The 268,900-nt window shown below is 42.2% G+C and overlaps 5 protein-coding genes across 8 annotated transcripts; 1 reads left to right on the top strand and 4 right to left on the bottom strand.

The window, feature by feature from the left end:
- Nucleotides 1–1,794: 1,794 nt before the first annotated feature.
- On the bottom strand, nucleotides 1,795–15,827 carry Nipal4 (NIPA like domain containing 4). The gene is made up of 6 exons (XM_005325442.5): nucleotides 15,420–15,827; nucleotides 11,922–12,161; nucleotides 8,693–8,749; nucleotides 7,156–7,246; nucleotides 4,657–4,817; nucleotides 1,795–4,206 (listed from the first exon to the last, which is right to left on the bottom strand). Exons 1-6 carry the CDS (start codon nucleotides 15,454–15,456, stop codon nucleotides 3,575–3,577), a joined length of 1,218 nt encoding a protein of 405 aa, XP_005325499.2. The 5' UTR covers nucleotides 15,457–15,827; the 3' UTR covers nucleotides 1,795–3,574.
- A 35,891-nt stretch (nucleotides 15,828–51,718) lies between these two features.
- Nucleotides 51,719–52,643, bottom strand: LOC101976625 (small ribosomal subunit protein uS2). Its single transcript, XM_040273268.2, is given in 2 exon segments — nucleotides 51,719–52,391; nucleotides 52,394–52,643. Coding segments are annotated over 2 exon segments (885 nt in total). The 5' UTR covers nucleotides 52,629–52,643; the 3' UTR covers nucleotides 51,719–51,741.
- Nucleotides 52,644–69,806: 17,163 nt separating this feature from the next.
- Cyfip2 (cytoplasmic FMR1 interacting protein 2) lies at nucleotides 69,807–192,457 on the bottom strand. 3 transcript variants are annotated; one of them, XM_021726482.3, is made up of 32 exons: nucleotides 192,318–192,457; nucleotides 171,492–171,631; nucleotides 169,864–169,953; nucleotides 164,679–164,756; nucleotides 162,979–163,080; nucleotides 160,508–160,689; nucleotides 158,372–158,468; nucleotides 156,617–156,745; nucleotides 153,653–153,757; nucleotides 151,231–151,322; nucleotides 149,150–149,267; nucleotides 146,360–146,479; nucleotides 145,719–145,844; nucleotides 137,593–137,759; nucleotides 136,726–136,873; nucleotides 134,602–134,676; nucleotides 133,417–133,570; nucleotides 132,125–132,281; nucleotides 131,475–131,571; nucleotides 130,175–130,251; nucleotides 126,734–126,842; nucleotides 124,888–125,007; nucleotides 119,216–119,415; nucleotides 117,427–117,514; nucleotides 103,818–103,961; nucleotides 102,436–102,526; nucleotides 100,958–101,088; nucleotides 82,448–82,520; nucleotides 81,722–81,816; nucleotides 76,258–76,496; nucleotides 74,808–74,955; nucleotides 69,807–72,612 (listed from the first exon to the last, which is right to left on the bottom strand). In XM_021726482.3, the coding sequence occupies exons 2-32, from the start codon at nucleotides 171,606–171,608 to the stop codon at nucleotides 72,445–72,447; spliced, it is 3,837 nt and encodes a 1,278-aa protein (XP_021582157.1). In that variant the 5' UTR covers nucleotides 171,609–171,631; nucleotides 192,318–192,457; the 3' UTR covers nucleotides 69,807–72,444. The 3 variants fall into 3 exon arrangements, with proteins under 3 accessions (XP_021582157.1, XP_021582158.1, XP_005325503.1); XM_021726483.3 differs by lacking the exon at nucleotides 192,318–192,457 and adding an exon at nucleotides 191,897–192,275; XM_005325446.4 differs by lacking the exon at nucleotides 134,602–134,676.
- Fndc9 (fibronectin type III domain containing 9) lies at nucleotides 112,579–117,295 on the top strand. 2 transcript variants are annotated; one of them, XM_040273064.2, is made up of 3 exons: nucleotides 112,726–112,815; nucleotides 114,508–114,631; nucleotides 114,789–117,295. In XM_040273064.2, the coding sequence occupies exon 3, from the start codon at nucleotides 114,796–114,798 to the stop codon at nucleotides 115,462–115,464; it is 669 nt and encodes a 222-aa protein (XP_040128998.2). In that variant the 5' UTR covers nucleotides 112,726–112,815; nucleotides 114,508–114,631; nucleotides 114,789–114,795; the 3' UTR covers nucleotides 115,465–117,295. The 2 variants fall into 2 exon arrangements, with proteins under 2 accessions (XP_005325501.3, XP_040128998.2); XM_005325444.4 differs by lacking the exon at nucleotides 114,508–114,631 and having other exon boundaries at nucleotides 112,579–112,815.
- An 8,496-nt stretch (nucleotides 192,458–200,953) lies between the features above and the next one.
- Nucleotides 200,954–264,299, bottom strand: Itk (IL2 inducible T cell kinase). Its single transcript, XM_005325447.4, has 17 exons — nucleotides 264,061–264,299; nucleotides 244,421–244,525; nucleotides 242,905–242,986; nucleotides 241,038–241,166; nucleotides 237,677–237,717; nucleotides 233,801–233,952; nucleotides 228,868–228,933; nucleotides 224,316–224,370; nucleotides 217,565–217,647; nucleotides 215,578–215,711; nucleotides 215,130–215,204; nucleotides 213,126–213,297; nucleotides 212,483–212,699; nucleotides 211,516–211,580; nucleotides 211,308–211,426; nucleotides 207,793–207,950; nucleotides 200,954–203,605 (listed from the first exon to the last, which is right to left on the bottom strand). Exons 1-17 carry the CDS (start codon nucleotides 264,196–264,198, stop codon nucleotides 203,534–203,536), a joined length of 1,863 nt encoding a protein of 620 aa, XP_005325504.2. The 5' UTR covers nucleotides 264,199–264,299; the 3' UTR covers nucleotides 200,954–203,533.
- Nucleotides 264,300–268,900: the final 4,601 nt, after the last annotated feature.

Raw genomic sequence — 268,900 nt, 5'->3', positions numbered from 1 at the left:
CTTGGGTCATTAAAGACCCGAATGATCTTGGGTTCTCTGGTTTACTTCTCCTATACTATGCCTTTAGAAGATGACTCATCTCATTGCTAAGGATGAAACTTTAGAGAGACACTTGCCCAAGGTCTCCTGGCTGGGTAGACAGGTGCAGCCAGGGCCATGCTGCGTGGGCTAATTCCAGAGCCCTATGTGATAATCCAGCTCACATCCAGTGCTTTCCAGTTCACAAAGGGGTCTGCCCTCACGCTCTCATTTGATCCCTACCTCAATCTTGAGTTTCTGCAACAGATGGAACAATGGTGTGCGGAGTCTTAGGACTTAACACATGCAAAATGCTGCACATTTTACATTTCTTTATCTCATTTAATTTTCACAGAAATCCTGAGAGAGGGTCCTTGATATCCGACTGTACTTTTCTAAGCTCTCATGGTTGTGAGGTCACCTAAGGACACTAAAGGCATCTAAACACAAATGCTTTCATGACTGTAACACTCAGGCTTGTGAAATGAATCCCTATGCAGACACCTCTGCCTGTTTTATAGGACACTGTCCACTCTTTTGGCCAGTCCTCTGGGTTGATATCATCTGTTGGTTAACAGAATAATACTTGGATGTACTGACCTGAGTTCAAATCCTGGCTCTGCCACTTACAAGAAGTATGAGTCAAGATTAAGTGTCAGAATTCTGAGTCTCCTTTTGTATGCAACTAAGAAGAATATTGCCGTAATTTGGATCTCAAATATCCCCCAATTGGAGGTTTATTCCCCAGGAAGATGCTGTTGGGAGGTGGTTAACTTTTAAGAGACAGGGCCTAGTAGGAAAGTCCTCAAGGATGTCCCAAAGCAAAATAGGGACTCCAGACTCTTCTTAGTTCTCTCTTTGGCTTCCAGCCATGAGTGCCCTGCTCTATGCGCTCCTGCTGTTATGGTGCTGTCTTGCCACAAGCCCAAAGCCACAGGCCCAGCCAGTCATGGACTGTAATCTCCAAAACCCATGTATGTTTCACCTTATAAGTGATTGTCTCAGATACTTGTTAAAGTGACAGAAAGCAGACTCACCTACCTACCTGAACATCACTCTGTGTGAAAGCACCCGACAGTGCCCACCACAGGCCATGTGCTCAGAAGGTCCTCACTATGTTGGTTTCAGAGTCCCTCTGCTTACCATGCTAGGTTTCTCGTAGGATTGCCATGGATTGGAAACTGGCCCCCAACCAAATTCAGTTGTTTTTTTTTAATTCTAACTATATGTTAGGAACAAGGGATAAACAGTAAGCCCAGACTAACTCTCATGCAGCTCATATCTGGATAGGAAGACATCACAGATCTCAAGAAAGTAAAGTAGTATCAGACTCTGCAGGAGGGTGTAAGGTTAGTCTATTGGGAAAACACACCACCTGGTGGTTAAGACCATCGGCTTAGAATCAGTTGTCAACTTCCAAATCTCCCTGGCTGTGTGACCTTGGGCAATCATCTTCTCCAAGTTCCTTTTCTCATATATACATTGGGGATCAAAAAATATATCCACTGTAGGACTCTGTGAGGAGTTAAAGTGAGGATTCACATGGAATGCCTACTTTGCCTGGTGCCCGGTAAGGGCCCAGGCATGAACTCAGTATTTGTTGCCTTCAATGGACCCTATTCCAAAAACAACCTCTCCCGCTCCAGTGAGGGCATCACGGCAGACTCTGGAGGGCTTTTTTTAGTAGTCATGCTCTTTTACAATGGGGACTGACCTCCTAAAGCTAGAGGAACTAGTTGAACTCCTCCATGATCAAGGAAGGTCAAGATGCAAATATCAAATAAACACTCCAAAGCCTTTATTTTTGACCCTTTCAGCCCTACTCCCAGGACCCTCAGCTCACTCCTATTTTCAAGATTCAATATGTTGCATTGATTTTAATTACAGACAGAAATCCACATTCATTAAAACCTGGAGGTGCAGGGCTACAGGTGCAGGGAGCCAGTCGGTCAGTTCACCGAGCCTTTGGAGTGCAAGGCCAGCAAGAGTTCAGCCTGGGCTTTGGCTTCACTAAGGCACAAGATGTAAACATAGCACACAGGTTGGGGGTTCATAGGGAAGCTCTGCACCCACCTGGAGACTGAGGCTCAAATCTTCCCTCTTTCTAGTAAACTGGCTCCTAACTTTTCTTTGTAATGGTTCTTGCAACAGCTCCCATATTCTTGAAGCTAGAAGAAAAGGAGGAGTATCTCCAGCTGCTCCGATTTAGTAGATGCCTCTGGCTAAATGTAAGAGGACTGAAGGCAGCACCCTTAGCTGGATGTGGAGCAGCCCCAGCATGGTGTTTCCTGGGGTAAACAGCTAACTCATTAGTGGAACCAGGGACTCCATGGCAAACTGGTCATTGGCCAAAATGCACCCATGCCAAGTCTGTGCTCCGACTCTGTCACTGAGATACAGAGCTAATCCCACTGGCCAAGTCTCCAAGTCTGCAGCCCAGAAATTACCCAGAAGAGCCCTTTATACCTGTTTGGGCATAAGAGTAAACCCCCCAAATGAGCCCCTGGTTTCCAGACAGCTTGTGACTATCTTCTGCCAACTCCCGACTTTTCTCCTCATGCTTCTTTCCACCTCTCCAAATCATATTTTGGTTGACTCCTTGAAAAAAAAAATAAAAAGGTATTCTGTGGGAGACCAACCTCGCACATGACTGAGTTAACTCCCCTGCTGGGCGATGTGACATCAAGCACCCATGCCCTCTGCTGAATTCCAGCTTGGTTCTAGTCAGATCACTTGCAAGAGAGAGTGCCTTTGCTGTCTCTGTCCAGAGTAGAGCCAAACAGGACATCCGATTTGGTCAGCAGAGCTTGGCTGTGGCACATCTTTGGTTGTGAGTTCTAAAATTATTGCCTGTCTCTGTCTTAGTACTGGCTCCTTGGGACAGTCATAGTGAGGGAAGAGGTGGCAATGGAGGGGACTGGATGGACACCCATACACTGACCACCAGGCTGGAGTCCTCGGAGAACAGGCTGGTTGAAATTGTTTCCTGAGACATCAGGTGTCTTTCACAGTAAGGTCAGCTGAGGTCCGGCTTCTGTCTCCGAGAGGAAATGGCAAAAGCAACACTGGTTGGATAGCTGTCAGCTCTGGATGGGGTGGCTGACAGACTGGTTTCGGGAAGCCAGCTCTATCTCATTCTTGGGTTAAGGAATGGCGATTCAGTCTCAGAAGGAGAACTGGTACAAAGGATTTCCCGAGGGCTAATATCTCAGGAAAGCTCTTAGATTGTGACATTCAACGGGTCAAATTCTCTCTTCTTCCCAAATACCAGAGATGGCACCAAAGGAACCAGTGGAAAGGGAGGCCCCGGGGGGACCTGCTGGCTCCAATGTAAACTAAGATATTTGGTCACTGAGGCTGTTTCCAGGAATTTCTGGAAATTTCCACCTCTTCTTGGGTGGAAAACTTTCTCCTAGAAACAGTGATGAGGTATAAGTTAACATCTCAAGGAAAAACAGTCCATTGGCAACAGCTGCACCAAAAAATGAGCAGGTTTTGAAATCAAGAGGTCAGGTTGCACCATTGGGCTCATCCTCTCACTCGTGTAGTCTGAGCTTTAAGAATGGATTATAAATACTTTGGGCTTCTCCACTGGTGACGGAGTGCCGGCAAGCTCTATATTGTCCACAAGGACATTCTTATCTTCCAGTCTAATAACCCTGGGCTCCGGGGCAGGCGATGGGGGCGTAGGGTTTCTGTGCGTGCGGGGCAAATTGGCCCAGCTGACTTCCAAGTCTTTGAAAGCGTGGAGCATGAACACACCCAAGATGATGGTGGCAAAGCCAGAGAGGGTGCCCACGATGTCCACGGCAGACATGCTGTACCACTCCTTGAAGAGGATGACCGAGGAGGTCACCACCACCGTGGTGAAGAACACGTAGTAGATGGGGAACACCAGGGAGGTGTTGAAGATGTCCAGGGCCCTGTTGAGGAAGTTGACCTGAGTGCTGAGGGACAGAGCCAGGATGAGGGACAAGATGTAGGGGAGGGGGTGCCGGACGACGGGCAACCCCTGGAAGAAGTTCTTGACGGTGATGCCCAGACCCTTGACGGCAGTCACCGAGAAGGCTCCGATCACGGAGCAGATGGTGATGTAGATGAGGATGTTCCTTTGCCCATAACGCGGGGCGACGATGAAGATGAGGATGAGGCAGGACACCAGCAGAAGCACAGCAAACACGATGAACCCTGTGGGAAGGCGGTATTAGGTCACCCCAGCTGTGAAGGATGCGGACAGCAACTAGGGCCCCAGGGGAGGTGGCTCTTGAGTCAGACAAATATGGGTTCCAGTCCCAGCTTCAAACCTTTCAATGACTTGGGTTAGTTATTAAACCCCCAAGACCCCAGTTTCCTCGTGTATAGAAACAGACCAACCATAGGATCTTCCTGGTAGGGTTTTGTGAGATTCAGTGTGACAATGCATATGAAGCATTCAGGACAGTGTCTTGCACATAAGATACGGTAAGTGGTGTCCACACACACCAGGCTAGGCAGCCACAAGCTCGCCTTGCTAACATGCACCAGCCTGCTTTAGCTTGCCTTCTCCTGCAGGGGTGGACCTGAGACGGTCAGCAGTCAATGGGAACTTCCTCAGGGCTCAGCCCTGGTGTTTGCTGCTCTCTTGTGCTGGAAGCCTACCTGTGTCTTTTAGCTTGGAAGCCATCTCCACCACGGTATTGACCTTCTCTTCCTCAGGGGCGTGTATCACCATCACTGTGCTGCCGGCCACGCAGATCACACAGCCCAGCTTCCCCAGCAGGTTCAGACGCTCTCCCAGGAAATAGGAGGAGAGGATGGCACTGCATGCCGAGGTGGGAGAAAGGGGTTAGTACAGCCCAAAGAGACAGAGGGGCTGAGTTCGTGGACAGCAATAGATTAGAGCTCTAATCTACTGCTCTGACAAAGTGAAAGCTTTGCTAGACCTCCCCCAAATGATCAAAACAGAAACTCATTTCTGGGAGGAGGAAAAGAAGGGAAAGTGGATTTCTTTCATTTTTGAGACAGAAATCATTTGCAAACTGAAGGGTTGGAAAAGCTTTTGTCTTTCTATCGAGTGGACATATCCCTTGTAGGATTGCTGTGAAAAGCCTTTCAGTCATGTCTTGTATACCTCTGGTAGCAGGGAGCTCATCCTTTTTACAAGCAAAATGAGCTCATTGTAGGTTTATTCTAGTTATCCATCACAAATAGACCTTCTGGAAACTTCTACTCCTTGATTCATTTCTGTTCCTTGGGTCATGGAGAACAAATCATTTGTATATGTCGCTATGAATGACCATAATGACAATTCTAGATATAGTGTCTTGATCATATTTTCCCTACTAAGTTCTGTTCTAGGAAATTTACATTTATTATCTCTAAATATCACTAATATCTCACAATTCTTTGTGAAGTAAAAGATACTGTCCCTATTTTATAGATGAGAAAAAATGAGCCTCATAGAAGTACAATTGGTAAGTCAGTGGAGTCAGGATTTGCGCTCAAGTTCTGTCTCATAACCTCTACACCTCAGTGAAGAGGATCCCTGAGTCTTCACTTTCCTGGATAAAATACTTCCAGTTCCTTGCTCTTCCTTGGTGACATAATTCTATTCTCCTCTCATCCTCTAGATGAGACAGCAGAGGTGAAGGAAAAGGGAATCAGTCAAGCTGGGTCTGACCATTGGAGCTTTTTTTTAAAAAATGAAGGTGGCATTAGTGTAGGGTCCTATCTGTTGGCTGTCCTGCAACCCCATTAAGTCTCAAAAAATTTTGGTGCAAAGTGGTCAGGAAAGTGGATACTGATGTTTAAGTTCCTTTGTCTGTCTCCTATCTCTTCTCTAAAAATGCCCCCAAACACTTAATTAAAATGTCTTGTTCAAAAAAGTCTGGTGGCATTTGCATAGGCAAAGGTCACACAATGCAGGATTACATGCTTCTCCCAACTTCCTGGGAGTGGGGATTTGTAAACCTATCAGATATGCAATAGAGAGGTATCAGCGCTTCATCAGCTAAAATCAGCTGGGCTAGTCCTACAGTGTGAGTCATGGTCATATTTGTTTTCTGACTGTGTAAATGTTGCAAAATTGTCATCAAGATGGTGAAACAAAACAGAGGAAACTATGGGAACTGGGTGTGGAAGGCTGGGATTTACCAGGTTTCCAAGGTTAGCCCCCACATCAAGAACCCATTCAAATGAAGTGTTGGCACTGTCGCAGAGGAACTGGCTCTATATGTAGCTCAAGAGGAGTGGGGGTGGTGGAAACACACCCTTTTAGTATCAGTTATTTTATTTTAGTAATTAGTTAATTTTCATGGTGGTGGGGACCAAACCTAGGGCCCTGGGCATGCTGGGCAAGCGCTCTGTCACTGAGCTCATCTCCAGATTAGCCTCCGTTATTTCCGAAATGATCAATCATTTGTGGAGTGTTTATTGAGAGGCAACATAGCATAGCAGCTAAGCACCCAGTCTCTGGTATAAGACAGCCTGGGTTGGAATCCTGGGCCGGCCACTTGGAACCTGGTTACCTCGGCCAAGTTGCTTCACCTCTCTTAGCCTCAGGTTGTGAGGAGTGAATAAGTTAGTCTAAGGAACATATGGAGCACATAGTGAGTCCTCAGTGTAAGATGGCTGTGGTTATTCTTTGGTGCCAGTGCTGTACTAAACACTTCCTGTGCAGTGTCACATTTAGTCCCCAGAATGGGGCCTCCAGGTAGGTACTACTAGCATTATCGTTTTGCAGGAGGGAAACTGAGGCTGAGAGGGATGGAGTGACTTGCCCAGGATAACAGAATTACTAAGTGTTCAAGTGAGGATTAAAACTCAGATAGTGTTAATCTGGGGCTTGTGCTCTTAATTTGCATGCTTCTCTTGGAGCGCCAGATATTCACATGAGAAGGCTGATGCCTACTGTCTGTGGGAGCCCCTACAACTGATTTGGGCTTGGCCTGCCCTTTAACCACCCATTAGTGGAGGAGATGCCAAGGCCAGTGGCCACAAACAATTCAAGGGTTTGGAGCTTCAAACAGCACACTGCCTCTTTCTAGGGGCTGGGACCAAGCCAGGACCCTGAATGCAGTGGATCCCACCAGGTAATTCCAGGTGTCAAGAAACTGAAACCATGAAAGAGTTGAAGATGGCTAGAGAGATGACAATAACCTTATGAGGACGCTCAGGGATCCCAGCGGTGTGACAACTGTTGCAGGTGCAAATGCATAGGCCCCAAAGTTGGCAACTTCTCCAGCAGCCACTAGGAAAGGAAGGGAAGAAAAAGACAAGGGTGACTTCAAGGAATCATCTCCATTCCAGATGACTCTGGGTGGAGATGGCTTCTTTCAGGCTCCAATCATCCCTAAAACCCAGACCAGCATTCCTTAACAAGACCATGCATGCTCAGGAGATCCTTATGCTCTTTCCTTGACTATCCTGACCAAATCCTTCCATTTTAAAGATGGCGAGGCTGAGGTCTAGCTACATGCAGTACTTGTGAATAGAAACCTCCTCCTTTTCTTCTTCTTCTCCTCCTCTTCCTCCCTCTTGGTTTCTATCCAGACACAGTTTAGTCTGTCTCAGGGACTGCCCATGTTTTGGACTATATCTTTAAGGTAAGTTCTAGACAATGTTAATTATCAAAGCAGTAGTTGAATTTATTGATTCTCTGGGTACCAGCGGTCCTTGGAGCCCTCTTTCCCAGGAGAACTGTGGACAGGCAGGTTTTTAGAAAAGCTTGACATCCCAAAGAGCTTAAATTCTCCCCTTCTAAGTTCTCAAATTGCAAATGCCTGTGTTTTTTCCATCTCTTTGCTGGGGAGACAGCTGCCTGGCTCTCCTCTTTGGAATTAGATGGTCATGGTCACTGCAATAGCTCTGGCTAGGACAAAGATCAAAACTGACTTAGGAGATTATAAATAAAAGGTGTTAGTGGAAACTCAAAAGAATTAGGGTTTGAGAGCCAGAGAGGGTGATGGAAAATGGAGGAAATGTGCGAGTGTGCACACCGCAAGTGTCAGACACAGTCATGGTCTAAATGGGCCAACAGATGAATTGTCCAGGGAGAAGGGAAGTTCTCCTGGGAGCCCAGCTTCTACCATGGAGAAGTCTAAGAGTCCACTATCAAGAGGCAGTGAGTCTATCTCCTTATATTTCAAGGAAAGTTGAGAAAATACATCTGTATCCTTATCAGCTCTGTACAAACCTCTCTGGGGGGTAGATGCTTCATGGATTAAAACTGATGTTAAAAGGAGAGAAGTGAAATACAGTAGATGGGGTAGAGAGAGAAGATGGGAGGGGAGGGGGGGGATAGTAGAGGATAGGAAAGGGAGCAGAATACAACAGATACTAATAGGGCATTATGTAAAAATGTGGATGTCTAACCGATGTGATTCTGCAATCTGTATTTGGGGTAAAAATGGGAGTTCATAACCAACTTGAATCTAATGTATGAAACATGATATGTCAATAGCTTTGTAATGTTTTGAACAACCAATAAAAAAAAAAAAAAAAAAAACTGATGTTAAGCTGAGAAAACCATCAGAGATAAGAGTAAGATATCAAAGTTTTCATGACTCACTCTAGGAATCTGGCCTTAGGTTCATACTTTCTATAATAGAAACAGAAATGCCCTTTCACCCCTCCCTTCATCTCCATCCCTTCTATCAATAGACTGCTCTTATGAGTAGCAAGAGAATCCACTTACTGGTGAGAAATCCAGCCCACCACATCAAGTCCTTCAGGTAGCCATAGCCCCCGTCCACTGTAGAAGGAAATGGACACCAAGTTAAACGTGGCCAAACTTTCTCAGGCTCTTTTCCTGATGCTGCCTTCACTCTGTGTGCCCCGAGGGTTTAGTTCTAGGACCTCTCTTGGGTGGTTCCATCCAATCTCAAAGTGGTAAATACCATCTATCTATGGTGCCCACTTCATATCTGTGGCTTAGACCTTTCTTCTGGGCCCAGATCCATATCCAACGGTTTCCCTGACATCTCACAGGCATCTCAATCTCCGTTCCTATAAGGTTGATTTTAAATGCCCTGCCTACCTGTCAAATGAAACCCCTGGGGTAAATGGCACCTCCACGTACTTGGTTGCTTAATCCAGAAGCCAGGGAATTGCTCTTGACCCTTCTCTCTCCTCCTCCTTCCGACTTTGTCTCACACATGTCCATCTGACTCCCTCCATCCAACTCAAAGCCACTATCACCTCTGGTCTAGGCTGAGACAATGACAGGTGACAACTCTGATTCTACACTTGTCCTTTTAATAATCTATTCCTTTCATGGCAACCAGTGGTCTTTTATAATTAAATCTCTCTTTATAGCTGGCCAATGGCTTCCAATTACTCTCAGGATAAAGATTAGAATCCTTAACAAGACCATGCATAGTCTTGGCCCCGCTCACCTCGCCAAGCACACCTCCTGCCACTCTTCTCCTTTCTTTTAGTTCTTCAAAAATCATCAGCTCTTTCCTCCCTCAAGGCCTTTGCATATAATTTTCCCTGTATCTAGAGTTCACTTCCTGCTGATGTTTGCCTAAATCCACATGCATCCTGCAGATCTCTGAATGTTGATACCCCGATCCCCTCAAAACTTCCCCTTTGGATTCTCTTTTATAACACCACCTCTTCTCCCTCATGGCATGTGTCATGTAAAAATTCGGTTGATTTGTGAATTTTCTGGCATTTCCCCCACTAAAATGGAAACTCTATAAAGTTAGGAATTGAGACTGCTTTGTTAAGGACCCAACACATGGTCATTCTCAAAAATATCAGTGATGGTGATGATGATGATGAATGGATGGGCCTTTACCAGTTCTGTGAAAAACCAAAAATCATGTTTCTTTTTTGGAATGCTTCTATTCTTGAATAAGGAGAACATCTTTTGCTTTCATCCATTTCTAGAAGTGGTCAGGACGTCATCTAAATGCTAAAAACTCTGAGAACATTTTATTCTAAGAGTCAACATTTCAGAAGACACTGGAATAGCACATTGGAGGGAACAAGGGATTCTGGGGAAGTTGTCTTTCTGAGTGGTCGGTGATACTTCCCCTGCTCTGCCCTGAGCATAAGCAGACATTTCCCTGGCACTTGCACTTGGGAGGTAACTGTCTTCAAAACACTTGACCAGAAGTGAAAAACAGAGTAACAATGGCCACTGCTTCCAACGTCCACCTGCACGTCACAGCTCTTTGTTTTGGAGCACATGCAGGCTCTGCCAGCGTCTCCTTAGATAACAGCAATACCAATACTACTGTGTCAAGCATCTTTCTAAACAAGTTACAGGTGAAGCATCCCTAATCCTAAAATACAAAATCCCAAATGCTCCCCAAATCTGAAACTTTTAGGGGGGTGCTGATGATGCCACAAGTGGGAAATATCACACACAAAAAAACTGTTTCATGCACAAAATTATTAAACACAATGTATACAATTACCTTCCGTCCGACTATGCATATAAGGTATGAATTTTGTGTTTGCACTTGAATCTCATCTCTAAGGTATTTTATTATGCCAATGCAAGTATTCCAAATCTGAAAAAAGCCTGAAATTCCTAGCACTTCTGGTTCCAAGCATTCTAGATAAGAGTCAACCTGTATATGTCTTCTGAGTAGCCCTTTAGGCTCGCAATTATTCTTATGCCCCTTTTATAGATGATGAAATTGAGGCATAGAAAAAAAATATGTTCCTTGCCCAGGATTTCATCACCAGAAATCCAGGAGCCAGAACTGGAACCCTGGTAGTCTACTTCCCCAGTGCAATGTCCTGCAGAAATCTTTATTGAACATGTCCAAACTTGAATACATTCTCCATCTTCTCTCCTCATGTTAGAAAAGGGCACCATTGGCTCCCCACACTGCTCAAGTCACAAGCCTGAGTCGTCTTTGACTTTTTTTGTACCTGCGCTTGTAGCCAGCAAACATCAAAGCTAGTGAGTTCTGCCTCCTAAAACAAACTCCAGAATCCACTGCTTGTCTCCATCCCCAGTACCATTTCAAGACCCAAGGCTGTCCTCTTGCTTATCTAACTGGTCTCCCCACCTCCAGTCTTGTGCCCTAATCTGTTCTCTACCCAGCAGCCAGGGATCTTTTCAACATAAATCAGACTGTGTCACTTCTCTGCCTAAAGCCTCTCAGTCACATAGCAATTGCGTTCATACTCTGCAGCCCAGCTTACAAGACTATTCACGTGCTGGCCCTCCTCTTTCCCCCTTACCTGAACTACTCTCAGTTTCTAGGATCACTCATATTCTCTCACCTCTGAGCTTTTGCACACGCTGTTCCTTCTACCTGAAATATCATGTCTTCCTCCTCTTTTCCTTTTCTGTCTCCTTATGACTTGGGTCTCAGCTGGAAGATTGACTTTTCTAGAAAACCTTCCCAATGCCTACCCTCCAAGTCTGAACTTCACTGATGATTTAACACAGGGCTTTTGGGGAGGAGCAGTAGAGATTTTCTCAATAATCATTTCATGGACACACATTCTATTTTCCAAATAAGCAAGTCCCTTGTGAAAAGAGACTCAATAATTGTGTTGTAGTCCATAGAGAGCTCAACTGGACAGTAAGTGAGGGCACACCAGAGTCTGACCTTGTGGTGGGCAGGGGCCTTTGTACTACCATTTGATGGAAGATGTGGCTTGTCTGGGGTGACACAGTTGCTAAGAAGCAAAGACAGGACTATCGAAGGCTGGAGTATCTAAATCTTGATCCTGAGAATTTCCCTATCTTTACATCAATGCCCACATCACAAGGAAATGCTGGATTATAAAGGGGGAGTCTCCTGTTGGTGGCTGAGACTCTCAACAGGGTTGAGAATTTAGTGCCCATCTTCACCATATTCTCATACTTAAGCCCTGATCTCTGTGAGGGGAAGTCAGCTATGGGCTCAGATGCCCTATGCCCCACTTATCCTCTCCTGCCCCAAGGACCTTACCAGCCCGAGTGGCCCCTGTGGCCACAAGTCGCAGGAGGCCTTTCTTCTTGAGGATGACACTGCTGCCGATGAGGAAGCTGGACACAAAGGTCAGGCCCAGGCCAATGTAGAAGCCATAGTTCTTTCTGATCCTCTCCTGCCAACTGTCAAAGGTGGCATTGTTAGGCACCTCATGGCTGAGGCCACCGACGATCTGACACAGGACTTCTTGGGAGGAGCAGTAGAGACTGATCAGGGAACCTGGATGGGAAGACCAGTGAGACTCATGTTGGGGACATGTGTGCACTTGACATGTGGCCACTATTCCAGGGCTCCCCTCACACACTGGGCCCGAACCAAAAATAATAGCGATGGTGTGTTAAAAAGTCACCTGGCTAAGGGCCTTATTTGCATGAACACATCATAGTTCTACAGCTACCTGTCAAATAAATGATGCCTTCAGTTCCCATTTCACAGATATGGAAATAAAGGCAATGAGAGGTCATGCCACTTGCTTAAGGACACACAGAGGGTCAGACTGCAGAACTACAATGTATGGTACTGATGCCCTAAACACTAGGCAGTGTCCCCCAAGTTCACAGGCATCATTAAGTTCAACTCCCTGCCTTCCACCAGAATCCCCTCTCAGCCCTTTGGACATGTGGGCCTCCAATAGCTTATGATCCCACACAGGGGTCTATTTACTTTCATGCTCCTAAGCTCCAGCTGCAATGGGGGACTGGTCATAGACAGCATGAGGGAGTGGGGCCAGACAATGATGAGCTTCCTGTTTGTGGGAACTGACCATTCTCAGGCCTTGCTTCTGTCACTTCTGTGGCTGGGACTTTCTTTGGTCCACTCAAGGACCTGTGTCCTTGCCACCCCAACTGTCTTTAGTTTGTTCTCTAAGTCCCAGAGTCCCTGAGTGTCTGAATTTTCCCTTGTGGCCCAGAGTCAGTTCAACCTTGACTCCCAACGGGCACAGACACTAATGACATCAAGGACAGGCCTGGGCACAAGGGTCAGATCTCAGTGAAAAACTAAGCTACAGAAGTTCAGTAAAACAGAACAAAGAACATTCAACACTCCTACATGGTACCATCCACATGGTCCTCTGTTCTGGAGTTTTCCATGAAGATTCCTAACAACCAATAAACAGGCATGGTAATGATTTCCAGGTTTTTAGTCAAAGAGACTGATTTTGGTATTCTTCCTAAAGCTATATATATATAGGTAGTAAACGGTGAACCTAAAATTAAAATCCAAGTGCATTTGATGCCAAAGCCCATGATCACAATCACACACCACAGCCACCCTGGTAAAGCAGGTTGAAAGTGGGGAAGTAGATCCCAATTGGTATTGCTTATTTATTTTAAAATATGAATCTGTAAACTGGCATAGTGGTACGTGCCTATAATCCCAGCTACTCTGGAGGTTGAGGCAGGAGGATAGCAAGTTCAAGGCCAGCCTGGGCAACTTAGCAAGACCTCAGCAACTTAATGAGACCCTGCCTCAAAACAACGAAATGGGCTGGTGATGTAGCTCAGTGGTAAAGCACTGAGTGCTTTAAAGTGGTAAAGTGGGTTCAATATCCAAAAAAAAAAAAAAAAAGGAGCTCTCCCCTGAAGATTCATATTTGGGGCTTCATTTGAAAGTCAGAAGAGCTACCTCACTGGGCATAACATCCCATGAGGCAACAACCATCTGTCCCTAGCAGCATTGACATCTTAGGACATGCTTTGTGCAACTCCTCAGGGTCTACCTGGCTCCCTTCAGCCACTTTTGTTATGAGCTTAGCCTCTTAGGCATTTGAGTTGGTGATCTCTAGAGGTAGAAGGGCCTTTTCAGGCTGTATAACAGAAGCCCAGGTTCCAATGCCAAGGATGTAAGCCTGGACCAGGCACTTCTCCCACCATACTAGAACTCCCAGTCAAAGGCCAGGAAGCTCCAGCTTTGGCACATTTGTAGCAGAGTGGCACCTTTTGGAATAAAATAAAGGTAATGTTGACCTTCCTCCATGGCACAGAACCACTGACAATAGGTCCAGAATCCTCCAAAAACAGTGTCTCATCCTGTTACTTTCATCTGGGGAAACTGAGTCCCACCAAGGTAGGAGACTTACTTGAGTCATGCAAACACTTGGTAGTAGAGTTGGGTTTGGAACCCACTAGGAGAGACCTGTCTTTCCAACACCTGTGTCACAACCTAGGGAAGATGAGACAGGAAGCCATCATCGCAGTCCCTGATCAGACTGGTTCTGCATTGCTCACACCTGTTCCTCCAGTTTAGTCCTCCTTGCCCAAGAGCTGAATCTGGGGAGTTCCCTGAGTCCCCGGAAATGAGCCAGAGCTTGGGAGGAGGTGGGCCAAGGAAGGCAACTCCTGTGAGCAAGGCCAAGCCCATTCCCCTCCCTTCCCCAGCTCCCTGAAGGTGCATCTCTAGTGGTGGAGCCAAAGGACTCTGTGGACCTGGCTGTCACTGCAAGACCTGCAGCACCTACAGGCTCAGGACCCTCTGTTAAGGGTCAAATTTTCCCACTATGGTGAAAATCAAGAGAAGGCTGATAGCCAAAGGAAATCCAATTCTGGAGAAGTGCTCATCTGAAAAATGGATGTTGGAATAAATGATTCTAGCCTCTTCTTCCAGAATATTCTTGTACCAGGGAACATATTATCCCTTAGGATAAGAGGTGAGGCTGAAAATAGCTGCCTGGTCACTCAGGAAACCAAAGTCAGCCAACACTCAACAGGCTGGCTTTGAAAACTTCAGGTAAGAAGGGCAGAAGTGAGAGAAATGGGGGTACCCCACCACCTGCAATTCCAGGATGAGGTGGGAAAGTGGAGTCTGAACAAGAAAGGAGCTGAGCACAGTCATACCGTATAAGTTTTAGGATCTAAGAGCCCTATTTCATAGTCCATTTCCCCATTGTACTACCTTGAGCAAACACCTTTTTGGGGCCTCAGTTTCTATATTTCCAAAATAGGGACAGTAAAAGAGTAACACTACCTACCTGATGGAGTTGTTTCAAGGATTAAATGAGAGTTCAGGGAAGGGCCTAGTCCACTACCTGATTCCTGCTAAGAACTTCACATGAAGTCAAGCATCTTTCCTTAGTCCGGCCTGAGGTTCTCCCCCACTGAAGAAATGTGTATGTGGGTTTGGGGCTGGAGAGTCTTTGTGGTCCTCTCCCCTGTCTTGGGCCACAGACAGATCATGGCAAGTACTAAAATCTGCAATAACCACACACTAACCCTGAGCTGCGCTGCACCCGGTCCCCCACCAGTAGCCCCAATACGTTCAGTTTCCTTCCTTTCCTCCCTTTCTTGCTTGGCTACCTCAGCTGCGAAGGTGGACATCTCGTCTTAGTCACCAAGGCGAGTCTGAGAACTGGTGGGGGTCAGCTCGTACTGACCCTCCCCTTTCCTTCCTTTGGTTCCAGTGGCAGGGGACGAGATGGGGCGACAGGAGCTAGGATGCAAAGCGCCGAGCCCGCCCTGTCCCCAGCCCTGCAGCACGCACCGTTCTCACAGCTGGCGTTGCCGGCCCGCAGCTCCATGGGGCCCTGGGCTGACGGACCCACGCGCTGGCGACGGCGCCCCAGGCTCCTCCGCTCCGGAGCAGGTGGCTGCGACTCGTCCCAGCGTCCCAGCTTAGCTCCGGAGAAGCTGGCGGGATCGGTACCCAGGGGTAGGGAGGATGACGTGCCCCAGAGGGGAGGGTCCCCGAGGAGGAGTCACTCAAACCCTTGGGCAACTCCGGGCGCTGGGGGCCCAGCACTCCCGCCGCCGAAGAGGGGCGCATGCCCTCCTGGGGTGCGGACCGGGCCGGGCTCCCAGAGGCAAAGTCACCGCCCAGTGTCAGTGGCAGGAGGCGAGGGGGGCGTGTCCGCGGGATCCGCCTCTCCTGACAACTGCGATGGCATCCACTTCCCCCAGTGACAGAGTGGATGCGCCCCAGGATGGCCAGAGAAGTGGCACATTTCCCGCAGAGGGGAAGTGACAACATGAGAGTTGGAAGGACCAAAGGATTCTGAGAACCTGGTTCCTTTCCTCCTTCTCCCTTTTTCCCTTGACTTATTCATTTCATTCATCGTAGAGATCTGACCTGAGTTGGGTGCCAGCAGATAGCAGGACCAATAAATGTACTAATTTGTTTGTCGAGTGAAAGAAGGAGAGGAGGTTGGTAAACTGAATCAAAGGAGGAAATGAAGTGATTGGAGACTAAAATTAGCCCTTGTCCCCAGAAACCTTATGTATTGATGGGAGAACAAAATGGGATCAGTTATTTAGAAACCAATACATAAAAATTTGCCATTTAAAAATTGTATACGTGTGTGAGTGTGTGTGTGTGTGTGTGTGTGTGTGTGTGTGTGTATTTCTGTGGGTAATAGTAAAAAGTTTAAAACACTCTACTGGTAAAACTGCTTGCTATAGGTCAGGCAGAGTTTTAAGTGCTAAAAAATACAAGTCCGTTTAATCCTTATGATAACCCTACAAGGGACATGCCTTTGCCATTTGCAGAAAGTAAAGTAGAGCATGAGAGACTTGTCCTGGGTCCCCGCTGGGAAATGGAAGTGTCAGGATCAAAGGCTACACTTAGCTGCCTGGCATTTCAACTGTAATAAACTCCTGCTCTGGGTCAGTGAAGGTGTGGGGCTACTAAGAAAGCAGGGGTCAGTTCTGGAAGTGTTGGTCTCCAGCTTCCTGGAGGAGGTGGCCTTTAAGTATTATTGAACCATTGCTACAGGTAGAGCCTCCTTCTGGGTATTATCTCCATGTGAGGAGCCAGGCGAGGACAAAGCTACTTGGTCCCCAGTCTATTGTCTCCACTGTCATTGTCCTCCTCTCTCCTGCATGTTCTTCTAGCTGGGCCTTCAGGATGGGTTCTCCGAACATGTGACTTCTAACTTTCTGGATGACTTTAACTCACTTTTCATGAGGATCAACTTCCTTATCTGTCAAATAACACATCTCTTTTTGGCCCTTCCCCAGGTATAGTAAAGTCCCAGGCACTGCCAACAGAACACATCCAGTACTGTGGGTCATTTATGCAAGCACACCCCAAGGGGTGTGGAGCCAGAATTCAAATGGAGGTAAATACCTTTAAGACCAGTATGAACTGAACACAGAGCTGCAAAAAGCCTGGATAATTGGCTTCAGTGGGAAAAGTCACTTTATTATGGAAGAACTCGAGCACTGTGCAACCTGAGAGGGAGGATTTGACAAGAGAATTTATCTTTTCTCTTACCTAAGCATTCCTGCAGCACAAATCCTCCTGTGCTATGAATCGGTGTCCATTCTGATACAGCAACGGTACAGCCTTCAAACTGTCACGGCACCCAGACTCTATTGCAATTGTTTTTTGTTCCAAGGACATAGGACAATACACTGAGAGTGTTTCCCTCTGGCTGTGTTTTCCCCAGCTTTGTTGAGGTATTGTTGATGATTACTAATTACATATATTTAAGACATGATGCAATGATTTGATATAGGCATACATTTTGATACGATTACCATAATCAAGCTAATTGATACATCTACCTGCCTTACATAGTTACCCGTGTGTGTGTGTGTTTGGCAGGGGGAATGTTTGTGTGATGAGAACACTTAGGCTCTAGCGGCCTCTCTGAATAGCTGGGCCTTTTTAAATCACGAGAAAGGATTCTTAGGATTGTAGTTGCCAGAGATGTACTCAGAACCCGAGATACAGGTACACTTAAGTATTCTTTGACACATTTGTTTTGATATGTGTTTGAGATTTGAAGAGACACTAAATTTAGGGTCCTGGCTAGGACTCCTTTTGCCTGGGGTTAAGGGCTACATGGAACTCATCCTATGCTTTGAGAAAGGTTTTTTAGTCTCAGATGAATTTCATATTTGGGGCAGTGGTAGAAGGTTGAGGACACTGGGATCTAGTGCAGGGCCTTCCACACCCTTTCTGGGCCTCAGGCTCCCCATCTGCTCCAGGAGGGGGCTGGGCCTGCCCAGGCTGGCATTGGGGCTCTGACCGGAGCAGACATAAAGGGCCCCATTGAACCGCAGACTCCTCGGCTGCTGTCCTGACAAAGCCCTTTTCTCCTTGAACCACAATTGGCCCTGTCAGGCAGGTAGCAGGGCTGCAGCATTGTCTCTAAGAAAGGAACAACAGGGCTTACTGTCTGTCCCAGGCTCAGTCTCCCTGGGGAGGACCAATGGCTTTGGAAGGGTCTGACCAGTCAGGGACAGATGGGTTCGTCCTTAGCCCGCCCAAAGGTCTATTGGATAACTCTTTAGGATGAGCAGGAAAACAATTTACCAAAACCCAAGTTCCAAATTGTTCTGGGTTACAGAGCTGCACCATCTGATAGGGTAGCCACCAGTCATATATGGCTATTGAGGACTTGATAAGCTACTAATCCAAATGGGGATGTGCCTTAAGTGAAGCAGGTTCTCATAACATTTTGGAGCATTTAATCGTTTGATGTAGGGGTTTGGCATGGGTATTATAGGATGTTCACATCATTCCTACGTAGTTCTCACCTTCTTGTTGCTGGGAACATTCACATATACCTCTACTGTCTCCCTCCAGGTTTTCAAGATCAAAATCACCCCAGATAACTGCCAAAATTGCCCTGGGTCGAAAAAACACCCAGGTTTCAAAGATTTAGTAAGAAAAAAAATAATTTAAAGTATCTCAGTGACTTTTAAATATTCATTACATGTTGAAATGAGACTATTTTTGACACACTGAGTCAGGTAAAATAGGTTATTAATTTACTTACTACTTTTTTTTTAACTTTTCATACAATGGTTACTATTGAAAAATGCCTATGTGTCCTGCATTATGTTTCCATGGAATAATGTCATTATAGAGGAAGAAACTAAGAGCCAGAGATGGAAAGTAACCAGTAGAAAGTCACAGACACTTAGGATCAGGGTCCCAGTCTGGTTTCCAGACCAGCACCCCAGACCAGTCCAGACCAATTCCATTACTCCACACAGCTTCAGAGCTGAAAGGACACCCCAAAATGAGTGTGTTGGGTGTTTCCATTATGGCATAGTCAAAAAATAATGAAGTGGGAGCCGAGATATGAGACATGTAGGTGGGTATTTATTGAGGGCCTGCCGTCCATCATGCATGCTCATGCAATCTTTGCAACAACTCTGGGAAGCAGATTCTGTTATTATCTCCATTCTCCAGATGAGGAAGTAGAAGTCCATTCAGGATCCTCAGTCTGCAGGCCAAGAAGCCAAGAATCAAACCCAGACACTGTTCCATCCTAAACACTCTAGGAACTCTCTGTGGAGCTTGGGGAGGTCACTGCCCCTTTCTCCCTTGGCTGAGAGGACTGGGCAAGAAAGAGTCACCAGTCTTTTCCTGCTCTGCAGAACTGGTCTTCTGGACAGGGTGGGGAAAGACAGATGGTGTCACCTTCTTCAGGCTGTTGGGGAATCGTGGGAATCTAGATCATTGGTATGCAGAGCCTGCCCACAGTTTTCCAGGTGTGTCCTCAGAATGGCTGCTGTCCTCATAAAGAACTCTATTGTCATCAGAAAGGATGGTTGGAATGAGCACATGTGCATTTGGCCTAGCTCTGAGAACCATGCCCAGTGGTGGGCTCCATGTGAAACTGGTATCGGTAATGATTATTAACATAGTGCTCTATTGCTGAGATCTTCCTCTGTGGGCTAAACACTTTGCATACATTAACTCGTGGGCTCATTACAATCTCGGTACTATTTGAAGTTGCACTTTACAGAAGAAGGAATTGGAGCTCAGAGAGATGAAGTGACTTTCCCAAGGTCACATTCAGTGATAGACACAGATCCTCAGTTGGGCTGGTGCATCCCTACAGCAGTTCTCTTAGCTACAGCATTGGTTTGGTAAGACCAGAGCTTTGTTTCTGAGACCCTTCCTAGTCTTCCTCTGTGTGGGGTAACTGGGAAGATTGGGGCCATCCAGAAACCACTGGGGGTGCCTTACAATCTTCTCAGCCATCCTCATTTAAAGTCCTACAAGGGCTTACCTAATCCAACCGTCTTGGTTTGCAGATGGAGAAACTGAGGCACAGAGCAGGGCAGAATGGACTAATATGAGGCCAAATCATAAATATTTTTTTAGCTCATGTTTTAAAGAATGAGCCAGTGCACTAAAATTTCATATGCATCATCCCATTTAATTCTAATAAGCTTGTGAATTGGGTGCCGCTATTATTTCCATTTTAGAGATGAGAAAACTGAGGCTCAGGGAGGTGAAGTAACTTGACTGCAATTAAAGAGTGGAACTATGATGAAACCCAGCAGATTAATTCTAGAGCCAATTTCTTGGCCACTCTTCTCAAGTTAATCACTTTACACTTATGGTAACATCTTCCTTCAGGACAGTTTCAAATTACTGCAGAGGGCAGAGCTTACTCTGAGGCATGCATGTGGAAGTGTAGCATTGGTTGGCCTTGAAGTGGGTGTGCAGAGAGCCTACTACGCTTAAATCATGAATAAGAACTTCAGATCTTATCAAAATCCAACTGCAGCGAATAAATAATACCAATGTGAACTATTACTGGTTGCACAACTTCTAGGTTGCAGGTTTTGTTTGTTTGTTTGTTTTATGTGTATTACCTCTAATCTTTATAATAATCCCATGTTAGGCTAACCTCACTGTAGGTGAACTTCACAGTGACTTCATGAAGTTACCCTAATTCTACAGCTGATAACAATGAGACTTATAAGGTCAAGTGCCTGTCTCCAGATCACATAGATGATAAGTAGGTAAGTAAGGATTTAGAAGGTTCTCAAAGTGCCTGCTGCTCCATCATCCTGGCTCCCTACTGTTTGCTCCTTTGAGTCACTGGCAACCTCAGGGTTGGGATCAAGGGAGATCAGTGACGCTGCTCCCCTGAGCCTGTGTGGACCTGCAGCCCTTGGCATGTGGGAACAGGGAGGGTAGGGACGCGCTGAGTTCTGAGCATGGCCAGAGGGAAGACTGATTGAAAACTGGGAAGTCAACCTGAAAACCAACTACAAACTGGGGTTCTGCGACTCCCCACCCCATTTAATGAACCTATCTCAGATGCTGATCTTTGAGAGGCTGGTCTAAAAGTCAGAAGATGTGAGTTTTAGTTCACATTCTGCTACTAACATGTAGGAACCGGAGGCATTTCCTTTCTACCTGGGTTTCAGATTCCCCAATATATGCAACGAAAACCAAGATTACTGGGTTTTCTTCTCCCTATTATCTATTGATTCAATAGACTTATACATAATGGTGGAGTTTTATGCATTCATACTATATCACTGGTTTTTAAAACCTTCTTCTTTTTTCTTCTTCTTTTTGGTGGGATCAGAGTAGACAGCCAACTTTTTCCCCAAACAGAAAGTTACATGGAAGAACAATATACAAACCTCTATAAAGGGCAACACCTGTTGTTTATTTAGGCAGGGAGTTCCTCTTTTCCCAGGTGTCATCTGAATTCAAAGGGGAAATGTCCACTCCCTCCTGAGTAGATATGATGTGAGCCATGGTTTGGGACAGATGTCTTGTTTGCAGGCCTCCATGGTGTCTCCCTGCTGTCCCCTCCTCCATAGTAGCTCCTGAGACCTTTCTTACCCATGTTCAGACTGGGAAGATCCCAGGTTGAAAAGGGGGATTGTGTGGTCTCCTGGGCCTCCATCACGTGCACTGCCCATTGCTCTTACAGGATGGTTCATCAGAGCTGGCCTAAGTTCCAGAATAATGGTCAGAGACCTCCTATAGGCTTAAACCTTCTAAGTTCCCCAGGCCCATTTTTCAGGGTCCTGGGACCCAGCCACAATTTTGCCAAATGGGTCTGAACACTCCTGCATGGGTGCTGTGGTCTGAGTCCCAAAGGAAAAATTTCACTCGTTTCTGATATGAGGCATGGGATGTGAGGCATGGCTTGGGAGTGGTGTTTTATTTGAAAGTTCAAATAAAATTGGGCCAGCCTCCCTCAGGGATTCTGAGTGACAGGAACAAGTTGGCAGTTGTGTATGGGTCTCACCTTGGCCACTCATAATAACTCTGTGACCTTAAGCAAGTTACTCACCCTTTCTGGTCTTCAGCTGTTTTATCTGTAAAATGGGGATAATGATGATAATAATGATAATAACAATAGTAATCTCTTACTGAATACTTGCTGTGTGCAGATTCTATATATTTCCCCTTCATTATATCAGCAAATCCTCATGATAACCTTATAAAGTAGGTGTCATGTTACCCATTCAAAAAACGAGGAAACTAAGACCCAGAGGTTAGGTGGCTTGTTCAAATTCCCAAAGTTATAGCTCTCAAATACCAAGCTAAAATTCAAATCCACGTTTATTTGATTCCAAAGAACATTTTCATCTGTATCATTGTACCATCTGCTTACAATAAAACCTGCTAGAAAGGGCTATATTGAAAATCATGAAAGGCAATTTACATTAGAATCACAGACCTGGCATATTGTAGATGCTTAGCAAATGAGTTGTCTTTCCTCCGCTCCATGTTCAATATACCAAAGGCCCCTACAAGTTCCTCTCTTCCCAGAGGGTAAAAGTAGAGAAAGGGAAGAAAATTCTGTCTGAGCTCTGGAAAAATGAAAATTTCCCTGGAAATAATCTTCTTTTTTTTTTTTTATTGGTTGTTCAAAATGGAAATAATCTTCTTTAATAAATGTTTCACAGTCTGTGTTCCATGGGACACTATTCCAAATGTGGAATGTTCTGTGTTTTAAAAAGCTTGGGAAACACTACCTCCTCCACCCCTGTCTTGGAGATGCTCATTGAATATTAGCATATTAAAGGCACTGAGACAGCCTGCTGTAAAGTCTTCCAAATTTAGCTTGACCCAGATTGTTCCAAATCTAATAGGTCATGGAATCAACCCTGCCAATATACATACCATCTGATAACAGCCTGCTCTACAGAAACATATTTGGGAAGGAAGATGATTCTTGTCCACTTATGCACATAAGATAATCAGGGGCCAGAGAGCCTACCTGGGTTGTCCAAGTTCTTCCAGCTACCCCAGTGATGGATCTTTTTGTAAAGAAAGCCTTATTCTCAAGTTCATTGCTGAGCTATAAGGTAGAGTAGTGGTTAAAAGAAGAAAAGGGGAGTCAGAAAGCCTGAGTTTATATGCTGTCTTTACCATTCTGCAGCTGTATGTCCTTGAGCAGTTTGTTTAGCCTCCCTGGGTCTCATTTTTCTTATAGATGGGGATAATAGGGGGCAGGTCTCACAAGGCTAATTTGGGGGTTCAGTGAGTTAATAAATGATGTGTTTAGAATAGCATCTGGTGCGAAGTAAGAAGTTAATTATCACTGTGCCTAGTGGAGTTTTGCATAAAATGAAGTTCACTTGTGTGTCCATGGCCCTGGAGGTGAGGCTGCTGTTAGAGAGCCTGCATTCAACTGTCCTTGCTGGAGGGAGGCCAGGGATTAGCTGGCAGCTCTGGAGAGGCCTGTTCTCCAGCCTCAGCACTGGGAGGGGAATGCTCTTACCCACCATCCTCTGGCACCAGATCAATTTCTATACTTCTGACTCTTCTCCCTGTCTCTTGTCTAAGCTCAGATGAATCCTTGCTGGAATTGTCAATTTGAGAGACTTAGACAGGTATGGGAGCAGGAGCTGGGGTAAGCAGTACAAATCACACAAGGGCTCTGGCTTTTGAGCTGGAAGGTTCTGGTTGCCAACTAAGGCTATGGCACTTCCCACTGGCATGATTTTGGGCAAGTCACTTAATTCCTCCTCCTCTCATTTTCTTCATTTGTAACACGGAGATAATAAAGGTACCTGCTTTCCAAGTTTGCTGTGATACACAAAGTGATGGTAATTCATGTTTAATAAGTATGTTTTATTTGACTACATGTCAGGCCTTGTTCTGCAATTTATGACTGTGTTGTGACAGCAAATGTCACAACAGAAGGGCCCTGCTGTCATGGACCTTACATTCTAAAAGGAGTATATATGCCACAAATAAGCAAAGAAAAAATATGAACATAAAGAAAATAAAATAGGATAAGAGCAGGAGAGGGCCTGATAAGATTGTCCGGGAAGGCTTTACTAAGGGGCTGATGTTTAAGCTGAAATGTGACAGATGTGGTGCTTAGATATCAGTTTCCGGATTCCCTCCCCTTGATTCTTCCACTCCCTGTCGTGCACCCTTCCCTCCTGCTTCATTCCTAGGAGAGATACTGAGGACTAAGCATCTTGTCCTTCCCCTTGGGCAGATTCACAGCGCCTAGTCTCCGGGGCTGGCTGCTCATTAACTTTCTGCCAAGACAGACACACTGGAAATTCTGGTTTGCAAGCAGGACCTGAATGAGAGACCCAAAGGAATACAGAGTGTGCGTTAAGGTTTATTCTGAGCTTGTCAGGTGAGGCAGTGGGGTGCCTCACCCTCTCCGACTCCCCAACTGTCAAAGACTCCGCCTGGCAGTAGGCGAGGTGGTCGGGCGGCCCAGCCCTAGGAGCCTGGGGATGCGGAGGAGGGACGAAGTCCCGCCCACAAGGGCGTGGCACACCCGCCTGCCTTAGGATTGGCTGCAGGCCTAGGCACTGAGCCAATAAAAAGCCTCACTTTTTTTTTTTAAGTTGGGCCAAAGAGCAACTGATGATAATTATCTGCGTTTTGCTCCGCAAAGAACTTAGCGTTCGTGTCTCTTGTAACCCCATTTCAGAAAGCCTGGTATGTAGAGTGGGCTGAGCTTTAGTCAAACCCCAGCAGAACCAGAGCTAGGGAGGGTCTCACAGATCTTTTTTTTTTTTTTTTTAATCTTTTTAGAGGCTCCAAATCTCTTTTAAGAATCTGGAAAAAATACTGACTTGCTCCAGAAAGATACACACAAACACTTTGCACTGAATTTCAAGGGAACATGGGTTGATGACCCTTGGGTTTTTTTTTTTTTTTGGCTAAAGGGGAATATTCCATGTTTGTATATTTTTATGGAGGCAGAGCTTCATAGAGAATATTGACCTATGTTAAGTGTGAAGTTCAATGGATTTTTACAGATGTTCAAACCCTTGTAACTATTGTTTATATTTTCTTTGCCATCCCTCAGAATGGCCCAAAGAATTTTTGATAATACTTTTTGAGGGGCCTTTCCAACACCTATCAGTAATAGAGATAAAAATCCCCACCAGCCGTTCAAGAGGGATCCATATTTTATATAGTCACATCCTTTTACCTAAAATTCCACTTCTAGAATATATCCTACAGGTGTAACTGCAAACATATATGAAGAAGTATGTTCAGGGATATTCATTACAGCAGAATTTATAATCCTTAAGCTTGAAAACAGCTTGTCCTACTGAAAATACAAAACAGAAACATTTAAGTTAGAGATGTGCATACATTTCAACATTCTAAAAATGTTCAGTATTCTAAGAAATAATGATGTATATCCATCTGTGCTAACATGAAAAAGTATCCAAGTTACATTGCAAGAGAAAAGCTTGAGACCTGTATAATATGATTTCATTTTTTAAAAGAATATAAATCTTTGTGGGTATATGTATGCAATTTCATATATGGACACCAAGGAATTTGTGAATGATGGTGACTGTTTCTTAGACATAGGGTAGTCAGGGGAACTCATAGCCTTCATTTTGTACCATTCTGAATTGTAATTTATGTGTTTGTTTTTTACCCCAAATTGGAGTGACTTTTATAATTTAATATTTACTGTGTTCTAATATTCATCATTTTAAGCAAGAAAGGGGTAGGGGTGGAGTCACAGATCTGAGGTCATCTTTAGGATGCTGGATTAGTATGCATGAAGAAGAGGACCATGTCTTTCTGCAGCTGCAGCCTTATATCCTCCTGCCTCCAGAACCCTTCTGCTAGAGGAGCTAAGAGGAAGGTTGGTTACAGTGGTATAGCTTTGGTATCAGACAGGCTTGGGTTTGTGTCCCAGGACTATCATGGACTAGCTTTGTGGTTTTGGGCAAGACTCTTAACCTCAATCAACCTCACTGAGAAATGGTGTTAGTGCTCCTTAGCTCATAAAGTTTATGTGAGGATAAAACTTATGCAATTAAGTATCCACCAGTAGTTAGCACTCAATGACTTGTAGTTGTTCTTATCAAAAATATCAACCTAAAGAAGAAATAGGATCCTGAGGTCCCTCCTGCTGCTGCTGGTGGTAGGTTGAATATTAGCATTCCCCTGCACCAGGTCTGATTCTTAATCCCTGAAGTCATTTTACATTATAAAAGGGACTTTTTGTAAGTGTGATTAAGTTAAGTATCATGAGCTGGGGAGAGTCTGCTGGATTTCCCAGGTGACTCCAATGTAACAGCAAGATCCTTATAAAGGGAAGGCCGAAGGGTCAGAGTTTAGGATGGGGCCCTGTGAAGTGATGTGGTGGTAAGCCAGCAACCTCCAGAAACAAGAAACAAAGATTGATCCCTGGAGCCTCCAGAGGGAACCACCCTTGTGGACACCTTGGTTTTAGCCCAGTGAGTAAGCCAGATTGCTTGGATGTTTCAATGGCCGGAAGAGTAAGATTTAAGTTTGTGTTGCTTTCCAACACCAAGTGGTTTGTTAAAGCAGCATCAGGAAACTAGCACAAGGCTGCATCCTCTCATTCCCACCAAGAGTAGTATTCCAAGGTCTTTCCAAACACTGCAAGTATACTCTTAAAAAATCCCAGTTGACAGCAGTTGTTATTAATCTGTTTGGATCCTTCTGCAGTTCTGAGGCTAAAGACCATTTTCTAAAGTAGAAATGTGCTTATTGTTTCAAGTTCATGGATGCTTAAGGCTTGTTTCTGGCTCCCCTAAGTTAAGGCCTTTCTTTTAAGGACCTTGTTTGTTCCCTTTTCTCTTGCCATCTCCTCCAGAGTAGGAGTGGGTTCACATCCGCAGTCTCAGCTTGGAAATCTCAGGCTGCCAGGGCAGGAACTCCTCAGAGTAGCTGGAGTATTTGCTTACTTGAAAGATGGAGAAAATGAGTCCAAAGAAGAAAACCTAGGTCTAGCTCCAGGTCTCGTCTCTCCCAGCTCTGTGTAGTCCTGTTGCCTATACATTTCCCTCTCTGAGAGGGAATCTAGGGAAGAATTTGGGCCAGGGCTGAGCTGTTTTGTTTTTTATTTCCCCCCACCCACTACAGGGGTTTGAAAACAGGGGTGCATCCCCAGCTCTTTATCTTCTGTTTGGAAACAAGGTCTAAGTTTCCCAGATTGGCCTTGAACCGGTGATTTTTTTTTTTTTTTCCTGACTCAAACTCCCAGGTATCTGGGATTACAGGTGTGTGCCCAGCTGAGCTGAGGTTTTAGAAATGCTTCAAATCACAGGTGAGTCCAGTTTTGTTAAGCAGTCAATTTCAGGTAGTAAAGGACTCTGTGGACTCACCTTCACCTCTTGGGGTGGGGAATTGAATGGGCACATAGGAGGTCCATCCAAAGACTCCTGATCCCAGGCTTCAGATCCTGAGAATAAATTCTGGGTTCTTGAAGGCTGAGCAGCATGCCAAAGAGGGGCTGAGACAGGGAAATTGTTGTCAGGAACATATCTTTCTGAACTTCTGGTTTCCTGGGTTCTGCCATAGCTCTATCCAACTAGTTTCTTCTTCACATCTGGGCTTTTGGTCCCAATCTCTTGGAACATAGCTTTGGACTGATTGGAAACAAGGGGAGAGTGAGATCTTCCAAGGTGGACTGTGATCACCTTTAGGCAGTCCTGAGGGAAAACCAGGTTGGAAAGAAGGAAATGGGGCACTGAGGCCTGGCTGAAGCAGGAAGAGTATCTTCAGCTGGTGGAACCCTGTCCTCTGGACCAATGCTAGTGATTGACCACTGACACCTTGTCAAAGTGAATGGTGCATTCTAGCATCTAATCCTTGCAACAACCCAGGAGGTAAGTATTATTATTATTATTATACCATTATTTTTATTTTGTAGATAAAGAAACTGATACTTTCTAGTTTCCAACTAGTTACTCTCTCCTGCCTACATTGTTGGTTGAGGGGTTATCCAAGAGAAAGAACATCTGTACCAGAAAACCTTATGCTCAGCTTTAATTCTGTCCCATTATCATTTGTCCCTGGCCTCCCCCCTCCTTCCTCCTCCTCAGTCCTGTTACCCACAGTACAACTATAATACTTTCAGGCAGTACCAATTAGCCCTTTATTTCATTACAGCTGCTATATTATGGCAATTAACTTGTTAATACCAATTACAAAGCAAGCTGTTTTTTTTGGTGGTGAGGGTGTAATAATAGGCTTGGGAAAAACAAATTAAGAAATGGAACATTTATGATGTGCCACCCACCATGCAAGGCCTGGGCATTACGATGATATGCAGGACAGAGGCAATCCTGTGCTCATGGACTGGATTAATTACATGGTCAGTTAACTTTGCATTAAAATTTGATGAAAACCAAGAGGGTCAAGGATGGAATGGTTGGAGAACATCTCTCAGAGCATCTGCAATCTAAGCTTCTAGGAGGAAGGAGTGTTATAAGTGAGACTTGAACAATGATGAAAAACATTAATCTGTCAAGACTAGGGATGCGGGTGAGGGAACATTTCTGGTAGACATTTCTGGAAGGTGTGAGGGTCCTGGGGATAGGGAGGAGCGATAAGGTTTGAGGAGAACTGAAAAAGGCTAGAGGTGCAGTTGTGTAACCTCTTTGATTTTGTCTTTGCATCTTCAAATACAAATGGTGGAATATATTTGCACTGTGGGGACAAGAGGAGTAAATTGAGAAGGTGTAGTAGCAGTCGGTGAGTGGAACCCGGGCTGTCTTGTCCTGTCAGCCTGGGTTCACCATGGACCCTGTTTGCTTTCTCTGGCTCACTGGCAGGCTTAGCTTCTTATCTGAACATGTTTTAGAAAAACTCCAACCAGGGTCTCTTTGCTGTTCCCCCTTTCTTGTTGGTCTGAAACTCCAGAAGGCAGAAATGCCTGGGTTTTATTCTGACTAATGAAGGGAGAGTCCGGGGGCTGGGTTTCTGGCTCTGATAGCATCTTACAGCATATCTTCCCAGGGAAGCCCCTCCTTCCCCTGTTGAGAGGTCTAGCCAGACCGGGAAGCATCTGAGAGCCAGCAGGGAATCTGCCCCAGAAGGAAGCCCAGGCAGGAAAAACAGTAAATCAAACCATATGGGGAAGTGGGGACTGACTCTGGGAGTTGGTAATTCTCCCCTCCACATGGAGGGACATTAATGTCCTGGTCCCTTTCTCATGATGGACTTCATTCCCTTTAGCCTTGCTGAGGGCAGAGCCAGTCCCAGCCCCTCCCAGAGTTAGCAGTATCTGGGGCAAAGGTACCACACACCATGTGCCTCTAAATGACTAAAAGTTCTGTATCGCCTTAACTGTGATAAAATATCTGTCTTTCTGACTTGACATCATATACCTTTATCACACTGAATATAAAACAATTGTAAAATAATGTTTTTTTTAAATGACTGAAAGTTAGTGAAAATCCAACATAATTGAATTGAATTTACCATTCTATTACTTCTAAGTGTTCCACGGTTGGACCAGTGATGTTGGATGGATAAAATAAGGACATTGTAATTCACTTGCTCTTATGCATGTAGTCTGTTTCAGTTTTCTTGCCTTCATTTAGCAATATTCTTATAATCAGTATTATTCCAGAGTTTGTGTTCTTTTCTCTGTGATGGAAAATTAGACCACCTGCCTTGAGTCATTATTCTTCTTGGACATTTTTTATTCATTAGGAGAAATGTTGATGAGGAAAGACACCTTAATTGCCATTAAATTCTTAAAGCAATACTTACATTTAGCAAAAAACCGTGTATTTCAATGTCACATTCAACCACTTTAATGGGGTCATGATTAATTATTTTTTATTGATTAAAAAAATAGACAGTGGAATGCATTACAATTCTTATTACACACATAAGCACAAGTTTTCATATCTCTGGTTGTATATAAAGTATGTTGACACCAATTCATGTCTTCATACATGTACTTTGGATAATGATGTCTATTACATTCCACCATCCTTGCTAATCCCCTGCCCCCTCTTTTTCCCTCCCTCCCCTCTGCCCTATCTAAAGTTCATCTATTCCTCCCATGCTCCTCCCCCTACCCCACTATGAGTCAGACTCTTATATCAGAGAAAACATTTGGCATTTGTTCTTTGGGGATTGGCTAACTTCACTTAGCATTATCTTCTCCAACGCCATCCATTTACCTGCAAATGCCATGATTTTATTCTTTTATTGCTGAGTAAAATTCTATTGTGTATATATGCCACACTTTTTTATCCATTCATCCACTGAAGGGCATCTAGGTTGGCTTCACAGTTTAGCTATTATGAATTGTGCTGCTATAAATGTTGATGTGGCTGTGTTCCTGTAGTATGCTGTTAAGTCTTTTGGGTATAGACCAAGGAGAGGGATAGCTGGGATGATTAATTATTATTGCAGAAAGTATTACAAAATATTTTCATCTTTTCATATAAATATCCCTTATAATTTTCACTGTCTCTTTAAACAGTATTTGAGTTGGAGTATTTCTTGAAGAGCTCTCTAATTTTCAGTCCTGTGGCATTGTTAGGAATTCTTCCTAGAAGCAGCAGCTCAATTTTTTCTTACCTTTAGTCAAGAGTATACTTTGAGCAATAAGAGCCAAAAAAAAAAAAAAAAAACTCTTGCAAAACAGGTTAGTTTAGGATTATTTGTATGTGAATTTTAATAATGTATAACTTTTTTTAGCTTATATTTCATTGGAATGTCCCTTTGCAAATTCCACATGCATTTTCATTTAGGAAAACAAGGTGTCTAAAATTCATGAAAATGTTTTCGAACTCCTTTAAAATGGAAGATGCCTCTTTTTTGTAATGTTGATAGTAATCAGTAGTTCATACCAAATAATTTTAATTAGGGCAAATTAAAATTTCATTTTCTTCAAAGACCATAATTCACTATTTAGTTGAAAGTATTCCATTAGTTAACTCTTTTAATGCATTTTTTTTTACCCTGTCTAAATTTACTTACTTCAACAGCATTTGTCAGCAATTTCATCAAGCATCTGAAAGTTGTTATCGTGTGTGAAATCTGATGTTTCACCAAATGTTTTGTCTTTGAGCAAAGCCATGAAATATTTTCAATCTTTCTAGTCTAATAACATGACAGAATTAGAAGAATAGTTGTTGTAACCATGTATCCTGGAAACAGATTCAAACTAGGTGCTATACATATATATACAGAAAATGTTCCTGGATTTTCAGCTACAAGTTAGTGCCATGAACATCGGCCTTCCCCATCACCTTTTAAATAAATGCATAAGGTTGAAAGTTGGGTTTTCGTGTTTTCCTTTATGATTGATGTGCTTTTTCTCTGTAGCTCAATTTTCTATGCAGTTGCAGGGAATCTTCATCCCTGATGTCATGTGGCAGCATAGTCCACCAGCCTTGGCTGAACTTGGACGCATTAGCCTTTCCTTCCAAGGATGTGCATGAGACGAGGGAAAGTGCCACGCTGGGGCCGAATGATGTGTCAGAGCAGACGTTTGGGGCTGCACATTGCTCATAAGCTACACTGTGCATCGGATATTAAAGGTGACCAGTGCTTGTCATGCACTGATCACTTAGTACAGTTGTGATATTCCTGGCCTACGGAAGTGTGGCTGGGGTAGAAGCACATTTAACTTGGTCTAACCTGGCAATGGCCAGGCCATCTCCTGGCCATTCTTTTTTGGTAGGTTACTTTTCACTTCTAGAGAGTGCCAGCGCTTCTCCTTCTGTGTCCACATGTGCAGATTCTCGTCTTTCAAGTTTAGACTCGAGTGGAACTCCTTCCCTCTAGTCCTCCTGATCTTGCCCTCACCCTCTGTCTTAACCCAGCTGGAAGAGCTTTCTCTTTCCTTTGCTCTTTTAGACACTTGCTGAGGCCCACTCTTGGGCCCCCATGGGATTGAGACACTGCACAGTGTATTGTCACATGCTTAGTGATTACAAGCTCAGATCAGGATCCAAACTTACCAGCCTGTGAATCCTAGCCCCATCCCTTACCAGCTGTGAGACCTGTGCCTCTACCTTCATCTGTAAAATAGGCAAATAATCCTACCTTCCTCCAAGCTGTGAAGTTTATATGAAGAAAGCACTTGAAGCTCCTTTCCTGATGCCTGTGTGGAGAAAGCTCCCTAAGTGCTGGTAATCATTAGACTCAACATGTTCTCACAAGTCCCTGTGTGCATGGTTTATTCCTCTAACTCCATGGGCTCCCTTAGGTCTGTGGCCCTGGTGGATTGTTTCAGTTTTTTATTGTGGCAAGATACGTCGAACCTAAAAATTGCCATTGTAAAATGTACAGTTCAATCATAGAAGTTCATTAATGTTGTATAACCACCATCTATCTCCAGAACATTCTTCTTCATTTTTTACAGAAATGAAACCTTGTATTCACTAAATAACATTCTATTCCTCCTTCTCCCAGCTCTGGAAACCACCATATATACTGTCTCAATGAATCTGGCTACTTTGTGCTTCAGGTAGGTGAAATAACATGGTGTCTCGTGATTGGACAACTGCACTTGGCGTAACGCCCACCGGTTTCCTCCATGCCACAGCATTTCAGAATTTCCTTCCTTTTTCGGACTGAATAATGTTCCATTGTGTCTACCATATTTTGTTCATCCGTTCATTCACCAGTGGACACTTGGTTTGCTTTAACTTGTGGGCTATAGTGAATGAACATAGGTGTATGGGTATATGTTCAAGTCCCTGCTCTCAGTTCTTTTGAGAATAAACCCTCAAGTGGAATGGCTGAGTCGTATGGCAGTCCCCCACTTAATTGTTTGAGGAATTGCCACTTGCTGTTGGCTGTAGCAGCTGCTCTGCTTTACATTGCCACCAACAGTGCACAAGGGTTCCAATTTCTCTACACTCTTACCAACATTTGTTATTTGAATTTGTTTTTTGATATGAGACATCCTAATGAGTATTATTGTGGTTTTGATCTGTGTTTTCCTAATGATTAGTGATGTTAGCATTTTTTTATTCAGTTCTTTATTGGCCATTTGTATGTTTTCTTTGGAGAAATGTCTATTAAAGTCCTTTTCCCATTTTCAAATTGTATTTTTTATTCTGTATATATTCTGGATATTAAGCTCTTATCAGATGTGATTTGCAAATATTTTCTTTCATTGCATAGCCTTTCCAAAGGCCTTTGAGACATAGAAGTTACTTTTCATAAAATCCAGTTTTTTAAAATATATTTTTATTTTCAACATATTGATCATATTTATGGGGTATAGTGTGATGTATTAATATGCATATAGAATGTATAATGATCAAATCACAGTAATTGGCTGGTCTGTCAGATACATATCATTCCTTTGTGTTAGGAGCATTCAAAATCCTCTGTACTAGTAATTTTGAAATAACAATTTAGGCTGGCAACCATGGTTACTGTGCCGTAGAACACTAAAAGCTACTCCTCTCATCCAACTGTACCCATTAACTACTACCTCTTCCTTCTCCCTTCCCTACATCCTTCCCAGAATCTGATAACCAATATTCTGTTCTCTGCTTCTTTGTGATTAAAAACTAGCTTTTACAAAAAAGGAAGACTGTGTGGTCTCGATTCCTATACTTCTCTCCCATGTCCCATGCAGGCTGTGAATTTTGGGTTTCCCTTGTGTGAAATGTGCTGGCTGAGAAATAGGGTGAAAAATCACACAACACAGAAATAATTTTGAAAAATGAGAGTGGGACGGTTCTGCGACCGTAGGGGTCCTGCTTTCACGAAGGAGAGAGAGGAGCCCGTGTTTGCTTTATTTATACAAGGGGGACTCAAAGGATTTCAATGGAATGTTCTTTTGTCAAATAAGTTAGGAGGAGGGCTGTCCACGTCCAGTGGGTAATGCCCAAGTCTGGAGCTACAGAGCAGCCTCTCTGGCCCAGTGAAGACTAAGATTACCATGTGCTTTGTGTAATTAGCCACAAAGGGACTTGCAATGCCAGACCAAAATCTCCTTGGCTCCAAGGCTAAGTAGAGACTACTCAAATAGCTCAGGCGTGGCCCCCCTCAGTGTGGTATTTATTTCTGTGCCTAACTTATTTCACTTACCATAATGACCCCCATTTCCATCCAGGTTGTTGAAAATGACAGAATTTCATTCTTTATTATGGCTGAATACTATTCCATTGTGCACATATACTGCATTTTTATTTTTTTTAAGCAAGTCATTTGCTGATGGATCCATAGGTTGATTCCACACCTAGGCTATTGTGAAAAGTGCTGCCATAAGCATGTGAGTACAGATATCTCTTTGATGTACAGATTTCCATTACTGATTTTGGATATATACCCAGGAGTGGGATTGTTGAATCACACAATAGTTCTATTTTTAATTGAGGAATTTCTATACTGTTTTCCATAATGGCTGTACAATTCACATTTCTATCAGCAGTGTCAGCAGTGTGCAAGAGTTCCCTGTTGTCCACTTTCTTCCACCACTTGTCATTTTCTGTCTTTGATAATAGCCATTCTTATTGGAGTTAGGTAGTATCTCATTGTTTCCTTCTTTTGTCGTAGTTTTGGGGATGGAGTCCAAGGGCTCATGCATGCAAGGTAAGAACTTGACCATCACTGTGGTTTGGATTAGCGTGTGCCCGATTAGCAGTGTTGAACTTTTTTTTTTTTTAATACCCTTATCTACCATTTGCACATCTTTTGGGAGATATGTCTGTTCATGTTCACCCATATTTTAATCGGATTTTGTCTTTTTGCTGTTTTGTTTCCAGATATGTAAGGAACTCGTCTCTTGTCAGATGAATAGTTTGCAAATATTTCTTCCCACTAGGTTGGTTGTCTTTATTCTGTTGACTGTTTCCTTTGCTGTAGTTTTTATATAATCCCATTTGTCAATTTTTACTTTTGCATCCTTTGTTATTGGGATCCTATTCAAATATAACTGTTCCCTTATTCCCTTACCAATACCTTAAGCATTTTACACACACACACACACACACACACACACACACACACACACACACACACACACTCTTTCTCTGTCTCTCTGTTTCTGTCTCTCTCTGTGTGTCTCTCTCTTGTTTTGGTCCCAGGGATTGAACCCAGGGGGTGCCTATCCACTGAGATATATCCCCAGGCCTTTTTATTTATTTATTTATTTTGAGGCAGGATCTTGCTAAGTTGCTTAGTCTTTCTAAATTGCTGAGGGTGGCTTTGAACTTCCAATCCTCCTGCCTTACCCTCCCAAGTCTCTGGGATTACAGGCATGTGCCACCACACCCAGCTTCCCTATATTTTCTTGTAGCAATTTCATAGTTTTGGGTCTTATATTTTAAGTCTTTGTTCCATTTTTGAGTTTTTTTTTCTTATTGTATATGGTGAGAGAGAGGGATCTAGCCTCTTCTGCATGTGGATATACACTTCTCCCCACACCATATACTGGAGACTTTACTTTCTCCAGACTTGACGTTTTCCTGCTTGCTTCCTTGAAAATTAGTTGGCTGTAAATACATAGACTTCTTAGTTTGCTATTCTGTTCCCTTGGTCTGTGTGTCTGTCTCTATGTCCTTACCAGGCCATCTTGTCACTAGTGCTTTGCTGTTTGTTTTGAAGTTAGGTATTATAATTCCTCCAGTTTTGTCGTTTGTGTTCAGGGTTGCTTCAGCTGCTTGTGGTCTTTCGGGCTCCGTACCAATTTGAAGAATGTTTTATTGATTTCTGTGAAAAATGTCATTGGTATTTTCATAGGAATTGGATTGAAACTGTATATCACTCTGAGTAAGGACAGTTTAGCAATATTCTTGTAACCTATGAACAGGGGTGTGTTTCCTGTGTGTGTGTCCCCTCTTGGGTTTCATCAGGGATTTGTAATTCTTACTGTAGAGCCCATTCACTTCCCATTCACTTACCTGGTTAGATTTATTCCTAGGTGTATTTTTCTTTTAGTTATTGTGAATAGTATTGCTTTATTGTTTTTCAGCAATTTTGTTATACTAGTGTATTAAAAAGCTACTGACTTATTTATATTGTTTTTTTGTATACTGCAATCTTACTGAATTTGTTAATAAATTCTGAAAGATTTTTTGAATCTTATGATGTTTCTGGATATAAAATAATGTCGTTTGCAAGCAGGGATAATTTGGCCTTCTTCTTTCCTATTTGGATATTCTTTATTTCTTTCCATGTCACGTTGTTCTAAGACTCCCAAAACTACATTAAATAAGAGTGGTAAAGTGTACATCTCTCTTGTTCTTATCTAAGAGAAAATGATTTCGGGTTTTCTTTTTTCAGTATGATGTAAGGATAGTCTGTAGTTTTAACATATGTAGCCCTTATTCTATTGAGGTACATTCCTTATTTTTATTCTTTGTAAGTATAGTTTATTTAAAAAACATCTTACTAATACAATTGTACAGATTTTATACTTTGTTTTTTTAAAAATTTTTTATCATGAAGGAATATTGAATTCTTTAAATGTTTTTTTTCTATTGAAATGGCCATATGGTTTTTATCCCTCACTCTGTGTTCTATTTATTGATTTACATATAGTGAACCATCTTGCATCCCTGGATAAATGCTATTTGGTCATGATATAAAAATCTTATGTGATTTTGGATTTGATTTGCTAGTATTTTTCAGAGAATTTTTGCATCTATATTTATCAACAATATTCTGTAGTTTTTTCTTTTGCATATGTGTATATTCTTATTTGATCATTTTGGTATCAAGTTAATTCTGGCCTCTTTGAATGAATTTGGAAGAGTTCCCTCCCTCCAGTATTTTAGAATACTTTGAGAAGAATTGGCATTAATTCTTCTAAATTTTGGTAAAATTCAGCAGTGAAATCGTCCAGTCCGGGGATATACTTTATTAAAGACTTCTTTAAAATCATTGATTCCTAATTATTGGTTTTCTATATCCTACTGGTTCAATTTTAATAGCTTATATGGATACAAAAATTTCTTTTAGGTTTTCCAGTTAATTGATATGTAATTGTTCATAGTAGTCAACATATTTCTTTTTGTTGTTGTTTCTTTGGTATCAGTTGTAATGCGTTTTTCACCTCTGATTTTATTAATTTTGATTTTCTTAATCTCAGCTAGTCTAGCTAGAAGCTTGTTCATATTTTTATCTTTTCAAAAACAAATTCTTCATGTTAATCTTTTATATATTTTTAAGTCTTTTATTTCTGCTCTGATCATCATTGTTACTTTCTCTCTATTCATTTCTGGTTTGGTTCTTACTGTTCTATTTCCTTTAGTTGCATTGCTTGGTTGTTTGAAATCATACACACACACACACACACACTCACACTCTTATTGCTATAACCTTACCTCTTAATATATTTTTTGCTGTATCCAATAGATTTTTGGTATGATGTTTTCATTTTCATTGTTCAATAATTTTTAAATTTTCCTTTTCAATTTATTCATTGAACTATGGTAGTTTGAGAGGTTGATGTTTAATTTCCATGTTTTGGTACAAGTTCTAAAGTTCTTAGAGAATGTTACTTATTTACTGAGTTTACTAAAAGTTGTTCTTACTGAGTTTTGGATTTAGTCCTCTGTGGTCAAAGATATATGCTATGGTTTTGGTATTTAACAAAAAATTTTTGAGACTTGTATAGTCTATCCTGAAGAATGTTCCATATGTTGAGGAGAAGGTGTATTTAGCAACTGTTCCATGAAATGGTTTGTGAATGTCTTTAGATCCATCAGGTCTATAATATAGTTTAATGCAAATGTTTCTTTTTTGGTGTGGGTGATAAGCCCATTAATGGAAGTAGGATGTCAAAGTCCCTTATCATTATTCTATTAGAGTCTCTTTTTTTATTTAAAAATACTTTATATAAACTGGGTGCTCCAACATTGGGTTCATATGTCTTTATAATTGTCATTTCCTCCTGTTGAACTAGTTCCTTTGTCATTACCTAGTAACATTCTTTCTCTTTAGTTTTTTATTTAGTGTCAACTTTATCTAATATAAGAACAGCTACTTCTGCTTGCTGTTGTTTGTATGGTATTTTTTCCACCCATTCAGTAGTAAACACACACAGACTTAAAGTGAAGTTGGTTTCTTATAGGCAGAAGAAGAATGGTCTAGGTTTTTTTTTTTAATCCATTCAATCAGTCTATCTTTTAATGGGGGATTTAATCCATTTACATTCTAGGTTATTACTGATAAGACTTGTTCCTGTCTTTCTTTTTTTTTCCCTCCTCCTCAGGAATGTTCTTCCATTTTTCCTCTAGTTCATCTCTGTGGTTTGGTGGTTTTCTTTTCAGTGGGGTGTGATTCTCTTCTCTTTCTGTTGTGTGCCTGCTCTATTGAGTTTTGTCCTTTTTGGATTCTCATGGTGGTAAGTAAGCCATACTTTCATTCCTGATGTAGGACACCCTTGAGCACTTCTGTAGGGTCCATCTGGTGATGAATTCCCTGTGTTGTATGTGTTGGAAAGTATTTTTCTGTTGCATTTCTGAAGGATAGCTTTGCTGGATTATGGTATTCGTCATTGGCAGGGATTTCCCCACCCCCCCTTTTTTTTCTTGCAAGGGTTTGAATAAGTTTCTACTTTCTTTCCTAGCCTATAATGTTCCTACAGGAAAGCTTGCTGTTAATCTAATGGGGATTCCCCTATATGTGGCTGGATGCTTTTCTCTTGCCAATTTATACATAGCTTAAATATAGTATGTCTTGGGGAGGATTTTTGTTGTTGAATCTATTAGGGGTCATGTGAGCCTCTGGACCTGGGAATCCATTTCTTTCCATGATTTGGAAAGTTTTCAGCAATTATTTTGTTGAATAAGTTTTCTGTGCATTTCCTCTTCTGAAATATCTGTGTGAGAAAGTTTACAGGTATTCCTTACAGGTATCCCTTAAGATTTTTTTCCTTCTGGGGGCTGGGGGTATGACTCAAGCGGTAGCGCGCTCGCTTGGCATGCGTGCGGCCCGGGTTCGATTCTCAGCACCACATACAAAGAAAGATGTTGTGTCCGCCGAGAACTAAAAAATAAATATTAAAAATTCTCTCTCTCCTCTCTCTTTAAAAAAAAAAGATTTTTTTCCTTCTTTTAAATTATTTTCTTTTTAAATCTGACTAGGTCATTTTTAAAGGCCTGTTTTCAAGCTCAAAAATTATATCTTCTACCTGATCAATTCTGCTGTGTGATGTTCTCAACTACTTATTCCATTGAGTATTTTATAAATAAGATTTCTGATTGGATTTTTTTGTTTCAAATCAATATTTTAAAAAGTTATTATAATTTGTTATACATGAAACCAGAATGTATTTTGATTCATAGTACACAAATGGAGCACAATTCTTCATTTCTCTGGTTGTAAACAAAATATAGTCACACCATTTGTGTCTTCCTACATGTACTTACGGTAATGATATTCATTTCATTCCACACCGTCTTTCCTACCCCCATGCTTCCCCCATACTCATTATGATTCAGCCTCCTTATATCAGAGAAAGCATTCAACATTTGTTTTTTTGGGGATTGGCTAACTTCAGTTAGCATTATATTCTCCAACTCTATCCATTTACCTGCAAATGCCATGACTTTATTCTCTCTTAATGCTGAGTAATATTCCATTATATATATGCTTAAGCCTTTGGTGTCTAATCCATTATCTAGTCATTGAAAAAATCCAATGTAATAAAAAGACATATCTGTTTTCTTTTAAGATTTTAATAATTTTTTCTCTTACAGCTAGATATTTGATCAATAAGATTTTTCTTTGTATATGATATCTGGATATCTAGTTTTCCCAGTGTCACTTGTGAAAAGACTATTCTTTTCCAATTGAATAAACTTGGCATTCTTGTTTAAAAAAAATCATTTGACCATATATGTGAGGTTGTTTTGCCCCAGACCTTCTATTTTTTAAACTCCAATACTGAGATTGAACCCAGGCCATTGCATATATTAGGCAAGTGTTTTATCACTGAGCTATGGTCCTGAACAATTTATTTTTGACACAGGTACTTATTAGGTTATCAAGGATAGGTTTGAACTTGTGATCCTTCTGCCTCAGCCTTCTGAGTCTCTGGGATTACAGGTGCACACCACCATACCCATATTTCTATTCTGTTTGTCTGTGTTTCCATCTTTTATAAGAGTACAAGGCTGTTTTTGGTTACTATAGCTCTGTAGTAAATGTTGGTATCAGGAAGCATGAGCCTGCCAAATTTGTTCTTCTCTTACAAGTTTGTCTTGATTACTAGGGGCCTTCTGAGATTCCACATGATTGTATAGGTATATTTATAAATCTTTTTATTTCTTTAGAAAACTTCATTTGATTTTTGTTATGATTCCCTTGAATGTGCAGATAGGGTTGAGTAATATTAACATCTTAACAATAAACAGCTTTCCAATCCATGTACTTGGGATTTCTTTTTATTTATGGTTTCAGTTTCTGCCAGGAGTGTTTTGCAGCTTTTATCATACAAGTATTTCACTTCCTTGGTTAATTGATTCCTGAATATTCTTTTTAATGATGAGGTCATTCATTCTTGGTGTATAGAAATAAAACTGTTCTTTGTTTCTTAGCTTTATATACTACTACTTTACTCAATTTGTTTATTAGTTCTAACATTTTTAGTGTAGAATATTGTGATCTTTTTACATGTAAGAGTATATCTATGAACACAGATTTTTTTTTCTTTTTTGCCTAATTGCTTTGGCTTGGATTCCCATTGCACTTGGTGAAAATGAGGATTCTTCCCTATTCCTGAATTTAGAGGAAAAGGTTTTAGTCTTTACCACTAAGTATGATGTTTGCTATGGGTTTTCTATAATTGGCTTTTATTATGTTGAAGTGGTTTCCTTCTATTCCTGAATTTAGAGGAAAAGGTTTTAGTCTTTACCACTAAGTATGATGTTTGCTATGGGTTTTCTATATTTGGCTTTTATTATGTTGAAGTGGTTTCCTTCTATTCCTAGTTTCTTGCCTGTTTTTTTCTTTTTTAAATGAAAAGGTATTGAATTTTATAAAATGCTATTCTGCATCAATTGAGATGATCATGTCGTTTTTATATTTTATTTATTTTTATATTTGTTTTTTAGTTCTTGACGGACACAACATCTTGGTTTGTATATGGTGCTGAGGATCGAACCCGGGCCGCACGCATGCCAGGCAACAGCACTACCGCTTGAGCCACATCCCCAGCCCCTGGTTTTTAAAAACATTCTATTAATGTGGGATATTACATTGATTTTCATATATTGACCCATCCTTTTATTTCAGGAATAAATCCCAATTAGCCATGTTGTAGAATACTTTTAATATGCTGTTGAATTTTATTAAAATTTTATTAAGATTTTTTTGTTACTATTTTTTTTTGCATTAGGATCTACAAGAAAGGTGGTCTATAGTTGGGGATTTTTTTCCTCACTTTTTTTTTCCTATAAGGATAATGCTGGACTCATAACGAATTAGAAAGTGTTCCCTTTTCCTTTAGGTTTTTATCAGAAATCATGAAAAAGATTGGTGTTGATCCTTGAAGTGTGTGTTGTAATTTACCTGGGAAGCCATCAGATCTAGAGCTTTTCTTTATTGGGAGATTTTTTTTTTAACTACAGATTTAATTTTTTAAAAATCTGAATAGATCTATAATTATTTCTTTGTCTTTCACTCTTGAGAGTTTGTTTTTCTAGGAATTTGTCCACTATACCTAGGTTATCTAGTTTGTTGTCATGCAATTTCTCACAGTACTCTTCTTTTCATTCAGTGGGATTGGTAGTAATGTTCCTATTTCTGTTTCCAAATTTTAATAATTTGAATCATCTCTATTTTTTTCCCCTTGGTTCATCTAGCTAAATATTTGCCAATTTTGTTGATTGTTTCCAAGAACCAACATTTTGTTGTGGATTTTTTTTCTTTAAAGTCTTGAGCAAAAGAACAAACTGGAAGTATTCTACAAGATTTCAAAATATTCTACAAAGTTCTTTGAATCAAAACAGCAGGATACTGGCATAATTGCACACAAACCAGTGGAACAACTCTATACATGTATAGCCAAATAATTAATAAAGGCAGAGAACAGACACATTAAGGAAAGGACAGCTATTCAATATACAGTGCTGGAAACAGGATAGTCACATGCAGAAGACTGAAACTAGTCACTTAGGAATCACCAGTTAGAAAGATAAGTACAAAATGGGTGAAAGCTGAAGTATATGACCTGAAACAAACTATAAGAAGAAAAAACAGGAGATGTAGACAATGAAATGGGTAAGGATGTTTTGGATAGGACCTCAAAAGCAAAGGGAACAAAACAAGTAGAAAAGGAAATTTCATCAAACTAAAAAGCCCTGTGCAGCCCAGGAAACGATCAGAGTAAAGAGACACCTAATATATGGGAGAAAATATTTTTGGACTATGCCTCTGACAACAGTTGGCATCCATAGTGTACAAGGAACTCAAAAAACTGAATAGCAAAAACAAAACTAAAATTGATGTGATTTTAAGATGAATGATCAAACTAAATAGACATTTTTCAGGACAAGATGCATAAAGAGCCACCAAGTAGTTGAAAAATTGCCTAACATCACTAATCAGGGAAATACAAATTGAAACCACAAGATACCACCTAACTTCAGTAAGGCTGAATGGCCATTACCAAGGACAAATGCTGGCAAGTGTAGGGATAAATAGGAACCCTTTGGTAGAAATGTAAATTAATACAGCTATTGAAAATGATGTATAAGTTCTTCAAACAATTAAAAGTAGAACTGCTACATGATTCAGCAATACCACTACTGGGTATAGAGCCAAAGGAAATGAAATTGGTATATCAAAGGGACATCTGCAGTATCCTTCACTGTAGCACTACTCTCAAATGCCAAGATAGAACTCAAGTGTCCATTAATTGATGAATGTATAAATAAAATGCGATGCATATACATAATAGAATAGCATTCTACCATAAAAAATGACATCCTGCCATACGACGACATATGTAGAACTAGAGATCATTATAAGTGAAATAAACCAGGTGCAGAAAGACGAGGATTGCATGATCTCATGTTTATGTGGAATCTAAAGTTGACCTCATCGAAGTTGAGAATGTTGATTACCAGAGGCTGGAGAATGGAAGGGATGCAGAGAGGTTGACCAATGGATATTAAACATAGTTAGGCAGTCGTAGGAATTTCTGGAGTGTTAGTCATCCTCTATAGTCATTCAACTGTGCATTTATATACTGCATAACTCGAAGCTAGAAATAGTTCTTCATGGTGAAAATCATTGTTCAATATCAATGATTGAGGATGTTCAACCTGACAAACATTTCGCAGACACACACACATCAGATGCTACCCTACTATTCTATATAATTTTATGTTAAAATAAAATTTTGTTGTATATTTATCATACAACATATTATTCAAGTTTTTGTTGGTATATTGTAATTATACACAACAGTGGGATCTATGATGCCATATTCACCCATGCACATAACGTAACTTGGTCAGTCTCACTCCCCGGCACCTTCCCTTTCCCTCCCTTCCTCTGTCCCTCATTCACTTGCTCTACTTTTCTTCCTTCTATTTTAATTAGTGCCTTATAATTCCATGGCTGCAGGACTCGTCATGTGTTCATACATGAATGTAGCACAGTTGTAGATTTAATTCCCCATGACTCCCCTCCATCCTCCCAGCATGTTATTTTACATATAGTTCCTATAGAGGAACCCATCATTTTGCTTAGTTACCTGTTTCTTATGGCCAGAGCAGTTTGCTTAACTCACTTAGACAAAACTTCTGTGATATACTATTAACTATAACCCCAATGTTGGGTGTTAGTCTCTCAATGTACTCATCCTATGTATTTATTTGCGTCATTTCATCTGCTTATCATTTCCTTTGCTCTATTCTGACTCTACTATTGTTTTCTAATTCCATATATTTGACTTTCTTTTTAAAAGATTGCACATATATGTGAGATCATGCAGTGTTTTTCTCTCTGTATCTGGTTTATTTTACTTAGCATAGTGTCCCCTAAGCCTACCCATGTCGTGGCCAATTGCAAGATCTTCTAGAACAACAAATAATATTTCAATGTGTATGTATACTACAGTTTCTTTGTGCTGTCATCCATTGGTGGACAGCATAGGTTGTATCCATATTCTGGCTACTGAGTATAGTGCTGCAACACTGAACATAGGTGTGCAAGTATCTATGAGGTGGTGATTTTATTTTCTTTTGACATATAAACTAAAAAAAAAAAAAGGAATTATTGGTCCATACTGTAGTTTTCTTTTTGGTTTTTGAATTCTATGGTTGGTATGTTGGTCAGTTTTCCATCACTGTGACAGAATGCCAGAAGAAGAAAGGATTGTTTTGGTTCATAGTCTTGAAGGTTTCCACCCATAGTTGATTGGCCTAGGGCACAAGTGGCAGAGTATTGATCTCTTTTGAGGGCATAACCCAGTAACCTTTCTTCACTAGGCCCCACCTCTTAAAGAGTTTACCCTCCTCCACAGCACCTCCTTGAGGCCACTCTTTAATACATGGGCTTTGGGGGACATTCTAGATCCAAGCAGCACTTCAGTATTAATTCTTTATCAGATGTTTGGTTTCTAAATATATTTCCTTATTCAGTAGTTTGCTTTTTCATTCTGTTGATGGTTTTCTTTGCTTTGTGAAAGCTCTTTAGTTTGCCACAGTCCCAGTTATTTTTGCTTTTGTATTCTGAGTTTTAGTGTGAGATCTAAAAGATCCTTGCCCAAGGCTAACATCAAAGAGCTTTTCCTCCAAGTTTCCTTCTAGGAGTTTTATGGCTTTAGGACTTAGACCCATTTTGAGTTGATTGAACCCTTACCTTACACCCTAAAACAATTTCATTGTCTCAGCCTCCCTAGCCTCTGGGATTACAGGTGGGCACCACTGCACCCAGCTTTCCATTTCTTCTTGATTCAACCTTTATATGTTGTATTTTTACAGAAATTTATCCATTTCCTCTAGGTTATCAAATGTGTTGACATGTATAACTGAAAATTGTTCCTTATGATCCCTTTACTCAGGTATGTGTTGTGATGTTATTTCCAGTTTTATGTTTTTTACTTAGTCAAGCTAAGGATTTGTGGTTTTTTAAAGTCAATTTATTTTATTTTCATGATTTTCTATTCTCTATTTGATTTATGTTTTGGTTTATTGTTTTTTTCCTTATAGATTTTCTGTCTACTTGATCTTTCTATTGTTGAAGTGGAATACTGAAGTCCCTACTATTATTTGCTGCATAGGTATCCCTTTATGACCATCAATGTTTACTTTATGTAGGTACTTCAATATAGAGTGCATATATATTTATAGTTGTGATGCTCTTGTGATAGATTGAGTCCTATATCAATAAGTGAAGACCTTTTAAGTATGGCTACCCTGGCACTGTCTGGTCGTCATTTGTATGTAGTATCTTCTTTCATCTCTTCATATCAGCTTATGTTTGTCTTAAGGCTAAAGTGGGTCTCTGGTAGGAGCATGCAGTTGGATGATGTTTTTAAAATCTAGTCTGATTTAGATTATAGAATTTAATCCATTTACATTTTTTCTCTTGCCTCACTTTTATTGATTGTACATAATGATGTAATTATTTGTTACATATTCATACATGCACATGATATAACAATGTATTTTGTTCAATATAATTTCCCAGTACATTCTTTCTCCCTGTCCTCCTCCCTCCCCCAGTCCCTTCCTTTACTGATTTCTCTTTGATTTTCATGAGATTTCCCCCCACCTTTTACTTTTTACATCCCTTGTTTCCACATATGAGAGAATACATAAGACCCTTGACCACCTGAGTTTGGTTTGTTTCACTTAACATAATGGTCAATAGTTCCATTCATTTTTTTTTCTGCATATGACATAATTTCATTTTTCTTTTTGTCTGAATAAAACTGCATTGTGTGTATGTGTGTATATATACATACATACACACACACACACACACACACACACACACACACACACACACCCCACATTTTCCTTATTCATTCCTCTGTTGATGGATACCTAGTCTGGTTCCATAGTTTGTATCACTGTAGTATGATGACTTCAATTCTTCAGGATAAATACCGAGGAGCAGTATAGCTAGCTGGGACATATGGTGGTTCTATGCCTAGTCTTTTCAGGAAACTCCATGCTGTTTTCCACAGTGATCATACTAAATTTATAATCCCATTCACAGTGTAAAATTGTTCCTTTTTCTCCACATCGTCTCCAGTATTTACTGTTTGTATTCTTGATGACTGCCATCAGAGTGTGATGAGATGAAATCTCAGTGTGATTTTGATTTGCATTTCCCTAATTGCTAATGATGCTGAACATTTTTCATCTATTTGTTAATTTATTTACATTTGAAGTATTTGATGGGTAAGAATTTACTACTGCCATTTTGTTCTGTTTTTTTTCTTTCTGTTGTTTATCTTTGTGATTTGATGATTTTTCCATAATTTTAAGTTTTGGTTCCTTTCTCATTGTTTGTATATGGTATCAATTTTATTTTTGTGGTTATAATGAGGCTTACAGAAAACATAGCAGACTTATTGCACTGAAAACAATTTCAGCCACATACAAAAACTCTAGACTTTTACCCTCACTCTACAGTTTGTATTTTTGATGTCAATTTACATGTTTTTATATTGTATATTTCTTAAAAATCATTGTAACTATCATTATTTACTCTTTTAACTCTCATGTTAGAAATACATATGATTTACAGAGCATCGTAACAGTATTGGAGTAGTCTGAATATGAGTGTTTATTTTTACCAGTGAATTTTATATTTAATGTTTTTATTTTAGTAATTATCATTCTTTTCTTTCCATTTGAACAATTCCCTTAGTATTTGTTATAAGATCTAGTAGTGATGAGTTCCCTCTACTTTTTCTTATCTGGGACAGATTCTCTTTCATGAAAGAGTGTTTTCTTATGTGTGATTTGATCCTTGTCTCTTGCTGCTTCTAAAGTTCTCTTGGCTTTGATATACGACAGATTAATTATAATATACCTTGGAGAGGACTTCTTTGGATCGTGTCTGCTTGGGGAATCATTGAGCTTTTTGCATGTGGATTTCTATTACCTCCTTTAAGACTTGGGAAGTTTTCAGCAAGTATTCTGTTAATTAAGCTTTCTATCCCGTGTTTGTTACTTTTCCTTATGGAACTAACAAAAAATGTGTATATTTGTTCATTTAATAATGCCCCATAAGTTCTATAGGCTGTTTTCACTCTGTTTCATTATCGTTTTCTCCTCTGAATGGATTATTTCCAAAGATCTGTTTTCAAATTTACAGATTTTCTTCTGCTTGATCTGGTTTGTCATTGAAACTAATATGTTTTATTCTTTTTAGTTATACATGATAGTAGAAGCTATTTTGACATATTATGGAGTGTTACTTCCCATTCTTGTTTTATGTGATGTGGAGTTATACTGGCTGTGAATTCATGTATGAACATAGGAAAGTTATGCCTGATGCATTTTACTGTCTTTCCTATTCCCATCCTGTGTACCTTCTCTTCATTGCCTTCTGTCTAATCCTTATTGGATCCACTTCTATCCACCCCCCTTATCGTGTGTAGCATCTGAATATCAGAGAGAATATTCAGCCTTTGGTTTTTTTTTAATTGGCTTATTTCAGTTACCATGATAGTCCAGTTCCAGCCATTTACTGGCAAATGCCATAATTTCTTCTTTATAGCTGAGTAAAATTCTATTGTGTGTGTATGTGTGTATGTATGTATGTATATGTGTGTGTGTGTGTGTGTATATATATATATATATACACACACACACACACCACATTTTCTTTACCCATTCATCTGTTGAAAGGCTCCTAGGTTGTTTACATAGCTTAGCTATTGTGAATTGAGCTGCTATAAACATTGATGTGGCCCTGTTACTATAGTATGCTGATTTTAGGTCCTTTGGGTATATGCTGAGGAGTGGGATAAGTGGGTCAAATGGTGGTTTTCATTCCAAGTTTTCTGAGGACTTTCCAAACTGCCTTCAGAGTGGTTGCATCAATTTGCAATCCCATTAGCAATGTAGGGGTGTACCTTTTCTCCCTACTTCCTCAAACAATATTTATTTTTACTTGTATTTTTGATAATTGCCATTTTAATTGGAGATGAAATCTCAGTGTAGTATTAATTTGAATTCCTCTAATTTCTAGAAATGTTGAACATTTTTTCATGTATTAGTTGACAGATGTATTTCTTCTGTGAAGTCTGTTCAGTTCCTTTGCCCATTTATTGATGGAGTTATTTTTTTCCTTTTGGTGTTTTTTGAGTTCTTTACATACCCTAGAGATTAATGCTTTATCTGTAGTGCAGTTGGCAAAGATTTTCTCCCATCTGTAGGCTCTCTATTCATGTTCTTGATTGTTTCCTTTGCTGTGAAGAAGCTTTTTAGTTTGATACCATCCCATTTATTGATTCTTCTTTTTATACTTTTATTTGTTTTTATTTTTTTAAGAGAGTGAGAGAGGGGAGGGAGGGAGGGAGAGAGAGAGAGAGAGATTTTTTTAATATTTATTTTTTTAGTTTTCGGCGGACACAACATCTTTGTATGTGGTGCTGAGGATCGAACCCGGGCCGCACGCATGCCAGGTGAGCGTGCTACCGCTTGAGCCACATCCCCAGCCCTTGTTTATATTTTTATGTGGTGCCAGGGATTGAACCCAGTGCCTCACACGTACTAGGCAAGTGCTCTACCACTGAGCCACAACCCTGGCCCCCATTTATTAATTTTTGATTTTTACCTCTTGTACTTTAGGGCCTTGTTGAGGAATTTGGTTCCTAAGCTGACATAATGGAGATTTGGGCCTATTTTTTTTCCTAGTAGGTATTGGATCTCTGATCTACTGCCTAGGCCCTTGATCCACTTTGCATTTATTTTTGTGCAGGGTGAGAGATAAAAGTTTGATTTCATTTGCTACATATGGATTTCCAGTTTTCCTAGGACCACTTATTTAAGAAGCTAACTTTTCCCCAATGTATGTTTATGGCACCTTTGTATAGTATGAGGTATATTTATATGGGTTTGTCTCTGTGACTTCTATTTTGTACCAGTGGTCTTCATCTCCATTTTGGTGCCAAAGTCATATCATTTTTGTTACTATTGCTCTGTAGTATAACTTAAGGCCTGGTATTGTGATGCTTCCTGCTTCATATTTCTTGCTGGGGATTTCTTTGGCTATTCTGGGCCTCTTATTTTTTCAAATGAACTTCATGACTGATTTTTCTATTTCTATGAAGAACACCTTTGGAATTTTAATATAAATTGCATTAAATCTGTATAGTGCTTTTGGTTGCATGGCTATTTTGACAATATTAAATCTGCTTATTCAAGAACATGGGGGATCTTTCCATCTTCCAAGGTCTTCTGTTTCTTTCTTTAGTGTTCTGTAGTTTTCATTATAGAGGTCTTTTACCTCTTTTGTTAGATTGATTCCCAAGTATTCTATTTTTTTGAGGCTAATATGAATGGTATAGTAGTCCTAATTTCTCTTTCAACTGATTCAGCACTGATATATAGGTACACAATTGATTTATGGGTGTTAATTTTATATCCTGCTACTTTGTTGAATTCATTTGAGTTCTAGCAATTGATATTTTGAGGATCTTCTAAATATAGAATCATATTGGCAAATAAGAATGAAACTACTGTATTTTAAATTTATTTTATTCTTTTTAAAAATTATTTTATTAGTTGTTATTGGACCTTTGTTTTTCTGTGGTGCTGAGAATCTGACTCAGTGCCTCACATATGCTAGACAAGAGATCTGCCACTGAGCCACAACCCCAGCCCAAATTAATTTTATTCTTAAGCCCCAATATTTGCTTAATTTTTACCTTAATTAAATATTTAAAATAAAATGGAAAGCAAATATTTAACAGGTATTGTTTATACATATTAATGGGGTTCAGTGTGATATTTCCATACATACACATAGCATGTTCTGATCAAACATATCCTCTGTTTTACTCTCTTCCCATTTCCCAATCTCCAGTAATCACTATAATAATTTCAAGTCAACTTTTTTTTTTTAAACTTCCACATATAAGAGTGATCATTGAGTACTTGTCTTTCTGTGTCTGGCTTATTTCACTTATGAAAAAGTATATTCTGCATTTGTTGAATGTTCCACAAGTGTCTGTTAAGTCCATTTAATATATAATATAGTTTAACTGATGCTTGTTTTTATTTATATGTATAAATAGATACATATATATACACACAAACATACAAATAAATTTTGGTGTGGATTATCAGTTTACTGATGAAAGTGAACAGAAGCTACGTGCACAACTTTAAGTCCTGAGTAAAGAGGTACTGAACTGGTATTGCACCTGGCAACACAATTGGACCTTACCTCCGCTCAGTAAGAAAGGTGCAGCTCCAGGAGTGGGCGTCACCGATGGGGTTAAATTGCACCCACTTGTTTGTTGTAACCCTACTCTCTTCCCTTTTGGATAGACTGTCCCAAGGATTAGCTCCCTCCATTAATAAAACCCGGGTTTGAGGTGTGCTCCTTCTCCTCCTTCCCTGCCTTGACCCCCTTGTGGGAGCTGTGGCTGAAGAGTGGTCACTGAACCCAAATAAAAAGGTAATTTCTGTGTCTGTCACTTTATTTAGTCAACCCAGATTCACTTGGAGTGACCCTAATTGACTTAGTCATGTGAAGCCACAAGTGGGGTGTTGAAGTTTTGTACAATTATTGTATTAGGGACTATTTCTCCCTTTAGGTCTAATACTGTTTGTTTTATAAAATTTTTCCAACATTTGGTGTGTATAGATCTATATCATTTTATCTTGCTGAATTGATACTTTGATCATTATATGGTGATGATCTTTGTTCTTGTAGTTTTTGAGTTAAAGTCTCTTTGTCAGACAGGTACTCTTGCTTTAGGTTTCTGTTTATATGGGAAACCACTTCTCATCCATTCACTCTTCTGACTCTGTGTATGTTTACTGGTGAGTTTGTGGTTCCTGTAGATAGCTTATTGTTGGTTTCTATTTGTCCACTCGGCCAGTCTGTATCTTAATTGGGGAAAGTCAGTCTGTTTACATTCAAGGTTATTATTGACAGGTACCCTCTCTTGTTCATCTTTGTAGTTTGATGTTTTATTATATCAACCTTTATGACTCTTTTCTATTTTTCTTTTGTATGTCTGTTCTTCTAGTAGGATTTATCCTTTCACATGCTTTCATGCTGATATGTCTTTCTTTCACTTCTGGATGTGGGACCTCCTTACATGTCTTTTGTATGCTGGTCTGTCATGAATTACCTTAGTAATTTTTGCTTGTCTTGTAAGGACTTTATTTCTTTCTGAAAGATTGCTCTTATGGATATAGTATCTCATTTGGTAGTCATTTTAAAATGTTTCAGGACTTGGAATGTATTATTCCATTCTTTCTTGGCCTGTAGAGTTTTTTTTGAGAAATCTACTTGACGTCTTAAGAATACCCTTTTTAATGTGACATGACACTTGCTGCTTACAGATTTTGGAATTCTTTGTTTTGTACTTTTAATAACTTAATGTGCTGTGGTGAAGATCTTTTACAGTCAGTATATTTGGCATCCTCTAAGTCACCTGTATATGAGTGTCCATATCTGAAGATTAGGAAAATTTTCTACTATTAGGTTTTTCATAACCTAAACCTTTCCCTCATCTTCAGGTATTTCAAAAACATGGATCTTCATTTATTTAATGGTATCCCACAGTCTTGAATATTCTTTTCTTTCTTTTTAAAAAACTAACTAGGGTATTTTAAAAGACCTGTGTCAAGTTCTGATACTCTTCTGTCTGCCTGATCTAGCCTATTTTTGAGGCTTTCAACTGTATTTTTCTTTTCTTTATGGTACTGAGGATCGGCTTATTAATGTGTGACTGCAGAACAACTCAAGACCACTCTGTGGTTGTTCCTACCCACTCAGTAGCCTGAGCAGTGGGAGCTGCAGACCAGTCTTCAGTGGCTGGCTGGGCACTCCAGTCTTCAGTAGGGAACTGCTGGATAGGCACAGAGGGCACCTGCACACCGTCAGACCCGTCTGCAACCTCAGGTTGAGTAGCAGTGAACTCAGGAGCTGGAGCAGTCCATTCACCCTGAAATTCCTCCTTGGTCACAGCCTTTTCAGCAGCAGCCTGCTCTTCCTTTTCAATCTCTTCAGAATCTCTGTAGAAATACAGATCAGGTATAACCTCCCATGGGTGCTCACGGGAAATGGTGCCACACATGCACAGAACTTCTCGGGCCAGCATCCACCACATCAGACCCACAGAATGAGCTCCCTTGTTGTTGCATGGAATGGCAATGTCCACATAGCGCAGAGGAGAGTCTGTGTTACACAAAGCAATGGTAGGCAGATTGACATAGGATGCTTCTGTAAGAGGCTGGTGGTCAGCCCTGGGATCAGTAACCACCAGAAGACGTGGCTCCCGGAAAGCTGCCTGGATCTGGTTAGTGAAGGTTCCAGGAGTGAATCGGCCAGCAATAGGGGTGGCTCCAGTGGCAGCAGCAAACTTCAGCACAGCCCGCTGGCCAGTATTCTAGAGGATATGACACTGACGTCAGCAGTGTTTTCAATGGCAACAATGGCACGAGCTGCCAACAGAAGCTTCTCCCAGGTCCTCTTCAGATTTATGATGTAGATGCTATCGCTTTTCCTTTTGTAGATACACTGTTCCATCTGGAAACCAAGGTTAGTGCCACCTAAGTGGGTTCCTGCTGCAAGGAGTTTGAGGACATCCTCCTCCTCCATTTGCAGGACATCAAGGGCTCCAGACATTGTGACAGTTTCCCTTTAAAGTTACGACAGGAATTGAGAACAACGCCCTATGGATCCCTCCCTGGGTAGCGCGGAAAGGTCATCTGTATTTTTTTGTTGACTTATTAAGCTCTTCATTTTTAAGATTTCTGTTTGGTTCTTTTGAAAAATCTGTCTCCTTACAGAATTTCTCATTCCCATCTTGCATTGTCTTCCCAAGTTCATGTATTTTGTGTTTGTGCATTGGATAGGCCTGTCTGATGGATCAGGTAACTCTACCACTTTAACAAGTCAACCTTCTTAGTGAGCTTCTTTCCCCTGAAGATATGACTTGGGGTATTGGTTTGTTATGCAATGTTGGCTTTATTTCCAGCCAGACACCGTAATATAGTCTACTTACAGCTTCTTTGACTGTAATTAATAACTTTTGTCATAATATGTACCATGGATCCATGGGTCTCTGGAGGACACACGGGTCTCTGGAGGACACACAAGAGTGGAATGCTCTAGCGGTTCAGACAGGTATGCTACATAAAGCACTAGGTATAGATACTCTCTGTGAGAGTACTTTCTATAATAGGAGTGGTGGCTCCTATTGGGTGATTGGAATCTCTTCAGTTACTGTTGGTGCTATCTCTACTGCTAACAAGGGCTTTCTGCATTGGTAACTTTAGCAGTGGTAAGAGCCCTGATGCACTTTTCCTCTGACTAGTCAGTAGTGCAGATCCAAATGCTGCTTGAGAAGGGGTGGTGATGGGAACCTTGGCATCCCCTCTGTGGTTCTCACGCCCGGTCCCGACAGCATTGCTGTGTCGGACAAGGTGCAGGGCAAGCATTCAGTGCAGACTGTTTAGAGAGGGTGGCAGTAGAAACCTTGGTTCTCCTTCTTGCCTGTGGCAGCATACACGCAAAAGCAGGGCTCCCGCAAGTGTCAGGCAATGATCCTCTGGGTCCTCTTTGGCCATGTATGTCCAGGGGTGGGAAACAGCTGGAACCAAGAAGTTGCTCCAAACCTCCTCAGCATGCATCTGTGGGCAAGGCAGCACAGATGTTTTCACCTCCCTTTACTGTTGGTAAGCACAGTGCCTTTTTGGGAAGTGGTAGGAATTGTGTGAATGTCCCCTGTGGTTCTGGCACTGGTATGAGTCCACAGGTGGCTGGCCTTGCCTTTGGTCTCAGAAGACGTGTTCCCGAATTTCCTGGTTCTGGGGCAGCACTCTTGTTTTTCCCCCACATTGCAGCACCCATCCCCTCTAGACCCCCTAGTGCACCCCTACAGTGGGCTTAACTCAGTGATTCTGTTGGCCACATTAATTCACGAGACACTTACTTCCTGGGCTAGTACAGTGGAATGTCTGGAGTCCCAGAGATGGGAATGTGTCGGGGTTTGACCCCTATCACAGTCAAATCTCAGATAATGACTCACTTTTCAAGATGTCTCCAGGCTATGGGTGTCTGTTGGGAGATGATGTGAGATCCTCTTCCCAAGGAAGGCTGGTGTGTAGATACGAGGTTGTTTATCTAAGTGGGCTGACAGTCTATAAAGCCAGTAGCTAGGATTGCCATCAACCATCTACCCTGATAGTTTCTTTGCATTCTTCCCCCCGCCCCTTCTGCAAAGAGGAGACTCGATACCCCTGGCTCTGAACCTAGGGTAGCAGATGCTGTTGTCCCAGGTCTTGGATTCTAAAATGTCCCATTCTCTTTTGCTGGTTTCTAGTGTTCTGCCATGGCCACTCACCTCAAAATGCAGCTAGGTGCTTCCTATTTGGTTCTTTTTTTTTTTTTTTAATGAAGGGGAGAGTGCTGGGCAGCTCTTTTCAGCCATCTTGTATCTCTGGTTTTGTTTTAAAATGTTTTAAAATCTTGTTGAATTTCTCATTAAGGTAATGAATTGTGTTTTATGATTTCATTGATTTGTATATCTGAATTCTCTTGTATTTTACTGTTTTCTTAAGATTATTATTTTGAATTCCTTTTCAGGCAATTGACAAATTTCTTTGTTTTGTAGAGAATTTTAGATTTCATACAGTGATGTTTTACGTCTAGTAATCAAACACTCCCTCCTGTCTTTACAGAGTGGCTTTTCTAGGAGAATACTTTCTCCTGCAAATAGATCTGGTGTGCCACTTGGAAATAATGTGTGGCCCTGGTTCTAGGTGGATGCAGTGGAATAACCTCCATGCAGATTCTTCAGTTGTAATCCACATCAGCAATGACTGTGGATCCCTCGTTGACCTAGGCTCTAGGAAATTGTAGCAGCAATAGTGGCAGCATAGGGCCTCTGGTGGCAAGGGTCTTTGTAGTCCTTCATGTTTCCCTTTTCTGCATCATGGGGTCTTGGCTGAAGGGACTCCTCTTGAGGTTGGGACTGACGTGGTCCACAAGCAGCTTCAGCAATGTTGGGCTCCAGGGTTGAGATATTAATAGCAGCTCTTGTGACATAGTCCTGAGCTCAGGAATTTGTGGACCTATTGTAGGTCTTGGGGTGCAAGTTACTTTCTGAGACATGGTTAGATGCATGCTACACAAAGCTGGGGTCCATGACTCTGTGGCAACTTCCAGAAACTTGGGGTAGGGCAATGGTTACAGCTACAGTTTTGGAACCAGAGCCAATAGGGCACAGTGGCACTCATGCTCCAGGGGATGATACACTGTGTAGTGGTGACTCTGGATCTTTAGATGTTGAAACACAACATTATACTAAACTCTATGAGGCTTGGTGCTATGCCAGCAAGGATCCTGAAGTGATGGAGCATAGTTGTAACTTGGGGACTTGGGGGACAGGCACAGTGATGGCTCTTCTTCCTTGGGAGGTTAATGTTCCAACAGTTCAGACTGTGTGAGGCTAATCCCACTCCAATGAAGCATGTATTACAGTTGCTTGGCCTTTAGAGCAGATGTCTCAACCTAGTCAGTGGCCTGTTTCACTGTGTCACAAGGTGACATGTCAGCTCAGCCAAGGCACTGATTCCCCAGGATACAGCCCCTGCTTCAGTTGAGGCACGGGTGATGTCATAAGATAGCTCGGAGTGGCCAAGGCATTGTTTCCTAGAGAGCCAGGGATTTGCTTCAGCCTCGTATAGTATAGTATAGGTCTCTCGCCTTCCTGTTCTATATTTTATTTATTTTCTATTTTCTTTCCCCCACTAGCTTTGGGCTTAATGTTGTCATTGCTGTTTTTTTTTTTTCCCCAGTTATTTAAGTTGTAGAGTTGGGTTGTTGATATTTTTATGGCTTTAATTCCCCCACTTAGCACTGCTTTTACTATGTTGCACGTTTTAGTTTGCCATGCTTTCATTTTTATTCATCACTAGGTCTATTCTGTTGTCCTTGGGGCTTCATCTTTGAGTCACTTGTTGTTTACGAGAATGTGTTACTCAATTTCCACAAGTTTGTGAATTTTTTTTCCTTGTGTTATTGATTTCTAACTTCATCCTGTTGTAGTTAGAGAAAATGCTTTGTATGCTGTCTTTTTAAATCTAGAGACCTCGTTCATTCCTAGCATATGGTCTATTGGGGAGAATGTCCCACATGCACTGGGCAAGAATGTATGTTCTGTTGTTGGTTTTAGCGTCCTAGAAACGCCTTAGATTTAGTAGGGTTTCTTTTCAGGCCTTCCGTTTCCTTATGTTTGGTGTTAAGGGTTGGGGTACTAAATTTTCCAGCAACTATAATGTCTATTTCTCACTTTAATTCTGTTGATTTTTTTTTGCTTCATATATTTTGAAGGGCTGCTATTAGGTGCATGAATATTTATAATCGTATCTTGATTATTGATCTTTTTACTATATATAATGCCTTATTTGTCTCTTATAACCTTCTCCATATATTTAAAGTATATTTTATTGAAATTAGTATTGTTATGCCTGCTTCTTGGTTACTATTTGCATGGAGTATATTTTCTCATACATTTACTTTCCACCTATTAACGTCTTTGGATGTGAAGTGAAACTCTCATAGACAGTCAATAATTGAATCGCATTTGTGTTTTTATCCATTCTGTCAATATGTCTTTCCTTTTTTTTTTTTTTCTTGTACCAGGGAGTGAACGCAGGGGTGCTTTACCACTGAGCTACATTCCCAACCCTTTTTATGTTTTATTTTAAAGCAGGGTCTCCCTAAGTTGCTGAAGCTGGTTTTGAACTTACAATCCTCCTGCCTCAGCCTCCTGAGTTGCTGGGATTACAGGCATGTACCACCATGCTCAGCTCAACATTTGTCTTTTAATTTAAAAAGTTTAATTCATTTACAGTGATTACTGTAATTATGGACAAGGAGGGACTTTGGCCCTTTGCTATTTGTTTCTAATATGCCCTGCACCTTATTTATCTCTCATTTTCTGTTCTTTCTCTTAATTGATTTTTTTTTGAATAGTGAAACATTTTAATTCTCCATTTGCCTTTGTGTATATTCTGTAACTGTTTTCTATGTAGGTTACCAGGGAGATTACATTTACCTTCCTAGAGTTTGAACGTTGTAATTTTAATTTTTATCACCTTAATTTGCCTTCATAACAAGAGACTGCACATTTGCAGCCCAGTCTTTGACCCTTTCAGTTACTGATGTCACAAAATATTTTTGTAACTTATACATCCAAAACCAAATAGTATTTAGTTCATTAGTTTCTAAAATTAAGTAGAGAACAAAATATGGCACTATAAATCTTAATTATAACACTAGGCTTAAGGCTAGTAATTTTAAAAATTTGTTAATCTCCTAAATGAATTAGGAAACAAAGTAGTAACAGATTATTATTACAATGATACTGTCTTTTAAAATAGCCCAAGCACTTACCTCTTAAGGGATGTGTGCTTCTTCACCCAGCTCCGTGATACTGTCTCATTCTTCAGTTCAATCTCTAGGACTCCCTTAGGATTTCCTGCAGGGTGGGTCTAGTGGTAATAAACTCCTTTGGTTTTGTTTATCTGGGAAGGTCTTGATTTCTGTGGTAGCTCTGAAGGACAGTTTTGTTGGGTACAGGATCCCTGGTTGTCGGTTTTCTTTTTAGCTCTTCAGATGTGTCAACCCACTGTCTTCTGACTGCAGTGTTTCTGCTGAGATCTGCTGATCTCATATGAGGACACTCTGTCTCCTCTTGCTTTTCTCAAAGTTCTATCTTTTGGGTTTTTGAGAGTTTAATCATAAAGTATCATGGTGTGACTCTCTGGGATCATCCTACATTTAGTTCATAGAGCACTCATATGTTTATATTCATGTGTTTTATCAAATTTAGGGATTTTTCAACTCATTTCAAATAACCTCTCTGTCCCCTTTCTCCCGCCTCCATCTGGGACTCCCACAGTGAGTGTCCTGGTTTGCTGGATGGGGTTCCACAGGTGTTCTGGGATTACCCAATTTCTTTAATCTCATTTTTTTTCAATCTTTTTCTTTTTAAATTTGTAGACTATAAATATAAAAACTATTGTATCATTTATTAACAATATAGAATAATTAAAGGAGCATAGCAATCACTTCAAATTTTTATGGTAAGAATATGGAATTTACTCTGTGATTTTTGAAATGTGGATCATTTGCTCTGTTTACCATTCTGTGCAGTAAAACTCAGACCTTATTCCTCCTATCTAGTTGAAGCTTTGAACCCACAGGCCATCGTCTCCTCATTCCATACCCTCCCACTCTCTGGTATCTGCCAGCTACTTCTCTGCTTCTTTAAGTTTGATGGCTTTAGATTTTACAAAAAAGTGAGAAAGTGCCATTCTGTGTCTGGCTTATTTTACTTTGGTGGAATTGGGGAATATTATGCTATGTTTTGTGGAGCACATAATTTAAAAAAAAAGCCTGAATAAATTCTAAGTATATAAATACACCACACTCCCCCCACCCTTTATCTGTGGGTGGACACTTACTTACGTTGATTCTATATCTTGGATATTGTGAATAGTGCTGAAGTAAACGTGGGAAGACAGTTATCTATTTAACAAACTGATTTTAAATTTGATGCTCATTACCTCAAGTGGAATTGCTGGTTCAGCTAGATAATTAGTCTGAGAGAGCACCATACGTTTTTCTATAATGACAGCACTAACATTCTCATTAGTAGTGTACAAGTGTTTACTTTCCTGTAACTTACCAAAACTTTTCATCTTTTGAATACTAGCCATTTTGACAGGTAAAAGCAACATCTTACTATAGTTTTAATTCACTTACATAATGATCAGTGATGCTGAGCATTTTAAACTCTGCGTATTTTCTTAGAAGAAGTCTCTCAGGTCTACTCATATCCCTGGCACATTTTAAAATCAGATTATTGTCCTTTTTTTTTGAATTATTTGAATTCCTTATCTATTTTAGATAAAAGACCTCTTATCTAACTTACTGATTTTTTTTCCAATCTGTAGGTCATTGCTTCTGCTACCTTTGTTGTACAGATACTTTTAATTTTAATATTATATCATTCATCTATTTTTGCTTTGGATGCCTATACTTTGGGAGGTTCAAATCTTAAAAAAAAAATCTTTTGCCAGACCAACATTGTATAGTTTTTTCTTGTTTTATTCAACCACAGCTACAATTTCAGGTTCTATGTGTAAGTCTTTAATACATTTTAAGTTTATTTTGTATATATTGTAGTATAAGGGTGTAATTTTATTCTGCATTTCAACATCCAGTTTCCCAGTCTATTTTGGTGCCAAAACCATGCTGTTTTTGTTACTATTGCTCTGTAGTATAGTTTCAGATCTGGTCTAGTGATGTTGCCTGCTTCACTCTTCTTGCTAAGGATTGCTTTAGCTATTCTGGATCTCTTATTTTTCCAGATGAATTTCATGACTGCTTTTTCTATTTCTGTGAAGAATGTCATTGATATTTTGATTGGAATTGCATTAAATCTGTATAATGCTTTTGGTAGTATGGTCATTTTGACAATATTAATTCTGCCTATCCAAGAACAACGTAGATCATTTCATCTTCTATGGTTTTCTTTTCCGTTTTACGTTCTGTAGTTTCATTGTAGAGGTCTTTTACCTCTTTCATTAAGTTGATTCCCAAGTATTTTATTTTATATTTTTGAGGCTATTGTAAATGGGGTAGTTTCCCTTTTAGAGGATTTGTCACTGATATACAGAAATGCCTTTGATTTATGGGTGTTGATTTTGTATCTTGCTATTTTGCTGAATTCGTTTATTAGTTCTAGAAGATTTTTGGAATTTTTGGGGTTTTCTAGGTATGGAGTCATCATCGGCATATAGTGCTAATTTGAGTTCTTCTTTTCCTGTCTGTATCCCTTTAATTTCTTTCATCTAATTGCTCTTTCCAGTGTTTCAAGAACTATGTTAAATTGAAGTTATCCCTGTTTTATTCCAGTTTTTAGAGGGAATGCTTTCAATTTTTCTCCATTTAGAATGATGTTGGCCTGGGGCTTAGCGTAGATAGCTTTTATGATGTTGCAATATGTTTCTGTTATCCCCAGTTTTTCTAGTGTTTTGAACATGACTGAGTGCTGTATTTTGTTGAATGCTTTTTCTGCATCAATTGAGGTAATCATGATTCTTTAAGTCTTCCCAGAACCATTTTTTTGATGAGTTTTTACTTTCTCTAGTATGTATATTTGTTACCTTTGGTCAATTCACTGTGTGTGCTTGGTTCGTTTCTGGACTCTGACTATTCTATTGGTTGATGAATCTGTTTATTCCAGTACCATGCTGCTTTAATTATTAGTGCTTTGTAGTATTGTTTGAAGTTATGCAGAGAGATTCTTCCAGCTTTGCTGTTTTTGTTCATGATTGCCTTGAGTATTTGTGGTTCCCTACAAATTTTAGGATTTTTATGTCTATTTCTATAAAAATGACATTGGAATTTTGGTAGAGATTACATTGACTCTGCAGATAGCTTTGAATAGTAGTGCCAATGTGAACATTATTGGCTCTTCCAACCTGTGAACATGGGATATCTTTACATTTATTTGTCTTTTTCACTGCTTTTAATGTTTTAGTTTTCAGTTTAGAGATTTTTCACCTCCTTAAATTCATCTCTAAATATTGTTAGCTATTGTAAATATTTTTAGAAATAGCAATCAAGGGATTGTTCTTTTAATTTCAGAATGTTTGTCAATATACAGAAATGCTACTGAATTTTCTGTGACTTTTGTACCCTACAACTTTACTGTATTTAATTCTAGTAGTTGCTGTGGAATCTCTAGTCTTTTATACTCATAAGATTATGTCATTGGCAACCAGACAATTTCAATACTCTATTTTAATGGTTTCAACTTCCTCTTTTTGTATTTTAATGACATTTCTTTCTCTTGCCTTATTGCTCTGGTAAGAACTTCAATACTATGGTCAATAGAAGTGGTAAGAATAGGTGTCCTTGTCTTATTCTGTATGCTTGAGGAAAGAGACTTCAATTTTTAATTTTTCCCAATTGAGCATATTGTTAGCTATGGATTTATCATATATGATAGTTATTGTTTTGAGGTAAATTTCTTGTATCTAAGTTGTTGAGTGTTTAAAATGAAAGGATGTTGAATTTTATCAAATTATTTTTCTTCACCTAATGAAATAACCATGTGGCTTTTGTTCTTCATTCTGTTAATGCAATATATTGCATTTATTGATTCACATAAATTGAATCATCCTTGCTTCCCAGGGTTAAATCCCACTTGATCATGGTGAATGATCCATTAAATGTTCTGTCAGATTGAGTTTGCTAGTATTTTGAGGATTTTGCATCTGTATTCATCAAGGATTGATGTAGTTTTCTTTTGTGATCTTATCTGGCTTTAGTATCAAGGTAATGCTATCCTACTATCTTAGATTGTTTTCTGCTGCTGTGACACAATCCAGACAGGATAATAGTAAAGTAACTCTTTCATTCTGGAGGCTTGGAAGTCCAATATCGGGGTCCCATATCTAGCAAAGGCATTCATGCCCTATCAAAACAAGGCAAAAGAATAAGCAAGTGTGTGTGCGTGAGACAGGAAAATTTGACCAAACTTGTCCTTTCACTAGGAGCTACTCCCATGATAACTCTACTACTCCCAGGAGATAAGCATTAATCCATAGGGCTCTGACCTCAAGAACTAACTACCTCTTACAAGTCCCTCCTCTCAATACTGTCACAGTGGTAGTAAATTTCTATATGAGTATTTTTTTTTATTTTTTTTTTGAGAGAGAGAGAATTTTTTAATATTTATTTTTTAATTTTTGGCAGATACAACATCTTTGTTGGTATGTGGTGCTGAGGATCAAACCTGGGCCGCACGCATGCCAGGTGAGCGCACTACCGCTTGAGCCACATCCTTAGCCCTCTACATGGGTTTTTGAGGGGACATTCAAACCAGAGCATTTCATAAAAAGTTTAAAGTACTCCCCATATTTCATTTTGGGTAGAGTTTGTGAAGGATTGGTATTTGTTATTCTGCAAATGTTTGCTAGAATTCAGCAGTGAAATCCATCAGATTTTAGTGGAGGAATTTATTACTGGTTCAACCTCCTGACTCATTATTGTCTTTGGACTTCCTCCTTCTTAATAATTGATTTTATTTTTCTTATTTTACAGTTTCATGATATTTTATAACAGCTTTATTGAGATTTATTTAAAGTTAAAACATTTTTATTGGTACATTTTAATTATAGCCAATAGTGGAATTTGTGGTTACATATTTGTACATGTGCACACACAAAACATGTAACAATACAATCTGATCAATTTCATTTCTCAGTCCTTTTCTTGGTGCACTTCCTCTATTCTACTGGTCTCTCTTCTACTTCATGACTTGGTCTTTGTTGTTTGTGTGTGTCTGGAAATTTATCCATTACTTGTAGGTTAACCAAGTTTTTGCATTCAATTATTCACAAGAGGCTCTTGCTGTCCTTTGTCTTTCTGGGGTATCATTTGTAATGTTCTCTTTTTCATTTCTAAAATTTTATATCTGTCATCTTTTTCCTTAGCTAAAGTTGTTAAGTTTTATTTTTTGAAAATACAAAATAATTTCATTGATTTATATATATATATATATATATATATATATATATTCTTATTTCATTATTCTCTGATCATCATTTCTTTCCTTCTGCTGACTTTGGGCTTTGGGTTTTTTTTTTTTAATTTCCTTGAGGTGCAATGTTAAATTGTGTAATCAAGAGCTATTACCATGCAGCCATTTATTGTTATAAACTTTCATCTTAAAGGAGGCAGAAAAAGCAGTTTTAAGTTTGAGTATGTTGGGTTTTTATTTTAACCTGTCTCAATGTTTTTTAAATTATCTTTTCTTCATTGGCATATTGGTTGTTCGGGACCATATTTAATTTCCATCTGAGTGCAAATTGTTTGAAATTCGTTATTGATTCTACTTTCACATCACTGTGGTCAGAAAAGGTACTTGAAGAGATTTTTGTTTTCTTTGATTTGTCAATACTGGTCTTGTTGTCTACCATGAGATCATACTGGAGAGTGTGCCATATGTAACAAGGAGTGTTCATTTATTGATGTTGAATGGAATGTTCTATAGATGTCAGTTTCATTTATTCAGAAATATTGTTTAATTCTAGTGTTTCCTTTCTTGGCGATCTGTACATTATTGTTACATTATTCACCTCTTAGGAATATTGTACTAGAATCTGTCTCCATTCAGGTCCTTTAATATTTTCTTTATAATGCCCCTAAATTATATATGTATGTATTTATAATAATTATATCTTCTGGATTAACTTATTACATAATGTCCACATTTGTCTCCTTTACAGCTTTCACCTCAAGTTTATTTTGTTTGATATAAAGTCACCCTTGCTGTCTTCAGTTTACATTTATATGGAATAGCTTCACTTTCAGTTTGAGTGTGTCTTTAGAAGTGAGGTGAGTCTCTTTTAGGCAACATATATTTGGGTCTTTTTAAAATTATCCATTTACTATGTGTGTTTTTATTGAAGAAGTTAATCTATTTACATTCTAATTTTATTTATTTTTGCCATATTGGGGATTGATCCCAGGGGCACACTACCTCTGAGCCACATCACAGACCATTCTTAGTTTTTTTTTCTTTTTCTTTTTTTCTTTTTTTTTTTTGAGACATGTTCTCACTAAGTTGCAGAGGCTGGATTTGAACTTGTGATCCTCCTCTCTCAGCCACTTTAGTAGCTGGGATTGTAGTCATATGCCATTGTTCCCTTTTCCTGAAGGCTAGAATCCTTTGACTCCTGAGTCTTTCTTCAGCTGGATTGAGCCTGGTATAGAAGCTTTCTTTTTAACCTTAATCATTGTATTCTTCATCTCTCTGAATTTTTTTAAAAAAATTGTTTATTTCTTTATTAAACCTCATTTTCAGGTATTTTCTTTTTTTGGAGGGTACTGGGGATTGAACTCGGGGGCACTCAATCACTGAACCACACCCCCAGCCCTATTTTGTATTTTATTTAGAGATAGGGTCTGAGTTGCTTAGCACCTCACTTTTGCTGAGGTTGGCTTTGAACTTGCAATTCTTCTGTCAGCCTCCCGAGCTGCTCTGATTAAAGGTGTGTACCATGATACCTAGCTCATTTTTCATGTATTTTCTAAATTTTGTTTAAGTTAATCTATGTATTCTTATAGTTTGCTGAACTTCTTAAAGGAGTATCCCTTGAATCTTGAATTCTGCCATTTCATTCATCTCTTTCTGTAGGATTCATTTTTGAAGCTTTGTTAGATTCTTTTGGAAAAGTTCCCGAGTCTTTGTAACTCTGTGTTCTTGCTTTGGCATCTGCACATTTGAGAGGACAGCTCTCCTTCTCAGATTTTGCAAGTGTTATTTGGCAAGGATAGACCTTCATTATTTAGTCTAAACTCTAATTTAGGATGGGATAATTGCTGTTGATCCTGGGAAGGTCAGACTTGCTTCCAGGACTTTTATATTGCTGGAGTGTTGCCTGTGCTCTGAATTTGGGTGGGGTAGCTGGATGGGCTCTGCCATCTATTGATGCCACTGTCTAAACCCTGAAATTGGGCTGAGCTGCTGGAAAGGCATTGAAATCTACTCAGAGTAGACTTGTCCAGAGCTTTATTCTTCGGCCACGTGATTCTATTAGTTTCATTCAGGAGTTGGACAGGCTTGTAGGAGGGGCTCTGAGGTTAGGTGGAGTTGCTAATCGGGATACATAGGACCAAATGATATGAAATGTGCTGCTGAGGTTTGCCTCTCTGTCTATGTATAGCTTTGGGGTGGGCTTTGAGCCTGGGTTTAGTACTGTTTAAATTCCCAGGCATGGCAGACCTTGTAGCTGTTCTTGACCAAAATCCACTGCGATGGTCATCTCCTTCAATAAGTGGGTATGGGGTGGGATTTGAGGTCACCTGAATGCTGTTAAATTTCCTGGTGTGGTACAACTAAGCTGTCACTGAAGTATCACTATCTGGGGATCAAAGCCAGGAAAAACTTCCCTCCACTTCTGGGAGTGACTAGCTCAGCTTTGTGGGTGTACTTTGCTGTCAGCTTGTTCTTTTGATTAGGTGCTACTGTTGGCACTGTTGGGTGCCAATGGTTGACAGATCTACCACTGTATTAATCAGCTTTCCATTACTGAGACAAAATAGCTGAGAAAAATCAATAATAAAGAAGAAACATTTATTTTTGGATCATGGTTTCAGAGGTTTTAGTCCATGAAACCTATTGCTTTTGGGCCTTTGGAAGGCTGAGCATTATGGCAGTGTTTCTGGTGGAACAAATCTCATGTCATAGTGGCAAGGAAGCAAAAAGAAGAGGCTGCAGTCTCACTGTCCCCTTCAAAGACACACTCCCAGTGGCCTAATTTCCTAGTTGGATGTAACCTCTTAGTTTCTATCACCTTCTAATGTAGTCATAGGCTGGGCCAAGCCTTTGGCACTTGTGCCTTTGGGCTACATTTAAAATCCCAATCATTATGTTCTACCCTGACTTCTAAAGGCGCATGTCCATCTCCAAGAGTCCCTAAAGTCTTAGCTCTTTGAGACTGGCTCTAAAAGTCCAAATTCAGAGCCTTTTCTAAGACTCAAGGAAAAGTCAACTATGAGTCTATCTAAAAATAAAATAGAAAAGTTATACACTTTGGGGTTACAATGGTACAGGGTAAACATATCTATTTTAAAAGGGAGAACTAGGAGAAATAGGATGACAATAATGAGGAGGAATGGGACCAAACAAGAATGAAATCCAAGTAGGCAAACATCTGTAGCTTCATGTCTGTCATCTGGGGCACATGGCGCCATGACGTGAGCTCCTAAGAACTTGGGCAGCCCCACCCTTGTGACTCTGCTGGCTGCCAATGGCTTCTCTCAGAAGGCATTTCATGTTCCTGGAATCTCTAACTTGCTGGGGTCTCCACTAAAAGTTTGCTTTAGCATATGCTTCCCACCATGATGTTCTGCTTTACCAGAGGTCCAAAATCAATGAAGTCAGATGACATAGACTTTATCCTCTGAAACCATGAGTCAAAATAAACTTTTCCTCCTTATAAGTTGTTTATCCCAGGTATTTAAAAAAAACAACTATAGAAAACTAACAGTAAATTGTCAAGATCTGTAACCTAATTTCTCTGGTCTCCACCCCTTGGATTTGTTTACACCTTACCCTAGTGTGATCTAGCCATGCCTTTTCCTCTCATGTTCCTCCTGAGGTAAGGTGGGAGGTGCTTTCAAATACTAGGGATTCTGAATATCTGCCTCTGGTTCTTCCTTCACTTTATAACATCTCTGGTTTCTGGGATCCATACGCTCTAAAGGATCCTCTTTGTGGGGCACTGTGCAAAATCTGGAGAGGAGAAGGGGCAAAAAATCAAAGTGTACTAATGCCAATGTCAAGTCCTTGAGTATGCAGAAGTGTGAGCCAGATTGACCTCTAAATTTATAATGTTAGGTATTTCATTATGGGAGTAAAGATGGACTCATATTGTCTGCCTAGTAGATTTTTCATTTATTATTGTATATTTCAGTTGTAGAATTTCTTATCTTTTTGGTGAGGTTTCCATTTTGTTCATATCCCATTTTCTTGGCTTTTCTATGTCTTCCTTTAGTTCGTTAAGCATCTTTGACAGGTGTTTTAAAGTTTTGTTTAATAGGTTTACCATCTGGTCTCTAATGGTGTATTTATTATTTACTATCAGTAGCCCTTTTTTAATAAACCTTGTGATTTTTTAAAATTGAAAAATGGATATTTGAATCTAATAATGGGATAACTCTGAAAATCCATATTCTTCCCTTTCCCCAGTCTTCCTTAAAATTTTGTTTTGTTATTTTGATTGATGTAGACTTTCTACCTTCCATGGATCAGCCTGCATTATAAACTTAGTCTTTTCAGGTATTTTCTGAGTCTGCACTTTTCCCTCTAAATGCATGATTAATTTGTAATTTCTCTTATGTAGTTATTTTTGAGTTTCTTAGCCTTTAATGTCTAGCTCCTAAAATTGGGGGAAAAAAGAGAAAAATAAAGGGAGAAGAAAAAAAGATACTGACTCACTAACTCTCTTGAAGTTGCTTTAGCCAAAAGAGGACGGGCTTTCAACACTGGCGGAAGGGGTATAGCAATGGCTGGCACTCATGTCTGTACTGTTCTGATGAGAAGCAAACCACAGTGATCAGAACAGAGATCCTCAACATATGAAGGACAAGGTCCTGATGGCCCACCCTGGCTCTTATAATCTTCGAACGAATTGTTCCAGCTTTTTCTATGGGCTGGGAACAGCTTTCTCTATGGGTTGGAGCACTAGAGATGGGTAGCTGCTTTGACCTAAGATATGAAGTAGAAAGAAATTAACTGCAATTTACTGTGGAATCCTCCTTATATAAGTAAGTTACCCATCTTCAAAAGGCTACAAAGTTCTAAAATAAATGACCTCAGATCACTGGCCAATGTGATTGTTGTCTCCGTGGGGATTCCTGGTATTTCCGACTCTGCCATCTTCTTATCATCCTTTCCTCTTTCTATCTAATCTTATAAAGACTTGCAAATGGTGAGAGTCCAAGAAGTATTTCATAAAGGGTGTCCCAGCCTTCACATAGTCCAGGGCTCCCAGAGATACCACTTTTCCTAATCCACCTTTTTTCAGTATTATAGGATAAAATACACCCCCCCACCCAATCCATATATTGAAGTCATAATCCTCAGAACATGACTTTTTTTGTAGATAGTCTTTTTGCAGAGTGATCAGATTAACATAAGGTCATTAATGTGGGTTCTAATCCAATGTGGCTGATGTCCTTATAAGAGAAAGAGAATAGGTTCCGTGGTATCATAGTGAACACTTTTGTATTCTGAATACAGAAAACAACGTTACAACACACAGGGAGAAGATGGCCACCTAGTAACCAAAAACAGAGGCCATGGAGAAATCAACCCTACTGACACTTTGATCACTTTGGATTTCTAGCCTCTAAAAACATGAGAAGGTAAATTTCTGTTCTTTAAGCCATCCCATATATGCTATTACAACAGTCCTGACCAACTAATACTCGGATACTCTAGTCTCTCCCATGGTTGAAGTGCTTTCTCTTTCCATCTGAGATCCTTCAATACTTTGCCAGCCCTACTTCTTCTCTAATCATTATCCAGTGTCATGACTCGCTGTGTGTGAGTGATCCTCTTTCTATAGGAGTTTTTTTTTCTCCCCCTGATCTTAACATTTTCTGAAACATGCTTTAAAAAACAAAAAACAAAAAAGATGATCAGTGTTGCAAAGAAAGGTCTCCAAGTTATGGCCATTATTATTATGGTTTGGATATTAAATGTTCCCCCAAAGCTGGTATGCTAATGCTTGGTCATCAGCCTGTGGCACTACTGGAAGGTGGAGCCTTTAGTAGGCAGGGCCAAGTGGAAGAGAGTTAGGCCACACGGACATTGAAAGGGATATTGAGACCCTGAACTTCTTTTCTTTTTTTGCTTTCTGGCCACCACAAGGTGATGGGCTTCCTCTGTCATACCCTCCTGCCATGATGTACCCTCTCTCTCCACAGGCTCAAAGCAACAGAGCCAAGTGACTGTGGGCTGAACCTCTGAAACCGTGAGCCCAAAGGAACTTTTTGTAGATCGATTCTTTGGTATTGTTACAGTTCTAGGAAGGGTACCCCCAAAGGAACCCCCTTTTCACTTAGCATCTCTGAGGACAAGCAGTGTTCTAAGTACACTAGTCAAATATATGACAATATCAGGTATCATTATTTTATGTTGATGATAATTTTCAGAGATAACTGAGAAGGATCTTGGGTGTATGAAATGGTCAGGCCTCTGAGTGTTCCAGTGGGAAATAACACAGGATCACAGTATCAAAGTTGGAAAGGCCTTATATTATCTTGTCCTCCTTGACAGACAAGGAAACCCGTGTCCCTGAGAGCTTGAGGGCTGGTCGTGGGAACCACCAGTGGCTCTAGCACTCTTCTCTGTGGACGGCCTTGGGGAAAGCTGGTGCTGTATGAAATGTGGGGCTCTGGGTCTTGGAAACTGGTCTTAAATATCCCTCTACTTGACATTTTTCTGGTGAGTGACAGTGACTTTCTCCCTAAGTCTGGGAACCTCCTAGCCTGTCATGTTGGGTTCTCTCCTGATTCCAGACTAAGGTCAATCTTAGGGCCTCAAAGCTAGAGGTCCACTTTTGGGGTCTGGCCTAGCTGATCAGTTCACTGTAGGGTGACAGCAAAAGCCTAGGTTTTAGAACTGAGCTCAAATTCCTCTGTAAAATGTAGACTATACCACATAGAGTGATGGAGTTGGTTAAAAAAAAATGGATGAAGGGCTGGGGATGTGGCTCAAGTGGTAACGTGCTCACCTGGCATGCGCGGGGCGCTGGGTTCGATCCTCGGCACCACATAAAAAATAAAGATGTTGTGTCCACCGAAAACTGAAAAATAAATATTAAAAAATTCTCTCTCTAAAAAAAAATGGATGGACAGAATTTAGCAACAGAATTTAGCATGGTGCCTATATAAGTTAGGTCTCATCAAATATTAGTTTCCACCCTTCCTCTTAAAACTAGGGGTATATAGTTAAGACTCAGACTCTAGAATCTCTAGGAGAAGGAATTATTTCCTATATAATGCCCAGTGCAAACCAATTTTTAAAGGTCTCATTTCCCCAGTGAAAAAGCAAAATAAGCCCTCAGCTTAGGGTATTTTTACCTGCTATAGTTTTTATCTTCTTTCATTCTCTTATCAGACTGGTTTCTTAGTCATTAGTTTCAATATGTCCTTCACAGATCAATGAGGTGAGAATAGGACCAGGAATCAAGACCAAGATGCTAGTTTTACTAGTTTGGAAGCAGTTTTAATGGAGATGAAAATGTTTATCAACTCAACACAGGTACCCCCCAAATACAAACCAAAATATCATCTTCAGCTGCATAGCAAATATGATTTAAGAATTTAACATTATTTGATCACAAGCGTAAATATAAGTCACCATAAATAAATGTAAATTCATTGTACAAAAATCCCCAACAACTCTTAATACAAATATGGTACATCTGACAGTTTCTGACAGAATTTCTTAAAACTTGTTAAAATCTAAGTTTTTTTATTCTTGGTTTTTAGACACATTTAAAAAAAATCAAAAGAGGGACAGTAACAATACTGGGGAGGAAAAAATATTGAACTTGTCCAGTGTTCATAAACAAGTACTGCTGGCGAGCTGAGGAAAGGGAATCTCTTCTGAAAGGGAAGACCTCAATTTACTAGGATCAAATACCTTGAGGATAACGTGACTCTTCCCAGAGGGTGAACTTCAGTGTTATTAAAGTAGGGTGGGAGAGATGAGTTGTTGAACTAGCAGTCTCATTAAACGGATGGGCCAGATCTCTGCAAGCAATGGCTAAGGACTTAGAATGAATGGCAGAACGTAAAAGCTAATAATCTATCTGAAAGAGAGAGCCAACTACTGTTCCCAAACAGGACAGAGGATTTGAAAGGTTCTGGAGCCTAGAGATTCTAAGTGGGTTTTGAAGGTGTGTTCTATCATGAAGTCCTGCCGTGTGGTATAACCTCTCTCTCCTGCCTCTGGGATTCATTCAGGGTTGTCAAGAGAAAAGAAGAAATTGGAACAGGAAGCGGCAGTACCAGAGAGAAGGGTTTGCCAGCTTGTATTTCGAACCACCTTCCCAAACTATAAATGTGGTTTTTTTTCATTGGCTCAGAGGTAGCTCAAAGACCAAGGCTGGCAGAATGATTTCTTTACTGCAGTGGTTCTCAAACTTCAACGTGCACCAGTATAACTCGGCTAGCTTGTGGAGAATGCCGAGGTCCTAAATCTGTACTCAAATGAGTACATCTTACAAACTCTGGTAATGGACATTTCCTTTGTTCTTCCTGAGTGGTTAAAAATGGACCAAGTTAACCATGTCCATTCATCTTCTATAGGGCAGGGGGGGGGATCATTATTGTTCTTTGCATTTTCTCTGTCTTCTTCCTTGGGCTGAGGACATAAAATGTCCTACTTTATATGTTCTCAGAAGCTCAGGGCCACAGGTACTCTTTAGAGATGATGTGCTCTGTATTGAGACCAGTGCATCCCCAAGGTTCTGCTCTTTTGAAGGACTTGGCCACACTTGATGAGAGAGACCGTAGAAAGTTTTGGTTCAGTCAGGAAAATGGAAATAAATATACCCCTAGGAGAATCTGTACCTCAAAATCTAACTTGAGGAACATTAAGAGAACAGGAGACTGAATGTAAAAGATAAAATGTTCCAAGAATCTTTCAGCAGCTAGGACAAGTGGGCATTCTGACTCCCTAAAACAGGACTTCTCTTTGGGGTACATCTTGGAATTAAAGGCTTGTTATCAAGTAGGATTTTTACTCCTAACCTCTTCATTCTTAAGATGATTTTGGCTTCTGCTGAAATAACCCCAAAATGTTTTCTCTCTTATGGGAATTTTCTTTTGAGAGATTCTGTGGCAAGAAGTGGTCACTAATTTGGTCACTGGCTAATGCTGTGGGTGGTACCATGGCTGATTTGTTCAGTGTTGCATGCCCAATGTCCATCACCCTGTGTGGCCCAGTGCTGAGTAATTGCTTAAAGAAGAAAGGAGCTATCTCGCCCTTGAGTTGATGAGATGCACTAAGAGCTTTCTGTCTGGGGCTTTGGAATTCCTGGCTGTGTTCAGAGATACTGCTTCCACATAGCAGCCCTGACTACCTTCCTAACCCAGTCTCCACCTCGGTAGGAGACAATTGTGGAAGTACGTCCTGGCTTTTCTCTGGGACTTCTCTGAGATGGGAGAGTTAGGAAGGGGTTTGGGGAAGCCTATGAAAGGCCAGAGCTAACACCATCTGTTGTCATGCCACACCAGGGCCCTTTCCTGGTTCTCTGCAGCTCTTGGCACCTGGTCCAAGCATACCCTAGGGTAGGGGAATTCCTAACATCTGGAGTAGGAGGAGGTGCCACCAGGGAACTGGAAGGAGAGGAGCCAGAAGAGCTAAATAAACCAGGACCCTATTGCACCACCATCAGACCAGGCCCACACGCCTCTGACGCGGCCACACTCTTTTCTTGGTCTCTAAGACTTCAGTCCTGGGGGTGCTGAGGAGGAGGGCACAAGCTTGCCGGGGAGGCCTTGGGAAGCAACCACAGATGGTGGGGAGGGTGGGATGGAGAAAGGACAAAAGTAGGAGATCCGAAATACAGTTGAGGGGGGAAAAAAAAAGAGAAAGCACACGCTGCCCTGTTTTGTTTGTTTTTCATTTACACAATGGAACCCACCATGGAGATGTCATGGGAGAGCATGCACGAGCCCAGTCTCTGGGAGTGGTGCAAACGTGCTTGGGGAGGTTCTTATTTGCTTTCAGGTCCACCCCACACACTTTCCAGTTGGACCCCGTTGCAGGCTGACCATTGTCCTCTCTCCTGCTTCTCCTCCTCCTCCAGGTGGAGGTCTGCAGCACATCTGCCTAGCAGGTGGTGGCCAGGGATTGGTGGATGGGTGGCTGAAAGCAGCGCACATGCTCCACAGTAGAACTGTCCGTCTCCACGGATTTCATATACTTGTTCAGGATGGCAAAAACCTCATTGTTCAAGATCTGGTACTTCCTGATCCGGTCAGCCATCTTCTTCAGGGGCTGCAGACAAGGATGTTCAGGTTAGGATGGGAGAAAGGTTGAGAAGCAGAAGGAGAGGAAGAAGGATTCAGTAGGTTGGGGTCCAGGTTCCTGATACTTCAGTGATCATGCCACTCTCTTGCTTGAAGGATTTTATGGTTTCCTAAATCAAATGCTAAAGGCCCTTAAAAGCCTTTGCAAGTTTCAAAACTTGCTACAAAGTTACCATAATCAAAAACAGCCATACAGGGCTGGGGTGTCACACAGTGGTAAAGCACTTGCCTAGCATGCATGAGGCCTTGGGTTCAATCCCAGCATTGGGGGGAAAAAACAAGGGTGTGGGGGGGGAGGGGAGGAAAGCCACATAGACCAATAGAGGTCCCAGAAAGAAATCCTTGCACATATGATAAAATGATTTTTGACAAGGGTGCCAAGACTATTTGAAGGGGATAGGACAGTCTTTCTAACAAATGGTGTTAGAAAAACCGGACATGTATATATGCAGAACAGAAATGTTGGAATCTTACCTTATACGTCACCAAAAATTAACTCAAAATGGATAAACATCCTAAAAAAATTAAAGCTAAAACTATAGAATTTTTAGAAAAAAACATGAGGGAAAATCTTCCTGACAATGGAAATGGCAGTGTCTTGGATATGACATCAAATACACAGGCAGCGCAAGAAAAGAGAAATTGAGCTACATTGAGTTGAAAACATCTATGAATCCAGGGACACAAGCAACACAGTGAAGAAGAGACATGCCCGTAGAAGAGGCGAAATCTTGACAAATTGTATAAAGGGGTTTATATTCATAATATTTAAAGAACTGCAACTCAAAACCCCCAAAGCCAACAAAAATAACCCCCTTAAAGAGATGAAGGAATTAAACAGACATTCTTCTAAAGAGACATTAACATCCATGAACACATGGAAAGATATTCAACATTACCAATCATTACGGAATTGCACATTAAAACTCCAATGAGCTACTGCTTCATGCCCATGAGCAAATGATCAAAAACACAGAAAATAAGAGAACCTGCAAACTCATGTGCATTGCTGGTAGGAATATAAAATGGTACAGCGATTATGGAAAGCAGCACCACAGTTCCTCAAACTAAGCAGAATTATCAGATGATTCAATAATTCTTCTGGGGATATATTCAGAAGAACTGAAAGGAGAGACTCAAACATATTTAGACACCTGTGCTCACAGCAGCATTATGCATAATAACCAAAAGGCAGACACAACTTAAGTGTCTATCAATGGATTTTTGTTTTGTATCAACAAAATATGTTACGTAGATGCAATAAAACAATATTCATCCTTAAAAGAAGGAAATTTGACATGCTGTATCATGGATGAGCCCCGAGGACTTGATGCCAAGTGAAATCAACCAGTCACACAAGGACAAAGAGTGTCCTTGCAATTCTACTTGCATAAAGTACTTGGATTCATAGAAAAAGGGGTGTGTTTGGCAGGGACGAGGGAATTATTTTTTCAATGGGCATGGTTTCAGTTGGGGAAAATGGACAAGTCCTGGGATGTGCTATCAGATGCACAGCCTGAGTGTACTTAATCCCTTTGAACTGTACATTTAAAAATGGTTACAAATGTAAATGATAGACTTACTTTACCACATTTTTTTTTATAACACCCTTCACAAGGAGGCTTCTGCCCATTTTCCTCATCAGGTCCCTGGTCCCCACCATTTGTTCCTGACATCCTTTTTCATACCTCTGTGCTGTAGCTGTTCCCTCTATCTAGAATGTTCTCCTGAGCCTTGCAATCCATTTGTTGTCCTCATTCTGCACTGCCTCTATGAAGCCTTCTGCAGCCATTCCTTCTCTGCCCGCTCTGCCTGTCTAGAGGGTTCTTTCTGCTAGCAGCCCTGCCTATCCCAGACCAGCACTGTCCCATCCCAGGGGCAACTTTAGTGTCCAGTGAATGGACACATGGTTTTTGTACACAGGAGCCATCATGAATCGAGACTGCTTAGGACAGGGAAGGAGCCCAGCCCTGCCCTTCGGGTGACCTGATATAAGTGGGTGACCCACGGCTTCCTGCAGGCAGGCCCCTAGCTGCTGAGTGTCTTTGTGTACCTGTGGTGTGGGGAGTGGGCCTCAGGCGCAGCCCCCCACCCCTCTTCTCTGACGCCAGCCGTCAGTCAGGCTGGCCGCACCTCCCAGGCCCTGGCCACAGGCCTGCTCACCACATTCTTAATGATCTCGTCCTTCCCGTCCTGCCTCTGTACTTTCAGCAGGTGGTAGCAGAAGTCGAACAGGTCAAAGCGACGCTGCTGGCCCAACAGGACAATGATGGAGCAGCCAGCCCAGTTCAAGCCATCTCCAAAACACTGCCTGGAGAGGGGAGAGGAAGCAGCTGCGGTGAGAGCAGGGAAGGAGGGCCCTCATCCCTGAGCCAGCAGAATACCCGGTGAGCAGAACCATCTCTGGGCCAAGATGCTTAATCTGTAAAATGGGCTCAAGAAAAACTGTGAGGGTAGATTTATTTGTTCCAGGGACTTGGATTATATAATAGGTCCTTCTAATCACAAGAAGATCTTGTTACTGAAGTAACAAGAATCAGCTTTGAAGAAGAGATGGATTTTCAAGGAAAATCCAAAACAGCCCTTGAGACTCAAGTGGTTGGTGGTGATTTCAGGCAAGTGAAAGGAGAATCCTTCTTGATTCTTTGAGGTGAAAGCCAATTTCAAATGAAGAGACCTACTGGCCACACTCGACTGAAGGGGAGGCAGGGTGTGGTGGTGGTGGAGGCTTTGACACAGCTGACTGCAAGGCCCAACCCGTAAGAGACGCGGGTGATGTGGACGGCGGTGGGGACCTACCCTCTCTGCTCTTGACCTGGAGCCGCAGCCCAGTCTGCTAGGGCAGCTTTCTCAGGCCCTCACATACTTTTTCTTGGCTCCAGTGGGACGGGCCTTGTCACTCTCTCCACCACTGGCTTCAACATGGAGCTGGGTGAGTGCAGGAGAAACGAGGCACTGCTTCCGTCTTCTCCAGACAAGACTGGGCTTCTATGATAGGATCCCGGTTTTCCACAAGTAGAGTTTTGTGGGGGTGAGGTGGTCAGTGAGGTTTTTATTTTCCTTTGTATAGGTGTGGTCTGGAGATTGAAACCAGAGCTTCGCACAGGCTAGGTAAACCTGCAGCACTGAGCCATTCCCAGCCCGACAGCCAGGTTTTTAACGCTGGGCTTCTGCCTGCACAATCACACTCTCACATTCTGGTTCTGCTCCCAGCCATCTGTTGCCTCTCCCGGAATGTCCCTTTCTTCCCACATTAATCCAAGTCCCAGTCACTGTTGGAGGGAATTCTGTTCTAGCCTGTGAATGAAAGTCTAATGTCCCACTCCTTCTACTCTGACATCTGTCACCCTTGCTGCAAAACAACCTCATCCAATGGACTTTACCTTTGCATTTTTTGTCCCCTCTTTGGTCACCTAAACTCCATGAGGCCAGAGCTGTCCACTTTTGCTAAGCACCGCTGTGAGTCCAGCCCTACCTGGCATGGTGACCAACATACTGGGTGTGACAATTATTGGCCCCTTCAGCCCCTGCCCTTCTCAATGGGTTATGGCAGCTGGTGGCTCACAAGGAGAGGGGCAGGTTGGTGGTGGCCCTGCCTCCTTGCAGTACTCACTCAGCTGTGAACTCGTTGGTCCCCACGGGGATGCAGTAGACGAACTGCATGGCACTCCACAGCCGGTGGAACTCCACGCACTCGTCCACATGCATGACGCCGTTGGTGGGTGGCGGGCCCCGCCAGATGGGGTCCTGCAAGTAGCTTCGAATGCGGGTCAGGATGACCTCGAACATGGACAGGCCACAGCACAGCCGCTCTTTGGTCAGCAGGTCACCTTCCCGAGCAATGGCAATTTGCTGGAAACAGAGGTTTATGTAAAGATCCAAGATCCCATTTGTCACTTCCCAAACACTGGAGCTGGCAGCACCTGGAATTCATTCACAAGGACTGATGTCCTGCCCAGAGCCAAGTGCCAACTATATAAACCCAAGTGCAACAATAGGCAAGCTTGTGGTGAGTTGTACTTGTGGTAAATAAAATCCAGAAGCATCTCAAGAGGAATGATTTGTAGAAACTATGACTTACCCACATAATAAAAAGCTAGGTAGGTGTTGAAGAATATGACTTTACTGTTACTACAGCTAGTTCATTACTTAGTGGGTAACACACCAGGTCCCTATTTTAAGCACCTGGTAGATACTGACTATCCAATCCCATGAGGTAGATCTGATTATCCCATTTCACAGAGGAAGAAACTGAGGCTCAGGCAGCCCATGTGGGTAAAGCTGGGATTCCATTTCTGATAGTCTGGATCTAAAGGACAAGTGAAGTGTCTATTACAGTCCTACTAAAAGCACCAGCCTGCAATCCCACAGGCAGACATCAGTATATGCGTGGTGTGTGTTTGTATGCAGAAAACATTTTAGAAAGATTAAAATCAGTTGTGGGGGCAGTTTTTACTTTAAATACTTATGAGCAGATGAATGTGCTAGAAGGAACATATGTTAATCTTTTAAAATTTGCTACTGACTTCACAGAGTTATTTCCTCTAGTTAGAAGTTCTTCCTTGGCAATTGCAAATGATCTCTATTAATAATGTACACTGATTTCTCATCTGAGTCCTGGATCCTGTGCATCTAAAAGTCAGATGTCTAGACAAGCACATCAAAACACGCTGCAATAGGTGTTTTGTGCAATATGAGTAAAAATATCTGGGGTAAAAATGCTGGAAAACCTTCTGCAAAGCAAGATAAATATTAAAACCTAAGGCTAAAATAAGATACCCTAGTCTGGGGAACAGAGCTAAAGAGAAGTGGCTTCTGAGATGGAGAGGTCCATAGGGACTCACGGGATCAGTTCCCTCCTGGGCAGCCCATTGTACAGGTGGCTGGGAAGCACCTGCCTGTCCTCAGTCTGAGCTCCCTCCCTGGAAGCCCCTAAAGAGGGTAGCTGCCAAGTGAATCAATGGAAGGGAATAAATCGGGAAACACCAATGCTGGAGCCCGATATGAATGTGGGCCACAAGTATGGTTGTCATGACAACTGCAGGCAGGGTTTTTTCTTCTTCTTTTTTTTTTTTCCTTGCAGTACTGGGGATTGAACCCAGGGATACTCTGCTACTGGGTTGCATCCCCAGTCCCTCTTATTTTTTTTAAATTTTGTGATAGGGTCTCGCTGAGTTGCTCAGGCTGGTCTCCAACTTGAAATCCTCCTGCCTTAGCCTCAAATAGCTGGGATTAAAGGTGTGTGCCACCACACTGATCTGTGACAACCATAACGTGAAAGACAGCTAGGAAAAAGATGAATTGGAGAAAAGTTTGCCGACCTGTGTTTTAAACACAAAGGTGAGGGAGCTTTAATTCATGGGGTTCAACTTGACACTGTAAGCAGATACAGCCAACTCTTGAGCAGAGGGGAGTTGCTGCAGTTAGCTAGAAGGATCACTTAAAAAAAAATCCTGAAACCTATGCTTGATTCTGTTCTTATTCTGTTCTCTTTGGCTCCTGAAAGAGCTTTTATATCAGAGAGCCTGCCTGGTACAGGGAGGCTCAGCAAATAAAGGATCTATACTTGTAATTCAAGTCATTAATATTCTCTCGGGTAAATTAACACAGAGCTCTGGTTTTCTAACTAATGTACAATGCATTTGGTTAGCCTGACTCAGTCCTCAGGGCCTGACAATCCTGGTAAGGGAACTATAAAAAGTGGCAACTGAATTTATAAATCTACAGGCAACGTTTCAATTCAGGTGGTTTCACCCATTACAGTCAGTGAAAGATGCCTCATCTCTTTCCTTTGGAAGAATGAAAATCCTTCCAGTTCTTTCTGTGAACTATAAAAGTAATACATAGTCACTGGGTTAAATTTGGAGAAAAAAATTTTTTTAAAGGTATAAGAAAGAAAATTAAAAATCCCTCTAAACCCTGTTGCCTAAAAATGAACTTTAAAAAAATATTGCTGCATTATATATTTGCATACATAATTAACAAAATTTGGATTACATCATTGATTGCTTTTTAATCAAAATATAGAAGTAATTTAAAAACTCATTTCCTTCAATATTTTCAGTAGCATGATTTTTTTATGTATGGCTGCACAAAATAGCCTTTGATATACCTGCTCTATTTAGTTCTCTATTCTTCTTGGTAATTTTAGATTGTCTACAGATTTTCATTGTTGCAGACAATGCTAAAGCAATCACCCTTCTGCATAAAAATTTGTGACCCTATCTCTGCTCATTTGTTAGGATGAATTCTGGGGATAGAAGGTCTAATATTTTAAAAGGCTCTTGCTCCACAGTGGCAAACAAGTCTCAAGAAAAGCTAAACCATGGTATATCTACTTTGGTCAAGCCAATTTCTGGTCCCCTCATCAGAGCTATCATAAAGAAATGTTCTTCATCGACTTGGGGAATAAAAAAGAGTATTTCATTTTTTGAATTTGCTTTCTGCTGATTATTGTTAATACAGAAACTTTTTACTGTGTTGGCATTATATTTTTTGCAGTATTAAGGATTGAACTGAGGGCCTCATGCATGCTAGGCAAGTGATCTACCACTGAACTACATTCCTGACCTTTTGAAAAATTGTATTTTGAGGCAGAGTCTTGCTAAGTTGCTGAGGCTGATCTTGAACTTGTGATCCTCCTGGCTCAGCCTCCTGAGTAGCAGGAATTAAAGGTGAATGCCACCACTCCTAGTAGCATTATGTTTTTATATTTTAAGTTTTCTTTCATGCAACTTTTTATTTTGATTTCTCATTTTTTCTTTTTGCATTTAAAAAGAGCTTTATAGATTCTAATGCAAATAGCCCAATTTGTGGCTGGGTGCTATGTACGTGGGAAGGTGTTTGACAGAGCTCTGACCCATTTCTTTTTACAGTGAGATCCCCCCCACCCTCCAATATGATTTCTGCATTTAGTGTCCTTTGGAAGAGCGTGAGATCTTAATATTCTTCTTTATGGGATCCTTTATGTTTATTAATCATATATTATTTGTTATTATAACAATCAAGAAAGGCAACTCAACATAATAGTGCTGGGAAATAAACCATGTCCTCTAAATTTGTCCCAGAAACAAACGCAAACGATGCAATGCTATTCAACATTCCTTGCTTTAAATTTGCCACACATTTCCTCTGTTACTGACTAAATATGTGAGTTTGAGCAAAGGAGAGACCCTAGCTAGCTTGGAAGTTAATATTTTATTAACTATGGATTCTATGGAATATTTTTTTTAATTTAACACATTAATTACACAAACATGAAGGGGATTCGGCGAGGCATTTCCACACATGCACTCTGCATGAACTGATGTATCCATCCACCCTTCTCCCACCCGCAATCTCCACCACCCCCAGACTCTCGTAATCCTAACCCTCAACCTGAATGTAGAATAGTGATTTTTTTTCCTTTCCTTTTTTTTTTTTAAGTTGAAGAAAGGAGACTTATAAAACTGGCATTTCCTCTCTCGCAGAAGTCTAGGCTTTTGTTTGTTGAATATTCATTTGACAAATTGAGATTTCTATCAGTCCCAAGGAAATGGCATTCACCAGAACAGGGAAAGAATTCACAGTCCCCCGAGTGAAATCACATGCCAAGCCTCTGGTGGAGGGGCTGGATTCTTGGAGGATGACACCAGCAGAGCAGACACCCGGCCACATTGCTGGCTTGGGGGATTTCTCCCTAAAAGGAAATCCTTTTGGAGGATCTCCTCTGCTCAACTTCTGAGGGCCAGAAAGGAAAATGTGCAGTGTCTGAGTTCTCGGGTGAGTTAAAGAACCTGAGTGCCACCGGGCTCTGAGTCCTGTTTTCAGCAGGAGCTTGTGGCCGCAGGGGGACCTGCAAAGGTGGCTCCATCAGTGTGACACCTGGACAGATGGGGCTCTGCAGTGTGCTCCAAAGACCTGCCAGGTTTTGCCAGAAGAGAGACCACCTTCTGCCCTCTGCTGAGGATGTGGCTCCTTCTGACCTTGGTGCTAACCTCAGACAGGAATGCGAGTCCAAGAGTGGACTTCAGTCCTAAATCTTCTCAACAGTGGTATCAGCAAGCAAAACAAACCACCCTGGCTTTGTCCTGCTGTGGTGTCCTGTTACTCCTCTTTTTGAATCCTTCCCCTGATTGCCTCCCCAAATGTAAAGCTTACTTAAATCAACTTGAAGGAAAACAGAGCATGCTTCTTGTGGCCCATCTCCCCCATGCACTTCCTGCCTCCCCATAGAGTGTGTGAATTCTCTGAAGGAAGGGGGCCTGTCCTGCTCGGCTCCATGTTCACAGCAACTGGTCTGGGGTTTAACGTAAAATTAATGACAGAGCTAACATAAGTTCATTCACTTTGAAAATACTAGAACATTAAGGCTAAAGATGAAGGGTCCACCCCAATCAATTCTATCTCTCTTCAGAGGTTGTCCGTGATAAACTAGGTATATCATTCCAGATATCTTCGGGAAAAGTGTGATTCATATGGTTTGGGTATGTGCATTGTTTAAAAGAAAAAAATAGCACCATCCAGTGTGAACTGTAGCACATATTGTTTTATACACTCAACTGTGCGTTTAAGGTCTATCCACACTGATTGATATGGCTAAATCTAACCTTTCCTTTTTATTATTGCATATTAAGCAAATGCTGAATATACTACTCTGCAGCATTTTAGGTGTTGAGTATTCCTCGCTTTACTGGTAGACATGTAGGCTTTAACAAACAATGTTACTATAAGCATCTCTTGTTTCTGGGAGTGTTTCTCTAGCAAAAATATCCAGAAATGAACTGAGGACTCGGAGTGTGCCGTCTTAATTTTGCGTGTAGAGGACTTCTTGATGCCTTACAGGGGTGTGATGGGTCCTTGTCTAAATGACCTAGCTTCTTCCTCTCTTGGCAGGGCATATAATACAGGATGAAGAAAAAGAACTCAGTCTGCAAATTTCATTCCAGACCCGTTCCTGCCACTAATTGGCTTTGTGGTATTGGACACTTTCCTTCTCTGAGCCTCAGTTTCCCTGTCTGTAAAATGAGGAGGTTGGGTCCAGTGCTCTCCCTCTAACGTTCCTGTTGGTCCTCAGAGGTTTGGTGATAGGTTCTTACCTGGGGCGTCCCCAGGCGCTCAATCAGGGGCACCAGGTGAAGCGGGGCATACTTGGCTTCCAGGCGTTTCATCCGGACTTCTAGGCGTTCTCCCTCTGCAAAAGGAGCAACCGAGCAGACTTGAGATTGGGCCACACTGGGTGACGGGGAAAGAGGAGCTCAGGGGACTGGATGATGTGTCTGGATTCCAAACTTTGAATGAGGCAGGTAGAACTTTCTCCTTGGTTCTGGAAACCGATTAGGAATCACTACAAAGAAACGATTTTTGTAAGCTGTGTCCAATAATGGAATCATGCTCCCCATGAAGAGGTGAGATCCTCAACACTTGAGGAATTTAAACCAAGGATAGGTAGCAACATACTTAAGGTAGTCTAGAAGGCAGAAGGCCTAGAGTGTCACTCCTAACCCTGTGATTGTTCGACAGGTGCCCAATGTGACCTTCTCTTTCTGACTGCAGATCTGAGGTCACTGGGATTAAGTGATCAGATTCTGCCAGGCTTGGTGGCTCATGCCTGTAATCTCAGAAACTCAGGAGGCTGAGGCAGGAGGATTGTGAGTTCAAGCCAGCCTCTGCAACGTAGCAAGGTACTTAGCAACTGAGCAAGATCCCATCTCTAAATAAAATTCAAGAAAGGGCTGGAGATGTGGCTCAGTGGTTAAGCACCCTTGAGTTCAATCCCAGTTTAAAAAAAGAATGATCAAGTTCAAAGGCAAGCTTGGTCTTACCCTTGATGTAGACTCTGGGTAAGATGTTTTGGAAAGGTGCAGCATGGAGCAGATCACAGACTTCTTCCTGAGACTGCAGGGATGGAGGGAAAGAAAGAGAAAATAATTTTAAACTAGAAAGAATTTTCATTCCTAAAACCCTGAGCATTAGAGTCAGCCAGACAGGGATTCAAATCCTGGCTCTTGTACTTTTTAACTGTGTAACCTTGGCAAATTACTTAGCCTCTCTGAGTCTATGTATTTATCTATAAAATGAGGATGAATGACAGGGGGATCAGCGATGATGGATCCCAGACGTCCTCTGTCTGGTGGTTTGGGAAGTCTGCAGGATTAAAGAAGGTGGCTGGGCCAATCTGTCCACCTATAAATCCAGAAAGGCTTGTAAATCCCCCTATCAGATTGGTTTGGTTTTCTCTACACCAGACACCAACTATTGAGAGAAGGGAAACTAACACCCAGGTCGGGCAAGGTTTGATAGGGACTAGTAATGCATAAGAGTCAGCTTAGAAGCAAAAAAGTATGATTCGGGCAAAACAGAAGACAGGCTAGTGGGCTTATTGCTCTGGGGCTGGCTCCTGGGCTCATGATCACAGGATCTCAGAGCACGAGGCGGGGTGGGAGCCAGAATAGCCAGCGCCCCACTGGGGCTTGCGTTCCATCTTTAACTCGTGGGCATGGGGTGAGGCAAGAACCAGGCTCTATCCAATTCTGATACCAATTCTTCCTTCTGCTTGATTTGGGGTTTAATTTGCTCTTTCTCCAGTTTGTGAAGGTGGAAGCCTAGATTCTCGATTTGTTACCTTTACTCCTTTCCAAATATAAAATCCAGGTAATTTTCCTTATTTTCCCCACTGCCTCCAGCAATGAAGAATCCATTCTTCTGGGTGCAGTCAGCCCAATTCTGGACAACGCTAATGGCTGGAGACTTTGGTTTGGTGTAAGCAAGGCTGCCTCCGGACTACATCATCTTTCTCTCCCTCCCTCAAAGCTGGGCCCCTTGTTAGAGAGATGGAGACATCCCTCTCCATTCCCTAGCCTTCCCCTTCCTCCTCAGCAAACAGAAGTATCGTGTGCAGGCACACCACCGTGGCACAAGGGCTCTGCATACCTTCCCCTCATGTTGCATGGTGACTCTGGACTGTCAGGTGCTGTCCTCTTAAGCCACTGTGGCGCTGTGTTCTTCTATCACTTGGGTTTCTCCTTTTTAGCCTCTTTGCAGGTTTTTACTTTTGACCATCCCTTCAATACTGGTTTTCTTAAAATACCTTAAACGTGGGATTTTACTCCACCCACCTAGTTTATCTCACCAACTCCGGTGACGTGATGACCCACTCATGGCCTGTGACTTATCAAGTCTATATTTCCACCACGTTTTTATTTATTTATTTATTTTTTTGCCAAGTTTCAGACTTGCATACTCGAGGGCTCCTGGCTGGCTGTCCCTGCCTGGATGTGCCATAGCTCAACATTTCTAAACCCGACCTTCTCCTATCTGGGAGTCCTTGCCCACAGAATGGCACACTCCTCAATTCATCTGCCCATGCGTGAGCCTGGGCCTCGTCGTCTTCACCTTTTCAGACCAGCTAGTCTGTGCCCCGGTGTTTCTCGTATCTCTTAATTCTTTCCATGTTGACCATCGCAACACCATGAGCTCCTTAAGGGGACGGATGGTGTCTCTCTGCCTCTTATTCCCAGAAATAACATTATGATATGCCTAGCATACAGTCATTATCTGAGTATTCTTACCCCATAAATGTTTCTTGGATGAATAAGAGAATTTGTCTCTGACAGTCCTCTTGAGTTTGAACTTGCAGCTCTCATATCTGCCCGCTTGTTCACCCGACAAGTATTCACTGAGCACCAGGCACTATTCTAGGCTTTGTCAATATGCTGTCAAACAAGTTAGACTAGACCTTTGCTCTACTGGAATTTAAATCAACATATATAAACAAGTAAACAAATGATAAGATTTCAGATAGTGGTAAAATAGGCTAGAGAGTGGGCTGGGAGTGAGGAAGGATGGTTGGGAAAAATCTTTAGGGGGCAGTAATATCTGAATAGAGAATGAAGTGAGGAAGCTCCCTTATGGAAAGGGCATTTCAGTTCAAAGGCCCTGTGGTAAGGGAATAAGCTGGATGGTAGTGATGAAAGCAATTATAGTTCACAGAGCAGGAGGCCCCAGGGTAGGGAGCAAACAAACTATGTGGGGCCTGCTCAGCAGGGTACGGGAGTTTGGATCTTATTTTAAACATAAGGAGGCGCCTCCTGGAGTTTAAGTTGTTCCAAGCAAAGTTCTGCCTCACACAGCCACACTGCCAAGTTTTCAGCTGCTCCTAGAAGGTTGGCCGTTGTGGGAAGGATCAGCTTTGGATTCTGTGAATATCGGTTGATCTGGGGACAGGAAAGGGAAAGCTCCTGGTCTTCTGCAACAAAAAGCAAAGTGGCTGCTGTCTTCATTTTTCACGATGAGCTTCTACTTCGGATTTCTTTTGGGGAGACAAATGCCGTTTTACCAGCTCTGAGCCCATCCCCCACATTCGCAAACCGCAGACCTAGGGTTTTCTGGTGCTCTGAGCTGGCGTGCTTTCTAGGATGCCATTTGTCTCAAAGAGAAGGATGTGGCCTCCTGAGAGAGGTGGGGACACATTTGCCTGGAAGGTCATTTGTGTCCTGAGGCGGCTAGCTGCACACGCTGCAGCACCTTCCGTGGAGGGTGCCTGTCTGGAATTCATTAGCTGAGATCACTGTCGCCAACAAAAACAGCCAGTGGGGACACACAAAGGCCTGTGTGAGCAACAGGGACAAGCTGCCATTGTGGGAGCCCGTGCTAATGGCTGATCTCCTCCGTCTCCTCATTATCTTAGAGAGTCCCCACCCAGGGGAGGGTCTACTCTGCCCAGGAACCTGCAGGCCATGCTCTGCTGGAAGGGGCCTTACTTGGCCTCTGAAGCCCACTTAGCACTAGTTCCCTTCCCTCTCCTTGTCCCCGTGCCCCCCAACTTGGCTCCCTTGGTAGCTTTTTGTCATTCAAACTGGCTGTCCTTTTGTCCATGAGGGAATCTTTGCCCCTGCTGTCTGTCTGTCTCTCTGGAATGCTCCTTATCCATCTCCTCATCCCTAGTTGTTTTGCTTAGCAATTCCCTTCTTTCAGATCTCAATTCAAACATTTTTCCAGAACACTTTCTGGACGCCCCCCGCCCCCCAATACCTCCCCATCCATGTAGGTTTCTCTGTTAAATATCCTCCAAGGAGCAAATGCTTTTCCTTGTCAGCATTTGAGATCAATCTATATCATATATTCCTCTACGGGACTGTCTGATATCTATCTTCCCTCATTGGAATTTAACCTCCATAAAGGTAGAAATGAGGTTCATGTTTATTATATTTTATTCCCAAAGGTGAACACTATACCTGATATATAGTGAATACTCAAATATCGTCTGGAATGAAACTTGGGTGTCTGGCATGTAAGAAATTCTGTTCTCTCAATTCTCTATCTTGTATCTTCCTATATCTCCTTGTTAATGAGATGAGTATTTTCTCTTCAACTTTATTGATTACTCGGTATGAAGTGTATGACATACTTTTAACAAGTGCTCCATGTCATGAGATTTTCAGCTGTTTTTAATTTTCTATCCCTCCTTTTCTTCCTACTTGTAAGCATTCACTGATTTCTACAGTGAATGTTACTTCAAAAATGTAGCAAAAAAAAAAAAAAATCAAAAACCAAAAAGAGACCAAAAAAAAAAAAAAAAACCCCAAAGCAGCTAATTCTTAATTTTAAAATCAAAAGCTTTTGGAGTCCTGCTTCTGAAATCAAACAGAAGGAAATTAAATCCTAGCCGGCCACCTTGTCTATAAACAACTATATTTGCACAGGTTAATGCAAATATTGTTTTTTTGTTTGTTTTAGGCTACATTTAAGGATAAATCACAGATGTAGAACAGAATATGAATATTATTTAAAAATACAGCTTGATGATATAAACGTGTTAGCTGACAGGGCGTCGGAGGTGGACGAGCCAGGAGTGTTAGTTTTTTCAGTGTTTCAGTCTTATCCTGGAAAGGAGTCAAGACCCTAAATCTAATTACCAAAAGAAAGAGTGGAAGTGTAAGTACATTATCTATGATTCCAGGAGGAAACAAAAGAGGTGAGGAGTACTATAATCAAATGCTGAGAGGAAGAGGGGAGAGAAAGAAATGAGCTGAAATCCCATCATTCCCACCAGGGAGTCAATAAATACCATCTAAAGTTGCTAATTATGAAATAGAAGTTATCTCTGTCAAGTGCTATGGAAATAACCAGAAGAACTGGAAAGAAGTGATAGACAAGCTGTTTCGGGGCTTGGGGTGTGAGTGGGGAGAGATGCGTTGGAGCCCAGAATGGTGTTTTTCATCATAAGCTCATTTGTACGAGTTGATCCGTGATCGTGTGTGATTAAGAGCAATTTCAATGCAACAGAATGAAGAGGCTGTATTAAATGGTCTCGAAGGGTTCCTCCCTACAACAGAATTAGTAACAGCATAATTGCTCTGCTCTTTGGGGAAGTGGAGGCAGTGAGCTCTCCGAGCATCAACTACATGACAGGTGCTCTATACCTGTCGTCTGCTTTACACTCTAGAGCATTTCTGGGAGGCAGGTCTTCCTGTCCATCCTGTGGATGAGCACACTGAGGCCCTACGTGGTTTCCCAACCAGCCCCACCCACGCAGGGAAGGTTTGAATGTCTCCAAGAAAACTCATGTTAACCCAATCCCCAAGTCACATGGAATGGCATTTGGAGGTGGGATCCTGGGGAGGTTATTGGGCCAGAAAGGCTCTGCACTCATGAATAGGTTAATCCATCTATGGATTAATGGATTAACGGGACAATGGGTTATCTGGAGAGTGAGTCTGTTATCAAAGTCGGTTTGGCTTTGTCTCTTTTTTTTTTTTTTTGAGGAGGTGGAGCTCACACCCAGGGCCTCCTGTATTCAAGGCTGGGACTCCACCAAAGTCAGGACTTTGTCTTTTTTCTCAGGCCCCTACTTTATGATACCCTGCAATACTCAGCACTCTGTAGCTTCCTCCAGCAACAAGCTCTTCACCCTTTGCTATCCCAACCCACAGAAAGGTAAGTAATGAATTCATTTTCCTTATGAACTATCCAGTCTCAGGTATGTAGTTTTAGCAACAGAAAATAGACTAAGACGGGAAGTTTGAAATAGTTTTCCCCTCATTATATATACATGTTATGAAAAACGCAATTATCAAAAGTACGAGAAAAATCACTTAAAATTTTATCACTTGAGAAACTTTAGACTTGCTCATATCAAGATCATTTGTTGATTTAATGGATTTTTGGTCATAACTACTATTCTTTAAACTTAAAAAAAGTGATTATATATATATATATATATATATATATATATATATATATATATATATAGTTTAAAAAATGACAAGAGGCCAGAACCACCGTCCAAACAGGAAATCACTGATACTTCTATTCCAAGAGGTAACCTCTAACCTGAATTTGTGTAAATAACTTAACGGTGGTGTGCAGGTGTAATTTCCAAAGCAGTGGACCACTTAAGATGTCAACTTACACCTTTTAATTCTTTCCTCCCAACTCACAAAGCTCTCCGCTTAATCTTATCCGTGGAACAAAACTCCACTTGAATTTCACCTTCCAGGAGTTCCCCAAACCCCTCCTGGCCACAGTGCCTTTTCTTTTCAATAACTGATCAGAGCTCTTCTTCATTCAAGGCCCCACTAAGCTGTCTGTAGACTGCTGAACTGTCTGGCCACAGTCTGCTTCTGATGGAGAAGAAAGGCAGTGACCCACATCTTATGCAAATGCTGACTGGGTGAGTCTTCTTGGAGGGACCAGCATGCCTGGGACCTGCATTTTGTCTGATATGAGAGGCCATTGAGAAGAACATGGAGAACATGGGTATAATGTGATCTAGAGTTCAAACAAGAAGTTCTGACTAGGACAGATCTAAGCAGAGATGAAGTCCCTCACTCGCAGGACAAATAGGAGGTATCTCCTACCCTCATGGTTCTTTGCAGGGAGCTGGAATGCAGAGTGAAGGGAACCTCATGCACAGTCCTTACAGGACAAAAAAAAAAAAAAAAAGCAGGGGCATTTTTTTTTATAAGAGCTAAACTTGGGACATGCATGAGTCCTCTGGACAACCAATTCAGATGGGGGCAGGATGACTGGAAATGCTTTTTGGCAAAGGAAATACTAACTAGAGGCCTGAACCAGGGTGTTAGGTGAAAAAGAACAGCACCTGCAAATTCCCCAATGCAAGAGACACCATGGCGGGCCAGGCACTGAGGCCACTGTGTGCAGTGTTGGGCGAGGTGATGTGAGATGAGGAAAGGGGGCCAAGCAAGAGGCAGAGTGAGTGGAATTTGAAAACTGTACTTGGATGTTTGGATGCTACTGTGGTGGCTTCCATCAGGGAAATGGAGTATCAGAGCTCCACCTTCTGGCTGCAAGGGAGAGAAGGGAATGAGGGCGGGGTGGGGTGGGGAGGAGTATTGAAACCCTCCAGGTAAGAGAGGTGGGCCAGGTGTAGGGTAAAAGGGGACAGAGAGGAGGAAGCAGCTGCCATAGACCAGATGACCAGATATGAAGAGAAAGAGGACCATGAGGCCACACAAGGCCTCTTCTTGGAGTTGGGGGACATGGTGTGTCTGCAGGAGGGAGATGAGATCTGATGTGGGTGAAGCCAGCTTCTGATGTCTGTGGACATCCAAGGAATCATGTCTAGAAGGGAACTCTGGATAAATGGTCTTGGGCCCCATGGGGTAGATCTGAACTTGTAAGTCACCAACACAAGGAAGGAACTGATCCCAGAGGAGAGGAGATACAGGAGCATGGGTGTGTGCGGGTGGGTGCTTCTCAAGGTGGCCAGGCACCTCTGACTATATGTGACTAGTGACCCAGTAGTACCCGAGATCAAAGAAAGACTGACAGATTCCAGGTCCATCATGTTCACAACCTGAATGGGGATGAAAAGCCACCCTCCTGGCCAGAGGCCGGGAGGAATGTCACCATTATACATAGGGTGTGACTGCTTTCCTCCCTTTTCAGGTCATCAGAACCTATTAACTGCTTGCTCCGTGAGCCAACAGACAACCTAAAAGCCAGAGGATGATATTCTGCACAGAGTCCAAGCGGAGCCCAGATGCTGTAGGAACCCAACAGGAAGGACCCTGCCGGCTGCATGAAAACCCAGCGTCTACAACCTAGGGAGGGAGAGAGCCAAGGACACCCATGACTGGGAGACGAAACAGAATCCTTAAGGTGCAACAGGAGAAGTTGCCACCTGTTTTAGTCAGCTTTTCTTGCTGCTGTGACTAAAGGACCTAACCAGAACAACTATCAAGGAGGAAAGGTTTATTTAGAGGCTTGTGGTTTCAGAGGTTGCAATCCATAAATAGCTGGCTTGATTCCTCAGGTCTTCAGATGAGGCAGAAGAAAGTGTCGGAGGGAAGCAGCTCATATGGTGATCAGAAAGCAGAGAGAGGTCTCCGCTTGCCAGATACAAATATATACCCCCAAATCATGCCCCCAGTTCCCACCACCTCCAGCCATACCCTACCACTTTAGTTACCACTGTTAATCCCTATCAGGGTATTAATTCACTGATTGGGTTGTAAGAGTCTCAACCCAATCATTTCTCCTCTGAACTTATTTGCATTGTCTCACATGTGATCTTTTGGGGGGGGGACAGCTCACATCCAAACCATAAGTTTTTGCTTCTTAAGCTCTGGGGTCTTCACATTGATCACCTTATTTAATTACTAAGAACTCAGAGGTAGGTACTTAGCCCCAACATAGGGTAGACTAACATTTCTAGGGTCTCAAAACTTACCAAGTACACAGACTTGAATCAGGATTTCTGAGTCTAAAGATCTGCCCTTTCCAACAGAGTGCTCACATGCCTGAAACCAGGCTGTCTGACTTCATATGACAGTCTCTGCATTTAATGACACCGGCTCTTCCTTTGTAAGGTACTGCATGTTCCTTTGGATGCAGGCAGAGCGTAAGTGAACTCAGATCACTTCTTGCCTAATGAGTTGGAGTTCTGGCCTCCCAGGATTATCATCATCCATCTTTTCTAAAACCAATCTCACCCTGCTGAGTTTTAGAGTCCTGGATGGAACAGAGATCTTTTTTCAGAGGGACAAAGGCAGGAGGGTTCTTCTGAATCTCTACCATGTTGCAAGTTAGAAATGCCGAATTAAAAATTCCAAGTGGCCAGCTGGAACCTGCTGGGTGGTACGTGTTTGCCAGCACCTGATTCTCCCTCACTAGTCATTAGGTACAGAAGGACACATCCTCAGAACCATTACGCTACAGTAGGGGGGCGAGGCTGGACCTATGGACACATCCTCAGAACCATTACGCTACAGTAGGGGGGTGAGGCTGGACCCATGATGCAGCAATGCAACAGCAAAGGCCCCTGGGAACTGTTTATTACAAATGACCAGAACATGAAATCAGCAAGTTCATGGATAGGAAATAAAAAATGGAATTAACTTGAGAATTAACTGGAACACAGACCTCCAGTCCTTCTGCCACTCTGCTGCTGCCTTGAAAAGCAAACAGCTGACTGGTGAGTCATACCCAGGTGGCACCTGTGTGGGCATTTTAGGAGGTGAGTTTTCTCCCAGGCACTATCGCACCAGAGGACAAACTCCAGTGACTACAGTGTTGGGTCAACAGGGCAGTTTCCAGGGGTCTCAGACCACTTCTGCTGTCCCTGGAAGATAATGATGGCATCGTGTGTGTGTGTGTGTGTATGCACGCACGTGCATGCACATGGTTATTGGGGGTGTAACCTAGTGCTCCATGCATGGTAGGTGGGTGCCCTATTTGATGTACATTCTCAGTCCCTGATGGGGCCATCATAGCTTTGTGGGATGGGAGTTCCCCTCCAGCACAGATGACAAGTGTGGCCCGGGGTTGCTGTGTACGGTTTCTACAGAGTAGACTGCTCACGGGCCTCATATCCTAGTGGGTGTGGTGCCAGTCATGAGAGAGAGTGCTCCTAACGATCCTTTTCCACAAAGGATCTACTTGTACCCCAGCATCTTCCCAACTTGTCCTGCTGTCTTTACAGTGTGAATGGGTTGTGCAGCCAGGGAGGGGATGAGCTAAAATATATGAGCCTGGAGGAGTGAACATGGCTAAGTGCTGAATTTTCCAGGGCTTGTGGGTCAAAGGTGAGGGTTTGATTGGTGAGTACAATGAGGAGCCACACATGTTCTGATTATGACTGTATCAAGATCATTTTGCTATATGTGGAGAAGTCAGCTGTCATTTTGTCCCCTGATGCTTTGCCCACTAGTAAATTTCCCCCTTAGCAGGTCCCTCCGTCGGCTCAAGCACAGAAAGGCAGCCCTCGGAGAAGCTAAGTGTGCGACATCTTTCTCATACCTAACACAGGGAGGAAGCACTGTTGTTCATCTTCCCCTCTAAGAGCCCCTGCAGCAGAAGGTGAGTCTTACTGCCATGGCCAGTAAAGGAAGGGTGGCCAACGGAGTGTCTCTAGGACCACACCTAGGTCTGAAGGGACCCCTGGCCAGCATCCCTGGTTCCATTTGCCTTTTCCTCTGATCCTGAACTGATACTTCCTGATAGTAAATCAAACAGATGGTCAGTATGAGTCATCACTGAGCTTGGTGCAAGCAGATGCCTGTATATAAATTTAAAAAATGAGGTCAGAAGCAGCTTCAGGGCATAAGTTACCAAGAATAAACCTTGCCAGCTAGCGGAAGTAGCAGAAAGAAATGAAACGCCTCATAACTTTTCTTCCTCTCTAGACATACTAATGACCCCTTTCCTTCTTTTGATTCTCTGATGAGGTTTTCTATCCCTCCTTGGCATTATGAAAAGTGCTAATTATATAAAGTATTTGGAAATATTTGTTCATCTTGTCATCTGCTATAATTCTGATCTCTTGAATCATTCAAAAGTACATTAAACACATGGGTTACTTCAGCCCTAAACCCTAAAAACAAGGACAGATGTCTATATAACCTCAGTATTGAAACCATCTAAATTTTAAACTTCTTAATATATAATCACTAAAATTTCCTCAATTATATATATATGTTTTTAATATATCTTTTTTGTACCAGGGCCCATGATGGGGTTTCTAAAGTGTGAATAATAGATAACTGCTCTACAAAACAAAAAACTCCAAAGCAACACCATTACCAAAAGTTCCAGGATCACCTCACTTGAGATCTTCACTTCTGCGTCTGGAGAATTTTCTCTCTGGAGTTAATGAGAGAAAATTCCCACTTCCACTGGTACTGTTAGCTTGTGCCAATGTCATGCTAATGCTATTACTCTCACAATGTGACAACCGCACATGCATTATGTTTATGAGACAACTAATCATTAGATGGTTAATTAGAACCAAGGCCTGCTAAAAATTTGGTCTTTGTCATGAGAGAAAACATTTTTAGAATCAAGATGCACAAATAATTTGTAAGGAACCCACCTCAAGACTCTTAAAGGGATTTGTATTTTTGCATTGCTTTCAGTCTTAAAATGTTCTTTTTGTGTTATACTTAATTTAAAACTGATAGACCATGAAGATTTATATCAAATACCAAAAAAACCTGGAATGTTCCCAACATAGTCTGAGACTACTAAGGGATTCGATTTCTCTTGGCTAAAGGATATCTCATAGATTGTGTGTGTGTGTGTGTGTGTGTGTGTGTATAAATGATTCACTGTGATCCTAAGGATATGAAACAGCATAAAACTCTACCCTGAGGCTCCATTCCTGATTGACAAACTACCATTTTTAGCTGATTTACTAAAGGGAATCATCAAACCAATCTCAAAACCTCAAAACAACATTTCCTTAAATAACTTTTAGCTCTGGGTTTTGAGGCCACAAAAAGACAATTAACACTAATGCATTATGTTTTCATATCTCTGACAAGTAATTGAAAAGAAATGAGCTGGGAACCTGGAGGCCGAAGCACCCCAGCCCAGGATCCCCATTCTGGTGGGAGAGGGGGGATGAGGGCCCAGGCCTACCCAGAGAGCTGCGGCTCTAAACATTTCCTTATATGGATGAACATATTAGTGTGAGTGTTTCCTGCATACTGATGTTAAGCCCCAAGGAGACGGGGGCCTGTGGAGCAGGCAAAAAATCAGGCTTCCATCCCCCATGACCCTCCTCTGTTCAGAAAACACCAGCTGCAGTTTCCAGGCCTTCATCTGAGACTCCACTTGCAGGGGAAGGATCATCTGAGATGCTCCATCTGTTCCTGCCCATGGGCTTCTCCCTTCTCTGTTGCCCTAGCTGAATGAGGCAGTAATAATCTTACCCTAGTCTGGGTGGGCTGTGTGTGTTCTTTTCCCATCAACCTGTGCCTCCCATGACTAATGCTATACATGACGATGTCTCTCCTCTACCACTTCCTCCTGTCAAGGGCTCAGAGAATAATTATTTTGGGATCAGAATCATGTCTGATCAGCTGGAAAAGATCTACAGCTAAGAGATGGTGGCCTAGAAAGTGGCTTTCCCTTGGTCCCATGCCAGTGCCAACCAAGGTGAACATTTTCCAAGATGGGACTTGGAGGTACAAGGGAATGGTATTTAATAATAATGATCTGTTCTTTCCTTTTGAGTTGCCTGCCAGTCTTTCTGACAGCCTTCACTGGAAAGCCTTCATCTGGAGCCTGCACTTTTTAGTGGAAGTGATAAGTTTAAAAAGTTGATTTAAATAAATGATCATGTAAATAACAGATCAGTGATCTGCAGAGATGGCAAAAATTGTGCTAGGTAAGTCTAAAGGGACTTACCTGACCCAATCCCTAAGCTTGGCCACACCAGCCCAAGAAGATCAGGGTTCTCCACTCTGGCTGTACCTTAAGATCAAGGGCAGAGCTTTCAGAATTCCTGGGCCCACTCCCAGAGACTTTGTTTTCCCTGGCTTGAGATGGGTGTCTGACATCAGGATTTTTAGTTTTCCAGATGTAGATTTTAATGAGCAGCCCAAGTTGACACCATTGTACCACACTGCTTTTCCCTGGTTTTTGGAGACACCTGCTATGTAACTCCGTAGAGCCAACTCTGTTGTGATCCCAAGCCCTTGGCTTCCAGGCACTCTGTCCATTGGTGTCTCCCCATAGAAAAGGCTCTGCCTGACACAGGCTCTGATTTCTCAGTAGCTCCTGGAAGGCTGATGAAATTAGCAAGGACTGAGTTGGCTTTGGACAATGGTGACTGATAGCCTGTCTCAAGAGGAATGCTGGTGTTTTGAGGATCTCAGGAGTGAGCAGGCACACTTCATTTGGACAGATGAAATGAAATGCCCTCCCCCTCATTCTTAGTCATTAAGCCCGGTGTGGCCCTCTAGAGATCATTCCTATCCACCGCCTGCTTCTCGAGATCAGTCCTTTTATACCATTTCACTGTGTTGAAGAATACTCGGGCTGCTGGTGTCTAAATGTTTCAGATCAGAAACTTTCATCAGCAAAACTTTGAGCAAACCCATCAACTGACAAATTCATTTTTATCAACTCTTGCTGCCACTGTCAGACTGTGAACGAAAGGGTTTGTTGTTCTTTTTAAGTAAAGAGTTAATAGCTATGAGATCACCTTGTCCACTATTTGTCCACTCCTGGAGGTCCAATCCTCCGTTGTCAAATTAGGGGATGGACAGTGAGCAGTCCCACCAGAGATGGGGTGCGTGCTCTCCTTCTGAGCCCATGGGGACTCTTGGGCACATTCTGCAGAACCAGTGATTCTCAGACCATCTTGCCAGGTCCTGATATGCTGATAAGCCTAGCAGGTTTGTTCTCGAGATTGGGCCATGCCTGGAAAAGTGTCAAGACACTTGAAACCATAAAGCCACCCAAGGGCAAGGAACTAATAGAAGTCCAGCTGTCTCCCTTCCACACAGCCTGGCTTATTTTCAATCAATAACATACCCTGGCTCTGGTATTGGGCTGAAAGTAGGGTTCACACAAAGGCTGAGGGGCACTGTTTGAGGGTACCCTCACAAAGGGAGAGTGTGGGCTTCTTGGGTAGCCAGGGAGGTTACCCTCAGAAGGGTGGGCAAAATAACTCTGGATCAAGTATAGGTAGGAATGTAGAGTGAGTCTGTGATGGGCGACTGAAAGCAGGCACTTGATTTTTACTTTCCTTGAATTCAATTTATGTACATTTAAGTGTGCGACTATTTCCTTTTCAGGAAGAAAGCAATAAATGTTAACTGTAATAAATTCAAATAGTAATCTAGAATGTGAAGTAAAAAGCAAGAGACCTTTCTCCTGCTCCTGACTCCCTGGGTGCCCCGACAGAGGTAGCCCCTCTTCTGAGCTTGGTGAACATTCCTTTTATGACTAACTTAACAATTCGTTTTATGTGAGAGAAGTTAATATTTATGGAATAACATGAAAACATCTGGAAAAATAACCTTTGGAAAATGAACAGTGATTATTTTGGTGTGACAATGTGGTTTTAGTTTTCTTTCTGCTTCTCTGGGTTTTCTGTCAAGGAATTTATTTTGATGGTGTAATAAGGAAAATAGAACTGTAAAACGGGGACTATAAAGTAGAAGTCAGAGATGGGGGGGCCAGATGTGGGTCTGGACCAATCCAACAAAGTAATCCACTTAGGAAGCTCAACTAAACCTTTCTATACTCCAGTGGGCTTCTTGTCCCAATTCCTGCACTACGTGTGACCCTGGGAAAACTCGATGCCTTCGTGGGGCCTCAGTTTTTCCATCTGCCAGATGTAAAAGTTGCACTTAGTAAGTGGTAGGTTTTGTCTTCCAGAGGAATATCAGGCAATAATACCTGGAGCCATTGCTGGTCAGCACATCTGAGGGGGACGCTACTGGCACCTAGTGGTAGAGGTCAGAAATGCTGCTCTACATCCTTCAAGACAGGACAGCTGGTACAACAAAGGATTCTCTGACCCTGGTGTCAGCTGTGCAGAAACCTGCCCTCCAGGGTAGGTATCTAAGACCTTCCCCAGATCTGGTGAGTGTCTGAATCGATGAACTTGGGTGCAGACCCTCCTACTTCCTGGAAGGGAAGTAGTGTTCCCAAATGACTCCTCCGAGCGTTACTGTGGAATGAGCAATAGGGTCTGAAGACCTGGGCAAGAGGCTATGCAGGAACAGCAGTTTCCTTCCCAGAAATTCAGTCCTCTATTGCTCACATGTGTGAACAGGGCCCTCTGTTGGTAGGTGTGGGCATAAACAGTGAGCTGATGTCTAGGAAACCATACAGAATTTGAAAACTTGATGATTCCCTTTTTCTCTAATGACCGCCTTATGATTTCCCAGCCTGAGGTGCCAGAAGAAAAACTCGATGTTCATAACTAATTCCTTTTAAAACATGAGATATAAGTAAATACTTAAATACTGATTAATTTCAGATTAGATCCCACAACAATTAAGAGCCCGCTATGATCAGACCATTTATGGAAATTTGATACACAATCAGCCTAGTACCACCCCTACAGAGGGAGGGAGAGGGGCTTTTCACCAAGAAAAGAGTGAAGTTGGATCTCTGCCTCCATTAAAACCAAAGATCCATTCCAAGCGAATAACAGACTTCAAGTTCTGTTCAGCTTTGAAAGACTAGACTCAGAACTTTCAGAAGATAGAAAATCTTCCTCAAAGTTATGAAGATATGTTAAGTGCATCACAGGGCACCAACCAGAGATAGATGCCCTAATCTCAGAACTATTTCACCAAAAGATAAGCCACATTGATACATTTGCAACACATGCATCTGTAGTGTCTAATGGTTATAAACCATTAAAGAAAACCCAATTTAAAAATGGGCAATGATGTAGAATGGCACTTTACAAAGAGATTCCAAATGGCCTATAACATGTAGGAAGGGCTCTAAGGAAATGAAAAAAAAATGTAATGAGATCAAGATCCACCCACCAGAATGGCTAGGATTAAAAAGGTAGACAAATTCAATTCATGAGGATGTGAAGAATTTGTTATGGAATAAGAGTATAATTGATAAAACGTGTGAAGTTGCTTGGTAGTACCTACTGGAGCTAATCTATCAAGTTTACCTGATAAAAATAACACATGTATTCACCAAAAGACAGGTACAAGAATAGTCATAAGAATACAAAACTAAACAACCCGAATGTTTGTCCACAATAAAATGGATAGTTCAATTAGTATATTCATGCAATGAGAATACTTGATCACGAAAAGAGAACCATCCACAACTTGAACTGCACAGACTTGATGTTGAACAACAGAGGTCAGACAGGAAAGGGGATCATACTGGATATGATTCCATTCATAAGAAGTTATATGTGAAGGACAGACAACTCGCCTTTGAGGTATTAGAATCATTTCTTTGGGGGCACTTATGGTGCCCTAAAGGAACCATCTACAACATTGCAAGTGTTTTATTTATAGACCTAGTGGGAGTTACTTGGGCATGCCCCTTGATTCAGCTATACACTTGAAAATTTATGCCTTTGTATGTTACACTTTAAAAACACCAAAAAAAGAAATTAATGTATACTGAATTTTGAGAAATACATATCTTAATGAAGAAAATCTTTGTCTAAGTGATCCATCTTTTTTAATTTCTATTTCCTCTGTCTACATATTAAAGTTATATTAATGTCTTTTACAAAAGGCAAGAAGGTATTTTAGCATATGACCAATATAGAATCCATAAGAGAACTGTGAAAGAAGAAAAAATTACATAAAGGCAGACGTCACAATAGAAAAATGGACAAAAGCCTTCTCAGTTACCTTTTTGTACTTTTCAGTACCCTCATTCTTCTAGAGCTAGTACGTGTTATTATTTAAAAATTAATTTTAGGTGAAGAGTACATGAACATACTTTCCTTGTTGGAAATGAAGACATTTCAGATAAGGGTAAGGCCCCTGTTGACCTCTAATCCTGGTTTCCTCCCTGACCTGTAGAGAAAATGAGTATTTCTTCTTGGTGTGGTGTTATTTTGTGGGTTTTATTTTATATACATGATGTCACAATGTGTCTTGTCTGGGAACTTGCTGCTTTTCTCTCCACATTTCTTATACTAATATGTAGAGAGTTACTATATCACTTTACTTTTTTTTTTTTTCTCCTATACTTGGAATTGAACCCAGAGGTGCTTATCCACGAAGCCACATCCTCAGCCTTTTTTTCTTTTGAGACACTCAGTTTTCACTCAGTTGCTTAGGGCCTCACTAAGCTGCTGAGGCTGGCTTTGAACTCATGATCCTCCTGCCTCAGCCTCCCGAGCCACTAAGATTACAGGTGTGTGCCACTATGGCCAGCCCACTTTACTCTTCAGAGTCTTCCAGAAGTATGGACATTACACTGTTCATACAGCTATTCCTCTATGGATGGCCATTAGTCTTTCTGAATTGTTTTGCTATTCTATTTAATAAGAACAGTTGATGTCACTTCAATATTTAATTCTGGTTTCCTATACTAACAAGTTCCAGAATGTTCAGGCCCCATTTTACTCTCAGAAAGCCCCAGCCTTAGCTTGGAGATTTTCCCAACTTTCAAAGCAGCCAGGGGAACACAGCTTTGGTGAGCCCTGATTCCTGTCCTGATCACCCCGCCCAGCCGTCTAGGCTGGGATTGCACTGGAAGAGTGTGTAATCTGCATCCTGTGACTCAGGTGAACTGCTCCCCTCTCGGGTTCTCCACAGGGGCTAGGTGCATCTGTGCTGCCGAGGTCCCTTTTCACTGGGAAGTCTTGGCTCCTGAGTGTCTTGCTCTCCTTGCTAATACATGCAAGTGACCACCCAGACAGGGAGGGGGGAAGCTGAGAAATATTTTCCTTTCCTTGCAGCCCCCATTAATTGCCTGCATCCTGGTGTGAATTGAGGTTCTTCCTGAAAGGAGGAGCTGACAGGAGACCCACCCTCCCCACCTCCTGGTACCCCAGAGGCCTTGAGCTGTGTTTTCCCTTCTCATCCCTGTGACTTCTGAAGGCTAGGTTGCCATAGCAACCCAGGCCCACTGAACCATGCTAACAACCTGTTATTTAAAGAGAAGCAATTAGCCCTCTCCAGAGTCCATTTAAAGGGGGCAACAGAGGAGCAATCATTCCTCAAAGAGGAAGAGCAACAGCCCTCATTTCAGAGCCTCGGGGTTGGAGGGAACAGCTGGCACAAGACCCTTGATTGAAGATGAGGACATGGGGGGACGGGACGCACAGGCTCACCTGCGTCACCCAGACCAGGAGCGCTCTCGTCCTCTCCGTCTGCATCTTTCTACCTTTGTTCCTGTCTCCCTCCTTCCCCTCTCCCTCTTGTCCGTGTGCTTGCTGCCTCCATGATGACCACTGGTCTGCAAGCTGTCTTGTCCTTCCCTTGCTGTCCTGTTAGTTCTCCCCCAACAGCGCCTTTGAGAGTCAGATCTTCTCCCTGCTCCAGGCCTCCCTCAGCTTTCTGTGGTGGCCAGGAGAGGAGCCCCTCTGCATTCCAGCTCGCTCTCGGGTCCTCTCTGTTCCCTACAGATATCAAGCTCCATTTTCTCTAAAATTAGAATATCCTTCCCGACACTGCCATCCATCCTGATCCTGCTATCCTGCGGTTCCTTCACAGCGAGTGCCAGTGTCTGTGGATGACTTTGCTTGTCCTCAGAACAAAGGTGGGAATACTTTGTCTCTTATTCACGGCCACCGTCCATACCCTGGAACTGCACCTGGCAGGAAGCTAGCTCTCACATCTGATGCTGAATGCACTGATGAAGGGATGCTCAGAGCTCCCCGGTGCATCCCCACAGCCACATCCTCCATCTCCTCCCACTGCTCAGGGCTGACCAGTTCCCCCTCTCCTGGAGGACGGGGCCCATTCCACATGGAGAACAGAGAGCACTGAGGGGAAGAACGTGGAAGACACAGCTCTTGATAAGATAAGTCCCATTCACAGATTAGGGCCCGGAGTTCAGACAAACAGCACTGCTACCGATTATTCCATTCTTACTGCATGCATTCTATGAGCATTCTCTCTCCTTAGCCTTTAGATAACCCTGCAGGGAAAAATCATGTCACCCATAGCAAAAATGAAGATAACGCAGCATCCTGTCCTCTCAGAATGGAAAAGCGCCCCAGGAAAATTCCTTTGCATTTTCCAGGAGGCCTGCCCAAGAAAGTCCTTCCTCAGCCCCAAGACCACTTCAGGCTCTGTTTTATGTCCCCTTTGGGCCTTGTGCTCATCCCTTGTGATTGTGAACACATCATTTCTATGTCATCACATAGGGGGTGGGGGACAGGGACTGGCTACCTCTCAGCGTAGCGCTGGCCCATGGTGGATGGAAAACCAAGATTTGGAGGGTGCCCAGAGGCCGAGGGGAAGAGCTCAGGTCTAATTTCAGGGCCACTACTCCATCCAGCTTTCTGATGGTCATAGTCACTCGAAGTGAAACGAAAGCGCCTACACATACTCCAGCCTCAGCATCTGGTTGCGGCGTTGTCCCTTCTAGCCTGGAGTCGCCGTGATTGCTTTGGGCTTGGGACTTACCAGCGCTTGCTCTATGAGGAGGCAGAACAGGATGGCATTGCCCACCTCCCTCAGGCTCTGGAACACGTCTGTTTTGAGCTCTGCGTACTCGATGATGTCCTTCAGCTGGTGGTGGAAGAACTCCAGGATCCCTGGGAGATGAACAGAACGGTCGGTGGGAAGCTGACCCTGTGCAGCCAGGTTTACGGAAGCACTGACTGAGCAGTAGCCCCAGACCTGACTCTCGGATAACAAGGCAAGCCGTGGGTCCCCCTAAGTGAGGGCCCAAGGTGGAATTTCTTGTGGGGTTCAGTATTTGAAAAAGCTCGGGAAGCTGGAACAAAATAAAACACAAACACAAGTGGAACAGGTCTTCTGATCTATTTGTCTCCAAAAATTTGCCTGACTTCTTAATGACACAAACTAGTATTTATAGGCAATAGATATTGTGCTAGGCATGCTATCTGCAATCTCATCTAGTTTCTTTTTTTTTTTTTTTTCAAATTTTAAGCTACATTACTACTCCTTAATAAGAGCACTTCTCATTTTAATTAGTGCATTACAATGATATATCTGAGCAGGATTCATTGTGGGATATTTGTGTACAGACACGGCATAATCTGGGAGATTTCATTTCCCAGCACTTCTACAGGCCCCCCCTCTCCTCCCTCCTTCTTGACCTCCTTGCTATACTCTATTGGTCTCCCTTTTATTTTCGTGAGATCCTTTTTTTTATTATTATTATTCCTTTTCTCTCCCACCTTCATGAGAGAAAATATTTGACCTTTGACTTTGAGTCTGGGTTATTCCACTTAGCCTGATGTTCTCCAGTTCTATCCATTAACAAGCAAATGACATCATTTCATTCTTTGTGGCTGAGTAAAACCCCACTGTGCACACATACCACATTTTCTTTTGCAATGTCTCATTTACTACTCATAACAATACCATTAGCTAGGCACTGTTACCTGTTTTCAGAGAAGGTAAATAACACACCCACAATCACGCAGCTGGGATTGAACATTAGAGCTTTTGGCTTTATCCCTTTCCTATTGTGAATCACATTGACCCAGTACTGGGCATGTTGATATTTTTTTTGAAACTAAACTCATTCTCCAGTCCCCAGGTCGAAAGGCAAAAAAAAAAACATGTTTGTGACTCGCCCAAGATATGTCACCTGTACCACCACCAGGGCACTAGCCACCTCCACACAGAAGGTCTCTGAGAGAGACAGAGCTCCAGACCATGATCGCCCTTAGGAAGCCTTGGCTATTCATATTTAGATGCTCTCACTGGACAGTGGTATTGTGAGGCAGGCCCCGCAGACATCATTTACCCCCACCAGGGGAGATTAAGACAGGTTCAAGGCTGCCTGGCTGGGGGCTATGCTAGGATGCAAAGCTCCTGGGTTCCCGGGCAGGTTAGAGATGCAGAGTCCGAGGGGGATGGTCACAGCTCCCACCCCAACATGGGGCTTCCATTATCTTCCCATCACCAACCTGGGGAGCCGTACTCGTGCCGGGGCAGGCGGCATATCTTGGGCATCACCTCGATCAGGGTCTTCACATACTGGAGAATGGTTCCTTGGAGCTGCAGAAGAAGAGTACAGGTGGGTGAGCTAGTCCACTGCTGCTGTGGGCACGGCTGGCCTCAGGGCCAGGCTACTGGGGCACACAAAGGTTGTGCGGAGGTCTATAGGGCACTGAAGTGTGGGGACAGCCTTATGATCCTCTGTAAGTCAGAAAGGAGCTCTCCTTCCTCTCATGGGCTTACAGACTTGAAAGAGGACACACTCCTAGGCATGGGGTCCTTCCTAGGGTTGGAAATGTTTATGAAATCCAGATGAAGAGCTAAAATGAAATGTGGGCAGGGAACTGTGGCGATTAGGACACATTATCTAATTTAAGCATGAAAAATTCATGGCACGTTCATTCCTCCCACGTCCAGGGCAGACATCTTTAAGCAATTACCTTGTTTTCCTGTTTGACTCTGCATTTAGCAGCCCAGTCTATAACAACCCACAGCTGCTGCCAAGGAGAGCTAGCAGGTGAATCCTGCTTGCTGTTCCTGACCTGGTTGCTTATACACTACTTTCTCTCGTCATTTAATATTTTTAAGAAAGTCTTGTTTGCAGTTTTGGTCTTGCAAGGAATGAAGGTCTAGATACCCTACTTGGGGCAGATACAGAATGGTGGAAAAGGGATACAGAAATCCCTTGAAGATAGTGCAGTATTAATAAAAGTGCTCAAAAAAAAAATGCCAAGGGAGCTGGGCACGGTGGGGCATGTTTGTAATATCAGCTGCTCCAGAGGCTGAGGCAGGAGGATTGCGAGTTCAAAGCCAGCCTCAGCAAAAGTGAGGTGCTAAGCATCTCAGTGAGATCCTGTTTCTAAATACAATAGAAAATAGGGCTGGGGATGTGGTTGAGGGCCTCTGAGTTTAATCCCCAGTACCACCCCTCCCACAAAAAAGGAAAATCTCAAGGGGACAAAGTATGGTGATTGACTAGAGATGTCTGTCATAGGCATGGGAGTGGGAAAAGGCAGCACATGTGTCATGGGTTGGCCATGCTCAGATTAGCTTTGCACAGCACAGCTGGCTAGCATGAGCAGCCATTTGCAGATCATGAAGGTCAAAATGAGGACCATTAAATTGAGTCATCCAAACAAGAAATGAATTCAGGGCCTGAAACAGGAAGGTAAATCCATAAGTCAAAAGCTGCATAGAAATGTGCTTTTAGGAGTCACCAGGAGATGAGGGCCAAGGGAAAAGTGGAGCAACTAGGACTTCTTTCTACAGAACAGATCAAAAAACAAACCAAGTCTTGATCTTATCCCTCCCACTTGGGCACATCCCAACCTGCCCCGAATCTTCTCCTTACCAAACTCTTGACGATTTTCAGCAGTTCCTCCATAACCACGGCGATGCCCTGGTAACCCAGGAGTCTACAGATGGTCTTGAAGTGAGGAGGCCCCACGAAGTTCCTATAGGAGCTGTAGATGTGGCTGTAGGCGATGTTGAGGGGCTGGAAAAGAGAGGTGGGGCAAAGTAAGAGACCAAGCACCGAACATCCGGGTCCTGGCAGGAGATGTTGGGGACCTGGCCTCATCAGGACTCTCACGGGGGACCCCATGAGTTCATTTGAAGATGTTGGACAAGGAGAGAGGTGTGGTCAGTGATGTGCAAAGGCCACGAGATAGGCCAGCTGTTCCCACGCTAGAGAGGGAAAAGGGCTTCCGAGCAAATATCTGTTTCATGGGGTCTCACGTTACCCACAACCGTCCACACAGAAACCAGGACTTTGCCAAATGGAGCCGTGGGACAGGGTAAAATGGCTTATTTTCTTTCTCTAGAGGCTTTTGGGTACTAGAAATCATCTGGAAGAACCATGTGAAAGCTGAGAAGCTAATTCAGCATCGTCTTCTACTGTTGGTTGTTTTCATCTAGGACACCATGGGGTCCTGGGAATGGGCAGGCTGGGGAGGCAGGAGGTAGTTTCTGAGTGCCTGGGAAAAACCGCTCGGGCCATTTGTGTCTTAGTTTCTTATTCTATGACATGTTAGGGGGTTGGCTTAAATTAGTGATTTCACAACTTTCAAGGACACAGTCCAAAGGGAAAATGCCATAGAAGCTCATCTGTGAAACACGCAGAGTGAAGCTGCTCTGGTTGGGAACCCAGAGCCAGGACCACTGTCTGGCTGTCACGGTCCTCCTCAAGACCCCATGAGACACCCCTGGCTGAGGACAGATGACCCAAACAGCAGGCCCTCCAATGGTCTCATTTGGTTGGTGAGGCCATAATAGTTACAAATGACTCTAAGGCTCATTTTTGAAATGCTGCTATCTATGGACTAGCTCATGCCAGGCTCTGTGAGGCCCTTCATGGGCATTTTCATCGAATCCACACAACAAACATATGCAGTGTATGCCATTCTTAGCCCCATTTCACAGAGGAGGAAACTGAGGCTCAGGTTGGTCAGTACCCTGCTCAAGATCACACAGTTGGTAGATAAAACAAGCCCTGGTCTGAACCAGGTATGGCTGATTCCAAAGTCCATCCTCTTACCTCTCCCCATAAGGGTATACTTTGGAAATTGAATTCTTTTATAAACCATGCTCAGTTTTTTTTTCTTTTTTTTCGGATAAGCCTTCATCTCAAAATTTAGTTCTCAATATTATTTTCCTTCCTGGAATTATAAACATCTTGAGCATGACCATACAAATATGAGAAGATCGCATCGCTATTCCATTAGCTGAAATTCTACTGGTTGGCTAATTAGAAATTCCACTTGAATTAAACTCTGATGATGCTTCTGGAGGACTGTAACACTCTCAATTCCCTGTGGAACCACTGAGGGAGGATGTAATTATGTTCAACCTAAATTTTGAGTTAAGTATGTTTTGCTGTGTACAAATTGTCTTAAACTTTACAAAACAATCATCACGACTCTAGGATCCTTTAATTATAGGATACACCAAGAGTACAATTAGAGTTCCCACTAATAATGAGGATTCATGACAGAATAGAGCACCCACCCACTCACCGAGTTGAAGAACTGTGTTTGGTAAACTTGTGCCTACCTACGGGTAGGCTTGGAATGCGAGCAAGAGTGGGAGGGATCTACTTGACGTAGTTTCTAGATGTATGGGCCAGGGGTGGTTTATGTAAAGGGAACTAGAACTGACTCCAAAGTCTGATGTTCACTGAAGTTCATGTTCAGCAAATCCTGTGAGTGTATGAATCGTGGAGTCTGAGCCAACCCCGGGCCAGGCCAGGCCAGGCCATTTTCTACATATGGAACAAACCTGTTTTAGAGCTGCTATAAACAGGCCACCTTAGTGAACAGGGCTGGGACTAGGGTGAGGTATGTGAGGCATCTAGGGCAAATGCCAAACCAACCATAGGGGATGGAGATGGACCAGGAGGGGTGAAAGTCAAGGTCTGCAACTTGATTGGCTTGTTGACCACACAGATGCACATATTTGTTAACGCTTATGATCTTCTCCGTACACTTATGATCTTCTATGTACTCGTATGTTTGTGTCCCTGCAAAATGTATGCTTTGAGATCCCACCCCCCATGGGACGGTATTAAGAGGAGGGGCCTTTGGGCGGTGGTTTAGTCCCCGATGATGGAGACTTCCTAGTGGAATTTGTGTACTCAAATCAGGAAAGTTTGCTCCCTCTTTCTGCTCTGTCACATGAGGACATGACATGGAGATGGCCATCTGCAAATCGGACCTCTGATCTTAGACTTGCTATTTAAGTAGCCCAGTCTCTGGCACTCTTGTTACAGCAGCCTGCACTGACAAAGACAGTACATTTTACTATATATGGTTATGCCCCAGTAGGAAAGTAAATGTCAAAACCCTGCTGGCTTGTACCACAGCTTCCTAATGTTTTCAAAGGTCAAAATGCAGAACCCTTGCTTTGAACTTTCTCCTGAAGAGGGCCGTGTGCATGGCACCAGGGGACAATGCCTCAGCTTTCTCTGTGACCTTAGGGGGACTGACAGCTGTTCACTGCCCTGACAAGCCTTCTCATTCCCACCCACACCCAAGACAGGATTCTCCTCTGAACCCAGGAAAGCACATTTGTCCCCTTTTCAAAAGTCCTATGAAAGGAACTTTTGAACAGCAAGGAGCTTTCAAATGTATATTCCTGGTGGGGACAAAAGGCGATCAGATCAGCTACATATTATATATTTTTTTTTCTGTCTGACGACTTCTTTCCTTACTTTGTCAGAGTACCAAGGATGGTCTCTAAGGTGGGCACAGCTACAACTGACTTCAAACCCCCAGGTCCCTCATTTACAAGCTGGATGCTTTTGGGAAAATTACTTCACCCTCCAGCCTTGGTCCCCCGCAACTCCCCACCTAAAAAGATGATGATACCAGAGTCACTAGGGCTCCCGGAAGTTTAATTGATACATAAAGCAGGGAGCATGCCATTTGACACACTGGAAGCACTCATGGAAATAACAGCCATTAACGTTACTTTATTTGATAACATGGTAAAGTAAGTTCTGGCTACAGCTATGATTCTCTGAAATTGGAGAGGACATTGCCTATGTGGGGTATAAATTCATACCACACAGTGTGTGACCCACAAGGAGATATGCCAGGACACGCCTGCCCCAGTACAGACGTTGCTCAATGTTCAAGGCTTCATAACAGTGAGAGCTGTCCTATCACTCCCTTCTGAGGCCCAAGCTCTACGGGGCTCTTCCTGGGTGCTCATCCTTCTTAGCAGTCTCCTAAGTCCTCACCCTCACCGGAGGACCTTCTAGAACCAAGTTTCCCTTTGTACTTCCCAGCAAACAGAAATGAACGTATGCTCTGATATCTGGAAATTATTCAGTAGACCTTCCCAGGTGTAGGCAGAGGAGAAGAATTTTGGAATTGTTTTACCATACAAGGGTTTTAAAATTGCCCTCCCCCACCTCCTGACCCACTTAGTGGACTTCTGGTTGGAGTTTCTATGTCAGTCTTTGATTCTGGTCTTGAACTTCAGGCCTCCATTGATGGCCAAGCTCTATGTCATGCAGGAAGAGCGAGCATGAAATGTACAGGATTCGAATCCTCTAAACGAACAAGCTGCCCCCACCCCAAAGACACCATATTCATGCAAGAAAAAGCATGCGCATGCTGAGAACTACATGCACACACACCCCCGGAGGGCACCCATCTGACCTGCTGACTCAATAGGAGGCTGGGCCCTATTGAGAAAATGTGGGAATAAGGGAGCCTGGGCATTTTCTGGGGTTTGGCAAAGAAAAACAGGAATGCAACAAGTCTTGAGACATTGGACGCTTGCCACTCATCTCGCACGCTGAACCAATTCTGTGCACCGACTCATGTTACAACCACTTGGCCCAATGGGAAACTAATTACATATCCTAACTGTGCAGCCTGGCTCACTTAGAGATGAACTTGTTAAAATCCACACTACACAGAATAGAACAGTTTACGAGGCTTCCAAAAAAATAACAACAACAACAACAACAAAAAACCCAATCCTGATTCAGGAATTAGAATCATGTTATTACTGAGACACAGATTACATTTTCTGGAAAAGCAAGAGAAAAAAAATATATGAAGAGTTTGATCTTTGGATTGTAGGCACTGTGTAGAATGGCTTTTAAAAAACTGTAGTAAAATGTACATACTGTTCACCATTTGAACCATTTTAAAGTCTGATGTGTGGACTTTTGATTGTAATGCCTGCATCTCTCACCAGATGGTCAACACGGCCAGACACTCCAAACAACAAGGCCTATTTGGCAAACTAAATTTGTAAGCAATTTGCATCTCTGCTCTCTGGAATCACAATTGTTGTTTTCAGAGTTCCCAAGAGGAATTAAAACTGTTTCTAATTTCCTGTTTTTGTTGCAATCTGTCTAATGAATGCCATCAGCCCACAAACACAGCCCCTTAATTCAGGTTGGAAAGTGGCAGCTGAACTCTAAAATCACTTTGGGTAAATGCAGATGGGTAAATGAATAACTCAGTCACACGGCCTGTGAGGAAGACGGTCCAAAGGACTCATCAGTCCAGTTAGAGGTTCAAATCCATCGCTAGGGCTTGGGTAAGATGGCTGATGCTTCCGGCTGCTCCTTCTAGATATCTGCTGAGCTCCAGGGCTGGATCGCCAACATCCGGGTTCCTTCAGGATAGTCTCTGCTCAGGTTAAAAATCCAAGGGAGTTGCTATAGAAATCTCAGGAAATGATGCTCCTTTCTTCTTGAGCTTTAGAAAGGGCAAGAGGAAGAACAGGAGCCAAGCCTTCCACATTAGAGCTGCCATCTCTCTCCTGCCATATTTTGATGCTAAAACCTTTTGAGGAAAACCAATGTCATCACTTTTATTCATAATTGGTACCCATGTGATGACACACAGTGATTCCTTCATGACCCCAAAATCGGTATCACTGGGCCTAACTAAATCAAGAGTTTATGAGGTCACATTCCTTCTAGAGCCCTCCAGGGGGAGAATCTGCTCCTTGCCTTGTCCAGTTACTGGTGGCTGCCCGCATTCTGGCTTGTGACTGCCTTATTCCACCTTCAAATCCCTCTGCTGAGTCTTCACACACCTTCTCCGCTTATGTGTATACTCCTGTCTCGTAAGGTCATTTGTGGTGCATTTATGGCCCACCCTTATAATCCAGGATCATCTTCCCAGTCAAGATCCTTCACTTAATCATATCCACAAAGATGCTTTTCCAAAGAAGGCTGTATTCACAGGTTCCAGGGTTAGGACCTGCGATCTGTGGGACTGTTAGCAGCCTACTGCGCTGATCATACCCGTTCAGCAGAGCAAGAATCCCAAGCCCAAGTGACTAGCCCAAGGTGCAATATAAGATGCTCTTCTGCCACTCACAGGTTGCCAGGGAAACAAAAGCTTCTGGACTGGTGGGGAAGGAACACTGTGGAGCCTGGGAGTGGCACTGGACAGACACAGGGAGAGGGGGCGGTAGGGAAGTGCATGGCATCGTAGGTGTCACCAGGGTGAGGGGAGATCCCTGGGTCAGCCCAGGTGGGAAGGGCTGACATTCAGGTAGTGGCCCTGTTGAGATGTACCCTGCTCCCTGCTGCAAAGCACTGGTCCTGGCTCTGGGGACTGATTTAATGGGGATCTTATGCAAAAGGAGGATGAATTTCCCTGAGCTCAAACTGTGGCCTGGACAGAGGTATTGTTACCTAGTGGTGACCATGCTAAAAACAGATCACAGCCACAATTTCTAAGGGCCAACAATTTACTAAGAAATGATTAAAATTGAAGGATCTGGAACTGGGGTTGTGGCTCAGTGGTAGAGCACTTGCCTAGCATGTGTGAGGCACTGGGTTTGATACCCGGCACCACATAAAAATAAACAAATAAAATAAAGGTATTGTGTCCATTTACAACCCAAAAAATCTTTAAAAAAAATCTTTAGGGCTGGGATTGTGGTTCAGTGTGGAGTGCTCACTTAGCATGCGTGAGGCACCTCACCTCAGCACCACAAAAAAATGAAATAAAGATATTGTGTCCACCTCCAACTAAAAAATAAATATTAAAAAAAAAACTTTAAAAAAATTGAATGATCTATGCCACAATTTATCTCTCTTGGAAGGCAGTTTTGTGATATTACACAATATTTAATTGAATATTTTTAAATTTTGGTCCACATATTAATTTTAATTACTGAACCAGTTGCTAAATTTTCTAAATTTTTTACTTAATTTTTTTTTTGGTATGTGTGTGTGGTACTAGGGACTGAACTCTTACTTTTAAAAAAAATTGAATTATCACCCCTAAGTGACAGAGCTCTTAAGCAACTCTATTTGCACTTCAAGCACAAGATGTTCAGAAGAGGAAACACTTCCTGCCCATATCTCTCCAAAGGAGCTGATGTTGTGCTTGCCTCTGTCAGCTACAGGCAAGTGGCTAGATGTTCTGCCTTTGTGCTTTGTAGGATGTCACTATTAGCCTTTGGAAAGAGACACACTGTCTGTGCTACAGCATATTTAGGAGAGGCCCCTGGGAAGACAGAATGCTATGGGAAGGCCACAGAGCAACTGCAGGACCAAGAACCCTGGGCAGCAGTGCATGGGGGTGCACACCTGTAATCCCAGCAACTCGGGAGGCCAAGACAGGAGGATTGCAAGTTTGAGGCCAGTCTTAGCAATGTAGCAAGACCCTGTCTCAAAAAAAAAAAAAAAATAGGAAGAGCTGGGATGTAGCTCAGTGGTAGTGCATCCCTGGGTTCAATCCCCAGTACCACAACATAATCATATGATAAAGTAAAACAGAATAAAAAGAACACTGTACAGGCAGAGACCATGTCTCCCATGTCTTCCATGTTGGGCAGCTTGGTGGCTCACCAGGCAGCTCTTCCTAACTTTGTGGTTATCACTGAGGTGACTCAATAGGGGAACTTCTTGGATCCTTTGGCCAAGAACCAAGAAGAGAGAAGCTTTGTATTTTGTTTTTAATGGACGCGTAGTCATTATACACACTTATGGAGTACAGTATGCCATTTCATTACATGAATACAATGTGTAATGAAAAGGTCAGGGTGATTAGCACATCCATAATGTCAGGCATGTGTCATTTTTTTGTGTTGGGGACATTCAAAATCCTCTTCACTGGCTACTTTGAAATACTTCATTGTCGACCACAGTTATCCTACTGTGCTATAGAACCTCAGAAGTTATTCCTCCTATTCAATTGCACCCTGTGCCCATTAACCATCCCTCCCAACCCCGTCCACTACATGCTTCCCAGGTTCTCGTAACACTAGTCTATACTCCTCTTCAAAATCAACCTTTTAACATCCACATATATGAAAACACACACACACACACACACACACACACACTCTCCCTCTGGGGCATATTATAGAGAGGCACAGACAAAAAACAAAACAAAACCCTTTTAAAAACACATAATTTGTGTAAAACTATCCAGGTCTAAACATATCTGAGCTCCTCTCCTTCCTCTATCTCAGACGTTCTCTGGTCTCCTCCACAGACTGGCGCCAAGGTACTCTCCCTAAGGTTGAGGGCAGCAGGAAAGGTTGGAATCTCAGAGGTGGATATACCTTTGTGAGGAATGGAAAAGGGCAGCTAGGAGACCTGGAAAGAGAGGACCGCTGGAGAACCATCCAGTCCAGGAATGGTACAGAATCTCCATCCGTGATGGCCAGTGCAGTTGATTGACAGGTAAGCAACTGTGATGGGAACTGCGCCTCTGAGCCCAGTCAGGAGTACGGACTAGATGTCTTGGGTTTCTGAAGCCAATTAGCACAAACTTGGTGGGCTAAAATGATAGAAATGTATTCTCTCACTGATCCAGAGACCAGAAGCCTGAAATCAAAGTTTGACAGGACCATCTTCCCTCCAAAGTCTCTGGAGAGAAGTCTTCCCTGCCTCTTCCAGAGTCTGGTGACTCCGAGTTTCCCCTGGTTCTAGTAGCATCGTTCCAATCTCTACCTCTGTCTTCACAGGGCCTATTCCCTTTGTGTGTCTCTCTGTGTGAATCTTTCTTTTCTCTAAAGATTGCAGCCAGCCCTGAATCCAGGATGATTTCACCTTGAGATTCTTCATATCCACAAAGACTCCCAATTCTGCATAAGGTCATATGCTGAGGATTTGGGTAGATATGCGTTTTGAGGGGACACTAATCAACCCTCAGCAAGTGCTGGGATGGCTGGGAAAGCTTGAGAAGGGTTCCCAACTGGCTAGGAATAGTACTCATACCTTCTATCTGCCACTCAGATCTAGCCCAATGTCTTACATATGTTGGAACTGGGACTCGGGGCAATTAAAGGGCTGGACCAGGACCATGTAACTAGGCAAGGTCACAGGACACAAAAATAAAGAAAGAACATTTTAAGATGCAGGAGGTGGGGGTGGGGGTAGAGGATGAGGATGAATTGATGAATTTACTGTTAGTTGTAGATTAACTGAGAAGATCATCTTTGCATTTAAAACCATTATCCAGAGAAGATCTAGATGGGGCAAGAAAATAATCACTAGTCAACTAGAGAGAAAACAAAAGAATATTGGAAGAATTAGTGCATCCTCGAGATCCTTTGCAGGTTTTTTTTTTTTTTTCCTTTTTGGCCAAAGGAATGAGAGCTTCTCTCAATGGGCAAAAGCCTCTCCAGACTGGTCCCTGAAAGCATCGTGCGTAGAAGCCTGCTGGTTGCCATGGTGAATGATGCTGATGTGAAGAAATGAATAATGTGAGCATCGGGGGCGACAGTGGGATTACTCAGTGGCGAGAGAGACATCAAGGAGAGCCCAGAGCGGAGGAGGGAGAAGGCACCATTCTCTGGGCTTTGGTCCACGCTGCCTCGGAGGGTAGAGCTCTAACCAGACACACTGCAAGCATCAGGTAAGAGATGTAGCTAGCTCGACTTGGAAATGGAGACGGCTTTTCCTTTCACACTCTGTTTGGAGAGGGGCCAGGTGATGGTAAAGAACAGCTAAAAATAGGGGAGAATTTGGAAACAGAGCTGAGGAAGTAGAAGAACTAAGAGAGATGGATTTGGTCCTAAAGGCTGAAGATGCTGCTAGCATCCTGTCAGAAAGAACTTAAAAATGTCTGCTGTAGGAAAGTCAGGCTGTAAAACCAGCCAGCGGCAGATAGGAGGCAAGTGGAAGAAAAAGATTCATGCGTGATAAGAGCGGGATTCCTGATCACTCCTGATGGAAGGTCTCTGCAGCGGCCATTGATATGTTTTACAGGGGATGAATTAAGCTGTATTCATCGTGGCTGGAAGTGTGTTTGTAGGATGTGTAGGATGCTGGGGGTGTGGGGGGAGGATGAGTGTGTATGAGGAAACCACAGAGGTAGTGCAGACCTTCACTCTCCTTGCAGACAACCGTCCCCCAGGAGGATCTAAGCACACCTGTCTCATCCCTTTCTGGTCTTATTTAGGGGGAGGAAATTTCCAGCCAAAGGGAAAGGAACTATTCCCCTTCCTGAGCACTTTAGTTCACTGCCATCTTTAGAGAAGAAAAACAAGAATTGAAAAATTACACTTTGTAGATTATCTTTCTGTAGCTCAACTCCCCTAGAAACCTGGGCACACACCATGAGGTCGGGGGGAGGCAGAGCAGAGAGAAAGGCTGGTTTGGCTCAATATCTGAATCAGGTTAAAACCTGATTGACTGATTTTTACTATGTCATTGCAGTCTGAAATGAAACCTGTGTTGTGTGGGAGAGGAGGGGCAGAGTGACATGTTTACCAGAGCATACAGAGGTTGACCACAGCTGACTCTATGTTTCACCAGGGGAAACTCAGTGGAGGGCAACTCTCTCTCTCAGAATTAAAGAGAAACCCAAAGATGGCTTTCTCTTCCCCAAGAGGGAAGGCTGGAAGTCTGAAGAGAGCTCATTTGATTTGTTTGATAAAACAGCAACTGAGTCTTAGTTCGAGATCCTTATTTTGCAAAAATGTTCTGTTAGTAGCCTTGCATTTGGAAGTGAAGGGGTTAAGCAGCTTTGAGTTCTCTTTCTATTCATTAAAATGCTGAGTGACCTCATGTTGTTCATCTGCAAAATGGAAATCTGCAAAGCAGCTCTCCAGGTGGGATGCAGAATAATGTTAAATATTATTGCATATGAAGTGTGTAACATGCCCTGGACAGAGCAATGGCCCACTTGCTGCGGGTGGTTATTACCACCACTGACAGGCATAATACCTGGAGCACTGAATAGTATAGCACCATGCTCTACAGGAGCTGGTTATCTCGACCTATGAAACTCATTTCCTGGTACCTTTGGCCTTGAAAAAACAAAACCGAAGCACAAGATTTAAGGTGAAATCAGCTGCTGGCAGGTGATAAAATGAATCTCCATTCGTCATGGGCAACGTAACTGGGGGTCTAAAAAAGGAACAGGTACAATGTTCTAGATAACTGAGCTCAGAACACCTGGAGCAGAGGCAGGAGGTCAAGAAGAGAGATTTTAGATGAAATAATTGCTTGCGTGGAGGTCTCAGACCTAGGACCATTAAGGTGCGACCCTGGAGATTCTACTGATTCTCTTTTTATTCTTTTTTTTTTTTTTTCAATGACGTAGAAGTGATGTTGTACCTACAGGATTTGAGCCAGGGAGGGATGTGGCTGAGGTTGGAATGGGTGACCAAGGATATCAGCTTTGACATGAGTTGTACCTTCCTTGTACAGCTTCTTTGCTAGCCAAGGTAAGTAAGGTAACCTCTGGGCCTCCATTTGTTGGTCTGTAACATGGGGTCCATATATCAGTGCCCATCTCACACGCTCAAGACGTGGTGGCTATGATGATGATAAATAATATTTAAAGGAGGGGGGATGTCACTCTTCACTTTGATCTGGTTTTAGAATCGGGATGAACATCGAGGTTGGGAACGTTTCTTACACGGGCGCCATCATCTCCTGGTCGTCCTCGGAGCCCTGCCTGGAGGACTATTACCATATTATGTACAGGCCCAACTGGAACAGCATCTTCTCCGGCTATCTCCGCTACAGCTTCCACCACGAGGAGAAGGTGCCTCGGACCATCAGCTCCGTGGTGCTGGAGCACCTCGCCCCTTCCACTCTCTACTTTCTCTGCATCAGTTGTAAGAAGGCTGCCTTCCCCTACAGGCACTACTGCACCATGTTCCACACCTTGGATAAGAGTCCACTGGCTGCAGGCAGCTCCCTGGTGGATCCCCAAATCTCCCTTTGGGTGTTGATGGCCATCCTGCTGGCTTGCTTCACAGCTGTGTTGGCCTTCATCTGCCTCCAGTTCTGGTGCATCCGTTGCCATGAGCCTCGATGGTCTTACCGAGCTGGCCACATGGAGGAAGCCAATGGGCTAGTGAGATGGCCGGAGGAGGCCCCGGCCCTCGGTCAGAGGGAGGAAGACCTGCAGGGGCTCCCCCTGGTGGAACTGCCACGCAAAGACTCTGGAGCAGGAGGAGGAGCAGAACCGGAAGCCCAGCAGGATGCCCCTGATGAGGAAGCCAGGGAGGGAGGTGATCAACCTGCCATAGTGCCTCACTTCAGGGAGTGAGAGGCGGGAAGGAGATGGCCCTCATCATACAGCCTAATGCCCCCCGACAGTAGGTCTTTTGTAAAAATGTGCCTATAGACTCCCCATATCTCTTCCCTTAAATGTCAGTGCCATTGTGGATCCCCTGGGTTGGGTGATGCCTGATGATGAAGTCTCTCAACCCGGTACGTGCACTTCCTGGGGGTGCCAGAGGGCAAACGTGGTATCTCCTCAATGTGTCCACTAGATGGCCCCAGTTAAGATTCGAGGCACTCTTTTAATATTAAATCAAATGTGGACGTATTATAAAGTAAAAAAAAAAAATGCATGGCTTAAATAAATACACAATACTTGCAGAATATGTGTGAGTTGCCAGTGGGCCCCTTGAGCTATGCTTTCATTCATTCTTTTGGAAAAGGGTGAGAGATCTTTCTTTGGAGTGTTTTCCAGATTTGAGGCAGTCAGAGACCACTTTATACCCCATCCTCATTTTTTTTAAACCATTGGCTTTCTTTATTTTATTACTAACAATATTTTTATTTAAGTTGACTCGTTTTTTAAACTTAAACTCATTTAAGCCTTATATCACCCCATAAATGAACAACCAGTACCCTCTGGCTATAAATAGAAGAGAGATGTTAAGAAAACAAAATAATATTAAATTTGTCTTGGCCACACTTTCTGGCAATGACTCTGAGCCTAAGACCTACTCTCTTGTGTTTGATAAAAAGAAAGGGGGATGGGACTCAGGCAGTGCTGAAGAGGTATTAAAGACATGAGCACTGATGTAAGTCCTTTGTCTTAATCTATCGCAAGTTTTGAAAGGAAATTGAAAAAAAGGATGCACTGGTTTTACTTTGAGTCAAGGTTAGTTAAAACCATGCCTGTGAACCACCTCAGATGGTATCTCTAACTTCCCTTGATTTGAGACAATTAGTTGGAGAGACTGCCTGCTCTGGAGAAGTCCACGGCTTTCTTCCAGCATCACCCTAAGACCTTCCAAGAGCCCACCACTAGAGCTGAGTGGTAGGAACTCATCTGTGTTCATCACACTTCCAAATCCAGAGTTCCCAACCTAGCGGAGGACCTTTTCTCACACAGTTCTAGCCACATAGTTGGTTCCTCTTCTAGGTCCATCTCTATTTACTTTTGAAAATGGGGTCAAAGGTGGCTCTTTTTAATTCCATCAGAAAGAAAAATGACCCATTTCACCCCTTGGTGGTGTTCTTTGTTCTGCCCACATAAACCCCCGTGGTAGGAAACAAATCTACACATATTGTGGTACTAGTGAGGCTCTGGGAACACTGTTCCCCTGCCCCCACCTGGGGGGGGTGGAAATGCAAGTCCAGGAGGATGAAGGCTACGTCTGCTTCATCCCTAAGGAGGCTGCAGTGTGTAGAATCTAGTCCATATCTGGCCCAGGGTGGGTACATGAGAAGTGTCTGTTTAAGGAATGCAAAGAAGGACTGACAGCTTCATTTAGGAGGGTCAGTGAGCATCAGGATGCACACACGGGAGCAGCAGCAGCAATGAGATGAAGAAGACCTGTTTCTCAGCTCCAGCTTCAGCCATGCGCAATTCCCTTCAGAGCTTCACCCACCCAACCTCTTCCTGTCTGCAAATCCATTATAGCTACGGAGCACAAAAATCCCAGAATCGCTGGACAACATCGCAACAAATCAACTGAGAAACAGAGGGGCTTGGAAGCCAAGATAAGAAGCCCCACAGCCCCACTTCCCTGCCCTGCTCAGTGCCGTCCTCACTGCCTAGCACCCAGCACCCAGCAGCACCCAGGTCTCTGTCCACCCCCATGCCTGCTAGTTGTTAACAAATAAAGATGAATATACTTGCAGTCGTTTCTGCCTGCACCTCACTGTGGCCTTTTGATTGCCACGCCTCTGGCTTCTCTGACTCTGGGAACACCTTTCCCTTTGCCTTTTCTCACTAACCTTCTCACAGGCAGCACAGGGCAGGACCACCTACCTTGGATCCATAGAGGTAGTAAGGCTGGACATTGGCGGGTTTGTCTCTCTGTGGTTCTTGGGTGAAAGGAATGGCAGTTCGGACAAAACTAGTAAAAGACAAGACATGGGGAAGGGGTTAACGGGGTCCTCATAATATCCATCAGGGGACACAACATGGCAGGCCCACGCTCCCTGACCAGGTGAAGTTTCACATTGGCACAACTGCCCTGTGTCCTAGGTGGTTGCTTACAAAGGTATTCATAACACTCTTCTTTCAACAATCCTTTCATTCAACATTTTTTAAAAAAATCCTTTTCATCAATGGGAAAACTTGCAGCCCAGATTCCCAGGCTCAATTCAGGACTCGTGGCTGCTCAGAGGACAGGAAGCAAGGAAGGGAGGGCTGGGCCTGAAAATGGCCTCTCTCTGGCTCCACCTCCACTTTGATTTCAAGAAGTGGCTTCAGCAAACTCCATAGGGGGCCAGAAACAAATGTTTTCAGCTTTGCAAGTCACTTGGTCTCTTCACACGTACTCAACTCTGCTACTGAGCAGCATCAGCAGATGGCAGCAAATGAAGGAGCATGACTGCTCCAAAATACCTCACGAATTTTAAAGAATTTTCATGCGTCACCAAATATTACTCTTCTTTGGATTTCCCTACCCGCCCATGTCCCCTCCAAAAATATCAATACCACTCTCAGCTCGTGGGCTGTACAAAAACAATCGGCAATAGGCATGTTTGTGGCCTGAGTTGTCATTCGCTGCTCCCTACTCGAGTGCACTAAATGTCCTATGTCTTCATAGGACTGGAAGTCGGTCATGGTCTGTGTGTCCATTCAGGTGCACTTGTGGATTCCTCCCATACACTCCATAAGAGTTTGTTCAACTCATACTCATTTAATCTGGCCCTGAGCCAGGCCCTGGGACTACTGAGGGGACCTGCAGATGGGAGCATTTTTGAACATCCTTCTGTACTTGTTTTGTAGGTTACTTTTGGCACAAGCTCTGGGGGGACAGGGATGAGGTCTTGTCTTTCCTCAGTGCCCGTGTGCTCTTTGCAGGGGGCAAGTTCCACTCTGTCACGCTTCTGTGTGCCCTGAAAGGCTATGCCTGCTTTGCACACGAGTGTTCAACACGTGGGTGTCCTTACACGTGTTCAGTGTGTTAGTGGTGCTCCCCTTCCTCCGAGTCTTCCAGGGTTCCTAAGGGCATAATCCTGACTGGCCTCTGGAGCCCTGATGTCCCTGCTTCCTCCCGTGTCCTGCTTCATCTGTCACAGCACCGTTCTCACTCCGGAGTGACACCCTCACTAATGTCATGTTTTTTGAGCAACCTTGCTTCAGTTCTCTGCCTCTGCTATTTGATTTGACTTATGGCTACTCCTCCTTCGTATCTCAGCTCAGCATTACTTCCTCAGAGGAGAGCACCCCCTTCAAGGTTTGCCTCACTTCCTGGACTGGATCAGGTGGAGCTGTGACCTCTCAAGGCCCTGGGGGCTTTCCCACTTCCTGGACTGGATCAGGTACAGGTATGACCTCTTAAGGCCCGGGGGGCTTTCCCCCTTCTCCTTCCATCTGTCATGTGATGGCCTGATACCGAGTCCTCCAGCCTGAGGGCTCAGAGACAGGATGAGGTTTGGGTGCTCTCTGGCATCCTCACCTCCGTCACAGCACCCAGCAGGGGCAGCACCAGACGCCTGTCACAGCAACATACTGACACACTGCTGGGCCCAGTGTGGAGGAGGCAATGGGTCGCAACCCTGACTCCCCACCCAACCCAACCCACTTGGCACAGGGACTCCCTTACCGGTTTGTGGATCCATTGTAGCAGTAGTTGGGGAGGAAGTCAAAGTTCAGCTCCCAAAAGACGTGTAGGGTGATGCGGCCGTAGGGAGCCGACACGTTGTGATTGGCCTCCCGGAACATGGCATCGAAGCTGTCCAGAGTCATGTGCTTGCAGAGCAGCCGGTGCGTGAGGCGGTTAACCTCCAGCAGCCACTCCAGCTCCTGCCAGAGAGAACCCGCGGCTGCTCAGGACTTGCACGTGACCCCACATACACGGTGTTATCTTAGGAACTCCATTCATTCAGGTGAGGGCCCCTCACACTACCTCAACCTCCTACAGGAGGCCTGGGACCCTCTGCAGTCACATGGGACGAAGTTCCCTGCTTCTGAAAAGCGGAAGAAATTGCCAGACTATATAGCAGACAAGGAAAGGCAGTGGGCTGGGGTTGGCTGCATGCCTGCCACATGAAGAAGACAGACCACTGAGCATGTGTGAACCCTGTTTGTACGCCTTTGCATAGGAAATATGTTTATTGCTCTCCAGTTTCAATGTTAGTGAGGAAAAAGCTTGTCCCACAGTGTCACAAGTAAAGCAAACTGGAACATTGTGACTATGTGTCACCAGAAGCTATTTCTCTGCCCTGCAGAAAGCAATCTGAGCTACTCTCTGCTAGAGCTTATTATTAGGTTGAAACATATGAAGTTTCTGTTTTCTTAACTCTCATGCTATCAACTGTTGGCAATTTCATATGGTTCAACTTCATTAATATGTACCAATTTTATATGTGTTAACTCACTCCAAGCTCGCCACAGTCCATGAGGTCAGTGTTGCTGCTGTCTTTATTTTAACTGAGGCTTTGAGGAGGCTTCAAATCCAGGGAGACAGGCACCAAAGTACATTTGCTTAACCACTATGTACCTCCCAGGAATTTTCCAAAAAAGGTGGAGGCAGAGAGCCTTTGCTACTCAGTCACACAGGAGTAGCAAAGGCATCTGTAGTCTGTAGTCAGCCCATGATGACAAGGGACCTGTGTATGGTAGGCCCTGGTCACTTGGTATCCCACCTTCAGGTAAGAGAGTGGGATTAGGGTAGATACCTGTGCATGGCGGGACACTGCATTTTTTGGGGAAATAAAAATACAGTGAAACCCTTTTGGCTTGCTTTGGTTTCTTACTGTCCTGTAACTTCTGTGTCATTGCTACCAAAACACAACCTCATGCAGAGAGGGAAGATAGCCACATTCTGTGTCTCTTGAGGCCACTCCCATCTTGTCTTGGCTAAGCTGTCTTTTGAGATAGGTACAACTGTTTCTGTTTCATAGAGAGGGAGATTGAAGCTCAGACGGTCCAGAAACTTGCCCAAGGTCACAGGGAGTACATAACAGGGGTTGGGATGTGAATCTAGCTCTTCTGATTCCAAACCAGGAGTGCTTAGCCCCTGGGTCAGGGACCCAGAATAAAGATGTTAGGGCTGTGAACAGGCTTTGACAGGCAAACGTGGCTGGAACAACATCTACGAGGGCAGTTTCCCAGACCACAGTGGGTGGGATGGTCAGAGGGGCGGCTTAATGACAGGGATATGGAACGAAGTTAGTGACGGGAGGCAGGGAACCAGTTCCACTCTCATCAGCTGCAAGTTCCCCTCATCCTTCAGGGGTTCCCTCGGCTACAGTGGAGGCCTCAGCCTGTGCTTCTTAAGTTCCTGGGTGCACATTTACCACCCTGGAAGCCAAACTGTGCCCTGAACTGAGGTTGGAGAGCTGGCTGAAAGTGTGCAAAACATACATGGCTCCAGGGGTCAGAAAGGCTAAGAAAGGAAGACAAGGTGGGTGGGGAAGGAGCCCCAGGGTAGGATACCTGTGGCAGAGTGGACAGCCCCCGCCAGATAGAGGTGGCCCTGCTGCTCCTGATACTGCACCCGACGGCTGCCCCATCAGCATGGGCTAGTGGCGACAGATCCTAAATTTTCCCAAAGGTACTCAAAATCTGGATTTCAATTCTGGGAAGGCAGTCAGAACAAGTTTCCAGTCACTGTGTACCCGGAAGTGAATGAAGGGCAGAAACACAGAACCCGCTTTCTGCTTCCATCTCCTGAGGCTCCGCTGGCTCTCCTGTATCTTTGTTCCCCTTTGCTTAGGACGAGTAATGAAAAAGTAAGTGGGTGACTGTTCATGAGTTTATTCCTGACATCCCCAGGTATACTGTGGTACTCTATTTTGGGGAAGGATCATTGAAGATGAGAAACCAGGGAAAAACTTCTGTCCTATCATCCTGCGATTTTAAGTTTCACGAGGAGTGCACATTAGCACTTAAAGGGAGTCCCAAGGAGAGAGTTTAGGACTGTGCTGATGTCGGGGGGTGGGGGCTGGAACTGAGGGCCATTTCTTCCTCCACGTTATGTAATCAGAAGAGTGCATGGCATGTATCTGCAGGCCCAAGGCCCAGCACTGAGGTGCAGGAAGAGCTGAGAAGGTATCAGGAACAGTTTAGTGCCCTCTGAGAGAATCTGAACATTTTACGGCAAAGCCAGTTTACTAAGGGGCAACCCAGGGAAGCAAAATGGGAAAATAAACAGTCAAGTGGACAAGAACTTTAGATCAGTAATGGAAAGAGCTTTTGAGAAGGAATCAGGAGACCCAAATGATGGCCACACTCAAGTGTGGACCAGGTCCATGACCTTCAGCTCCGTGACCTTGGACAGCTGAGAACTGAGCACTCAAATTCAGGTTCCACAAGGCCTGGGGGGATCACATGTGACTCAAGTGTGCCCATGGGGCCTGTTGGCAAGCCAAAGAGAATCCATTTAAGGGAAATATAGTTACTTCCAGGAAATTTCTGCTATCTGGGAGTGCCAGTCTGGAGATGTTGCCAGAGCTGAAGTTGCACTTGACTTCTTCCAAATGTTCAACATCACCTCCAAATTTCAATACAGCACGCAGCCTAAACAAAACACAGTCTGCACGCTGCCAATTTCAACGTCAGCCTCAGATCTCGCTGAGACCCAGCTCTGCGAAAGGAGGGTGACTAAGTCCCTAATCTCTGCATGCTCTCCCAGCTGGGAATCAAGCAGCTTCCCCATCTCAGAACAGAGTTTTCAGGGGGGAGGGAGAGCACATTCCTGGCTTTGTTTCTGGGAGGAGACAGAGCATCTCAGTCACAGCCTGTGGAGGCTGTCCTGACTCAGAGGGAGAGCACCCCTGGGTGCTGTTCTCCACGGTTCACAGGATGTGGGGGTTCAGGTGTAAGCCTCTGTCTGATCAAGGGCTTTGACTGCTTGTTTTTTAATTTTGTTGCCAACTAAAAGAATATTCAGTGCCTTTCTAGGGGTGGGAAGAGGCCATGGAGACACACTCTCACACACCCAAAACCATGTGTTTTTTTTCCCCCATAAGACAGGCTCATTATTGGAAAACTAGACGATCCAGATAAACAAAAAGGAAGAAAACCAAATTCCTACCATTTGGAGACAATCAGAGAAAAAAAAAAAACATTTCACAAAATAGAGGTGGCCAGATGATTTTCCAGCAAAACGTGTGCTATTCTAGTGTCCTGGAGTAAGTGGCCGCAAGAGTCACCCATGTGAGCCTTAGGTAGGAGTGGGGTGAGTGGTGGGAGTGGGTTGTTGGGGCTAGTCCTGCTAAGAAAGGCTGCTGGAAATTTGTGTTGCATTGCAGTTTCAAATGTCTTTTTCCCCTCATCTTTTATTTTATTTTTTTAATAAGCCGCTATTATGTGCTTACTAAATACAACTATGCTAAATTCGTTCCATGTGGTTTCTTGTTATATTCTTTTGACCACACTATGAGGTGGATTCTAATGTCATCTCTATTTTTCAGATGAGGAAACCTCTTGGAGAAGATCACCCAGCCAGCAAATGGCTGAGCCAGGACTGGAGCCTTGGTCTGCCTGACTCTAGTGTTCTAGTTTATTTTATCACATCACTTTGTTCACTTAAAAACAGAAAAACAAACAACAACAAAAACAAAACAAAACAAAACAAACAACAACAAAAAAACCTCCTACAAACTCTTTATTTTTGAATAATTTTAGACTTACAGAAACACTGTAAAAATAGCATAACCTGCATATCCTCAACATTACTATCTTGCATACCCATTCACATGATTATCAAAAGTAAGAAATCAACTTTGATAAAGTATCATTAGTTGAATGGCAGACTTTACTCATATATCACCAGTTTTTCCCCAAGATCCCCCCCCCCTCATTCTAGGAATCAATCCGGGATTCTATGAGGCTTTTAGTCACCATGATTCAGTTGTCATTCATTTCCAGTATCTAAATTTTTTTCCCAAATTTTCCTTGTCTTTCATGATCTTACACTTTTGAAAAGTATCATACACTTGATTTATTTTTGTTTGTGTTGTTAGAATGGCACTTGATTTTGGTGTAGGGGATATTTTCTGCTGATTAGATTGAGACTATGCATTTTGCCAAGAACACATGATGGCAACACCACTATCTCTTAGGGCTGGTGACAGTCACCTTGACAGGTGGTTAGGTGGTACCTGTCAGCTCTCTCCACTGTAACGTTACTCTTGTCCCCTTTGAAGTCAATGATATATATCCTTGGGGAGATAATTTGACTATGAAATATCCTATTCCTTCTCTAAGTTCTTTTTTAAAAATGTTTTTAAAAATTTTTTTAAAAATGTTTTTACATTTTTTTTGTGTGTGGTAAGGCACATATATATTTTATTTTAAATTTATTTAATTTTATGGGTGATGTATGTATCTCATAAAAGGCATATATCCTTCACATAAAATTCACCGTCCCAGCCATTTGTAAGCATATGACCTGCAGCATCAAGCACACTCACCATGGGGTGGAACCATCACCACCATCCATCTCTGGAAACATACCTGCTCAAGTGAATTCTGAATCTATTTAACTAAGTCTCCTCTCCTTGGTAACCACCATTCTACTTTCTTTCTCTAAAAATGTGCCTACGCTAGGAATATCATAGAAGAATTACACAGTGTATTTTTCTCAAAGTTTCTTCCCAGTAATCTTAGCACTAATGGATCTTGTTCACAACCGTTACAGCTATGATACTCTAATAGTGATTTTCATTCATTCCCTCTACTCATCTGCTTCTTATGGCCATTTTTAAAGATCATTAATATGGTCTTCTCTGATTCACTTAAAGACCAGTCACTCTGGAGAGAATTCTTAGAATGAGTAAAGAGCAGTTCAAATTGCTGTTTTTTAGAAGGGAAAGGACTGGTCCATGCTGTACATAAGGACTGGTTACGTAATCTACAGGGAACAGTGTAAAATGGAAATCTGGGGTCTCATGTTAACAAATTATTAAGGATTTCAAATGGTGACAGAAGAGCAATAAACCAACTGCAGAGCCCTTCTGGTCTGTGCATTACTGCTTAGGGATAAAGTCCACCCTGTAGTGTCACCGTTCCTAGCTTCTGAGGGCCACTTGCTCAGCTTCTTAGATGCCAAGGACACACAGCTGTGCCTAAAGGTGGGCCGTCTCTAGAGATCTCAAGGAGATGCCTTTCCACTTCCCACCCATCACCCGAGTCAGTTAGGAGGGTAAGACTATTCTCATTTAAGTTCCTGTCCAGTTCTGTTCAGAGAGGAAGGACACCCCCTCTTCTCTTTAGCCCTGTACCAGCTAACAACAAGTTCCAGGTAGCCCTCTGGTCTGCAGGTCTTACCACAATGGAGGTCAGGTCCTCACTCTCAAAGCGGCTGATGGCCTGGTCCAAGGATTTATACATGGCGGCAGATATGCGCTGCGTAATGAGCCTGTTCAAGTCAATTGATCTGCCCAACAGCTGGATGGCAGAGAGTGACAGAGAGGGAGGGTGACGGAGGGAGCGGAGGCAAAGGGGGAGAGAGAGGAGGAGGGAGGAGGAGAAAGAGAGGAAAGGTTACATAAAATGTGCACAGATACCTAACAACGCAATGCAACACCTTGACAGGAAACTGGATTAAAATCACCAATGACATTACTGGGACAAAAGGGACTGTATATAGACAGGAGCATCATGAAGTCTCCCGAGAATGGCAATTCTCTTTTGATTTTGTAGGAGAATGTCCTCGTTCTTGGGAGATATGGGCTGAGGACTGCAGTCGTACCTGAAACTTCCTCTCAAATGGTTAAAAAAAAAAAAAAGTACACATATTAACACACCCCCCCACACACACACTCACACTTACCGTATGTGTATGTGAGAGAGAAAATACATACAGGAGAAAGTGACCCCAAAATGATAAACTGTTACTCATCACGAATCTGGCTATCGGGTGGATGAGTGTGGGCTTCCCTGCAGTCTTTAAACATAAATATGGAGGAAAGAGCCCGAGAGGCTCTGGGAGGAGGCTCAGGGCAGGCTCTGGCCTCTATAATTGCTGCTGACATCCTAAATTTACCCCCGAGGCTCTTCCCGCATCTTTCCTGTGCTCAGCTCCGTCACCAGAGGACGGCAGCCACCTCAGCAAGAGCCCGTTTTGTGTCTTCATGGGGCTGAACTTGGAAGCGAGAGGATGAAGGGCTGATTAAAGGATGGAAACTATTGCTTAAGATAATTTCCGCTGGGAGACATGTGGGCATTATTGAGATGCCGTGGAGATAACAATCAACATTTATTGAGCACCCGCTGTGTGCTCTGTGCTTTGATAGGTACCAGATGATTATTCTTAGCTATTACTTTTTTTTTTTTTGCTTCCCTCTTAGGAAAAATTTTTCTCCCCACCAATGGCCTCGTCTTGCCATCTTGTGCGCACATCATGAGGCCCTCAGTACTTATTATCTTGTGGCTAATTTTGGCTGCTCTGTAAGCGACAGAAGTAGACTTCTGAGAGGCTCAAGGAAAGCACTCAGTGAGCCCACTTTGGCCCGGCTGGGCTTCTCAGTTGGCCTTGGGTTTCTCAGTGATGGGAATGTCTAGCATCTCCAAGGCAGACTCCCCTTTTACCTCAAGCACCTTCTTGCTCCACCCTGGCCCTTCACCAGGCATCGTAGTATCAAAGTCTTTTTTGCCCCTGGTTTGGCCAACAGCAGGGAGGCCTGGAAGCTCATATTTTTAAATGAGGAAACGTGTCTGAGCTCCCTGAGCTGTTTCCTCTCCATCAGGGGTTGAATTGGTTAACAGAACCACTCCACAAAAATCAACCACAAGCTCTGCCCCGGATCTAACCTGACATGCTTCTCTTCAAAGGCACCACAGGCTGCCTCCACTGAGCCCAGCACGTACGTGGTCCCTGTTTGGGGAGGATTTATCCACATAGGGCAGTGCCTACTAAAAGTGGGCTGCAGCTTACCCTGGCAGGACAAAGGGTTTGTTAGCCACTACTGGCCAGAGATGTGCAGGAGATGAGCAGAAGCTTAAAACAGGCACCAGAGGAAGCTCTTTATGTTTGTAAAGTTCTGAGATGTGTGACTTCTATGCTCAGACCCACCCCGGGTTGTTCTCAGGCAGACCATGAAGAATCCTGATTTCCAGTCCCCACCATCACTTCTTTGCAGAGTCCCTCCCCAGCCCACACCTCTCCACGTACCTGGACATGTCTCTGTTTCAGCAGCGTCTCATAGCGGTTGGACGGTGGGTACGGGATGATGACTCCATAATTCTTACACTCAGCTCGGAAGCGTTTGTCCAGCAGGACACTGGAAAGGACCAGATCAAAGAGGCCCGTCAACATGGCAGCGCAGGACTCTCAATCCCTCAGCTGCAGCTGCTTCGGACCACAGGACCGACCCATGAAGGGCTATCTCGTTCGTCTTTAGTGGAACTGCTGTCTGCTCTACAGCAGGGGTTTTCAAATCTTTCCAGACACGGGAGCTCAGTATATGAAATACATTTTCTAAGTTATAAAAGTCACAGTTAAAGTTGGGATCTGGAATGTCCTCAAAGGCTCATGAATTGAAGGCTTGGTCCTCAGCTGGACGCTCTATTAGGAGATGGTGGGAACCTTAGGAGATTGAGCCTTGTTGGAAGAGGTGGGTCACTGGGGACAGGCCTTTGAAGAGCATATTTTGTTATGTAGCTCCTGACTCCATCTCTCTCTGCTTCCTGGTGGTTATGAGGTGAGCAGGTTTGCTCTGCCACACCCTTCCACCATGATGTTCTGTCTCACCAGGCCCAGAAACAACAGAGCCAGCTGGCCACGGACTGAATTCCTGAAACTGTAAGCCAAAATAAATCTTTCCTTCTTTAAGTTGTTTCCCTCAGGTATTTTGTCACAGGGGCAGAAAACTAACAAACACAGCAACTGAGTGCATGCTGAGCATATCCCAGGAATCATTCCAGGTACCTCGGTTACCAAGCTCCTGTCCTCATGGAGCTTACATTTGAATGAACTGAGGCTGATGGTACACAAGTAAGCAGAGGAATAAAACAGTAACCATGTGGATGGGCAGTGTTTACCATTTACCAGGCACCCTTCCCCACCACACACACACACACACACACACACACACACACACACACACACACACGTCATTTTAATCTCCCAACAACCCTATGAGTTAGGAGCATAGAGGCAGACAGTGTGGAATAAGAAGGGCTTTGAAAACCTAAAATAGGATCGTTTGGGGTTAGGAAGTCAGGGAAAGTCTCTCTACAGTGGTTCTGTAGGACAGAGATGTGAATGATAAAAATAGAATCGTCTGGGGGAAGACTCACAGGCACAAGAAGTTGGCTCTGTTTGAGCAAAAGAAAGATGGCCAGGGTGGATAGAAACTAGGGCTTTCTAGAAAATATGGCAACAATGCATCTGTTTCCTCAGTCTAGGGGCCAGATCATGGGGCCATGTGTGTCCCAGCTGAGGCATGAGATTTGGTCTAGGCATAATTGGAGGTCATTTGAAGGTCTTAAGCCGAAAGAGATATACTCTAAATTGGCACTGTCCAATGAAGCAGCCACAGGCCACACATGTACTGAGCACTTGAAATGAGGCTGGTTCAAATTAAAATGCCTGTAAAATGCACATGGAGTTTGAAAGCTGAGGGAAAAAAAAAGAGAATGAAAGCTATTTCTTTAATAATTTTTATATTGATTATGTGTTGAGATTCTGGTAACTTGGACATGTTGGGTTAAGTGGAATGTATTATTAAAATTAATTTTACCTGTTTCTCTTTCATTTTTAATATGCGGGCTACTAAACAATGCAAAATGACATCCTTGGCTCCCATTTGAGGCTGCGTTTTATTTCTAATGAACAGGACTGACCTAGGTCACTCTTCCCCTCCTGGGTTTTCTCTGAATTTCCCAACCTGACACCCTTTTGAAAATCACAGATGGCACTGTGTTGACCGAGAGACGTATTTCAGATGACGATATTTATAAACCAAATACACAGAGGACCCAGGGTCCAACTAGCCCAAGTCTATTTATACAGATGATGGATCAACATCTCTACCATCAGAACTGCCCCACAGAAGCTAGCATCCCAGCTCCAAGCCAGACCACGACCCATCCAATCCACCCACGCTGCAGCAACCACTGTGTGATGGGGGTGTCTCTCGGTCCTCCTGAAATCCCAGGGATGTGCTTCTGTCCCTGCCATCATTTCAGTCACTCTATGTAATGCATATCCTGCATGGATAGACACATCTATGTGCCAACTTTTGTCTGAAATATATCGGAGCAACTCCACCTGTCAAAAGCAAACTGAAGCAAATCCTTTTTACAGAAAAAAAATATATAATTAGGAAAAGAACCTATCTTTGAAATTACAGGTTTTAGTTTGGATTTTCAATTAGAATGAAAATCCATGATAAAATTGGAGGTTTCCCTTTCTTTCTCTCTTTTCTCTTATTTATTTATTTAGTGGTACCAGGCTTGAAACCAGGGGCTCTCTAGCACTGAGCTACATCCCCAGTCCTTTCAAATTTTTTTTGTTTTGAGATAGGGTCTTGCCAAGTTGTCCAAGCTGGTCTTGAATTTGCAATCCTCCTGCCTCAGCTTCTTGAGTAGCTGGGATCACAGGCATGTACCCCTGTGGCTAGATCCTGTTACAGATTCTCGAGACTCCAGAATTTTGTACAGGAGTTTAAATCAGTATATACTGGCAAGAAAACTTGACATGTCTCTGACACAGACGTCTCGTGGGCCTCCTGCCTGGTTTTCACACACCTACCCTTGCTCATCCCCAATCCATTATCCATACTTTCATATGAACTTTTTAAAAGTTTTTTTTTTAAATTTATTTTAAATAGTTATACATGACAGTTGGATGCGTTTATGCATATTGATATACCTAAATGGGGCATAATTTCTCGTTTTTCTGATTGTACATGGTGTAGAATCACATCGGTCAAGCAGTCATATATGTACAAAAGGTAATAATGTCTGTTTCACTCTATTGTCCTTCTAATCCCCGTATCCCAAATAAAAATCAAATCAAGTCACTTTTGAAACCATCCTGTGATGTTCCATCCTCCCAAGATGAAGGCCTTACGGAGTGGGCATGATCTGGGCTCTGCTTACCCATCCAGCTTCATCCCGTAGCCTGCCCCCTCGTGGCTGTGCATGAGATGCTGATAGGTATTGACTGACATTAACCCCCCATTCCAGAGAGAGGAGGCAGGCGTGCTCTCATTTTTATACTTCCCCCACAGGGACTTTGCACAAGAGGTACATTTGGCCTGCAATTTCCTGTCCTGTCTTTCCCCCTTGTTTTACTTAACTTCTCAGATGCTGCTTCCTGAAGACAGTCTTTCTAGCTGACATATCCCCATAGCCCCATGAACTTCTCCTCATGGACAGCACTTCTACTTATCAGTTTTTATCCCCATTACCTTATAGGCTCCATGAGGCCAGCACCGTATCTGCCTATTTTCCTTTTTAACGTATTCTAGAACCAAGCCCAGGTCCATAAATTGGCCCAGTTCCTTAGAAGTAAAGGAGGAGTGAGGTTTTGCAATAGAACACTATGAATTGCAGGTACCCATCTTAAGAAAGATTGCTGATCATGGTAGCCCTGGGGCTCCCCTACCTGCCAGCCATGGCTTTGTAGTAAGCGAAGATCTGGTCCGCCAGCTTGTAGACAAACTGATCAAAACACAGGTTCACCTGGTGAAGACAAAGCAGGAAATGTCAAGGGAGTCTGTCTAGCTTTATCACAACAAGACCTCCAACACGTCCAGCCATGACTCCCTGTGGTCAGCTAACCCTGCAGCTCCCACCCTGCCCAGCTCTTCTCATAGACTTTGTCTTTTCCTCCCATCTGACTGGACTTTGCAAATTTGATTATGAAGACACCATTAGAAATGTAAAAGCCCGGGGGCTGGGGTTGTGGCTCAGTGGCAGAGCGCTTGCCTAGCACATGTGAGGCCCTGGGTTCGATCCTCAGCACCACATAGAAATGAATAAACAAAATAAAGATATTGAATCCATCGATAACTAACAAGTATTTTAAAAAAAGAAATGTAAAAGCCCCTTCTTCAAACTCTTCTTAAATACCTCTGATTTTGAAGGTCTTACATTCAAGTGGTAGACTATGAAGCTCAAGGGGAAGATAAGTTCACACCAGACACAGAAAACCAGAACCATGTTCTCCAACAGCGGCCAGAGCAGGAAATGGACAATGGTGGGACTTTAAAGAGACAATCCCCTGGCAGCAGGAGAGTATGAGAATAACTTCAAAGGAGACAGATTGAATTTAGTGGATTGATCTTGAATTCTTATTAAATTCTCAGCTCCATGATGTTAACTCTTTATTCAAAAGCTTTCATATATTTTATTTGACACCCCACATATTATGTAGAATGCAAAAACACACTGTGATGTGTAGGTCTGCCTTCCCACCCAGGTAGCTGAGGCCTCTTTCCTGGACTTGGGACTTCAAGGTGCCCACTGGACCGTCCTCCAGGCAAAGAATATACAGGGTAAGGTGTGGGTGTTCACTCTGACTCCATGCTTCCCTCCTAGAACCGGCCTTGCCAAGGGCTGTGAGGTCTTCTCTGGGGGTTCACCACCCTGAGAGTGTACTGCCCTTCAGTTGGTGTGTGCGTCCCTGGCCCTATGGTGGCCAAGGGGCATGTTTGTCAGCAGAAACAGCAGATAAAGTTTGGGTGTCTGTACATAGCACACAACACCCTTCATGGTGCAGAACACTTTGGGATGAGAAGAGAAGAAAGGGAGCCGGTCAGGTCTGAAGTTGTACACAGAATCACCTTGGACAATCATGGTGACTATGAAGTTCTCTCTCTTCAGAGTCACCGACTTTGCACTGAAAGCTAAAGATCCAAACTCTTTGGGTAGAATTGCAGGAGTAAAAGCAGTGTTCCACTCACCTCAGCTTCAATCTCATCGTACAGGAACTGCTTTTTAAACTTGGTCAAGGCATAGTAGGCGCTGTCGTTGTACAGGTCCAAGGGATAGAGGACATACCTGGACAGGAGGGACAAGAGCCAGTGGTTTATTAATGCTCTCACTTAAGAAAGACAGACTTCCGCTCGCCTGGGAAACGCAGAGGGCTGGGTGAGACGATGAGCAGGCTCAGAGTTAGGAAGGACACCTGTGCACCCTCCCTGATGTCCCTGCCCAGTGCCTCCACTTGGGAAGGACTTATTCTATGTCTACCCATAGAAATAAAAAGTTCAGATGTTAATGAAACCACAGCCAGAAAAATAAGTCTAGGGCTAAAAGAAATGGGGGTGGCAATAAGGAAAACTAGCTTTCAGATCCCACGAGATGATCCTTGCCCAAGCAGGGCTGCCACAGGACTGACAAGCCTAGGGAGGACAGGCTGGAACTTGTGAGTTCCTGCAAGGCTGAGGCAAATGGTCATGTGTGACCTGGTCCTTGGCCTGAGCTCTCCCCAGAGGGCACATGGCCCTATCTCCAGTCCACTCAGGATTTTCTTTGGAAAGAAGAGAACTCGCTAGCACTGTCCTCCCCTGCACCCCAGAGATCTTCTCGTGGGCCCACGTCTGCCTCTTACTCCATCATGGAAGGTTCTTTGGTTTCCAGGATATGGTCCGTTAGAATCCAGGGCATGGACATCTCGATGGGGAACTGGATCCGCCGGCCCATAGTTAACTCCAGGAAGAATTCTCGGAACCAGAGCTGGGAGAGGTCGCAACATTGCTGCAGGGCCTCTGAGAGCAGAAGGGAAAGAACCTTGAGTGACAGCCAGGGGACACCTGGCATCTTAGTTCTGCAGTTTTTAATTAGTTTTTATTGCTCTTGTCATCACCACACTTGAGGCTCAGCAGGGATTTCATCTATAGCCATTTAGTAGATCCTACTGTCCTGAACTTGAAGGTGACCTTTGCATCTACTGGAAGATGGCTTATATGGGGCAGTGCAGGGGGTGTGGGGGGAGGTTTAGATTCCCCACAGCTTCCATCAACCCCTCTGTAGTGACAGCCAGAAACACACACACTCCAAGTGTAAAGTATGTTTTTTATACAAATAGCTTGAAGACCAGCCCCTAAGTGCCCCCTTTCAATGGGATTGTGGCCCCTTGACCCATGTGGTCATTCTGTATCCCTTATTGTTCAGAGGCCTTAAAGGTCCTACCTAGGCCACTCTCTCATGGAGAAGTTTGGATTGGTTGTTAATTAAGAACACTCTTTTCCACACCAACAAATTAAGACGCTCATGTCCGTAGGACTCGGCTTGTCCTCTACCTGACCTGTGCAACCTTTTAGCATGACCTGCATCCCACCAAAGTGGAGGAGAGTAGACAATGCAGGATTAGAAAGCCTGGGAGCCTCTCTGGAGAGGAGTGAGCTGCCAGTGAGCTCAGAGCTGTGGTTCAGCCGCATGGCTAGGGGGAGGCTCAGTGGTACAGTGCTTTCCTAGCATGCACGAGGCCCTGGTTTGATTCCTGGTACCACCAAAGAGCTGATTTAGAGGTCTAGGGTGAGGCTCAGTGGTACAGTTATTACCTTGCATGTACCTGGGCCCTACCCCAGCAACACAAAAAGCTTCCTTAATGCCTACTGCCCACTCTGCTAGTGTGGGCTTGGCTATTTTTAATCCTCCTTTCCTAAGGACTTCTGACAAAGAAGCCACAAACATCTACCCCACAAAATCAGCTAAGTCAGAAGAGCAGCTCTGAGCCTGGCCTTTTCTACCCACGCCCACCAGAAAGCATATGTATTTTTCTCCCCTGGTGGCAAAGCATGGCCCTCTGGGTCCGTGATCTGGTCTCTCTGCAACTTCTCCGGAGTTGCTCTGGGAGGTGGGAGCCCCGCCCCCCCCACGACCCCCGGCCCTGGGGCTCACCACTGATGTTGAGCAGGTGCGTGAAGAAGAAGGACTGTTTGTGGAAGTCCTCTATGGCGAGGACGATGGGTCCGTCCAGGCTGCTCCTCAAGGTCTTCTTGGAGCCACTTTTGTCTGCGATGAGTGACTCCAACATGGTGCGCACCATGTACAGCTTGAAAAGGAAAGAGAAGGGGAAGGTCAGGGCTGGCTCTCCACCCCGGTGGAAGGCTGCTTCGTGCTGTATGTCTGCACTTATTGTCTTTCTGCTCTCAGAACGAACTGTCTTAAGGAAACACCAGTTTAGGTGGAGAAGTGAATTTGTACTGTGAAAACCTTTTCTTTTCTTTTTTTTTGTGGTACTGGGATTGAACCCAGGGTCTCACGCATGCTAGGCAAGCACTCCACCACTGAGCTGTGTCCCCAGCCCTTGTGAAACCTCTACCAGGGAGGCCGACCAGGCTAGGAGAGAAGTTCTTCCCAGAGTCCCTCCACATCCCCAGATAGGTGGACCTGAAACAGGAAGTTGTTCAAGGTCCCTGGAGCGGTTCCTGCCTGCGTAGGCATTAGAGAACCCTCATTCCATGTCACTCTAGAGTCACTCTCTGCATTTTCAGATGGCCATGGTGGCACCATGGGTGGAGCACTGGACTGGGAGTCAAAACACCCAGGTTCAAGGCCAGGTACTGCTGCTGACTTGCTGTGTGACCTTAGGCAACCAAGTTCCCACTCTGGGCTTCAGTTATCTAACAGGAAGGGATAGCACCAGAATATTTTCTCCCGCCAGTCTCTTTCTGCTCTAATATTCTGAGGCGTTGTGAAGTGGGATAAGACCAGAATGAGTTCCCCTCCCACCACCGTTAAGTTTCTGAGCCTCAGCAATTGGAATCCATCGGTGGATGACGGCGCCCCCTGGTGGCCTGGGCTGTGTGGCACAGCCTGCCAGAAATGCCCGGGTGGACGGCGGGTTGACATTGGTACTTACACAGGAGGCTACTAGACAATTAACTCCTGCTTACAGAGGGCCCTACGTGCAAAGGGCGCCAAGTGCAGTAGGGTTGTCTCTGCTAATCTAGATCTTTCCACATCATTTGTCTTTGAATCTGAGGGCTGGAAGAGGGGCCTTGAGGAGCCAGGCTAGTCCATTCCCGCTGCCTCCTGGCGAAGGGCACCCAAACCAACCCAGCCGCGCGGGCGGTGTAATACCAAGGATCGGCAGCCTCTTCGGCCCTGTGTGCCACCAGTGGGGTGAAACAAAGCCCTCGGGGACCACTGGCAGGCCTAAGACACAGATAGGAGAGAAGGAAGAGGGGTGGGAGGGCAGGAGAGACAGGGAAGAGGGAGAGAGAGGAAGAGAGAGAGAGAGAGAGAGAGAGAGAAAAGCGAGAGGTGTTGCATACGGTGGGACGCCAACGCGACTGCTTGGGCACCTGGGACGGCCAACCTCCCAACAACCGCGCTCGCCTCTGCACCTGCCGAGACCTGCCCTGGAGTCTCCCCCACCGCTGCCTGGCACTGATGGGGCAGTGCAGCCACAGGAGCGCGACACACGCCAGCCTCCCTGTAGGTGGTGGAGGGTGCTCATGGCTGCAGGTGCCCTGGACCGTCCTCCACCTGTGACCCTGTCGCTGGACACTGCCTCACCATCCCTAAGACTCGAGAAGCACTGTTCTCGCAATGGCCCTCGGAGTCCTCAAAGAAGGAGCCACTGAGTCCAATCTGCTCTGGCCGCTTAGGGACCCCTGTGCAGTTTGACTCCTGGAACGCTGTCCCCACCTACCTTAACAGACCTCTAGTTCACTCCAAGGCTAGAGCCCAGCTGCAGGACGCCCGTGTCTACTGTGTCCCGAAGGCATGGCAGAGCCCTGGGCCGGAGTCAGGAGACCTGGGTTCTTGTCCCCACCTCCACTTGGGACCCATCTTGTGACTTGGACAAGTCACTTTCCTTCTGGACCTCAGTTTTCCCATCTGTGAACTAGGTGGGGGACCTGGAGCTGGGTTGTCTCTGTGGGTTCTCCCAGCTCACCCTGGCTGTCCCGGGGTCTGTGCCACCTGATCAATCGTGCCTTGGTGGTGTCTGGGGTTAAGTGTCGGTGGCCCTCCCCACTCACTTCTCCCAGAGGAATTCTGCTCCTCTCTCCCTCTCCCCTCTCCAGTTCCTCTGGTGCCTTCTCTCTCCTCCTCAACCATGTCTTAGGATTCACAAAAACACCAGCTTGGCCCTGCCCAGGGTGCTCTGGGCCAGGAAGGTCTCTGGCCCTAGATGTCCGTCACAGAGAGCTGTCTGCAGTTTTCCTGGGTCGTCCACAACCAGGAGGTGAGAACAGCACACACCCAGGGCTGTGAAGCCGCGGGAAGGTACCTGGCTGCCCCTGACCCCTGCCAGCCCCGGCCCTGCCAGACACGGACACACACACAGGGGGGAGGGGCAGGAGGGCCACAGGTGGCCCATCTTGGAGCAGAACAGAGAGGCCTGATGGTCCTGTGAAGCAGGGCTCCCAGCCTGGGGCTTCTGGGGCCTGCTTAAAGATGCACCAAGATCCATTGCTTTTTTAGAATAGTGGAAAAGCCAGACCCAGAACTGTGTATAGGTGGCAAGAATCTAACTCCAATCCCGAGTTTTCCTCTTTAATTTTTATGACTTCTCTGGCCAAGTCATAGGCAATGTCTTATTGCGTAGAAGTTCTAGTTGGTCACTCTTACTTATGATTATTAGACACTCTCTAGAGACCAAGCGCATTTAAATACTTGTTTTTTTGCGGGGGGGGGGGTAGCAGGGCAAGTGGGAATGAGAAAAAGTAGCATTTTAACAATAATATGATCTCAGTCCAAGTTTTCACTTTACAGAGAAAACAATCAGAGCTCAGAGAGGTCAGGGTGCTTGCTCAAGATCACACAGCAAGTCAGAGGAAGAACTTGTTTATCTCCCCACTAGGATGCCACTGTAGGGGAAGGGGACAGAGTTAGGTGCATACAGATTCCACTTTAAATTCCTCCGGCACTTTGGATTCTGAACTTCACAGAGCTAGGAGACAACTGGACTAAGTAGATATGGTACTACCCCAACTGGTCAGATTAGACAACTGAGGCACAGAGAGATTGTGTAACGTGCCCAAGGTCACACAGGTATCTAGGACTAGAATCCAGGTCTCCTGAATCTGAGGCCAGTGGTCCTCCTTCCTAAATTAAACAAGATGTCAGAGTAAGACCAGAAGAGCTACTCCACCCTGCCCCTCCTGACTGAGGACCCCCAGTCCCACTGTCCCATGGCCCAGCCATGATGACCCCCTATGGCCCAGCTGGCCCCGAGTCAGGGAAGCTGGCCTGTACCTGTGTGCTGGATGGCCCCACGGCACGCCGGGGGACCTTGATGTCAAATCCGCCTTTGGGGTCCTTCTCCCCTCTCAAGCATGGGTCATTGGGGGGCTCTCGACCTCCCTCCCAGTCACAGATGGTCTTCCGAATTGCCTGCAGGACACTGGGGAGGGAAGAACTGAGACTCAGGCCAGTTCTCAGTCTTGGAAGGAGTCACTGTGAGCCTGCCCTTCCAGGGCCCCCCGGGTACCAGGACGGGGGTGTCAGGAAGCACTCCTCCAGGGGCCCCACCCCAGAGGTGCAGGTATAACAGACTGAGGTACGGCCAGGGACCTGTATATAAGTATCCCACATGCTTCTGAGGCCTGCTGGGTGTCAGAACAGCTCTAGGACCCCGTAGGAGGACAGGGCCTGGGGAGGTAGGAGGGTTACTTTTCCTGCTATCAGAGTCTCACTAGTCCAATTAAATCTCTGCATATTTAAAGTTTTTTTATAATAACTTGACACTTGTTCCCTGCTTTCTCCATGATACTGGGTGCTCAGGTCTATGAGAAAAACTGATTCTCACTTCTTCTTCTCCCAGGGGTGGGGATCTTGGCTAGGAAGTGGGTACCATTATTCCCATTTTACAAATAAGGAACACTGAGGCCTGGAGAAGTCTTTTGGGTAAGTTCACCCAGCTCGACGGGGGTAGGTTCATCTTTGAACTCTGGCACAGAGGCTGCATTCCTCTCAAATGTCCAGTCTTCAACCAGAACTCCTCACTGGAAGGACCTGCATGTTCAGAGCTAACCTGGACGCTGACTGGGCTTCCTCTCCAGCCTGCCCCTGGCACCCTTTATTTTCTGATGTGCCCCTGCAAAAGGCCACCAGAAGACCCACCTGATGAGGACGTTCTTCTTCTTCCTCACTGCCTGCCTCAGGGGCTCACGCAGGGTCACCTGGGCGAAGTCCTGCAGGGCGGCGTAGATGGTGTTCCGGATGGCTTGGTTGAAGACGCTCTCCATCCTGCCCATGAGCACCTGCAGGCCCTTGATCATGGCGATCACCTGGCCAGACACAGAGCGAAGGTCAGGCTCACCACCCCTCGCCCACCCTTGGCCCTTCACAATAAAGCAGGGAGGGGGCAAGTGAAACAGAATGCTGCAGCTCGGGACTCCTCCTCAGGCTGCCTTCCTAGGACAGCGCCCCCTCAAGGCCGCCCTCGCACACTGCTGCAGGGAATGCAGATGGGTGCAGCCACCGTGGACAACAGTGTGGGGGTTTCTCAATAAAACAGAATCAGAACTGTCACGGGACCCAGCAATCCCACTCTGGGTAGGTATCCAAGGAAAATGAAACCAGTAAGCTGAAGGAGCACCTGCAGTTCCCTGTTTACTGAGGCACTAAACTCAAGACATGGAATCCAGTGTGGAATCCGCTGGTGGATGAGTGGACAATGAAACGTGGTGCAAATACAAGAGGGAACATCCGTCATAAAAGAGAAATGAAGGAGGCCATTCACAGAAACATAGATGAAACTAGAGGGCACGGTACTGAGTAAAGTAAGTCGGGCACAGGAAACCAGAACCTCTTGCTCTTATGTATGTGAGAAGACCAAGGACTCAGTGGTGATTGGCAGAGCCTGAGAATGGTGTGGAGGAGGGGCTGAGAGAGGATGGTTAACAGGTACAGGGTGCCGCTGGGGGCAGTGTGATAACGTGTACAGTGTGATAACCATGGTCGACAATCCCGAAATGCATTTCAAAATAGCTACTAAAGAGGATTTCGAAATGTGAGAGGGGAAAGATACGCCAGTCATCCAGGGCTGATCATGACAAACCACACGCTTGTGGAAAGATCACACTGTACCCCTTAAACATGCTTAACTACTCTCTCAATTAAAAACACATGTATTTTAAGAGAGAAAAATCTTGCTACAACGTCGTCCGCTCAGGGGACCGTGTGCTTGGTGATGCACCTGACCTTCGTTCTGGTGTGAGATCCAGATGTTGCTGCTGGCTGGTGACAAAAAGGCCCCATTCTGAGTGCCATTCTGGCTTATGGAGACCTCTCCATATACCTTGCATCCACAGACAATGACAAATGGGGCTCCTCTGCCCCCTACCATTTTTCTAGAGCAGTTTTATGATCTTTGCTTTGGAAATAATTTGGCTTCTCGCTACTTGAGTCCCTAAAATCGAACTCCTCCTGAAGCAGTCCTGGGGAAGCCTCCACTCTTCTGTGGGTGCCCTTGCTGCTCCTTCCCTCTCTTATCTGTTCTGGGAAGGCAGGAGACAGAGGAGGATATCCCTGGCCCCATCCTGGCTCTGTCTTTCTTCAGAGTCCTGTCCTGTTGCAATAGCCATCTCCTCCCCACCCCAGGGAAGGGCGGCAGGTACATTTGCGGCTGTGCTCACCAGTGGGTAACTCTGATGGAGTGGGGCGGAGGAGGGTGACTAGTGATCATGGGCAGGCACCTCAATCTCCAATCTCTGCCTTTGCTAGGAACAAACCTGATCCTTCGGCCCTGATCAGCCTCAAGTGGTCATTTCCTGATTGGTTCAGAATTCAAGGGGGAAAGGTTGTGCCCCATCAGCCTTGCACAACTGGCACAACTGGACACTTATCACACCCGTAATGTTGTGCTTGACCTTGTGCACCAGCCTGGGAACACAGCAGGGGCTGTGTGTGCCCCAGAGATGGGGCCAGGGGTCGTTGGTGGGCAGATAAAAATTTTTGTTGAAAAGGGACTAACGATGAGCTTAGACCTCATTAAGGAAGAAAAAGACAAAACATTTGCGATACAGTAAACTGTGAGAACAGCGTTCAGGAGGGGAGGATTTTAAATGGAACCAGATATGATGGCTTTTTTGCCAAAAAATTTTTGCAGGGAGAACTAAGGGACAAGAGTCAGTAAAGGGTGGCTATGTCCCCATAGAGTCAGAAGTCCTGCTAGAGAAGCATCTGGAAAACATTAAGTGAGAGGAAGGAAAGATAAGGAAGGAGTACCAGGGAATCTCCAAGCATGGAGTGTGCGGGGCTGTTGGACCTCAGGAGAGAGCCGGACAGCTTTGGGTGAGGTAAAGCTTTTCTAGCTAGAACTTGAAAACTGCAGACTACCAATAGTTAATCCATCAGACTTTATTAAAATTAAAACCTGCTATTCTTCAAAAGACATCCTTAAAAAAAATCAAAGTGGCAAAATCACTAATTAGAAAAATTACTTGCAACATATACAGGATTATGGTCTTGTGTCCAGAATAAGGAGAGAATTCTCACAATCCAGGAACAAGAAGATGGAAAGCCAACTTTTTAAAAATGGGCAAAAACATTTCAACAGATAACATTATGCCAGGGAATATATATATAAGTGACCAGTGAGTACACAAGAAGATGTTCAATATCATTAGTTTTTCAGAGTAATGAAAATTAAAACCTCAATGAGATTTAGCGACATTCCATTAGAATGGCTGACATTAGTAACACTGTCAAGGCCGAGGAGTGACAGGAAAGGAGCAACAGAGGTCTCACGGAGAGTTGGTGGGAATATAAAATGGCACATCCACTCTGCTGTTTTCGCAGTTTCTTAAAAGAGTTAAACGTGAGTGGCACATGTTTAGAATCCCAGTTACTTGGGAGGCTGAGGCAGGAGGATTGCAAGTTGGAGGCCAGTCTGGGTAAATTAGTGAGACCCTGTCTCAAAATAAAAAATGAAAATGGCTGGGGATGTAGCTCGGTGGTGGAGTGCTCCTGGATTCAATCCCTGGAAAACACTAAGAGGAAGGTACCAAAACAAAACAAAAAAATTAAATACAAAATGTGGCTATTTGGATAAAAAATAAAACTTTATGTCCACAAAGACATACACTCAAATATCTGAAGCAATTTTATTTATATGTTGGTCAAAAACTGGAAATGGCCCAATGCTTATCAACAACTGAATAGATGAACATATTATAGTACATCCATACAATAAAATAATACTTAGGAATAAAAGGAATAAACTATTATACATTATTATATTAAAATAATGTGGGTGAATCTCAAAATTGCCGAGTGAAGAAGTCAAACGCAAAAATGCATCCTATAAAAACTTTACTCACATAAAAATCAAGAAAAACTAATTAAGGTGATAAAAACCACATAAACCTGGACCCAGAGCTGGCAGGAAGAATGAGTTAAGAAAGATTTCTTAAGCCACGTGGATATGGTCGATTAGTATCCCAAACAATGAATGTAAAAGACCCTCAGCCTTTTATTGGTGCCCAACAGGGAAATTTCAGGAAAACAGAGGTAGAGATGAGTATGCAGTATTCTACAGAGGAAAAAAATAAAACAAAACACAAAGTTTTGGAAACCACATTTCCTGATTGCAAAACTTTCTACAGAACTACCGTAATCAATCAGGTTCACTGGTATACACCTGTAATCCCAGCAACTTGGAAGGCTGAGGCAGGAGGATGACAAGTTTGAGGTAAGTGTTGGGAACTTAGAGAGACCCTGTCTCAAAAAATAAAAAATAAAAAGGTCTGGGATGTAGCTTAGCTTACTGGGTTCAATCCCCAGTACCAGGTGGGGAAAAGAAAACTACAGTGATCAAAATAGTGTAGTATTAATATAATGACAAATGTATAGATCAATGGAAGAGAAAGGAAAGTCCTGAACTCAATGATTACCTTTATGGTAACTGATTTTTACGGGGCTGCCAACACAATTCAATGGAGAAAGAACACTTTTTCTGACAAATGGTTCAGAAACAACTGGATATCTACATACAAAAGAATGCAGTTGGATCCCTCCCTCACCTCATATAAAAATTAACTCAAGATGCACCAAAGACCAAAGTATAAAACTACAAAGAAACTATAAAATTAGAAGGAGGCTCAGGAAATAAGTCTCTGTCACCTTGGATTAGGCAAGGGTTTCTTTGCTATGACAGCAAAAGCCTAAGTGACGAAAGAAAAACCAAGCTGAATTTCTGGATTCATCAAAGCTAAGAACTTTTATGCCTCACCTGCAAAGTGAAAAGAATCTATGGAATGGAGGACATTTTATCAAATTATGTATCATATAAAACTTTCACAATTCCACAGTAAAGACAATCCAGTCTTTAAAAAAAAAAATGGGCAAAGGCTATGAATAGACATTTCTCCACAGACATGCAGGTGGACAACAGGCGCATGAAAAAAGACTCGATATTATTATTTATTAGGGAGATGCAAATGAAAACCACACTTAGATGCTATTTTACACCAACAGGATGGCTAAAATAAGACAGCTAACATCTGAGGGCAACAGAGTAAGAAAGTGCGACCCTCAGAGGCTGCTGATAGAATTGCAGAATGATAAGGCCTCTTTTACAAACTGGAAGCCCCTCAGAGTTTTAAATAGTCCTGACCCAGCAATTCCATTCCTATGTATGTTCCCAAGGGAAATGAAAACATATGTTCATGAAAAAACTTGTCCATGAATGTTCATATCAGTATGATTCATAATAACAAAAAAGCTGAAACAACCCAAATGCTTACTTATTGATGAACCTATAAATAAATGTGGCCCGACAATACAGTGCAGTATTATTCAACTACAAAGGGATGAAGTACTGATACAGGCTACAGCATCCACAAACTCTGAAAATAGAAAGCTAGGTCTGAGAAACCAGTCACAAAAGAATCCACGTATATCAAGTCTCCAGAAGGAAAATCTATAATCTATACAGAAAGTAGATTAGGATATGTTTGTCAGGGGAGAGGGGAATGGAAAGTGACAGCTAACAGGTACAGGGTTCTTTAGGAAGTGACAAAAATATTCTAAAATTGAACAGTGGTAATAGTTGTACAACTCTGAGAACAGATTAATTAAAAGTGACTGAATTGTGCACTTTATTTATTTTTTAATTTTTTTAAATTGTGCACTTAAATGGGTAAATTATATCTCAAGAATGGTGTCATTTAAAAGTTCTACAAAGGGGCCAGGTGCAGTGGCGCATGCCTGTAATCCCAGTGGCTCAGGAAGCTGAGGCAGGAGGATCATGCGTTCAAAGCCAGTCTTAGTAAAAGTGAGGTGCTAAGCAATTCAGTGAGACCCTGTCTCTAAATAAAATATAAAATAGGGCTGGGGATGTGACTCAGTGATCAAGTTCCCCTGAGTTCAATCTCTGGTACCAAGAAAAAAAAATATTTTGCAAAGAGGAAAGAAAACAGGCAATCAGGGAACAGAACAGAGTTCAATTTTTCACTAGCAACCTGAAGGTTATGTGACAATGAAATAATACTTTCAAAAATTGAGGGAAACAATTACTTATAATTTAGAATTCTCTAAATCCAGCCAACTACAGGTGAGGCTAGAATAGCAACATTTTCAAACATTAATGTTCTCAAAACTTAATTCCCCATAAACTGTTTTTAGAAAGCTATTGGAGGATACACTCTATCAATATGAAGAAAGAGGCAGAACTGAGAGCCAACACGGGGGGAGGGGGGAGGGAGGGAGGGAAAGGGGGAGAGAGAGAGAGACCCAAGATAATGAGGAGAGTCTCAGGTCAGTGGCCAGGCAGGAGGTCTAGGGACAAACTATTAGAAAGTGGAAAGAAAAGGGCTTCAGAAGGAATGGCCCCAAAAGTCAGTGGGGAGCAATCAAATTCATAAAATAATTTGTGATTGATTTTTTGCAAGGAGTTTTACATTTTGCTGGTTAAGTTTTGGTTTTCCTTTTTGGTAGGTTCATAAACAAAATAAAATGTAAGGCATTATTACCTCTAAAAAAAAACCTGGGCAAAAAAAATGTATTCATATTAGATGATGTGACTCACTAATAATCAATAGTTATTTGGTTATAATAATATTAGGTGAACTATAGATTTTACTAAAAAGTATGAAATCACCTCTACGGAAGATGGGGAAATGGGTGTGACAGATCTAAATGCTGATGGCCCAGTGAGGATGTCAACAGAAAAAAAATATTATCAATTCAAAAAACAAGAAGTAGTCTCATGGGCCTACTACTCAGATCTGTGGAGATAAATACAAGCAGAAATAGCTTAACAAGTTGAAGGTCATTTCCTATTTGGGGATTTGGGGTGGAGTAGGTGGTGTGGCTCCTTTTGTTTTATGTTAAATGTCATATAGAACTCTTTTTCTTTTAAAAATATTTAATATGATCTACTAATACATAGGATAAAACTGCTCAGTACATAGCAAATTAAGGACTAGAAGGAAATACAGCAAAATGTTACTGGTGGTTTTATTCATATGACATTTCCAGGATGCGGAAAGTTGAGGGCAAGGGTGGTGGAGTTGAAGGAGCATTTTCTAAATTTCCTACAGCCCATACACATTCCTTTTATTTCAGAAAGAGATCCATGAACAGTATTACAAAGTTGTGTGGACCCTCTGACTGTCTTATTTTAAACAGGTTTGAGGGATGACCTTCTCTTCCTGTGGTGATCACTGGGAAACTTTCTTGCAGGTTGACTATTAATGATGGGAAAGTGAGATATCAGGGAGTCACTCAGGACAATGTCAAGGGTGATTCCAAAATTTCTCCTGTCTGAAATTATACCAGTGAGTGTAGCTTGGAGATCTGCCAAAGAGTAGCTATAACTCCTCACATTTTCATGATCTTTTACTTTCAGAATTCATCTACAGCCATTATCTTATTTGACAATTATTGTTTGATCCCCAATAATAACCCCAGGATGGGACAGGATCAATATTATTAGCTCAAGATGAGCATGGTGAGGCATGTCTATAATCCCAGGTAGGCTGAGACAGGAGGATTGCAAGTTCGAGGCCAGGCTCAGCAACTTAGCGAGACCCTGTCTCAAAATAAAAATTAAAATGGCTGTGGATATTGCTCAGCGGTTAAGCATCCCTGTTTTAAATCCCAATTCCAAAAAAAAAAAAAAAAAAAGGATATTAGTTTGATTTTACAAGCTGAGGCTCAGAGAGATGAAGTGACAACAGGGCTCAGGGCTAAGGTCCAGGATTGACTTCTAGACCAGACTCTCATAGGCTTCAGATGCTCCCAAGAAAGTAGCTGTCACAACCAAATGTGAATAAATTTTCCTCCCAATAATCTTTGCGCAAGCAAACAAACAACAACCATTAAAAAGGTCACCAAAAGGGAAGTAAGAGTGTCCCCTGCAGAAATTACTACTATTAATGGCTTTGCAAATATAAGTTTGTCTTTCAGTTTTGAACAAATATGCAAAACTGTATTTAGTATAAATGAGGTCATTTTAAGTGCTGTTCTTTTGGTTCCCTCATTCCTCAGGACCTTGTGGATGCTAGGCAAGTTCTCTTCCCCATAAATAATGCTATGATAAATAACTACACATACATCTCTGTACATTTGGCTTATTTCCTGGGACACACTCCCAGAAGAACAACTAAAGGGTGTAAACATTAAAAATGTGAATACATATAACCAGGTTGCCCTTGTAAAAGCTCATTACATGCAGACAGGCCACCAAAATATCAGAGAATGTCTGCCTCCCACTCCCACCTGCAAGGGGCATCAGTGGTGTTTTAAATCTTCACTCTCCTGATCGGTCAATGCCACATCTCATACTCTGACATCTTACACTATCCACCCACTCAGCCTTATGGGCATTTTTCATATCTCTTTTAGCCTTCCCCCATTTTTTCTAGGAGTGAACATTTTCCTCTGAACTTTTGAGAACTGAATGAGTTTCTAATCGTTTCTGAATAACAGCTTTGGACAGGGATTAATTTGGACACTAGCCGGGGCCAGGGAGGAGCACGTATTCCGCGAGGACCTGGGAGCATGGGGGGCATGTCTGAATTCATCTACAGCCATTATCTTATTTGACAATTATTGTTTGATCCCCAACAATAACCCCAGGATGGGACAGGATCAATATTTAGCTCAAGATGAGCATGGTGAGGCATGTCTATAATCCCAGGTAGGCTGAGACAGGAGGATTGCAAATTCGAGGCCAGGCTGGGGCGTGCTCAGAGCGCAGCCACAGGTCGGGTGGAGAGGAGCACCGGTGGCGCACCTACCTCCACGAAGGCGAACTTCTCCTCGCTCGTGTAGTTGTAGCGCGTGGCTCTCTCGTACTCCTCCGCGGTGCCCGGGCAGTCCTTGTTGCAGAACTTGTCTGTGGGGTGAACGAGCTTCCAGGAGTACTGAAGAGAGAGGGACAATCCCAATCAATGTCCATCAACTGGTGAATGGGTAATAACTGTGTCATATAGGGATCCTGGCATACTCTTCAGCCACAAAGAGGGGTGCTGATTCGTGCTTCAGAGATAAACCTTGGAAATGTGTGGAATCAAAGAAGCTAGATACAAAAGCCTACGTGCTGTATGAGTTTATTTGTAGGAAACATTCGAATAGGGAGACCTACAGGGACAGAGAGGAGTTGGCTTGGGGCTGGAGGGATGGGAAGGGGTGATCATGTATTGGATTTCTTTTTAAAGTGATGGAGATGTTCTCAATTTGACACTGGAGTTGTTAGACAACTCTGTGAATGTAGTAAACAACAAACAAACCAAAAACAATGAAATCACACTCTGAGCAGGAAAGTGGTATGCTATGTAAATTATATCTCCATAAAGTCATTAGCAAAGGGGAGAGGCAGGACAGACAGCTTCTAGGTGAATGGAGGTCAGTGTGAGACCCTGTGCCCCAGGACACCTACCACTTCCATGACATGGGCACTCCACTTGGATAACAGCTGAAGGCCCCGCAGGGCCAGGTCGAACAGCTCCCGGTACTCCTCATCTGACTTCTGGCTGTCCAGCCCGGAACCTGTCACCACCTAGAGGACATCCACAGTCACTCACTGTCACATGCCTGGCACTTTTGTACACCTCTTACTGATTCCCCCCAAGAACTCACAGGGAAGTAATTATGCTCCCTTGACAGGTGAACTAGACTCAGGTGCCTTGCTAGATGGCTGGGGTCCCAATTCAGGAGGCACAATGCCAGAGCCCCACCTGCCACCACCCAGGGGCACAGAGGCACATTCCACGTAGGAAGGGCAGACTACAGTGGCTCAAGCATATATCCTTGCACAGAGATCTTAAATATATATATGTAAGCAAGCAACACTAACTTCCACACCACAATCTGACTCTTAATATATGGGACTCCTTCTAATCTTCTCTTCTATTGCATATAAAATGCTCAGCACAAGTCACTCAATTAAATCTATCTGTAGCCCTCAAATCAAAAACTTTGCAGTGATGTCTCAGTCATGTGCGGAGATGTACAAATTCCCAGTTGAGGGTGGACAAGACGACTCTGTCCCTGTTCAGCTCTCCCACTGGAAACAGGTGTTCCTTTTCAGTCTACTTAGTGCCATGCTACCCATATTTTTGTGCTTTGTTGGTGAATTAACAAATGAAAAAGTCCCTAGGCATAGGACTGATGTGCTGTACATGTTTCTACCTGCACGAATGTATAAGATGCCTTATGGAAAAACTCCAAGTGTTAGGTAAACCTTGTTCAGGCATAAGTTACAGTGCTTTGGCCCTCAGACAATGTCAGTGAATCAACACTGTATAACACACAATGGATCTTTAAGCAGAAACACGTCTAAAACTTCATCAGTAGATGAAAACCCTGTGCCCAGAAGCTCATAGGGACCCAACTGTATATTTCTCCTTGGATCAATTGTTCACTATTTGCTAATTCAGGGTTCATGGCCACTTTAAAGGATATGACTACTGCAAATAATGAGAACTGGTTTGACACAAACAGGAAGAGATCATGCATGCTTGGTCCTCTGAACCCAGGGCTCTGCATCCAATGGGTTTACACAATAGTAGATGGAAAAATATTCAGAAAGAATGCATCTTTACAATATATGTACTTACTTTTTCTGGTTGTTATTACCTAAATAATACTGTGTAGCAATTATTTACATAGCATTTACATTGACTTGGGTATTACAAGTAATCTACAGATCATTTAAAGTACATAGGAGGATGCACGTAGGTTATATTCAAAGACTACATTATTTTATAAAAGGGACTTCAGTGCTGTTGGATATTGATATCAGCTGAGGTCCTAGAATAAATCCCCTATGGATTCTTTGGGACATTGTAATTTTAAAAAATATGCTTTGGATCAGGTACATCCTTAGTCCACTAAAACCTGACTAGAAATAAAGGAGTCTAGCCCTTGGATACATGATTTTTTTTGTGGCTTACTTCAGTTGATTGGCACATTTAGTAAGAAAGTTCACCCTTGCCCACTGGGCCATTGGTGGAATGACCACACTGCCTGCATTTGTCAGACTAAATGTCAGACCAAAGACATATTCCCGAGTTTGGGTTTTGGAAAAAACAATCCTTAGGGCTGCTGGCCACACGGTGGAACCAGAGAGCAAACATGGACCAGCCCAGTCTTCCAGGATGGTGGAGCTCATGGGGCCTGTTTATCCAATGGCTTATCAGGAGGCTGTCCACCGGGAGAGACCCAGAAGAACACAGCACCCAAATATTAATCACGGTTAGTTCTGACATGGTAGGATCTTACAGGATTGCTTTCTCTTCTCCTGCTCACCTTTTTTTTCCCCTGATTTTGTTATGCTGATCATATTTCCATGAAAATTCAATGAAATATCACTATTAGGATTACAGGAGATTTTTTTATAGCCCTTTTTTGTCCCTAACTGCATTTAAAAAAAAAAAAAAACAATGATCATTCCTTAGTATGTAGCTTCTAAAATATTGGATAGTGTTAGGTACACAAGTGCTCAGAACTCCTTTTCTTGGGCTTGAGGGTAGGGACAACCTGGGTCCTATGTGCGGGGCCAGGAGGAGGATGGCAATTCATAATCACTGGGCTCCTCCTCTTTGCTAGGCACAGCACACATCCCAGATGCCACATCATCTCATGTTTTCAGTGAATCTTTTGGGATAGATACTATTGCTACTCCCCCTTTCTAATAAATTTTAAATTTTTGATTGATATCTAGTATCTAGATATATTCATAGGGCACAGTGTGACTTTTCAACACATGTATTTGTCTAATGATCAGATCAGGTTAATTGGCATTATCTGTCTCACCAGTCATTGATCATGTCTTCTTGCTGGGAACCTCAAAAATTCTCTCTACTAGCTGCTCTGAAATAACTGTTGTCAACCATAGTCATCCCACCGTGCCACAGAACACTGGAACTTACTCCTACCATCCAACCATCCTCTGTCCATTACTCCCTCCTGCACACTCTTCCCAGGCTTTGATGTTACCCCCATCATGCAGAGAGGAAAGGGAAGCTCAGAGATTTGAACAACTTGCAAAGGGCAGAATTAACCCTGGTTCTGTCTGGCTCTAACTGTCCACACTCTGGGCAGCTCTGCCCTCCTGCCCCAGATGTTAGTCCCTGCCACTCTCCAGGATCCCAGGTGTTCCTGCTCTTTCCTAGCTGCTCCTCTCCCGCCTGGCTCACATGCCTCCATCCCGGCGACCAGAGCTCACCTCACTGTTGCTGTAGCGAGCGAGCTCCGAGATGAAGCGGATGTGGTCATCCCGGATCTGAACCATCTGCTCGCAGATGTTGTACTGGGGGCTGATGCTGCTCTGTGTGCATGTCCACCTGGGTAGAAAACCACAGGGTCAGAGCCGGGCCAGCCCCTGGCTCCTGCGTGGGACATGCTCCTTCCACTCCCTAGTTGTTCCTGGTCCTCAGCCAACACGGCTGGCTCCCTGGGTGAACCAGAAAGTGGTGTCCTGAGCCTGCCAAGTGTGGTGCTGTGGAGACCGCAGGCTTCGAGGAACAGTCCTCCTCCTCCTCCTCCTCCTCCTCTTTCTTGTGACCATCCTACTCCAAGGAGGCTCAACCACAGGCCTTTCCATATATCAGGTCCATAATACTTACCAGTTCCATGGCTGGGGAATCACAGCCTCTCTAGGGGTACAAGGGTTGGAATCCAAGAAAGAAAAAGCAAGGCGGGCAATGCCCCCAAACTGTCCCCTGACTCTAAGAGCACCAGCCCTGTGCTAGGAGCTGGCTCTGGAGGGCTTGGAGCTGGACTGGGGAAACCCAGATGGGCTTGTGCCTCCTTTCCAGAGTGGCCCGGCAACATGGTCACACCCACAGTGAGAGTCCAGAACTCCAAGGACACAGGGCTGGCCTCCTCCTCCTCCTGCCCGTCTCTTTCCTCCTTCCCTGTCCTCCCTTCTTCCTCTCTACCCTTTCTGACAGATGTGATTAGGAAAACCGTACTGCATGGGGAGGCTGAGGCAGGAGGATCACAGTTCAAAGCCAGCCTCAGTAACCTAGCAAGGTGCTAAGCAACTCAGTGAGACCCTGTCTCTAAATAAAATATCAAAAAGGGCCCGGATTGCGGCTCAGTGGTAAAGCGCTGCTGGGTTTGATCCCCAGTACCAAAAAAAAAAAAAGAAAGAAAAAGAAAACCATCCTGCATTGGAGAGAAAATGAACGAGTGAAAGTCCTCACTCCCCTTCCTGTCTTCCCCTGTCTAGTGCTGGTAACCCAGCAGACAGACTGAGCATGAGCTCAGAAGGTTTCAGAGAGAAGTTGAAATATTAAAAGGAGCCCTGAAGGGATTCTCCTGGGGGTGCTCAGAACAGTGATGGCCTTCCTCATGCTTATACTTTGCCATTCTTTATTTTGAGCTACTTGGAGGGATAAAGAAACCATCACTCAAACCTCTGACTTCCTGCCCTGGTCATACAACAGCCTCCTCCCAATCAGCGTCAGGTGGTCCAGGAGCCAGGCAGGCAAAGGGCAGAAAATAAGCCCCTTATCCCTGACCCCGTGCTCCTCCCACGCAGGCAGCCCCAGAGGATGGAGGCATGGGACTGGCAATCCCTGGGAGCTCAGCTACAGAGCCTGGTGGGTAGAGGGCAAGGCCACTTCACAGCTGTCCTTGAAGGCACTGAACTCTCACCCGTGACCACAGGATGGCCAGCTCCCTTCCACTTGGAAAGGCCATGTCCACTCCGCCCTGGGTGAAATGCACTCAGAAGCAACCCCCACCACGGCATCTGATTTCAAAGCAGACGGCGGAGACTGGAGCCAGATGTCCCCCAAGTCCTGTGAGCCACTGATCCCTCAGACCTCAGCACACATTCCCTGGGATTGTGGTTGATAAAATGACCCAAGGGGAGGCGTCAGCTCACTTCCCACTGGAGCTTTTCCAGCCACACGTCACCACGTACTTACTGAATGGTCGCATCGGGGAGGTGAAGACTGTCACCCTCTCTCTCCAGCTGGCCAACGAGAGCCAGCTGCTCCTCCCCACGTCTCAGGGAAGAAGGAGGACTCCTGCTGTCCCTCTGAGGGGATGCCATGGGCTACCACTAAGCAGGATGAGGGACATGGTTGTGCTCTGAGCCCTTTTGAACCTGGCAGCAAAGGGCGGATACAAAAGGGCTCCGAGCACCCTCCGCTGCTCCCTCTGGTGGCGCCAGTGATCTGAGGGTCCATCTGCCCAGGGCTCTGGGGAGGGAGGAGGGACTGAAGTGGCCCCTCGGCCCCCTGCCCGGGCCGGGCGTCCTCGCAGGAGCCTAGAGACATTACGGCAGGCACTCACTTGGACTTGTTCTCTTCATAGTGAGCACTGGTCTTAATGTATCTGGCCAGCTCTATCTGCATGTCGCCGAACAGGGGCACCACCTGCAGCTGCTGCAAAGGAAGCAAACACAGCGCGTGAGATGGCCGGAGGCAGGGGGGGCAGAGGGCCTCCGTGTGCGCCTGGGGGCTGGCCCCTTGTTTCTGCTTCTGATGATGCTATTGTGTGAACCCAGAACCCAAAGGAGCCTCAGCTGGCATACTGGTCCTCCCCTGTCTCCAACCAATTCTGTGTTCTAGGCAACCGAGCCCAGAGAGGCAAAGGGACCTGTCTAAAGTCACACAGCCAGTACAATGGATAAAGGCTGAGGACCAGATGGCTAGCCTTGCAGTGGAGGGTCCATTCTCTTCCTACTGCTCCAGAAGGTAAGCGACTTCCAGCCAAAGGCCAGAGCAAACGGAAGGGAGACTGGCGTCTACTCTCTACCTCCCATGCTGTAGACATGGGGCCAAATACTTTAGAAGCATTATCTCAATCCATACCAACACTGTGTGAAGTCGGGCATGGTAGTACACACCTGTCACATCTGTAATCCCAGCAGCCTGGGAGGCTGAGGCTGGAGGACGGCAAGTTCAAGGCCAGCCTCAAGAACTTTTTGTTATTGTTGTTGTTCTGCTGCTATTTTTATTTATTTATTCATTTTTTATTTTTAGTTACACATGATAGTAGAATATATTTTGGCAGAATACACTTACATAGAGTATAATTTATTTTATTAGGTTCCCACTCTTGTGGTAGTATGTGATGTGGAGTTACCTTGGTTGTGTATACGCAGCTAGGAAAGTCGTGACCAATGAATTCTACTGTCTTTTCTATTCCCCTCCCCTCTTCTTTTCGTTACCCTTTGTCTAGTCCAATCTATTTCTATTATTCCCTCCCCAATCTCCCTTGCTGGGTTAGCGTCCACAAATCTGAGAGAACATTCATCTCTAGGTTCGGGGGGGACTGGCTCATTGCACTTAGCATGATGCTCTCCAGCTCCATCCATCACCAGCAAATGCCATGATTTCATTCTTCTTATCAGCCTCAGCAACTTAGTGAGGCCCTAAGCAACTTGGTGAGATCCTTTCTCTAAATAAAATACAAAAAAGGGCTGGGGATGGGGCTCCGTGGTTAAGTTCCCCTGGGTTCAATCTCTAGTATCAAAAAGGAAAAGGAAAGAAATAAAAACCATGTGGAGTCAGTACTGTAATCATGTTCATGTCACCGACAAAGAAACTGACAGACAGGCAGGCTAAGTGATGTCCCATAAAGTCAGAGAGCCAGGATTAGGACCCAGGGCTCGGACTCATCTACGCAACCCCAGTGAATCTTGGGGGAAACCCTCCGAGGAGTTACCCTGAGCATTCATAGTTCTCAGATAGGAAGACGTGGTTCCAGGGAGATTCAGTGACTTTCCCACAGCCATTCAGCTATGAAGCAGCAGCGCCAGACTTTAACCCCAGGCCTGTCTGTGGAGAGGGTGTCCTCTCCCTTCACCGCTCGCTTATGCACACTGACTCAAGGCAGATTTTGCAAGGGTCTCCCAAGACGAGCCCTGTTTTCATCTAGGGCTGCTCTGGAGAAAAGTAAAAGTTTCAAGCTTGAAAAAAAAGCCCATTCAAGCAGCAAAACAAGACTCCTCTTGCTCCCCTTGACCCCACCTGGTGCTCTCCATGCCACACCTTCATGAGATCTCACCAGTTATATGAAACTGGGCATTCCCATGTCTGGGCCGAGACCAGCTTCATGCCTGCAAGACCCACCATTAGAAAAAACTGATTCATTTCCAAAGCATGGAAGTCCCTTTGCAAAAACAAAACAAAACAAAACAAAAAAACTCAAAGGCTTGACTTGACTGCAAGTTTTTGTTTTTAAAGATTTTAAAGATCAACTCTCGGAAGCACTAGAACCCCAACTGAGTGCCTAATGGAGGCCAGTGAGGCAATTCGCCTGACAGGAGGGAGGCCAAGGGGCTTCCAGTGGGCCCAGGGAGAGGCTGTGCTTTTGCAAATGGGAATCCACTTAAAATCTAGTCTTTAGCCCTCCTACTTCCTTGAGCTTTGGTTTACTCTGAAAATGAAAGGAGACACCTCTTTCTTTAGATGACTTCTGGAAAGGGTTAAAGGAAAACGCAAAAAGAACTACATTCCCCCAGTCGAATCCCAGTGGAGCTGAGTTTGAGAACCATGCATGGTTTCCCGGGACAACCTTCTCTAGTGCCAACTCCTCCACCAGGGGCAGCTGGAAGCTGTCACCCTATTATCCTGCTGTTGGGGGTCTTCAGAGTAATTGCTCAATTAACAGCTTCCCCTATTTTCTGGCAAATTTCATTCCTTTCCCCAGTCCTCTTGATGCTGGTGTAACCCTGGCCCCCTGCCCTGCCCCAGCTCCAGTGGCTGACCTTAAAGAACTTATCAATTTTGCTAAGGTTGATTCTCTTCTTGGCATCCAGTTTGTAAATATTACTGACATTTCCATCCATCAGGTAGAGGCCAAAGCCCATAACCTAGAACGAAAAAGGGCAGAGTGCAAAAACTATTCACATGCATTGGAATTATTAAAAAAAAAAAAAGGTTTAATTTGTACACATACACGTAGAGACACACATTCATTATGAAAAAAAAAACCCTCATATTTTCAAATATAGACAGGAAACATGGGACTAATTTCAATGACAAATTTAGGATATTATGGCAGCCACTTTGTAAGCCACAGACTGTGCTTAGGGCTTTAACAAATACGGCTGTTGACCATAATTCTTAGTTCTGACAACAATCTTGTGAGTCAGGTTCTAAGCAACAGCTTTGTTCTATGGCTGGGGAATCAGAGACAAAGAGAGGTTGGACAGCTTGTCAAAGTCACAAAAATGAGCTGCAGTCACAGGATCTCAACCAGGGTCTGTCGACAAAAATGGGCACATTTAGGTCCTTGAGAGTACGGAGCCTGAGGCCTATATGGGGTGCAGCACCTCTCAGGCACATAACACTGGCAAACGGTGAATGTAAAAATATCCACCTTTTCCCCCCAAAGAAATAACAATGTAACAGTTCCTATAGAGACCCAGGTGACTTTATTTGTAAAGCAAATCTCTGCCAGGAAAGCTTCATAAGTAGGTCAACATTCTCATTTCAACCCCCAAAGCTTGTTTGTTTTCCTCCTATGTGGAATGTGCTGCTGAAGGGGTGCGACTAGACGGAAGCTGTGGGACAGTCACTTCTCGCTGTGCCTCTATTTCTCATCCAACACCAAAGAGAGTCGACTGGAAGACTACTCAGGTTGGATGGCTTCCCTCTTGGGTCCTACCTGTGCTGCAGGGTGAGCGCAGGACTTTTCCGGTTAAGGATGCATGGCGCCCTCTGGTGGCATTTGATTTCATTAACACAAACTGCAGAGCCCTGAAATAGCTCAACAGTGTTGGAAGCCAGACTGAAGATGGTGGAGAATTCAGAGAGAAGTGGGCTGGGAAGTTAGGATGTGGGGGAAATAAAGAGCATTGAGAGGGAAAAAATAGTGCTGAAGAATTTGAAGGTAGTATCTAACACTGCTTGGTGGACTGGAGTTTCATAACCTAGCTCATGGAGTGAGCAAGCATCGGCAGAGCTGGGTACCGCCCAAGCATGGAGCTGGGTACCGCCCAAGCATGGAGCTGGGCTGGGAAAGGGTCTGAACTTTGAATAACCTCTCTGGGTTTCTGGCGGCCAAGAGGAAGCTGGAGTGAACAAGTCATACAGACATACTGCCTTGTGCTATGGTTTGAAGGTGGCTTGTTCCCCCTAGATCTCATGCAGGATTCTAATCCCCAAAGTTACATGGTATGGGTATTAAGAGGATGAAAACCTTAACCCCATGATGGTTCAGAGGTGGGTTCTTTGGAAAGTGATTAAATTAGATTAGCTTATTATGATGGAGGTCCCATGATTGAATCCTGGTGACCTGACAAGCAGGGGAGAGAGACCACACAGAGATACATATAGTTTCCTGCCATGATATGATACAGTCAGGGAGGAACTTTACCAGAGCCTATACCATGCTGCTTGGACTTCCGGTCCCCCAAACTGTGAGCTAACTAAATCTTTTTTCTTTGTACTTTACATCAGGTATTTTGACAAAGCAATGAAATATACCCTACAAACTCAATTGAGGTGCCAGAAATGTAAGGACAGGAACACTAACCCAGGTCAGGGGTTCTTAAAATGCCAAGAGTGGCATATGAGAGAGCGAGAGAGCAAGAGAGAGAGAGAGAGAGAGAGAGAGAGAGAGAGAGAGAGAGAGAGAGAGAGAGAGAAGACAAAGAAACACTTTGGAAGATGAGGTTTGAGGGAAGAAAGAATCAAAAGGGGGGTGCTCTATGTTGCATGTGAATATTTGGAGAAAGTTGTTCCTGTCAGTGCTATAACTATTGGAGAGGAATTAGAAATAATCTTAGCAGACAATGATATATTGTGGTTAAAGCCACGAAGGCTCATCTATGTTATTTTAGTCAACTGCTGCAAAATATTCCAAACACATTTAAGTACATCTGAGAAAAATTCAGCATGCTTATGTATATTGCATATTTTTTAAATATACAAGCATAGAAAAAAATTAGAAGAATATGCATCACAATTCTGAAGATGTTATCTCCAGGGTAAAGATGGTGACAGGTTGAAATTTTTGAATGCTTCTTTGGATATCCTAGATTTTCCCCATTAATAATTTTAAGATAAAATTTGTAAACTGTTGAGATAATTATGACCATGTGACAAATTAAAGCAAAAGCCCTAAGATTCTGTTTTCCCTCTGATTCAGCAATTTCTCTTTCATGTTAAGCTTGACCAAAAGAGGTGCATAAAAGCTGTGCTACACTGGGTGGGGTGGTGTAAGTCTAAAATCCCAGTGGCTCAGGAGGCTGAGGCAGGAGGATCGAGAGTTCAAAGCTAGACTCAGCAACAGCAAGGTGCTAAGCAATTCAGAGAGAGCTGTCTCTTAATAAAATACAAAATTGGGCTGAGGGTGTGACTCAGTGGTTGAGTGCCTCTGAGTTTAGTCCTGGAACCAAAAAAAAGCAAAAAACAAAAAACAAAAAAGCTGTGCTATGAGGGTTTTAATGAAGTTTAGCAAACAAAAATCTCACCCCAGGGAACATGTTTAACAACAACATCCCCATAGAATGGAATAGTGGGCAGCCATTAAAAATCATATTGCATAAATGTCCTTAATGACACCTTAAAGGTGCATAGGAGATATTAAAGCAAAGGAAGAGACCACATGTGCAGTGAGATCTGTATCACTGTTTAAGAAATAGAAATATTGTTCTTTAAAAATGCTTTTAGATAAGGAGGAGGTGGGAGGGCAATCCCTGGCTGCAGTATGTGGTGGGGTTTACCTTGAGGAGCATGTGCTTCTCACTGGGGGTCAGGTACATCTTGTTCTCATAGTAATCCACACAGATGTTCACGATGTCCGCCAGCAGCTCCTCGTAGCCAGGGATCACTTCCAGTTGCTGGTGGAGACACTGAAACAGCACCCGCCCTCAGGACAAGCACAAGACACCCCCTCCTGCCTCCTCACCTGCCACACAGTTTGGGCAGCAGGGACTGAGCACGTGGCTCTACTGATGGCCCAGGAGTCATGAATGGCCCTGGGGGAGAGGAGCCTTCACACCAGCCAGTCTGATGCCTGAATGCCCTTGTGAATGCCACCCAAGAGGCTGGGTAGCCAGAGCTCCTGCATGCCTCCTGCGCAGGGAGCTTGCTTGCCTTGGAGCCTCCATCTCAGTCCCCAGCAATTGCATGTAAGAAGCATACTCTCTTAGGCAGAGCCAAAGCAGCTCAGCTTTACAAGAGGCCTGTAGTAATTTCAGCTCAGCTCTGAAGGCATGGACTTATCTGTGCTGTTTTCATCAGACAGGGGCAGGGAAAGACCCACAGGGTGGGGGTGGGGGCACTTGGGCCAGTAGATGTCTCCTCCTGGCAGGTCACAGCAGTTCAGAAACATCTCCTAGACCAAAGGATCTGAAGTTCCCATCCCTGTGCTTCTTCCAAAAGAGCAAACGGTCCTTGTGGGACACCCAAGAAGGGCACTGCTGGAGCTCTGTACAGGCAGCAGGGGGCTCAGTCTCCTGGGGCCTCAGACACTGGGCAGTGAACAGAGCAGGAAGAATCCTGCCAACTATGGGTCTCTGCCCAAGGAGCTGAGCCTAAAACCCCTGGGGAGATGCAACACCCCTCAGCACTGGCCTGGGTCCTGCCAACATTCTTGCCAGCACCTGTTGAGGCTGACCTGACAGAGGGTGGGACGAGTCAGGCCATGCTAGCTATAATGGGAGAGTGACAGCTGAGTGGTCATGCCCTGCAAAGCAGGGACCAGAGCTCTGGACCTCTTCCTTCTTTCCTGGCTTTGGGTGTATTGTGGTTTGTTTACAAGACACCCCCCCAAAAGCTCATGTGTTCAGAGGTGAAATGATTGGTTAATTCCTTTGATGGGCTAATAATCTGAAAGGACTACTGGGTGGTAAATACAGGCAGGTAGGATGTGGCCTGGACTATAGCTTGTCCCTGACTCCTCACTCTGTCACTCTGCTTCCTGGATGCCAAGAGCTGAGCAACCTTCCTCTACCTCATCCTTCCATCTTGATGTTCTGCCTCCCCTCACACCCAGAGCCATGGAGTCAGCCAACCAGCACTAAAGTACTAAAACTGTAAGCCCCAAATAAACTTTTCCTGCTCTAAGTTGTTGTCAGGTCTTTTGATCACGAAGCCCACCCACAGAGCATGCCGAGGGCTTTTTGTACAGCATCTCATTTTTCACAATAGTCCAGTGAGATAAATCCTCATAATATATTCAAAGTGACAGACCCATTTTATAGATGAGAACTTGAGGCCTGGCCTTTGCCCAAAGTGTTGCAGTGGGTGGTGGTCCTGCTCTCTGGTCCTCTACCCTGGCTGAAGGCTTTCAGAGGACAAGGCCTGGAGGGGGTGGAAGGGCCAACTATGGTTGGGAGGGAGGCTGAAGGCTGCAGTGATTTTTCACTCTTGTGATGGGCAGTGGAGACAGAAGTTGGACTGAGCTCATGTGCTTGGGCTTGAGGTTCACCCAGCCTCTAGGCCCCTGTTTCCCCAAGATGCCAGGCAGGACCCACCTGGGTGATCCTGTTGTGGTTGGCCAGGAACATGGAGAGGTTCTGCGATTCCTGAATGGACTGAGGGTCCGCCATCTTCCTCAGGAACTGTGCCGCCCTGAAAGGTAGATGGCAGGTGAGACAGAAGAGCATCGGCACACTCTGAGCCTGAGGTACGTCACGTGGGCTCCCATTTCCACCCTACCCAGAGTGACACTGTCCCCCGAGGTCAGGACAGGGCATCTGAAATTCAAGGGCCGGGATGCTCTGAAAATCTCTGAAGTCTTGGAAAGTTTATGGGGAGCCAGCCTCCACTGATGCAGGCGGAGGGCCTAGGGGGAGTGAAAGGAGCACCTGCCCCGGAGCTGCACCGTGAGCCTCGGAGGCGTCCAGTTTTACTATAAGGAAAACCTCGATGTTTCTCAAGCAAAGCATTGCATGGAAAACAAGTCTGCTAATGTTACAGGATTATAAGATGAAAGCAGGATGGGTGTAAGGCACACAGGGATCTGTGGAAGCAGAGTACCCCTGCCTCGCTCCGGACATGCAGGATGTCGGTTGTGGCGGAGATGGCAGCAGTGTGCTCTAATTGGCGAGAGTGTGGGGGAGGATGTTATGCCATGAGCTATCTATGGAATCTTTGTGAAGCTGACATTTCTGGGTCAGCTGAGACATGGGCTCTGCCTGCTGGGCACCCCGAGTTTCATGGTGTACACAGAAGAATCGACTTGTGAGAACCAGTCTGCTCACTCCAGGCACTCTGAGCCCAAGGACAATGTGGGGGGAGGGTCCCTCCTCCCTCCCCAACAGTGACATGGAAAGTCCTTCCACCAGAGGTGGCCAGACACTCTGGGATTCATCTGAACCTCATGCAACATGCTGGGAGTCTCTTGCTTTTAACTGCTCTTGTCTCCTCCTGGGTGACTGTGTCCTGATTTATAAAGAGAAACAACCTCCCCACCCCACACACACACAATTTTAGATGTGGTCCTTTCTTCTAAGCTGATTTGGACCCCCCAAATCTAAGAGTGAGCAGTGTCTGATCAGAACAGTCCACCTCACCAGTGACTAATGGAGGGATTAGCACATGATCCAGGCTTGAAGGACATCCATCTCCCCTGAGACCTTTGCAAAAGCATTTCCCTGAAAGTTGGGGTTGCTGTCTGGCTGGTGGGAAGCTGCTGCCAGAGACCACCATAATGCACAACCGGCCTGAGCAGGAGGCTGTTAGAGAGGGAAGGGCAGCAGAGGTGGGGAGACCAGGCTAACATCGCCACCCGGGCACTGGATGCCGGCATGCCTGGATGTCTGGGTTCCATAAGCCAACTCATTTCTGTCTTCTGCATAAGCAGTTTGAATGGCTTCCTGAGTCTTGCAGAAAAATGACTAATGTAACTACTAGAGTCTTGATCTGGAATGTCCCTCAGAGGCTCCCATGTTGAAGGCTTGGTCTCCGGTACAGCAATGCACAGAGGTGCTCCTTTGGGGAAGTGATCAAATCATGAGGGCTCTGATCTCACCAGTGGATTAATCCATTGATGGCTATTGAGAAGGGGTAGAAACTAGGTAATGTAACAGGCCCTACTTGGAAGAAGTATGTCACTGAGGGCTTGCCGTGGAAGGGTAATCTTGTCCCTGACCCCTTCTTTCCTGCCCCCACCAGCTTCCTGGCCACCATGGGGTGAGCAACTTGGCTCCATCACGTACATCCCGCCATGATGTTCTGCCTCACCACGGGCTCAGAAACCATGGAATCAGGTGACCATGGACTGAAAATTCTGAAACCATCAGCCAAAATATGCCTTTCCTCTTTTCAGTTGTTTATGTTGGGTATTTTGTCACAGCTACACAAAGTTAACGCAGTAACCAGTTTAAAATCACCTTCCTGGTTCCATCAAGCACGGGGCAGCAAAATGGTTACGGCTTCATGGATGGGGAAATGAGGCTCTGACTCCATCTTGAGCTATAAGACCCTGCCAAGGTCAGACTCTCCACAGACTCAGCTCCACAGCCAGGTGGACACAGGCCCAGCCCTGCTCTGTCTTGGGGATTGGCTAGTTGGGTACCAGTGAAGGAGTGGTGAGCAGGGCACTGGCCTCTCCCTCCAGCTACCCAGCTGCTGCCCGGGAAGAGGGCCCCGTGGGAGAGGGTGCTGACCTCTTGTAGGCAGAGTGGTCGTTCTTCACACTGCACTTCATGTTCTTCAGCTCGTCCAAGACGGCGAACATGTTGATGAACTTGCCCAGGGTCAGCAGGTAGGCCTCGGACACAAAGTCCTTCCTGCGCTCGGCGTGGCACAGACGCTTCACCTCGCTGCAGAACCGCTCGATGGCCTTGCGCTGGAGGCAGAGGGGCAGGCGTAAGGGGGGTGGCGGCCCCAGGGGTGGGGACAGTGGCTCCCTCTGCTTTCTGGTCAAGGTTCCCCTGGGGTCTCCCCAGGCCATCGAGAAAAGAGCAGAGCTGTAGGGTGGACTTTCTCAGAGAAGTATTTCAATCCAAATCTGATTTTAGAGGCAACCTGGATCTGGCCCTGAGTGAGTCGAACCAATGAATTCATCCAACACACTTTCATTTAGAAGCATCAATATGTCTTATTCATTTTGTGTCCCCCAACACCTGGGACAGTGTCAGGGAGAAAGAGGCCAAGAGTGTGTGAGAACCATCCAGAGAAAGGGGCTCATGATGATCAATAACTCTTTATTGAGCATCTACTGTGTGCCAGGTACCATTCCAGGCATATCCCAGTAAAGCTGGTGTCAGGAAAAAACAAAAACAGAAAAAAAAACAGTTCAACAAGAGAAAAAGAGGCTGCTGCTGCGATCTGGGGGCAGTGAGCAGGAGAGAAAGAGGAGGAGGAGAAGAAATGGAAGCAAGGGAGAGGAGAAGTGGGGAAAAAAATGACAGCTCCAATGTGAGCCGTGGGCCTGGGACCCCGCGGTCAGCCACCCTCTCCCCAAAGACCACACCCGGTAGCTTTCCACCACCACAGGAATGTTCCCCATCAGCCCCGTGCAATCAACAGCTGCTCCCCACGAGTGGCCATGGAGCCCTTGAGATGCGCTCTGTGACTGAGGAGCTGCATTCTTAATTGTACGTAATTTTAATTAACATCAGTAGTCACACGTGGCCAGTGACTGTGGTGCTGGCCAGCCGGGTTCTAAGTTACTACAGATCCTCCCTTCTGCGAATGCCTCTGGGGAGGCCTCAGCTTAGCACCCCAGGGTCTTTGGGAAGCTCTCCTCTTGCAGGTCTGTCTGCCTTCGCGAAGAGACCCGCGGCTCCTGGAAGCCGGGTCTGTGCTGCTAACAGCAGCCGCAGCCTTCGGACCCGCTGTGGAACAGGGCTCTACTTGTTCTTTATCAATGGACCTCATTTATCCTCATTTATCCTCACCTCCTTGTGCTACACTGACCCCCCAGGCATTGCCACTGTGCAGGGGACTGGCAGGGAATCCGTCCATGACACTCAGCTCCATGGGGAACCAAGAAGAGGGTGCACTGTGTGTCATGATGCCCACCCTGGAGTCCAGCCTGGCCGCCAGTTACCAACCTGTCCCCCTCAGCTGTTTTTGATGCAACTGTGACACCCTGCTCCCTCTACTCACGTGCCTCCCTGTGGCCCCTGTCCAGCCAGCCTGCCCACTCAGAGAAGCCCTGGCCCTCTCTCCTCCTTTCCTTTTTTTTTCCCGTACCAAGGATTGAACCCAGGGGCTCTCGATCACTGAGCCACATCCCCAGCCCTTTTTAATATTTTATTAGAGACAGAGCCTCACTGAGTTGCTTAGGGCCTCACTAAGTCACTGAGACTGGCTTTAAATACATGATCCTCCTACCTCAGCCTCCCGAGCTACGGGATTACAGGCCTGTGCCACTACACTGGCTCATTCCTTCTTGACATCATCATGCTCACAGGCCTCCCAACTGGCCTCCCTGCTGTCCCTCTGCTCCTGCTCCCAACTTCTTCCTGTCCCCCCAACATGCCATCCACCCCTATACAGCAGCCAGAGGCTGTCACAAAACCTCAGATCAGATCAAGTCACCCAAACCCTCCAGTGGCCTCCCATGGCCTTGAATGACGACATCTCAGGGTCCACAGTGCCTCCCCACAGTCTCCTTCCTCTCCCGCCCCCCCCCCATCTTCACTGAGTTCCAGTCTCCCTGTCTTCCTTCTACTCCTTAAACACATCAGACCTGAGGACTTTGGCCTTTACAGTACCTTCTCCAGGGAGTGCTCTTGCTCCTGACCACTGCAGGCAGCCTCTCTCTCACTGCCCAGAGCTCAGTCCACACACACGTCCCAAGAGACTGTCCCTAAAGAGCACCAGCAGATACTCCACAACCCGGAACTGTTTTCACTATTAGTTTGCTCGCAGCACTAATTATCCCCTGAAAATCACTTTTTATAGTCAGTCTCTCCCCATGCCCAGAGCACACTCACTGACTCATCAGATGTAACTTACATGGGGCTAGGGACATCTATCTGTTTTGCTCACACAGGGGTTTGGAGGTAGCTTTCTAAAAATAGCTGCTAGATGAAGAGACAGCATGGTACCAAGGTGCAGAGCCTGGTGTCTGGAAGACAGGTGGTCTTCTCGGGTCTCCTGATGCAGAACCACCAGGCCAGCTCACCTGGAAGTACATGAACTTCATGAGTTTGGTGACCTCCGGTTCCAGCACCTCCACGGTCTTCTCATAGATCTCCACTCGGTTGGGCTGCTCATTGCACTTCACCTGTGGGCAGAGGAGGGGACTCAGCACCCTGGTTCGTCCACACAGTCCTGGTCCACACCTGTGGTCTTATTAATAAGGATACTCTTTACTCTCACAAGGGCCTCTGTTGGGAAGTAACTGATTCCAAAGCAAGAAAAAGCTGAGGTGGCTCCAGTCTCACTGGTCTGGTGGGAGGCAGAGGCGGCCCTCCACCCCCCACCCCAGAGACTGGCTACACATTAGGAACCAGCTGGTCCCAACACAGGAACCCCCCCTCCCTTTTTTGGTGTTCTGTGCTATGACCAGGAGCTTCCCACTTTGGCCTTTCCCCAGCCCTGTCCCAGGGGGGGCCCAGTCAGATTCTAAGCAAAGAGCAATGTTCTATCCCTTGCTCCCCTAGCCATCCCCAGGCCAATGTCAGCCAACATCAGATGTGCCATTAAAAACCCATTTCCCCGCCCAGTGGTTTTCAACCAGTGTGCACATCAGAATCACATGGCAGACACTCTACAACACTCTTGTCAAAACCACCAGCAGGTCAACTGAATCTGAAGATTGAGGAGAGGCGGTTCAAGGACACTCTTCACAGATGGTCAGAAATTCTCAAAACGGTAGCAAGGGCTGGATTGCGACTCAGTGGTAGGGTGCTTGCCTAGCACATGTAAGGCACTGAGTTTGATCCTCAGCACCACATAAAATAAATAAATAAGTAAAATACAGGTATGCATCATCTACAACTAAAAAAATTTTAAAAAAAAAGGTAGCAAGTGCTAAATACCCATCCACGGATGACCAAATGGATTTGACGATGTGATCACATAATATAGTGATGAACTCTTAGAAGGGACGAGATAGAACTACATAAATTGCCATAACAGCACTGTCACCATAAGCTAGCAGGTGAACAACAGGATAATTTGATCCTGTTTTTGTTAAGCAAAACAAAACTCTTTGTGTTCATATAAAAGACCGCCAGATGAAATCAGTAAGGCTGAAAAACTGCAAATAGCACTTCTCCCCAAGGACCAGGATTAGGAGGGGAAGAATAGATTGCTTACATTATACACCTGTGGTTTGTTGATTTGTGATGATGGAACTCATTAGTTATCTGACAATGATGGTTAAAAAAATATGTGCATGTTTTGACATAAAAAAGTTCAGTAATGAAGAAATTTTTACAAGCAAAAGGCAGAATAATATAAAAAAGAAACAACACTATTATAAATGATAAAAATGTACAAAATAATATTCGCACCAGGGAGACGATACAGAAGAATATGCAGCAAAGTGTTCCCAGTGATGATCTTAGGGAGAAAGGTGGGTTTGGCTGGTGGGGCCAGGAGGTCTTATATGTTACTTTACATCCTTCTGCCATGGTTTAGGTGTCAGAAAATTAGCATGTACAGTTTTTGAAATAAGATACTATGCATACTGTGTACTGCACAAACCTTTAAGTCCCTGGGCATGGGCCCTGGTCATCAGTGACTTCAGGTTGCTTCCATGGATGAGAGGCCCTGACTTGCCCCTCCCACCTGGAAAAGCTCAGTGAGTAGAGTGAGAAAGAATAAGACCCCCGCAGAGGGGTTTGAGACACACACACAGGGTGCGGGCCGTCTCACCTGGGGAATGGCCCGGGAACAGCTGCGCCAGGTGTACAGCATGACGGCATACTCATGTCCCTCCTCCAGCATTTCATTCTGAAAGAGCAAAACCAGGGGGCAGTGAGAAGTGACATCCAAGCCCAGGGCTTCTCAAGAGCCTCACTATCACGGGGGTGTCTGTGGACCAGCAGCATCGGCACCGTCAGCAGGGGGCGCACTAGCAATGCAGACCCTCAGGCCCCCCCTTGTCTAAAAGCTGCATCTCAACAAAATGCTCAGATGACTCACTTGCACAAGAGTAAGAAAAACCGACCTACATCATTCTCATCAGAAGCCCAAGGGCTCTATGACAGGGCTACAGTTTTCAAACAGATGGATGGCCACCTTGGAAAGGAGGACAGAACTGCAGTTCCCACAGAAAAAGGTGTCCCAGATATAGTTAGCAAGAAAATGAGCAAGCAAAACTGTATGTAAATAGGTCACAAACCAAAACAATTGTGATTATAAATATATCCTGAATGTAAAAAAAAAAAAAATTGGTGGCATATGTACCAAGCTCTGAATTACAAGCTCTCTCTGGATTGGAATACTATGTTACTTTATATATCTACTAGAGTAAGGTAATAGTACTACAATAACAATAGATAATACGTAATATACTAAAATAACATAACAGTACTGTCAGTTCACACTTTGATAAGAGTCCACATTACTATAAGCAGGAGAATAATTAATATACACATGATAGAAATAAGCAACAACTTTGAAATGAGCCTAAAAATCAGAGATGACTCATCCCCTGGACTATGCCTCTGTGGAAAGAGCCCTCAACTCAAGGTATGAACATCTGGGCTAACATCCAGCTTCATCACCCTCAGCCCTTTAGTGCACAGTAAATCACTAAAACTCCCCACTTAGTCATCTGTTAAAGTGATGATGATGGTGGTGGTGCTGATGTGACAGAATTCTGTGAGAATTCAAGGACACTATGTCTCTCTCTAGGTGATCTGTAAAGGAAGTTAGGAAAACAGTCTAAATTCCTAAAAAAGGTGCCACAAAATATTAACAATTGAGTCACCATTTGACCCAGCAGTTTCACCGCTAGATATATACCCAGGAGAACTGAAATTGTGTCCACACAGAAATTTCTGAGGATTCAGGATTTATGGGTGACATAAATGTTCACAGCAGCATTATTCATAATAACTCAAAAATAGAAATAAAGCCAGGTAAAGTAGCACATGCCTATAATCCCAGCTACTCGGGAGGCTGAGGTAGGAGGATCATAAGTTTGAGGCCTACCTCAGCAATTTAGCAAGACCCTAAGCCACGTAGCAAGAACCTGTCTCAAAAGAAAAATAAAAAGGGTTGGGGAGGTAACTCAGTGGTTAAACCCTCAGTACCAACAAAAAACAAAAACAAAACAAAACAACAACAACAAAAATGGAAATAACGCAAATGTCCACCAACTGATGAATGGACAAATAAAAGTGGGATCCTACAATGGGATATTATTCACCTATAAATATCCTACATGGGATATTATTCACCTATAAAAAGTAATGAAGTACTTACACAGGCTACAACACAAACTTTGAAAAACATTTCACTAAGGGAAAGAAGCCAGGTACAAAAAGCCACTTATTGTATAACTCACTTAGATGAAATGTCAGAATATGCAAATCCATAGAGACAGAAAGTGCATTGGAGGTTGCCAGGGTTCACAGGGAGAGAGGAAGTGGAAGTGACTGCTAAGAGGTCTGGGGTATTCTTTTGGGTAACAGAAATTAGATGGTGGTGTGGTTGTATAATATTGTGAATAGGCTTTTAAAAAAAAAGCATTGAATTATACACTTTAAATGGTTTTAGGTTATGAAAAGTATGCCCCCAAACACAATAAAGAATAACACAAAGCCATGTCTTGTTGTGAATATCTGTATAGCTATTCAAAAAAATGTACTTTTATTGATTTAATTTTAAGTCTGCATATCTTACATATTCCCTATCTCATTAGAATCAGATCAGATATAACCTGGAGTTTATTACTTATTACAGCTCTATTTTCAACAGCAAATGTCTTTGACAAGTCACAGTTTCAATGCTTAATGTAGAGAGCTTTTAGCATCAGTAACATGTTGTCCTTGAGATCAGAAAGAACCAAGATCAACCCGTGGGTGTCCTACAGTCATCTGCTTCAAACACATGTCAAAAAGGGGAAGTGACAGTAATATAAAGAATGTGCATCTATTTTTAGCACGCAACTGCCCATAGCAGGTGTAATGTGAACTCCTTCATTCAATGAAAGCTTTACTGAGCACTCACGGGGTCCTGGGCTCTGTGCTGAACAGGGCAGTGGAGAAGTTGGGTGTGGACTCTGCCCTGTGGAAAGTTTAGCTGACTCTCAGCTGGATTTATTGCACAACTGGCCTTGAATAAAGAGGCCAAGACGATATGGAGAAAGGAGTCCTGGGTGGGGCCTTGGGACTTGACTTCTGGCCCTGCCTCCCTTGGACCCATCTTTCAACTTCTCATAAGGGTCATAGTTTTCTTATTTAGAAACAAGCCAAGCTTCTTGGAGCTAAAAAAAGACAAGACAACAGAAAGCTCCCTAGAGCCTACAGAAACAAATGTGGCCCTGTGGGCACCTTGATCAAATTCAGGAAGACCCACGTGGAACCTCTAACGTACTTGTCAGTAAAGAAATCTGGGTTGTTTTAAGGCACTAAGAATATGATAGCTTGATACAGCAGCAATAGAAGATTCATGCAGTGACCCTCAGAACCAGCCTGCTCCTTAGACTTCCCTACCAGAGTCCCTGATCTGACATTTCCAGAACACCTCAGTGTGGTTGCTGTTCCCTCTACCCCAGCAGATTGCTAGGCCACGTGGGACTGAGCTCCGGTGACTCTCACATGCACGTCCCCCTAGTCACCCTCAAAGCCATCACCCTAGTACCATCTTTAATAACTCCAGGGTTGGGAATTTAATGATCTCAGTGATTTATCTGCTCCATTCACTCTTCCTCAACTCATTCCACACATAATAGGTGAAACAAGTCTGCTCAACTCTCTCCTATGGACAAAAACCTTCCACTGCCTTTGGACTTTTAGTGATGAATGAAAGCCCAGTGCTACAGGCTGAATTGTATGCATCTCTCTCCCTCCACACAATCATCTGTTGAAGCCCTAAACCTAGTACCTGAGAATGACTCTACTTGGAGATGGAGTGGTTAAATTCAAATGAGGTCATTTCTGTGGGCCCTAATCCAATTTGACTGGTGTCCTTATAAGAAGAGGGAATTTGGATTCCCAAAGAGACATGCTGTGTGTGCACAGGAAAGACTACGTGAGGAAACAGCCAGAAGCAGTCTCAGGTAAACCAGAGTGGCTCTGGGAAAAACCAACCCTGCCCACATCTTGATCATGGACTTCCAGCCTCCAGGACTGTGAGAAAATAAACACCCGCTCTTTAAGCCAGTCTACTGCATTTTGTTAAGGCAGCCCTCGCCAACTGATGTACCCTGCACCAGCTGACCCCCATCTGAATTTCCATCAATACCATAATTTGCTCATGTGGACCTCACAGATCACACATGAGTAACCACTGGAAATTCTATGCCTTTGTTCATACTGGTTCCCCCAGCAGGGTAAGCCCACTCCTCCCAGACTGGTAAAATTCCATGTGAGACAGTGGAATAAAATACAGAGAGTCAGTCCCAGATTTCAGATCCAGTCCCATGACTTCCTGATTGTAGGACCATGAGTAACATGCTTATTAACTTCTCCAGGCCTCTGTTTTCTCATCCCTAAAATGGGTATATTGATCCCTCTGCAAGTCCCAGGACGATTTTGAGGACTCCAATGCATTGTGTTAGGAATGCCTTACAGACAGCTTAAAGGTGTCATTATCCTCCTATAGGGCCCCGCTTGAAAGTCACTTCCTTCATCAAATTAATCCTCTCAAAGTCCCTTCAAACACCGAACTTTAACCATGACATTTACCCTTTGTGAATTTTCATTTGTCCACAAAGAGTAGTCCAGAGCACAGATTTTTGTTGACAGACAGCAGAGGTTAGGTCCTTCATTTGTCATCTGTGGGCTCCAGTTTTCCCCAGCTGTAGAGTGGGTACTTTATTATTTATTTGTTTGTTGTTTGTTTTCATTTTTAGGTACTGGGTGGGGTGAAGCCAGGGGCACTTTACCACTGAGCTACATCCTTAGTCCTTTATTTTTTGTGTTGAGACAGGGTCTTGCTAAGGTGCTGAGACTGGCCTTGAACTTGCAATTCTCCTGCCTCAGTCTCTCGTCACTGGGATTACAGGTACGTGCCACTGCACCTAGCATAAAATGGGTATTATAACAGAACTACCTCACAGGGTTCATTGAGGATGAAATGAGACAATGAACTTAAAATATCTGCACAGAGAAAGTGCTCGGTGAATGGCAAGCTTCAGTATTGACTTGACTCCCTGAGAACTAGGATTGGCCAGTTTGTCCCTGGGCACCTCCCCAGCACTGACCCTGTTCTCTGCAGGTACAGATGCAAAATACTTACAGAACAAACGAGTAGGTTTGCTAAGTCAAGGTTAGAGAATACAACGAACAGAGTGACAAAGATCCATCAGGCCACAACAGAGCCCCAAGATAAGGACTCTGGAATTCCTCCAAGTCCAGTGCTGCCTGAGAAGAAAAAAATCAAGGAAAGCCCAAGAGAGAAGGGTATGACCCCTCCTTTTTAGAGTCAGAACCTAAGAAAGAATATAATAGCTAGCTCTGCGTGTAGGGTGATCTAGGCCACTGGCTTCCTTGAGTCAATAACCATGTTACTCCAAAGCCAAAGTCACCGTGTCTCTTTTATGAAGAATATTTTGCTTTGCAGACAAAGTTCCACATACTCCGTAATCAGTGAAATGTAAGACAAGGCAGAATCTAACCACATGTTAACACAGAGAGCTACAGAAGCTCAGGGAAGTGAGCGGTGGAGATCAGGAGGGTCTACAGTGAGTGGGATTTGCAAAGCCTGAAGCTAAAGGGGAGCAGTGTGCTGAGCTTCTGGAAGGAGGTGGGGCAGGACTACACAATGGCTTGCATAGCTGGGGTCTGAAGTGGGGGTAGCCGAGGACATGTCCCCGTGTGAGAAGCCGCCCACAGCCCCTCCTGCTCCAGCAGGGAGCACGTCTGCACACGTGGTTCTAGAGACTTACCATGCTGGAATGGACCGTTGCCTGCTCAATGTACCTTGCAATGCCTGTAACAAATGCATTCCTGTCCTCGAAGTTCGTGTCAAAGTTGGCCTGTGGAATTAAAGGTTAGGCACATTTAGTTGTTGGGAATGGGTCCAAGGTAGCTGGTGTCCAGGAAGCAAATTACTGTCAACAAACTCTGTGGAAACCTACTGCCATCTCACCTGGAATCTTGCCTCTCCCCCAAACACTTGACTGCATAATCACACCAGCAGGGACAGGCTGAGGACAGGGCCCATCTGCTTCCCATGGGTGGTCAGTCACTCACCAAGAGACTCAGAAGTAAATGCCAAAACTACACGAGCCCAAAATGCTGCTAAAAGTTCAGTATACATCACTTTGATCCAGCCATTCAGAAATTCTCACCTGAAGGTGCAAATCAATATGCATGAGGACAACCACTGCAGCATTTTTGTGATTTAAAAAAACCTGCAAACCACTCAAATGCCCATCAATAGCAAATGGCTAAATAAATAATAGCATACACTGTACATGCAATGACTTAGAAGGACCATGAGGAGCTAGAACACATGTGGCTCAACCATATTACATTGTGATAGAAAAAATGCCCATAATAAATTTTAAGAAAAAGCCAGGTCATGGAATACTATAAATAGTGCTATTTCCTTTTGACAAAAAGAAAAAAATCATATTTTAAAAACATATACATATTATTATATACCAAATATACATATTTCACCAAGTATATATTTACAAGATGTACATATTAACATATGTAGCAAGTTGACATATTTGGTAAAATACATATATTTGGTAAAAGGGTCCATGTGTCTAGAGAAGAGGGGGCATAGTTACAGGGAAATTTTGTCATACTTTCCTGTAAATAAAGACCATAAAGTTTAATACAGGTTAGAAGATATAAATAAATCATATTCATGAACTGAACCTTCAAACATGTTAATAAATCTAACTATTGAATGAAACTAAAAATATATATTCATTCACACTTAGCCATCTAAGAACTAGCAAAAGGTCAAATATAGCGAAAAAATTTCAAATGAATGCATTCCTTCTTCACAAGGCCTCTGGCCTAGCAAGCGGGGCCCAGGGACTACACTGCAGAGCTGACTCCAACTGCAAAAGGGTGCCCTCTCTACCAGCCCCATGGGATGGTGGATTTGTGCAATCAAGGGTAGACTATCACAAGATTTCCTCTAAGGCCAAAGCAAATGCCTCTGACCTACTTCCCTGAGCCCTGTGGAGTCCTCGCGTTCTTTTCACATACACAAAGGCGAAGTAACTACCCAGGCAGGCGCTAGGGCTTTCTAAATGGCAATATTTAATTCATGAGGTCAGGATTGCCAAAACATGGTTGGTGCAGCAGCAAGAACAGCTGGGAAGTACCTGGGGTCAGAGCACATCGACCAGCCCTCCCTGGGGGACGGAAACAGCCCTGATGTACATTGGTTAGCTCATCTGTTCCTCACACCCGGCTCCCCAAGTGCGTGAGGGACTGCATCAGCTCTGGACCTTTAACCTTCTAGAGGCAGCCCCTCTCCCTTCAGGGCAGAGGCTCTTAGGGAATTCAGAGCTCCTGAGCTCCCGGCATGCTCCCCCACTTCCATTACCTGGTACATGATGGAGGAGGGCGGGGGCTCGATGCATGGCTGCTGGTCTGGGAGGGGCAGCTCTTCCAGCAGGTCCACGTTGGACAGGGCATCTTCCAGGGTGACGTGGGTGGTCATGGCTGCAGTTTCTGTGTTCTACACTGAGGGAGGGGAAGGAAGGACATGGGAAAATTCATTTCAGGGGTTTCCAAACATTTCTTTCAATCCTTACCCTGTCCAAGTTCCTTCTGGAGAATAAAGGGGATTAAGATGCCTTGAGGTCACTTTCACTTGCCACTTCTTCACATGATGTCCCCAACTTGGGCCTTCTGCATTTCAAAATCTCTTTGCAGTTTCCAAAGTGTCCATTATCTGACTGAGCCTCACCACCACCCTCTTTGACCAACATTGAAAGGTTGTATGCTGCCCATGTAACTGATGAAGAAATAAGTCCCAGAGAGGTTTGTGCAATGTGCACATGATCATGTGACCAAGGGCACAGGCCTTCAACTGACGCTGGACAGTGGGACAAGTTTAATACAGGTTAGAAGATATAAACAAATCATATTCATAAACTGAACCTTCAAACATGTTAATAAATCTAACTATTGAATGAATTTAAAAATATACATTTCTATATAAATATAAATATATATAGTGACATTTACATATAGTCACATTTGGCTATCTAAGAACTAGAAAAAAGTCAAATACAGCAAAAAAAAAAAAAAAATCAAAAGAATGCATTCCTTCTTCACAAGGCCTCTAGCCTAGCCAGTTATCTACTTTCTGTTCTTCATAAGGATATTGATCAGTTCCACTCTTAAATTATTGCACGACACAAATATCCGTGAGTGCAACAGCCAAGATAATCCACTGGAGATCCGAGCCTAGATTTTATAGGCTAACTGAGCTGGGACACCACACTCAGATCAACACTGCTTACAAAGTCAGAAGACCCTCCATGTCCTCCATAACAGGAGCATGTTTTGTGAAAACCAATCAACTCTACGTGGATAATTTTGTGTCTAGGACCCTAGCGGAGTAGAGCTACCTAGATAATTTTGCCAGGCAGCGAAGTTGAAAAAGATCTGAACAGGGCAATTAACCAACTCAAGCTAATTGCTATTTTAAGATTTCAGTACCCAGCAAATAGAATACTCGGGGTTTTTTTTCCAAACATATATGAAACACTGATTAAAAACTGATAAGGCATGATTTAGGGTATAAATCAGGTTTCCACAAATTTCCTCTCAAAATGATAGATATATTCATCAATTACCATGCAAGGAAATTAGAAATCAATGATGCAAATTATAGCAAAAGAATCCATACCCTTGACACCCTGTAAAGCACACAGAGGTCATTCAGAGCTACAGAGGAATTCAGACAGAAATGATGAAGTATTTCAAACTGAAAGAGAGTACTAACAGATGTCTTAAAGGCACTTAGCATTAAAATAAGAAAGTGAAACTCAGCAAACTTAATTTCCCACTCAAAAATCAAAAAGAAAGCAAAAAAAAAAATCAACCTAGAGAAATGAGAAGGGCATGACTGTCACAAAAGCAGAAATACATGAAGCAAAAGGAAACAAACAGAAGACAAATAACTAAACTGAATTTTACAGAAAGATTAATAATAAAAATAACCCTTTAACACACCACGAGGAAGAACACACCCTGGGCTAGGCCAGAACCCTTGGCTCCCATCCTCCTTGCAGGGAGGCGTGACTCAGGCTTCAGGGCTAGAATTTCTCCTGAGAATGTCAGTGACTGTGCCCTGCTTGCTAGGAAAGTTGGTGTCAGACACCAGGGAACACCGTTCTCTCAATTCATACCCTTCAGGCCGATGCTCAGGAGGGCAGAAGCTGAGCAGCTAACGACCATGCACATTTCGCTAACGACCACGCACAGTTCTCAAATACACCTCCCGGCGTGTACTATGGCAACTGCTAGGCCAGGTCCCATGAGGATGCACTTCCCCTCTGTCCTCTGACAAGGCCTGTCCTGCAGGGTGGTTTCAGGCCCTCTCCACACCTACACTTCTTCTTCTTCTCTTATCTACTTCTCTTATCTACCTCCTGAATACTAAATGTGGTCTTCAGTTCTATGGCAACACCACTGCCAACTCACACACAAAAAAGACCCTCTTCTTTCTCATATTACGATGAAGTCCATTTAAGGAGGTGATACTAATTTTATGGGATACAATGATTTACAGCCTCCAAAGCCCAATGGTTCTCTTTACTGAATCAGAGAATTTTTATTTACATTTCTTTAGCCCTTTCTGTGTCAGACACAATGCCTAGCATCCGACTACTTTGATTTTTTTTTTTTTTTTTTTGGTGGGGGTGGTGGGTGGAGGAGGATAGCGGGGATTGAGCTCAGGGGCACTCAACCACTCAGCCATGCTCCTAACCCTATTTTGTATTTTATGTAGAGAAAGGGTCTCACTGAGTTGCTTAACACTTGGGCTTTGCTGAGGCTGGCTTTGAACTCATGATCCTCCTGCCTCAGCCTCCTGAGCTGCTGGGATTATAGGTCTGTGCCACTGCGCCTGTCCTGTTTTAATCTTGCACCAATCCTATAAAAGTAGATACTATGACTATTCTGTTTTTGCTCTACAGATGAGCAATCAGAAGCTCAAATTTAAGAAATTTCACAAGGTCAAGTGCAAGTGAGCGACAATGAGATTTAGCTCACATCCAAGTCCATGAGAGGTGTTTGCAAACACTCTCCATTAGTGATTCTTGGCCTTGCTGTGTCAAAGAATCATACATACAGCTTCTCAATAAAAACATGCCTGGGCCCTACCTCTATGATCAGGAAGACTATTTTTAGAAAGTATCCTACTACCTTTTCAGTAAAAGAAATCCAGATTAAAATCACACAGAGACACTACTTCTCACTGACAAGACTCACAAAAATCAAAAAGGTTGACCCTCCTTGCCACAGCAAGATTGTGGAGAAATAGTTCCCTCAGACATTGTTGGTAGAGATGTAAAGCAGCCTAACTCCCATGGCCTGTTACCTTTTGACCAGCCATCCTACTTCTAAGAATCTAGCCCAAGGCCATGTTGACAAAAGCACAAAAAGACACATATGGACAAGGTCATTTGTGAAAACACCATATATAATAGGAAAAAGAACTGGACACTGACTATCCATCCATAGGGAACTGTCTCAATGAACCATGGTGTCCTCCACAGTGGAACACCAGACAGCCGTGAGCAGTGAGGAACCTCTCTATGTGCAGCCATGGGGTCATCTCCAAGAAGGGTCAGGAAGAGCACACTCTCATTTATCTAAGAGAGGGGGGATGCACACACGCATGCGTTCACGCACATACACACACACCTTATATTTAAAAAAAAAACAATGCAAAGATAAGCTATGTTTTTCAAAAAAAACTGGTTACCTATGGTGAAGGTGGAAAAAAGAGGAAATAGACTCAAGGAGGCAGGGAAACAAGCTAGAATCCTTTGAACATACCTTGTTTTATAATTTGACTTTGAAACCATGAACATATTTTACATCAGTATAAAGTTTGAATTTAAAATGCAACACCAAGAACAAAGTAAAATGAAACCAATGAACACATGTGTGTTACTTGTTGGCATAACCACAAAGAAAGGAACTAGTCCAAGCAATTTTATAATTTGAGGGTAGATTTCCCCAGTGAGACACGCCCTAAGAAGAACAAAAAGTGATGCAAAAATAAGCAATCTCATGCTGTTTTTAGTAATACACTGGCATATATTGTGATGAGAGTGTTTGGAGGCAGTGTAGGGTCAATGAAGGGAGCCATTAGGAAACTTTTTAGTCATTTCTTTTTAGTCATTTCAGAACTGGTATTCCTGACATGGCAGAATGAATACGTATGTAAGACTGAACTGAATAAGTAAAAGTTTGACATAGATTGGCCACCTTACGGTGGCTTAACTTAACAGCTTGACTTTGCAGCATTGGGAAGGCAACATGCATTCAGCTGAAACTCTTCAGGAATTTTGATCTTCTCCTGGACTAGTGGTATGTGCCACAACACTCTTGCAATACCAAGCAGCAGCAGTGAACTGCTATTTGGCCAAACATGTAGTCATGCGAGTGAACAACCAATATTCCACAGTGAGCTCTGTTGCTTAGGGGTGATGTTCAGCAAATTAGGCGGATTGAATGCATTTTCCACTTTAGATATTTTCCACCAACAATGTGTGTGTGTATGCACGTGTGTAAATGATTAGATGTGTATGTATATCTCTGTGTGTATATCTGTGTTTCATTGAGTTAGATAATTATTATTTACATTTCTTCAGCCCTTATTCTGTCAGACACTATGCCTAGCATCCGACTGTTTTAATCCTTTTTATTATTTACATCTCTTCACTGGAAAGACCTAAAAACAATGACCATCCCATGAGCCATGAGCACCCTAAGTGACCAGATCTTGGTCTGTAGACATCATTTCCTACTTAAAGGAATCAGTACTCCTTGAATCCAAGTCTTGCACCACCCCCCACTGAAAAATGTCTAAGGGTTAGAACATTTTGTCATACCAGGAAGTAAGAGATTATTGGAGTTATGGGTTGTGTCAGAGACCTGGAAGCCAACCTGAAGCAGCTTCCACTGGCTGAAAGGATGGCACCAGGTGAGCATCCATCAGTGAACCTGCAATGCCCTGGCATGAGAACAAATGTGTTCAAATCCCTGAGATCTCAAAAACAAGTAAGACCTGGTTTTTGTTACTTGATTGCTGTTGCAGGATGACTGTGAATGAACTACTGTGTTGAAAATCAGTAAATAACAAGAAGCCAACAGCTGACCTACTTTTCCTGGACAAATTAAATCCCTAGATGATCAAATGGAAGAAGAAAGAGATGTTTCTCTGTATAGAAGTATTCATTTTCTTCTCTCTCTTGGAAAAGTTGACAGAATACCTCTATTTTCCAACCCCTAAGGAACAAAAGGATCTAGGTGCTGGACCACAATAGCTGTCAAAATCACCAAATGAAAGACAATCAATATTAGGTGTCTCCTGATGGAAAAACATGCCATCATCTATGAAGACTGCTGGACCCAATAAGAAACATCTGAATCTCATCAGGTGTCTGACCCCAATTCTCAGGAAGACAGACCAACCTGTGATGTCACACCCTAGGGGCGTAACCAGTGCAATGCTGCCTGTGACAGTCTGTTGCTGTATAGACCATAACACACTACCACAGTGTACGTTTGGATCCTTATTGGATTCTATTCTAAACAAACCACCGTGAAAATAAAAATTATTTATGAGGAACTTAGAAAAATGAATACCGGTTGCATATTTTATAATATTAAGGGAAGAGTGTTTTTTAGATGTGATAATAACATCAAGGTTGTGTTTTAAAAGATTTTTCACCTTCTAGATGTGTCTGCTAATGTACGAATGTTAAGGTTTAGATATGAGGGGTGCATTTGTGAGACAATGCAAGAAAGGTTAGGAGTGAAATAACAGGGTTATGAGAGCCTTCACCGAATCAGTACAATAATCCCCTGATAGGGATTAACTGGGTGGTAACTACAGGCAGGGAGGGTGTGGCTGGAGGAGGTAGGTCACTGTAGGCGGGCCTTTGGGGTTTATATTTTCTCCCTGGTGAGTAGAGCTCTCTGCTTCCTGGTACCATGATCTGGGCTACTTCCCTCTGAATGCCCTTCCATGTTCTGCCTCACCTTTGACCAAGAGCTGTGAACTGAGACCTCTGAAACTTGAGCCCCAAATAACTTTTTCCTCCTCTAAAATTGTTCTTGTCAGATCTTTTGGCCACAGTGGTGAAGAAGCTGATGAAAACAATAGATAAAAGGATATAAGGGTTTGCCCCCAAATATTACTAAGTGGAGGAGAATAATAGATTAAAAAAAAATCAGCCATGAGCTAATAACTTGACGTTGTGTGATGCATTCATAGGTATTATATTCTTCTCTCATTTTATGTTTGAAACTTTCCATTAAAAACCCTCAGCTCAGTGCATAAGCTCCCAGTTCTTATCTAAAATCTCTTTTTTCTTTCTCCCTGACCCTGAATCCCATTGTCCTGATCTTTACCTCTTCCATTTTCCTATAATCTGGGTTTCTTTTGTGATTCTCAAATTTTAAAATTCCCACTTAACAGACTTACCCTGTGTTTTTCCCTTTTAACATAATAAGACCCCCTGCACTTCCCATGAGGAGAATCAATAAGTGAACAACCTACTAGTCAATAAATTAAGAGTCCTTGTTTACATAACACAATCTTTCTTTTCTCCTTGCAAATACAGCTTCTCTAATGAATTTGTGTTTGTAGATCATTCACTGCCCCAGGGAGCAGGAAATCAGACATTTTTAGATCCAGAGTTGGAAGTCACTGCCAAATCCACTTCAATCAGAAAGCACAAACCTTTTAGAAATTTGAACGGGGGCTACACATGATACAAGTACTTCTTTTCTGGCCAGAGTGATTGGTCTGTTACACAATCTTCCAAATGAGAAGAGTGCTTTATGTTCAGTCTACCAACACGTGGCCATTTTGTCATTTGGGGAGAGATATTAATGAAATATTTTAAAATTAACAGTGCTCTGGGAACATCATTTACCAAACACAATTTGCAACCTCTGTGTGGGGTTTTCATGGCAGATTTAAGTTGAACAGCTTCAAGTCAGAAGCCTGCCTTTACCAAGAGAAAATAATAACACTGGGTTCACAGGCAACTTGCTTCTGAGAGGGTAGCTTTAGGGCTTTCCCAGGCTGAGACAACTGATCCTCCAGAGGAAGAGAACTGAGTCCCATACACAGGATGCGTGGGAGGAAAACCAGGCTTGGTCAAAGCTGATTCTGACACCCACAACCGAACCCCTGCTACACTGCAGTAGATTGATTGGCATGGCCATTTCCCTTTTTTCACTTTCTAAAAAAGAAAATAGGAATATGAGCCATTTTTACTGAAATACTAGGTTGGTATAGTGGGTAAGATTGAGTTCTGGGTTTGAATCTTTATCTACTACTTATACAACGATATGCATATTATTTAACCTCTCTGAGTTCCTGTTTCCTTATCTATAGAAGGGTGATCATTTATATTAATGCCTGTTCTCAGTGATGTATTCTGAGGATTATGTATCTGTATAGCATGTGGACTATTTAACACAGTAGTCCGCACCAGAATAAGCATGCAGAAATGTGATGCCAAAGGACAAAAGTACAGCAAATTTAGTTATAAATCTAATTGGCTTTGATCCACGACTCAGGAATCAGAACAGCCTTTAGTCTCCAAAATAGAATGAGAGCTCCCCACTGCACAAGAGCAGAACAGTGGGTTTTGTAAGGCTGGAACAAGAAAACAGAACAACAGAAAATCTGATTGGTTAAGATCAGGTTACTTTTTGTAAGAGTTAAAACAGAAAGGACTTTCTTATTATCCTGACTCAGGTGCACTGTTCTCAGGAAAAAACTGACCTGGTTTTGAGATCTATCTTCTTCCTGCAAGTTTCAGTTTGATTATGTGGCATTGAGCATGAGTTACAGGTCTGCTGGGGCCTACTGTGGGAGCTCAGCCCAGTACCCAGGCTGCCCATAATTTTTGTTAGTTAACTCATGGCTTGTTTTCAACAGAGTGGAGGAGTTAAACATTGCAATGACAACTCGAAAGGAAGACATTGTTACTATTGCACTAAAATCTCAAATTTATAGATTGTTCACACTGATTTCCTCCATCTCAGCTGTTTTGCAAATTTGCAAAGGCAGAGGTTAGTTCTGCTGTTTTTCTCTGGAGGATTCCATTACTGAGAAGCGAATAGTTTCACTCAAGGTCACACACACAGCCAGCTAGTAGCAGAGGTAGAGTCAAAATGGGATGTCTTGACTTCTAATCCTATGCTCTTCTTTCTAGACCACACTTGGTGTTGTACCTTTTAGAAAAATGCCAACCACACTTTCTTTTTTTCTCCCTAGTTTGGCTGCCTTTTCCTTCTTGAAGAAGAACAAGACTCTGCCAAGCTAGAAAGATTAGGCACCTGTCATCTTTGGGATCCATGAAGATACATGAAGAGGATAAGTTCTACTTTTTCTGTCTGTATGGCTCTCCAGTTAGAGGCTATACACATACATACCACACACATGTATAGACATGTATGTATCCACATGCATATACAATTACATATGCAAAGAAATTATGTAAATTTATATATAAAAAGGAGGCTTAGGTTGTCCTCCACTTTTTTTTTTTTTTAATGTAGGACAGCATTTAACTGAGCAAGGAAAAAATCCCAAAGAATGAATTTGGATCATAGCCCACTCTTCCATGGTGGGTATCAGCTGGGTGTTTTGGGGACCACATGGGAACAGAAGTTTATCGTGACAGGATGTGGCTTGGCAGGTCACAGTGTTCAGTTGGGACTCATTCATATACCAGAGCCAGCTTCCTCACAGAAACCAAGTAGGGACAAAATCATTTGTGCTCTTCTTATGCAAATTCTAGTCAGAATGGCAATTATCAAAAATACAAATAATATTAAATGCTGACAAGAATATGGAGGGAAAGGTACACTCAGACATTGCTAGTGGGACTGCAAATTAGTGAACCATCTCAGAAAGCAGTGTGGAAATTCCTCAAAAAATAAGGAATAGAATTACCATATGACCCAACTATCCTACTCCTTGCTACTTATCCAAAAGAACTAAAATCAGCACACTCCAGTGATACAGCTACATCAATGTTTATAATAGCACAATTCACAATAGCCAAGTTATGGAGTCTACCCAGATGCCCATCGATACAAGAATCAAGAAAATGTGGTATATACACACAATGAAGTTTTCTCTAGCCATAAAGAAGAATGAAATATGGGCTGGGGTTGTGGCTCAGCAGTAGAGCACTCGCCTAGCAAGTGTGAGTCCCTGGGTTCAATCCTCAGCACCACATAAAAATACAACTAAAAAATAAATATTAAAAAAACAAAGAATGAAATAATGGCATTTGCCAGTAAATGGATGAAGATGAAGAAACCATGTTAAACAAAATAATAAGATTCAGAAAATCAAGGGTCATACGTTTTCTCTCATATGTGGAAGTTGGAGCAAGACATGGAATGAAGGCGGCAGTGGAGGGGAATGGATATCATAAAAATATGATTTTTGTCAAATTTCCTGGATATATTAGTGAATTAGAAGAATGAAAGGGTGGGAAGAAGGACAAGGGAAAGAAATATGCAATGAATCTAATGGAATCATTTTATGTCACATATAAACGTCCCAGAGGAAATATTCCCTTTATGTATATGTAGGAGGTAACAATTAAAAATAAATACATAAAGTAGTGAAAGAAGATCAGTAGAGGATGGAGAGGAGGAGGAGGGGAAGAAAAAGGAGGGGAATGGGAACTGAGGTCAAATTCCTTGTGTGCATAATTATGTCAAAATGAACCCAGATACTATGTAGAAATCATAACAAAATTATTAAACTGAGGACACTATTATCCTATGTATACCCTATGTATATATGATTACACAATCTGCATGATTCTACATCATGTACAACGAAAAGAATAAGAAGTTATACTCCATTTATGCATGGTATGTCAAAATGCATTCTACCACTATGTACAACTAAGTAGAACAAATAAAAAAAAAATTTAAAAAAGAGAAAAAGGAAACAAATATTAAACTGTAAAAAAAAAATTAAATGATAGCATATTTAAAAAAAAAGTTCCGGAGCATACCAGAATGGACCATGCAGTTTATTCTGAACAGGCTGAGCATGAAAGTTTTAATAGGAACAATTCACTTATCCAGTGATCAAACCTCATAGCTTTGAACACCACAGTGGCCTCTTGGAGCCATTTTTAGGGGTACCTGTACCAATCTGTAAAATAAAGGCACAGGCTAACAGCTGCCCAGATGATGAGAGCAGTAAGCCTAACAGTGGAGCATGGACAGTGAGAGCTATGCAGGCTAGAGAGCAAGGAGGCAGGTGTAGGAGTCTGGCCATGAGAGCAGGAACAAGAACTCCACACAGCTCGGATGCCTGGAGGCTTACCACCAATGCCATGCTTCACGACAGAACCCCAAACCCCCAAACACATGCTCCATGTATTGCCAGAATGATCCATGGAAATGGAAAAGATCCAAGGAAAGAACTCGAACTCCCCCTCCCCCTCCCCCGGATTGAGCCTAGGGCACTCTATTGCTATGCTACATCCCCAGCTCTTTTATTAAAGTTAATTTTGATACAGGGTCTTGCTAAGTTGCCCAAGCTAGCCTTCAAATTTATAATCCCCCTGCCTCAGCCTCTTGAGTAGCTGGGATCACAGGTTTGCACCCAATGCCTGGCAAACAATTACTTCTTTGAGAACCACTCTAATGTTCCCAAGCCCTATCTGAAGTTCTGTTCTGTACTCTTTTTTCTTTGGTCATGATCAGACACTTGGGTTCCTTCCTTCATACCATCTACAATATTTAATTATTAAGTGATTTACCATAATTTTGCTTCTGCCATGAAGTTTAAGCTTCCGGAGGACAGACATGTATCTAATTCACACCCTGTTTCTATGTGGAACCTTATTTGCAATTCAATAAAGTTTGGTTCTTCAGGAAGGGAAAAAAAATCTCATAACCCCTTCTTGAGAAAACCAGTCAAAAACTAGTAACAGCCAGGTGTCTTTGTGGCATATACCTATAATCCAAGCTACCCAGGAGATTGAGGCAAGTGGACTGCAAGTTTGAGGCCAGTGTCAGCAATTTAGTGAGACCCTGTCATAAAATAAAAAACAAGGGCTGGGGTTGTGGCTCAGTGTAGATTGCTTGCTTGTCTCACATGCATGGAGCTCTAGGTTTGATCTTTAGCACCCCATAAATAAATACAATAAAGGTATTGTGTCCATCTACAACTAATTTTTTTTTAACTAAAAAAATTTTTTTAAAAAAGGACTAAACTGTAACTCAGTGGTAAAGCACCTCTGGATTCAATACCCAGTCCTCCTCCCCTCCAAAAAGAAGTAGTAATTAAAAACAAACTAGTATTAGAGGGGACTTCCTTAACCAGATAAAGAACAGTTATCAAAAGAAAGAAAAATCCTTTCCCTTAAGATCAGGAATAAGACAAAGCCTGCTCTCCTCATCTCTATTCAACATTTTATTCAAGGTCCTAGCTAGGATATCAGAGAAGGAAATTAAACAGAAGGCATCCAGTAGGAAGGAAGCTGTGCATGTTATTATTCACAGATAACCATGATCTTGTATGTGGAATTTTTTTTTAGTTTGCTAAAAATCCATTAGACTAAACAAAACAAGGTTGTGGGATACTACATTAGTTCATAAGATCAATTATATCTTTATATACTGATCAATAAATAATCTGAAAATGAAATTAGGAAAACAAGTCTATCCACAAGAGCATCAAAACGAATATATCACAGGAACACATTTAACAAATAAGCACAAGACATATACTCTGAAAACTATAAAACATTGTTGAAAAAGTTTAAAGTAGGCATAAATAAATGAAAAGGCATCTCAGGTTTGTAGATTAGAAGGCTCAGTATCAAGGTGGCAAAGTTTCTCCAATTCATCTAAAGCTTCAACCTAATTGAAAACTCTGCAGCTTTTCTGAGCAAATTCCTAAGGAACTGATCCTAAAATTCACATGGAAATTCAAGGGCCCCACCTAGGACCACCAAGCCATCTTGAAAAAGAACAATAAAATTCAAGCACTCCACTTCCTGATTTCAAAACTTTCTACAATAGTTATGATGATAGACACACAGATCAATGAAACACAACTAGGAGTGGAAGTGATGGTTGATTTGGTTTTTGACTAGAGAGAGATTATGCACCAATGGAGAAAGACTGCCTTTTTTTTTTTTCCCTCTCCAACAATCGGTGCTGTGACAACTGGATATTCATGAGTAAAAGAATGAAGTTGAAACCCTGCCTCTTACAACAAACTATCTCAAAGTGGATGAAAGACCTAAATGTGAGTTCAAACTGTCAAGCTCTTAGGAGAAAACATAGGAGTAAATCTTTGTGACCTTGAATTATGTGGTGACATCAAAACCACAAATGACAAAACATAAATTAGACATCCTCAACATGGAAAACTTTTATGCTTCAAAGGATACCCTCATAAAAAGTGAAAGACAATCCCTAGAATGAAAGAAAAGATTTGCAAATCATATATCTGCTAAGTATATAGAATATCTATACAATTTTAGTTTATTTATTTATTTATTTTTGGTACCAGGGATTGAACTCGGGGCACTCGACCACTGAGCCACATCCCCAGCCCTATTTTGTATTTTATTTAGAGACAGGGTCTCACTGAGTTGCTTAGTGCCTTGCTTTTGTTGAGGCTGGCTTTGAACTGGCTATCCTCCTGTTTCAGCCTATGTGAAGAATTGTTAAAACTCAAAAATAAAAAAATAATTTTAAAAAAATGGGTAAAGGATCGAAAGAGACCTTTCTCCAAAGAAGATAAAAGTCAATAAGCACAGGAAAAACTTAATGTCCTTAGTGACTAGGGAAATGCAAATCAGTGTGACACACAATGATACTCCACCTCTTTTAGGATGCTGTAATAAAAAGGACAGAGAAACTGGCACCACTACTGCTGATGGGAAATCGAAAAGCTACAGCAGTTTGGAAAAACAGACTAGCAGATCTTCAAATTTTTAGACACTGAATTATCATATGACCCACAATTCCACTCCTAGGTGTTGTTTCCAAGAGGAACAAAACTAAATGTTCATGCAAAATCTTGAACACAAAATTCATACCAGCATTGTACATAATAGACAAAAAGAGGAAATACAACCACATGTTTATCAACCTACGAAGGGATAAACAAAACGTGGCACCATGGCACGGTCACACAATGAAGTACTATTCAGCCACAGAAAGAACTTCACTCCAGGCACTGCTGCCACCCTGAAGAGATCCATGAACATCAAACATTATGCTGAGTGAAAGAACCCAGCCACCTCTGGACTGTGCGAGTCCATTTGCACCACAACGTGTGCCAAACAGGTAAGTCTAAGGAGACCTTACAGCAGATGAGTGGTTGCCCTAGGCAACCTAGGGCTGGGGTGTGGGTTGCCAGGAGAGGAGCTCAGCCAGCGGCTCAAGGGCATGAGGTTTCTCTCTGGGGTGCTAAAAATGTTCTAAAATTGTCTGTGATTATGGTTACACAACTCTGTGGATACACTAAAATTCACTGAACTGTATAGTTCAAATGGGTGAATCGCAAAGTATGCCAACTATGTTTCAATAAAAGTGGTTCACAAAATATGTTAGTATTTTCACGACCACTTTTGGAAAATTTGGGGCATAACATTAGCAGGAGGAGTCCAAAGAGACCTGGAGATGGGCCAGGGGCTTTGGGGACGCTAACGCTGCTCCCACAAGCAAAGGCTGTGGTGGGCAAAACCCAGGGTTACCCAGGACAGTGGGAGGGGAAAGCGGTAGTGGACACGCCCACACTGCCCAACCCCGCCCCCAGTCTCTCCTGTGCTCCTCCCACCCCTTCAAGGCCTGCCCCTCAGGTCCCACCTGCTCCACCCTGGAGGGAATGCTTCTCAAATGACAAACACCTGAGTGCCAGGTGGGCCAGGTGATGGGCTTTGAGACTTAGAACAAACAAGAAATGTGGGCAGGACAGCTCTCTACTGAGCTCTTTTCCTACCTATGAGAAAACTGAGACACAGAGAAGGGAAGGGACCTGTGCAGGGTGACTTGACCAAAGAGAGGCTAACACTAAGAAGAGGAGGGAACTCAGCCCAATAACCAACATGTCAGAAGCTTAACAGAAAAAGAGAATCATGTTCAAAAGAGAAAAAGAAAGGAAGGATCAATTCTAATCTAGACAATTAATTCAAATGTAATCGAAACCAAAAAGCCATATAAGAAAAGAAATACAGGACTGGGGATGTAGCTTAGTGGTAAGAGTGTTTGTCTAGCATGTGAAGCCCTAGATCCAATCCCCAGCTGAACAAAAAACAAAGAAGCTAGGTGCGGTGGTGCAGGCCTGTAATCCCCAACCACCTGGGAGGCTGAGGCAGGAGGATCCCGAGTTCAAAGCCAATCTCTGCAATGGTGAGGTGCTACGAAGTCAGCTCTAAATACAATATAAAATAGGGCAGGGGATGTGGCTCAGTGGTTGAGTACCCCTGAGTTATATCCCCAGTACCAAAAAAAACAAAACAAACAAATTACAAGAATGACAAAAAAAAAAAACCCACACAACCCAAAGAACATTCTTTCGCTCTCTTATTATCAGCATTTATGCATTTTAATAATATAGAAGCTTTAAACATGATTTAGATTACAATAGGGCTTTGAATATATTAGGAGGAGGAGGATGGAATGATCGTCATTCATCACAGCACGAAGTAACGGACAATGTGCACAATAGATAAATCAAGAAACAGACTGTGAGCTTGTCATTTAGAGATCTGGAGGCAACTACTGGAAGGATTGGTGGGTTCTGAGTTAAAAGCAGCCTCCCCTAGGGAAGGTGAGCGCTGGATGTTTAGCTCTCATTATGAGTCTTTCAATAATGTTTGACTTTTTTTTTTAAGCGCATGCAGGTATTACTTTGATCAAAATTTTAAAATTGACTTTAAAAGACAACCACCCAAGGCCTCCTTGCCAGCAGTTAGACATCAACACTGTCAGGCAACTCAGTGTCCCCCGCTGGTCTTTTGGGACCAGAGGCCTGTCACCTGCAGCTTCTTTCCATTTGGGGGACCTGAGGTCAGAGCTGAGAAGTCCAAGTCAGCCTGGACGGGGGCCTCTGCTGAAGGCCCCTACTTTTCTTGCTTTTTTGCAAGGCAGCAGAGAAAAAGATCTCTGCGGGGAGGGAGGAGGGCTTGCCATTAACATGTGCCATTTTTCTCAGTTGCTTCCTGTGCTGTCAGGGTGGAGGAAGCCTTTCCGTTGATAACCACACCAGGCAGATGCCAACAGCTCAGGGCGATGGCTGTGAGCACTTTCAGGTGGGGAGGTCACACCATCAAAAGGTGCCTTGCTGATTGGCTCCCACGGGGGCCCAGGGTGGCCACCCTATGAAGAACTCCACCCTGACTGTAACTGGGGGGAGGAGCTGCCCCTCAGAGACACCTGCAAAAACTTAGGAAGGGAAGCTGCTGCATCTGCTGTGGAAACCAAGAGTGAGACTTCAGGTTTGCAAAGCACCCAGACCTCAGCTTATCATCACCAAGCTGCAACTCGAACATGCTCAGTCTGAAGACTGACTCAGTCCCTGGAGTCACATTTTCACTTACTCTAAGAGGACTCTAAATTTCCCTGTCTGTAAACCTGGAAGTTAGTCTGTAGTGGTCCTCAGCCAGGAGGTTGAAACTGCCCATTGTGAAGGTCCTTGTGTGTACCTCATACTACCAGTCTCAGTACTGATGTTTGCAAACCAGGTATTTGTTATTTTATGTGAGGGTTTAAAATGTCCCCATAATATCATTGCTTGCATTTTTCTCTCTCCTGTTGAGTGGGAGAAAATGGGGAAAAGCTGGGGGACTGACTGCAAGGCATGAGGTATTGAGCCTATCAAATTTTCCATCATGCTTACTTTAAAAAAAAGTAAAAAAAAAAAACAACCATTGAAGACTTGAGCCTTTGGGTCCTTCCAGCTCTACAGGAAATGGCTCTGACTATAATTGGGACATTCCACCCAAAGGGCTTCCTTAGAGAAGCTCAGATGGATTATCTACTGTGGCTAACCTGTACACAGAGCCATAAACCTGACCATGAACATCCTTGCTTTGTGCCTTTGCTTAAGCTATCTCCCATGTGGACTGAACCTTCCTCAAATGCTGCCCATCCATCAAGGCTCAGGTCAAGGGGAGCCTCTCCCACAGAGGCCTGGCCAGCCAAGTTCTACAATAGCCTTTGTTTATCTCATTTCCTACAGTGCTCACAGTATAGACTTCACAATTTCCTACTGCACGACAAACTAATACATGCTCTGCTATTTCTTTGGATCACCAAGAATGCCAGGGATGGCCCTCTTTCCTGGATCTGACCAACAGCAACTAGCACAGAGATGGACACAAAGTGGTAAGGTATCGCTTGCTTAATTAACACTTCCTGAATGATTTGTTGAACATATGCACCAATGATGAAAATTCAATACAAAATTCATGTCTTCTGCTTAAAAAATTATTTTTTAATTTAAAACATCATTGTCCTCCAAAGCATCCACATCAGCCTCATTACACTAAGAATCTCAGACTTCTTTAAAAAAAAAAAAAATTCTTCGGTCATGTGGTCTCCAAATCCAACCATAGGAAGGAGGTCCTCATCCTCTTTCCCATATGGAGGTATGACCAATTTGTAGGTTGAGATTTGAATTCTTGTCTCATCATTCCTACCTTGCCAAAACTGGTCTTTTATTTTGGTACCAGAGATTGAACTCAGGGATACTTAACCACTGAACCACTTCCCCAGCCCTTTTTTGTATTTTATTTAGAGACAGGTTCTCATTGAGTTGCTTAGGGCCTCGCTAAGTTGCTGAAACTGACTTTGAACTCGTGATACTCTGCCTCAGCCTCCTGGGCTGCTGGGATTACAGGCATGCGCCACGGCACCTGGCCAAAATTGGTCTTAAAACATCACATTTTAAAAACACAAACTGAAAACAGTTCTCAGGTAACCCTACACTTAACACTGAGTTATTGAGCATCTTCTATGAGGTCAGCCCTACAGGGGGGCTGCTTTTGATTTCAGCTGGGCTGTCAGTGAAGCCATACAATCCCCTCATTCATCCCTCAGCTGATTTCCTATTCCACCCACAGACAGCTGTTGCAAACTTGGGATGTCTCCTGAAGTTTCCTAACCAATCTGCTACCTTTACTTTCTGCAAAGGATCTTATCTCCTGCCTCACTTGAACACAAGTTGATAGTGATGTAGATAAACTACATAGTCCTCTTCCACCTAAAGCTTATAGTCTAGAAGCCCTGCTACAGGATGACCTGACAAACACACTATCCAAAGACCTAGGGATGGGTCATTATCCGTCACCTCTCCCTCCAGAAGGCTGCCTTTGCTTTCCTGTCTCACTGAACTGCTTCTGCCACTCAACCAGAATGATCCCTGTAAGAAATTCTGCCTGAATTCAAGCTCTGCCTTCTCAAAACCATTTCTTTCAGGAATTTGCTCCTAATTCATTTTTTCCTTTGTTACCAGGATCTGAGAATATGTGTAAAGTGGCCATTCTTTGGGCATATCACACAACAGCCCTCACAATAATGTCCATGGCTAGAAAGCCATTACAGAAACTCTAGGCATCCTGGGAAGTATCCCACACCCACTGAAAGAGTTCTGAAATATCTTGCTACAGACAAGGCCATCCAGGGACCTTACAGAATCTGAATCACAAGGTGCCTTTCAGTTTCTCGTTGGTTCCATGGTATAGAAAGGCCACAGACTCATCTTCTTTAATTGACACACAACATATAATTAATAAATTGTTCCTTTAAGAATGGAGGGCACCCATCCAAGAGTCACACATTCGGGAGCCTCCTTCTCTTCCGATTTCCACAGCCCCTTCTCCTCAGACTGGGCTTTACAGACATTATCTCATCTGAGGTCTCCTCTGGTGACAGGCAGGCAACAAGCTATCCAGATTGCTTTCCATTGCTCAATTTTTTAAGTCAGAAAGGTAGTGTCTGGAATTCAAGGTACACAGAAAGTTGGGGATAAGTCCTGTGTCCTAAGTCCCCTGGGCTGCTCTGACTTTCTCAGAAGCAAGACAAAAGCCAAGCACGCCCTTGTCATTTCTGGTTGGTTGCAAAATGCAGAGTACACACAGAGCAAGAGGTCTTGCCTGAACTCTGGGTGTTGAAATGTGAGAATTACCTCTGGGTTTCTGTTCAATTCTTCCCTCTTCCTCCTCCTTCCCACTCAAGTTCCACTCACCTTCCCCCTTGCTGACATCACATCGGATCCCTGTTTCTTTTCAGTGCCTTTGGCAAAATTCAAGAAAGCGCCCGAAGGTATAGGGGTTAGTTAGATCTGTGGGGTTGACTATGCACTTGAGCCAAATTCTTAATGATTATGTAAATAATACATTACAGCAATAAAGGTATAAATAGAATTTTGTGTGTGTGTGTGTGCGCTAAGCACTCTGCTTAGCGCTTTCAGGCATCCCTAATTTAACAAGAGCATCCAAAGATGTACCAGTCCCTCCCCCACCACAGCTGGCCTCCCCTTCACTGCCTGGAAGGCAGCAGCATGTCCCTCCCACCTCCTCTGGCTAATGCAGGCCATCCTCCAAACCCCAGACATGGCTCTGCTCCTCAAGGCAAGACCAAAGGCTTTGCACAAAGGCTCCAATGAGGTGACTGATGTCTGCTTTCGTCAACTACAAGTGAATAATTAATTCTTGCCAGTAAAGAAATAGACTTATTGTTATGGTGGCCACATGGAGGCTACAAAAGCCCATTTTGTGAAGCTCTTGGTGGAACCCTGGGGCAAACAGTGGCCAAAGAGAAGCCTCTTTGAGTGTGTAGGCTGCTCCTTAAACGAGCACTGGAGCCATGCTCTGTTTTCCAGGAGCGCTGTTCCCAATGTTAATTAGCTTGTTGTCTATTCATCACCTAATTCGCTTTCTGGTCAATGACAGCAGCTGAACACTGAGAGGGTACCATTTATCAGAGGGGACATGTAGTGTTCTCCCGGGGCCCTGCACTAGTTTTTAAATTCCTTCTCTGGATCCACATCTATTTTGACTGGAGCAAAACTCTCCAACTTGACTAGATTGTATGCCCTATCCCCAAAGAAAGTTTTTCCTTTTTCATTTTCAACATGAAGTGAACAGGCAGCCTTGAGTGCCTACAGAACCAGTCAGAACTGGTCAGGAAATATAATAAAGAAGCTTAGTGAGCACAGAGCTAATGCCCCCAGCCAGAGGCTCAGTGAGCAGAACTACCCAGAGGCACAGTCTTTGCAACAACAACACACGCAGCTTGGGGCCTTAATAACTACCCTGGCAGATGGTAGCTAGTGCCAGCAAGGAATTCACTACATCCAAGTTTCACATCCCACAAGTGGACACTGGGTGCCCAGCAAAAGCCTGGTGACAGTAACCCCTGACCAATTACACACACATACACATACACACACACACACACACACACACACACACACACACACACACACACTTCTACAGTATTCTTGGCCTAGGGGCCAAAGCTGCCCTTGCTGAATACAGAGCTGACAGCTAGTCATTTCAGAAATCTGTACCCCCCACCCAGGTAAAAATAAAACCCTATCCACCTCCAATTCTACCTCAATTCTGAAATTATACCATTAAAAATATCAAATATTTTATCTTCTTTCTGGTCAAATGACTCCGAAAGCACCTGCTCTGCATCAAAAGGGAAATCTTTTTATATTTAGCTCTTCAAGATAACCACTCCCTGGTTACTTTCTGGAAAACAAGTTTTCACACTGGAGAACTAGGGAAGCACAGGGAACCCTGAGGAATTGGATGGGAGGCCTTGGAGAGGGACACCCAAGAGGGTTTTCTGAGGGGAAAAACAACCTTCAAGGCCTGCACAGTCCTGCCCAGGGATATGGACCTAGATTTTTGCCCTCCAAGATCTGAGGACCCCTGGGTTGTGGCATGAGTTGCAACAGGGCCGGTGCCCTAGTAAGGTCAGAGTTCCACTGCCCCAAAGGTGATAAAGGCAGGAAGTGGAAAAGGGGCCCCCACCCTCCTAGACCTGCACCCAGGAGCCAGCAGAAGGTCCTTGCCCTATTCTTGACCCAACATGGGGCGGAGGAACAGCTGACAGCTCATCAGCTTGGGTGACTTGATTGTTTCCACATGGGAAAACTGGGCAAGTGAAGTTCAAAGTCAGATGCCCTGGGCTGGGGAGGCACCTGGAGAGAGACTGTCCTTCCTAGCCAGGTTCTCCGTTTAGAGAACCATACTTCTATGACACCATGCTACCTGCCTACCCCCCATCAAAACAAGGCATCTCCTCCTCTTCCTCTGCACATATATTTTTTTTTGGGGGGGGGTGGGTGGGTAATAGGGCGGTCTTTAAAGTATATCCCACAACAGACAGGTAGGCAGCTTTCTGGGTCTACACAACTCAAGAAAACCAACCTTTTTCCCCCAGGAGTGTGCCCACTGATCCCCTTTCCGCATCTCCTCCCAGGTCCCAGCCAGCTAAGAGCGATGAGGGTAGGCCAGAATGCTTCAAGGCAGGTAGGACGTGCTTCCTTACTCATCAAAGCCCTCCACCCTCAGACGCTGCTGCTGCGCCCCTCGCCCCACCCATCTCACGTTCACCGCAGGGCCTGTGTGCCCAAGGCGGCTGCCAGGCAGGCTCCGGCGGCTCTGGCTGGCCCGGGGGGAGGTGATGGTGGCTGCGGTAGCGGAAGCTGGGGTGGGCGCTCTGCAGTACCTGGGCGCGAGAATGTCACCGGCGCCAGGCTAGCGGCCGCTGCAGGTGTCTCGGGTCCCCGAGATTAGCACCGCCTCCTCTCGGGCAAACGGCTGGGGTCCAGGCCGCGCACCTGCTGCTGATGCCGCTGCTGCTGCTACTGCGGCCGCCGCCGCCGCGCCTAGCCGAGCGCGGTGCCGGCGTCTCCAGGCAGAGGGATCGCGCAGCTGGGCCCACTGTGGACCGAGGGGGAAAGGGTCTCTCAAGGCCCTCACCCGGGCCTCCGGGGGCCCCAGGCAGCCCTACCCTGGCCGCGACGCCGAGCGCCCCCGGCGGACTGGGAGAGGTGACGCCGCGCCTCACGCATCCTCACGTCTGCATCCCTGTCCTCAGCAGGATCTCGGCCCCCGCACGGGCTCCGAGACCAGCGAGTTCCACTTACCTGGGGCTGCAGCACGTCCAGGGGAGGGGCCCGAGGCTACCGCAGGCCCCGCGCCGGGGCGCAGGATGCTCGGCCCCGCTCCGCTCGGCCGCCGCGCTCGGCCCCGCCCTCGGCCCCGCCCCCGCGCCCGTTTCAGCTCCTCCTTCACTCCTGGTGCTCTGCCCCTTTGCCGCCGCAGCTGTCACACAAAGAGCCGGAAATGGCTGCGGCGAGGGGCGCCCGGAGCACCCCTGACCTGCACCTTGGACTCCGGATCCAGGCCTCCAGCCCCCAAACAGCTTGCCGCTCAGCTCTGGGAGTGAAGGGAGTACTTGCCCTCCGTCCCCGCAATTCCTGTCACCAGGGAACCACACCTGCACCTCGGGAAGGATGGAAGCTTCAAGTGCCATTCGGATCTGATAGGTCTCACAGTATTTCTAAATGTTCACTTATCTATCTGATCTTCGTTGATCATCTATTTTGTTCCAAGCACGGTATTAGGATCTGGGTATGTACTGGTGTGCAAAAGACAGGGTTCCTGCCTCCTTGGGGCTAGGTATCTACCAGCATCCAGTTAAGGCTGGGAGAAGCCCTGTCAGGTGAAATGACAGAACAAGCAGCCAGGACTGGGGTAGAGACTTTCTTCCACTAAAGCTTGCTGACTAGTGCTGCTCCTTTGCTCAAAAACGTCTCTCTTCCTTTCAGATCCTTGGAGCAGAATCCTGAAGCTGCCATTTTCATAGCAGGGCCCTGCTTCTACTTCATTCAGGCAGAATCGCCTTGCAAAAAGATGACAGGCACTTCAGGAAAAAAAACAGGGCTCTGAAGGAATTGAAAGGACAGGCACCTTTCTCCTCAAGGCTTTTCTGCCATTTAGGGCTCTTCAGAAAAACTGTTCATTGAGATGCAGCCTGAGGATCCTCAGACCAGACAGAAGTCAGGCTGGATCCAATCCTAACCTTGAGACATCTAAGTAAGGCATTTCTCCATTCTGCTCCAGAGATGCTGCCATACTCACAATAAAGGGATTATAGTTACATGAGGTAACTAAATTAGGTGACTAGTTTAAAAGCATTTGAGGCATTGTAAAATGTGTATAGATATAGGGGATGAAGTCTTGTTACAAAAGAACCCTTCTGTAATGTTTTGTTAGAGCCCACAAATTAATCACCCAGCTGTTCCTACAAAGGGCTATTTATAGAGGAGTCACTTTATTCAAGTCTCAGGAAAGGGCTTGTGTGAAGTCTTTGCCTTCACCCATCTCACATCATTTCCCAAGTGCTGAGGATTCTTTTGTGGCTTGATGTTGCATCACTCATCCAATTTAAATTGCTATTTTAGAAATGATGACTTACATATATATATACATACATATTATTCCTTTCCCTGATGCCATGTGAGAAAATTTGTGGGGGTGTTTGTGGAGGATGGCTTTAAAAACAGAACTCAGGTTTTCTTTTCTTTTTTTTTTTAATTTTCAATTTTCCACTGTGATGGAAATTTGATTTTAATTCTAACAGGCACGTTATTTCTAATGTTTCCATTTTCTGGAAGATATTTTTTTTTTTTTTGCCTGCTGTTCTATCTTGTCTTTTCACCTTTCAGGAAGAAGTTGTTCAAAACATTAAAAAAAAGAAAGAAAAAATCCAGGCTTGTTGGTGCATGTCTGTAATCCCAACAGCCTGGGAGGCTGAGGCAGGAGGATCACAAGCTCAAAACCAGCCTCAGAAACTTAGCAAGACCTGGTCTCTAAGTAAAAAATATAAAAAAGGACTGGGGATGTGGCTCAGTAGTTAAGCGCACCTGGGTTCAATCCCTGGTACAAAAATAAATAAGTAAAATTAGAAAAAAATGACTATTACATATGTATTTGGCTAGATCTTAGGAAGAAATATTTCCCTGACCCCTGAGTTCTATTTACTTATAAGGGGGAAGGAATACAATCTTTTGAAGCCACCTTGTTGGAAATCCAGAGGCTTGCCTTTTGCTCCTAGTTTTGCAACTAACAGAAAAATGATCTTAGGCAAGTGGCTTTACCTCTCTTGTTTCCTCATCTATAAAGTGAAGTGGACTGGTTGCACTTCAATATCCCCTGAATGTGAAATTTTACATGATGTCCTTAAAACAGAGGGCATTTCCCTCTCAGGCTTAAAGTACTTCAGTAACTCCCTACTGGCCTCAGGATGAAACCCAAACTCACTTGCAAAGCCTCCCAGGGTCTTCCTGATCCAGCATCTATCTTGTGGGGCTCTTACATGTGAACATACATGTTGTGCCTCACCTAAAAGGAACCTCTTTTAGTTCCCCAAATTTGCTTGGGTTTGACCTTTGCACAAGCCAAGCTTCTTGCTGAGGATGTTTTGTTCTCCCTTTTCTATCCTCTCCACTCTTTCTCTCAGTTTACCTACCTAACTTTACTCCTCCTTCTGGTATCCCCCTAGCTATTATGTTACTTCCTCCAGCATTCCTCTGTGTCTGGCAGATTAGCATTCCTTATCCAAATTCCAATAGCTCCTGAGTTTCCTCAAGCATACCACTTATGTTGTTGCTTTTGATTACTGATACACTTGCCTTCATCCCACCCATCATCACATCTAAGAGTGTAGAGTATGTCTTGCTCCTGCCGCATCCTCAGAGTCTGGCATGGAGAGTGGAATATAATGGCAGTTCAATAAAAATGGTTGAACGAACATTGCAAAGTTAAATCTTTATACTTTGCCACTTAAATTTGTAGCTCTCTGTCAATTGTCTTCAGCTTTCCTTTACATCCACCCCAGGCTGCATGTCAGCAATGACAGGATCCTGGCTATCAAAGGAGAATTGCTTCATCACTTGGAAAGCTGTGTCCCACACATTGTGGCTGCATGTGTGGCAGGATTGCCTTATTTTTAGATAAGTATCAAATCACTGAGGATATCTAGATTTTCATTTAAAAAAACATCAACAGACACTGCTTCATGGAGTATCTGGAAGAAGCACGAGAATTGGTTCTAGAGAGAGAAAACATTAATAATAACAACAGCCAGATGAATAAAATGTTATACTCTATTTATGTATGATGTGTCAAAATGCATTCTACTGTCATATGAAACTAATTAGAATACAAAATATAAAAAAGAAAAAATAATGACTAACATTTACCAAGTGTATTACATCTTTTAATTTCCAAAAATTATCTTATTATAAAAATATAATTATTTGTCTCATCTTATAATTTTGGAAACTAAAGCAGATAAAATAACTTGACCAAGGTGTGAAATCAAATCCATGCTGTTTACCACAAATATATACCTTAAAACAGAGGGCATTTCCCTCCTTCCAATTTATGGATTTATTAACATGCTTTTTTTATTCCAAAAACATACTTAATATAAGTTGCAAGAATATTTCATATTAAAATTAAAATCTGAATTTTAAAAAAATTAAGGAAAAGTGTATAAATAAGAGATGGGGAGAAAAAATATGTACACACGAACCCCCCCCCCCAAAAAAAAAACCTCTACGAGCTTGTTAAAATATTTGTTCTAAACATTTCGAAGTTAGCAGGAAAAGAGAAACCTGATAATCAGTTACACAATTTACATTAACCATGAGATAACACCTGACCACTTGCTCCAAATTGCCTCATTTTATAGATGAAAGAACTGAGGTTCAAAACAATTATCCAAAGCTGATATCCCAGAACCCATGAATCTAGGTTGCCTAACTCTTTGAGCATGAAAAAATTCATTAAAGCCTATAGTTTAACCTGACATTCATTGAATTTTTAGTTGGAGCAGACTATAAGCTAAGCACTGTATGTGAATGAACTCAATTCATCCACACAGAATTCTGAGTGGCTGTCATGCTGTAGTTGAAAATTTAAGGATTTTTGTGGTTCAAATCTCTCTCTGAGGTCATTTGAAAATGCAAACCTTATGTTTTCTTTAATTTTGCTGTTTTCCCACCACTTCAAGAGACTGATCTCCCTTGAAGGTCAGATGGTTTACACACAGCTTGATGGCCCAGAATACTTCTTTATTTAAACAAATGCTATTTCCAACAATTTTGAATAAGAACAGGTGAAAGAGGGTCTGAGATAGCCCTAACAAGATATGGAATGCAATAATGTAGCCAAGGTAGATTTAGATTGCAACAATGATCAGATCCAGTCAAGCAGTGCTTCTGTATTCTCAGAGGCTGGTGTAAGTGGCTTTATGATCAATTCTACAGAATGATTGGGAGTATTGGAATTTGGGGACAAACAGCTCCAACTTCAAGCCCCCATTCTGCCACTTACTAATTGTAGGATTATGAATGATTTCCATTGAGTCCTATCCTTTCAGCTGTAAAATTAAGGTGAAAATAATTATACCTACCCCTTAGGTCCCAGGGAAGAATAAATGAAATAATAAATGTAACATACTAAGCAGAGTCAGGTACATAATAAGTGCTCAAAAATGGAAGCTATAATAACAATAATATTTATTATTATTATTATTAACATCTAATCTCACTTTTGTTAAGTAGCTCTACAGCCCCATACATGGTAGTGAAACTTTCTGTGTATCACTTCTCTCTTCTATCAAGTGAGACCCTCATTCCTAATGCTGTACCCAAATTTCTATAAAAATCAAACATAATCTTAGGTGAAAAAGTACTTATAAGAAAGACAAAACAGAAAAGCAAATGAATGTTTGTGTTGCTTGTTTCAGCCTTTGGGTCCTTCTATGCAAAATCAGTCTTTAGGAAAATGCAAAAGGACTGGAAACTTCATGGCATCTCTAGATGGTGTAGATGGGTGGGAGTCTCAACCTTGAGACTAAGGATTTTAATCTACTTGGTTCTTCCATAAATACTGCAATAATTCTAGCTAATATGTGTGGGTTTCAGTCTCAGGGCTCTTGGTCCTAACATAAAAATAGTAAAGGAGAAGAAATAGAAATAAGATGTGTTTTTATGCACTGTGGTTCCTGTGTGTGAAATGTCCTTCCAGACCCCCATCTCCTTGGAACTCTCATTAAATACACAGCTCAGACTTAAGTCCCTCTGTGAAGCCCTCTCTGTCCTTTGTGGTCTCACAGTTCTGTGACCGTATTTCCATCAGTAACCCAAACAGTCTTTTATGATTACAGTTTCTTCTTGTTATTCAATAGTCATGTACTATGAAGTTACTGTGAACACTCAACTAGCAAATACTGAACTGCTGTAGGAGACATGCAGTATTAAATTCCCTAAAAGCCTTTAGTCACAACATTTTGTCAACCAATCAATACTTAATCTTGTTTTATTGCATAATTCTGTTTAAGAAAAACCTGATTTAACATCTATTGTTGATTCATTAATGTGTACTAATGGTCAACAGCAAAAGACTTACTTGAACAAAGCTTTTCTAATACATTTTTTTTTTCCTGTAAGACATCACAGTGTTTTTGCATTTAAGAACAATACACATAATTTTAGCACTACACTTTGGGGTCATGTTAAACACTAAAATCACTAATAAAAATTACAAAAATGTGCCACTAACGAGATTCCATAAAGGTCACTTATTTACAGCCTGAGAGCTGGGCTGAGAGAAAACATTGCTCTATAGGCCATTGGGAATGTCATATGGAGAGCTGTCATCAACAACTGCAAAAAAAAAAAAAAAAAAAAAAAAAAAGCAAAGCCTCATTTATTGATTTGAGGGCAATATAGGCAAATTCTCAAAACATGAAATCCACAAATAATAAGAGTCACCTGTTTTTGTTTATATGTTGGACTTTCTTGTTAGCCTGAGAACATCTTAGAGGAAGGGCTGTTGGCTTGACCAGGTGCCTTTTCTTTGTACCCAGAACCACGCCAGTCTTCTCACCCTACTCTCTGCCCAAAACTGACCTCTCTGGACTGCTCTGCTAGGGCCCTTTTGCCCTTTGGCTTTGGTTGGGTTGGATCAACAGAAGTCTCAGCAGTTGATGGGAGGAAGGGAGTCATGTGTGACAGGTCACATCCCTTTGATGTTGCCTTGGGCTTCTTTGTCCCTTACTAAAGCTCTCTCCTCTCAACATTCTCTGAGGGACACCTTTCACATTCAAATGACCACATTCCCTCCTTGTTCCTCTTGGACCTAGGGATGATGACTTTTTAACTGCTATAATCAACCATGTTGGACTGGGTAATTTATTTCTCACAGTTATAGAGGCTGGGAAGTCCAAGATCAAGGCTTGGAACACTAGGTGTCATGTGAGGAAGGCTTCCTCTGGCCCATAGTTAGCACCTGTTGCTGTGTCCTCACATGGCAGACAGGTATAAAGAAACCGAGTCCTTCCAGTCTTTTCATAAGAGCACTAATCCCATTCATGAGTGGAGGCCCCATGACCTAATTCCCCTGGAAAGACCCAGCCTCTTCATACTGCTGCCCTGGGGATTAAGTTTCAGCATGAAACATTTAAATTGTAACACACTGCTCAGCTGCTACCTCCCTCGTGTTTTAAAGAGTCATTTTATAAATGAGCCATCCTTAAATTATCCTAATTTGAAGGTGACGGGTTTGGTCCCAACAGATAAGATGTCCTATTCATTTTTTTAGACCCTGCACATACCACAGAGCCATAGTAGGTAAATAGCAACTTTTTATGAAATAGATAATCTCTAAAACTTCTTCTGACAATATGTACATGATTCTGTTCTCCTACAAGTCATCAAGACATTATGCCTTGGGGAGAATCATGAAGTCATCATAGATAGGGTCACACATGGGCACACTCAAACGCACAGTCACTCACTTACACAGTGCTGGCATCAAGAGGTGACTCCAGGGAGTAGGCTTTAGCACAGTAAATTTCCAGCATTTTCCTTAAAGCCATGGCAAATTAAAATGCATTCTAATGTAAAAACCTGTGCTTATTGTGCAAATACAGCTTCTATTCCCAACTCTCTTTGAGAGGGTACTTGGGGAATTCATAGTTCCTTCTGCATATGTGCTCTCTCCCTTCCCTTCTGTCCCCCCCCCCACTCCCCATCTTGTCAAATGGCATATATTCATATATTCTCTCTCTTCCTCAGAATGGTAGGATGATGGTTTTGTATGTTGGGAGAGACTCAGAGAGAATTGGTGTCTTTGGGGGGAAAAATATTCTGAGAAGCATATCTGTTCATCCAACCTACTTTAGAACATTTCCATGTGGATTATTTATCCATGGGAGTTAGCCTGGAGGCGAATCCTAGGAACCACTGAGTAGAAGCCACAGGCTTTCTTGCCTATGCCTACTGGTCACTGGGGCAAGATCTGACTCTGCGATGGACACAGGTATGTGGTGAGCTGAAACATACAGAGTGATCAACACATCAAGGCTGTAAGAGCCCAGCTTTTATTTCACTGAAATTTTAAGAGCAAGGGGAATAGCTATTTATTGCTGCCCAGCAGTGACTGAGGAATTCTGAATTATAATTTCCACATGTCACCCACACAGCAGATGACAGTGAGTGAGTGAGTATGAACAATAATCTGGTACTGTGAACAAGGAGAAATATCATCTCCAAACTGATGTCTCTTCCACCATCTTTGCCTTTAACAAGTTTACCCATTACGCTGCTGCTAGGATGTATTTTTAAAAACAAATTTGACCTTCCCTTTCTGCTCATTGGTATTTCTACCTACAGTATAAAAATCTGCCTTCTTAGACTTTTAAAATATGCCTAGATTTATATTCTCAGTTTCAATTTACCACCCTTTCAGAGTATGTGTGTGTACACACACACACACACACACACACACACACACACACACATTTACACATCAGTAACATCAAACTGATTACAACTTCCCAAATATTTTATTTCCTCTACCTGGAAATTATTTCTATTATTTCACTTACTTACCAAAACAAAGTTATATTTTATCTCTCAAAACTGAATTAGGCATTTCATCTTCTATTACAATGCTACTCCAACATTAATGTATGTATGATCCCCTGCACCAAAATATAAATAAATAGTTTAAATGCAGATTATTGTTCAGTAAGTGAGAATGAAGCCTGAGAATTTTTCTTCTCTCATAAACTGGTAATTCTGTTGCTGCTGGTCCAGGGACCACATTTTGAGTATATTATCCCTCTCCTGATTAATTCTATTATTTTCTGAGTTTCTTTCTGGGTTCTTCTCTTCTTTGACTATATTTCCATTGCTGTACTATAATTTTATTTGTCTACATATCTGCTGTATGCCTTCCCTACCAGACCCAGTTTCTTGAAAGTAAAGACGGCCAAAATTCTTTGTTTTTATAAAGCTGTGTACTGTGTACTGTACTGACACATCAGAAGCATTGGAGGGTCCACATTTAATGAATAGTTTTGAATGATATACTTTTTTGGGGGGGGAGATAAAACAAGGTAGCCAATTTTTGGGGGGGTGGGGTGGGTACCCGGGATTGAACTCAGGGGCACTAGACCACTGAGCCACATCCCCAGCCCTATTTTGTATTTTATTTAGAGACAGGGTCTCATTGAATTGCTTAGTGCCTCACTGTTGCTGAGGCTGGCTTTGAACTTGGGATTCTCCTGCCTCAACCTTCCAAGCTGCTGGGATTACAGGCACTTGCCACTTCAAGTAACATTTGTGTGTGTGTGTGTGTGTGTAAAACTTTTAAGAGTTTACCATGTGGATAAATTCGGAACTTAAACCATGAAGGATACATTTATTAAAACACAGTTTTATTTGCACATATGCAACTTTGTATGCTCTACAAAGGGTAAGAGATATTTGTAACATTTTTATTTTGAACACTAACAGTGACTGTACACTAATAAATAGTCATCTGACTTAAGTATAAATACATAGTCTAAAAAGATACATAGACTCAAAATCTACAAAATGCAACTACAACAAAAACCTTGTATAAGGGAATTCTCTGTGAATGCAGAGCACCATTTTCAATATGTGAGAGGGAAAATCATCTGACAAGAAGCCAGTTTTGCAATACAGGACACTGGGAGGTAAGTGATGTACACGTGTTCAGTTGAAGCCCCAACGACTCTGAGCTTAAAAAAGATAATACCATGCAGAGGAAAGTTTTCTAAGCCAAACCACAGAGATCAGTCCATTCTGATGTTTTCCTTCAGGGCTGAATGTCCCAGAAATGGTCTCTAATTAAGGGTTCCAAAGAGAATGCACAAAATGCTAAAATATAAACAGGGACGATTGTGGATAAGTTGAGTAAGATCATCTTCAGAATGATAGAATTTTATCTTGAGGCTCTGTTTCACAATAATTATGGTTAAAAGTTACGCATCTAAATCTCAAGCCAGCCAAAAATATTGTAATTCAAAAGAGTTGATTGCAACACTATCTGATAATTTCTCTAAGAGTTTAAACTGAACATTGGAGAAAAAAGCAAGTTTGTTTTATATCAGGGAATACCCCCACATACAAAGTGTCCAAAAAGACTGCAGCTCAAAGTTGAGGTGGATAATTAAGGGAAATATTTATCCTTCTGCAGTAGGATCTACTTTGAAGTTCATCTGTAAATGGCTTCATGCAATGTGATTCGGGTGGGTAGGGAAAATTAAAGGGTTAATTAACCGAGTAACTACAAAGTCACTAACCATGATCAAGATGAGGATGAAGGTGAAGAAAGCGAAGATCCTATTTCAAGTTGGAGCTCCACATGGTTCACTGAGTAGTCTCTGCATAAGCAGCATTCCTCATTGGTGCTGTATTGATTTCTTTATGGGCAGTCTGTGGGTTTCTCCAGTTTTTGATCTCCTTTGCAATCCCTTTCACTCTCAGTAGGAGGCAGTGTTGAATAAAAACAAAGATTCTGGGCTGGGGTTGTGGCTCAGTAGTAGAGTGCTTGCCTAGCATGTGTGAGGCACTGGGTTTGATTCTCAGTATCGCATATAAACAAATAAATAAAATAAAGGTCCATCAACAACTAAAAATATACATATTTTAAAAAAATAGCAAAGATTCTGCAATGGAGTCAGACTTTGGCTGGTATTTCAGCTCTATACTTCCCAATTCTGTCACCTTGGGCACATTTCTTGGTTTTTTAAAATGGGGGGAATAATATTATCTTCCTAAATTGATATGAACTCAGGTGCATTCCCCAGGAAGGGCTTATAGCTCAGTATATGTATCTACTGTGCCGTACAAGAACTCAGTCGACAGTTGGACATCCTGTATATCCAGGAGGAACCACAGTGCTTGACTCAGTTTCCTTATAAATAGTTTAACCAAGAACAAAGTTCTTATCCCTCTCCTAGAATTTTGAGAGACTTGAAGTCTCAACCTTAGAACTGCTCTCTGTAAGACCACACTGGCAGACACAATGCTGCCCCCTGTTGATGCAGGTAGTACTGTTCAGAGAGAGGGCTGATTCCCAGTGGCTGGAATGATGAGGATTCCGAAATAATCATTTCCTAAGCACTCTGCGTAGAAGAGGAGGCACAGTCACTTGTATGACTTGATACAAAATGAGAGCACTGGCATAGTAATGCCTTTTTCCTGTTTGTTTGTTTGTTTGTTTGTTTGTTTTGGGGCCGGGGAGGCGGTCCTCTCAGATGCCCTCTTATTCCTGACTAGATATCTGATACCTCATGGTCCAATCATAGGATCTGAATGATTCATCCCAATCCATCCAAGCTCCTCCAGGGAGTGATGAGGCGGTGTGCTCTGTGAAGCCTCATGAAGCTGCTTCTCAGGACATCCGGCCTCTGGTGTAAGCAGCTGCTTCAGTACATCTACTGCAGGAAACTGCGGCTGACTGCACCACAGCAACCGAGCATGCTTCCTGGCCTTAACCAACTCACTGGTTTTCTTAGAAAAAGACTCATGCTTCTTATTCTCCTTGGCCCCCATATACTGGTATATTGTGTGGTTGGGTCAAATGAAAATCCCCAGAACCATAGCCTTAGATCCGTGCTTAATGTTAAAAATAAGAATCTGAGCTCCTACACCTTCTCTGCCTATTGTTAAGAGGTGCAAGAAGTGCTCCCTGAAAGCCGTCAGACTGAGGTCTGTGCATTCAGGTGACAAGAGGCTGGAGAGGACACAGTGACATTGCTGCTGTGCTGGCCTGCTCTCAGCTTGGTGGCCAACCCCTTGCCTGTGACCTGGCTGCAGGCCTCTGTCAGGAGGCTGCATTCATCACAGGGGCCAGTGCCACAGGCCAAGCTGCCTCCAGGAGTCCTGGGCTGGTGGCAGTTTTTAATGCTCTATGAAAGGAGGACACTCTGCCTTCAGTCACCTGCAGCTCATGGCCTGGCAGTGAGTCTCTACTAAAGTCCTGATTCTGCGATTTCAGCCAGTTGACCAAAGAGTCTGGAGAAGGGTGGCCGGTCTTCTGGTCTCTGAGGAGGAAGAAAAAGAATTCTGAGTTCCTTCTACTTATGTGTCACAGATAAATCCAACACAAACCAGTAGAATGCAATAAAAGTATCTTGTGCTAATTTTTAAACATGATTTTATATGTATTGTATTGGTAGCATTATTCTCTCACTATTACAAGCAGGTATTCTGAAATCAAATCACCTAGCTTTAAATCTCAACTTCACCACTCATTAACTGGGTGATATGGAACAAACAGGTTCCTAAAGCTCTTTGAATTTTAGTTTTTTTTAATCTATAAAAGGAGATAATAATAAAATTTACCTCATAAAATTGTTTTGAGAATATAATGTCATACATAAAAATACATCATAAAATTAAAGCTAAATCTCATCAAAAAGGAATATTTAGGCATAAATCACACAATATGTATGATCTAGATGAGGAAAAATGTAACATCCTAATAAAAGAAACTAAAGAAGATCTAACTAAATGGAGACAGATTTTATGCTCATGGATAGGAAGACTAGGGTGTTAAGATATCAGTTCTTCCCATGTTGATTCAACACAATTCAAACAACAAAAACAAACAAACAAACAAACAACAACATAAAAACAAAACCAGTAAGTCATTTTGTGGGCACTGACAAACTCTAAAGTTTATATGGACAAGCAAAAACAACAATGACAAAGAACAAAGTTGGAGATGCTGCTCACCTGACCCTACTTTATTTTAGGACTTACTGTAAAACTACAATAATTATGCCAGGATGGTACTGGTGAAAGAATGTACAAATAGATCAATGGAACAAACCGGAGAGCTCAGATATATATATATATGTGTGTGTGTGTGTGTGTGTGTGTGTGTGTGTATAATATTATCTATATAACTATATATAATATATAGTTACTATGCAATATAGATATTGTATATAGTTATATTTAAATAAATTCACAAAAATGGATCCATCTACATGTAATGTTTATAGCAGCTTCATTCAGAACTGCTAAATAAATAAATAATTATATATAATATATAATTATACTATATATATATTAGTGTATATATATATATATATACACTAATATTTTACAAAGAAAAAATAATGCTAGAAAAATTGGGTATCTACACAAAATTATTCTAGTAACAGGCCTCATCCCTTTCATAAAAATTTACTCAAACTGCATAATAGACCTAAATATAAAATGCGTAACTATAAAACTTCTGTAAGATAACAGGAGAATATCTGGGAAATTTCAGGTTTTACAATGAGTTTTTAGACACAACATCAAAAGCATAGTTCATTAAGAAAAAATTAATATTGAATTTTGTTATAATTAATGACTTTTGCTCTGTAAAAGACACAGATATTATGTTAACTATAATACATTAATAAATATTTAAAAGTATACAGAAAATGAAAAAACAATTTATAGGTTGAAAGAAAATATTTGTAAAACATCTATTTGATAAAGGATTTTCACCCAAAATATACAAAGAATCCTTAAAACTCAACAATAAGAAAACAACCTGATTGAAAAATGGGCAAAAGATCTGAACAGACATTTCACCAAAAGATACACAGATGGCAAATAAGCATACAAAAAAGTGTTCACCATCATGTGTCGTTAGGGAATGCAACTTAAAGCAACAATGAGTTATCACTATACATCTATAAGAATGGCTGAAATCTGGCACAACTAATACCAATGGATAAGGACAAAGCACACCAGGAGTTCTCATAGCTGGTGGGAATGCAAAGTGGTACAGCTAGTTTGGAAGGCAGTCTAGCAGTTTCTCACAAAGCTAAACATAGTCTTACCATATGATCCAGTAGTCACACTACTAGGCATTTACCCAACTGAGTTGAAAATTTACATCCCATAAATAGATCCACATAAATGGATCCGTCTACATGTAAATGTTTATAGTAGCTTTATTCATAATTTCTGAAAACTGAAAGCAATCAAGATTTCCTTCAGTAGGTAAATGTACAAACAAACCATGGTATATCCATATAATGGAATATTATTTTGCAATAAAAAGAAATGACATACCAAACCAAGAAAAGACATGGAGCAACATTAAATGAATATTACTGGTGAAAAAAGTCAGAATGAAAAGGCTACATACTGTATAATTCCAACTATATGACCATCTGGAAAAGGCAAAATCTTGGAGATGGTAAAAGGTTTGGTAGTTGCCAGTAGTTTGGGATGGGAGAAGAATGAATAGGAGAAGCACAGATGATTTTTAGGGTGGTAAAACTATCCTATATGACACTTTAATGGTGGATACATGACATTATGCAGTTTTCAAAATCCTTCAACTCTACAGCATCAAAAGTGACCTTAATGTAAATTACAAACTCTATTAATGACAATGTATTGACAGAGGTTCACTAATTGTTACAAGTGTACCACACTTGTGCAAAATATTTATAACCAAAGAGCAAGGAGAGTATTTAGGAGCTCTCTGCATGCATTGCTCAATTTTTCTGTAAATTTAAAATTTCTAAAAAATAAGGTCCATTAATTTAAATATATAAAAATGTTAAAAGAGAAAAAATGCTAAATTAACATCAGCTATTAATATTATTATAGCATTTAATCCTTGTAGAGAACACAAGATTTGTGCCCCCCTTTATGTCATTGTTTGTTTATTTGTTTTTTGGTTATAAAAAGCTCTAAGAAGTTGCAAATCAAGCATTATTTAATGATCTTACAAGAAAAATGAGGCTCAGAGACAATTGCCCAAGATTAATGGAAAAGAAATGGCAAAACTGTGACAAAATCCAAGTGTTCTCTATAAGTATATATGTTCACATTCTACCTTTTTGTCCTTTAACAATCTGAATTTTTATTGACTCTCCACTTCAGCTATTTTCTACTTTAGCTGAATTGTACAATTTTGTAACTCACCAAAAGACAATTAAGATTCACATCAATGTGGCTCAAGGCAGAGCCTATGAACTAAGGATGGGGGTAAGTGAGCCATCTGGGAAGATACGAAATGACTCCAAATTCTGAATTGTTGAATAAATAATAAAAATTTTAATTTAATCCTTTTAATATTTTCATAGTAAAAGTGAACTCCTAGTCCCCTATTTATAGAACTAACTTCCTGTTCTTTTCATGGTTTTATAAAGTTTTTTTTTCTGCTCAAAAAGTTGAGGAGGGTGTTGACATAGCCCCTCTCTATCCTCTTTGAAACTATACTAATGACTTGTGATATTACATAGAAAATTGAATAATAATTAAGGTTGATGTTAACTTTGTTAGGGTTGGGGAATCTATCCAATTGATTAACAGAAAATAACCAATGCTGGTGAGGATGTAAAAATAAGGGGGTGGCGGAATACATACACTCTTGGTAGAAATCTGAATTAATATGTTTATGGAAAACACCATGGAGGTTCCTCAAAACACTAAAAATAGAACTACCATGTGATCCACTTCTCAACACATCAGAGAGATACTTGTACTCTCACGTTTATTGTAGCACCATTCACAGTGGCCAAGAGGACATTATATTAAGTAAAATGTTAGACACCAAAAGACAAATGCTTGTTCCCTCATATATATAGAAAGTTAAAAAGTCAATCTGAATGTAGAATAGAGATTACCAGAGGCTGGAAAAGGTAAGAGGAAGGAGAATGGGGGAGACTGGAAAATGAGTACCAAAAGATATGTTAGATAAAAAGGAATATGTTGTGTTTCACAGCACAGTGGGCTGACTGTAGTTCACTATAACCTATTGTATGCCTTATAAAAATTAGAAGACAAGAGTTTAAACCTCCAAACATAAAGTAATTATAAGGATATGGAAATGTTAATCACTCCTATTTGATCTGCACACACTGTATTCATGTATTGAAATATCATATTGTATCCCATAAAAACTGCACAATTACGATGTGTAATCAAAAATTACTTTAAAAAAGTTTAAGGATGTTGAAATGGTAACTACCCTGATTTGATCATTACACATTGTACACAAATATCAAATTGTCAACAGTGCCCCAAAATATGTTCAATTAAAAATAATAATTTAAAAAATGTAAAGACTTTCAAAGTTACCTTCCTGTTAATCTGTTGGTCAACCTGCTGCCTCATCCTTCTAAGAGGGAGCCATTCTCCAGTGAACAGGGTAGGCCCTGGCATAGTGTATTATCATGTATTAAAGGGGGACACCACTTCACCTACTGACCTCTTTCCAGCAATGATTCATGATCTGGTAGATGTGGGAGGAGGCTAATCGGGGCTTGTATAACCGAAATCCGGTACTGATGTCTTCCACTACCTCTGAGTTGCTTCTGTTTTCATATGGGATTCTGCCTTCGCTGAAGACTTCCCACATCAGCACACCTACAAGTAACAAGGAGCAAACACAGCTAAGAAGGAAGTCCACAAACACAAACACAAACAAACAAAAAAGGAATAAGGCAATTGGGCATTGACATTCAAGCTTCTCCCTCCAGACCACCAGAAGTGCAAAGCAAGTCTGCCTGAGGCCTATTTGGCCTGTCAGTTATTTACTTATGTATTTATTGTCCTACTTTTTAAAAACTGCAATTTCTCAACCTGCCTAAAGGCAAAGAATTCTTAAGCTAAGCTTTTTATTATTTCTAACTCAAAAGCTACAACTGAAAGTTGCAGGGGACAAAAACTGAAATGTCTACACATGCATGACATAAATGAAGGGAGTGGGAGAGATGTGACACCATGAATACTGGTGAGGACTGGAAAACTGGAGATCAAAAGTTCTATCAAAACAGGACAGCTATGGTTTACTCCAGCTAAAGGATGCCACATGGAAACAGAGCTCAGGATTGTCACATTTTCTGATCTTTAAAAACAAATCAGAAATTGGAGACTTCAAAAGGTGAACTCAATATGATTTTTTAAAAATGCAGGTCCAGCATCCTTGAACCAAAACTCCAAATGCACCAGAATCAAAATTGTTGAGTATTGACATGAAACCACAAGCAGAAAACTCCACATCATGAAACTTTGTTTCATGTACAAGTTATTAAAAAAATATAGCTGGGTGCAATAACACAGACCTGCAATCCTAGCATTTCAAGACTGAGGCAGGAAGATCAAGGCCAAACTCAGCAATTTAGCAAGACCTTATCTCAAATTTAAAAAATAAAAATGACTGGAGGTGTAACTCAATTGTAAAGTGCCCCTGGGTTCAATCCCCAGTAACCCCCCTCCCACACAAATATGTGTGTGTGTGTGTACGTGTGTGTGTGTGTGTGTGTGTGTGTATGATATATATGAAGAATAAAGTCACCCTCAGGCTAAGTGTATAAAATGCATATGAAACAAGTAAATTTGTGTTTAGATTTGGGTTCATCTTCAAGAAAACTCATTATGTATATGCAAATATTCCAAAATCTGAAATTTGAAACACTTTAGTTCCCAAGTACTTTAAATGAGGATACTCAACCTGTATTACATAAACTAGGAAAAACACATGTTCAAGTTGTCTGTTTTTGACTTCTGATTTAATCCCATTTGCCCTTCTGCCCTCTGTAGAATGGCCACACCCAACCAGGGCTTTATATCATACTAATTATAACCACAGGCCACCAGAACCAGAAGGAGCTTACATATCACCTAACCTAGTGTTTTCAAGATGAGTTCTAGAAACTTGAGGCAGAAATTCCCAAAGTGTGAGCCCCCAACACCTGAATAAGGATCATCTCAGAAGCTTGTTAAAATGGCCAGCTCAGAGCCCCTGGCTCAGAGAATTCAGGGGCTCCCCAGAGGTGCCTGAGGAGTTGGAAGTGCTGAGCCATAAAGAAGACTGTTCAGCACCTTGGGATGCCAGGATTTCTCATGAGATTTCTTTTGAAAGTATAGCATTGCTGCTAAGGCAGGACTTGGAAACTGTTGCTTAATACGAATGTTCTAATGTGTAGATGAGAAAACTGAGTGAAGCTCAAAGAGGTTACTTAAGTTGCTCAAAATAGCATGGCTAATTAGGGCAAAAACTGTATTTAATGACAAAGTGCAAAGGGCTGGGGCAGGCAGGAAGCTCAGCCCATCCAGGTCTCTGCTGCTCAGGCTTGCCACCCAAGTTTTCTCACACTTTTCTTCACTGAACCATTTATACTCTGTACCCATCCATCAACCTTATTTCTGGACGCTCTTCAGATAACCCATCACAGGGAGGGAGCATTTCAGCCTAACCCTCTAATTAGAAAATGTAGCAGAAAATTCCCAGGCGACACCCTGTGGATGAATAAGCCCCATTCAGAGTCAGAAGATGAAGGTGCCAGTGTGGTCATTGCTTCAAATATCTCTTTGTGTGGCCCCAGCTTGGCACAGTGTGATCAGCTTTGTCATATACAGAGAAATGGCCATTTATTAGTGTTAACCTTGCTAGTTATATGCTCTGGGTAGAGAAGAGTCTCCAAGAATGATGTCAGGACAACTTCTTCCAAGTTCATTCTATAACTTCAACCTGCTTAAAAAAGTAGCAGCTAAAACTGCTGAATAGTGATTTGCTTTAATGCAGAAATCAAAAGGACTAATAATTAACAAACTACTCAGTGCTCAGAATTAGACTTTCTATAATGCTAAAGATTTTAAAACTGATACTTTCCTTAGACATTTAATCAGTCAGGATCCCCCTTGTTTCTATGATTAGTAAATTCTTAGCAAGCCCTTGGTGCAGAATGGCAAGACCACTCTGAATAGTTCCTATCCAAAAGATAATCCTTACTGTAATCCAAATTGAAGAGATCATCTGGTGTAGTTTTGTGCACATCTTTAGTATGCACTAACCTTGACTTGATTTGACATGACAAATTCAGGAAGAACATTTAGCTTTTCCCACTACACTGGCTTCATTCATTTATTCGTGCCCATTTACACTTTTTAGAAATTCAAATTCCTTACTATGACCTGCAATTTCATTGTGTTCTGTTCTTCCAAGAAATCATTACCCCCTGCTTTGGGGACATATTCAGCTGTTGCACTTGCTGGGCTTTCTGTCAGAGACACTGCTCCTTGGTCCTTGAAATTGTGACAGTTTTCTCTCATCATGTAACTTTTTGCTCAAGAGTCAGCCTTCACAGAGCCTTTCCCCAGAGCATTCTAGCTAATGCAGATCTATCCCATTATTGTTTTATTTTATTTGTAGCACTTATTAACCCCTAGTTTACTAATTCTTATATCTCTTAGCTTCTCCCCTAGTTTACTAATTCTTAAATCTCTTAGCTTCTTTATGTTATTGTTGTTTCCTCACCTCCCTAAAATTTGGCTTCTATATTATGCACCATTATAGCTTGTGCACCAAATTAGCCCCTGGTTAATGGCAGATTACTCAAAAAATTGTTGCTTAATGAATAAAATACTTATTGAGGTTAAGTGTGGTGGTATAATATTGGACAAAACATAGTCCCTGCCTTCAAGAAATTTATATTCTAATCTCCAAAGTCTTCTGGTTTTTGACCTCAAAGTAGCTGCTACTAGAATTTTGTTTTTTACTTTGTTTTTCTCTCTCTGCCATTTCAAAAACCTCTAGGAACAAATACAATAATAAGGGCTCTTTCATATATTTCTGGGCTGTTCGTACATAGGACTTCAGTGGGATGCCCTCAACATACAGGGATCAGGGCACAGAGGATCACTTTTCTTCATCTAAGAAAGGAAATAGCTGGTCTCCCACAGTCCTAGATCACATGGGGGTGGGGCCTAGATGACACTTACCAAATGACCACACATCTGACTTGCTGCTATAGCGACTGAAAGAAAACACTTCTGGAGATGCCCACTTCACCGGGAATTTGGTGCCTGTGGAACTGGTGTATTGATCATCAAGGACAAACCTAAGAAGAGCACAAAATGGAGAGATCAGAATGTCTGGGGGCCTCAGTCCCACTGCTGACATTGTGCAGGTACCATGTCCCTGTGTTACCTTGTCATCCCAAAATCGGACACCTTGATGACTTGATTTTCTCCCACCAAACAATTTCTGGCAGCCTGGAGAAGAGATGGACCAACAAAAGAGAAAGGAGAATTGTTAGTAATCCAGGAGTCTCCCATCATCAGTCTGTGCCTTCCTGTAGTATGTTGTAAGAGGGCATGGAGGAGCTCAAATGTTAATAAAGCTTCACAAGCACCTGCTGCAAGTTTGCTAGAAAGTTGATCCTTTAACAGGATGAGCAGGCTTACCTTCACTTCTGGATTCTAAGAAATCCACAGTGTTGTCTAACCAAAGATAGGCTCCAACACAACCTGATACCAAACCCATGTGAAAGAAAATACTGACACCAGGGATGATATGAAGAAACTGCTTCCTATGTGCTTAGTATAAGAAGTTTTTGAGGTTGTTGATCATCTTAAAGTTATTCCTTAATAGGGAGAAACAGATGGCTGCACTGGAAGAACCCTTGGAGATTGAAGACTCCAGTGAGTCTCAAACTTGAAAGTTCCTTTTCAATCACATGGGGAAACACATAAATATTCCTGAGCCCCCAAAACCAGAGATTCTGAAGGTGGCCTAGGGTTATTCTAATGTTATTCTGGTAGATGGTAGATAACACTTTAAGAAAAACTGTGCTTGTCCATTTCCCTCATTTTACCAGGACAAAACTAAGGCACAGAGGATCAGAAGGAGTAGTTATTAGCTCCATTTTGGAAGCATGCAAAATGAAACTCAGAGAGCATAAACTATAGGAAGGCGGGGATTAGAGCCCACATCTGTCCTCATGAAACACTTTTCTACAGGACCAGTGGGTGGAGAAAGGAAGAAGCTGAGAGAGGAAGGGAGGTGGTCTGTGACCTGTCATTTATTAATACATTCTCAGTCTTGCTAACCCTACATTTCAATGGGATGTGCCCTTCACCCTGCACCTGCTGGTGTTGGCCATGCATGCTCTTACCAAATCTCTGTGGATGACACACTCCTTTTCCAGGTAGGCCATGCCTTCACACACATCCAGGCACATGCCAAGCAAGGTTCCTGCTGCAAAGAGTCCCCTCTGGCTGCGCAAGTAATCTGACAGGCAGCCATGCTCCATGAACTCAAACACGAGGCAGATGGGGGCCTGCTCCAGGCACACTCCATGGAGCTGGACCAGTTTGGGGTGGGAGAGTTTCCTGGAGACAAAAGGCAAGGGTAAGAGCCAAAATCCAGTCTCCCAAAGTGCCAAACCTTCTGTGCTGAATTATTACCTTGTCTGACTCTTGGTTTTGAAAATAGAATCCACACCCTCCCCCAAAAGAAATATGTCAGTGGAGCCAAGACCTGAAGGATAACATGGAGTCAGGGTACGTGTGGACATGAACAGAGGCCAGCATAACTGGCATGTTATGGAGCCGAGGGGAGATGGGGAGAGAAGATTGGGAGGTGTGCAGGATCAGACCATGGCAGACCTTTGAGACCATGTGAGGAAGTTCATTTTATTTGCGGTGCAGTAGGAAGCCACTGCCAGAGTTTGAGAAGGTAGGCGTTATAATGTGGTGTCAGAGGGGTTTGAAAGAACACAGCCCAGGGTGTCTGCAGGTGCTTCTTTTACCACTCACATCATGACTTCAGCCTCCTCTATGAAGTCCTCTTCTGACATCGCCCCTTCCTGAATGGTTTTGATAGCAACCTTGTCCTTGTTGAGCCAGTAGCCAAGATGCACCAACCCAAACTGTCCACTGCCAATCTCCTGCACAAAAGTGAGCTCCGAGGGATGGATTACCCATTTCCCTAGAGAGAGAGATGGGGGCGGCACTTGATTTTAGGGCAAGTAATAAGGAACAGGGCTACCAGAGAACATTAAAGTTCTACCTAGAACTTCAGTTTATGTTTAATATAACTCAAAGATGGCACATGGTGTAAATCCTAGCCTTAGAACTATTATAGCTAATTACCCTTTCCCCCAAATAGTAACATAGAATATATATTTAAAACTATTAAAAATGTATAGGTGGCAATAACATGGAAGGAAGAAGAATAGCAATAATGAAGCTATAAAGGAAAATAAATATTTCAAAGTCCCAACCATTTACAAAAATGTTTTTCACATAGAACAAATTTCATTTGCATTTATCACTCATCATCCATTCACCCATCAAAAGCATCTGCTATGTACACAGCATATTGCTAAGCTTTAGCCAGAATGGCAGTGAAAGAGGGGATTCAGAGGGGCCTTCTACAGAGGCACAAGCTGGCACAGTGTCTGGCACATGGCAGGCTCTCAATAAATGTTCAGTAAGCAAACAAAAGGATTGGAGCCTCAGTTTTCCTAAGGAGTAGGCTGACCAGACGATCTCTGAGATCCCAACCAGCATGGACACTTTAGGATTCTATTGTTACCAGAATAGCATGGTTTTCATAAGGAGGATAGAGAAGCATTATCCTATACCAATGTTTTTTCTAGTACCATAAACAGTAGGTCTCCACCTCTTGGAGGCAGAGACTCCACAGCAAATAGTATGAAGTATCTACTGTGAACCAGACACGCTGCTGGTTAGGAATGAAGAGTCCACGGCAGAGTTTCTCAAAGTACCCCCGGCTCCTGTGTCAAAGTCACCTAGAACACTTTTTAAAATGCAGACCCCAGGCCCCCACTCTCAGGGAGCATGTTGTGCTAAGTGTTGCCTAGGGTTTAGGAAGTCAACATTTTTGAATAAGTGTTCCAGAAGATTTTGATGCACATTGAAGTTTGAGAACCACCAATCTAGGAGATATAAAATGAAGATTAGACCAACTGCTTCCTCAAGTAACACACAGTTTGGACCAAGAGATACACACTCAGATGCCTTCAGGTTTCAGGCAGATAATCCCAAACGGGTGAAGAAGTTACAGTGGACAGGAGGGGATCATTGTAGGGTCTGCTACATTAGAGTGCATACCCTGTTGAAAGTATAAAATTGTTTTGCGGGGTGGGGGTTGTGACTCAGTGGTGGAGTGCTTGCCTAGTGAGTGTGGGGCACTAGGTTCAATCCTCAGTACCTGATAAAAAATATGTAGGGGCTGGGATTGTGGTTCAGTGGTCAGAGTGCTTGCCAAGCATGTGTGGGACACTGGGTTCAATTCTCAGCACCAGATATAAATAAATAAATATAATAAAGGTCCATCAACTTCTAAATTTTTTTTCAAAAATTAAAAAATATGTAAATAAAATACATTTAAAAATATTTTTTAAAAAATTCTTTGTTTGTTTTTGGTGTTGGGATCAACTCCAGAGCCTGGTGTGTGCTACCGCCAAGCTATACTCTCAGTTCTAAAAAACTTTTAATACTGCATGCAGAAAGATCAAAGTTCTTGCAAAATAAACATTCATTGACGGACTCAGTAAAACCAAAGGATATTGATTTGATCTAGATGAATGTTCTGTCAGACAATCATTCCTCCAATACACACTGCAAAGTTCAAATTTTCATTAGTGCTGCTGTCTACACATATACAGTATAGCTGTTTGGATGGTCATTTGAAGTCTGGGGTACAGTTAGGCTCATGGGAAGTCCACTTTGAATTTTCCCCAGACCTTTCAAGTTGTAGCTCAAAGGCCCAACATTCCCGATGGTGCTACTTACCATATCTCAGCCCTGCTGTGACAGGAGCTTTCTGCCTCCAGGAACAAACTGGATACCGGAGTCGGGTGACCAGGCCTAGGTCGATTGAAAAGCCAAAGGCAATGGTTAGAACTTTGCTCTAGCAATTTTCTAAGTTAAATCACAACAGAAAAAATCTGATGCAAGTGCTACTTGTATTTTAGAAAAAAACCCCAAAAAACCCAAAGTCCAGTTGCTGATATTGCATCCAGAGAAGATTCACAACACAGTTGGGTGGGGGTGAAATTCATGATTTCCATAGTAGAATTGCTCATGAAACGTGTGAGATGAATCAAATACTCAGCATCCTTTTAAAATTGTGTATTCAGTTATCATTTATGGCCAGCTCATCTGGCATGGAGAAACCAGGTAGCACTCTTGTCACTTTCTAAGTTTGGGTCCCTCTCTGGCTCTGCCCGCTAGCACTTACCTCCTCCGTTGTGTTGGTGATAATTGATGAGGAGAGGGATGGAGTCAAACACGTACTTCTCAGCCACATAGTACCGCTTGGGGTTGTCATTTGTTTCTTTGATGTGATAATGCTTTATACAGGGGTTGTTCTCACTTTAAACAAACCAAACACAGAAGCAATGTTGAGACACCAAGTATCTACTGGCATCCCTTTCTTATTATTTTTGTTTCCTAACTTCTCACAAGGATGGCAGATACAGTGTTTCAACTTGTGTGTACCTTTGACAGATTGGTCCTGGTGCCCCCAAGTGTTGTGCTAAAATGTACTCTGGGGCTGCACCTGGATCCCAATGGCAACAGCATTGGATGGATTGATTGTTTCTTTCACAGCTTCAAAGTGGAGGACTGGTGATATAGATGCCATTAGCTGACTGTCAACAGTGTCTGTTGACAAAATCTCTCTTAACTTTTGTGTGTGTGTAGCGGGGGTTACCAGGGATTGAACTCAGGGGCACTCAACCACTGAGCCACATCCCAGTCCTATTTTGTATTTTATTTAGAGACAGGGTCTCACTAAGTTGCTTAGTGCTTTACTGTTGTTGTTGAGGCTGACTCTGAACTTGACATTCTCCTGTCTCAGCCTCCAGAGCCGCTGGATTACAGGAGTGTACCACTGTGCGCGGGCGGCTCTGGCCCCTTAACTTTTATTTGACTTTGAGCAGAAGAGTTGACAGAGTAGGCCTGGCTCCCATCCTAAGAAAGTCCTGCTTGCAGAGTTAGCCTTTGGCAGGTGTTTGAAATTCAGGAAGGCTCTCACCATTCTCTAACCTGCAGGGTGGCAGGCTATGACTAAAATATGTACCACAGTGTGGCTTATGCAGAATGTAAGCTCTCCTTCTGGAATTCTGGAATTTTGGTATATGCTAGGCACAGGGTGCCTACTTAAATTGCCTCCAATAAAATCCTGGGTGCTGAATCTCTCCTGGCTCCTCTGGTGGGCCATACTTCACCGTATTGGAACAACTCCTTGCTGGAGGAACAAAGCATGTCCTGTGTGACCCCACTGGGAGAAGATCTTGGAAGCTGTGTTTTGTGTTCTCCGGACTTGGCTCTATGTGCCTCTCCCTTGTCTGACTTTGCCTTCTATCCCTCTGCTATGTTAAATCTTAATAAATGTTGTCTAGCAGCATGTGCAGGGAGTGTCTTCCTAGTGAATCAATGAACCCCAACACAGACTTGACCTCTCATTTCTGTCCAGCATATCTTAGGGAGTTTCAGGCCTCTGACTTCCAATAAACATCCCTAGGACACTTTGAAGATTATTTTTCTCTTAATATTTATTGCATTTTGGGTTATTGCCAAAGTGCTTAGCAATTTTCTAACTAGAAAAGGATTTGAGACCTAGATAAGCTCTTAGACATCATTTTACGAAGAAAGAGACTGGCGAGGGTGGGGGGCAGCTAAGCAGTGAGTGTCTTGCAGTCAGTTTGGCTAGAGCATAAAGGGGGCTTGCCCTGTCAGCCTTGGTTTCTTCTGTGTGAAGTGAGCTTGGAAGTTTCTGCCTTCAGGGCTTCTCAGGATTGAAATGGTCTGTCAAGTTCTTGGCACATAGTAAGGCCTCAATAAATGTGGAGAGTTTTATTAGAAGATCCAGAATTGGAATTCACATATTTTTGCTTTTGGTTGGAAATTATCTTTTCTGTTACTCTGTGTATTAAATAATATATTCATCAAATGCAAATATTTCATTTCTTTTAGAGCTCTGCTAATGACAGAGCTAACCAGAGGAGTACCAGGGGTCCAGCCCAGGCTCGGTCCCTTTCTAACTCTCTTCAGTTCTGTTCCTGGCCCCTTTGGCCTTGGTTCTCCTAGAGAAAACAGGGGAAGCTGCACAATTTCTAGTGGACCTCTACCTGTGACTTTGCTCTATATTACCCCACACCTGAAGTGTCTCTCCCTATTCTGAAGTGTCTCTCCTATTCTGCTGAGCAGAGACAGCACCGTACCTCACAATAGCCTTGGTGAAAACAGAGAGCGTGTATGTTCCCGGAGTCCTGGAATCTCGGACCATGAAGGCTCCTTCTTTGCCCTAGAATGTGTTAAAGGATAGAAGGTCAGTGATCTCTGGAAGCCAGGCTCAGCCATGCAGCTCCACTTTCTTGATTATGGAAGGAGGAAGAACTATTCAGAACAGAGCAGACTTTCAGTAACAATGGCTACTATTTCTTGACCCTCCATAAATCAAAGACTATGCTAGGACTGACAATAGTGGTGAATAAAACAGACACAAGCTCTGCCTTCTGAGCTCTGAAGGTAATTTCCAACCCTCACCACAACACTGCAGTCTAGACATTATTATCTTCTAATCCCAAGGAGGACATCAAGTGCCAGAAAGCTGAGTTGGCTTTCCCTTGACCCACAACTAGTAAGTGTCAAAGTTATTTATTTATTCATTCATTCATTTATTTTGGGTACCAGGGATTGTGGCTCAGTGGTTAAGCACCCAGGGGTGCTTAACCACTGAGCCACATTCTCAGGCCTTTTTTTAAAAAAAAATGTTTTGAGACAGGGTCTTGCTAAGTTGCTTAGGGCTTCACTAAATTTCCGAGGCTGGTTTTGAACTTGTGATCCTCCTTTGTCAGCCTCCCAAGCCTCTGGGATTATAGGCATGTACCACCATCCAGCTAAAGAGTTGGGATTTAAATTGTGGTACATCAGCCTGTTCTACTGCTCCATAAGGCCTCCATCAAATGGATGTTTGGTGCCACTTCCTCAGTCCTTCATAAGGGCATAAAACTACTTCTCCTGGAAGCTCCATCAGTTCCTTAATGGGAATATATTTCCCAGACCAATTTCAGTGTGCTGATTTTGCTGAAGGGCAGAAAGAACTTTAAATTCTTGGCTTCATGAGAGAGGTGGGGAGAAGGGAGTGCCTGAGAATAAGCCTTTCATCACTCTGACAATTTTGCTAGCAGTAATAAAATTAAGCACAAGCAAATGGATATGCCAGTGTATTCATTGCTGGTTGGGATTTTAAAATCTGAATATTCATTGCGGGTTGGGATTTTAAAATCTGAATTCCATTTTAAGTACTTCATGCCTAACATTATGCTCCTACCCAGCTATAACTCTGCGTTGGTAACATTTGCAAAGCCTATTATGACTCACTTAGACATGATGAGGGTTGTGAGAGAAGGTTAGAGTTATACTAGGGCCTGGTGCAAACAGCATATCATGTAGTACACAGAGTAAAGAAGACACAACACAAACTAACACAAACTCCTCCATCTTCTAGTCTCAAGGTGCATGCACAAACACTTGAGAACCACTGACCTAATTCAGCTCCCTAAACCATGTGTCCCAAACTTTGTTCATTATTACAACCAGCTGAAGAACCTAAAGTACAGAGGAGCAACATAACATAACAGCAAATAGTTGAGCAGCTCCCTGCCTACACCTATGCGCTCAGACCTCCAACATGCTCACCTTGGCCCCTAAACTTTTAAAATTCTTATATTTTGCAGTGTAACTTTATGGACTGTGGGGTTGGTGCTTACTGACTTCACTGAACAGCCATACTCTCTTTATACCAGCCACACCAGCAGTCCCTGTCTCCCAAAATGGTGCTAATAGTTACAAAGTTTGTCCTCATGCTTGCACATGCTTACCCTGCTTTCAGGAACTTGACTGGAACCCTGCAGGAGGACAGAGGTGGGGTGGGGGACAATTGGCCCTTGTTTCATTGTATATTCATGTCAAACCTATAGATTCCCACATGAACTCTGGGTATGAGTTCTGGGTATGACTCAAAGTCAGAATTCTGAAGCTCCCAAGCTCCTCTGCTGAAGTCTCTCAGGAGTCTATTTTGGAATGGGAAGCTCAGACTTGATCTCGGCTTTTCATTTGTAGCTTCCTTTTCCAAGGAAGTGAGCTTGGGCTGCTCTCACTGCTGCCTGAAAGCAGGGGAAGAATTGAGGGAAGTAAGAAAATTACTACCTTTCTTTTTTCCCTAAGGTAATCTAATATTTCGTCTTTCTCACACATTGAGTTTATTTTAATTATCCTTTTTTAATGTTCATTTATTTTAATAAGGATTTAGTAAGTGATGGGAAAGACTGCTATAGACAATAAGGTACACATCTAACAAACCTAAAATCAAGTAGATGAAAATCTTTTAAATGAAAATACATTAACCTGTTAAAACAAATTGTGAGAGTTTAAATAAGGAAGAAATTACAGGGCAGGTGGAAAAGTATTTGTTGACTAAATTAATTATAATACAATGAAAATTAAGGACTAAGGTTTGTGTATTATTCTGCATGTAAGTTTTTTTTAATTCAAAATAATGACTTATAAACCTTTGGAAAACGCTAATGCCATCCTGCTTACATCATCAGACTCCTTTGTGGAAATATTCTTTATGATGTGCTCTGTGCCAGCCCTGGGGCATGATAAGAGGAGTCCTAACCAAATTCTTATATTTTTTTTCTCTCACATAGGAATGTAGAATGTAAATTGTTTATCCAATGGATTGTTAAAGATTCTTTTAACTTATGCTTTAAAATCATACTTTTAAAAATTTATTTTTCAAAGATTTTTATCCTTTTGAGGTCAATAGTTTTGTTCAGTTTCGAAGTAGTGGGATATCAAAATCTCCAGTTTAGTTCATTTTTTTCAAAAATATCTTCTGAGGCATAAATTACATGCCACAACATTCATGCCAGAAATGCATGCCATTTTAAGTGTATAAATTGTTTTTAGTAAATTTACAGAGTTGTGCAACCATCACTATAATCTAAGGTTAGACCGCTTTTATCATTCCAAAGAAATCTCGGTCCCATCTGCATGTCTTCCACAAAGTCTAAATTCTGACTATAGATTTGTCTATTCAAGACATTTTGTATAAATGGAATCATATAATATATGGTCTTGTGTGGGCTTCTTTCACTTAGCATGTTGTTTTTAGGGTTTATCTAAGTAGTAGCAGACAATGGTAGGTCACTTCTTCTTCTGACTAAATAATATCCTGTTGTATGGATATACCACATTTGTTTATCCATTCATCAGTTGATAGGCATTGACTGCTGTGAATAGAGAATTTGTCTAAATTTTTTTGCTCCACTTTGTTTTGGGGTATTATCCATGTCTTGCAGGTAGCTAAAGCTTGTGTACAATTTTTTCTCTTTTGCACATAGCTTTTGCTCTTGACTTATTATAATGCAATAGGTTAAACTCAAGACAGAAAAAAATCATACTCTGAGCAGAAGCAGACTGAATCTGAATTACAACTTTTTCTAAAGGGGAAGACACATAGACTAAAAAGACCAGACATTTCTCAAGTATATGTGAACATAGGTTATGTGAACATCTCTCCCATCTAATTAAGGATGAGTTTTTATTGTTGTCATTATTCTTTCAAAGAAGCCAGTGTTCTTTTTTTGTTTGTTTGTTTTTTGAGAAAAAATTGTAATTGCATTAGAGCTCAGCTGTTAAGAGGAAATGTTCCATAGGCCCTGGAAAAAGGAGAGGTAATGTTTGCAGTCAGCTCTGCTGAGCATGGAAGGTTCATCTTCTTTGAAACATATTTTTCTTCCCCATTAGCTGTGGGTGGCATTCAGTGACAGTGACAAGGACTCTGGATTGGGGCTGAGGCAGCCAAGAGATGCAAGGAATGAGAGGTCCCCAGCATGTGCTTAACCAGGTGCTTTTTGCAGGGAGCTCAGAGGTGGTTACAGCCACCAAGAACATTGGATCACTTCTATCTCGGCTTTGCAAGGTGGCATTGGCTTATGCAATGCTGCCAGATGGGGGGTTCTCACTCCCCTGAAGAATACCAAAGGTCTCAGTTTACTTTCTACTACTTTATTGAAGAAAATTAAAAGGTCAAAATAGAAAAATATTACATGGAGATGAAATATTTATGTGACCCTGGTGTGATGGGAAAATAGAAAGTAGCTCATATATTCTCTTATTAATTCAGTGTGTATGTGTGTGTGGGGGGGTGAAAGACAGAGAGAGAGAGACAAAGCATCCCTGTTTAGTCCAGAACATGTCACTAAACTCAGTTTATCTGCATTTTATACAAAGAAAACAGGCCAGATACTTTTTTTTTGTGGGGAGTGGGTACCAGGGATTGAACTCAGGGGCACTTGACCACTGAGCCACATCCCCAGTCCTGTTTTGTATTTTATTAGAGACAGGGTCTCATTGCATTGTTTAGTGCCTTGCCATTGCTGAAGCTGGCTTTGAACTCACAGTCCTCCTGTCTCAGCCTCCTAAGCCACTGAAATTACAGGCATGCACCACTGTACCCAGCTGTGACACATACTCTTTAAGAGGAATTCTAACAGTCTATAAAATTGTGAATTCCAGATCTTTCCTGATTAAGTGTGTGAGAGTCAATTTCCTCATCTATAAAATGGTTTTTGCAAAGCTGCCAGAAGAATTAAGTATATAGAATATAATCATATTCCTGAAATAGGATCCCAGAATCAGGCCTATTAGGGTTCTTATTGGCCATTATTATTAATTGCTATGGTGTATCCTCTGTTGGAAGCTTGAATTCCATTGTCTGTCTTTATCTGAGACATGCTGACTGTGTTAGGAGTATTTTTCTTTTTATCTGTGCAATTTTAAGGGGACCTTATAGCAAATAAGGTCAGCACAATGGTAAGAAATTGTCAAAAGACAGACTGATGATTTATGGCCTTGTCACATTGCATTAACTTTAAGAGTGTCTCTGATATATGTAGCTAGTTTTAATTTCTTCTATTAAACACTCCTGTTATTAAGTCAATACTCTATCTTTGATGCATCTTAGACTCATGCAAATATGATAAACTGAGGCCTTAGACAGAGCTCCTGTCTGAATTTGGGGACATCAAATGTGTGAGATCTCTCTGCAAGGTGTACTAAGTGAGTTACGGGGCAACTGCTTGCAAGGAACGACGCACCCTCTACCTACCTAGATTTGTTGAAACAGAAGAGAACTGCTGAGCTCTAAGGCAGAGTGAGAACAGAGCCACTGGAGAAGTAAGAACAGTGTGTCATGAGGTTAGAAGGTGAGAGAAACCACATCCAATGCATAGGAAAAGAGAAGCCTAAGAGGATTCTTGGAGGAGGCAACATTTGAAGAAATGACAGGACACTGAGGAGATACTTTTTAGTGGTTCTCAAATATGATTAAATCCCAGAATCACCTGGGTATCACCTCTAGAGGTTCTGACTAGTTAGGCCTAGAGTCCTGGAGTCCAGAAGTTTGGGTTTTTAAAAAATTTTCCCAGTGATGCTCATGATCAGCCAGGTTCTCAAGTTTATTAAGCATTTGATATATTCATTTATGCATCCAACAAAATTTATTGAGAAGCTACTTTGTGAAAGATAAAGTTTTGGACACACAATGCAGAAGGAACATGATAAAGGGTTTATACTTCAGTGTAGAAAACTGTATGGGGCTATACACTAGAAGCTTTAGCTAATAAAAACCGAAATGAAACAATTCATATCTTGAGAGCCCTAACTTGTTAGCTAAGAAGACTCTAAGTACATCTATAAAACAATATGGCTAGTGTTTCAAACAGCAGAGAAGAAATGCAAAATATGGCAAGAAATTTTCATTCAATTCTAGTTGTCCAGAATCTGGACTAAATCTGACAGGACTCACTATAATTTACCCTCAGACTTATCAAAGGAGGAGAAGAGAATTTGGCAAAGGAGTTCAAAATACTAGTAAGGAGGAATTTTATTTTTAAGTACTTGAGCAAGAAAAATGGATTAAGTGCCTCAAAAGGACTGCTATAAAACAGAAATCATCTTTAGCTGGTCATTGTTCTGAGCTGTTTGAAGTGCTGTGTAGACTTCATTAACCAATGTGTGGTTGAAAATAATAAAACTGCCCTTATTTAAAACTGCCCTTGTTTACCTCAGGCTTTTAATTAATTGTGCCATCTCTTAATTAGTTCTGATTAGGCAGGTTTTAATATGTTTTTCAATAACACAGGTTGGCAGGTGGGTCCAGATGCTGAGCAGCTACAAAAGCATTGTGAATTTGGCTTGAAATAAAATATAGATTCCTGGGACCTAATTTTGAAGATTCTGATTCTGCAGATCTGGAATGGGAATGAGACCTGGAGAATCTTTTTTTAAAAAACAAAACAAAACATTTACAGTAATTCTAGCATGTTTTCCATAGGGAACCACAGAAACTGATTAAGTGCTGAATTGACATAGAACCAAAGAGTAACCAAATTTGATAAGGACTCAACTAAATTCTTCTTTCTCCACAAAATTCTTCCCAATTCCTGCAGCGTTTACTTGTTTACCTTAGACCATCCTCTGAGTCTTTCTTCAGAACTTGTCTTGTTTCCCCTTGAGCCCCAAAGCCAGGTGCTGTGGTCAACAGTGTCCACAAGACCAGGAGCAGAGGGGCAGCAGGAGTACGGGGTAACTGATTTAGTGCACTGTTTCTTTGTACTCGTTAAGGCTCAGAAGGAAGAGGGATGTCCCCAGGGTCACACACTGAATTGTGACAGAACATGGGCCCAAATCCAGTACTTGTTCCTCCATACTATGCTTCATCTCATCTCATCTCATCCCTCTTTCCTATGGTTGCTAATTCTGCAAATCCTCAGAACATTTGTTACCAGATATGAAAGCCATTGCTAATCTGACATGTCAATCCACTGCCTTGGTGTCAACCATTGCACGGCTGGAAAAACAGTGTAATTTATTTTAAGTCAACAGATGAAGGAGACTTACTGTGTCCAAAAGAAGTTTTTCAGCTTTGTCTCGGCTGATGCTCTTGTTATACCACCTGAATGAAGCAAAGGTGCTGTGTCAATAACATTTAAAATGGTTTCATTATTTATTTATAAAAGATAATGCTAGATGACTGCATGACTGATTGACTCTACAACATGTACAATCAGAAAAATAAGAAATTATACCCTATGTATGATATATCGAAGTACACAACTGCATTTTACTGTCATGTATAACTAATTAGAGCAAATAAAAAATTAAAATTTAAAAAAATAATGCTAGAAAATCACATGTATATATTTTTTTTCTACTAGTGTTTTCAAACTCAGAGGAAAAGTCATGATCCATTTCCAAGTAGTAAATGTTTACTTGGTGAGGAAAAAATAAAACAGAATTGGTAAAATATTGATCATTGTTGAAACTGGATTTCAGAGCATTCATTATATTATTCTCTCTACTTTGGTAAATGTCGTAAATTTTCCATAATAAAGGTTTAGCAAACATTTTTCTTCCTCTCCATTTCATAAGTCAGTGGGTGGTAGGAGTAGGAGGGTGTTAGGGTAGCTATAAAAAGCTAATACCAATTTGAGAAGTTAGCAAATATCCTTCTAAAACAACTGCCACATTTTCCTCTTTAAGACAGGTCTTCCAGATCTTTTGTAAAATAATTGAATTATTTTTATAATTTTGGTATCTGATTAAGAAAACAAATAAAAAGTGGTGAAGAAAAATATGTATAATTTTAGGGAATAAATTTTTGAATGTTATTATAATTTTGAGTCATGTCCTGACCTTCCCCGCCACTTATTTGGGAGGAGTAAAATGATCTTCATTTGACAATTAATCCAGAGAACAGAAATTCTAGGTGTGGAAGGAATAAATTTGCTTGGCTACAAGAATAACAGTGGATAAGAGAATTGGTAGATTGATTTGAGTCTTGTAAACATGGTGGAATGAACTTTATACCTCCGTAAGCTTTTATGCTTATTTCATGTGAATACATCAAGCAATTAGAAGTGGCTGCCTAGAGCTGTGCATTGTAAGGTTTGAAGTCAGCCTGGGCACAGGGATGAATAGGGTCATTATCAAAGAGTGAGGTCTACTTGAATTCAGTTCAGAGGGAGGGAACATCAAGCAAGAGTGTCACAATTTGCCTCCTTCATCTTGTCTGACCCTTCATTTTGCAGAGAAGAGATCTGAGCTCCAACAAGGTGAGGTACACTAGTGCCTCATTTGTACTTTCCCCTTCTGTGATTTCACTTACCCATGGTCAACTGTAGTTCAAATATATTAAATGGAAAATTCGAGAAATAACTCAAGTTTTAAATTGTGTGCTTTTTCTGAGTAGAATAATGAAATCTCACCCAGGAGGTGAATTTCCTCTTTGCCCAGAGTATCCACACTGTATATACTACCCACTACTAAATGACTAGCTGTCTTGGTTATCAGATAAACTGCTACAGTATCTTAAGTGTTTTATGTTCAAGTAACCTTTATTTTACTTAATGATAGCTGCAAAGTGCAAGAGTAGTTATTGGGGCTGGGGTTATAGGGCACTTGTCTAGCATGTGTGAGGCACTGGGTTCAATTCTCATCACCACATTTAAATAAATAAATGCAATAAAGGCCCATTGACAGCTAAAAAAAGAGTAGTTATTATAGCAATTTTATTATAGTACTTTGTTATAATCATTCTAGTCAGTTACTATTCTATCAGTTTCTATTAGTAACTTCTTACTGTATCTAATTTATAAAGTAAACTATCATAGGCCTGATTGTGTGGGAAAATATATCTAGAGTTCAGTACAACCAATGGTTTTAGGCATCCACTGGGGGTCACGAAACATATCCCCTAAGGATAATGGGTATGACAGAAATTTGTTCAAGGTCATGTCTCCAAATCAAGGTACAATCAATATGTCAATTTATGATTATGGTACCATGTGGTACATGTTTGTCTTAAGCAGAGCTTACCTGACAACATTAAGTTCAAGGATAAAATATCATCACACTGAATATCTTTTATATATCTAGATGAATGTTAAATATCTGGATGGTTAGTTATAAGTCTTTTTATTTTCTATATGAGATTTTATAACCTAAAAAATGCAAGCTGATAGTCTATAGCATACGTAGGGCCAGTGGACTGTTTTGTTTGTATGGTGTGGCATTTTATTTTGAAAACTATTAAAAATTCTTTAGGTGAAAGAGTACACTTTTTTATTTGGCCAATTTCCACTATTCCTTACTAATTTATATTCTGTTGAAAATTTAGTTTCTTTTCTCAATCTACACAAAGAGATTCGTTGAAAATTTAGTTTCTTTTCTCAATCTACACAAAGAGATTCTGATTAAACACACAAATGAAACCATTCAGCTTAGTGGTCATTTTAAATAAATGCCTATTATTTTTCTCCAAAAGACATTGACTATAAAAATAATTATTTTATATTTAAACATATCTCATATATGTTTCATTTAAACTTGAGTATTCTTGTAACTAATGAATCTTGCAAGTACTTGATCAAACCAAATCTCAGGTTGAAAGATTCTTAAGAAAATGATGACTCTTCACTACAAAATCTATTAGAATTTCAGCAACAAATAACATGACCCCATTTGAGCTAACAAGGATCACACTGAGTTAACAGGAGTCTTTTTTAAAAAAAATAATTTTTAATTATACATGGACACAATATCTTTATTTTGTTTATTTATTTTTATGTGGTGCTGAGGATCGAACCTAGTGCCTCACATGTGTGAGGCAAGCACTCTACCACTAAGCCACAACCCCAGCCCAACAAGAGTCTTCATTAGCTCATATTCTTCAGTTCTGGCACCTTATATTTAGTGAGTATTTAATTTTTTAAAAAGTTTTAAGTAATTAAACTTACAGAAAAGTTGAAAGACACTATAAAAGAATTACTATATACACTGCACCCAGATAAACAAGTGGCTGAAATTTCATACATTTGCCTTTCCATTCTGTCTGGATATACATATGGATAGTCATTTCTTTTTTTCCTGAACCATTTGAGAGTGGATATTTACTCCTAAGTACTTCAGTGTCTATTTTCTAAAACATAACATGCACTTATATGGCCAAAGTATAAATTACAAAAATATTGCAATTTAACATCTGCCTAATTGCAGAACCTACCAAAATTTCATTTGTCAACAGAAAAATTTTATGGTTGACCATCCAATGCTGGATGGGGGCATTTAGTTACTATGTCTCTTCATTCAACAATTTCCAAAGAGCACCAGTGATTTATTTTACAGAATATTCCTTAATTTATCTAATATTTTCTCATGACTGAACTCAAGCTGTGCATTTTCTGGGTGAGGAATATCACAGAAGTGATGTTGCACTGGATATTATTCTCAGTATATTACACAGGGAGATACATGATGTCTTTTATCTCACATTGATATAAATTTTGATTACTTAGATAAAATGAAGCCTATCAGTTTTCTTCATTTTGTAGTTAAAAGCTATTTATAAGGAGATACTTTGAGACTATGTAAATATATTGTACCTCATCAATTTAGTTCTGACATTCGTTAATTTTTGCCTGAATAAGTTGATACCTTGTTATTTAAACTTTATCATTCCTTCTATGTTCTTTAATTGGCCCTGGACTATGAAAAAGAGTCTTCTCTTATTTATTTACTTACTTACTTACCTATCAATCTAACTATATAGTATACATTCTTATTTGATTCAATAAATTATAGTCCATTACTGTCATTATTTATTCTGATACTTAAATTGTCCCAGTTTAGGCCAAAGGGAGACTTTTAAAGGTGACTTACCTGTCCTTTTGACATGTTCAATTGTGTACTTTTCTATTTTCTGGATCAAAAAAATATTCCTGTTCTTTCCCTGCCCCAACCCTGAAATCCTGAAGCCATTTCTTTAAGAAGTTCTGGTTCTTTTCAGTGGGGAGTATTATTTAAGAATCAAGACCTAGTGGTAGGTGTACATGTTGCTTCTGCGATGTCTTGGCTTCTGGACCTTTCAGGCACTGAGCTAGGGCATTTATGTACATGGTGAGTACTTTGCATATTATGATCAAATTTTGTTAAACATTCAGCAGTTTAATTAAAATTACATCCACATGGACTTTCTTCTAAATGATGGTTTAGCAAAAACTTTACACAATCTGAACAGATATTTAATATCTATTTGTTATCCTGGTATTGGAAGCATTGCATTAAACCTTATTTTATGTCCATATCTGATCTAGTGTTGAAAGTATTTTTTTTTTCTTTTCAAGTAAGATCAATATTCTTTGGATTCTCAATAGAAACTTTTATTTTTACCACAATCTTCTCAGGCACCTGAGAATCACCCTTTTGATAAAAGGAGAGGGCAGCATATGGACTACCATCCTTTCTTATTTAGGGTGGACCTTTATCATCCAGCAGTCAGAGAATGGAAAGAAGACAGTAGGCCAAGAAAAGAAACCATCAATCAATATTTTACTCTTAACCTAAGAAGAATTCCTTAGTACCATATTTTTCAAAAACAAATAAAATATCTTACTCATAGGTTTCCAGGTTATTAGGAGATTTTTCCACCAGATAACTGCTTGGTACATATCCTTCATGCCTGTTAAAAAGGAAATTAGTGTTTAGACTGATACAGAACTTTTATATCTTAATTTTATAAGTTGAAGTCTCACATAATTTGGTGTTTGTGATATTTTAAAGTTTCCAAATAAATGTTAAAAGTAACAATTACTTGTTAGTTGTTAAAAGCAATTGATTTCACTGCTAAAATATAAAATATAATAAATAACAAGAGGCTATTTTACTTTAAAAGCTTTGCTTGCTGCTGTCCTCATTGCAAAATTTCCTCTACTGGAAAAAAAGATTAATGTTCAGTCTCTATTTTCTATAATGAAGCATTTTTTTGTGTGTAATATCAGCATTTTTTCCACTTTAGTGCTATCATTTAATAGTCAGGAAACCAACATAATTAAAAATTTTAAAAATGACTTTCCAACCACAGGTTCTGAAAGATACTTCCAGTTGTATCACATGCTTTTAAATTCAAGGCCTCCCTAGTTGAGTTCCTTCAGATTCATAAACATGAGAAATAGAATAAGGTCAGGCTGGATTTGGGGGTGGGGAGTCACTTTTGAGTAGAAATATGTGCAGTTTGATAAAAACATAATAAAAATAATTATATATATAGTCATATATATATGTATGTATATATGTATACCATATATATACCATATATATATTACACTTGTAAAGAGTTCTATAGTTTTCAAAATACTTTCCTATCCATGATTTCATTTAAAACCAGAAGGTGAGAACAGAACCCCTGTCATTCTCTGGTTTCTGACTTATAAAATGAGATGCCTGAAGTAGATTATACATATAGAGTCCTTTCACACTTTGCCAATGTATAAAAAGATATCTGATATTTTCTTTCTTCTTGCCCCATAAAGTGTTTTAATTGTTATATAGAAAGCCAATTTTCAATCTAGTGATTATGTTTCATGGAGAATGTGTAATCTATATTACAGAGTTATTTTGAAGAGTGATGAAAACAGGAATATAGATGCCAAATACAGAATGATTATCTTACTTCTTAGTAAGAGATTGCTAAATAACCATGGTACACTTTCTCTGGAGAATTGACATTTGGCCTCAGGATCATCCTTAATATAGTGCTCTTGGCAGCCATTGCCAAATGATGGAAGCCATCTTGTTCTGAAATTGGTCATTTCTTCTCTTTCTCTCTCTCTCTCTTTTATTGGTTCTTTTACTTATACATGAAATTAGAATTCATTTTGACAAAATTATACAAGCATGGAATATATTGTATTCTAATTAGGCACCCATTGTTGTGGAAGTACACAATGTTGGGATTCACTTAGGTATTTTCATATAAGTACATAAAAAAATTATATCAGATTAATTCCACTGTCTTTCTTATTCCTATCCCCCACTCTTCCCTTCATTCCTCTTTGTTTAGTCTACTGAACTCCCCCCGCATTATGGTTTGGCTCCCACATATTACTGAAAACATTTGACCTTTTGTTGTTGTTGTTATTGGTTTTTTTTTTTTTTTTGGATTGTCTGATTTCACTTAGCATGATTGTCTCCAGATTCATCCATGTATTGGCAGATGTCATAAAGTCATTCTTCTTTATGGCTGATTAGTATTCCATTGTGTATATATCCACAATTTCTTTATCCATTCATTTGTTGAAGGGCACATAGGTTGCCTCCATAGCTTAGCTATTGTGAATTGTGCTGCTATAAACATTGATGTGGCTGTGTCACTGTAGTATGGTGACTTTCAATCTTTTGGATGTATGCTGAGGAGTGGGATAACTGGGTCAAATGGTGGTTCCTCTCCTATTTTTTTGAGTAATCTACATATTGTTTTCGGGAATTTTTCCTGTTTTTTGCCACATCGTATATTTACAATTATATTATCAGAATAAATAATATATTTGCTGTTGAATAGAATAAATGTATTTTAATAGCCAACTAAAAGTGTACTCAAATGATATTCATTCTTATCACTTTTATGTGGATATATAGAACTTACAAAGCTCTTTTGCTTTCCATAATCTCATTGATTTTTCTCAGCACTGTGAGAAAAAAAGCTGATATTATCATCTGCATCTTGTAGATAAAAAAATGGATTCACAGAGCAAGTGATCTGATTATAGTCACACATGACAAGAGTGGCTGATACTGAAGTCCAAGTCCTCTCTCTTCCATCTCATGTACTTTCCACTGTGCCACACTATACAGGAAGTCCTTTATAATGCCCTTGAAGTGCAGAGCTGAGCCTTCCCACAGGCCACTGAACAAAGAGTAAACGGTCATTTGAGGAAGGAAGACCTAGAAGAAAAAATTCCCTGACACATTTGATATGATAAATAATGTCCATTGATTGAACTGATGAATTTCTGAGTAAGTTCATTTGTTTGTAGTTACAGGGATTTTATCTGCTTCTCCCCAGAACTTGCAAAGAGAAGATGAAGGGAGAAAGCAATGATTCAGCTAGAAAGGGCAACTCCAGATGAGAGGCTTTGGGACCTGTTCTTAAACAACCTGCCTCTCAAACCACAGTCGTCAATGTGATCACATCTTGCCTATCTTCTTCTGCCTCCAGCTTCCCCTACAGTGGGGTTGATAAGGATCCCTAAAGGGAGGACACCTGGAGAATGTAAATTTATGTGGATGCTAAGTCATGCCTTAATCTTAAATGCATTCGTGTCCCTCTATTTTTACCCATCAGATTGGCTTTTCTTCCTTCCTTCCTCGGTATTTATTTTTATTTTTTGAAAGTTTAAAGTGTTGGGACTTCCTGTTGGAAGAGTATGAATTTGGCAAGCTTTTTCAGGATATTATCTATCAAAATTAAGATATCACATACTCTGACCCAGAACTGTTAGAAATGTGATATGTATGTATTTTTACACACACACGTAAACACACACACACACACATAAACACACACACACACACACACTGGAAAGATTGCCAAGATGCTAACATACATGAACAAAGCAAAATCTTCATTATAGCCTTGTTTGAAATAACAAAGAAAAGAAATAACCTGGAAACTAAGTGTTCATTACAAAATTATTATAATTAAAAAAAATTTCTTAGTTGTTGATGGATGGACCTTTATTTTATTCATTTATTTAAATGTATTGCTGAGAATTGAACCCAGTGCCTCACACATGTGAGCAAGCACTCTATCACTGAGCCAATTATTATAATTATCATACATTCTAATGCTGTACAATTGTGTTAAAAGAGGTAGATTAGCTTATGGTGATATGAAAAGATGTCTGAGATACATCATGAAAGTTTAAAAGAACGGTAAAGGACAGAAAGAATCATCTTAAGGCAAATGAACAAAGGATGGATTTGTATCTGTGTAACTTTCTTGTCCAACACACAAGAAAGTACTAATAGTGATTACGTTTGTAATTGATAGGGAGGGAAAATAGAGGAGAACTTATTTTTCATGCGCATTTCTTTCTATTTAGTTTATTATTTATTTATTTGCAGTGCTAGGGATCAAATTCCAGGCCTAGCACATGCTAGGTAATGGCTCTGTCACTAAACTACACCCTACTTTTTTCCTTTTAGCTCCCCAAATCTCCTTGTTTTTGTTTTTGTTGTTTTTAAATAAAATATTGGCATAGACTATCCAGATGTTGCAATGCTGGAATGTTCTTTTTCATGTTTTTAAACTAATAATAACCTCATACTTGAAACATTTAAACCCCTAATATGAACATGTAAGAATGTTAACACAAGCCAGGTGTGGTGGTGCACACCTGTGCACAGAGGCGGAGACAAGAGAATCACAAGTTCTAAGTTAGCCTCAGCAACATAGCAAAGGGCCTAGGTAATTTAGTGAGTCCCAGTCTCAAAATACAAAATAATAAGGGCTGGGGATGTGGCTCCATGGTTAAGCACCTCTGGGTTCAATCCCTCCTGGTGCCAAAAAAAAAAAAAATAAAATAAAAATATGGGGTTAGGGCTGTGGCTCAGTAGTAGAGCACTTGCCTAAATGTAGAAGGTACTGGGTTCGATCCTTAGCACCACATAAAAATAAACAAATAAAATAAAGGTACTTTGTCCATCTACAACTATATTTTTTAAAATGTTAATACAATGTTTTTATTTGCAAAATGTTGAAAATAACCCAAATGTCTAGGAATTTGCTAAATTAGGATACATTTATGTGATTATTCAAATCATATTCTGAAGAATATTCCAGGGGTTGGCTAAATACCTCAGATACATTAAAAGGAAAAAAATAAAGCCATATAAAGCAGTGTGGATCTCATGCATTTAAATTAAGCAGTCAATACATCCCAGAGCATTCTGAAGGCTAATAATAATAATTTGATACTTCAGATTAGTGAAGGGCTATGAGACATTTTCCATTTAAAAATCCTATGGTGAGCAATCATTTATTCATCCAACTTTATTTTCTGCACCCATAATGGATTGAATAGTTCAATGGCTGTGGTCACAACTAAATCTTCAGAACCTTCTTTCTGATGCTTCCTGATATAACCACACATCTGCACCATCTCTACACACCTTTTCTTTCCACTGAAAATCAGCATTTCAAAACGGTATATACCTTCAGCCTTACTTCAACACTCAAGAACAACAGTGCTTTGCAGAACAAGTTGCCAATCTCCCAAATTGCTGGAGTCAGTGGAAAAACCCAGGGGGTTTTCAGATGAGTTTAGGGCTGGGAGTGTACAGGGAGCAGGCAGAGAAAGTGGCTACCTTCCGGCCACTTCTGAGAAGAGCAAAGATTCCAGTCACCCCTTCCTCTCCCTCCTGCCTCTGCTCTCCTCTCCTCATCAGTGAGGTGGGCACACTGAGGGAGGAAGGACAAGTCATTCTGGTATGTTCTTCGTTTCCATTGTACCTCAAATGCTGGGACAGGAGCCATGAAGATGCCTTACCCATTCTTGTCTTGAACTCTCCACCAGTGGATCTCAGAACTGTCCAGTAGGTAGTACTCTTCATTGCGCTGCAGGGCCAGTTCCTGGGGATCGTTGGTTTGGTAGTCATACAGGGCAATAACCAGGGTTTCTTCAGGTTCCTGCAGGGATCGCTGGGGAAGAGGTGCCAAGACCAAGCAGAGTCATAAGAAGGAGGTAAAGGTCATAGCAAAGACAGCAAATCCCTGCATTGCAACTTGCTTCTGGATCTATGCCAGCTCAGCCCACCAGCTCCCGCCAACCCCTAAGGTATCTGCGAAGATGATCTGTTTTTCTCTAGTTAGCTTTCTTTATATGTTAGAATTATGATGCTGAATAGAACTCAAAGGATATCAGTGCCCAATTTTTTCATTCTACCAAATAAATCCTGACTACAGTGAATGCCAAGCAGTCACATGCTTTCCACAAGTCTGCTGATTTCTCTGCCTGCACCCTGCCATAGTCTTCAGCCTCTCCACCAGAGCATCATGCTCCTGTGAAGGAAATGCAGATGACACTAAGCCATTTGGTCCATGCTTTGCAGATTTGATTTATGGGTTCACCCCTAATCCATTGAATCATTTGGAGATGGGATTCCTCTGAGAGAGATCATTTAATTCATTCTTTCATTCAGGATGGGGATACAGGCCCAGATGGGGAAATGAACACAGCCAGTTTAGGTAGAAGTAGTCTTAAAATGCTGTTAACACATAGGCTCTTTCTTTCACTTGAGACTGTCTGGCCTATGTCTCTGACCTGCAGTACCATTCTTAGGATGAAATATTAAAATGAAGAAAAGACTAATGCAAACAATCACCAGAGTTCAGGATGGGCATAGGTTTGGGTATGAGGAAACACTGGAATGATGTAGTTACTGGCTAGAATGTGACTTAGTGTCACGAAGTCACAAGTTCTCTGAGTACATTAAAGTATTTGGTAGTATAAAAACATTGAAGTTAAAAAAGAAAAAAAAAAGGCTTGTCTTACTGATGTAGGCATGTCATCCTAGTGCAGCCCAGATGCAGATCTGAAATCCAGGTATTTGTGGAGTTTGTGAGGTGGTGGTGTACTGGATACTACAGATAAGAGTTGATGGACATGAGGTTTTTACTGAGGAACTAATGGGCAAGAAATTGTGCTCAAGGGCTTCTGAGGAAATATAGGAGGGATATGGTATGGCATTTGTCTCCTGATAAGTCCATCTCACTGGTTAATTCTTATGAAGAGAAAGGTCAGAGCAGATTTCTCAAATAATGGAGGTATCCTTCTAAAAGGGTAGCACAGGACATCTGGGGGGAGTATAGGAATGTTACAAAATTTGAGGTATATGCTATACTATAAAATGCTCTTCAGTGCCCTACAGCCTGTACAACTTTTGAATGTCTTGTTAAATATTCTTCTGGTGAGAAACTGCTTATAATTATGATATGTAAGAAGGCCCTAGGCCTAGATCCTACTCATCTAAGACAGAGTACTGAATTTCCCAGGAATGCTACTACCCAGTGCATGGAGGAGTGCTTACACTTTGCTTAACTGAGAATTTTACCAAGAATTTTTAACTATTTTGAAAAAATTACATCACAAGTATTAACATTATATTTGGATCATCAGTAAAACATTCCTGCATCAATTGGGTTCCAGATGTCAATTTCAGTGGGATTCTACAATAACAAGCAATTGGTTATTCCTCCTTCTTCAAATACAGCCATGCCACAATATTGATATAAAGCAACGTGCTATATATATATATTTTTTTGTTTTTAGTACTACACTTACATCATTTATTGATTCTTTTAAAAGGATGTTTATAGATAGGTTGTGTTATTTATGACTGTCTTTTCAGGATAACAAAGGGATCTTTATAACATATTTGTCATAAAAAGGGAACAATGGGTTTGATAGGGTTAGGAACCACTAGATTAGAGTAAAAAGATCAAAGGAAGACATTTGTAGAAAATGATGGACTTTGTGCTCAAAAAGGCTGCTTGGAAGCTGAGGGGGTACAGTGAGTCTTGAAGTAGATGAGGGTCCCACGTCCTGGCTTCTCTGCTTTAAGCCTCAAAACACCCCCGATCCCCAAGAGCTCTCCTGGACCCAGGTGGGGAGAGCTCCCCTAGGCTGAGGGGCCCTCCAAGACAGCCTGGGTGGCAGTGGCAGGGGTAGAGTGCCTTGGTAGGGAGTGAGGGAGAAAGGATATAGGCAGACACAGTGCTGAGTGGCCTCTTAGGATGAGGTGAGCTCCTGAAAATAAGGGGGCCAAGAGGAATTGGAATTTGGACTTCAGCAGACACCATGATCTTGTTTGCTCCCTAGAGAGGTCTGGGACTGTCTGACCATGGAGATTCTCCATTTTGACCCCAAACAGCTATCCTCCCTCTCTGAAGGATCTCTCCACAGTCTTTTCTCTTACAGCATGAGTCCTAAAACAGCTTAAAAACATTGTTCTCCTCAGATAAGAGAGAAAGTAGGTAAAAAGAGAAAATGACTTCAAGCAGCTCAGAGTAAGAGAAATGTTGAAACCGCTTTAGAGGTGTGATTGAAATTAGAGCAATGGTTCAGAAACCCTGTGGTCACAATGTTCAAAACAGTATGGATGCTGCTCCTTCAGGTCTGAAAAGCCAAATGGCAGAGTTCGAGGGGCAATGGACTTCCCTTTCATGGACACTGAGAATAAGGCAAGGGCAGACTGACTTAGGTCGAGTGGAATGGGTTTGGGTGGGATTGCCAGGGGAACCATCTGCAAGCGAGAGCAGAGGGGTTCCAAACCACATCTGCAAGGAGAACGTTAAAGCAGTCTTCAGAGGGCCAGTGGAACTAAAGTAAGGAGCTCATTTTTTGCTACAGTAGCATAGCTCTTCCCTGTTGTGAGGGAGTAGGCTGATGACAGATCTAAAAACCAGCCTGAAGTTTTCAGGATTTAGATCTTCCTTCATGGGGAAGCTGCCAGTTTTTGAAATGTCACCACGTTGGCTGTTGGGGGTGGGGGGAAGCAGAGCTCAGTCTTCAAGAAGAAGCATGAAGAGTCAGAATTGGTAGATTCTGGAATAGAGGAAAAGTGCTTAAATGTAGGTACTCGGAATTATATGACCAGAAAATGAAGGCCAATTCTCTCCTGTTTTTTGTTTTTGTTTTTTCCTGTCTTCTTAACAATCTTCCTCAGAGTTGATGCTGTACCATGGAGTCATATAAATCAGTACATTACAGATTCTCAAACGTGAATGTACCTTAGAATCACCTGGAGGCTTATTCAAAGGCACACTATAGGTCCCTACCCTAGATGTGTAGATGCAGCAGGTTTGGGGTGTTGCCTGAGAAGCTGCCTTCCTGTCAGGCTCCCGAGCAATGCTGATACTGCTGGTCTATGGACCAACCACTGAGAACCACCACTCAAGCTAAAGACCAGCACACCAGAAACTGCATCCTGCTAAGTGTACTTCGGAAAGCCTCCAAGACATCTCTTGGGACTTGATTACCCAAGCTCTAAAATGAGAATAAAACTATAACCCTCTGAGGTGGGTAGAAGAGATACTTAGTTTTAACACAAATAATGAAAAATAAGGATATGCTTCATGACAGAGTGTTATCAAATTTATATCTCTAGAGTGCTAGTATGTCAAAGCACAGAGTAAATACACAGTTTAATATCTGTGATTATAAAGTGAAAATGGGGAGGTGGGGCTTCAGCAGCCGAGTGGCCCTTGAAGTGGACAGACCCACGAAAGAGCACAAAAAACACGCCGAGTCGTGCTGAAACGCCAGGTCTGCGGTATCTATCCAGGGTTTGAGAAGCATGGGCAGGTGCCCTTGGGCCTGCAGCTCTGTCGGCCCACCTGTGCCTGGAGCTGGCTACTCACTCACCCTGTTATCTTCAGGAGTAGGAGGAAGAGGCTTCTTTGAAGCTGAAACAAGAAAAACAGAAAAAGAAGGTGAGCATGAAACTCACTGGGCCCAACCGGAGGTTGGGGGCCTTTCAGAGAAAAAGGGTGGAAGGAAAACAACAGAGGGAAAGGGGCCAGAAGGAGATGACGAGACACACAGAAACTAGAGTTGGCCTTGGAAGAGCCTGTTTATCTCTTTCACCGCTGGTTTCCAATTACCTTTTCTAGAAAACACTAGAGACTTCTAGAAATTAATATTCTGAACTTTCTGTATTCCCAGGAAAAACTTGATTGGGGAGGGGGTGAGTCTTGAGCCGTTTTCTGCAGGTACAGAGACTTCCACAAATGTATGTGCCACCTGCTAAGGCCAGGAGTGGGAACTGGTGACTCAGGGGACAGTGACTCACTGGTTTCCTGGTGTGTTGTGGGCCTGAGGAGGGGGTGGATGAGGTGGGAGGTCATTGTGCTCCTCTTTGAGTGGGATGAAATCTGTTTTTAATTGGCATTGAAAGGCCTCTGAACTTGTTGCTTTCCCTAAACTACAGCCCATCTCTCTCCACCTCACTGTCTGCCTCTCTCTACTTCTCTTTATGTCTCCATATCTCCCTCTCTTTCCTCTCTTTCCTCCTTCCTCCCTTCTCTTCTCTCTCTCCTTTTCATTCTCTTCATCCTTTCTTCTCTCCATCTCCATCTCTCACTTTTCTGCTCTCTGGCACTGCAAAGGTCAGGGCTGGCATGAATGGGTCACAGTTGTGTGTCTGTGTGGAGAAGCACATGTGAGGTAGGGAGGGATGGCACAGGCTTCAGCCCAGTGCTTTCATCATTAGAGATTAGAAGGGAAGGGTTTATATAGGCAGGCAGTGAGGCCTCATCTCAACATGAAGTGGACTTGCCCTTGGACAGCCCACGTCAAGGGATGTGGGAGAGGAGATGAGCACATTGAGGCTGCAGCCCAGCCCTGTGCCAACTCCTTAAGCAAGGGAAGGCTGGGGTACGAACTTGGGCTTACAATTAACAGACAAGGATAACACACACACTAAGAAAAATGGCTCCTACTGCACTCAACTTGAGCCAGAGACTGGTGGTCTAACCTCAGCTCTATATTTATAAGCTGTATAGCCTTGAGCCCCTTCCAGCACCAGACATTCTGTGACTGGCCTTTTCTTTTTCTGTGGCCTTGTTCTTTCCTTCCTTCCTCTCCCTGTGTGTGACCATGGTATGAAATGTGATTAGGGCTGGCTCTTATTACAGAAACCAGTGATGCTGTGGGTTGGTGTGACAGGATCTATTTCTACTCAGCCATTTATGCTGCTTTGCAGATACTCACATTGTCCTATTTCAGCCTCAGATTCTTTCCTCCACAAATAAGAAAGACTATTAGACACGGTTAGCATTTATTGAGAACTCTCTAAATGCCAGGAGCTATGCTAAGAGGTTTTCACAACCCCAAAAACCTCCCAGCAACCACACAAAGTATAGAACCCTGTCTACATATGGTGGGTGAGGTTATTTAACTGAGGGTTGAGGAGATGCTCAGAGGCAGAGATGGCAGTGGGATTGCAGCAGGACAAACCATTAGCAGGTGGCTGCACAGCACACCCATGGAAATGACTGAGAGTTGCTAGGTCTAGGTTAATGTCGGTAGGAGCTTTACATGACCAGTACTAGTTATGGTGAGTCAGTCTGATGCACCTAGCACCTCAGTCAGGTGTCTAGGATTCAGCAGAGGGAATATCTGTGCATACTGCAAAGGAATAGTTACAAAATGCACATTGAAATAGTTACAAAATAGAAACAACCATTCAAGGAATTTCAGAGTTGGAAGGGGCCATGAGTATTATTTCGTCTTTGGCCCCTAAGACCTCTCCTACCATTTTAGAGACAAGGGCATTGATGGTCAAGTGACTTTCCTGAGGGACCACAGCACGGTACCAGCAGGAATTTGGAGACCAGATTTCTAGTTCGGGGAAGGGCTTCCACTCACTGAGGCAAGGCTGCCCCATGCTGCTTTTGCAGTAGCTTCTGCCCGCACTAAAGGTTCTGTTTTTTTTTTTTTTTTTTTTTTCTCATCACATGCTGCCCTCCCAAGTAGAACCAACAGGGCCAATGTGCAGGATCACTGACTTCTGAAGCTCAGTAATTATTCTCTGGGGCCAATGGACTGGTGACCTTGAAAGACTTTCTTTCCCGAGGGGGAAGGTGAGAGGTGGTGGTTTCTTGAGTGGTGCTGAGACAGGCTGTGACTCAGGAAGCCACGGAAAACCCAGCCACATGTTACATCCGCCTGCTGTCAGTCTCAAGTATTAAGTTAGTGAAAGAGAGAGAGAAACGAAGGGAGGGAGAGAGAGAAAGAGAGGAAGGAGGGAAAAGGGAGCCATGGTAGGAGAGTTTAGAGAAGAGGAAAGTGGAAGCACCAGCTTGCTTGGGCCATCCCCCTTATTCAACAATGGATTTGCAGAGCCCTTCCCAGAATGAATACTCAAGGCCATCCATTTCTTTATCATCACACATCTACCCTACAAGGCTGTGGGGAGCAAGAGCAGAACATGCCATGCAAGTCTATTAGAGTGAAGCTGCACTTTATTAGAGGTTAAGGTACTAAAGTTATAATATAAGATATATTCAAGTTGCTGTCCAGTTCCCAGGACTTGAGCCTTTGATGTCAAAGATCAAGAAACCACTTCTGTTTTCACTTTGCTTTTAGACCATAGCCTCTTTTCCTCTGAGACTGTGTAAGTAAAGAGCAAGTTTGATGGGTAGTAAAATAAAGGTATTTTCCTCCCCTCTCCCCCAAGGGTATAGAGTTGAATTTGTGTAATTAGACACATATGCAATGTGATGCCACTTTAATAAATAATTAAGAAATACAAATAAAACATAAATAAGTATAAAAATATTGAATAAGTATTATGTACTTCTTAATGCTGTCAATATAACTTAAGATTTAAGTAGACTACACCATCAAATTTCCTACCACTAGGTTATATTTCAAACTTTACTGTGCACATAAATCTAGAGATTTTTGTTGAAATGCACATTCTGATCCAGAAGATCTGGGATGGGATCAAAGAATTTGCATTTCTAACTAGCTCCCAGGTGGTGTTGATGCTGTTGGTGTGAAAACCATGCTTCGAGTAGCTAGGAGGTATATAGACACCAACCTTGAGATGAATGAACATGAGCAGAGTAGAGGTAAAGAAAGATGATTCCCCTCTGAAAATTCTGAAAAAGTAGAAATTCACATCTAATCCTTGACAGCCCAGTCCTTTCAAACACACACACACACACACACACACACACACACACACACACACACACACAAATGGAATTCCCAGTCTTACCATTCTTAGTTGGATCATACTGGGCACAGCCTACTGCAAGCTTCTCCAGCTGAGAACAGCACCTCCACCTCCCATCCATCCAGAAATTAGGATGATACTTGGACACCAAACTATTATTATTCCTCGTTTCTGAAAGGGATTGACACCACAGAAGAGTTATTTCCAGGGCATTCTTTCAAGGATCATCAGTGTCATAACCTTCCTGTTGTGTGATCTGAGCAAATATTATCCACAACAGTCAGATGGCAAATAAATTCACTGCGCTATCTACTGGGGGAACACGTGTTAGATTTGGCTTCAGCAGATCTGTGTTCTTCTTTAGTTCTGCCTCCAACCTGCTGTGTGTTCCCAGGTTGGGCAAACTCTCATCTGAGCCTCGGTTTCCTCCACTGTGCAATGAGGTTATTAAACTGAATCAGTGAACTTCACAAAGAGGATTTAGGGGCAATGGGAAGTCTGAGAGGGTAGGATTCCCACCTGTTCGTCTTCTCACTTCAACCACAACAGTTTTGCTTTTAACCCTTCTAGATGTGAATTTGAAATAAAATTCTGGTAGGAAAAAAAAAGGGACTCTGCTATTGGAAAGAAAAGAAAAGAAAAGAAAAGTATAAGACCCATAGAACTAGCCAGTTGATCACAAATGCTCCTTCCAGCTTCAACATCCTATGTATAAAACCCTTGCACAGAGGGAGGGTGCCAGTGGTTATGCTTGGACCCTTTTGATTACTTTTTAGTGTTTGTTCTATCTGTCCCATGATGTTTTTAATAAGGGCACTTTCCGGCTTACCCTGAACTTGCCTGTTCATATCCCATTTGAGACTCAAAACAACAACCTTGGAAGTAGATAGCACTTGTAAGTTTATTCTCAATTTTCAGATAGAGGAATCATGGCTCCAGAGATATAAAGAAGCTTTCTTCTCCTTAGTCTTTGCAGCTACTTAGAGACAGATTAATATTTGAACCCTGATCTCCTGACAAATTGGGTGCTTCAGGCTAAAAGACCATAATAGTCACACAGATCCAGTGCTCTTTTTTTTGGGCGGGGGGGAGGTGAGTCTTGTTCTAAGTGCCTTACAGGCCCTAACTCATTTAATTGTCCCAACAACCTGGTGACTGTTATTAGTCAAAATTTATAGCTGAGGAAATAGAGACACACAAAGGTCAAGGAACTTGGGCAAGGTCACACACTAATAATTGGCTAAGCTGGAATATTTACCTTAGTGACCTGGCTCTATATGCCATAGAATTAAGACACTGTGCTGCTCAATTATGTCATCAGAAAGGTAAGGCTTAAGAAATGCACTTTTTGATGGCCTGAATGGCTTAAAAGTTAGCTAGTGTTTATTGGGTGCTGACTATAACCAGGATAGTTTCAAGAGGTTTTCTCACATCAGGTTTTAGAGGCACATTCTGTTATTTGCTCCTCCTCTTCTTGTTTAATAGATGGGAAACCAAAACTCAGAGCAGCTAATAACTTGCCCAAGATAGAAGAGTAAATGGAAGAGCCACACGTTTAACTTAAACAAGTCATCCAACCCCAGGCCATACTCTTACCTCTCACTTGTAGTAGGGGTTACAAACTTTTTCTTAAAAAACCAGAGAGTAAATATTTTAGTTTTTTTGTTGAACAAGAGGAAAAACTTGTGCGTGTGGGGGGTGGGGTGGGTCTTATTTAAGACTTTAAAATAGGCTGTTTAAAAATGTAAAAATCTTGGTCCTCGGATAAATACTTAGGACCTTATTAACACCAAAAGGGAGTAATGTTTGGGGTCAGTTGCTCTCAAACCACATTCTACTCTATTGTAGAACCCTAGCCTACCGTAAGATGAAAGGTCTCAGTGACTCAATGGCACAGGAGTCTGATTACCTTCTTTAAGGGCCAGCACCCAGCGCTGCCGGCTCTCACGGTCTGGAGCAAACACATACAGTAGGTAGTTGTCATGCACAACCTGGGGACACACACAAAATCCAATGTGAGCAGGGTGCCCAAAGATGGGTGACTGACAGCAGACACATCTGGCTTACTGGCTGAAGGAGGGGTCTCCAGTGTTCGTCATTGTTCATATAAGTAAATCTGGGTAATCAGGGAACTGGTCTCTAAGATGTTTTTATCCAGATGTTTAGGGGCTGTGCAATCAGAGGGTAAACATCCACATCTTAGGCTGCTTGTCTGAGATTCCATGCCACACAATCTACTGCTAAATTAAAATAGGAGAAATTTCTCCTCTTGACTAGATAGCATGTTTATTTCTCCGTGATTAAAAAAAAAATCCTTCCAGTATATGTAAGAATAAGTTATTAGATGACAAATGTGTAACCAGAACTTTTAAAAATTCTTATTTTAAATAGGTAAAGGCTCACAAGAACTTCCAAAAATAGTACAGAATTCCTGTATGCTTTTCACCTACCTTTCCCCACTGATAACATCTTACATAACTGTAGCATACTTTCAAAGCAGGAAATTGGCATTAGTACAATACTATTAGCTAAACGAGAGATCATTGAATTTCATCAATTTTTTTCATGTACTCATTTGTCACTGGGATTTTTAACACCTGGGAAATTCATCTCAATCCTTTTACTTTTGCTCTTGAAAATTCCAACTCATATGGGCCAATTTTCTAGTAGAAAAAAAAAGATTATTTTCTATGACACATTTAGTATGGAATATTCACCTCTCATGTTGGCAAGCAAGTATGGGATGTGCAAGGAGATATCCACATGTTTAGAGCCATAAATGCCAAGAGTGATAAGTCAGATGTACTATAGGTACCTTCCTCCAGCTCTGTTCAATAGAACTTTCTGCAGTGAAAAATAGTCTACAATCATCTATGTCCAACACAGTATGTACTAGCCACATGTGGCTATTGAACATGTGCAATATGGCCAATGTGACTAGGGAGCTGAATTTTTAATATCATTTTATTAATTTAACCATCCACATAAGGCTAGTTGCTACTGTGTTGAACAGCTCAACCATATTCAGATAGTTCATTAATTGCAAAATTGGAATCTTTTTCCCTTAAAAACCTTGAGCAATTTATAATCAAGAATCACAATCTGTTGCTCCACATCATGAGTAAATGGCACGGGAACATTAGGTGGGGCTCTTGAGAACAGATTACCCTTCCTCCAGGTGCAGAGTAACTAGAACTTTCCTTGAGATATGGAAGACACAAGAGAAAAGAGAATGAAGAAGAACAACCTTTTTTTGTGTGTGTGCTTAGCCATTGCTGAATGAATGTTACAGCAGCTTTCTCACGGCTTGATCTAAGTTCTAGGGCTGAAGAGTTATTTTCTCTTCACTTTCTCTCAGAATGACTGAGGATTTTAACCATGGTGAGGGAACAAAAAACTATGTGCCCTAGGCCTGGTAGACTTACCTGAAACGGGTACTTATAGTGGCATGGGATGCTAATGTCACTTTTCACAATCTCAACACATTTGATTCGGGAGAGTTCAATGGAGCCCTTCAATGTCCGCTTTTTCTGTGAGAGAGAAAAAAAAAGCAGATACCATTTAAGTAGGAGATAAGACAATATTTTTAACTGGAATGCTTCTGGAAAGCCACTGCTAGATGAGTTCCATTACCTTTGTAAATTAACCCAATGTTCTCAACCACAAAACCTAAAGCTGCCTCCTGGCCTTCAGTCTGATTAAATACAGTCTGAGAAAAGCACCAAGCAGACTTGTCGGAGAATGTGCCTTCTGAATGGTCTTCTTGACAGAATCACTATATAGTCTTATATACCTTCCCTGTCCTGGTGACAAATGGAAGTATTTGCAGAACTCATAGCTGGGAAGTGTAGTTCATTTTCCTATGGGAAATGAACTAAAGAGTTGCCAATATTCTCTGCTGTGTGCTCATCCAATGACATTTTTCACACAGTAATTGAGCTCAGGCCTGACCTGGGTAGTAATGGATGCTATGAGTGAAATCTTTCTTTCCTGAGTCTGGCTTCTCCATGTCCCTTAGTTATTCACATTACCACAATGGAAACCCAGTGGGGTATGCCTTTCTGTTCTCTGTAACTATCCCTCCTGTCGCACTTTTCCCCCTTTCCATTAAATCTTACAGGCCAATGTCTCATTCCCTTGGAAGCTTGCTAGATGTATTTCCCTGATAATTATGGTGTTTGTGATTTTTATTGATGTTACACGTTGCCCATTTGTAAGGGTCTTTATGCTTGGAAAATGGATCCCAGGGGATGGGATTCCTTACACAATGGGACAGATTCTATTGGTAGGCTGTCAAGATTCAAGGAAGGCTAGTTAGGGAAAGGCTTTTGGATAGCAGAGGCTTTTCTCAGGTGCCTACAATTAGGCTGTCATTGAGCACAGAGTTTAATTCAGCTATGTCATTGCAAAACATATCAATGTAGATTGTCCTTTCTAAAGAGGTAGCAAATGGTGGTAAAATCAGTACTACATTGGAAAGGAGAGGTTTAAAATTGGGCTTTGCCTCTTATCAGCTCTGTGACAATTCATCTAACCTTCTAGAATCTTGGTTTCTATATCTTATGAGAATAACACCATCTACCTTTTAAGGAGTTGACTAGGGAATAAAAATATGATTATATACACAAATTGCCTGGTTTATAACAGGTGCCCTCAAAAAAAAAGGTACCTTCCCAAATACAGAGGCTAAGGAAATCCTAACGACTACAAGACAGTCATTATACTCAGATGTACTTGGTTATCACTGAGATCCATGACATCATCAAATTCTCCAGAAGTGACTGCAGTCTTAACTTCCTGCCTTTTGATCCTCAGGCTGGAAGCACGTCTTTGCTTTAGTAGTTGAGGCACAGAACTGAGGTGAAAAAACTCAAGAGCTGAGAAATAGACCTCATCAAATACAGGGAAGCTTTGTGGTGTGTCTTTTAAAATTTTCTTATAAAAACTATTTTAGGCATTTTGAAAACCAAAATCTATCCATGTTTAGACAAAAAACAAAACAACAACAACAAAAACAACCCAACATGGAGATATGTGAAGAAAATATTTATAATGCCTTATTGTCTAGCCTTCTCTAACCCTGAGGTACACCAGGGAAGCCATTTGGAATGTCGTTTTCTTTCTCCTGTACATTTATATATGTATGTGTGTGTGTGTGAGAGTGTGTGTGTGTGTGTACACACACACACTCTCTCACACACACACACATGAGTATCCACTCACATATTGGTTTAGAAGTTGCTTTTGTAATCTAACATTACAAGGTCTGTCTTACAAACCTCTGCAAACATGTACCCTTTGAACTCAAACTGACTTCTCATTTAGAGTCTTCCACAGCTAGAAATACATACCCTTGTTCTGCCCATAATCATAGTTCTTAGGAATGGCTGATCTGTTTTGCAAAAACAGAAGAGCACAGAGGAGCTAGCTGCCTTTTCAACACCCATCTGCAACTCTTCTGAGCAAGGAGCCTGAGATTTGAGGTTGCCCTGTTTCTATCGTTATGGGTTTATTTCCTTAGTATATCTCGTAAAATGAAACAAAAGGCTCATGGCAGCATTGTGAGAACTCCGTTGGCTGACATTTTTGTGTTTGAAAAAGACTTAAGTTCAGAGCTTTTTGAAGGGCCGAGACCAGGACATCTGTGCCATCTCCCAGTGGCTAGCAAAGAGGCTGGCCCATGGCAGAGCTAACTAGGAAGAGAAGACCAACCAGGCCAGAACACAGTTTAAATCATCTTAATCAGATTTAGGGCATTTAACTATTCAGAAAATACTTATCAAGTGTCAGCTATGAGCAAGACGTTGTTTTGAGTTCAGGAGATGGGGCCCATAAATGTGGCAGACTCTCTCATGGGGCTCATATTATACATAGTCCATGGCTTAAGATGGTTTGATTTAGGATTTTGTTTTTCTTTGACTTTACAATGGTGTGAAAACATTCAGTAGAAATTGTACTTTAAATATGAATTTTAACCTTTTACTGGGCTAACAACATGTGGCACCATACTCTGTCTCTCCGTGCTGGGCAGTGGCAACAAGCCACAGCTATGGCCAGCCACATGGTCACTAGGGGAAACAATCAGTGCGGTATTCTATAGTGCATTGTGTTGCTAAGGCAGGATGTTCAGTAGGTTAGGTGATTAAATGCAGTTTTGACATAAAATATTTTGAACTTATGATGGGCTTATCAGGATGTAATCCTATTGTAAGCTGGAAAGGCTGAGAGACAAACCAAGTGCTATAAAGAGAATGGACAGGTAGATTTTGTAGATCTCACTGACAGGTCATTAGAGCAGGACCCTGGAGACAAGGCATTCCTGGGAGTCATCTATGAGCAGGTCTAGGGGAGTGAACAGTCTCGGTAGAGTGAGCAGCCAAGCAAAATCCCTGGGTAGAAAAGTGCTAGGTAAGTATCTCTTCGCAATGGAGCATAAAGTAGAGGCAAATACTAAATGGAGTTAAGAGTAGGGATAGGGCTGGGGATGTGGCTCAAGCGGTAGCACACTCGCCTGGCATGTGTGCAACCCGGGTTCGATCCTCAGCACCACATACCAACAAAGATGTTGTGTCCGCCAAGAACTAAAAAATAAATATTAAAAATTCTCTCTCTCTCTCTCTCTCCTCTCTCACTCTCTCTTAAAAAAAAAAAGAGTAGGGATAAAACTTCTATGTGCAATTCTAAAGCAGCACTGTCCAACAGAAAAGGAATGCAAGCTAACCATGGAATTTGCAGTTTTCCAGGAGGCACACTCAAAACAGCAAGAGTAACAAGTAAAATTATTTTGACAATTATGTTATTTAGCCTGCTATGTCTAAGATATTATCATTTCAAACTGTGATCAACATAAAAATTAGTGAGATATATTCCTTCTTAGTACTATGTTTTTAAGTCTCTGTATTTATAGCACATCTCAGTTTGGGCTTGCACGTGTAAAGTGCTCAATAGCCACACAATGTCGAAGGGAGGTTTTTTCATCTCAACTCAGATGATCCCTTTTGATTTCTTAATATTCACTGGTTCCAAACATGGATTTTAAGAGACATAGTCCATCAGGTGACACCAGTTTTGGGTTTGCTCTTCTGTTGGAATGGATTTCATAGTTCACCATCAACATTCCTCTCATTCTCAAATGAGCGCCAGACTTTCCTCCTTCCAATGCATCCTGTCTGGCCAATGTCTTCAGAGGCCCTGAGGCCAGTTCTACTTGGATCTTAGAAGATCCAATCTGTGGTAAATAGCAGGACCAGTTTTTCACTCCTGTTAGTCCCTGGGGAGCAGCCAGTGAATAGGCTACTCACAGTTCAGTCTCTGAGAAACCGTGATTGTCTATAATCATCCCCAACAACTCTATTATTTCTGAAAAATGCCAGGATAAAACCTTCCAAGGAAACCACACAAAAGCTGCCAGAGAGAGACCAAATCAAATCTGCCCTCATTCTTACTTGTTATTCTGTCTGCACCATTTGGGGTAAAAGCCACAGGGTTTAGCTTAGCCTTGTTTCTATTCTTGGCCCAGCTCAAAGCTACACTGTCCTCACATTCGAATGCATTGCCTGTACATCTGCATGTGTCAAAACAATCCAAGATGCTGATGTGTACAAATCTGCATAAAAGGCGAGCTTGTGCAAGTAGCTTTTATATACTATTTCTTTATATGGTATTATTTTGTATAAAATAGAACTTGGATTGTGAATTTCAAACAGAGAATCAGGAAAAACAATAACAGACAATAATGAGGGCTTTTTGAGCATTTATACTTCAGGCACTGAACAATCATTTAATCATGATCCAACAAAGTATTATTCTTTTCTTTTTTTGTGTGTGGTACTGGGGATTGAATTGTTAATCGGAGGTGCTATATCACATATCACTGAGCTATATTACCCAGTCCTTATACTTTAAATTTGAGACAGGATCTCATATGTTACCCAGGCTGGCATCAAACTTGTGATCTCCTGCCTCAGCCTCCCAACTACCTGGAATTGCAGGTATGTACCACCTTGCCGAGCCATTCCTCCATTTTATAGGTAAGAAAACTGAGATTGGGAGAGGTCAGCTCTCTTAGTGAAAGGGCAGCATACAAGCTCAATTTTATGACTCCAGAGCCAGGCCACATAACTACTGTGCTTCACGGTTTTGTTCTTGCTCCGATTTTCATAGAAAATATTCACTACCCAAATCCAATGTTAAGCAATCAACTGCATGACCTATTTATCCAAGCCATGGCCTGGTAGAGTTTTATCTCTGCTTCTGCAGGGTTTCAAAGGTGGAACACATTCCCCAGTTCTCCCCATAACAACTGTTCTTAACTCCCTAACAGTGCTCCTTCTCCGCTTGGCTAGCAGGCAGATGCATGAGGACAAATTACATGTCAGATTCCCCCCCTCCAAAGAGGGCATTTCTACTTTTCTGAAAAACAGCAGAACTTTAGCTTTCTGCTTTAGTGAGGCAGAACGAATCCTGGAGCTTTCAGGTCCAGCAGACTCAGGTTTGAAGCCTAACCATGTTTCTTACCAGTTGTACAATCCGAAGCAACTCATTTGTTTTCAAAGTGGCATAATTATAGTCTCTGAATCAATGGGTTAATTTAGAGGATTTTTAAAACTAGATAAATCTATGAGCAAATTAAAGTCATTAAAATGATAATCGGGTCACTCAAAGGATACTTTCTTTCCTTATCTTTTTCTTTTTTTTTTTTATTGGTTGTTCAAAACATTACAAAGCTTTTGACATATCATGTTTCATACATTAGATTCAAGTTGGTTATGAACTACCATTTTTACCCCAAATACAGATTGCAGAATCACATCTGTTACATATCCACATTTTTACATAATGCCCTATTAGTAACTGTTGTATTCTGCTCCCTTTCCTATCCTCTACTATCCCCCCTCCCCTCCCCTCCCATCTTGTCTCTCTACCCCATCTACTGTATTTCATTTCTCTCCTTGTTTATTTACCCATTCCCCTCGCAACCTCTTATGTGTGATTTTGTATAACAATGAGCGTCTCCCTCCATTACCATGCAATTTCCCTTTTCTCTCCCTTTCCCTCCCACCTAGTGTATCTGTTTAATGTTGATCTTTCCTTCCTGCTCTTCCTCCCTGCTCTGTGTTCTTTCTTTCTATGAGCACATTTTCTTTGGGAATTTTCTTTTGGACAAGTATGTAAACAAGAACCACCACTGGGGAGAACAATTCTTTACTGTTGATGATTTTGACAACCAAAAGTCATTTGTCTATTTTGCAAATTATTTGTAAAATCAGGGCAAAATCATGAAAGGTACTGGCTTCCTGAACATCTCAATTTACCACATTTGCTCTCTTTAGCTTTTTGTATCCCCTCCCATTCACCTATAAAAAGTTTTTCCTGAATGTTCTTTTATTTAAAGTATAACTTACCTACTGGCCTAAAGTTTGTCTTGTCTCACAGGACTTTATATTAGAAATGATATCAGAGATTTAAGCTGACAGGGAGTTTTAGTAATGGAATTTTAAGCATCAGTTGAGAATATTTTTCACAGTGAGTCATCTAAAGGAGTAGGGCTTTTAAGACTCCTGAGATCACAAAGTAAAATTAACTGCATGCAGCAATACCAGAGTCTCTCTAAGATCAGGAGGTGTTTCTAATGATTATTTTAACAAGGCAATTCAAATGTGTTGTTCAATGCCTCTTCTGAATATAGAACAGCCATTGTGCCATTGAAATTCCAGAAATCTTCCTTGAGGTGACCCACAAATTCCTTCCCATTCCCCTAATTTAGTGTTCTGGGTTTATGAAAAAGGGTGTTCTCAAATGGAAGGCCTAGAGAAATAGAGATTCAGGTTTTGGAAAAGCCAGGATTTAAATCTTTCCATTGACAGGCAGCACTGGGTAACTGCTCTGATCTTAGTTCACTTCCTTCTCATCTTTAGTGGGAATGATCACAGCTGCCACTCAGGGTTTACTAGGACTTGAGCATCCAATAAAGATGTGATCATTACTGTCTCTGTGGGAAAAGTACTATCTTGTGAAACAGTGTGATTTGTAGTTCCCTGTTGTTGATTCCTCTCCTTCCCAGCCTACCTTCCATGTGACTTAACCCAAATAATCTTGGAAGCCTGGAAAGGCGTGGGCTAAGGCAGCTGACATCCAGTTCTCTGGGCCAATGTAAAACCATGGAACTGTGACCCATCCATACCTGCCTTCTTTTCTTTCTTTGTTTCCATAAGACCTTTAACTCAGCTCATCCAATCATCTATTTTTTTTCACTTCAGTGTGTTCACATTGTGGTTTACCATGAGGCTGGTTGTGGGGAAAACAATTTAGTTTCTTTAATGTCTGCTGTCTTCAATAGTAACACCCTGACTGCGCAAAGACAAAAGGCGAGAATTTTAAAAATTGAAAAAAAAATAATGATAAAAAAGGAAAGAAAGCAAAGAAGAAGAACTGTATTCTTATGTAGCTTTCAGAAGACAATTTAATCCTCTATTAATATTATAAATGTATTTTCTTGAAAGAAACTATGAACACAAGAGTTGTGGAAATGGTCTTGGAATTTGGGATTAGGTGATAGAGAGAAGGAATTTTTCTTTTCCCCTCATATATTTCTGAACTCTGGGTATTTTACCATAATCACATACTTCATTTATTGAACTAAAAAGTAGTTAACTAAAAGAAATAAATATATTCCCTTGTAAGACTAATCCTATGAAAACATTTGTCCAAAATGTATAAGTACATATGAAAAAGGATATTCACAGTAGTGTTATTTACTACACTAAGAAAATCTAGAGAAACATAAAATCCCATTAGTTATGGTTTACCCATCCTGTGATGACTCTGTAGCCATTAACAAAGAATAAAGTTCATTTATACAGAAGGACAAAAATACATATTAAATGTATGAGAGCAGATTTAAAGAATTGCAGAAGTATTTTATTTTTTGAAAAATAAATAAAATATGTATTAATTTATGAAATAGCCAAAAAAAATAATTTAAGAGAAAAATTATTGCAAGCTGCTAATGTTGTTGTTCCTTGTGAATGTCAGGGTGGCAGAATTTCACAGAGAAAATAATATATTTCTATAATATCTGAAATTTTAAAAAATAAGCACAAAGAAAGAGGAAAGCAGAAAAAGGGAAATACATTTTTAAAATAGTAGACATTTTTAAAACACCACACTGTAATATTACGTTGACAGGTGGTTATGGCTATGGGGCACACATTCAACTCGGGGTGGGTGAAATGGTGCAATTCTTTGCGCCTGTAACCTCATAACCCCATTAGCAGAAAGCAGCAGCTAGGCAGCACCTGCCACCTGCTTTTCTGTGTCCAAGGAAGCTCAAGTTCATGACAATCCTCTTATATTCTTCAGATTCTAACAGATTCTAATTAATCAATTCTTTGTGCTGTTAGGTGGTAATTTATAAGCAAAGCAAAAAATGCAGAAATAAATTCTATGCTCAATTAATGTTTAAGATAACATGGTCTGGGCTGGGGTTATAACTCAGTTGAGTCACATGCATGAGGCACTGGGTTCAATCCTCAGCACCACATAAAAATAAATAAATAAAGATATTGTGTCCATTTACAATTTAAAAAGTATTTAAAAAAACAAAGATAACATGGTCCTAAGACTAAAAATGAACACTTGTTTAGATTTTCTTACAAAAGTGGGCAGAAAGAAAAGGACTTAGGTGGAAACTAAGATCAGGGACCAAGTGCCACGTGCCAGGCCTGTAGTAGATCCTTCAGGTGTCATGCACGCTGCTCTTTGTGCTTTGAGAAGCATGGATGAGAAGGATGAAAAAGAATATTCCCAATAGTGTTATTTGTTACACTAAGAAAATTTAGAGAAACATAAAATTCCAGTAGTTATGATTCATCTATCCTGTACCTACTCTGTAGCCATTAACAAAGAATAACTTTTGGGCAGGGGTTGTGGCTCAGAGGGAGAGTGCTCACCTAGCATGTGCAAAGCCCTGGGTTCACTCCTCAGCACCACATAAAAATAAATAATAACATAAAGTTATTGTGTCCAACTACACTAAAAAGTAGATATTAAAAAATAATAATAAAGTTAAAGTGCTTCATCTTTACAGAATAGAAAATATGAGATGTTTAATGGGTTTGAAATAATACTTTTTCTCCAAATCTTTTCAGCACTGAAGAGTCAGTAGCCTAAGCATATAGTTAATAATGACTTCACTGAATTTTAGGAAGTAACTCCTTACACAAAAGCAATGTTCAATTAACACGGGTTCAGGAAAAAGCAGGTAGAATCAAGTGTAGAGCAGAAAGTGATGATTGTGGGTGGATCCTATGACAAACTTTTAATGGAAATAACTTGGAATAAAAACAAGAGCTCCTATTATTAGTAAGGAAGTTACTAACAAACTTGTGGAAAATCAGGTAAAAGAACTGTAGTTGATTCTTGAACATATTTTCACATGCTTAAAGTTGCTAAGAAAACAGAATTGCAAATAAATTATACTTAGATACCATTTTTTTAAAAACTTCTCAGACTAGCAAAGATCAAAACATAAGATAACAGTGTTATTGAGGTTTTGAAAACATAGGCATCTCACATGTAGCTCTGGGCAAAGTTAATTGGTACAACTTTTATGGAGATTGATTTGGTCATATTCAATAAGTTAACAGATGCAAATAGCCTTTGACTCAGCAATTCCACTTCTAGAGATGTTTTCTTTTCTTTTCTTTTTTTTTTTCTGTACCAAGGATTGAATCTAGGGTGCTCAACCACTGAGCCACATCCCCACGCATCCCCAGTGCTTTTTATTTTAAGATAGGGTCTGGTTGAGTTGCTTAGGGCCTCATAAAAGTTGCTGAGGCTAGCTTTAAATTTGTAATCCTTGTGCGGCAGCCTCCCAAGTTGCTGGGAATACAGGCGAGTACCACCATGCCCTGCTCTGAAGATGTTTTCTATAGACCACGGCTTCTTAAGCTCAGCGCCATTGATAAATAGGGCAATTCTTTGTTATAGGCCTCTTCTATGCATTATAGAATATTTAGCAGCATCTCTGACCTCTACACTAATAAAATAAATTTCATTATTTGAAACTGTTAAGATTAGGGACCTGTGGAGATGGAGACAGAGTTGGTTTTTTTTACCTCATATTCTTCCATACTCTTTGAATATTTTACCACGAACATATTTCCTTTATTGTATTAAAAAAACTGTTAACTAAAATAAATAAACATAATTCCCTCGTAGGAATTAGCCAATGGAAACATCTGTCCAAAATGTGTAAAGATGTAGAAAAAAGTTTTTTTTTTTTTTTTTTTTGATACTAGGGATTGAACTCAGGGGCACTCAACCATTGAGCCACATCCCCAGCCCTATTTTGTATTTTTATTTAGAGGCAGGGTCTCACTGAATTGCTTAGCACATCACTGTTGTTGAGACTGGCTTTGAACTCGTGATCCCCCTGTCTCAGTCTTTTGAGCTGCTGGGATTACAGATGTTTGAGCCACCACAACCGGTTGGAAAAAGGATATTCATAGTGGTATTATTTATTACACTAAGAAAAGCTAGAGAAATTTATATATCCATCTATAAATAGACAAATAGTTAAATTAGTTATGGTTAACCCATCCTGTGGGATATTCTGTAGACTTTACTGAATTTAATATTCCTTGGCTTTGATTCATAACCTACTTTTGCAATTCTACCATACCCAACTTCCTTCAAATGGTATTGTATACTTAATAGTATTCTTTAAATTGACACTTTTTCCAGATAAGCAAATTGTTTTCCAAAAGAAAACTTTAAACTATCACCATAAATTTTAAATCACAAATTCATAATATCAATTATAATAAACATAGTTTAAATTGAAAATATGTTAAAACTAGTTTTGTCCATGTGCCATCTTGTTTGCTCCTCTTAGTAGAACGTCATTTTGGGTAACACTAAATTGGATCATTACACATGAAATTGACCTTAGTGTGGTCTATGAAAAAGGGTGATGTTTGATGTTAATAAATACAGTCTCACTCTCTGGACCCATGATCCTGGGAGCAGATGGGGTTCTGGTCAGCTTCCTCATCCTGCTTCAGCCAGAAACTTGCACTTCTATTTGTTTTCTTTGTGGGGATGAATATAACATATGTGTATGTTAAGAGAGAGTTCTACTATTGAATAAATTTGAAAAACCCATGATGCCATGATTTTATGAGTAAGAAAGCTAAACTCCAAATAGAGTAAGGAACTGACCAAGGTCACCAGTGCCCAGGCTCCATTCTATTAAGCCACCCTGTTGCTGCTTCCTATCCTCATTCCACTTCTCTAGAATTATAGCCTGTCTGAAGTCATCAGTACAGTGGATCCTATTAGTAGATCTAAATCTATGGAGAAGTAAAAAATGACTCCTTTGATAGCTTCCTTATTTCACTTGCTTCTTGATTAGATGCCGGATGGCCTAAACCAAAAAGCTCCTTCATGTGCAATTTTCAGACCCCCTTTTTTTTTCAGAGTAGGAGGCTGTCTGAGTATCCCTCAACTCCTACTGTGTAGGTTTGTCTACATATGTCTAAGACTGACCTTAAATCAATTCATCTCACCTGTGCATAAAATACTGTACATCCCCCTCATAACACTCAAAATTTATAAAAGCACTATTCTTGAAAATCACAATGAGTTTCTTTTAGTTTTATTAGTTCTTTTTTAGAACATAATCTTCTCTGATAGTTCTGTGTACTGCTTCAAGCTGTTTGAAAGATGACTTAGCAGTGAATTGATCAAGGCCAGAAAATGTTCTTTTCCCATAACACAATTATCCTATTTGGGGCAGTCTATCCTAAAAAGTTATTTCAAAAAATGACTCAATCTAACATTAGGTACAATATTTTTTAGTGTTTCAATATATGACATAGTAATCCTACTTAAGGAACTCTATCTAATTTTTTTTTTTTTTTGGTACTAGGGATTGAACTCAGGGGCACTTGACCTCTGAGCCACATCCCTAGCCCTATTTTGTATTTTATTTAGAGACAGGGTCTTACTGGGTTGCTTAACGCCTCACTTTTACTGAGACTAGTTTTGAACTGTGATCCTAGTGCCTAAACCGCCCGAGCTACTGGGATTACAGGTATTTGCCACCACACCTGGCCTAAAATGTTTATTTTAAAAAGGAGACAGTATACTATCAGATACATGTTTTTTAGTGTTTATTATACTTAGAAACAATCAGAATATTGATTCCTAGATGGGAGCTAAGTTTATCCATTTGTCCAGGTACATAAAATAAATGTTTCTCTCTCTAGTGAACTGACTAAACCATTAAAAATTCATATATATGAGAAAATGATAATTTCGGAGGAGATATATAAATATATATATATCTCAACCCTTTGGTAGCTTTTTATTGTAGCTGGAATAAAATTCAAACTGCTTGCCACGATCCACAGTGGTTCACACAGCTCAGCTCCCATCTCTCACCTGCACTCATCTCTTGAATTCTGTGTGCTCCCAGGCTCTGATACTCACACAGGTCAACTTTATTTCTAGCTCAGTGCCTTCCTTTTGCCCAGAATGTTTTCCCCCATTTCTTTGCTTGACTGACTCTTTCACACCTCAGCCTAGATATACATTTCTTCTCTAACCATCTTCCCTCCCAATCAACCCCAACTGCTGCTCAGACTTGCTATAGAGCCTATGGGTCTACATCTTCCCTGTGTAGTCAGTTACTTGCTTACCGTCTCCTCCACCAAAACGTAAGCTTATGAGGGTGAACACCTCATCTCCATTATTTAAGACTGTATTCCTCACTTCTAGAACAGTGCCTGGCATGCAGCAGATGCTTGAGAAATGTTTGTTGAACAAATTACTAAAACATTTCCTTCATACAGTGTTAGGTTAAAAATAGAGTTGTTTTTTTGTTTCAAGAAGGGGGAGAAGTCTTATATGTGAATTTTTAAAATAATAAGCAGGTATAATTTTGGTGACTTTAAAACTGTATATTTTACTTTTTAGATTATTATTTTAATTATGTAAATTTATAGCATAAGATGAAATGGGTAAATTGAACTATAGTCCCCCCATGTTCTGAAGAATACTGTAACTTACTACTTCTAACTATGTTTTGGTTCCTTCTAACTTCCCACTACCCTCCTTTCCTCCAAACTTCCCAACTCCTAGTAATCATCATTATACATTCTGATCAACTTTTCTTGACATCCACCCATGAAAGAATATGCAATATTTGTCTTTCAATATCTGACTTAATTCACTTAACACAATGTTAAGTGAAATATTCCACACATTTTGCTACAAATTATAAGGTATCATTCATTTTATGGTTGAATAATACCCATGGTGCATATATATGACATTTCCTTTATTATTTCATCTGTTGATGGACATCTGGGTTGATTTCATATCTCGTGTATTATGAGTAGTATAAAAATAAACATATGTGTGCAGATATCCCCTGATAGGCTGATACCATTATATACATTCAAAAGTGGGAGATATCTATTTTTATTTCCTTGAGGACCCTTCTTACTGTTCTCCATCATGGCTGTACTAATTTACATGCTCACCAACAGTGCATGAAGGTTTCCCTTTGTCCACATTTCCACCAGCATTAGTTGTCTTTGATGACTGCATTTCTAACTGGGGTAAGATGATATCTCATTGTGGTTTTCACTTGCATTTCCCTCATAGCTAATGAAGTAGACTATTTTTTCATAAATCTGTTGGCTTTTTGAATTTCTTCTTTTGAGAAGTATGTATTTATATCTTTGTCCCCTTTTAGTAGTACTAGAAATTGAACCCAGGGGTACTCTTCCACTGTGCTACATCCCCAGCCCCTTTTATTTTCTATTTTGAGACAGGATATTGCTAAGTTATCAGTCTAGCCTAGAACTTGCAATCCTCCTGCCTCAGTCTCACAAGTTCCTGGGACTCCCAGTGTGCACAGCAATACTCCCTTTTCTTTGCCTGGCTAGACAAGTCATCATTCTTAGCTTCTAGATGCTTCTTTTGTGAATTCAATTTAAGTTATGTGATCTCTTTTAATTCACTAGATACTGACTGACCTCCTATTAAGTACTAGGCACTCTTAGCTAATGGTAGTACAGTGATGAATAAAGCAATCAAGACTTCTTCCTGTTGATGCAGATAGCAAATAAACAGGGAAACACATCAATAAATCCACAGAGTAAGGGAAAATACAAATGGCTGAAATATCTATGTACTTCTAAAAAAAAATGAAACAGGATCCTGGGAAAATGTCTGAAGACTCAGGGCACAAGACAGAACCTTGTTCTGCAAAACTTTGGGATGTTCCAGACAGTTGGAAAAACTAGTGCAAAGACCCTACACTGGATGATCCTGAAAGAGTGCACCTCCTTAAGTATGTGTCTCATTTATCTCACCTTGGTCCTGCTTCTGTACAAAGCACAAGCACTGGCCTTCTGCTGGCAGTGTTGAAGGTTCAGAAAGAAGGCAAATGTGGTAGAGGCACATAAAAGGAATGCAGTAGGAAATGAAACCAGAAAGGCAGGCAAGGTGGTCTCATAGGCCATAGTTGAGAATTCACTTAAATATTCTAAACAGCCACAAAGGCCATGAAGGGAAGGAAAATATCTGATTTATAATAAGTTTATTCTAGGTGTTGGGTGGATAGCAGACTGTAAAGCTTCAAGTGTTAGCAGAAGTCTTTTTAGAATTGACTGAATCACATGAGAGCCCATGGCTGATGAAAATCTCCAGCAGAAATGCTCAGGTAGGTTTAAGAATATTATCCTCAGAGGATTTTCCTAGATAAGGAAAGAAAGGACGAGTAAGTCAGGGTGGAGGGAAAAAGAGAGCAGAGTTGCTTGGTTCTCCTAAAAAGAGTTGGGGACTAAGGAGCTGGCCCGACTGCTCCCTCCAGGGAGTCTTACTTATTTACTCCTGCACTCAAGGACCTCCCTTCTGATGGCCTAGGAGTCTTGCTCAGTTCTTAGTCTTTAGGCATTGACCCTTTTTCTACTTGGGATTCATTTGTGTAACTCTAACCTCCACTGAATCTATACTTATCCCTTTCTCCTTCCTTTTTTTTTTCTCTCACTCTCCCTTTATCCCTCCAGATGATGATACCATCTTTAACAAATTAGATGCCTGGCCTCACCAAGATATAGTCCAATGGAGACTGTTGTGGGAGAATGACATTAATAAAATAATCATTTTAATAAATAGGCAATCACAACTCTGACATTTACTCTGAAGAAAGGGTACACGTTGGTGTGGCAAAACATAACAGGAGGAGGAGGATACAACCTAGTCTAGGGAACTCAAGGAAGGTTTTTCTAAACAAGTGACATCTGACATGGAGGCTTTAAAGGTGAAAACAACCTAGTGTGACTGTAGCCTACGGAGACGGGAGAAAAAAGAATATGTGCTGAGACAGAAGAGAATGTGTGGCAGATTCTGGTGCCCATCCTCAGGGCAACAGAAAAAACACTGAAGTGATACCTGAGTTTCTGGTGAAGGTCATCAGGACTTGATTACAGTCACCATGTGAATGTCACTTGGGCTGACTTGCAGAGAATGGGATGGCAGGATGGGGTGAGGTGGAGTGCTTGCAAGGAACAATCAATCAAAGGTGGCAGTAGTCCCAGGTGGGAGATGTTGGTGGCTTCCAATAGGAAATCTGAGCAGATTCTAGGGGAATGTTCAGAATAAAAGCTGGCCAATTCTCTCATTTCTTTTTGGATACACAAGAACTCCCCATAGTGAATGAAGACAAGACATGTCCTGGAGTGAACATGGCAATTATAAAACTCATAACATACTTCATTGCAAGAGACTGAGGAGCATGGAGTGGTGATTTTCAGGAACACTCTTTGCATTGAAGACTTCAGAGAAGAAACACACCACACATTTTGTCATAACCAGTCCAGTTCCAAATTACTAACTAGTAACAAATGCTAGTAACAATAGGCACCATTTGTTTGGGAGTCCTGTAGCCTTTGGAGATATAAGAGACCTCAGGCAAGTTACTTAAGCCTTCTTCTCCATTTTCTAATCTATAAATGAGGGTAATATTAGTTCTTAACTTACAGAGTGAATATAAGGATTAGATGAAATAATTCACATTTGGCACAGTGTTTGACACATAGAAGTGCTCAGTAAGTGTTATTACTTTATTGTCATTAGAATAATGATCATCTTACCTTAGCCAAGGGTTGAGAGAAAATATTTACAAACCACATATCTAATAAAGAACTTACATTCAGAGTATGTGTGTTTGTGTATGTGTTTGTATATATAATAGTTTGAGAACAAGCCAATTAAAAAACAGGCCATTGCACTATGCCCACCCATAATCCCAGTGGCTCAGGAGGCTGAGATAGGAGGATTTTAAAAGAGAATCTTACAGCATCATGGGGTTTACAGAGAGTCACAGCTCAAGCAGTAAATCTGGTCTTTGATCCAGAACTATATGACACCAGAAGCTGTTTTTTTTTTTTTTGACCACTATGCAATAATGTTTCCTAAAGCAAGGAAAAGGGACCACCTCCACACCTGCCATATTTCATTGAGGGAGGACACAGGTTATGAGATATGCTTCATCCCATGTAAGTGATAATGGCTCCCACACCATAGGAAGCACTACAAGCTTGATCCTTAAGGTGCAAAGAGGCAATACAATAGAAAAACCTTCTCAGTTTTCCCAAGGGTCTTTCAGAAGTTCAAGGTGGTGCTTGGGCATAACTGAATAATAATGACCTTACTATGTAGCAATTAGCCTGAAGCTTGTAACATACTTTTTCATGATTTACTTGACATCTCTTGGAACAAGCAGTGTTGAGTTTTTACAATAAGAAAGAGGCACTTCCAGAAAGTAAAGAAGGATTTGAATCCAGCTCTACTTGGCTACACTGGCCTCACCAATCTGTGATGTTTTCTCCATGGATGCTACTTTTTCCATTATGTTCTTACTCAAAGTGAGCCAGAGGTCCTCCATTTTTCTCTTTTACCCCTGAAAAAGATCTGGTATCAATCACATGCAACTGAGTGTATTGTTCAGTTGGTGATTACTTCTCTAGAGATTATTTTACTTAAGTCTGCCTGTAGTGTGATAGGTTCAGCTTGCACTGGCTGATTGGTAAATTTCCAGGAATTTGTGAGCTAGTAGACACATCACATTGGTAATCTAAAATGGCCATGATGGGAGCATGATGAGAAATCCATAAAAATTATGAGGGAGGGCTTCTCAACCCCTCTGCCCTCATCACTAACATTGTTATATATTTATGAGCTAAGCACCAGTATTTTATCTCTCCTTGTCCTAAAAGAATTCCAGCCTGTCTGTAATCCTGGTGGCTTGCAAGGCTGAGGCAAGAGGTAGGAGGATCACAGGTTCGAAACCAGCCTCAGCCTTTGAAAGGTTTATATAACTTAGCAAGAACCTGTCTCAAATTAAAAAAAAAAAAAAAGGCTGGGGATGAGGCTTATTTAAGCACTTCTGTGTTCAATCCCTGGTAGCAAAAAAAAAAAAAAATTCAGTCACCAGAGACTATTTTGCAAGGAAATTGGCAGGCATAGGAAGAACGTAAAATCATGCCTACCCTTGAGTCACCACCTGCCAACTCTATGCGTCTTTTTGACCCATGCTTCAGTAGGATGAAAGGTCTTCCTGGCCTCTCTGAAAACACTTGTATAGCACATCTCAATAAGGGAAACAACAATCTGACACCAAAACTAAACACTTGTTAAAATAAAAGGCTCATTCAATTAGCAATGTAATGACAAGAAGAATGGATATTTAAAGTTTAGAATAAACAATTTACAGAATTTATTCTTGAGTATGTAAGGAATTATTTTCATACAGTTTTATAAATTGACAGAAGATTATAACTGCTGGGAACATAATTTTACAAATGCCAAAAAGAGAAGCTGAGACCCTAAGAGGACCTGACCCAGGAGTGTACAGCTCCTGAGGCATGTCTGTCTCCCCGCATGCTTACATTTAACTATAGAATAGAAGTCCAGGACCCTGATCTTAGCTTGGCTTTGAAGATTCTTTTAATATTTCCTATTATTTGAAGATGAATATGTTATATCACCCTGCCAGCTTCTTCAGAGATATAAAAATGATACAAAAATGGCTATGTGCTGACTATGTGACAAGACACAGTAAGTAGCTTACGAATTAAGTTGAACTATATGAAATTGCCAACATCTGACTTTTATTATCTGCTAAGTGGTAATCTCAAATAGTTGGGCATAAATATATTATCTGATTCTTTGCCATTTTATGAAATGGATACTCTTACCACACTCATTTTAAGATGATAAGAGTAAGGGTTTAATTAAAAAATAAAAGGGTTCTTTCCACAAGGGTAATGCTATTTATTTATGAGTGATGTACAGTATACTCTTGTGTGCAAATTGATGACCCCAAACTATATGATTTATATAGAGAATACACAACAATAATTCACATTCATTTTTCAGTGACCTTGGATAACTTTCTTACTAATAGATTTCTATCATATTTAAATAAAATTAAAAAAAATATTTGTGGATATTAATCACTGGTGTTAAAAAACAAGAAATTTGATGATTGCGCATATGTCCTATATAACCTAATGGAAACATTAGGTCACACACACACATACACTAAAAATTGACTTATGCTATGTGATTTATTAGGTATATACAATGAATCCCTCAAGTTCAAAACTTGGCTCCTGGTCACTTATCAAAGGGCCCTTGCACATAGTTAATTCCATGTGATTTGTGCTTAACTTCTAAAATATTAGTAAGAGTCTGCTGAAGATGACCAATTCTTTTCTAAAGACAAGCTAGTGATATTTCACCTGAAACTTTAAAAAGCCAGGCATCCATTGGCTCTAGAACCAGCCACCTCCTCCAGGACTACACTTCATTGAACATTTGAAAACCTGGCTGTCCAAAGACTCCAAACTCATTCCTGCAATTCCTAAGTCACACACCTATGGGGAATCAGAGCACCTTTGTCTCTAAGTAACCATCAAGCACCAAATAGAGTTTCCCCTTCAGTAAAATATAAGCAACAATCTCTCCCTACCTCTCTAGTGATTTAAAAGCAATATAACAATATAATAAGAACTCCCAAACATGCTTTGAGGAATTGCTGGGAAGGGCTAAACAAGAGTCACTACATAGAAACAAAGGATTTTTAAAGAAGGAAGAGATTTTGTTAGGTAATTTCCAGTCCTTTAATTTAAGAAAAAAAAAAACTGACACAGGAGATAGACATTTGTTCAGACTTTATCACTTAATGAGAAGCAGAGTTTGGTCTCCTCACTCCTCACCTAGTGCTTTATCTGTCAAAGTACATTGCTGTGTTCATTGATTTTTTTCTTTTGTAATTACAGATGTTATGGAATATGAAAATGTCTTCAGATATATCAAAGACTGGCCTAGATAAGCAGCCACGATCCCCTGTGTAAGAAACATTGGTCTGCATGCAGAACACCATGGCTCAATACGCCTAGTCTCCTGTGATGTTTTCCAAGGAATAAAGAGGTCTGCAATTGTGCCTTGCAAATTTTAGACTATTAAATGCTTGGGAAACAATTCTAAGATATCATGGAAGTGTTGTCCATTAAAACAAAGAGTTGAATTTGTAAACATGTTTTAATACTGTACCTACCACTTAATCATTCCAAGTACTATTTTTTCCTACTGTAAAATAAAAAATTGGGCTAAATTATTCTTGAGGTCCCACCAAGTACAATATTTTACTAGTCAATGTTCCATAGAATGTAGTGTATTTCATACAAAGTTGAAGTTCTATCCAATCATAACATTTGTCACATGAAATATTATTATTTTGTAGGGGAAAAAAGCTGATGAACGTTAAAGTTGTAGTTTTTGGAAGTGAAATCACCAAGTACAACATCTGATCTCTTGACTCCTCTCTACATTCTCCACTGATTTCCCTACTGTGCTCTTTGCTTATTAAACCCAGCATGCTTGGGTTCCATGTTCTATTTTATTCCATGTATATCTTTCAGAGTCAGTGAAGTCTAAATATAACATATTATAAAAAAAAAAGACAAAAGAAAGTCTCACATACCCCATGACGATCCTCAAAGTATGCCAGGCTGGTTTTGGTTAAAACAAAGAAGCGGACCTTAAAATTAGAGGGAGAAGTTCTTCTCTTTTGTTGTGATTTCTTGATCAGCTGTTCTTCCAGGAGGATCAAGTTGTTCATGATCCAGTTCTTGAAAAGTGATGCGTCTTAGGCATCACCCCTTAGCACAACTAGAGCAAACAGCCTCTGGGAAAGGAATGTGACAGGCAGGCAGTTGATCTTCAGAGAGCTGCTCAGAGGCACCTCACCTCCAACGTTATCGTTTTATCAACCCTCAGTCAACTTGCGGAGCTTCTCTTCTGATGTCAAAGGCCATAACCACATCCTTTCGAAATTCACAAAACTAAGAGGCACATATAAAAATATATATATATATACCCTTTGCTGCATGGTTTGGAAATGATGTTTGAAGAAACTTAGAGTCAAAATTATATTAGCAATTTGATGCTTATTGTCATAGTTCCTGGTTTAGCCCACCCAACAGTTAAGACATCTAGCACAGGAATTAAGAATGTGGGTTCTGGAGCCCATGAAGCCCAGCTTGGGTGTTAAGTTTCCTGTTGCTACTGTAACAAATTGCTACAGACTTAGTGACTTCAAGTAACGCAAATTAATTGTCTCACAATTTTGTAATTCAGAAATTTGGAATGGGTCTCACTAGACTAAAATCAAATTGTTAATGAGCTGTGACCCTTTCCCTAGGATCTTTATCAGAAAATATGTGTCCTTGACTTTCCCAGCTTCTGAAGGACACCCATACTCCTCCAGCTCATGGCCAACAGCCACAGGTCCAGTCCTCCTTGGAAACCTCTTCTTCCCTCCTCCACTTTTGACCCTTGTGGTTATACTGGGTCCATTCAATCTAGGATCATCTAGGAAAGTCCTATTTGAAGTCAGCTGATAACAACCTCATTCTCTTCTCTACTTTAGTTCCCCTTTGCCATGTAACCTAGCATACACAGAGGTTCTGGAGATTAAGACATGGGTCTTACAAGGGCCATTACTCTCTCCTGATCTACCACTGGAACCAGTTGTGAGGCCACAGGCAAATTATTCAGTGGTGCTGAATCTGGTTTTTTTTTTTTTTTTCATCTGTGAAAGTGAATAACAGTGGCTCTAGACAAGGCACTGCAGGGTTCCTCTTTGGCTCACCTCACTTCTTGCTCAAAGGTTCTCACCCCAGTCTACCAATCTGCCCCTATTCCCAGCCCTCTGTGCACACCTCTCATGCCAGTCTGCACATGCATTCTGCCCCAGAATGTCTTTTTGCCTCTGCTTTTTTGGGTTAACTCTGAATTATAATGCCAGCCTCTGCCTCCCTGTACTTCCTCAGGGACTTCTTCCTGGTTTTCCTAAGTCAAATCCACCATTCATAACAAGGCACCTTCTACCTTTTTCTTCATTCCCCTCAGAACAGCATTAATCATGCATCTGGAGGGTGACTTTGGGTTGTCTCCTCACTTGAGATAGGGATCTAAGATTAAGAGAGAGAGATACTGAGTCTCAAAGAAAACAACCCAAGAGCCTTTAAGGTGCAGAAAGCACAGTTGTAAATCTTGAGTGACATGTCCTTGGCCTGTACCCTTGGAAAATAAAATACCTGAGCACAGGGAAAACTGGTAAAAATTTTTGTGCCTCCACCTTGCTCCATGTCCAGTCCCGTCCTAATTATAGCCTTTCTATAAATATTGGACCCCAACCCACAAAAGGGCTTCTCCCTTGAATGTGTAACTACTTTCTAAATAAACCTCTGCCTATGCCTTTGTCTGGCTCCTGCTGAAATTCTTTCCATCACATATGCCAGGAACCCTGCTCATCCTGAAATAAATTCCCCCTCCCTCTGGGAACTCCTTGGACCCTCCGGAGGCATCTCTTCTCCAGCTACACACTCACTAGTTTAGATGCTCCTCAAGAGTAAGGGATATGTGTGGTTTTACTCACCATTATATGCTCAGCAACAAACACATATGAAAAGTTTATTTGAGAAAATGTGTTGAATGGATAATCACCAACTTGGGGTGGGCAATTCAAAGAGAGACTGAGCATAAAACTCTTAGCAGAAATAGATTTGAAGTTTATTTTTAAAATTTAAAGCTTTTTAAACTTTAAATAAGAGCCCACAGAAGTTTCTCTGTGCTACATATAGATGATTGTTTTTGTTTCCTAAAATTTTGTAGAAGAACAGAAAATAAATGAATATGCCAGAGCAGCATAATAAAGAATGAATGAGCTCTGAAAACAGAAAAAAACTTACACTGGAATTCCAGCTCTGTCACTGACTAAACTCTGTCATTTACTAAACTGTTTTTCTTGAAGCAAGCTTCTTGCCCTCTCTGATCCTTAGCTTCTTTAGTAGGTCCTTTGAGAAGTGCATGGCAGACACTGTGAATACTGAGTTCTAGTGGTCATCTATTTTGCCTTTGAGTTTGAGTTGGAACATTGTTGAGGTATAATATGTAAGACATACTTCTACCATGAAATTAATAAGTAAGAAATTTTGATGTAAGCAGAGGTGGCATGGGCTGGATAGGAATAAATAATGAGACACAATTGTCATTATTACTGTACAGGAGTATGACTCTCAAAAATTTATTTTTGAGTGTCAATTATCATTTAATGATACACTCTAATTTTATTTCATATGTCAGAAATCCCTGCATAATCAAGACATGCACGAGGGAAAAGGAAGGGGATATTTGAATGACCTTTATTCTGTGATTTTAAGACGTGTATATGGAAATACACTAGTAGAGGTAGGGTTTTGTTTGTTTGCTTGTTTGTTTTGGTGTTTTGTTTTCCTGAATATGGCTTGAGGAAGGGATTGTTGTTTTCCTCAAATATCTGCTTCCTTCTTCTTCTTAGGATAACTGACTCCCTGAACGTTGTCTGGACCTCCAGCCAGGCAGAATAAAGACTATGTTTTTCAGATCCTTTTGTAATGAGGCATAGACATGTGACTCTTTTCTGGCCAACAGAATAAGGCAGAGGTGGAATTGTCCTTAATAGAAATCTTCATATCGTTTTCTTTAGCTTTTTCCTCTTCCTGTTGATTGGAATGTTGAGATAATGGCTAGGGCTGGAGCAGCTACCTTATATCATGCAGTAGAAATTGCATGTTAAGGAAAAGGAAGCATATGGTAGAAAGAGCCTGGAGTCCTGATGTCCATGGATCTTCCATGCTAACCCTGGGTCACCTTTGTAATACAAAGTGAAATAAACTATTTACCAAGATGCTGCAATTTTGAGGTTTCTTTCACTAGTGGAAAACAGATTCTAATACCAAGTACTTCCTTCTCAAACTATACTTTTAAACTCTTTTGGGAAGGATAGATTGATACCTGGTTGATTCAGGTTAAAAGATTTACAGACTTCACAGTGTTCTCACTTGGGAAAGCAAAATATCATCAGGAGCTGTTGTAATAGTATCTTTTATTTTGTTGTCTTTCTGGAGTACAATCATAAATAATTTTGTTTTCTTTCTCACAGAATTTTCAAAATCACCTACTGGGATTAGTCTCTGTTCACTCTTTAGTATAACTTAAGAAAATCCAATATTTTCTCTGTCATTCTAATGAAAAAGTAAACAAACAATCTCTTAAATAATTTTTTTTAGTTGTAGATGGACACAGTAACTTTATTTTATTTATCTATTTTTATGTGGTGCTGAGGATCAAACACAGTGTCTCATATGTGCCAGGCAAGCGCTCTACCACTGAGCTACAACCCCAGCCCAAATAATTTCTTTTTTATTTTTAGTTTAAAAAGTTCAGGTTATAGGAGACAAATTTAAGAAGTTCTCTCTGCCCAAAGATAGAACAATTTGGGCATCTAAATGAATAATATCTGCAATAAATTGAAAAGCAATAAAAATGTTGAAATCATGAGTTCATAAAGTAAATGGGAAAAAAATATTCTAGACAGGTGTGGTGGTGCACACCTTTAATCCCAGCTACTCAGGAGGCTAAAGTAGAATTGCAAGTTTGAGGCCAGTCCCACCAACTTATGGAGCCCAGCTCAAAATTAAAAATCAAAGGGGCTGAGGATGTTGCTCAATGGCAGAGCACCTCTGGATTCAATCTCCAGTAATAAAAAATAACAATAAAATAATATAAAATTCAACCCATTGACCATTTTTGGAGAGTGGTGAAGATCAACTTATTATTTTAAAAACTGGAAATAAAAAGGTAAAACGTATTTTCCTGGTCTCTGTAGAACTATATCTCAGTTTAGTAATAAAATATTTAATGATGTGAAGTCCTTTAGAAAGCAAATTAATGAAGAAGGAATGAGAAAGCATCGCTACTTTGCAACCCTAATAACATAGTGGGTTATAATCATCAGTGGCTGCTACATCATTACCAAAAAGCTGATAGGAAAATGTACAATTCACGAAGCTGACAACACTTTAACAGACTGAATAATCTTCACATCACAAGAGAGACAGTCAGACACTGCACTTCTCCTGAGGTGACCCAATAAAACCACTCACAAAACCACTCACACAGGAGTCATTCTAACAGGAAAAAAAAAATCAAACGTGAATCTAATCAAACCTCTAGATCTAAATTTGAGTTTGTAGAAAATAAAAGAGATAAGGGAATATCCCCCTCCCCCAGCAGACATGTGATAAAGATATTAACTGTGTAAGTCCCGAATATTCAGAACTTGAAGGAAAAATGACTGGTATCTGCAACAGATAAATTGGAAGGGAACCAACAGATTACAAGAAACTTTGATATATCAAACACACAGGAGGATTTTGTTTGGATTCAGAATCAGACAAATTAACTGCATAAAAACTGAATGGGACAATTAAGAAAGT

The sequence above is a fragment of the Ictidomys tridecemlineatus genome, chromosome 1 (genome assembly GCF_052094955.1).
Source record: "Ictidomys tridecemlineatus isolate mIctTri1 chromosome 1, mIctTri1.hap1, whole genome shotgun sequence".
Classification (NCBI taxonomy): domain Eukaryota; kingdom Metazoa; phylum Chordata; class Mammalia; order Rodentia; family Sciuridae; genus Ictidomys; species Ictidomys tridecemlineatus.
Note: the sequence above shows the minus strand (reverse complement) of the source record. Positions and strands in the feature narration are given on the sequence as shown.

What these genes read in the sequence shown, in the direction of transcription:
- Nipal4 (XM_005325442.5), bottom strand. Translation starts at nt 15,456, where the DNA reads ATGGAGCTGCGGGCCGGCAACGCCAGCTGTGAGAACG. An exon ending in CAACGCCAGCTGTGAGAACG is followed by an intron (nt 12,162 to 15,419) that starts GTGCGTGCTGCA and finishes CTTCCCATCCAG; the next exon opens with GTTCCCTGATCAGTCTCTAC. An exon ending in TCCCTGAGCGTCCTCATAAG is followed by an intron (nt 4,818 to 7,155) that starts GTTATTGTCATC and finishes CTCGGCATGCAG; the next exon opens with TGCCATCCTCTCCTCCTATT.
- Fndc9 (XM_005325444.4), top strand. Translation starts at nt 112,655, where the DNA reads ATGAATAATGTGAGCATCGGGGGCGACAGTGGGATTACTCAGTGGCGA. An exon ending in AGACACACTGCAAGCATCAG is followed by an intron (nt 112,816 to 114,788) that starts GTAAGAGATGTA and finishes ATCTGGTTTTAG; the next exon opens with AATCGGGATGAACATCGAGG.
- Cyfip2 (XM_021726482.3), bottom strand. Translation starts at nt 171,608, where the DNA reads ATGACCACCCACGTCACCCTGGAAGATGCCCTGTCCAACGTGGACCTG. An exon ending in ACCACAACAGGATCACCCAG is followed by an intron (nt 156,746 to 158,371) that starts GTGGGTCCTGCC and finishes GTGCTGTTTCAG; the next exon opens with TGTCTCCACCAGCAACTGGA. An exon ending in ACCCAGAGTCTACATCAAGG is followed by an intron (nt 81,817 to 82,447) that starts GTAAGACCAAGC and finishes CTCCTTTTGCAG; the next exon opens with AGGGAGAACGCCTAGAAGTC.
- Itk (XM_005325447.4), bottom strand. Translation starts at nt 264,198, where the DNA reads ATGAACAACTTGATCCTCCTGGAAGAACAGCTGATCAAGAAATCACAA. An exon ending in AGAGTTCAAGACAAGAATGG is followed by an intron (nt 228,934 to 233,800) that starts GTAAGGCATCTT and finishes CCTTTTTAACAG; the next exon opens with GCATGAAGGATATGTACCAA. An exon ending in AATAACCTGGAAACCTATGA is followed by an intron (nt 224,371 to 228,867) that starts GTAAGATATTTT and finishes TGCTTCATTCAG; the next exon opens with GTGGTATAACAAGAGCATCA.